At 44.7% G+C, this 285,099-nt stretch overlaps 5 protein-coding genes, 4 long non-coding RNA genes, 6 other non-coding genes and 2 pseudogenes across 50 annotated transcripts; 9 read left to right on the forward strand and 8 right to left on the reverse strand.

Moving 5' to 3' along the window:
• Positions 1-388: 388 nt before the first annotated feature.
• SLC38A7 (solute carrier family 38 member 7) lies at positions 389-17,184 on the forward strand. Of its 14 annotated transcripts, none has more exons than XR_007474204.1 (14): positions 489-1,230; positions 2,347-2,768; positions 3,417-3,615; positions 3,837-3,981; positions 4,873-4,971; positions 5,617-5,674; positions 5,856-5,970; positions 7,306-7,453; positions 7,996-8,195; positions 9,037-9,091; positions 11,292-11,894; positions 13,662-15,136; positions 15,896-15,966; positions 16,071-17,184. XR_007474204.1 is itself a non-coding variant. In XM_004264957.3 (11 exons), the coding sequence occupies exons 2-11, from the start codon at positions 2,499-2,501 to the stop codon at positions 11,392-11,394; spliced, it is 1,392 nt and encodes a 463-aa protein (XP_004265005.1). In that variant the 5' UTR covers positions 489-1,230; positions 2,347-2,498; the 3' UTR covers positions 11,395-13,259. The 14 variants fall into 14 exon arrangements, 3 of the variants coding, with proteins under 3 accessions (XP_004265005.1, XP_033274964.1, XP_049559059.1); XR_007474203.1 differs by lacking the exon at positions 16,071-17,184 and having other exon boundaries at positions 13,662-13,821; positions 14,991-15,136; positions 15,896-16,009; XR_007474206.1 differs by lacking the exons at positions 489-1,230; positions 16,071-17,184 and adding an exon at positions 389-476 and having other exon boundaries at positions 15,896-16,012.
• Positions 17,185-26,037: 8,853 nt separating this feature from the next.
• LOC117199450 (uncharacterized) lies at positions 26,038-46,456 on the reverse strand. Its single transcript, XR_007474214.1, has 3 exons — positions 45,767-46,456; positions 36,808-36,845; positions 26,038-29,659 (listed from the first exon to the last, which is right to left on the reverse strand). It is a non-coding gene; the product is annotated as an uncharacterized LOC117199450 (long non-coding RNA).
• On the forward strand, positions 29,912-29,984 carry TRNAW-CCA (transfer RNA tryptophan (anticodon CCA)). The gene has a single exon. It is a non-coding gene; the product is annotated as a tRNA-Trp (tRNA).
• LOC117199502 (U6 spliceosomal RNA) lies at positions 35,519-35,625 on the reverse strand. The gene has a single exon (XR_004480752.1). It is a non-coding gene; the product is annotated as a U6 spliceosomal RNA (small nuclear RNA).
• A 145-nt stretch (positions 46,457-46,601) lies between the features above and the next one.
• On the forward strand, positions 46,602-148,644 carry CNOT1 (CCR4-NOT transcription complex subunit 1). 8 transcript variants are annotated; one of them, XM_049703089.1, is made up of 49 exons: positions 46,602-46,741; positions 74,549-74,821; positions 89,374-89,481; positions 90,055-90,153; positions 90,510-90,578; positions 90,667-90,721; positions 91,225-91,428; positions 92,356-92,524; positions 94,353-94,479; positions 94,628-94,738; positions 98,555-98,725; positions 99,150-99,277; positions 101,131-101,371; positions 104,205-104,324; positions 105,086-105,208; positions 105,377-105,528; positions 112,390-112,540; positions 113,770-113,971; positions 114,919-115,065; positions 116,240-116,364; positions 116,600-116,886; positions 117,806-117,884; positions 120,717-120,947; positions 121,273-121,413; positions 122,825-123,004; positions 124,744-124,860; positions 125,178-125,288; positions 125,630-125,707; positions 125,881-126,058; positions 126,886-127,016; positions 129,525-129,821; positions 130,559-130,699; positions 130,793-130,897; positions 131,494-131,613; positions 133,601-133,792; positions 134,355-134,497; positions 134,948-135,056; positions 135,156-135,325; positions 135,986-136,238; positions 138,204-138,452; positions 139,433-139,596; positions 139,813-139,930; positions 141,080-141,181; positions 142,324-142,497; positions 143,443-143,592; positions 144,263-144,443; positions 145,979-146,111; positions 147,252-147,386; positions 147,565-148,644. In XM_049703089.1, the coding sequence occupies exons 2-49, from the start codon at positions 74,720-74,722 to the stop codon at positions 147,641-147,643; spliced, it is 7,152 nt and encodes a 2,383-aa protein (XP_049559046.1). In that variant the 5' UTR covers positions 46,602-46,741; positions 74,549-74,719; the 3' UTR covers positions 147,644-148,644. The 8 variants fall into 8 exon arrangements, 7 of the variants coding, with proteins under 7 accessions (XP_049559046.1, XP_049559049.1, XP_049559048.1 ...); XM_049703092.1 differs by having other exon boundaries at positions 135,986-136,217; XM_049703091.1 differs by having other exon boundaries at positions 114,919-115,050.
• On the reverse strand, positions 71,623-71,695 carry TRNAG-UCC (transfer RNA glycine (anticodon UCC)). Its single transcript has one exon. It is a non-coding gene; the product is annotated as a tRNA-Gly (tRNA).
• On the reverse strand, positions 109,962-110,293 carry LOC117199449 (cytochrome c oxidase subunit 6C-like; annotated as a pseudogene).
• On the forward strand, positions 112,829-112,964 carry LOC117199511 (small nucleolar RNA SNORA50). Its single transcript, XR_004480759.1, has one exon. It is a non-coding gene; the product is annotated as a small nucleolar RNA SNORA50 (small nucleolar RNA).
• On the forward strand, positions 123,816-123,954 carry LOC117199509 (small nucleolar RNA SNORA46). Its single transcript, XR_004480758.1, has one exon. It is a non-coding gene; the product is annotated as a small nucleolar RNA SNORA46 (small nucleolar RNA).
• Positions 148,645-148,916: 272 nt separating the features above from the next.
• On the reverse strand, positions 148,917-153,691 carry SETD6 (SET domain containing 6, protein lysine methyltransferase). Of its 6 annotated transcripts, none has more exons than XM_004264956.4 (9): positions 153,548-153,691; positions 153,233-153,322; positions 153,007-153,151; positions 152,786-152,927; positions 152,465-152,659; positions 152,214-152,334; positions 150,357-150,537; positions 150,071-150,213; positions 148,917-149,924 (listed from the first exon to the last, which is right to left on the reverse strand). In XM_004264956.4, the coding sequence occupies exons 1-9, from the start codon at positions 153,572-153,574 to the stop codon at positions 149,619-149,621; spliced, it is 1,350 nt and encodes a 449-aa protein (XP_004265004.1). In that variant the 5' UTR covers positions 153,575-153,691; the 3' UTR covers positions 148,917-149,618. The 6 variants fall into 6 exon arrangements, with proteins under 6 accessions (XP_004265004.1, XP_049559055.1, XP_049559054.1 ...); XM_049703098.1 differs by having other exon boundaries at positions 148,917-149,597; positions 149,673-149,924; positions 153,233-153,663; XM_049703097.1 differs by having other exon boundaries at positions 153,233-153,661.
• An 844-nt stretch (positions 153,692-154,535) lies between these two features.
• Positions 154,536-196,963, reverse strand: NDRG4 (NDRG family member 4). 11 transcript variants are annotated; one of them, XM_033419082.2, is made up of 17 exons: positions 195,945-196,081; positions 177,601-177,695; positions 171,717-171,761; positions 164,043-164,148; positions 163,670-163,790; positions 163,520-163,582; positions 163,297-163,357; positions 162,085-162,171; positions 161,935-161,991; positions 161,378-161,481; positions 160,458-160,514; positions 160,316-160,367; positions 159,280-159,327; positions 159,061-159,096; positions 158,895-158,946; positions 157,481-157,519; positions 154,536-156,674 (listed from the first exon to the last, which is right to left on the reverse strand). In XM_033419082.2, the coding sequence occupies exons 1-17, from the start codon at positions 195,979-195,981 to the stop codon at positions 156,520-156,522; spliced, it is 1,215 nt and encodes a 404-aa protein (XP_033274973.1). In that variant the 5' UTR covers positions 195,982-196,081; the 3' UTR covers positions 154,536-156,519. The 11 variants fall into 11 exon arrangements, with proteins under 11 accessions (XP_033274973.1, XP_049559062.1, XP_049559061.1 ...); XM_049703105.1 differs by lacking the exon at positions 195,945-196,081 and adding an exon at positions 196,922-196,963 and having other exon boundaries at positions 161,935-162,171; XM_049703104.1 differs by lacking the exon at positions 195,945-196,081 and adding an exon at positions 196,567-196,695 and having other exon boundaries at positions 161,935-162,171.
• Positions 196,964-206,015: 9,052 nt separating this feature from the next.
• Positions 206,016-211,332, forward strand: LOC125962684 (uncharacterized). The gene is made up of 3 exons (XR_007474218.1): positions 206,016-209,954; positions 210,365-210,423; positions 210,946-211,332. It is a non-coding gene; the product is annotated as an uncharacterized LOC125962684 (long non-coding RNA).
• A 14,463-nt stretch (positions 211,333-225,795) lies between these two features.
• Positions 225,796-227,200, reverse strand: LOC101276065 (non-histone chromosomal protein HMG-14-like; annotated as a pseudogene).
• A 12,392-nt stretch (positions 227,201-239,592) lies between these two features.
• On the forward strand, positions 239,593-244,160 carry LOC125962681 (uncharacterized). Its single transcript, XR_007474215.1, has 2 exons — positions 239,593-239,791; positions 243,807-244,160. It is a non-coding gene; the product is annotated as an uncharacterized LOC125962681 (long non-coding RNA).
• Positions 244,161-250,952: 6,792 nt separating this feature from the next.
• On the reverse strand, positions 250,953-262,045 carry GINS3 (GINS complex subunit 3). The gene is made up of 3 exons (XM_004264948.3): positions 260,364-262,045; positions 253,073-253,306; positions 250,953-252,703 (listed from the first exon to the last, which is right to left on the reverse strand). Exons 1-3 carry the CDS (start codon positions 260,547-260,549, stop codon positions 252,473-252,475), a joined length of 651 nt encoding a protein of 216 aa, XP_004264996.1. The 5' UTR covers positions 260,550-262,045; the 3' UTR covers positions 250,953-252,472.
• A 6,423-nt stretch (positions 262,046-268,468) lies between these two features.
• LOC117199507 (U6 spliceosomal RNA) lies at positions 268,469-268,570 on the forward strand. The gene has a single exon (XR_004480756.1). It is a non-coding gene; the product is annotated as a U6 spliceosomal RNA (small nuclear RNA).
• Positions 268,571-270,086: 1,516 nt separating this feature from the next.
• On the forward strand, positions 270,087-276,125 carry LOC125962725 (uncharacterized). The gene is made up of 3 exons (XR_007474377.1): positions 270,087-270,160; positions 275,292-275,348; positions 275,966-276,125. It is a non-coding gene; the product is annotated as an uncharacterized LOC125962725 (long non-coding RNA).
• The last annotated feature ends 8,974 nt before the right edge of the window (positions 276,126-285,099 follow it).

A 285,099-nucleotide genomic window follows, 5' to 3' on the forward strand; every position in this document is an offset into this window, starting at 1 on the left:
TCAGATCCCCAGTTGTAGAATCCAGGCCCTAGGGTTATAGCCATGAACAACCCTCAGGCCAGCCACAGCTCAAGGAGGTACAAATGACCCCTCGCTGTCCCTAGTGAAAAAGTCCAGGGTCACTGGCTGTGGGTGTGAACGTAAGAAGGGAGACAAAGGAGGATAATAAGGCCAAATAGCTCTGGCCCACAGCATCCGTACTGGCAAAGACACCAAACCTCCTAATGCTCTTGCTAGGAGGCAGGAGGTGCGGCTTGGCCAAGAGGCCAGGACTAAAGTAACAGGATAAACACGGGCGGGCTGGGGGCCGAGGCTGGTTTGGGGCAATGCGGTTGGGTTGAGGATTAGAGAGCTGGTGTCCAAGACTAACGCCTGCCGAAAACTACAGCTCCCAGTGTGCCCCGCGGTCCGCCCCAGCGGTCATGTGACCGCTGCTCACGTGTCTCCGCAGCCGGCCCGGGCTCAAAGCACCGCAGGTAAGTGAAAGGAGGTACAGGTTGGTGGAGGTGGAAACGTTAGGTCCCTGGGTCCCCAGGGCCGCCACCGCGGCAGAGCCCTACCCACTCCCTGCAGGACTCTGTAGCCCGGCGTCCTCCGCCCCACACCCGCCTTCGGTCGGCCGGCCCTTGCCGCGCCTTAGCCCGGCCTGTCCCCACCTAGTCTCCACCTAATCAGTCCTAGGCCCGGATCGAGCGCCGGAGCCCGTCCCCAGTTTACCTCACAGCAGCCCACTCTCCTCGCTTCAGACCTGAGGATCGCCCCCACCCCCCGCCCTGGGTGCGCCCTGGCCCACCTTCCAATGCAGCTCACCCCTTGTATTTCTGGGATCCAGCCCCAGGCTGGCCTGGGAACCTGCTCCGGTTGGGATCTGAGGGGCCTACTGCAGTGGTTACAGCTCTGGCCTGAGCGTGTGGGCCTCAGGGTTCTAGTTTTGGCTCTGCCGACGAGCCGCTGTGACATTAGTCTAGCCTCTTTCCGTCCGTGGGCCTGTTTCCCTAAGTGAGCTGCTGCTCCACTCCGTGAGTTAGAGCGCCTCAGTTCCCTTCACTCTGCTGGCCCGCACAGAAACAGCTGACTCTTTCTCTGCTGACAAATTTTAGGTAGAGTTTGAGAAAGAAGAAACTGAGGGCAGAGAGGGAAGTGAGGAGAATCAGATCCCAGATCTTTGGGGAGAAGGAGCTGTAAGGAGCAGCTGTCCCTCCACCAAAGCCGGAGGGGTGGAAAAAGCAGGTAAGCTGGGGACCATGGAGCAGAGTAGTTTGAGGGGAGCGGGGCTGAGAGATTTCAGACCAGTGCAGAGACCTCTGTGTCTGGGATGTGAGCAGGGTGGAGGACAAGGTCTCACCGCTCAAGCAGCACTAACTTTGCAGGGCTGTCTCTGGAGCTACGCTGGAAACTTGGGAGACCATAACTGCCTCCACTGCTCACCGCTTTGATTTTTTGCCGAGTTGCTGGCTGGGTGGGTGGCAGGTTGCACAAGAGGAAGCCCTGTGGCAGCTGACTGATCTTTCTGGACTTGGAGCCAGCAGGGAGACGTTTCCCCTGGAGCTGTGTCCCTTGGTTGCAGGCTTGGTGACAGATGTCTGAGAGCACCCAAACTCCCCCTTTTCTCTCTAATGAGTTTAAGGCTCCCAACTTTGTTCAGCCATCACAGGAGGAGCAATGGCAAGCATCTGACTACCCAAGAGGCCTTGCTAGCCATTCTAAACCCCCCAGTGTGCTGGGGGCATTGGAGGGGATGTCCCTGTGATGGGCAGTGGTTAGGTCAGGCATGTGGGGAGAAAAGTAAGAATTGGCTTCAATTTTGAAGGGCTTTGAAAGCTCCACAGAATTTAGACTCTGGAGGGAGGTATGTTGGGCTGTAAGACATTGAAATACCCACAGTTCTGGGTGAGGATTGTTCTTGCGACCCTGTGGTGTAGAAACAAATGAGGAAGCCAGACAGGATCTAAGCCAGCAGGATCTAAATCCTGCTTTGCAACTTGCTACTTTGTGACCCTGGATGAGTGATCTGATCTCTCTGAACCTTATGACCACTGTCATAAGGAATGAATGAGATAAGATATGTCCATGACACTCCTGCCCGATGCATGGCCTCTAGTGCTGACATATCAGTACCCCTCTCTTCTGTGTTTGTGTCTTATTTACCTGATAGGTCTGTAGGCCTGAAGCAGGCAGGAATTAAATCTGACACATTTCTGTCTCTGCCATCGCACTGTGGCACCCAATGCAGTGTTCTGCACAGCGGCACACCCGGGTTTGGATCTCAGCCATCTGATCTTGGGAAAGTTGTTTCACCTTTCTGTGTCTCTTGGGATAACAGTAGTATCTGCCTTTCCCATCTAGGTTGAGGAGAGCCAGAGCCCACAGGCCTCCTAGGATAACAGCCCCAAACAGGCTGGTGGCACCCTCCAGCTGAAGGTGTTCTCTCAGCTCCCCAGGGCATGTGGTCGTGAGACAGAACCCACAGACCCTGCAGGAACAGGACTCCCAGGGCCATGGCCCAGGTCAGCATCAACAGTGACCTTGGCGAGTGGGGCTTAAGCACAGACTCCGGGGAGCGTGCCCGTCTGCTGCAGAGTCCCTCTGTGGACATAGCCCCCAAGAGTGAGGGGGAGGCCCCTCCTGGGGGTCTGGGCAGAGGCACCACTTCCACACTTGGAGCCATCTTCATCGTTGTCAATGCCTGCCTGGGCGCAGGGCTGCTCAACTTCCCAGCAGCCTTCAGCACTGCCGGGGGAGTGGCAGCTGGCATCACGCTGCAGATGGTGAGTGAGCGGGCCTGGCGGGCAAAGGTGCAGTTCTAGTGGTGGGTCTGGGCTCTTCACCTCAAAAGGGAGGCTCTGGATCAGGAGTGGTCAGTTGGAGACACATGCTACCACTCTCCCCTCCATCACACATGGCAGACATTACTAATCTATTCCAGCATTCTTTCCTTTGAGCCCAGATGAGGCTTCAAAAGCCTTCCCAGCTATCAGGGAAGTTTGGACGTCGACTGCATATTTAATAATTTCATGGTTACGTTTAAAAAGCAGGCCCATACCTTAGAGCCGTGCTGAAATATTTACTGATGAAATGATATGATAGCTCGTATTTTCTTCAAAATAATCCAGAGTGGGAGAGGGAATAGATGAAACAAGATTGGCTGTAAATTGATGATTTTTGAATTTGAGTGATGGGTACATAGGGGTCCATTATACCATTCTGTCTACCTTTGTGTATGTTTGAAATTTTCCTCAAAACTTCTTGTTTTTAAAGAAAATCTCAACTCCAGTAATCCATTAAAATTGCCCTGCAAGATAAGGCTAATTTGCCAGATGGGCATTGGGCACCGGGCCAGTAAATGCTGAGCAAGACCAGGCTGCTCTTTGCTGCCAGGCCTTTCCCACACCCTCTTGCTATGCCCCTACCCGCAGGCCATGCTGGTTTTCATCATCAGTGGCCTCGTCATCCTGGCCTACTGCTCCCAGGCCAGCAATGAGAGGACCTACCAGGAGGTGGTGTGGGCTGTGTGTGGCAAGCTGACAGGCGTGCTGTGTGAGGTGGCCATTGCCACCTACACCTTCGGGACCTGCATCGCCTTCCTCATCATCATCGGGGACCAGCAGGACAAGAGTGAGGTCCCCCCTCAGTACCCACCCCCAGCCCTGGGGGTCATGCGGTGGGTGGGAAAGAGCATGGAACACCTGCCCAAGGCCTGGCCTGGGCCCGGCATTCATCTGGGAGTCCTCCCTCCTGGCTGCTGGGCCCATTAGACAGATGGAGGTCCCAGCAGAGGTGGAGGACCACACCCTGCAGTAGCCTAGCATCACGTTCCCTCCTTCCTCCCTGTGCAGTTATAGCTGTGATGGCAAAGGAGCCTGAGGGGGCCGGCGGCAGCCCCTGGTACACAGACCGCAAGTTCACCATCAGCCTCACTGCCTTCCTCTTCATCCTGCCCCTTTCCATCCCCAGGGAGATCGGCTTCCAGAAATATGCCAGGTTCGGAGGCCCCACCCCAGCCTGCGCTGGACAGCAGCTCTGATCACAGGCAGCTGGAGACCCAAGGGCTGCAGGGGAACCCCTCTGCTCCATGCCACCTCATCTCCTGGGGCAGCAAGAGTGGGCAAGGCAGGGTAGACTGGGGCTTGCAGGGGTTCCGGCATAAGACCTTCCTTTTGTGTCAGCAGCAAGGGAGACAGTGGCTCTTTGTATCAGTGAGAGATTCAGTTCCAAATGTCCTTGTCGAAGAAGGGATGCATGATAATCATGTGTGAAGGCTGTCTCCTAGCCTGGGCCTTGTCTTTCCCACGGAGGATGGGACTCTTGATCATTTGGGATTGTCAGCCTGGCAGCATTTTCCATGCAGCTTGGTATGAAGGGAAGGGACTAGCTTCCTGGCTCAGAGTCTGAAAAGCTGTGGGATTCTAAGCTGTTTCCTGTGATCCTTTATCGAAGGGGTCACACTCAGTGTCTCCAAGGTTTCCTTTAATGTTGACTTCCCAGTATTTGTGCCTTCAACCCTCCAGCATCTCCTACTTCTCAAAGGCCCTGCTTGCACCTCTCGCCAAGTCTGGGCTGCTCGGATTGAAGTAGCAAATGTGCTTTGAAGCCCAGCCCCCTGCTGTGGTCTCTGAGCCATGGAGCTGAACCACCTCATTTCCCAGTGGCCACAAGTGTCAGTCTGGTCCCCTCCTGGCTTCCTAAATGTGGCTTGTTTCTCTGAAACTTATGTCTCATGCGTTTCTTGAGTCTTTGTTTGGGATAGTCTCCCAGTTGGTTCATTAGACACTTGTGGTCACTAAAGTTAAGGGTGGATGTCCCTGGGGATGGAATGAGAGAAAAGGCAGCTGGGGATAGGGGGGAAGAAGCTTAATCTATCCTTCCGGGCAGCTTCCTGAGCGTCGTGGGCACCTGGTATGTCACTGCCATCGTTATCATCAAATACATCTGGCCTGATAAAGAGATGACCCCAGCGGACATCCTGAACAGGTGGGTGAGGGCCCCCGGGAGACACATGGGGTAGAAGCTGCCACTCGGGCCCCAGGAGGTGCTGGGTCAGGCATCAAAAAGCCACACAGGTGCTCTTCCCAAGGCTCATTAGCTCATTGGGGCTTGACTCATTGGTCATTTTAGGAAGGAGGCAAGAGGTCCTGATCTCTTTTTGCTGGAGAGAAGAGTGACAGCCGGAGATGAGGGAGACTTTGCCACTAATGTCCAACAGATGAGCCAATGTGAGACTAGGCCTCAGGTTATGGAAGCTGCCAAGGCGGAATTGCACATCTGTTTCAACATGTGCTTATCTGTAATATCTGTATCTTCCACGTGAGGATGAATCCATTTTCTTAATTAAAAAAAAAAAGTTTCCTTCTTGAAAGGAACGAATCAGAGAAGCAAAAGCCCAAGTGCAAGAGCCAAAAGTTCGGCATTTTGGTCCCAGGAGGGCCTTCCAGAGCCTCAGTTTACTGACCTGTAAATGGAGATGTGTCCTCTCCCAGTCCCCAGACTTCTGTGGGTTGAATGTGTGCATGCTGGCTGGTGGAGGCCGTGGGGGGCTGAATGAAGAGTAAGAGCATGGCGGCGGTTGGTGACTCTGAGGGGCTCCCGGGCAGCAGCATCTTGTGTGTTTGTCCGCAGGCCAGCTTCCTGGATAGCCGTGTTCAATGCCATGCCCACCATCTGCTTCGGATTTCAGGTGCTAGTTGCAAGGTCCCTTTTGTCCCCTTAGCTCACTCCCCATCCTGGGATGGAATCCACGTTACAGGCAGGATGGGGGAGTCCTGGAAGGAAGGACGGAGTGGGGGCCCCAGGACTTGCCCCTTATCCTTGGGGGTGAGGTCACTTGCCCACCATGACCCTGCCCTTCACCCTGACAGTGCCATGTGAGCAGTGTTCCCGTCTTCAACAGCATGCGGCGGCCTGAGGTGAAGACCTGGGGTGGGGTGGTGACGGCCGCCATGGTCATAGCCCTCGCTGTCTACATGGGCACAGGTGAGTGCTCCCCTCCGAGGGCAGGGCTTAGAGGGCTCCCACTTTCCCTCTTTGTCCCCGAGTCGTCTGGCCCAGGATTTCCTGGGGACAGCCCTGCACTCCCAACACGTCAGACACTTCTGTAGGCACTGGCTTGAACTTGGGCCACCCTGGGCCTCCTCCTGCCCAAATGAGAAAGATGTATGCATGCATTCATTCAGCAGCTCTCAGTGGGTGCCTAGTAAGTCCCAGGAACTTTCTCAGCGTGGGGGATGGCATGGAGATACATAGACCCGGTCCTGCCCTCATAGAACTGACAATCTAGTCGGAGAGAGAGTCTTACAGGAGCAAGTCAGTCAGGAATCAGTAAGGAAATCCAGACAGTGGTGAGTGCCATGGTAACAGGGAAACAGGAAGCTGTGAGCGGGACTGAGTGGGGTTGGCTTTGGTGGGTAGGTCACAGGTGGCTCCTCTCTGAGGAGGTGGCAATTGGGGAAGGCCAAATCATGAGAAGGAGCTAGAATCTGAAGAGCTGGGGGAAAAGCATTCCAGACAGATGAACCCGAAAACGCCAAGTCCCTGAGGCCGGGACAGAAGAAGGTCTGCATAGCTGGAGTGGAGCGAGTTGAGGGTGGGTGGCGGGCAGCACAGCCAGACAGGGAACACAGCCAGATCCCTGAGGACTGTTGGGAGGCAGAGAGGAAGCGCTTCAGCAGGGGCGTGGCTTGGGGACACCCGGCTCTGGGTGTTGTGTAGAAAATGGTTTGGGTGAGGGAGCAGTGCTGGGAGACCACAAAGAATGGCCCTGTGATTCCTTCCACAGATGGTTCTCAGGACCAGCACTGTTCTAGTTTCTGAAGACACAGCAGGAACAAGGGTGGCAAATAGGCAGAGTCCTGTTCTCCTGGGGCGACAGACAATAAACGAGTTAAAAAAAAAAAAAAAGTTCCAAGAGAGAGGAGTGCTCTGAAGAACACAGAACAGGGTGGTGTGAGGGAGTGCCTGGGGGCAGGGGTTATTGTGGACGGGCTGGGTGGGGAAGCATTCTGAGGAGGGGACAACCGAGCTGAGACCTGAATGATGAGGAGATGGGCAGACAACGTTAACGCGGAAGCTCTGAGACAGGAACTGCTGGGTGAGTTCAAGATCAGAAAGGTGACGGTGTGGGGGTGGGAGATGTGAGAAGTCAGGGAGGGAGGCTTCTGATCCCAGCCTCGACACCCCTCTGAGCTTCAGTCTTAGCCTCCAGAGCTGCTCCGTCATCTCCCCACCTGCTGCTGGACCCAGCGGTGAACGGTCCATGGCCCTAACCCTCCGAGGGTCGCCTGGACCCAGCCCTCTTGTCCCTGCCCTCAGGCATCTGTGGCTTCCTGACCTTTGGAGCTGCTGTGGACCCCGACGTGCTCCTGTCCTACCCGTCGGAGGACATGGCTGTGGCCGTCGCCCGTGCCTTCATCATCCTGAGCGTGCTAACCTCCTACCCCATCCTGCACTTCTGTGGGCGGTGAGTCCCCTCTCCACCCCACCGGGGTGCTCCCTTTCACCAGGGCCTCTGAAAGCCCTTTGAACATGGGCCTTGTGTAGAATCCATTTTATAGAAGGAGAACCGGAAGTCCAGAGGAAAGAGTCAGTGCCTCGCATGGCCCTGCAAGTACTCCCAGCCGGGTCTTTGGGGGTCCCCTTTGTCCCAGAGTCACCAAAACATTCTGTGAGTCCTCTGAGAACCTCTAGTCCAGATCCTTTCCTGAACACCCTGCTTTCTGGGTACCCCAGACCCTTCCTTTTCAGGAGACTAGTAGTATATGTTCCCATGGGGTGTGCTAGTCCTGGGCCAGGCAAGGCACTAAGCCGTTCCCACTCACCATCCCGTCCGGTCCCCACGGCAACCCTGAGAAGAGTGCTGCTAGGCCCATTTCAAAGAAGAGGAAACTGAGGCCCAGGGGTTAGAGGCTTACCTACCATCCACCCAGTCGGGGGTCTGGCTCCATGGCTGGAGGTGGGGAGCTGTTAGCAGGGGCGCCTCTGAGCCGCTCTCTGTGTGGGCAGGGCGGTGGTCGAAGGCCTGTGGCTGCGCTACCAGGGGATGCCGGTGGAGGAGGACGTGGGGCGGGAGCGGCGGCGGCGAGTACTGCAGACGCTGGTCTGGTTCCTGCTTACCCTGCTGCTGGCGCTCTTCATCCCTGACATCGGCAAGGTCATCTCGGTCATTGGAGGGCTGGCCGCCTGCTTCATCTTCGTCTTCCCAGGTGTGGACCCCTGGCATCCCCACAGCACTCTCTCCCAGGGCCTCCTGGCCTGAGCGCATCACCTCCCGGGTTATTGATCACCCACTTCAGGCTCTGGTGTGTTTAAACGTTATCTCCTGCAAAGAAGATGTAGTTGTCATCTCCATTTCACTGGTGAGGAGGTGTGAGGATCAGAGAGGGTAACAAGCTTGCCTAGAGGTTAACAAACTCAGCTAAAGACTAATAGAAGCTTTTCAAACCCAAGTCTGTCTAGGTCCACAGCCTATACTCTTAACTCTTCATTCAGGTACCTGTTACTCCCCGACTATCAGGGATCTGGGTGGGTCAGCCCATGACGGGGTAATTAGGGTCTGGTGGTGGCACCCTGACACGGGTCGGGAGACCTGAGTTTCAGACACGATCTGCCACCAGATCCCTGGGCAACTGTCCTATCTGCCCAGTCATGAGTTCTGCCTGTACCCAGCTTACTTCTCTCTAGGAGGCCACCTGGAAATCCCTTGCCACTTTGCTTGGAGCAAGGGGGACACATCTGCTCAGAAGTGCACTGGGAAGGGCCCTGCAATGTAGACATCACTGAGTCACCTCCCTGTGCTGCCCCTTTAGCTCTGGGGCTTGCATGTAGCCCAAGGGGTGCCTGGCAGGTGCTGGCTCCTCCTGGGAGACCAGATGCCAGGTGTCCAGCTGGGTGCAGAGTGGAGACAGAGGCGGAATGTGTGGAGGAGTAAACACAGGCCTTTCTCCACCCACCATCACTGCCTCCTGGCAAAGGGGGAGGCTGGACTGCTGGGTGGTGGTCAGGGGGTGCCCACCCAAGCTCCCAGGGCCACCTCTTCTCTTCTAGGGCTGTGCCTCATTCAAGCCAAACTCTCTGAGATGGAGGAAGTCAAGCCAGCCAGGTAAAGCAGGGTCCGGCCCGTGGTCCTCTCAGGGAGGTACTGGATGGGGGGTGGCCTTTAAATGGATAGGAGTCAGGAGACTTGTGTACTTTGAAAAACTTTTTAAATACTTCTTTTAAAATGTGTAACATGTTAGTTGTAACAGTTCAAATACTACTGAGGATTTGTTTTTAATTTTTTAATTTTATTTTATTTTTTTATACAGCAGGTTCTTAGTAGTCATCAACTACTGAGGATTTTAGAGAAAAAAATGGAAGTCCCTTTTACCCCACAGCCCGCTCCCCACCGCTCCCTTCTCCTGAGAGAGCTCCATGAGATCAGCACAGCCTGTGCCCTTGTAGACTGTTTCTGTGTGTGCACACGTGTCTGTGTACACAAAGCTATGCACGCGTATACACAAACACATGGCGTTTTGTGTCTGGTTAGGTTTTTTTAAAAATGGTTTCATGCCAGACACACTTTTCTGCTACTTGCTTTCTTCGCTTAACCACGTATTTTGGAGATCATTCTATGTCCACACAAGAAGATCTACTGCTTCCTTTTTCCATGGCCGTAGAATATTTTGCTGTTTGAATGTGTCCTGAATGTGAACACACTTCTGCATGTACACCTTGGCACAGCTGTTCGAGGATCTCAGTAGCATCGATTCTTAGAAGGAAGTTGCTCCATCATAAGGCACGCTCACTTTTACTCTGGCACACGGGTTCAAATTACCCTCCAAAAAGGCAGTACCAGTCAGAGTCCCAGAAGCAGTGAATGAAAGTACCCTGTTCCCCACACCCCTGCCAGGACTGTATATAGCAGCCTTTTCAATATTTGTTAGTCTAATGGATACAAAACACTGCATGTTTAAAAAATTAACCATTTTTACCATTTTAAAGTGTTCAGTTCAGTGATATTAAGTTCACTCATATTTTTGTGTAACCATCCCCACCATCTACCTCCAGAACTTTTCCATCATCCTAAACTGAAATTCTGTACCCATTAAACAATAATTCCCCATTCCCTCTCCCCTCGCCGCCACCATTCTACTTGTTGTCTGTGTGAATTTGACTCTTCTAGGTACCTCATGTAACTGGAATTACACAGTATTTATCTTTTTGTACCTGGCTTCTTTCACTTAGCATAATGTCCTCAAGGTCCATCTATGTTGTAGCAGCCTTTTTAAGGCTGAATAATATTCCATTGTGTGTATAGGCCACATTTTGCAAAACACTGCATTCTTTTAATACGTGCATGTCGCTGAATGGTAGAGAAGTTATGATCAGGTTGCATGCTTTTAAAAAAAAATATTGTGCAAGTAATACTCATTGATTATAGAAAACTTTAAAAATACAGACAAGTCTAAAGAAGAAAATAATCACCTTTAATATCCAGATATAACCAGGAAATTTCTTGGCGGTCCAGTGGTTAGGACTCTGTGCTTTCACTGCTGAGGGCATGGGTTCAATCCCTGGCTAGGGAATTAAGATCCCACAAGCCAGGCGGGCAAAAAAAGGAAAAAAAAAAAAAGAAAGAAAAAATTCCAGTTGTAACCCTGTAGCTATTTTTGATACATATCTTTGCAGATGTCTCCTTTTTTTTTATTTATTTTTTTAATGAAATGGATCACTCCATGTGACCTGCTTTTTTCCTGACCATCTTTCCATCAGGAGATATGCATTCTTTTTTTTTTTTAATATTTATTTATTTGGCTGTCCCAGGTCTTAGTTGCAGCACGTGGGATCTTCCATTATGGCATGTGGGATCTTTTAGTTGTGGCATGCAGGATCTTTAGTTGTGGCACGCAGGGGTCTTTAGTTGCAGCATGCGAACTCTTAGTTGCGGCATGTGGGATCTAGTTCCCTGATCAGGGATGGAATCCGGGCCCCCTGCCTTGGGAGCTCGGAGTCTTAGCCACTGGACCACCAGGGAAGTCCCAGGAGACATGATTCTAATTCTGGTCCTGCCCTTGGTGTGCTGTGACCAGTCAGTTAATCCCATTAGGTCTTGGCCTCTTTACCCATGGTCTAGGGATCATACACCCAGCCCCATAAACTGTTGTATGAAAGTCGTTGAGAAGTAGGAAGTGCTCTTCCCACAGGAGAAGTGGTATAAGTAATTAGAGTAATTAACTGATATATATATATATATATATGGAAGTTGGCAAATTCACAAGTGGATCGACTGACCAGGCCCTCTCTCACCCTCTGCTCTACAGCTGGTGGGCGATGGTCAGTTACGGAGTCCTCTTGGTCACCCTGGGAGCCTTCATCTTCGGCCAGACCACAGCCAACGCCATTTTTGTGGATCTCTTGGCATAACCAGTGCCTCCCAGGGAATTCTTGGCCTTTGCCGTTGGACCCTGGAACCCATCTCGTAGAGCTTCAGGACCACCCTGAGTCCGGCATCATTCCCCTCTACTGGTGGGATGACATCTGGACATCCTTTTCCAGGGACAGTTCTGGGGTGAAATCAGGCCCCACAACCCTGGACAGTTTAAACCCAGCTCCCTTCCTGCCCCCGCATCCTGGCAGTGCCATGGATGGTAGGAGGAGGTCTCGTGTCACAGAAGAACCTTCCCCCCTCTTCCACCTCTCAATTTCTCCATGCCTGGAAGCCACGGGTGAAGAGAGTCGGTAGGTCTCCGAAGGAACAACTCAGCCTGACTTCCCTCTGGAGAAAGAGTGTGGACCAAGGGCTGCCTTCCTCCACAGAGAAGCCTGCCCTGGGTAGGGGCTGTGCTCATTACCCCGGGGCTCAGTGCCTGCTCCAGTCTGTCGGCAGCCCAGCCAGCAGTGGCTTCCTCCGGCAAGTTCCAAAGGTAGCACTGAAATCATACAGGTGCCCCGAGGCAGGCAGATGGATGCCTTGTCCACTGCCTCCTGGGCCTGTGGTGAGCCTGAGAGCCCTCTTGCCCATGGCTGGTTGACATTTCCCAAGCCTTTTGGGGCCTCACCCTGTCTTCTTACCCAGACCTGATGGTCCAGGCATCCCTCTGCTCCTCCATCCCCAGACATCACCAAGTCTAATGTTTACAAACGGTGCCAGCCCGGCTCTGAGCCAGGGGCCAGGGGCCGTCCCGTGCCACGGTGCTGTGAGTACTCCTCCCTTAACTTTCCCCAAGGCCGGAGTGTGCTTTTCTCTCTCAGATTCCTGATGGGTCCCTCTTTTCAGAGGCACAAGGTGGGGTGAGGGAGCAAGCTGGGAACCCCATGCAGGCTGGGCTGGTGAGGATCAAGGTGAACCTGTCTGGCATCTTCACTTTGAATGGCTGCTTCTCTTCTCCCTGCCCTGCACGTCTCCCCTTCCCTGCCAACCCAGCCTGGTACCCTGGAGACAAGAAAGGCAGCTGGGTGGCCACTGACTAGGCAACATCTGAGTGTAGTCACGCCAGCCTACAAGTTTCCCTTCCAGTCTGGATCTCGTCTGCTCCTGTCCCCCATCACCTCTTCGCCACCACCCCATTTTTCTATGTAGCTCAGTCTCTCCTGTCCACATAAGTATGGGGGTGGGGGTGGACCAAACCCTCTCTCGTCCACTTCCTCAGCTCCACAGGTCTACCAGGCCTGGCCTCGGCGGCCTGTCGATCACACTGAGGTCACACCTACGTTGTGCCCCAGGCGGGGTGAGGAAGGATATTTTCCCCTTTCATATCTTGAACACCTTGGCCACTCACTTAGGCCAAGCCTAGGCACCGAATCAGGCTTCCTCTGCCTGGAACACCTAGCGTTCTCCCTGGCCCCTCCTGCCTAAAACCTCTGAATGCAGTGGTGGGGTGAGAGGGATCCCTGCCCTCAGGACAGTGAGACAGAAGAAGCAGAGCCTTGCTGGGGCCAAACAGGCTTCTGCTCAGACCCCCGGACTGGGTGACCTGCCTTTGCTCACGTTCCCTGGGGGCCAGACCCACGTGGCCGTTTTCTCTCCGCCTGCTGCACAGCACCAGGCCCTGCCAGCGCCCACCCCAGATACGGTCAGGAGGATGGCCCATCAGCAGGGCTGCACTGCCTCCTAACGTTGGATTTCAGTGAGGGCTGGGGGCATGTACGGGGAAAATGAGCTGGAATCTGGCCTAACCTCAGGAGCACCTTCCCCTGCCCTTTCTGCCAGGGCATTTTACTGTTTCTTTTCTACTTCTGCACATTCAGACCAGGGAGGATGGTTAATAAAAAGGGACTTGTGCTGCTGAGCTGCGTGGCCTGTGTCTGGTGCAAGGGACAGTCCAGGCCACTGACAGGAGGAAGACGGGCTGGAGTGGGAGTAGGGGTTGGGGTGCAATAAGGCCGTTTGGCCTCACCGTCTGTGACCCCTTACTCGAGAATGGGCCCATCACGCTCCCTTTCCTAAGCCGGAAACCTGCAAGTGGTTCTTAACACTTCTCTCTCCTTCCACATCCCATCAGACTTTCCCCACTGACTTGGGACTCCGCCTTGGTCTGTCCTGCTGCCTCTACCTTGGTTCAAGTCCTTCCTGTGTCTTCCCTGCACCACTGCAGCCTCAGATTAGCTTCTGTGTTGTATGTCCCTCCCTGACCTCAAGTTTTGGGGTGACCTTCAAACCCCTGAGCATCCCTCCCGCTTTGTCCTTTCAGAGGCAGGTGTTGAGAGCAGGCGCTGTTGTCCTGGTTATGGAGCCTCTCACTGTGCTCAGTGCCGGGGAGAAGATATTCAGCAAAACACACCAGCTCTGCTGTCAGTCTACTGGGGAAGACTGATGCTTAGCAAATCATCACAAATATAAACATGCAAGTTGTGATAAATGCCAAGAAGGGAAAATACAGAATGTTATATTTGGGGGTCTGAAGCCTCCCTGGGGAGTCAAGGAAGGTTTCCTGGAGGAATTGACATATGAACTGGCCCCTGAGTGATGAGTAGAATGAACTAAGTGAAGAGAGGTGGGGAGACCTTTCCAGGCTGTGGGAAATGCATGTGCAAATGCCCTGTGATGGGAGGAATATGGTCATTTGAGGAACTGGAAAGTGGCCATTGTCGGTGGAGCATTACCTGGGTGTGGGAGAGCAGCAGAGGTGAGAGCAGAGCATTCTGAGATGGTCTGCAACGGCTCCCCCTGGTCCTCAGAATAAAGTCGAACCCGCCCCCACCTTCTACCACACTCCCCATCCCTGTTCCGGTATTTTGCAAAGATCCCTCCCTCCTGGTGGAGGTGGGGACCCTCTCCAAGGAGGAAACATGTTGCAAGACTAGACAGGTGGGACAGCTTTGGGCCATGGTTCACACCTGCCTAGTGGACCAAGAGCTTGAGGTTTGGGTTCCCTTTCTCTGAGTGAACAGAGGGAAGGAAAGGTTACATCTAGGCCACAGGCAAATGCCCAGCCAAATTCATTCAAGTCAAGACTTGTAAGCATTTAATCAGTGTCTGTCTCCCTGTTAGACTGTAAGTTCCACGGGAGCAGGGTCACATCTCCCTTGTCCATCAGGTATCTTAGCCAGTGCCTGGCACATAGCAAGTGTTCAGTAGTTGTTGGACAAATGATTGAATGAATATCAACTAACACTTGTTGATTTCTTACTTTGTGCCAGCACTTAACTTGCATCATTCACATTTGGTCTTCATGACAACTCTATGCAAAAGTGAAAGCTGAGAGATGTTACATAGTGTGCCCAGGGAGTAAAATTGGAGCCCTCTTGCCGTGCATGAATGAACAAGTGAGCAGAGGGCTCTCTCAATCTGGTGATTTCTGACCCCGGAAGGCAAGCTCAGGAACCTCCAGCCCTCATGCTGGCACCAACATCAGACCCTAAAACCTTTGACTTACTGTCCCATCCAAACCGTGTCAAGTTGTGGGATGCCTGCTGGCTGGTGGCTCTGGGCAAGTCGCTTCCCCTCTCTGGGCTTCTGTTTCCAGAATCTCTAACATGGGACTGATCATCACTGACCTTACTTACCTCCCAAGATAAAGGAGAGCCAATGTCAAGAAAGTACATGAGAAAAATGACAGAAGTGCTTTATAACCAGAAATCCGCGTTTGCAGAAGAAATGCGAAAACTCAGTTTCTCCTCAGGAGGACACAGGCAGAGGTTCCCCTAGCACTTCCTGGGAGTCAGGGTACTTCTCAATCTTTAATGTGCATACAAAATTTTTATCTCCTTAGGATACAAATTCTGATTCAGTAGATCTGGAGTGGGGCCTGCAGTCTGCATTGTTAACGCTCCCAACTTCGCCCATGCTTTGGTCCTTGGACTGCACTTTGAATAGCAGGGGACTGGTGGACAGACCAAAGGCTTTGGCTTCAGACAGACCTGGGGTGGATCTCAGCAGTGCCTCTTTACAGTGGGAACTCAGAAATTAGTTCACTTCTCTGAACCCCACTCTCCTCGACTATGAAGTAGGAGTGATGGTGCCCATCTTATAGATGCAAATATTATAAATCCAAGGACAAATGGCATAATATACGTGAAATGCCTGGCAGATAACAGGGATTATGTTGGTCATTTCCCTGTACTGGAAAGAAGGCGGGGGGGGGGGGGGGGGGGGGAGGGTAACTGCAATTTCTTCCTTTAGTCAATAGAGGTCGCCTCTGAATAATTTCGGCTTATGAAAGTGAGGAGCCTATGGCCTCAGAGGACAGTCCAGTCCTGAGTCATTAGGGTTCCTGGTGAACTGCTGCCTAGCACTTCTGAATGATGTCCCTATACTGGGGCAGGGCCACTTCTAGATCATGGCCTCCAATCTGGTGGGGGAATCAGACCAATCAAATAATCACAGAAACTAATTATGTAGGTACATGTGCTAGATGTAGATTCAGTATTGCAAATCCAGATTTGGTAATTCATTGCTATGATACAATGAAAAATTTTTCCATAGGTGTGGAGGAAGGCCAGAGACATTGTCGTCAGGAAGAAGGAAGACGGCAGACACCCTGTCCTCCAAATACTGTGTGTTTCCTGAGGGGGCAGTGGGGTGGGGAGGGGGGAAGGAATAGGCACAAGATGCCTATTTGGATATTCTTCCATTAAAAATGAAATTGATGTGTTTCCAGTCCAACATGTAAAAAGCTTGGAAGTGGCCACTCCATCCTAACAACAAGTAAAAAGTTGAACAAACTGGAAAGTCAACTCTCTTAGATATGTACAATAAGTCAGATTATAAAGCACACCACTGCCCCCAGAATTGGACAGAAAGACAGACAAATACAGAGCAGAAACCCACAAGCAGAAACCTCTGTGGGAGTCAGTGCCAGGGTAAGGAAACCTGAACTGTAATTGGTGAATTGCTGGAGGCTCAGTGTGGACAAATCTGAGAAATAAAAACACCAAGGAAGGGCTTCCCTGGTGGCACAGTGGTTAAGAATCCACCTGCCAATGCAGGGGACATGGGTTCGATCCCTGGTCTGGGAAGATCCCACATGCCACGAAGCAACTAAGCCCGTGAGCCACAACTACTGAGCCTGTGTGCCACAACTACTGAAACCCGTGCGCCTAGAACCGGTGCTCCGCAACAAGAGAAGCCACCACAGTGAGAGGCCCGCGCACCGCAATGAAGAGTAGCTCCCGCTCGCCGCAACTAGAGAAAGCCCGCGTGCAGCAATGAAGACCCAGTGCAGCCAAAAAAAACCCGCCAAGGAATCCAGTCCTACTGGGGGAAGGGAGCAGACTTTGTGACTTTGTGGGTTTTACCTGAAGTTCTACCAGGTTCTCATAGTAAACATCAGAAAAAAATCCCTCATGTTTCCAGCAGAGGAGGGTAAAAGGAACCATTTTGAAATGTGCTAGAGCATTCTGTTGTTGTTAATAAGATATACCCTCAGGAGACACTTAAAATTTAACCAGAGCCTAACCTACTGGGATTTTATCAGAGCCTAACAGACCTAAGGGAAGGGAAACACACAACTCCATCCCACTCTAGCCACCCTGGGGGGACTGGAGGGAGAAGATAAGTGAAGTCCATAGTCCTTCTCTTAGTGAGCCAGTCCATCACAGGCTCACTAAGAGACTGTGATCCAGTCATAGGACTACAGAACACTTCCCCTTCCCTTACACCTTCCAACCTTATTACTAAAGGCCAATCTACAGCAGTTCCTTTTACCTAGTACATTATGTCTGGCTATCAATAAAAAATTACAAGATATACTAAAAGGCAAAAAACATAGTTTTTTTGTGTTTTTTTTGCGGTACGTGGGCCTCTCACTGTTGTGGCCTCTCCCGTTGCGGAGCACAGGCTCCAGACGCGCAGGCTCAGCGGCCATGGCTCACGGGCCTAGCTGCCCCACGGCATGTGCGATCTTCCCGGACCAGGGCACGAACCCGTGTCCCCTGCATCGGCAGGCGGACTCTCAACCACTGCGCCACCAGGGAAGCCCCTAAAGACATAGTTTTAAGAGACAGAGCAAGCATCAGAGCTAGACTCAGATATGGCAGGAGTGTTAGAATTATCAGACCAGGAATTTTAACAACTATGGTTAAGATGCTAAGGGCTCTCGGGACGAAGCAGACAGCCTGCAAGAACAATAGATGTGCAATGTAAGCAGAGAGATGGAAATTCTAAGAAAGAACCAAAAAGAAATGCTAGAGATAAAAAAACACTGTAGGAGAGATGAAGAATGCCTATACTGTACAGGCTGGATACAACTTAGGAAAGAATCTCTGAGCTTCAGGATATCTCAATAGAAACCTCCGAAACTGAAAAGCAAATCGAAAAAAAAAGAGTCTGTGGAAAAACAAAAGGAATAATGTACACAGAATAATGTACACAAAAGGAATAATGTACACAGAATATCAGAAGGAAAAGAGAGAAAGGAACAGAAAAATATTTGAAACAATAATGACTGAGAATTTCCCCCAAATTAATTTCAGGCACCTCATTAATGAATGACAGACCAGGAAGCTCAGAGAACACCCAGCAGGATAAATGCCAAAATATATGACACCAAGTCATATCATTTTCAAAAAATACAAAAAATCAAAGATAAAGTCCTGAAAGAAGCCAGAGGGAAAAAACGCCTATAGAGAAGCAAAGGTTAAGAATTACAAGGGAATTCCTTGGCAGTACAGTGGTTAGGACTCGGCACTTTCACTGCCAGGGGCCGGGTTCAATCCCTGGTCGGGGAACTAAGATCTCACAAGCCTCACAGTGTGGCCAAAAAAAAAAAAAAAAAGGAATTACTGTTGACCCTTGAACAATATGAGGGTTAGGGGCCCCAACCCTCTACATACTTGAAAATCTCCATATAATTTATAGTCAGCCCTCTGTATCCGAGGTTCCTCCATATCTGCAGTTCTGCATCTAAAGATTCAACCAACTGCGGATCGTGTAGTATTGCAGTATTTACTATTGAAAAAAATCCACTATATATAGACCCTTGCAGTTCAAACCCATGTTGTTCCAGGGTCAACTGGACATCTGACTTCTCAGAAACTATGCAAGCATGAAGAGAGTTGAGTGAAATATTTTAAATGTTAACAGAAACCTAGAATTCTATATCCTGTAAAATTATCCTTCAACAGTGAAGGAGAAATACTCTGTCAGACAAACAAAAATTGACGGAATTTGTTGCCCGTAGACTTGCCTTGAAAGAAGTGTTAAAAGGAGTTCTTTAGAGAGAAGGGAATTTTTTTTTTTTTTTGGCCACGCCACCCTACTCTCGGGATCTTAGTTCCCCAACCAGGGCCCCCTGCAGTGGAGCACAGAATCCTAACCACTGGACCACCAGGGAATTCCTAAGGGAAGGGAAATTAAATGAAGCAGATATCACAATTATAAAGCAAGAAGAGAATGCTTTGAAAAATGAACAAAATGAAAACTAGCACCTAAAAATTAAAAGTATGATTGCCAAATTTAAAAATAAATCAAAGAAGAGTTAAAGATAGTTAAGAAAATCCCCTGGAAAGCAGAACAAAAAGACAGAGATGGAGGGAATTCCCTGGCTGTCCCATGGTTAGGACTCAGCACTTTCACTGACAAAGAGATGGGAAAGAAGAGATAAGAAAATTAGAGTTTTAACTCAGATCCAACATCTGACTAACAGGAGTTCCAGAAATAGAGAAGAAAGAAAATGGACAGGGAGAGCAGAGAAAGACAGATATTACCAAAAAAATAACTCAAGAAAATTTTGCAGAACTGAAAGATATGAGTCTCCATATTTGAGCCAGTAAATTGAACTTTAAGAGCTGCACACTGGAAATAAAGAGAAAATCTTAAAGATTTTCTGAGATAGTGGTGGGCACGGAGGGCATGCTTCTTGGCATCACTGCAAGCTAGAAGATAACACATCAATGCCTTCATAATTTTTGCGTGAAACTTTTCAACCTAGATTTCAGTGCACAACCAAACCTTCAATCAAGTGTGAGACTGAAACAAAAACATTTCCAGATAAGTAAAGGGTACATAAATTTACATCCTGTGTAGCCTTTCTCAGAAAGTCACTGGAGAACATGCTTCAGCAAAACAGAGTTGTAAAGCAAGAAAGTGTAAGGCAAAGCATCCAGGAAACCAAGAATCTACCTCAGAAGAACCAAATGATGGTTTCCAAATGGCAGCTGGGCAGCTGACCAAAACGTGGCCAGTTCAGCTGAAGCAGGAATACGGAGAGCAATCAAAGGAAGGTCTCCAGGGAAAAAATAAAACTAAGAGCTTATCTGACTTGTCTAAGCATTTGGAATAATTACTGACAGATCTGTTGGAGCATTTGGATAAGTATGTATATAACAAAGCAAATGGGAAAATATGGCCATTATTAAGCACAGGAAAAACAAACAAGTTTTACAAAGAAGGAAAGGTAATCATAGTAAACTATCAATACCTTTTTTAAAATTTATTTTATTATTTATTTATTTAGGCTGCGCTGGGTCTTAGTTGTGGCATGAGGGATCTTTAGTTGTGGCATGTGAACTCTTAGTTGCAGCATGCATGAGGGATCTGGTTCCCCAACCAGGGATCTAACCCAGGCCCCCTGCATTGAGAGCAGAGTCTTACCCAATGGACCACCAGGGAAGTACCTAAACTATCAATACGCAGCACAGCAGTGAACAATATTTACATACTCATAATAATGTACATACTGATTATTTAACCCTAAGGGCTGTATTGTGACAGAACCTCATTTTAAAAGGGGAGGAAGGGACTTTAGGGTGCAGGTGTAAGAAAGCTAAATCTTTAATCAATAATTACTGCTTTTAATTTTTAAATCACAAAATAGCAGTATAAGCACATTATCTTAAAATAGTGAGATAATGCCAAAAGAAATAGGTTAAAAGAGATGCATGTAGGCAACACAACGAGCTAGAGGTGGGCAAAGCTGGGACAAAGGACTGCTGGCATTTGATTTGAGCTTTTTAAAAATATGTATTTATTTATTTATTTTTGGCTGTGTTGGGTCTTAGTTGTGGCACGCGGTCTTCTCTCTAGTTGTGGCGCGTGGGCTTAGTTGCTCCGTGGCCTGTGGGATCTTAGCTCCCCGATCAGGGATCGAACCCATGTCCCCTGCATTGGAAGGCAGATTCTTAACCACTGGACCATCAGGGAAGTCCCGGATATGAGCTTTTTATTACCACTGGATTTATAAAACAAAATGCATGACTAGTTGGGGTTTTTTTAACTTAAAATTATGTTTATACTTACAATAGCCAAGATATGGAGGCAACCTAAGGGCCCAGTGATAGATGAATGGATAAAGAAGATGTGGTCCATAAAAAAGAATGAAATCTTGCCATTTGCGACAACATGGATGGACCGAGAGGATATTATGCTAAGTGAAATAAGTCAGACAGAGAAAGACAATATATGATTTCAATTATTTGTGGAATCTTAAAAACAAACAAACAAACACAACAAAACAGAAACAGCATCATAGATACAGAGAACAAACAGGTTGTTGCCAGAGGAGTAGGGTGGGGAGATAAGAAAAACAGGTGGGGGAGATTAAAAGGTACAAACTTCCAGTTACAAAATAAATGAATCAGAGGTATGAAATGTACAGTGTGAGGAATACTGTCAATAATTATGTAATATCTTTACATGGTGAAAGATGATAACTAGATTTATCACGGTGATCATTTTGAAATGTGTAGAAATATCAAATCACTATATTGTGCATCAGGAAGTAACACAGTGTTTTAGGTCAATTATACTTCAAAAAACAAACTAAATCATAGAAAAAGATCGTTACCAGAGGCAGGGGATCAGGGGAGAGGGAGTTGGATGAAAGTAGTCAAAAGGTACAAACTTCTAGTTATAAGATAAATCAGTACCAGGGATATAATGTATAATATGAAAAATATGATGAACACTGTTGCATGTCTGTCTATGAAAGTTGTTAGAGGGACTTCCCTGGCTGTCCAGTGGTTAAGACTCTGTACTTCCACTGCAGTGGGTGAGGGTTCAATCCCTGGTCTGGGAACTAAGATCCCATATGCCGCAGGGTGTGGTCCAAAAAAAAAGTTTAAAAAAGTGATCATAAAACAATTTTTTTTTTTGCCACACCATGCAGCATGCAGGATCCTAGTTCCCCAACCAGGGGTTGAACCCATGCCCCCTGCAGTGGGAGTGTGGAGTCCTAACCACAGGGCCACCAGGGAAGTCCCTAATATTTTTTTAAATAGGAGAAGTAAAAATTGAATGTCTCCTATAGGCCATGTTTGAATTCTAGCTTTGCTGCTTCTCATGAGGACTTAGGCAGTTAGTTAAACTTTATGGGCCTTGATTTCCTTATCCATACATTACAATACTTGTTGGAGTGAAGACCCTTGGCAGCCTTCTCCATTCTTCAATAAACAATACAACTTGTGAAATAATAAAAGATAACTATATTGGTATCTGCCCCATTTCTGGCATAGAGCTCCTAAAACTTCTGTAATTTCCTAAATGATAAGGGTACTTAAGAGCATTTTTTGTTCTAATATTTGGTCTTGGACCCTGTTTCCTGACACAGAGCTCCTAAATCCCTTGGAATTTCCTGGGCAATAGGAGTGTCTTTTGTTCTAATGAGGCAATGATTGGGGGGCTCCTGGATAACTTCAGGATTGGTGCAGGTCACCAGAAAGACCACACACCATGATCAGAAGCTCGGAACTTTCAGCCCCAGCCCCCCAACCTCTGGGAAGGGGAGAGGAGCTGGAGATTGAGTTAATAATCAATCATGCCTATGTGATGAAGCCCCCATAGAAATCCTAGCACTACATGGTTGGAAGGGGTTCCGAGTTGGTGGACACACCCACATGCCAGTAGGGTGGTACATCCTGACTCCACAGGGACAGACGCTCCTGCACGTGGGACCCTTCTGGACCTCATCCTATGTACCTCTTCATCCTGGCCATTCACCTGTACCTTTTATAATATCTTTTATGATAAACCAGTAAACGTAAGTAAATGTTTCCCTGAGTTCTGTAAGTCTTCTAGCAAACACCTCTGAGGTGGGAGTCGTGGGAACCCCAATTTATAGCTGGTCACCAGATTCAAGTGGGGGGAGCTAGACCCACCCCTCCAAGAGAGAAGTGACAAAGAATTTGTGGCCACCTTTATCTACCACATAATCTGGAAAATATACATAAATACTTAGCTCAAAGGGTTGTTACAAAAATTATATTGGATTTATAAAAAATGCCTTGTCTATACTGAGGAATAAACAAATAAATGTTTTATTATCGTAATTCTTTTAAAAAGGTCATATTTAGCATTAGAGGGTGCCTTTTTTTTTCTTTTTGGCCCCATAGCTTACAGGATCTCAGTTCCCTGACTAGGGATTGAACCCAGGCAATGGCAGTGAAAGCCTGGAATCCTAACCACTAGGCCACCAGGGAACTCCCAGAGGGTACTTTAAATTAATAAAGATAGAATTCTTCACTTACAAGAGTTCACCTCAAGTCTCTCTAAATAGCAAACTCTTCCTGGAAAAGAGGACTTGGGTCATGTGTCATTTCACTGACATCCTACTAGCTAGAACTGCACCATTCATACTCACTGAGGTGTCTTTTGAAGGCCCAACGTGGAGAAAGAGGCTCTTGCTGGGAACGTTACCAGCTCCATCTCCTGGAGCGGCAGTGGTTGGAGCAGGGGCCAACTAAGACGAGATGACCTCCCCTGGGCTTGGCTCTGAATGTCCAAAAATGAGATTGGGGGAATGAGAAGGTGTGTCCACGGGCCACTTGTTAGTTTATTCTCAGTGAGATAGATTCTGTGGTCCCTCCCAGCCCTGGCAGATTATATTGTCCTCAGCCTTTTTCTCCTCAATTCCTTATCCAGGGGTTGTAAATAGAACCCATTGTGTGCTTATCTTTTGGAAAGAAGGAGGAGGAGAAGGAGAAGAAAGAAGAGGAAGAAAGAAAAGAAAGGAAGGAGAGAGAGAGAGAAAGAGAGGAGAAAAAAGGAAACAAAAAAAGGAAGAAGAATTTTTAAATTACCTTGGAGCTCCTAAAACCCTTGGAATTTCCTAAGTGATTTAAAGTCTTTTGTTATGTTAATGAGATGATGTTCCGACTGCCCTAAGGTTGGGGGCTGGTTGCCAGGAAACCAACTGTGTTATTAGAGGGTTGGAACTTTCAGTCCCACCCCCTGACCTCCAGGAAGGGGAGAGGGACTGGAGGTTAAATCTGCAGCCTAATGGCCAATGCCTTACTCAACCATGCCAATGAAAAAAAGCCTCTATAAAAACCCAGAGGATGCAGTTCAGAGATTCCAGGTCAGTGAAAAGGTGGAGGTGCTGGGAGAGTGCTGTGGTTGGAGAGCATGGACACTCCATGCCCCTTCCCCATACCTTGCCCTGTGCATCTCTTCCATCTGGCTGTTCTTGTGTTACATCCTTTTACAATAAACTAGTCATCTAGTTAAAAAAAAAAAGAAGAAGAGGGACTTCCCTGGTGGCGCAGTGGTTAAGACTCTGCCTGCCAATGCAGGGGACACGGGTTCGAGTCCTGGTCCAGGAAGATCCCACATGCCGCGGAGCAACTAAGCCCGTGCACCAAAACCACTGAGCCTGCGCTCTAGAGCCTGCGAGCCACAACTACTGAAGCCCGTGCGCCTAGAGCCAGTGCTCTGCAACGAGAGAAGCCACTGCAATGAAAAGCCCACGCACCGCAACGAAGAGTAGCCCCTGCTCGCCACAACTAGAGAAAGTGCGCTTGCAGCAACGAAGACCAACACAGGCAAAAAAGAAAAAAAAAAAGAATTTTTAAATTAAGAGCAATGACAGAAATCTGGATGTCCCGCTTCTCTGAGAAACTGGCATGTCTAGCAACACTGTCCTCAATCCTGTTTGGAAACCACCAGCTAGAGCTGGATTTCAGTATAGTTCCAACCTGGCAGCTTCTTTCATATATGTTCCCTGCCTGGCACCTGGGGATATCTCGGTTTTGGAGCCCTGCAATTAACCTTGAACCAAATCAGCCAATCCCAGCCCACCCAGGTGCTACCCTGAAAGCCAGCATCTGCCCTGAGGTTCTGAAATGCCAGCGACTGAGCAGGTGCCAGTCTCAGAGCCAGCTGTCCTGTCAGCACCAGAACCAGCTGTCCTACCAGCCTCTGCCCAGAAGCTCAGGCTGACAAAGGGAATGGGACTGGCCAGGAACACTAGCCAGGGCTGTGTAGGGAATGAAGTGAGAAAGATGTAGCCTCTCAGCTATACCATAAACGTTGGCTGTTCTCGGACCCCAACATCCTCCCTGCTTGTCTGGCTGCTTATGGTTAACAGAAAGCCAGGGAGACGCTGACTCTGCCTTCTTTTGAGCCAAGCCCCTGGGGCACCATGCACTTCTGGGTGCTGTGCTATTATGCTGGACCTCAAGTAACCAGAACCAGCAACCAACCATTCTGCTTAACTGAATTCCTGATTAACATGTATATCCCTAACCTGTATATCCTTGATGTTTAAAATTAAAAATTCCAAAATGTGTTAGGAATCCTTTCTTCTTTAGCAAAGAACATCTCATAAATACAATGTATCTGAATCTTTCTTTGGGGACTTAAGGTCCTGCCAGAGAGCTTCCTTACTTCCTTCTCTTCTTCCTTTCTTTCCTCCACAAGTTGTTTTTAAGCATCTATGATGTGTCACTCCCTGTTTAGGCTTGAGGACAGAGAGGTGCAGATAGCTGGCTGGAGTGGGTATTAACTAAAGAATATTCCTGAGAGGCCACCACTGGTGGCCCAGTGGTTAAGACTTCATGCTCCCAATAAACGGGGCTCGGGTTCAATCCCTGGTCAGGGAACTAGATCCCGCATGCGGCAACTAAAGATCCTGCACACTGCAAAGAAGGTCCCGCGTGCCACAACTAAGACCCGGTGCAACCAAATAAATAAATATTAAAAAAAAAAAAAAGAATATTCCTGAGAAATTGTCTTCATAGACTAAATTCTGAATCCTAGTCTGTTTCCTGTGGATTTTTTTTTTTTTTTACTATTCTGAATAGAAAGCTCAGGAAAAAAAAAAAATCAACCTAATTGTGAGCTCTGGGTAGCCAAGTTCAAATCAATCAAGGTTTAACTGAGCAGGGCTGGGGCACGGGGAGACTCCAGATAATCAAAATAGAGCACAGGGCTGGAATTGGAGAGGTCTGAATTTGAGTCCTGGTTTTACCATATTCAGTTGGTAGGATCTTATAGTCCCAAACTTTACTGAGCATTTACTATGCACTTGGCACTGTGTTCAACACATCCCACGCATTATCTTACTTGATAAGTGAACTCTAAAGTCACTGCCTAAGAAATCACAGGAGGGGCACTTTACCTCCCTGAGCCTGAATTTCTACATCTGCAAAATGGAAACAAAAATAGCATCTGACAGGTTTGTTGGGAGGATTAAGTGAGCTCAGTGTTGGAAAGTCCTCAGCACTGGGCCTGGGCCAGGGTGTGTGCACGGTGTGGCAGCCAGGACAGGCCACTCCGAATGCATCCTGCCAAGGTGCTCTGCTGGGTAGTCAGGTTTGGGTTTTGATTCTTTCTTTCTTTATCAAAATCTTGTCCCCCTTCTTCTTCTTCTTTTTTTTTTTTTTTTTTTTTTTGTCATTTTAAAGGGACTTTACGCTCCAGTTTGGCTGGGCTTCACTGCTTTTATTGAATCCCAGACACAGCTGCTCCCAGCCTACGAGGAGCTTGCCTGCCAGGAGCTAAAACCTAACTTCACACAGTTTAATTAAGTTGATAGAAGACTGGAAATTCCCTGGTGGTCCAGGGGTTAGGGCTCCACGTTTCCACTGCAGAGGGCACAGGTTCCATCCCTGGTCTGGTAAATAAAATCCCACAGACCACTCGGCGTGGCCAAAAAATAATAATAATAAAATTAAATTAAATCAAAAAGAAAAAAAAAGAAATCTTCCAAGGCCGAACCCAGTGCTAAATGACTGCTCCATCTCTTCACTGCTTGCCTGCCCTCAACAGGGCACAGGCTGTAAGGAATGTCACTGTTAGTCCAAACAACGACTTGCTGTGCATCCCCACGCAGGTTTCTTTCCCTCTCAGGGCCTCAGGTTTCCTTCCTTTATAGTGGGAGGGTTGCAGCACATGACTGCTGAGGTCCTTCTGACTCGGGAACCCTGTGGTTCCAGCTGGAGTTTGCCACTAACTGTCCTGCAAACCCCTCCCAAACCCCAAGCCATCACATATGGAGCTATCGTGAAGTTCCCTAAGGAGCCCTGCTCGATCTAGTGCCAGGTGGTGAGGGCTGGAGAATTAGACTCAGGCCTTCAGAGCCAGAAACTCTGGGAGAGCAACAGAACAGCCAGCAGCTCAATGTGGTGGAAAGAACACTGGACTTAGATTCAGGAGGCATGAACTGTAGTTGGTATCACCTTGGGCCGGTCACTCCCCCTCTCTGAGTCCCAGTATTTTCACCGATTAATTGCCTTATGGACTTTTTAGCATCAGGTGAGTAAAATTCCATGGAAAGCAAACCGTCCTGAGCATGACTCAGGTGCAGGGTCAGTTCACATGCTGCGATAAGACAGAGGTGGTTCAAGCCCCATCTGCAACACCTCCCAGCTGTGTGAACTTGGACGCGTTACTTAACCTCTCTCTGCAGGCCTCAGTGAAGGGGATGACAACAATATTAGTATTGTGAAGATTTAGGAGAAGTTTAGCATAATATGTGCCTTGGAAACTGACTGACGCATTCAAGTGTGGGCTCTGCCATATACTAGCTATATGGCTTAAGGTAAATAAACCTGGTTGGGCCTCAGTTTTCTCATCTGAGAAATGGGAATAATAATAGAACCTACTTCATGGGAATTCCCTGGCGGTCCTGTGGTTAGGACTCCATGCTTTCACTGCCGAAGGCCTGGGATCAGTCCCTGGTCAGGGAACTAGAATCCTGCAAGCTGCGCAGTGTGGCCTAAAAAAAAAAGAACCTACTTCAAAGGTTGCTGTGAGGAATAGGAGCAATTCCCATAGAGTACTTAGCACAGTAGCTGGCAGACAAGTTGTCTCTCGACAAAAGGGAACAGAGAACAGGGCCAGCAAGGAGCAGATTTGGGGCTCAGGAAGAAGCTCCATGGCAAAGTTTGGCCTTAAGTGGGAACACCCTCTGTTACTCAGGTGGTGAAAGGATTCTCTCTAGGGAGGGTTTGGAGAGGCTAGAAGAAAGAGGGCTTCCCTAGCCTCCCCTGTGGAATGCCAACCCAGGGGATGCCCTGGAGCCACCTACTCCTGGACTGGAGCATCCACCTATGCCCCTCTCTGGCTGCCATCTTGTTAGGAGGCATGGGCAAGAGCCCCACGACCACTGCGTTCAGCCCTACGGGTGCCCTTGGCCCCTGCAGCCCAAAGGACACCCACACATCTCCCTCCTCCCTACAGAGGGAACGCCGACACGAACCCACACAGCTGGAACCTGGTGGCCAGTGTTCTGGACCTGGAGTCCCCGCTGGTGTGGGTTCCTCCTACTCTCTCAGCCAGAGCTACCAGACCAATGACCAACAGGTGGGTGGCTGCACCACTCAAGGTGGGGACAGGGAAGACGGAAGGAAGGGGAAGGAAAGGAAGAAGGGCAAGAAGGCTAGATGGAGGTAGAGGGAGGACAAGAGGACGGGAGCTGGAGGAAGAAAGGAAACGCCTTCTGTCTCAGACAAGAGGCTGCAAACTGTGGCCTGTGAGCTGCAGCCATTCAGCCCGTGGATATGTTTTCCTTGCCCTGCCTATTAAAGCGAAGAAAACTTGAATTTTGGTTGCCACCGTTTACACAATTGAGAGATTTCACTTAAAAATTCAGACTTGTGACTTCTGTTAAAAAGTCAACTCTGAGCCTGCATTTGCTCTTAGTAACACCCTTCTGGAGCGCAGGTGCAGCAAGGGTGAGTGGCTGTAGAAGACCCTGTGCTCTCCAGTTTACCACTGTCCCCACCAGGCCCTGTTGCCTGACACCTGTCTGCTTCACCCATTCATGTTTTCTGCCTAGTTCCTGCAGGCAGTAGGTTTGTGGCCCCTGCTTTTGAATCGAAGAATGCCAAACCTCACCCTGGGGGCTGACAGAGAAAGGATAATAATGCCTCCCTCCTACATACAAGGCAAGCTGGACAGTGTCATGGTTAAGAGTCAGACTGCCAGGTTCAAATCCCAGTTCTGCCATTTCCCAGCTATCTGACCTTGGGCAAGTTCCTTTAAATATCCTGTGCCTCAGTTTCCTCATCTGTGACATGGGATGCTAATAACAGTACCTATCCCACAGGGTCATGCAAAAGATTAAGGAAGTGAATACACACAAATGACTAGAATATTGAAAACACTCAGTGTCAGCTATCATGATCATCATCCCCAAGGCTGTCGCAGAGATCAGACTGCATACGAAGAGATACTTTGTGAGCCTCTGGGAACTGAATGAAGATGAGGGATTTATCAGCTGGGCCAGAGGAAGCCTGAGCCAGCTTTGAAGCAGGTGGTGACCAGGCAGCTGACTCTGCAAGCTACTCTTTGCGTGACCGTGGGCAAGTCACTCACCTTTCCTGAACCTGAGTTTCCCCACCTATGAGTTTAAGGAGCCAGACAAAATGATCTCTGGACCCTCATTTTCTTTTTTTTTTTAATTAATTAATTTATTTTTGGCTGTGTTGGGTCTTTGTCGCTGCGCGCGGGCTTTCTCTGGTTGCGGCGAGTGGGGGCTACTCTTCATTGTGGTGCGCAGGCTTCTCATTTTGGTGGCTTCTCTTGTTGCAGAGCACGGGCTCTAAGCGTACGGGCTTCAGTAGTTGTGGCACGTGGGCTCAGTAGTTGTGGCTTGCGGGCTCTAGAGCGCAGGCTCAGTAGTTGTGGCGCATGGGCTTAGTTGCTCTGCGGCATGTGGGATCTTCCCGTACCAGGGCTTGAACCCGTGTCCCCTGCCTTGACAGGTGGATTCTTAAGCAGTGAGCCAACAGGGAAGTCCCTGGACCCTCATTTTCTTTTTTTTTTTTCTTTCTTTCTTTTTTTTTTCGGCCGTACACACAGCTTGTGGGATCTTAGTTCCCCGACCGAGGATTGAACCTGGGCTCTGGCAGTGAAAGTGTGGAGTCCTAACCACTGGATCTCCAGGGAATTCCCTGGACCTTCATTTTCTAATCTGAAATTGAATGCAACAATCTTCTTCTTAGTAACTTACTGTGTGCCAGGTACAGTGCTACACATGGGGGAAACAGCAGTGAAGGAAGTGGTCCAGTCCCTCCTCATGGAGCTTACAGTCTAGGGCAGAAGCAGACATCAAACTAGTCATTACAAGTGTGAGGAATATGGCAAAAGAGGAGCTAGAGGGGATTGGGAAGCACAGAGCAGGGAGATGTACATCACCCTTGGCCTCAGGGAACAAAGTCCAGTGATTGTGGAGGAAAAGAGTCTACTCACAGAGTGTAAGCAGGGACCAAAGGCTTGGAGATAGCGAAAGCTGATGCCTGAGAGGCTGGAGCATTACGTTTAAGAGGGAGGGTGACAGGATCTTCCCTGGTGGTCCAGTGGTTAAGACTCCATGCTTCCAATGCAGGGGGCGCAGGTTCGATCCCTGGTCAGGGAACTAAGCATGTCGCATGGTGTGACCAAAATTAAAAAAAAAAAAAAAAAAAAGCGGGAGAATCGGGGTGGTGAGCTGTACAGGGCCTGACTACCAAAAGTCTCATAAGCCCCATTAGGGTTAAGGGTGATAGGAAGCTCTGAAGAGTGTGAAGCCCTGGACTGCCTGGGTCAGACCAGCTCTGCCATGTTAAAGAGAAAGGGAGAATGGACCAGAGCGGGTAAGAGGGGAGCTCAGCAAAATGTGCAAATGAGTATATGATCTCTTCTCACCCTTTGGCTGGGGCAGGGGAGCCTGTCTGTGATTCTTTCCCACTTTGACCCCCACCTTGGGCCCCACTTCCTCTCCGTTCAGGGGGCTTCTGACAACTGCCAAGCACTGCTGAATTTCTTGGAAAAGCTCCCCACTTTTGCCAGCCATGACTTCTGCGTCTTTGGAGAAAGTTATGAGAGTATATATGTGCCCCGCCACCCCGAGTGCACAAATTGTCAAGGGTCCATTTTCTATCAACTTCAAGTAAGTCTCAGGTTCTTGGCTGCTGAACAGGTGTAAAAGGCCAGCACTGCCCAGTAATCTTTATCCTGTCCTTCACTCTTCAAATATTCTTTGAGCACCCAGCCTGGCACAGACTGGAATACGGTAGTGACCAAGGCAGTCTCTGCCTTCTAGGTGGGGGAAAAATAGGCAATAAGTGGACACACACATATAAACAAGGTCGTTTCAGAGAATGCTATGAGCTATGACGGACTGCTTTAGACATCATAGTTGGGACACCTTCCTGAGTAGGAGACAAGTGAGCTGAATGACAAGAAGAAGGCACGAGAAGAGCCTCAAGAAAAGCGGTCCAGGAAGAGAGAAAAATAAGTGCAAACCTGAGGCAGAATAGCCCAGGTGGAAAGAAGGCCTCTGTGGCTGGAGCAGAGTGAGCAGGGGCACGTGGTGGAGTGCCACTGGACAGATGAACGGGATCCTGGGGGCCTTGTAAGCCATGGTAAGGATTCTCTAGGAAGCCATTGGAGGGGTTTTAACAGGAGGATGGATTGCGGGGGTCGGGGGAGAGTAGAAGGAAGGAAACCAGTAGGGCCTGTTCTAGTGGTCCAGGCAGAGATGATGGTGACACATGGACTAGAATGAGAGCACTGGAGGTGGAGATCAATGGAAAGATTCAGGATACATCTGGAACCAGGGATCAACCTCTGACCTTGATCTCTATCCCCTCTGGCCTGTTTCCCCATCTGTACATAAGGCTAATCTGAGACATCAGCTGCTCTGAGATGCTGAGTATGGTTCTCTGTTAATGCTGCACGAGGCAGTATAGCCAAGACACTAAGTGTAGACCTGGAAATGGCACTAACCTGGGTTTGAAACCTGGCTCTGCCACTGATTGGCTGTGTGGCCTTGAGCAAGCTCTTTAGCCTCTCTGTGTCTCAGTTTGCTCATCTGGAAAATGGGAATGCACAAAGAACAAGAAAGAAAGAAAAGGAAATGAATTCCCTGGTGGTCCAGTGGTTAGGACTCTGCACTTTCACTGCCAAGGGCGTGGCTTCAATCCCTGGTCGGGGGAACTAAAATCCTCGCAAGCCACGCGGTGTGACCCCCCCCCCCCGCAAAAAAGGGGATGCACACAATAGTACCTGCTTCACAGGATTAGGGTGAATAAAGGAGACAATGAATATGCAGGGCTCAGAGCAGGGCCTAGCACTCAAGCTTAGCCATTATCACTGTTACCAAAAGGCGGGGCTTCTCAGCACTTATTTGTATCTTCTGGTATCAGGGCTTTGGAATGGGAAGGAAATGAGAAACTACCAGCTGGGTGATGATCCTCTGATAGACTATGGTTACTACCATGGCCTCATTAGCAATGAGTAAGTCCTGTATCCTTCTAGTCCTTGGCATGTCAACTTTTTTTTTTTTTTTTTTTGCGGTACACGGGCCTCTCACTGTTGTGGCCTCTCCCGCTGCGGAGCACAGGCTCCGGACACGCAGGCTCAGTGGCCATGGCTCATGGGCCCAGCCGCTCCGCGGCATGTGGGATCTTCCCGGACCAGGGCACAAACCCACGTCCCCTGCATCGGCAGGCAGACTCTCAACCACTGCGCCACCAGGGAAGCCCGGCATGTCTACTTTTGAGGCAGCTGGCTCTCTGTCATCCTTAGGCCAGAGGCAGATGATGCCACCAGGCAGGCCAGTTTAGATTGATCAGAGGTAATTAATATGGCAGGAAATGGAGTAACTGCCCTGGGAGTGGAGGTGAGCCCAGGTGGCCACACTCTCACTGCCTGATTCCAGGTCTCAGTCCACAGCCTCTGGACTTCCCTCAACACCTACTACTGCTCTGCTTTTATACCACAGAGGACAACTGCTTCAATGGGGTGAGTCACCCCTCTCCTCGGTGAGGGTTGGAAAGAGGGCACCTCTCTCCTCCTCAGCTGGTGGGAGAGCAAAGGAAAAGAGCTCAGAACCCCAGTGCACAGAGCTGTTCTTACACACACATACACACACAGAGCACACCCCCCAATCAGTTTACAGCAACCCTGTGAGGAAGGCAGATTGGTGGGACTCACATGGGGATTTAAAAATTCTTATTTCTAGAGGCTGGGGAAATTTCTGAAGATGGTCAAAAGGTACAAACTTCCAGTTATAAGATAAATAAGGGCATGTCCCTGATGGCACAGTGGTTAAGAATCCGCATGCCAATGCAGGGGACATGGGTTTGAGCCCTGGTCCGGGAAGATCCCACATGCCATGGAGCAACTAAGCTCGTACAACACAACTACTGAGCCTGCACTCTAGAGCCCGCGAGCCACAACTACTGAGCCCTCGTGCCACAACTACTGAAGCCTGCACGTCTAGAGCCTGTGCTCCGTAACAAGAGAAGCTAATGCAATGAGGAGCACATGCACCACAAGGAAGAGTAGCCCCCGCTCACAGCAACTAGAGAAAGCCTGTGCGCAGCAACGAAGATCCAAGGCAGCCAAAAATAAAATAAATAAATTTATATATATTAAAAAAAAGATAAGTCCTGGGGATGTAATGTACAGCATGGTGACTATAATTAATAATAGTGTTCTGTATGTTTGAAAGTTGCTAGGAGAGTAATCTTAAAAGTTCTCATCACGGGCTTCCCTGGTGACGCAGTAGTTGAGAGTCCGCCTGCCGATGCAGGGGATACAGGTTCGTGCCCCGGTCTGGGAAGATCCCACATGCCACGGTGCGGCTGGGCCCGTGAGCCATGGCCGCTGAGCCTGCGCATCTGGAGCCTGTGCTCCGCAACGAGAGGCCACAGCAGTGAGAGGCCCGCGTACCGCAAAAAAAAAAAAAGTTCTCATCACAGGCTTCCCTGGTGGCGCAGTGGTTAAGAATCTGCCTGCCAATGCAGGGGACACGGGTTCGAGCCCTGGTCCGGGAAGATCCGTCATGCTGTGGAGCAACTAAGCCCGTGGGCCACAACTACTAGAGCCCACGCAACTAGAGGTCACGCTCCGCAACAAGAGAAGCCACTGCAATGAGAAGCCTGCGTACCACAACGAAGAGTAGCCCCCGCTCTCTGCAACTACAGAAAGACCGCAAGCAGCAGCGAAGACCCAATGCAGCCAAAAATAAATAAATAAATTTTAAAAAAAAGTTCTCATCACAAGAAGAAAAACTGTAACTATGTGAGGTGATGGATATTAACTAAACTTATTGTGGTAATCATTTTGTAACATATACATATGTCAAATCATTATGGTGTATACCTTAAACTAATACAATGTTATGTGTTGATTATATCTCAATAAAACTAGAAAAAAATGTAAATACATAAAAAATAAAATTTAAAACATTTTTTTTCTTGTTTCTCATTGCTTTTAAATTGCAAATACAATATACTGTCCTCATTTAAAAATTCAGGTAATATTTCCTCCCTATTTTACAGGAAAACAAACTACCCCAACGCCTTCCAGGCAGTAAGGGGCAGACTGTGGAGTAGAATTCAGGTTTTTTTGTGTCCAAGGACAGGGTTTCTCCCCTGGGCTGTGTGGTCTCCCCATAGGGCCTCCAACTCTGCCCCCTACCCTGCCCTAATCCAGAAGAAACCTACAAAGGCCTTGGCAAAACACTTAGCAGATAGGCCCTGATCCACATCAGAGATAACATTTTCTCTGACACAGGAGATAGGACTGTCCCCAATTCCTCCCACAGTATTTGCTGTCACACCACTCCTGTCTCTTCTTCCCAAGAGAGTGTGCATATCTGAATGCAAGTGATGCAAATCTGAATGCAAACTTAAGCACTCTATGATTTTTTTAAACCAAATAAACAGCAGGAGGTCTCACAGGGAATGATGACAACTCTGAGGGGATGACCTTCCCAGAGCAGTGTTTTCTGCCTCTGCTCCCGGGGCTGGTGCTGGGCCCTCAAGGTTCTGATTAGCCATTGCCAGAACCTAAAATGACAAATGCCTCGCATTTTCCTTTGACCCTTGGGTTATTGTGCACAGGGAGCAATCACGGCTCACCAAATTCTGATTTTCACATTAGATTAATGCGCAATCTCACTCCAGATTTCTGCCAAGGGTTTGCCTGCCATGCAGCCTTGCAAAGTTCCTGCTGTGCATGCCCACGTGGAGATAGTGGAATACCACTAGGGGTAGGAAGGGGTGAGAGAAGAGGACCACAGAGCCTTTGGGCCTATCTAAATGGGGTCAAAACTTTAAAAAAGAAAAAAAAAATTGTGAATTCTGGCCTCTAGAGCATAATCCAGCCCCCTGACTTTGTGGAGCTGGCTTACAATTGGTAGCTCTCTCCCACGAGGAGGGGAGCAGCAGTGCCCTCAGCTCCCTGTGGTATGGCATGGATGTGTCCCCAGGGGTCAGCTCCAAGACTGCCTCCTGACCCAAGAGGCCAGAGGGCACAGGCTCAGTCCCTCATGCTTTGCTGGCCGTTTTCACCATGTTAGGTGTCCCAGTCAACAGACCCTGTGCCTGAAAGAGTAGCAAATTGTGTTTTTACCCTCAACCCTGGAAAGTCCTTGGACTGATTCCTCTCTGCAGGTCCTGAAAGCTTATGGTATGATTCAGGGCATTGCCCTCAACATCTGCAACCTCTACTCACTCTGCTGAGGGGCACATGGCTACCAGGGGCCTTAACGCTGCTGGCATGAGCAACCTCTTCTGAAGATACCAGGCCAACGTGGCCACCCCAGGAACTGGTTGGTGAGGTGGGATGGGAGACAGTGAGTGCCGTGCCCTGTAGTCTGGAGATAATTATTAGAGGTAATGCTTTTCTCCACCTTTGCAACTAGTCCAATACACCATCATCTCTTTTTTTTTTTTTTCATGTTCTTTCTTATTTTATTCTTTCTGACAGAGTTTTGAAAAGAATCTTGCTCCAGAAGAATGTTTTTCCCCCTTGGATCTTTTTTAACAAAATCCAAGAACAGAATGAAGAACTTGGGCTGATTATTATTATTATTTTTTAACATCTTTATTGGAGATAATTGCTTTACAATGGTGTGTTACTTTCTGTTTTATAACAAGGTGAATCAGTTATACACATAAAGTTATGGAACGCTTCACGAATTTGCGTGTCATCCTTGTGCAGGGACCATGCTAATCTTCTCTGTATCGTTCCAATTTTAGTATACGTGCTGCTGAAGCGAGCGCCACCATCATCTCTTGCCTGGACTATTACATCCTTCTACTTTGAAGATTCCTGCTGCCTCCCACCCCTTTGCTCTCCTGTAGTCTTCTTCTTGCAGTAACCTTTTAAAACTAAGGTCAGCTCACATCCTCAGCTCAAAATCTTCTACGGCTTCTCTTCTTACTAGGATGAAAGCCAAAGTCCTCATCTACCATGGCTGACAGGGCCCCACAATACTGGCTCCTCTCTGACCTCTTTTTCTGTTACTCCTCCTCTCCCACTGCTCAGCCTCAGCTACAGACTCAGGGACTTTGTACTTTCTGGTCTCCTGCCTGGAACCCTCAGCCACTAGATGTCTGTGTGGTTTCCTCCCTCACTTCTTTCAGGTCTCTGCTCAGACCCTTTATCAGAGAGGTCTCCCCAAACAAAAAGAGCTGCTACCACCTCCCCAACCTTCCCACCTCTGTCACTCCAGCACCTTATTCTGCTCCATTTCTTTTCATAGCACTTAGACTGCTCAACATTATTTCCTTAGTATTATTGTTTATCACAACCCCCTGTTTAAATGCAGGATCAATGACTGCAGGAACTTTGCGTTTTTGCTGCTATATTCCCAACACTTGGCACATAGGAGGCACTTAAAAACTATTTGTTGGGGGGACTTCCCTGGTGGCACAGTGGTTAAGAATCTGCTTGCCAATTCAGGGGACACGAGTTCAATCCCCGCAACTAAGCCCGTGTGCCACAACTACTGAGCCTGCACTCTAGAGCCCATGAGCCACAACTACTGAAGCCTGCACGCCTAGAGCCCGTGCTCTGCAACAAGAGAAGCCACCACAATAAGCCTGTGCACCACAACAAAGAGTAGCCCCCGCTCACCACAACTACAGAAAGCCCGTGTGTACAAATGAAGATGAACGCAACCAAAAATAATAAATAAATAAAATTGATTCTTTAAAAAACAAAACAAAACAATTTGTTGGGGACTTCCCTGTTGGCACAGTGGATAAAACTCCACGCTCTCAATGCAGGGGGCTTGGGTTCGATCCCTGGTCAGGGAACTAGATCCCACATGCATGCTGCAACTAAGAGTTCACATGCCACAACTAAGGAGCCCGGGAGCCACAACTAAGGAGCCTGCCTGCTGCAAGTAAGACCTGGTGCAACCAAATAAATAGATAAATATTTTTAAAAAAAAAGCTTACCTAGGGCAGCCTTGGACTGTGGACAGCATGGTCTGAGCCTGAAAGAGATCAGAATGTGAGGTGCTCAGGATGGTGGGAATGGGGGGACAGGCAGCACTTCCCCAGGGTCCCCTGACCAGGACAGGTGTGTCCTTGGGATCCTTACTTCTTGGGACTATCACGTGGTGATGGTAAGAGAGGAAGACGTGCAAAGTGGCCTGGCTGCCCCTCCTCTCTCTGTCCTGCCTTCTCCAGGTAACTCACCCTGACAACTCCCATTTGGAGTACAGGGTGGACCAGGGGCTGCTGTGGAAGTCAGAACATTTCCAGACAGAAAGGACTTTGAGATCATCTAGGCCAACTCTTCTGTTTTACAGAGGAGGATTCTAGAGAGAGAGAAGGACTTAGTCTGCATGGGAAGGAGATGAGCAGAATTACAGAAGGGGCTCAGGGCTGTAGAGCATGGGATGAGCTTGTGGGATCCCAAAATAGCATCTCTATGAGGTTCACCAAGTATTGGGGGACTGGCATGGAAAATGGGACGGTGGGAGGGAATATCTGAGGCCTTCAACTCCATAACCCCTTCCATACTCTCTGCTTCCAGCCTCCTGACGGCCCCATTTCTGGGGTGCCTGAATGTATCCAGGCCAGGCTGTACCACATACCTGTAGCTGAGCCACACCCTCAACTCCCTCCCTGCCTAGGAACTGTGCAGGTAAGCCCGAGGAGATCTAGCAGCCACTGGCAGAGGCACGAGAGCATGGATATGACATCCCAAGATTGGGGGGCCTTCTTGGGGAGAGGTAGGGCAGAGATAGCTGACACTAAGATGTAGGGTAGGGCAGGCTGTTGGTTCACTACTATGATCCCAGCACCTGTAACAGTGCCTGGAACGTGCGGTGCTCCAAGGACAATGGTGTTTCAAGGACAAAGGACAACCCTGCCTGAAAAAGTTTCAGCGTTACACATCCTACTGGACTCTAATCACCATGTTGCGATGGGTACGAAATTCCTGAGCCCACCTGGGCTACGAGACCTGTTCCTCTCTCGTCCCAAATAAGGAAAGGCATCTGCCCCATCCCACTCCCACTCTAAAGAAGGAAGGTATATCTGCCTCGACCAATCAGAAAACAAAAATTTCACCTCGGACCGTTTCTTTGTTCTAGGGCTATAAAAACTGACTAATAGCACATGTTCGGGGTTGGCTCTCCCAGACTACTAGGAAGTCGGCCTGCTGTCCTGGCAGCGACCATTCCCTCTAATAAATTCTAACCTCTTTACATTCTGCTTTGTGTCTGGAAATTCTTTTCCAACCCCCGTTCGGACCACGACAGAATACAGTAAACACTCAAATATTTGTTGAAAGAGGAAATGGATGAGGGAGAGGCACCTGTTGCAATTGGAAGAAGATGGGATGGAGGTGGGGGTCCTAGAGCCCAGGCACAGGGTGTGGGAAACAATCGTTATCCTGGGAGAGTGGACACGCCCATATCTACAGGCAACTTTTTGCTGATTAAGAGGCAAGGCTGAAAAGGGGCTCCAGGAATCCCAGTTCCCAGTTTCCTGGAGTAGACGCCGGCTATCTGGACATCCTCAGCTGCTTCTGCCTGCAGCGCCCAGGTTTGCCCTCAGTACCAGAGGCAGTATATGGACATGGTCCCTTTCCCCTGGGAGCTGCTGCAGAATGACCTCTGAGCCCTTGTCTATAAAGGGGGCAGTGACCTGGCTTACAACTTCGTGGGTGGGGAGAGGTCTGTGGAGGCCCTGAAGCAGCCAGTGAGGACGTGATGCCCCAGGGGAAGGGTGGACTCCGGGGTGGCCAGGGTGGGGGCAGGATGGCTGCAGCCCTTTCTTCTCCCAGAAGTCAACAGTCAGAGGAAGAGTCACTTCCCAGGCAGCTCTAAGTGGGTGCTGTTGCTGGATACCTTCTGCCTGGGAGAAGAACCCTCAGGAGAAGAAGGAGGATGGAAGAAGATCAAAGCCCAAGTATTTCAAAAACAAAGAAGACCTTGGCCCTCCAGCTGTCTAAACCTGAACTCCTGGGAGGAGACATCACAGGGAGGAGAGATAACTTCTTTCCAAAAGAAATTTATTAGCATTTAAATGTGCCCCAATCCCTCTATCTTAAAAAGTACAAACCCTCCTTTGCCCTCCAGCTACAGCTCTCCTCTGCAGCCTGATCCCATCTGGCTCAAACCCCCTCTCAGCCACAGAAAAGGTCCCACAGCCCAAGGCCTTGTCAACCTCCTCCCTGCTTGACTGCTCAAACACATTGGGTCCCTCAGTCCTCTGGCTTCTGTGACTTCACTCAGCCTCCAGCAGTCCTCAGGCCTCCTGGGTTGGGCTGTTTCCCAGCATGCTGGAGACTCTTCCCTCCTCAACCAGGAGCCTGAGCACAGCTCTTCTCAGGGCCCCGAGGCCTCTGCTCTCTGAAGGCTCCCCCAGGGCAACCAAGCCGGCTTGTCAGTGCCTCCATCAGCAGTTCTGGCTCTCAGCCGCCCAGAGCTTTAGCCCACGGCCTGAATGTGTGAAACACATTCACCTTCAAATTGAACTCACTGTCTCTGCCTCCACACCTGCTCCTCCAGTCTCCCTGCATCAAGAGGCGGAGTTGAGGTGGGGGGAAGGAGGTGCCCAAGGGCAGACAATCCTTCACTTTTTCTCCCTCACCTTTCACACTCCATCGGTTGCCAAAGCCCACTTTGCTCCATTCCCATGGCCAGCACCTCCCCTGGACTCCTGCGGTAGCCTCCTGGCTAGTCTCCCAGCAACTTCTCTGGCTGGACACCAGTACTTTCTTCACGCAACAGCCAGTGTGACCTTCAAACAGTGCAAATATGAGCACAACAGCTGTTCCATCCAACCCTTCAAAGGCTCCCAGAGCCCTTAGGATAAAGGGCTGAGCACAGAGGCTTAAATGGTCCTCTGGCTGCCTCTCTAGGCTCCAACCTTCCTGGTCTTTTAATTCTTCAAAGATGCCAGTATCATCTCTGTGAGGCTTAGCTCTTTGCTGGAATGTACTCCCTTTCTGCCACTCTGTTTAGAGAACTCCTACTCCCTTTCACATCCTTAGAGAGTCCTTGAATCCCCGGACTGGGTTGCAGGCTCCCCAAAACTCCCTATGTTCCCCATTTGTTAACATTTATCACATCTGTGATTCTTTGACAGTTGGCTGCTCTGCTAGTCTGAGCAGATGATCATGAGCAACGTCAACCTGCACAGACACCTGAAGTGCCTATTCTGCTCTGAGCTATGTTCCAGGACACAGCTGTTGTTTAATCAAGGATTATCTGTTGAAGAAATGAGGGTTCTGCCCTGGTGGTGGAGGGGTGTGTGTGATGTCTTGGGAGGTAAGGCCTTTGGGCGGTGATTAGGTCATAAGGGTGGAACCCTCATGAATGAGATTAAAGCTTTTATAAAAGGGATGCCAGAGAACTCCCTTGCTTCTTCTACCATGTGAGGTTACAGCAAGATGTACATCTATGAACGAGGGAGGAAGTGGGCTCTCCCCAGACACTGAATCTGCTGGTGCCTTTATCTTGGGCTTCCCAGCCTCCAGAACTGTGAGGAATAAATTTCTGTTTTTATAAGCTACTGGGTCTATAGTATTTTGTTATAGCAGCTTGAATGACATTATTCCAAACGCTTTCTTTTTTACTTGAACCTGGAGTCTGTCCTTTCTTTCACCATCTGTGACTACTCTAAAACCACAGGGCTACAATGACAAATATGGGCCTAGCCTCATCCTCAGGTCAGTGAATGAGGCTAATTAGCCTCAGATTTTTGGGGTTGAAATGGGCCTCCGTAGAGATTCCCCAATATTTTATTCCGAAGATGTTGGCTTATTATTTTCCCTACGGGTTCTGAATTTTGGAAGATTTTTGCCTACCAAATATGATGAGCTAATTAATGATAGCTGCTGTAGCTTCTGTGGGGGTAGTGTGGGGAAGGACAAATATTTGATTTTCTTTTTTTTTTCTTGGTACACAGGCCTCTCACTGTTGTGGCCTCTCCCGTTGCGGAGCACAGGCTCCGGACACGCAGGCTTAGCGACCATGGCTCATGGGCCCAGCCGCTCCGCGGCATGTGGGATCTTCCCGGACCGGGGCACGAACCCATGCCCCCTGTATCGGCAGGCGGACTCTCAACCACTGTGCCACCAGGGAAGCCCAAGAGGCCCCCAATATATTTGAATTCAGGGATTCTTGGTCATGAAAAGTCCTTTTCAGGCCAGTGTGGGTGGCTGGTAAGCTTACCTTTTGGGGTTCAGGGAGGGGGTACTGTTTTAAGCTACATATCCTGAAAGAATTCCAGCAAAAGTATTTCTCCTGGATCAGCTTCCAGCATTTAGATTATTGACCTATTCATTCTATAGGTAACATACAGGCTTGAATTGTTCACTAATGATTACCTGGTCTGTCTTTTGCTCCTCCAAAGAGTGATTGTAAACATATTAAAGACAGAGGCCTCTTTTTCTCAGACTTCCAAGACTCTATACTGTATTTGAAAGAGATTAAATGTCTGATGGACTTAATAACCTAGAGAAGGAAGTATGGAATGGTCAAGAGGAATTTGGAAGGGGAGTTCCCTGGTTGGTCCAGTGGTTAGAATTCTGGGTTTTCACTGCTGAGGCCCTGGTTCAATCCCTGGTTGGGGAACTAAGATCCTGCAAGCTGGGAGGTGTGGCCCTCCACCCTAAAAAAAGGAATTTGGAAGACAGTGCTCAACTCATTGCCCCCTCCCACCTTCAGTTGAGGATATCTTGTAAGTGTACCCCTCTAAGATGACAGTAGAGACGGGTTTTAGGTAAACGATGTTAAGTGTAAGTTGGGGGCTGAGGAGCTGAGACAGTGCCCAGAGAAGTCTGTAGTACTAAACGAGAGCTATCTGCCAAGGCAGGGGCCCAGATGGGCGGAGAATGAAGAGTAATCAGGGAGGACACAGAAAGTTACCGCAGAGTCATACAGACTCTGTCCAGCTCAGAAGAATTCCATCAATAATCCTAAAGTCCGCGAATCTGTCTAAAGCCCAGGTAGGATTCTCAGACCTGCTCTAACTTGTTTGCAAGCATCCACTCAGTGCTAAACTAACTATGAACCAGAGGAGATGCTTTGTGGCTTTTCCTTTTTCCTCTTAGCTTCTTCCCTGTTCTCTCATGAAAAGAGAGAGAGGGATAAATAACCTTAAAAAAAAGTCAGGAGTTTCCTACACAGTCTTGGGACAAAATTCCGTATTAAAGAGAGAATCTAGGGACTTCCCTGGTGGCACAGTAGGTAAGAATCCACCTGCCAATGCAGGGGACACAGGTTCGATCCCCAGTCCAGGAAGATACCACATGCCGTGGAGCAACTAAGCCCGTGCACCACAACTACTAAGCCTGCGCTCTAGAGCCCGTGAGCCACAATTACTGAACCTACGTGCCACAACTACTGAAGCCCACGCGCCTAGAGCCTGTGTTCAGCAACAAGAGAAGCCACCGCAATGAGAAGCCTGCGCACGACTACGAAGAGTAGCCCCCCTCGCCGCAACTAGAGTGAGCCCGCATGCAGCAACGAAGACCCAACGCATCCAAAAATAAATAAAATTTTAAAAAAAAGAGAGAATCTAAAAATTCAAATGTAAACTCAACTGGAAAACACCAAACTCACAGCAGTATTTTCAGAATCTGTCTCACTCATTTATAACACCCTATCAGACGATGCATCACATTTTTTGGCTTGGAAAGTATCTGATCACTACCGGACCACTGAACATGACAGTTGGGAGATCACCTAGGCACGGGGGTTTCCAAACAAAGGCTTAGAGGACAGTGGCTGGGAATGTAAGCCCTGAAGTCAGAGAGCTTGGGTTTCAAGGCTTGCTTTGCCATTGACTAGGTATGTGACCTTGGGCAAGTGACTCACCTCTCTAAGCTTCAGTTTTATGATCTGTAAAATGGGGTCCCTACCCTACAGGGTCTTGAGGTGTGGATGAGATAAAGTATGTAAAGTTTTACTTTTAGAGTATATTAGTTGATTAATAAACCTATGTGCACATAAGAATTCCAGGACCACACAGTAAGTCTTTGGCTTCCTAGGAGTCCACAGAACACACTTTGGGAGCCAAATCCAATATCCTCAGTATAGTAAAGAGGGAAAAAGAAGTGCAGGGAGGGGAAATGACTTTCCCAAGGTTACACAGAAAGTTAGGGGCACAGCCTGGTTCGGGGCCTGGGTTTCTGAATTCCTCAATGGGCTTTTTGCAATGTGCCTCCCTGGTCATCCTCCCATCAGGGTAGAGCCACCAGAGTCATACCAAAGCCTGGGTGCCCAGGGAGCCAGAAGGTTTGGAGCTTAGGCATTGCTGATGGTCTGGAAGGAGATCAGAATTTAGCTTTAGGCTGTCAGTGAGTTGCTTTGGATAAGACAGTCAAAACTACTATAAATTGGGAACTCCCTGGTGGTCCAGTGGTTAGGACCCCATGCTTCCACTGCAGGGAAAATGGGTTCGATCCCTTGTCAGGGAACTAAGATCCCACATGCTGTCCAATGCAGCCAAAACACAACAAAACAAAACAAAACTACTGTAAATTGAAGTTACTGACTCTCTGATAAATGGGACTGAAAAACAAGAACACTGAATAAAAAGGCCTTGTATCTCTTCTTCATTCAAGCACCAAACATTTTATAACACAGTTTGCACAGATCTCAACCTCTCAAAGTCCTTTGTGTTCTAGGTATTTTTGCCTCCACCCCAAGCCAATTCAATAAGGCTTTTGTTTCCTAACACTTAGATTTCCCTCTCCAGGCTATTTTGGGAAACAAAAGAGTTTGTATAGTTCTTCCAGAGCATGGGAAGCACAGTTAATTGGGGGTGAAGGATTGGAAGAAGGCTGAGGAAAGAGGCCAGGTGAGTAATTAACAGCTGGTAAAAATATCCTATTTCTAAATGTTTGAACCCCAGAACACATAATTGCTAAGTTACAAGGTGATGCAGTGAGCCCTTTCTGATGGTCTCTAGTAAACTAGTTTGTCTGGGCATGATTTCCAACTATGTCTTTCAGTAAAGTGAAAAAAATACACTAAGTTATCTCCATTAACCCTTCCAATTTGTAAACATTCTATGAGTCTCTCTCTTTTCTAGCAGGGATAGAAGCCACCCAGAATTCTTGACAACACACAGTTGAAGGACTTTGATCTCCAGGCTATTTATTGTGCGAATCCTGCAAGTACTAGGCTAAGTCCCCAAGGCACGTCAAATCCTAGCAGTGGTGTTGGTGTAGCTGGGGGTGAGGATGGGGCGTGGGAGGGCGGCACTGGCAGTGGGCAGAAGGGTCTCCCAGAGCAGCCTCAGTATAAAGACAGGCGGAAGTGGGGAAAGGCAACTCAGCTTTATTTCATTCAACGGACTTTAGGAGATTTATGTCTGAGACCTGATTTAGTTGTAGAATTACAGAATTGATCTTAGATAGTTGACCTCTATGGGTGTCATTATCTGTCTCCTTTTAAAAAATTTTTATTTTAAATTATACAAATAAAACATGAATACATCCTCTTTGCAAAAAGTTCAAATAATATAGTAATACACAAAACAAAAAGCAAAAGCTCCCTTTACCCTTCCTCATTCCACTCCCCTCCCTAGGGATAACAACTGGTGTCAGTTTGGGGAAAGGGTGTATCTTTTTATGCATTTATTTATATGTAAATACAAATATAGTTATTTTCTCCTACACAAATGGTAACATACTGATTATACCATCAGTTTTTTTGTTTCGTTTTTTCTTTTTCTGCACTTAACTTTTAAATTTAACAATAAATCTTTGAATTATTCCATATCAGTACCCATAGACTACCTCACGGGTTTTAAAAACTCTGTAGTATTCCATTGTATAACAGTACCATACACTTATTTATCCTCTTCCCTATTGTGTCCAATCTTTTGGGACTCCATTAACAATGCATCAGTGAATATCTTTATATATTCATCTCTGTACAAATCTGCAATATTCACCTGTGGAATAAATTCCTAGACACTGGGTCAATGGGTCTGTGCAGTTTTGATAAATTTGGCCAAAATTCTGCTATCCATAGAGGTTTTAGCAATTTTATACAGCAACAAGGTATAGAAGGGACTTATTCCTCATCCTTGGTCTGTTTAGGGGGCCTTCTATCACTAATATCATAATGTTTTAAGTCCATTTCTCCATTTCCTGATTTTTCAACATTTATTTGCTCACATGTCTACCATGTGCCAGGCACTGTGCTAGGTGCTGGGATACAGCCATGAACAGGACTGAAGCAACCCTTGCCCTTGCTGTATGTGGGGTCCCTGGGTATCCTACAGTTGTTTGAAATCACCACTCAGTAAATGTCTGCTGAAAGAGTTTGCCTCCAACCAAGGAATGGGCAGGTGTCAGTAAGTATTTCTAGGACGTTAGTGAAATAAGCCAGTCACAAAAAGACAAATCCTTCATGATTCCACCTATATGAGGTATGTAAAGTAGTCAGACTCTTAGAAAATAGAAGGGTGGTTGTCAAGGATTGGGAGGAGGAGATGGGGAGTTGTTTGATGGGCATACAGTTTCAGTTTTGCAAGATGAAAAAGTTCTAGAGATCAGTTGCACAATAATATGCATATAGTTTTAACACTACTATGCGGTACACTTAAAAACAGCTAAGATGGTAATTTTTATGCTATGTGTTTTTACCATAATTTTTTTTAAAGCATTTTTAGGCACAAAAGGTAGTATGAGAGAGATGGCTAGGAGACAAGCAACCCAGCATAGCCTCAGGACGGGGTGATGAGGATACATTTTTTTCAAAACTTAAAAGAGCCACCAGTCAACACTTCCTTCCACTCCTCCCACACTCAGCTAGGAACACGTGACCACAAAATCTTTAAAAAAATGTTTCTCTATTCTTTCTCCCGAGAGCAAAGGGCGTAAGTATTCTTTCTGATACCACTTCCAGGGACTAAGCCAAAGAGAGACTGAGCTTCCTACCTCTCTGTAAAGAGTCCCTTCTTCAACAGGCAGAACTAGATGGGAAAGTTCTCTTGACGAAAGTGAGGCAGGCTAGGACCAAACGGGAACCTGGGGGACTACGTTCTCCAGCACGCATTACTCCTCCTAGGGCGCAGTCAGTGACGGAAGAACTCGCACTACGTTTGCGACAGGAACGGGGAGGGGGGAACTACATATCCCAGGATGCAAAAGCGCCACCACTCTAGTTACAGGCTGGCTTGCTTTCTGGGAGCTGGCGTTCCCCGCCAAATGGACAAGAAGGGTGGGGGTGTGGGTGTGGGGGTGGGGAAATGTTTAAGATTGGGAAGCCCGGTGGTCTACCAGACTTGACACTTCGAAAGAGGAAGGAGAGTATCGGAAGGCTGTTTTTCCCTCTCAGAGTAGTGCCCGCGCAAGGTGGCGAGGATTTAAGAGCCCTCTCCTTTATTTATTGTTTCTCAGAGGCAATGCCAGGCCCCCATTGGTCGACGACCTCGAGGGCAGGTGGGAAGTCCGTAAAACCCCAAATCGAAGTTATCTGCGTCTCTCCATTGGCCCTCGCCTCGAGCGCAGGCGCAAGGGCTCCTACTCCCGTCCCTGGGGACTGGTGAGCGGCAATTGGCCAAAGCCCGCGAAGTAGGAGTCTGGATTGGTAGTTGCTAGCAAGAGCCTGGTTTCTTCCTTGACTTCTGCAAGTGATAGTGTGTGATTGGTTTAAATCCGCGGGCATCCGTCGGTGATTGGGCAGGAGCCACGGGCGGGGTACGATCATTGGCTGGTGCTGGGGCCCTCCCTCCTCGGGCGGGCAGCGAATGATGAAATGGGAACGGGGAGGGGAAAGGCCGAGACGTGAGCGCGCGACCTCCGGCGCCATTTTGTAGAGAAACAAGCGGAGTTAACCGAAGAGGGGTCGAGGAGAGCCGGAGTCGGGGACCCAGGAGTTTCCTGTGTCCAGCGCCGCCGGAGCCGCCTGAGGTGAGGTGGGCTGGGGTCGGGTGCTGGGGCCGGCGGGCGGTGTCAGCTACGGAAAGCGGGTGCCGGTACGGGAAGGACCGGGGGTGGTCCCGGGGCCACTGGGAGCGTTTCCCGGCGCTCCGCTGTGTGAGGGGCAGTCGGGACGGGGAAGTGGAGAGGCGAGAGAGGGCGGACTCTCTCCCCTCGGCTGTAGAGTCTTTGGGCTCTGAAGAGAAGAGGCCGAGGCGAAGGCTCCATAAAGCGGAGGGCAGAGCGCGGGATGAGACCCGGGATGGACCCCGGCCCGGGCCTGGAGGCTCTGAGGGCGGCGGTGGCGGCAGCTGGGGCGGCTGGGCCTCGGTGCGCGCGGACTGCACCCTTCTCAGACCCCCACGAGCTCCTCAACTGCCGGATGGGTGCAGCGGGCATCGGCCCCGGAGGCCTAGCTCCGGGGGCGAGGGGCCCGTGTTTGGAGTACAGGCTCCCAGTTTCTCTGGGCGGACCTGGAACTGCCAGTCCCCTCCCCCGCCCCCAGCACGTTGTCAAATCCCGGGTGTTTCGGGTGTCCGCAGGTGGGAGGGGCGGGCGGGAGAGAGCACTTCCTCATTACTTCTTGCCACAGGTTTTGTTCCACTCGCGCGCCCGGGCGCTCACTCTGTCTCCAAAGTCGGCCCCCATCCACCGGGCCCAGTGTCTGTGCTGTAGTGGCGGTTCCGCTCATCCGTAGGCAGTGCCCGCTTCCTAGCCGAGCACTTGTAGGCCTCAGCGCTGGTGGCAGAGAGACTTACTACAGGTCTTACTAGAGGGTTCCGTGAGGCCAAACGCACAGGTGTTCTTTTTCAGTACCACCCCCTCTGTAGATTTCACACCACCGGGCTCCCACAGAGGAGTACCCTCACTAGGATGAAGCTTTAATGCTTAATGTCTGTGGTTTGGAAATGTTGTGTTTAAAGTAAACTTCGAGCAGAAACTTTGCCCCTTGAAGTCATTCAAATATCACAGTTTTTAGGGCTCTAATAAAAAGTATTTTTTTCCTGAAAGTGAGTAATAGCACTTAGTCTCCCTCTTTCTCTAAAATTCGATTGCCTTGGGGAGTTTATTTGACCAGTTAATAATTGAGTGAGTGTAGTTTATTACCGTTTGCGAAAAAAATTATGAACATTTGCCTCATGACAATCCGTTTGATAGGAGTTAGGGATACACGGATGAAAAAATGGTTGGACACGTACAAAATCAGGAAATAGGTCAAACAGAATAAGAACAAACTTGTTTGTGTAGAAGTATTTGGGTTTAATGTGCTCAGGTTGACATTCCTACCCATCCAAAGATTGGCAGTGTAGTATTTTAGCTATTAATAAGATATATGGTATCAGTTTAAATAATGCTGTTGTAGGACACTGCAGATTGTTACCTTGTCTGAGGAGAAAATGAGCTGATGATACATAAAGTTTTAGACATATAGTTGTGCTTTGACTGAAAAGGTCCCATGATGATAAAACTTGTTTAGAGAGTTGGTCTCTTTTCAACAAGTGGGGGCCCAAGTCCTTCCGTGGAAACTTAAGTCTAGAATCAAGGCACCAAGATTTGACCATCAATAACTGAAAGTATTACCCTTTCTTGCCTAAGATTGTAATCGTAGAAGTTTTAAGGCAGCCTTTTGTGGCATTATGGTGGAACAGAACTGAAACGCTTTTGGTTCCTAACTCACTCGAATGGATCTCTGGCTTAGCTTCTTTCTTTATGGTCTCTTAAATTTCTACTGGGGTTTTAAATCCCAGTCTCTTTAATATGGATCTTTTCAGGCTAAGTACTGTGATGTTCTCCTAACTTTGGGTTAAGTCATTAAAAAAAAAAAAGCAAAAACAATTGTGAGGACAGAAGAGGAAATGCTTCCTATTTCTTGACAGCATGTTTTAAGACTAATCTCAAATTATCCTTGCTTTTTCCAAGTATGTTTTTGGTTAGATTCTGATCTAGTTATGAAAAGCTTTCTTTTTAGCCAATTTAAATTTATGAACTTGAGTCTTTATTTCATTCTACCACGTAACAGATCTCTGGTACTCAATACCTTGGAAGAGAATTTATCACAATAATTTTAATTGAATGCTCAGATATTTCAAGACACTTATTTTTCATGAGAAGTTTATGATTCTTGAATTAACAAAAGTAGTACCTGCTATGAATTTGGTATATTCTTTTGTAAAAGAACAAAGCTGACTTTCAAGTCAGTTCATATTATTAGTTGAAGCATTTCTTAACCAGCCCTCTGATCAAACTGAACTTCCTGCTGGGAAGTTTCAAAATGGCATCCTACTGAGTCTTATTTTAAGACCTTATATAAAGAAAGATCCAGCAGTTCCTCTTCTGTTTGCTCACAATTTTTCAGAAGCATGTTTCAAAGCTAAAATGGGCTCAAAACCTTTTGCACCCTATATGTACACAGTAGTTAATTTTACCGTACTTTTCATTCATACATTTGCAAGAATGTAGCAAAGCAAATAAAACAAATTATTCGTTGGAAAGCATTGTTTGAGAAGTCACTAATTAGAGGTGTAGACTTAATCTGAAATCCTGTGTTGAGATTTGAAGGAAATGCAGCCTTTGGGAGTGTGGAGCATAGGTTTAAGAAATGCATTTCTGGGGGAAAAATGCATTTCTGTCTTTAATGCTGGAAGGCTCAGGATATACCTCTAGGCTAAATTAAAATGTTGAATGAGATGTTAAACTGTCTGCAGGAGAGGTGTTGGTTTTATTGTTGTGCTTTTTGGTTTTTTTTTGTTTTTTGGACTAATTATATGAAATGTAACATGGAATGAAAGCATATTGTGAAAGACACCATTTTATTGCTCTTAAACTTCATATTAAGAGCTCAGCATTTTCCCTTTCAGATAATTAGTTTGAAATTTTGTCACCTTGGATTTAGAGCTCTTAGTTTTGAAATGCAGTGTTACTTTTAAATTTTTTGGTAGACTCATAAGAATAGTTACTCCTTTGTTTCAGACCCTGTCTTTTCTGCAGTAGCTTTCTAACTAATCTCCAGTATCTTTTCCCCATCATTTGTTTATTGGATTTCTTTATTACATAAGTAATATGTGAATATGTTCTAATTGTAAATGATTCTGGGAATACAGTTAATTCTTTACATTAATGCCAAATTGTCTACTAAATCATTGGTTTGAAACTAGGCATCCTATACGCCAAAGTTTTTCAAGTACCTTGGCCTGGAGCTTATTGTGTAAGTATTGATCCCTCCCTACTTATAGCAGTATATTACAACTTACACTTTAGTTAAATTTAAGACTGTTGCACAGTGGTTCCCAAATACATTTTTGCCCCTTTTATCTGGAATATCATCGTCTGTATCTACAAAAACATTATCCATCATTCCAGTTCATACTCAGATGTACTGTCTATAATCTTTTCCCTGACTTCCCTAAGCAAAATTGATTTCTTACATTCCTCTTGGCTAGTTTCACTTATCTTTACCATGTATTGCCTTATAAGTTGTCTCATTTTATAGTAGGTAAGAAGTCTCCCATCCTCCAAACATATACATACAGTTGCCCTGAATGGTAATTGAATAATACTTCATTTGTTACAGTTGGGTAGATTTATAGAACATGGTGTTCTTGGAAAACAGTACACTCTGGTTTTCTTTTGAGGACACAGACTGTTTTTCTTGGAGCTATATACTTATAATTCTGTTGACATCTTTTAGAAGGTTAAACTTTGAAATCTAGTCATACAGAATTATGGTGTCATCTGTAGGAAATTGAAGCCCAGGAAAGTGAGGTGACTTCCTTAAGTTTAATGTTAGACCAGGTTTTCCTACTCTAGCCTAATGGTGATTCTGTCTTTCCGTACTGCTATTCAGTACAAGGAAAAGTTCTGTGAATCTGATCATTCATCATAAAGGTGAGAATAATCTATGATCAACCACTTATTTTTGGAGGACAAGACACAAGATTTGAGTTTTTCATCTCTTCAGTGTGAAAATATAAAACTCTAGTCTGACAAAAAGATAGTCTTTTGCAATTATTGGGAATGGTCATTACTTAACCTCAGTGTAATAAACTTGCATTTCCATTGAGGCCTTCAAAGGATGGAGCGACTTAAGTTTTAAAATGTTCTTCAGCACTGTAAATTGAATTGTGACAGATAATTTGAGTAAGTTTTCTTCTGGTGTAGTTACAGTTTTAAGATAAAGTAGTTCTAAGAAGGGTACTCTCTGTTACTATTTTTTAGTTATCTTAAATACATAGTGTATAGCTTTATAATTTTACACATGCTACTGGGAAGATGCTTCTGAATAGTCAGTTGATTTCAGATCAAGAACTTGGTTCTTTTCTGATTTTGGAGTAAACATGCTTTTTGGGCTCTTTTCACTTTTTCAGTTTTTAAAAATGGATGGTTATTTGCTAATACTAACAGTTGTTTAAACTATGCTGATGTACAGATTGTAGTAATTCTTCTAGAATTGTGAAGTGCCTTCCCTGGCGATCCAGTGGTTAAGACTCTGTGCTTCCGCTTCAGGGGTTGCGGGTTCAATCCCTGGTTGGGGAACTAAGATCCCACATGCTGAGTGTCCAAAAAATAAGTAAATAAGTAAAATAAGGTGAAATAAAATTGTGAAGCTATCCACACAAGGCTATTAAATGTGCTTTAAAAGTTACTATTAAGGTTCTGTTGCCTTTTTTTTGGCCACACCGCCCAGCATGTGGGTCTTAGTTCCCTGACCCCAGGGATCGAACCCGTGCCCCCTGCACTGGAAGTGCAGAGTCTTAACCACTGGACCACCAGGGAAGTCCCAGTCAACTCTTGATCCATTTGTTTTTATCCTTGGCAAAGCTTTCATTTCAAACCGATTTATTACCTGTTGACCATAATGTTCTTGAATATTTCCTTATCCCTTGCCAGCTGGGTTCTAAAAAAAAGTTTTACACTAGACCTTTCTAAGCCCAGTAATATATAATTTGGGGATGTCCTTGATTTGGATTACTCATATTAGTGCTTTTTGTTCTTTAGGTAATGAAGAGGTAAGTGTACCATGTATATATATCCACTGTTATGGCATGGATATTTTAGGAATATTCCTGTTCCCTTTTCAAACAGACAGTTACACCAAAGATTACAGAAGTTGAGGTTGTCTGTCCAAAGGTAAAATGTAAAAATTACTTGAAAGTATTTCATTTTGATTTTTGTCTTCTTCAATCAGTAAGCCCTCAAAGGATTCTGGCAACTGCAAAACGTTGGTATGGTAACTTACTTTAATATAGTAACCTTGTTTCGGGATATTTGTGTATAGCTTTGTAGGGTTCTTCTGTGTTTGGGTTTTAGTCACTAATTTCCTCTTAATGTGCTATTATCTACCTTGCTTTCTACCCTTGCTCCCCTGTAGTTTATTCTCAGTTCATCATCTGGAGTGATTCTTATATTTTTAAAAATTATATTGTGTCTTCTGCTCAAAACCACCCATTGATTCTCCATTTGTCTTTATTAAAAGCCAAAGAAAGTCCTTTTATCACCTACAGGATTTAGCCCTGCCCTATACCTCTTCATATGTTCCCCCTTCTCCCCAACTTACTCTCTTTACTCTCCCCCTCACTAAGTACTTCACCTACACTTGGCCTCCATGCTTTTTCTCACATATGCCATGTACTCTCTGAGGAAGCCTTTGCATTAACTGACAGTCCCTCTGTCTGGAACATTCTTCTCTCAGATATGTGCATGGCTAAACCCCTCAGCTCCTTAAAATTTCAAATACTACTTTCTCCATAAGGCTTACTCTGACCACCCTACTTTGCAATCTCCTCCCGCCCTCCTCACCCCCAGTGTGGTTCACCTTTACCCTTGCTATTTTTCCATAGTACTTAGTGTCTCTTGAAATGCTTGATAATTTTTTATGATTACTGTTTCTTTCCCCCATTGGGAATGCAGGGATGTATGCATGGCTGTTCACTGATGTATCTCAAATACCTGACACATAGTAAGTACTCAACAAGTATTTGACTAGGTTAATATACGTAATAGTAGTGTGTAAACTGTTTCTCTGATAAGTTTTGGTAGCCACTTCACATTAGCCATATACTATTTCCTACCATTTGGTGGATTTAAGTTGTGCTTGGCTTTGTATTAACTTTGTGGGAAGCCAAACTTGAGGTGTTCGCATGTAGGGCCCACCTGCAGAAAGTGGATGCAAAAGCTGTTTTCTCAATAAGGACACTATTGATGTTTGGGCAGAATAGTTTATTGGTGGTGCTGTCCTCCTTCCTTGCAAGATGTTTATTGCATCTCTAATTCTCATTGAATACCAGTGGCTCTCCCTTTCAAAATGCTTTTGGAGATGATATTGCCCTCTAGTTTATAAATACCAGTATAAATACCCTTTTGGGGTTCATATTTGTTGTCAGGGTTATTTTACTTAACTTTTATCCAACTATTGTTGGGGTAAGTCACAAGTTTACTTAAAATTATTTTAATTTTACAACAGCATATGTGAAAACACTACATATGGAAAAGGAATACCATATTTCACTGATTCTAAAAGAAATTTTTAACATTTTAACACCTCTGAAATTGGGATGTATCATGTCAGAAAAAAAACTGCCAAATAAAGTTTGTAAGCGATACATAAGATAGTGATGCTATCACAATTAAAGACAAACCAACCTGAAATGAGATTATGGAAAATTATCTCCGCCTTTGATGGGTGATGAAGGTAGAAGAAATTTACCAAACTTCGACTACATTTTGTTTTCTGTTAAGTCTGGTCAAATTGTATTTTAGGGACCTAGAAACTGAATATGGTATTGGACTTATTTAGCAGGGTTATGGAAAATTTTTGATGCCCTCAAAGCTGGTTGTTTGGTTGGGAGTGGTGGCAAAGAAGAGATAGGGAATAAACCCAAAGTATGTCCCCAGGCACTGATGAAAAGGATATTACACATGAAACAATAGAGAACAGTGTGATTAAATTTTAACAGTATGTGTCATGCATACTGAAGGGAAGGGAAGGTAGATCAGCACATCAACCTGTAGACAATCTGATGTGTTTGGAAGGTTTCAGAGGGGCTGGGGCTTGAGCTAGGCCCTGGTCTTATTACCTTATGGTTTTGTCCTCTTTATTTGCTTGCCTTCTGGTGACCACTAACGTCCCGGTCTTGAAGGTATTAGGGATCTCCTAGTTGGTAATTCTGATAATTTATAATAGTTTCTTTTTTTTTTTATACTGCCAAATGTATGTCATAAGATCTCTCCCCCATGGTTTTCATAGACTATTACGGATGTATTAGTTATCAGTTGCTGTACAACAAATGACCTCCAAATTTAGCTGTTTAAAGCTTCTTTGCTTTTTATTATTTCACAGGCACAACCTGGCTAGATGCTTCTGACTCAGTGTCTCTCACAAAGTTGCAGTGCAAGTATTCACAGGCCATACTCATCTCATGTCTGAAGGGTAGTGAGAAGGGTCTGAAGGGTACAAGCTTACTCATGTAGCAGTTGGCAGGTCTCAGATCCTTGCCGGCTATTGTTTGGGACATATCAGTTCTGTGCCACATTGCCCTCTCCACAGGGTTACTCACAACATGACTGCTTGCTTCTTTCTGTCAGAGCACAGGCTCGGAGAGAGGTAAACCAGACAGAAGTCAGTCTTCTTGTAACTTAATCTTGGAAATGGCTTTCTGTTCTCTTATTTTGAAGCCACGTTTAAGGTCCAGCCCACACTTAAGGGGAGCAGATTACTTAAAGGTGTAAGTAAATATTAGGCAGGGATCATTGGGGTTATTTTAGAGGCTGCCTACCACAGTGGACAAAGATTCTTCCTTGGAGCTCTCTTAGGGATGCTATCTGTTTCTAGGTTTTACTTATTACCATTAAGAAGAGGACTCTCCTTGGTTTCTGATATTAATCACTGTTTCTTCCACCTCTCTGTCCACTCTTTATTTCCCTTTTTGACTTCCTTTGTTTTTTTCTTATTGAAGTATAGTTGATTTACAATGTTATATGAGTTTCAGGTGTACAACGTAGTGATTCAATGTTTTTAGAGGTTATACTCTATTTAAAATTACTGTAAAATATTGGCTGTATTCCCTGTGCTGTACAATATATCCTTAGAGCTTATTTATTTTATACATAGTAGCTTGTACCTTTTAATCTCTTGCCCCTGTCTTGCCCCTTCTCCCATCCGTCTCCAACCTTTAACCACTAGTTTGTTCTGTCTGTGAATCTGTTTCTGTTTTGTTATATTCGTTTGTGTTTTTTTTAAGATTTCACATATAAGATAGCATACAGTATTTGTCTTTGACTCCACTAAGCATAATACCCTGTAGGTCCATCCACGTTGTTGCAAATGGCAGAATTTCTTTTTTTTTTTTTTTTTTTTGGTTGAGCCACATGGCATGTGGGATCTTAGCTCCCCGACCAGGGATTGAACCCACACCCCCAGCAGTGGGAGCATGGAGTCTTAACCACTGGACCACCAGGGAAGTCCCTCGTTTTTTTTATGCCTGAGTAATAGTCCATTTTATATATGTGTGTATATAAATGGGCACATCTACTTTATATATTCCTCCGTTGATGGACACTTACATTGCTTCCATATCTTGGCTGTTATAAATAATGCTGCTATGTGCATTGAGGTGCATGTATCTTTTCGAACTAGTGTTTTAATTTTCTTCTGACATATACCTGGGAGTGGAATTTCTGGATCATATAGTAGTTCTGTATTTAGGGTTTTTTTTTTTTTTTTGGTAATATTTATTTATTTGGTTGTGCCAGGTCTTAGTTGCAGCTCCTGGGCTCCTTAGTTGTGGCATGCAGGCAGGCATGTGGGCTCCTTAGTTGCAGCATGCATGTGGAATCTAGTTCCCTGACCAGGGGTCGAACCGGGTCCCCGGCATTTGGGAGCTCAGAGTCTTAACCACTGCACACCAGGGAAGTCCCTGTTTTTAGTTTTTGAGTTCCTCTGTTTTGGGTTGTTTTTTTCACCTTCCCTTAAGTGCTAAGCTTCCTTAGGACTCTCTGTAGCAGGGGTCCCCAACCCCTCCCCACCACACAGCAGGAGTTGAGTGGTGGGCAAGTGAGAGAAGCTTCATCTGCTTCTCCCCATCATAGCTCGCATTACCACCTGAACCTTTGCTCAAAATTACTGCCCGAACCATCCCCCCCGCCCCCCAGTAGAAAAATTGTCTTCCATAAAACTGGTCCCTGGTGCCAAAAAAGGTTGGGGAACTGCTACTCTATAGGCCCTCTCTTATTCTCATTTCTATAGTTCTCCCATGCTATCATCTATATGTTGATGACACTGAGATGTGTTATTAGCAGCCCACACTTTCCATGCTCCAGACTGTAAATCTAACTGCCCAGTGGATTTCATCTGTATGCTTTACTCAAGGCATGCCTCATTATCTTTCTTGCCCTTCACACTTTGTCTTCCTCAGTTGTTTCATGTCAGGAGTGAGTGGAACCCAGCTGCTTAGTCTGGAAAGGTGTGTTTGATTCCTTCTCTTTATTCACTTCTTTCCTTATTCTTCACAGTTTTAGAATCCTTGCAGTTCCCTCTTGAGTGCATTCACTTCTTTTTCCCACTGATAGTCTTAATTTCTCTGTGACCTACTCTTCTTTCTCAGTGTTTCACATTGTCAAGAGTAACTTCTAAAAGTTTTCACCCAATCATGTCTTCTTTTGGTAGGCAAAAGCAGGCTAGGGTTGTAACAAACAACCCCAAGGTATCAGTGGCTTAGCAAAGTAGACGTTTATACTCAGATAACTTTCCTCAGATAACTTTCATTGAGAGTGTTCATTTAGGTTACCTTCTATGCAGTAATTCAAGAACCGAGGCTCCTTCCATCTTTTGGTGCCACCCTCCTCTAGGTGTTAGGAGTTCTGTTCATAGCTGGTGCTTGGTGAAAGAACCAGAGGGTCGTGAGTAGGAGGTTTTATGGACCAGTGGCTGGTATCATATTTGGCCTACATTTCATTGGGTATAACTTAGTTTGTTGGCCACACCTGTGCAAGAGGCTGAGAAATATAGTCTAGCTGTTTATCCAGGAAGAGGAAACAGATTTGATGATTATCTAATCAGACTCTGCCACTTCCCTATTCCCTAAAACATATCTAAGGCAATCCAAATAGCTTCCAGGATTGTATTTATGATAAAATGCAAAATTCTGAAATGGATTCTGTACATACTAGAGAAGAAACCCACAAAATGAGTCCCAGTTACCTTCAGAAGGCTTTTCCTCTTGGCTAGTAACAGGATGAGTGTGGGGGGGGGTCCCCCAGGACTACCATCCCCAGGTTCAGGTTCAGTCACTAGAAGGACTCACAGGACTTGGCATATGGTTGTACTCAGGGTTATGATTTATTACAGCAAAAGGATACAAAGCAAAATCAGGAAAGGGAAAATGCATGTGGGGTGGAGTCCAGAGAAAACTAGGCTCATTCTCCCAAGCATGAGCCTCTTCTAGTGCCTCTCCCAGTGGAGTCACACAGGACCTACTTAATTCCTCCAGCAATTGTGACAGCATATGTGTATGAAATGCCTCCTGGCAGGGAAGCTTATTAGAAACTCAGTGCCTAGGTTGGTCATGTAGGCACCTTCTGCCTACCACATAGCAAAATTCCAGGTTCCCAGAGGGAAAGCAGGTGTTCAACATAAACCACGTTTTTGGGTACAGTTTAGGCACAGTGAGCCACTCTTATTAGTTCTGGGAGTGGGAATTCGTTCTCTCAAAATCCAAATTCTGACACCGGCCAAGAGCCAACCTGGCAAGCCTTCCTAAGTATAGCAGCCTCAGGCCTTCTATGTTAAATTAACTCTTCTGCACAGTGACTGAGGTTCAGACCTCTATAGATTGGGATTCTGTATAGAGAACCTTAGAATATGCAAACAAACAAACTTTATTGACCTAAGTTTTCTTTTCTCTCTCTCTCTTTTTTTTTTTTTTGGCTGCGTTGGGTCTTGGTTGCTGCGCGCGGGCTTTCTCTAGTTGCGGCGAGCTGGGGCTACTCTTTGTTGCAGTGTGCGGGCTTCTCATTGCGGTGGCTTCTCTTGTTGTGGAGCACGGGCTCTAGGTGCATGGGCTTCAGTAGTTGTGGCTTGCGGGCTCTAGAGCGCAGGTTCAGTAGTTGTGGCACACAAGCTTAGGTGCTCCGTGGCATGTGAGATCTTCCCGGACCAGGGCTCGAACCCATGTTCCCTGCATTGGCAGGCAGATTCTTAACCACTGCACCACCAGGGAAGCCCTAAAATTACTTTTCTATCAGTGGGGGAAAAAAGTTCAATTTCCTTTTCAGCTTCTTTCATCTAACTTTTCATTTATGGTTACTGTTTGTATCCTTCTAGATACTCTGCGTATAAGGACATACATACAACATGTCACTTGCTTTTAAAAACCCTAATAGATATTTCCAACCTTTCTAGCTTCTTTTTATTAGCGTTAAATGATATTCCATTTTATGATTTACTTAACCAGTGCCCTTTTGATGGATACCTAGGCAGTTCTCAGTTGATACATTTTAAACAGTTGGTCTGGGACTTCCCTGGTGGTCCAGTGGTAAAGAACCCACCTTGCAAAGCAGGGGACGTGGGTTGGATCCCTGGTCAGGGAACTAAGATCCCACATGCCTCGGGGCCACTGAGCTCGCAGGCCTCAACTAGGGAGTCTGTGTGCCGCAAACTACAGGGACCACATGCTCTGGAACCTGCGCACCACAACTACAGAGCCCATGCACCTTGGATCCTGCCCACCACAACTAGAGAGAAAACCCACACGCCACGGAAGAGAAGCCCGCGCGCCGCAACAAAAGATCCTGCATGCCTCAACGGAAGATCCCACGTGCCGCAACTAAGACTCTAAGCAGCCAAAAAATAAATTAAATAAATAATAAAGTAAATCTTAAAAAAATAAAGAGTTGGTCATTTCCTGGATGAAAAAGAAATGAGTTAAAAGACAAAGTGCAGAGATGGGGGTTTAGGGACCTAAAGCTCTTACTATTCATCACTTTCTGTAAGGTTGGAGATATTTATATCAGGAAATGGCATTAAAAGTTAGGGACTTCCCTGGTGGCACAGTGGTTAAGAATTTGCCTGCCAATGCAGGAGGACACAGGTTCGATCTCTGGTCTGGGAAGATCCCACATGCTGTGGAGCAGCTAAGCCGGCCTAAGCCAGTGTGCCACAACTACTAAGCCCACGTGCCTAGAGCCCATGCTCCGCAACAGAAGCCACTGCAGTGAGAAGCCTGCGCACCGCAATGAAGCAACTAGAGAAAGCCCGCGCGCAGCAACGAAGACTTAACACAGCCAAAAAAAAACACAAAAAAGAACCCCAAAACAATTAGACTCTTTAAAATATTGATTTTGAAGTTATAATACAAGTTTTAAAAATCATACATCTATTGCTCTATTATTATCATGTCTTCACAACTGTATTAGTAGCTGCAAGTTAAACTTTAAAGTTGAGATAATATCTTCCTCAACGAGTTATCAGGTTTAAATAAACTAATATAGTTGACCCTTGAATAGCATGAGAGGTGGAGCACCAACAGCTTTGAAGTCAAAATTTCACGGGTAACTTTACAGTTGGCTCTTTTTATCCATAGATTCAAACAACTTTGGATATAGTACTGTATTGAAAAAATCCACGAATAAGTGGATCCTCTCATTTCAAACCCCTGTTTAAGGGTCAACTGTATGTAAAATGCTTAGAACAATTCCAGTATTTAAGTGTTTGTTGTGATTATGCTCCTATAAGTTATCCTATTATGTACACAGTAATTATAACTGAAATTTTAATAAGTGAGCCAACATTTTGGATGAATGGCTTGGAACTGTGCAGTGTAAATCTAGAGTCCCTGCCTCCTGGAGGAATATTAAATATCAGGGTATGTATTTTGTTTTAAGTTAGTGCTTAGTTGGTCATGAAGTTCTGTAGAAAGTAGTGAGCTCTCTTAAAACCAAAGGAAGAAGTGGGACATCTGGGAAAATCAGTAATGGTTGCTTCTGGATGCTAGAGTACATACTTTTCCCTGATTTGTATGGGCCATTAGTACTTTGCAACTTTGTCAATTATGGTAACAGTACCCACATGTGGCCTTTTTTTTTTTGGCCACACCACAACGCATGTGGTATTTTAATTCCCCAACCAGGATCGAACCTGAGCCCCCTGCATTGGAAGCGTGGAGTCTTAACCACTGGACCGCCAGGGAAGTCCCTAATTTTATACTAAGATTAGTTAAAATTAAGTAAAATATTAAAAATTCAGTCACCCTAGCCACATTTCAAGTAGCCACATGTGGTTAGTAGCTGCCACATTGAACAGTGCTGTTGTGGAACATTTCCATAATTGGAGAAAATGAATGAGAGAAGAAGGCTCAACTCAGCTTCTTCTAATCAGGATGCTACTTTTAAGACTTGGGAATTTTCAAAGTCAGACTTTGGTATTAGTAGACCTCAGAATTCTATGTATTTTTAATACTGGAAGTTGGGGGTTCAATAAACTGATAGCCTTTGGTCTGGTCTATTTGGCTTCTTAAAGTACCTATTGGTACTTAAACCTAGAGCAAGTTAGGTGGTAACTATTAAGGTTGCTATGGGAAACCAAAGTGTCTTTAGACATGTCTTTGGTGCAGCTGAAAGAAATAAAGGGGAGAAAAAGGAATCAGTGGGAGGGGCTTTCCTTATCTTAGTAGCAAGAGGTTGCCTCAAGCTATACTTTTCTTAAACTAATCCCAGAGCTATTTGTAAAGTCAGTGGTTTTCTAACTTTAAAATGCATAAGAATCACCTCCAGAGTTTTTTGTTTTGTTTTGTTTTGTTTGCGGTTCTGCAGGCCTCTCACTGTTGTGGCCTCTCGCGTTGCGGAGGCTCAGTTGCAGAGGCTCAGCCTGCGTAGGGTCAGCAGCCATGGCTCCCGGGCCCAGACACTCCGCGGCATGTGGGATCTTCCCGGACCCAGGCACGAACCCGTGTCATCTGCATCGGCAGGCGGACTCTCAACCACTGCGCCACCAGGGAAGCCCACCTCCAGAGTTTAAAATGCAGTGTCCTGTTGTCTTTCCCTAAAGATTTTGACTCTTTTGGTGTAGGGTAATGCTTAGGAATCAGCATTTTATTTACTTTTAATTTTTTAATTATTTTTTTTTGGCCATGCTGCGTAGCTTGCAGGATCTTAGTTCCCTGACCAAGGATTGAACCCCTGCCCACGGCAGTGAAAGCTCAGAGTCCTAAACACTGGATAGCCAGGGAATTCCCAGGAATCAGCATTTTAAATACCTCTCTTTCTTCTCCCAGTTCTTATATACAGTTGCCTTAGTTGCAGGCATTACAGTAAATTCTGTATTCTGTTAAGCCCCTTGAGATCAGTGTTTACTTTTGTGTTTTCTGTAGCATCTAAAGTTATGTACATGGTATATGCTTAGGCTCAAATGTTTGAATTAATAGGAGGGCCACCTCTAGCAGATGATTTTTATGGTACACTGGAGCGAAATGGAAAAGGAGCATTTGACATTTTGCATAATCCTGATAAAATAAGGGATGATAATAGTAAACTTTTTCAATTAAAAATATTTTCAAAGTTTAATGAATTTGAGCTTGTTTCTGTAATCAGGTTTATGTCGGTTTTATGCTTGAAAAGGCTACATACATTTTAACAATCTCCAAATTGTTGACAGTCATCATCAAAGAGAAGCCTCATTTGCATAAATAAATATGTGATACATTTAAAACATTTTTTCGAGCTTTTTTTTTCCCGAGCCTTTTTGCAGTATGCGGGCCTCTCACTGTTGGGCCTCTCCCGTTGCGGAGCACGCGCAGGCTCAGCGGTCATGGCTCACAGGCCCAGCCGCTCTGCGGCACGTGGGATCTTCCCGGACCGGGGCATGAACCCGTGTCCCCTGCATCGGCAGGCAGACTGTCAACTACTGCGCCACCAGGGAAGCCCACCTCCAGAGTTTAAAATGCAGTGTCCTGTTGTCTTTCCCTAAAGATTTTGACTCTTTTGGTGTAGGGTAATGCTTAGGAATCAGCATTTTATTTACTTTTAATTTTTTAATTATTTTTTTTTGGCCATGCTGCGTAGCTTGCAGGATCTTAGTTCCCTGACCAAGGATTGAACCCCTGCCCACGGCAGTGAAAGCTCAGAGTCCTAAACACTGGATAGCCAGGGAATTCCCAGGAATCAGCATTTTAAATACCTCTCTTTCTTCTCCCAGTTCTTATATACAGTTGCCTTAGTTGCAGGCATTACAGTAAATTCTGTATTCTGTTAAGCCCCTTGAGATCAGTGTTTACTTTTGTGTTTTCTGTAGCATCTAAAGTTATGTACATGGTATATGCTTAGGCTCAAATGTTTGAATTAATAGGAGGGCCACCTCTAGCAGATGATTTTTATGGTACACTGGAGCGAAATGGAAAAGGAGCATTTGACATTTTGCATAATCCTGATAAAATAAGGGATGATAATAGTAAACTTTTTCAATTAAAAATATTTTCAAAGTTTAATGAATTTGAGCTTGTTTCTGTAATCAGGTTTATGTCGGTTTTATGCTTGAAAAGGCTACATACATTTTAACAATCTCCAAATTGTTGACAGTCATCATCAAAGAGAAGCCTCATTTGCATAAATAAATATGTGATACATTTAAAACATTTTTTCGAGCTTTTTTTTTCCCGAGCCTTTTTGCAGTATGCGGGCCTCTCACTGTTGGGCCTCTCCCGTTGCGGAGCACGCGCAGGCTCAGCGGTCATGGCTCACAGGCCCAGCCGCTCTGCGGCACGTGGGATCTTCCCGGACCGGGGCATGAACCCGTGTCCCCTGCATCGGCAGGCAGACTGTCAACTACTGCGCCACCAGGGAAGCCCAAGGCTCATCCTTTTTTATTGACAAAATGTAATACCTTTAGAAAAATGTGAATGTATTTTGAGCCCAACATTAAAAATGATGTGAAAGTAAAGATGAAGCTTTAATTTGAGAGTTTGTGTGCATAGCAGCATTGCAGCTGTCTTGGATGCCACTTTAACAGAGAAGACAAGAGATTTAAGGGTATTAATTGCTCCTGTCAGAAGCCAACCACTCAGCTTTACCATATCATCACTCTGGACCAGTCAGTACCAATTTGGTCTGCCTGGCTATACTCCTTTAGCATGTGGTTTGTAAACTTCTCCATCAGCTCCACTGAAAAGATTTGATAGTTGCTTACTTTTTAGCTAGCTGTTAAAGCTGATGTTGAGGTGATAGAGCATCATCCACTGTGCTTGTAATGGATACCTCCTGTTGTTGCCTTGAGGGCTTAGGAGATCCTTATCCCTGCTACACCTCCTGCCTCTTAAAGATAAACCCTTTGGGAAAGCTGTGATATAGTTGAGGCCTAATTTTACCAATGGGGAGGGGGAAGCATAGAGGTTCATCACTTATTCAAGGTCATTTACCCTTGTGTTATGTGTAGTTACTGGTATTATGGCTTTAAATTTTGAATTATTTTAAAAATTGCTTAAACTTAGCTTAAATTTTCATTTTGTAAAAATTACCATATACTTGTAAAAATTAAAATACACTTGAGTACAAAGTGAATTTTTGGAAATCCTATCACGTGCTTGTAATTCCTGCTTTAAATTATAAAGGTAATACATGCCCCCATCCTCAGTTTTGTTAAGAAAAATTTCACATGTACAGAAAAATGCAAAGAATAATACAGTGAACAATCCCATAACTTCTTCCTAGATTAAACAGTTAACGTTTTGCCATGTTTATTTTCTCTATATTTTTATATTTTTACTGAAGTATTTGATCCCAGATGTTTCGGCATGTATCTCCTACAAGTTAAGACTTTCTGGAATAGTCATACTACATCTAAGAATATTAAATACTTAAAAAACCTTATATTAGAGTATAGTTGATTTACAATGTTGTGTTAGTTTCAGGTATACATCAAAGTGAATCAGTTATACACATACATATATCCACTTATTCCTTTCCCATATAGGCCATTACAGAATGTTGAGTAGAGTTCCCTGTGCTATACAGTAAGTCCTTATTAGTGACCTTTTTTGTATATAGTAGTGTGTATATGTCAATCCCGGTCTCCCAATTTATCCCTCCCAGAATATTAAATACTTTTATAATATCCAGTCAGTTTAAAAACTTCCCCAGATGCCTCAAGAATATCTTTTGTAGCTTTTAAAAAAAATATTTATTTATTTATTTGGCTGCGGCAGGTCTTAGTTGAGGGCACGTGGTCTCTTAGTTGCGGCATGTGGGATCTAGTTCCCTGACCAGGGATCGAACCTGGCTGGGCCCCTTGCATTGGGAGCGTGGAGTCTTAATCACTGGACCACCCTTTTATAGCTTTTTTGAATCAAGCTCAGATTACTGTTCACGTTAAACCTTTTCATTTTGGTTTTGTAATCTAGAACAGACCCCACTTTCTCCTCTCTCTTCCTGACTTTCTGGCTCGCGAGTGTAGGCCAGTGGTCTGGTAGAATAATCCAACACTTGAATTTGTCTGATTAGGTTCTCATGTATAGTTAAACTTGTTCCTTAAACCCTTTATTTCCTGTGAATTGATAGGTGTAGAGGTGTGGTTAGGTTTATGTTAGCCATCTTTGGCAAGAATACTCCAAAGTGACACTTCACATTGCAACACATCAGTAGGCACATTTGTTGGGTAGTCTCACCATTAGTAACTTGATCATTTACTTAAGGTAGTGACAGTCATATCTCTATGGTAGAGGAACATTTCTTTCCCTTTGTAATTAGTGGGTAATACTGTACAAATGTCCCACCTGAGGATTTTTAGGCATTGGTGATTCTTGCCTGAATCAGTTTTTATACTGGTCAGGGGTATTACACAATGGTAACTTTATTTTTCTTTTATACTTTCTAAATTTGTTAGCCAGCACCTTTCTGGTGCATCTTGTCCTTCCTCTTTAAGTATAATCATGGATTTAGGGATTCTTATTCACTGTATTATAGTTGTAGTCAATTTTTTTACCCTATGATATATTGGAAGGAACTTTTATCCATAGTGGCTTACTGAAATTTCAGATTTAGGTAACACATTTTCATTTAATCTTCTATGTCAGGATGCTTAACTGTTTGGAATTTTCTTCATCTGCACACATATGAACAACTTAGAATTCGTAGAAAGAAATTTGTGGCTGCAAAAAGTAAACTTGATCACCAGTGTGTGTGGATTCAAAAATATATATGTTTGAGATAAATTAACAATTTAGAGTATACAGATTGGCAATAGTAAAATCACCAGATTATTTCTATGTTTTGTTCCCTCAAGCATTTCTAAATGATGCTGCATTTAGGGAAGATTATAGAAACATTGCTTATAAGTTCCTTTTGGTGCTCAGATAGACCCAAAATTAGAAGAATCCTTTTAATTGGCTCATTTCTCTCTGACGAAATTTTTAAGTGTTTCCTATTTTTGTCATAGGATGAGCCAAACTCACCTTGCATCTTCCTTGTTAGTCATATCTCCAAGGAACCTTGGTTCTTTTTAGTATTTAGAAACCATGATCCAGAAGTTAGATGGGCTCATTGCTTTTGGGGTATCATTTAAGGTGTATAACACATTGATTTGATACATTTATATTGCAATATGATTGCCATTGTACTGTTAGCTAATACCTCTATCAATGTATAATTATCATCCTTTCTTCTAGTGGTGGGGACAGTTAAGATCTTAGCAGATTTAATGTTTATAATACAGTTTTGTTGTGTGTAATCACTGTACTATGTATTAGATCTCCAGGACTTATTTATCTACTAGTTGCAAGTGTGTACCTTTAAACACCCAGTCCCCCACCCCTGGTAACCACCATTCCACTTGGTTTTTTCAAGTTCAATTTTTTTTACATTTTAATTAATTTTTAAATAAATTTATTTTATTTATTTATTTTTGGCTGCTCTGGGTCTTCATTGCAGCGCACAGGCTTTTCTTTGCGTTGGCTTCTCTTGTTGTGGAGCACGGGCTCTAGGCACACAGGCTTCAGTAGTTGCGGCGCATGGGCTCAGTAGTTGTGGCTTGTAGGCTCTAGAGCACAGGCTCAGTAGTTTTGGCACGTGGGCTTAGTTGCTCCACGGCATGTGGGATCTTCCCGGACCAGGACTCGAACCCGTGTCCCCTGCATTGGCTGGCAGGTGGATTCTTAACCACTGCGCCACCAGGGAAGTCCCTTAATTTATTTTTTATTAAGATGCTCAACATACTATATTAGTTTCAGGTGTACAACATAATGATTTGAAATTTGCATATATTTCAAAATGATCACAATAAATCTAAACATCACCACACAGAGTTATGAAAAAATCTGTTTTTTCCTTTTTTCCTGACTTTCAAGATTTATTCTAAAAGTTGTACATTCTAGATGTTGTACATTACATCCCCAGGACTTATTTACTTTATAACTGGAATCTTGTACCTTTTGACCACCTTCACATAAAAATTTAATACATGCATACCTCTGGAAACCATCAATCAGTTATCACCTCTCTGTATCTATAAGTTAGGTGGGGGGGGGGGGTTCTTTGTGGAATAGAAGGGAAGTCATGGTCTTTGTCTGACTCATCTCACTTAGCATAATGTCCTCAGGACCCAACCATGTTACAGCATATGGCAGGATGTTTTTTGCCCCTCATGGCTGAATAGAATTCCATTGTATACAGAGTTGACTCTTGAACAATGTGGAATTAGGGGCATCAGTTCCCACATATAACTTCACAGTTGGTGTCATTATGTGCAGTTCCACATCTAACCACAGATTGTGTAGTGCCATAGTACATATTTACTGACAAAACCTGCGTATAGGTGGACCCACGTAGTTCAAACCTGTGTCATTCAAGGGTCCGCTGTATATCCTGCATCTTTATACGTTCATCCATTGATGGACACTTAGGTTGTTTCCATATGTTGGCTATTGTGAATAATACTGCAATAAACATGGGAGTACAGATATCTCTTTGATAACCTATTTTCATCTTTGGATGTATATGCAGAAGTGGGATTGTTGGATTGTATGGTAGTTTTTAATTTTTTGAGGAACCTCCACATTGTTCTCCATAGTGACTGAACCAGTTTATAATCCCACGAACAGTGCATAGGGGTTCCCTTTCCTACACATCCTCGCCAACACTTAACCTCTTGTCTTCCTATTGATAGCCATTCTTACAGGTGTGAGGTGATACCGTGGTTTTGATTTGCATTTCCCTGAGGATTAGAGTTTTAATGTACCTGTTGGCTATTGTGATGTCATCTTTGTCTACTTAGTTCCTCTGCCCATTTTTAAATCACATGTGTTTTGTTTTTGTGTTATTGAGTTGAATGAGTTCTTTATGAACTTTGAATATTAACCCCTTATCTGATACATGGTTTGCAAATATTCTCTCCCTTTCTGTAGGTTCTCTTTTTTTTAATAAATAAATTTATTTATTTTTGGCCACGTTGGGTCTTCATTGCTGCATGAGTGCTTTCTCTAATTGCACCGAGCAGTGGCTACTCTTCGTTGTGGTTTGCGTGGGCTTCTCATTGTGGCTTCTCTTGTTGCAGAGCACAGGCCCTAGGCACGTGGGCTCAGTAGTTGTGGCTTGCGGGCTCTAGAGCGCAGGCTCAGGCTCAGTAGTTGTGGCGCATGGACTTAGTTGCTCCACGGCATGTGGAATCTTCCCAGACCAGGGCTTGAACCCGTGTCCCCTGCATTGGCAGGCAGATTCTTAACCACTGTGCCACCAGGGAAGTCCCTGGTTTTTTTCTTTTTTATGATTGCTTTGGCTATTCAGGATCTTTTGTGGTTTCATAAAAATTTTAGGATTTTTTGGGCTTCCCTGGTGGCGCAGTGGTTGAGAGTCTGCCTGCTGATGCAGGGGATATGGGTTCGTGCCCCGGTCCGGGAAGATCCCACATGCCACGGAGCGTCTAGGCCCATGAGCCATGGCCGCTGAGCGTGCTCCGCAACGGGAGAGGCCACAACAGTGAGAGGCCCGCGTACCGCCAAAAAAAAAAAAAAAAAAAAATTAGGATTTTTTTTTCCCCCTATGGAAAATGCATTGGAATTTTGATAAGGATTGTGTTGAATCTGTAGATGGCTTTGGGTAGCCGGGACATTTTAACAATATTAACTCTTTCAATGCATGAACATGGAATGTCCTTCCATTTGTTCCTGTCTTTTTTTAAAGTTTATTTATTTATTTATTTTTGGCTGCATTGGATCTTGGTTGCTGCGCACGGGCTTTCTCTAGTTGTAGCGAGTGGGGGCTACTGTTCGTTGTGGTGCGCAGGCTTCTCATTGCGGTGGCTTCTCCCGTTGCAGAGCACAGGCTCTAGGTGTGCGGGCTTCAGTAATTGTGGCACATGGGCTCAGTAGTTGTGGTACAAGGGCTTAGTTGCTCCACGGCATGTGGGATCTTCCTGGACCAGGGCTTGAACCCGTGGCCCCTGCACTGGCAGGCGGATTCTTAACCACTGCACCACCAGGGAATGTCCCCTGTTCCTGTCATCTTTCTATTGATTTCTTTAAACAGTTTTGTAGTTTTTATTGTACAATCTAGTATGTTTTATTAGACTCAATTAGGAAATTTTAAAAATGAGTTCCTGTTGATACTTCTATTTTGAATAAAATATTTCAGGTTTTTAAAAGTTTCATCTTTACTACATTGATCTGCACTGAATCTGGATTCCTATTAATTTATTTGCTGTATCCAGTAATATATAAAAGTAGCTTAAAATTGCAATGAAATATTATTGCTAACAGTAAGCTTATTGAGTCAAATTTCTTTGAATTTTCTCTGTCCTTAAAAATATATCCCACTGTACATCAAGGGTTGTTCAGATACTGTGTTCAGTAGTTACTTGAAATATTTGTTTTCACTGTGTTCTTTGTTATCAGCTTGATATTCCAGTTCATTCTTTGTGCTTGATATTAGTTTTTATCTTATTTAATTAAATTTCAAACATACATATGGTTCAAAAGTCAAAACCATATAAAAGATACAATCTGTGAATTTTTGTTCTGATTTCTATGTCATCTACCCAGTTCTCACCCACTCCAGTATAGGTAACTTTTTATTAGTTTCTGTCTGATCTTTCCTGTGTATTTTTTGCAAAAAAGCAACTACATATATGTATGCATATATACAAAACAAAAAGTAGCATATATATAGAAATTAAAGCTTAAACAAAGGGTAGACTACTTTGTACATAGTCCAAGATGTTTATTCACCAGTCACTAACTCACGGCCATTCCTTTGCTGTGATAAATATTGCTGCAGTGAATAACATTGTGCATATGTTACATGTATGAAGTGTATAGATTTCTTGGACTTCTGTAAAAATGGAATTTTAAGTGAAATCCTCTCTGTAATCTCTGTTAATCTAGAGCTTATTTTTTTGCACATGTTAACATGGATGTGTTTATGGGATGGGATCATGCTGTTCAGAGTACTGCAGCTTTTCAGTCAGTGTCATGGGTATTCTTTTACATAACACTTAGAGGATTAGCTATAAACCACAACTGCTTCTGTATTCCTTAGATTGGGTGTTTAGGAAACAATTTGTAATACTGTGTAGTGTTCTCCAGTTAAAATGTGAAGTAATTTTACATAAGTTGGACGTCTACATACCATTTTATAAGCTTTCTTTCATTTTCCAGTGTGTAGTGAATGTTTACAGCAAAACTGCGTTTTAAATGTCTTTCACATGTTGGGTGGGATTCCATTGCATGTAGGTAGATAATCCTTCACTGACGGATATATAGATTGTTTCTAAAATTTTAAATATTAGGAAAAATACTGAGAACACATTTAAACAGTCTTCCAGAATTGCTGTTTTACTTTTTATACAACCATATCTTTGGGAGAGTTTTTGTTATCACTGTTCAGGTAACAGCTGTCTTATAGTATATTGCTGTCAAATGTCAGTGCCCTTTCATTCATAGTGTTAAATTGAGAAATGCTGGGGGGAATAACAGTAGTAGAATTACTGCTTGGAAGGATTTAGTGTTTTTGTTGCAAGATTGTTGCTATTATTGTTTCCACTGTTGAAATCCCAGCTCTGTGATAACAAGTCCTTTGGGGTTTTGGAAGACTATGCCTGTGTACATTTTTAATAATGAAGATAAGGAGGCCTATTGAAGTGGTAGCTGTTTTTGAACTGTTCTTTAAGACTTTGCCTTGATAGGAAATTAATAATTATTTAAAGTCTCTGAGTCCCTGGTGTATTATGGAGACCAATACTAGGCACTGCATATACAAATAGAATGCTCCTGGGCCACAAATTCCTTACAGTTAAGGAATATCTTGGAATCTCAAATTTAGTGATCTTGAAAGAATTTAACATCTAAACATTTTAGTGGAAAGCTGTTGAATAGTCACTTGATAGCTTTGCATTTAACATATTTCAAGAAACATGTTGTATAAAACATTGTGACTCAATTTATATATACACATTATGATGCTAAAGGTTACTTAGAAGGGTCTTAACGACTTGATAGTGTATGCTACTGAGGCAATTAAATTAAAAATCATCTGTTATTTACTCTCATGTGATTGTTATTTCCTCTCGTGTGATTGTTATTTCTGACTAGGAAAATTTCAGTGGGTTTCCATGCCTTTTGGTAGAGTCAAAATATAGGTTGCAAAATCCTAAGCTTCAGTTTACAGCTCTTCAAATATGTAGTGAGCTCCTACTATGTAGTGCTTGTAATAAGTTGGTGAACAATAGACAATTATGATCACTGCCTTCATGGAATTTACATATGAGGAGATGGGCAAATATAAATGTTACCCATGTTTGGTGATGTAATGTGGAAAAAAGGGTGGGGGTTGCAATTTTGTGGTCAGGGTGATCCTCACTGAGAAGGTGACATTTGTGTAGACTTGAAGAAGTGAGGTAGTTAGCCATCTGGGTATCTGGAAGAAGAGGATTCCAGGCAGAGGCATCTAAGGTGAGAGTGTGCTGGAGAAGCAGCAAGGAGGCCATTGTAGCTAAAGGGGATTGAGCAAGGGGGAGTGAAGAAGAGGAAGGCCAGAAGAGTACCGGTGGCTAGGTTCCATCAAGTTGCGTTCGTTCATAGGCCATTATAAGGGCTCAGGCTTCCATTCTGAGTCAGTGGAGGGTTTTGAGCACAGGATGACCTATCTGAGGTTTTTTTTATATATATAAATTTATTTATTTTATTTATTTATTGTTTCTGGCTGCGTTGGGTCTTCATTGCTGCGCGCACGTTTTTCTCTGGTTGCAGCGAGCAGGGCCTACTCTTCGTTGCGGTTCGCGGGCTTCTCATTCTGGTGGCTTCTCTTGTTGCGGAGCACGGGCTCTAGGCGCTTGGGCTTCAGTAGTTGTGGCATGTGGGCTCAGTAGTTGTGGCTCGCGGGCTCTAGAGCGCAGGCTCAGTAGTTGTCGCACAGAGGCTTAGTTGCTCTGCAGCATACGGGATCTTCCCGGACCAGGGATCGAACCTGTGTCCCCTGCACTGACAGGCGGTTTCTCAACCACTTCATCACCAGGGAAGCCCTGAGTTTTTAATATTTGAAAAGTCTTTTTCTTTGGCTGTTGTGTTGAGAATAGACTTGTAGGGAGCAAGGGTGGAAGCAGGAAGACTAGTTAGGAAGTTAACATAGTAATCCAAGTGAGAAATGATGGTGCTTTGTTATCATAGCTATGGTGAGAAATGACTGGATTCTGTGTATATTTTATAGGTAGAGCCAAAAGAATTTTTTGACAGATTGATTATGGGGAGTGGGAAGTCTAAGAATTTGGCCTGAGTAACTTTAAGGACAGAGTTGGTATCAACTGAGATGGGGTAAACACATATGGGGTGGAACATTATGGGGGCAGGGTGTGAAGATCAGGAGCTCTTTTTCTTTTGGGCTGTGCCACGCGGCATGTGGGATCTTGGTTCCCTGACCAGGGATCGAACCCGAGCCCCCTGCATTGGAAGTGCAGAGTCTTAACCACTGGACCACCAGGGAAGTCCCAGGAGTTCAGTTTTGAACATGTTGTACAATATTTGGGATGTCATTAGGAAATTAAATAATATATTTCTAGACATCGTGAGAAATTTGGGTTGGAGATAGAACTTATAGGAGTTATTGCTATAGGTGGTTTTGAAAGCCATAAGACTGAAGTATATCAAGAAAGTGAATATAGAGAAGTCCAAGGACTCCAATACTGCGAGGTCAAAAAAGGAAGGGCCAGTAAAGGAGACTGAGAACAAGAGACCAGTGAAATGGCATTTTAGAAACAAAGTAACAAAGGTGTATCTTGGAGGGAGGGATCAGCTTGTCTAAGGCTTCTGGATGGTTAAGGTGATCACGTGTCCTAGTTTATACCTGTTGTCTTGGTGTAAATTGTTAATGGTACCCTCTTTATTTTCAGAAGCTTCGTAGTTTGGTTAATAAATTATGTTGTCATCCTACTAATAGATCTCATAAGGTGATGGTTCAAAATTGGTCATTAGTTTAATGCATTAACTTGCTCATGTAATGACGATTGGCTTGTTGAAATTTGTGTTACACTAGTATTTTTATCCTTCGCAGTCTTGTTTGTTTGTTTGTTTGTTTGTTTTGTCCATGCCTCGAGGCTTGTGGGATCTTAGCTGCCCAACCAGGGATTGAACCCAGGTCCTGGCAGCGAAAGCGCCACGTCCTAACCACTGGACCACCAGGGAATTCCCTCCTTCACAGCCTTTAGATGTTAACATGGAGAAGTTGTAACCCTTGTCATGGGGCTCCTATCAGAAGATAAAGTTGAAGTGCCAAAGTATCAGGAATTCATTTTCTTGGAAGGTCGTTCAACACTTGTTTTGCTGGATTTGTGCTGTACCATAGGTAAAAAAATAATTAAAATAGGCTATGATCACATCTATTTCATGATAAAGTGATTCTGTTGTCCCTCTGTGTCAGCATTTGTGATACAAATTCTGAGCAAGGAGAAACTTTATGTCTTGCAAACTCTTATCTATTGACTTTTTGTATGTAATTGTGAATAATAATTATTAGATGTGTGTAATATAGTGTAAAGTAACTACTGTTCCTGTGAATAATATACTTTGAATAATATAGTTTTAGCTGAATGCAACTTGTAAAAATTAAAAATACTTTGAATTATATTTGGTACTAAGAATGAACATTTTATTTTATTGTTTTAGTTTTAGTTTAGTGTTTTGGTCGCACCGTGCAGCTTGCAGGATCTTTAGTTTCCTGGCCAGGGATTGAACCTGGGGCCACTCAGTGAGAATGCCAAGTCCTAACCACTGGACCACCAGGGAATTCTTATCTGTGTCCTTTTTTTTTTTGTCTTAATGAGTATCTTTCCTGCACAGTTTTGCTTCATTCTTTTTAACAACTACCTTGTTTGGATATACCATAATTTATTTAAGCAGTTACTTTTTGCTGCACTTTCTTTTTGCTATGATACACAGTATTTCAGTCAAAACCTCTGTTTCCTTGAGTTGTTGAGGCAATATACATGGAGGGATACAGTCTTAATTGTGGAATTTAGGTTCAGGGGTAGTGTAAGAAACTCTTTATTTACAATATTGCCACTTTGAGTTTCAGAAAAGATGGTACCAGTTAATAATGTTGTTAACAATCTGATAAGTCCTCTGTTTTATGGTGTGTTCTCAGACTTGGATTTTTGATTGATACAGAAAATATGCTGTCATCGTAATATGAAGGAACAGCTTGCTCTAAGAATTTATAGCAAGCAAGTTTAGTTACATATAATGGATAGATATAAACACAATTTATCTTTAACTTCTCATATGTTATTACTTTAGAATAAACAAAAATACCTTGCCACATTCCCAAGATTCTCTCTCTTTTTTTTTTTTAGGGAGGATGTGGAAAAGGATAGCATAGGTAGAATCTTTGCTTTGTATGAACAAAACAGAACAAAAATGTAGGGACAGTGTAGTCTTTCTACATTGTTAATAAGTTATTAAAGATAAAGGCTTAAATGCCCTTACCAAGGGGCTTTTAATCTTCATGAATTTTCTTTACCTTACATAGTAAGTTCTGATGGTAATGAAAGTATGAGCAGATTTCAGATCATGAAGCTGTGGACAAGCTTAGCTCCTTGGATTCAAAGATTTTTGTTTCAGCAGTGGTACTTGGTGAATTCTTAAAAACACTTGTGTTCTTTGTTTTTTTGTGTTGTGATACAGAATGTTCCTCTGACTCACCAGGTTGTTGGAATTAAAATGATAAGCATCCTGTCATTTTAGCTATATTGCTGCTTCGAGCTTCCCTTTCTAAATTTTCCTAGTGCAGGAAGGAATTTGGGTTCTGAGGCCCTTAACTTACTTTTAAGCTAGCTGTTCAAATACCGAAAACATATATCCTAAGATAAAACTTAAAGACCAAACTATTGTCTGATTCTGAAGCAATACATAAGTTGTAAGGTGAATAAATGGGATCTTATAAATAAGTTGTAGATAGTGTGAGAAGAGGGATTGAAAATGTCAGATGAGTGTTTCTTTCCACAGACCCTAATTTTACTTAATCAGTTTTCTGTGGCTTCTAAAGGGAATAGTATAAATTATCATTGAAATTGATAGAGTAGAAGCCTCAAATATTATAGGACGTCTTGCTAAAACGACAACTTTTTTGTGGGTGGGTGGGTGTGATTTTTCTTTTTTATACCAGCCCTACCTAATTTTTAAAACTTGGCATCTTTTATCAATAGTGGTTGAGACATCTTACTTTTTTAAAAAAAATGCTTAGTGATATTTCAGGTATTAAGATGGAAAGATGGTTATTTAACCCTTTTTAACCCTAATAAAACATTAACTAATTAAAATATCTTTTTTTTTTTTTTAACAGGTGCCATGTTTCAGAACAGAGTAAGACCCCTGGTAAAGAACTGAAGACACTGTACAGACATCAGATATAGGCTAATTACAAAGAAAGCATTAACCTGCCTCTGAGGTGACTAAAGGGGAATAATGGTGATTTTGCGCCGGGCTCGGCCGCCTGCTTCCGCCCCAACCAGCAATGAATCTTGACTCGCTCTCGCTGGCCTTGTCTCAAATCAGCTACCTGGTGGACAATTTAACCAAGAAAAACTACCGAGCCAGCCAGCAGGAAATACAGCATGTAAGTAAACTAGTGAGAAAACAAGCACCATTAAAGGAATGAGTATGCAGTGAAAAGAAAATTGGAAATTTTTGTGGGTATGTTGCATGAAAAGTAACCTTTGCTCCTTATTTCAAGTGATTTCAGTTTAATATATAAAAGAGAGCTTTCACAAGGTTGTTCAGCTGTCACCATCTAACTCCAGAATGTTTTCATCACCCCTAAAAGAAACACCTGAATCCATTAGCAGTTGCTTTCCATTTCTTCTTCCCTCCAGCCCCTGGTAACCACTAACCTACTTTGTGCTTCCATGGATTTGCCTTTCTGGACATTTCATATAAATGGAATCCTACCATATGAGGCCTTTTGTTTCTGCCTTCTTTCACTAGCATAAGTTTTCAAGGTTGATCCATGTTGGAGCATGCATTTAGATATTTAGGTTTGGTTCCACCTTTTGGCTGTTGTGAATATTGTGGCTGTCAACATTCATTTACAAGTTTTGGGTGGATGTTTATTTTAAAGTTTGAGGATATTTACCAAAAAATGGAATTGCTGGGTCACATGGTAACTCTGACTTTCTAAAGAACTGCTAGACTGTTTTCCAGAACACTGTATCACTTTTCACTTCTAGGAGCAGTGTATGAAGGCTCTAGTTTTTCTTGATCCTCACTAATACTTGTTACTGTGTGTCTTTGCTTTTAGCCATTCTAGTGGGTGTGAACTGGTATCCCATTGTAGTTTTGATTTAGAGTTAATGATGCTGAGCACCTTTTCATGTGCTTATTTGTATATCTTTGGAGAAATTTCAGTTTGTACCCCCACAATCTTTTTTAAATTTTCTATTGTTTATTTGGCTGCGTCAGGTCTTAGTTGCGGCTCCAGAGCACATGGGCTCAGTAGTTGCGGCACTTGGGCTCTCTAGTTGTGGCACGTGGGCTTAATTGCCCCAGGGCATGTGGGATCTTAGTTCCCCGACCAGGGATTGAACCCGCATCCCCTGCATTGGAAGGTGGATTCTTACCTACTGGACCACCAGGGAAGTACCCCCCTGCCACCAGAGAAGCCCTAATTTTATTTTTAAAATAGATAATATAGTGGGACTTCCCTGACCAGTGCAGGGGACATGGGTTTGAGCCCTGGTCCAGGAAGATCCCACATGCCGCAGAACAACTAAGCCCGCGAGCCACAACTACTGAGCCCTCATGCCACAACTGCTGAAGCCTGTGAGCCTAGAGCCCGTGGTCCACAACAAGAGAAGCCACCACAATGAGAAGCCCGCACACTACAATGAAGAGTAGCCCCCACTCGCCACAACTAGAGAAAGCCTGCGTTCAGCAACAAAGACCCAGTGCAGCCAAAAATAAATAAATTTAAAAAACTAGATAGTATATTAACCTGATTACTCTAGCTACCCATTTCTCCTACCCATAGGCAACTGATACTAGCTATTTCTTAACTGTCCTTACAAAGATATTTGCATATGGAAAATAGGGAAATATTTCCCATCCCTTTTCATATGGTGACATACAGTATAAACTGTTCTGCATCTTGATTTATTTAATTTGTTTAGTTAACTAGTTTATCCTGGAAATGATTCCTTATCCGTACACAAAAAGCTTCATTCTTTTAAGGGTGCATAGTAAACCGTGGTATGGGTGAATCATATAGAATTTACTTCACTATTGATGCACATTTAGGTTATGTAAAATTTTTTTTTTTTTTTTTTTGCTATTGACAGTGTTGTTACAAGGTTATTTCTTGCATGCATATATCTGTCAGTATGTTTGTAGGATAGATTCCTAGAAACTCAAGCTTGGGCAACTCTTCTCTCTAATGGAAAAGCTCAATTCTTAGAATTATATATTTCTGTTTGATTTTTTTCTTTACATGTAGCACTGTTTCTCTGGTACATTGAAAAAGCAGGTGTGTATGCTTATGGAGTTTATTACATTTGATGCTGCTTTAACAAATTATAGTGCTTAAGTTCATTGTTCTAATACCTTCAGTGGTCCTCTTACTACCGAACAAAGTCAAAGCTCCTCAGTAAAAAGTTTCAGGGCCCTACTGTAAGTCCAGTTTTAAATGCTTTTCTTGGAATTCTGTTCTTTCAAGAACCAAATCCAATACCACCTTGCCAGTGAAGACTTACCCTCCTTTTCCTTTATTTGGATTAATTCCTTAGGCTCATTCTGAAAGCTGTGTTGGTCTGAATGTGACCTAACAGTTTCATGCAGCTACTATTTAAACATCTGCTGTGTGTCACATACTCTTTTTGTGTGTGTGTGAGCTTTTTTTTCAAAGATTTAATAACGTATACATGGGAGAGACTGAGGAAAACTGAGTAACTCCTAATCAACTTTTTATTGAATTAAAATGTATATACCAAACAATTCATAAATCCTAAGTGTGCAGATGAATTTTCATAAAGTGAACATAGCTATTAATAACCATGCAGATTAAGAAAATTGATACTAGCATCTCAGAAGCTGTTTTAGTTGTTGAACATATCACTTATGACCCAGCAGTTCTGTTTCTCTGTGTGTAACGAACAGAAATGCATATATACATTGATCAAAAAAACATGTATTGTGATAGCCCAAAGTTGGAAACAACTGAATGTCCATCAACAAGGTATACTAAGAAGCAGTGAGACTATTTTGTGGAACAACATGGATTGATCTTACAGTGTTGAGTGAAAAATGCTAAACATTCTGTCAGTTCAGTAATTCTGTGTACGGTCAGTTCTCTCGTCATAGCAACCATTCAAGCATTTACAGTGTTCCAGTATTGTTAATGTGATTTTATGTCAGTTCTCACATTGTTGTCGCAGTCATGCAGGATGGGTGGTGGGTAGTATTGTTCCATTTTACACTAAGGTTCAAAGACATTAAATATTTTTGCCCACTGGTACTCTGCCTGAAAGTGGCAGATGTGAGATTGGAACCCACAGCATTCCTATGTTGAATCTCTTTGTAATTGTTCACGGAAGTCAAAGAAGTAGAAGGAAATTAGAGACTCTGGATTGGAAGGTCATCTAGTCCCAAGTTTGATGCCCTGACAGCCCCTACTCTAAAACATCTTCCACTTTTTGTCAGAGTGGCCTTTCTAAAATGTATATCTAATAGTCTCTTTGCCACTTTAAAATCTTTTGTGTGTCTCTGTCCCACTCAATTTAAAGCTCATACTCCTAAGCTGGGCCTCTATTGCTGTTCTTTTGGAAGCAGATATGAAACATTTTGGAATGCAGGTTATTTATAAGGTTTCAACACCTGTAGGAGAAGGAGGACTGGTTGGAAACAGAATTGGACAGGAGGAGAACTACAGTGGAAATCTTCATCAACTCCATGGGGAATTCTGGGATGGGTATCAGAGTTGTCCCATAGGGGGCCCAAATGGCTAGGCCTTCATATCCCTGTTGTTATTGTGTGAGGGCTCCCTCAGGAGGGCTTGTTCCCTTGGGTAGTATGATTGCAGCTTAGACAGACACTGAAGGAGCTGATTGCTGGGGCACCTGCAACTTTAACTTGAAGTGGGAAATATGGTGGCACTGTCTGAATTTACCCCAGCAAGGCTCTGCGTGATCTGGTCAATTTAATACTATATTTTAATTGGTTTGATCCCAAGACTACTCCCAAGACCTCATGGTGTGGGACTATCCTTTAGTTTATGTCTCTTAAACCTAACATTTAGTAAGTGTTCAAATGCAATTGGAATGAAAGAAGGAATAAATGAGTAAGTAATTAATTTTGAAGGTAAATGTTACAATGCTTGGTTTCAGCCTATGGCTGAGGTTTTCAGTGTTACAGATATTCTTTAGACAAGTGTGTCCTCAGTGCTACCCTTGCAGATAGTCGCCTCTCTTTTACTTTTAGAATGATTAGGAATTTAGAACTGGGATGGGAGCAGGGTTCTAGTTCTTGACTCTGTCTTGATTTCCTTTGGTGATATGTAAAGGCTTATTGCACTTCTTAGATGCCTGATATATTTTAGTGCCATACTTTTTGGGGCTTAGACTAATAGGTTGGCTAGGATTGTGTTCCCTTTGTTATTTCTCCTACTGACTAGTAGGAAGAAGGAATGTTTATTTATTAGATGTATGAGTTCCCTAAACATGAACAATGAGCTAGTTAATATTACCATTTTATAGGTGAAAAAACAAGTTTAAAATTTAATTTACCCCCTCAGTCAGGATTTTATGATGTTCTTTAGAGCAGCGTCCCCAACCTTTTTAGCACCAGTGATCAGTTTCCTGGAAAAAATGGGCGGGGATGCGGGAGGGAGATGGTGATGGTTCAGGCTTGTAATGCGAGCGATGGGGAGTGCAGATGAAGCTTTGCTCCTTGCCCACTGCTCACCACCGCTCACCTCCCGCTGTGCGGCTGCTTGTTTGAGGCCCAGGGCTTGGGGACCCCTGCTTTAGAGAGTAACTCCTATAGTTGTTCTTTTCTTTAAAAATATTTGTTGTCATTATTACAGAAATTATGTAAGTAAAATATAGAAAAAAATAAAATCAACTCTGGTTTTTCTACTCAGCTTTTTAACACTTCTGAGTATTTTTTGTCTTTGCATTAAAAGTAGCTTATAGGGCTTCCCTGGTGGCGCAGTGGTTGAGAGTCCGCCTGCCGATGCAGGGGACACAGGTTCGTGCCCCGGTCTGGGAAGATCCCACATGCCGCGGAGCGGGTGGGCCCATGAGCCATGGCCGCTGAGCCTGCGCGTCGTCCGGAGCCTGTGCTCCGCAATGGGAGAGGCCACAACAGTGAGAGGCCCGTGTACCGGAAAAAAAAAAAAAAAGTAGCTTATAAAAATATTTTATACTGTTCTTTAAATGATAGTCTCTGTAAATATAATGTTAAAACATTTTATTAAAATTTCAAATTTATTTCATATGTAAAAGTTAAAAATTAAAATTTATTAAATAAGTAAAATTTATATTAAAATTAAGTAAGTAAAATTTATTTATGCTACTCACACGAGTAGTATAATATAGCCCCCATGAATCTATCATCTACCTTCATTTGAAGTCATGACCAATCTTGTTTCATCTAACCCATTGTCCTCGGTTGTTTTAAAGCAGATCCCAGTTATAATTTCATCTATTTATATAAACCTAACCTCAATACTGTTATCACATCTTTTTTTTTAAAATTTATTTATTTACTTTTGGCTGTGTTGGGTCTTCATTTCTGTGCGAGGGCTTTCCCTAGTTGTGGCAAGCGGGGGGCCACTCTTCATCACGGTGCGCGGGCCTCTCCTGCCGCGGAGCACAGGCTCCAGACGCGCAGGCTCAGCAGTCGTGGCTCACAGGCCCAGCCGCTCCGCGGCATGTGGGATCCTCCCAGACCAGGGCTTGAACCCGTGTCCCCTGCATTAGCAGGCAGACTCTCAACCACTGCGCCGCCAGGGAAGCCCTGTCACATCTTTTTGTAAAAAAAGCACAGTAATTCTTTTAAAAAAAATTGTATTGAAGTATATTTGATTTACAATGTGTTTCTGGTGTACAGCAGAGTGATTCAGTTATACATATGTATATTTTTCATATTCTTTTCCATTATGGTTTATTACAGGACACTGAATATAGTTCCCTGTACTATATAGGAGGATGTTGCTGTTTATCCATTCTGTATAATAGTTTGCACCTGCTAATCCCAAACTCCCAATCCTCCCCCACACCCCATCCCCCAGCAAAATAATTCTTAAACATCAAATATCTAGTTAACATTCACATTTCCTCAGTTTGCTTCATAAAAAAAATTTTAAAGTTAACTTGAGTTAGAACCACCCCCCCACCCCTTTCCCCAGTCTGTTTGTTGCATTGGCCCTTACTAAATCTCTTTTAAAATCTGGGTTTTCTCTCCCTCTATTTTTCTTGCAGTTATTTTTTTAAAGAAATCAGGTTGTCCTGTAGTTACCCACAGTCTGAATATTGCTGATTACATTCCCAGCATGGTATTTTACATGTTCTTCTGACTGTTGTATTTCCTGTAAATTGGTAATTAAATTTGGGAGCTTAATCAGATTAAGGTTTTTTCTCCCTTAGGACAGTTTTACAGGTGGTGGTGTATACTTTTATTAGGAGGTTCATAATGTCTAGTCATCTCTATTTTTGTTATTTTTAGCAGGCTTTGTTCATTGCCTGGATTCATTGATTTGTTAGGGATTGGAAAGTGGTGACATTCTAGTTGTTAGACGTTTTTTATTAGTTGAAATAGTTCTGTAAAGGGAAACTTGCCCTTACCAACTGTAACTATCTGGTTGCCCGAAGTACAGTTTATATAGGAAGGGCTTGATTCTCTCTCTCTATTTGCCGGTTTTCAAAATGACTTGTTTCCTAGCATCCTCCAAATATGACCAATAAATGAGTTTTTTAATATTAGGAACTCATGTATTTTTAACATATTTGATGTGTTTGAATTCACTGAAAGTATTATTGATATTCATGCATTATCCTCTTTGGCCAGTGTAAACTTATTCATGTTGGCTTCTGAGTCCTTTTGACTGTATTCTCATTTGTTGTCTTTGTTGTGATTCCAGAAACTTGGAAACTGAAATATTCCAGACTCGTATGTTTCTTGCTTCAGACCTGGAAAATTAGCAATTTCTCTAAGAGGTCTTGGTTTTATTTTACTGGGAAATGGTATTTAGAGATTACCGACTCTTGTGTAAATAAATGATTAAGACCATTTAGGTGATACAAACAAACTTTATTTAACATTTCATGAAATGGACAGTCTTACTTCAGAGAACTGCAAAATGGGCAGAAGACAAGAACCTTTTATAGGGTAAAGAATAAAGAACAGAGACTTTGCTGGTGGTCCAGTAGTTAAAACTCCATGCTCCCAACGCAAGGGGCACGGGTTTGAGCCCTGGTCAGGAAACTAAGATTCCACATGCTGCCTGGCACGGCCAAAAAAAAAAGAATAAAGAAAAGACAAATAGAAAATATATGATTGGCTGGGACCACATAGTCAACCTTGTTAGGGGTTAGATAGCGGTTAGAGCACCCAGAATCGGCTTGGTGTTTGGGAATTGGCTGACTGAATATACTGTGTTTCTGGTCAAGCGAAACATTTACGGGGGCTCCAGAGTTATCTAAGTTTTGGTTTGCTGATGTTACACCAAGGGCAGGAACACTCCATTTTGGGCCTAGAAAGTTATTTCAACACTTATATTGTTTACTGATACTCAGTTGGCCATTATTAGGCCTTTCAGTGGACAAAGCTAAGGAGAAAATACACCATGATTTCATACTAATACTTCCAGTTTAATTTCAGGACCAAGGGATTTTTATTTCAATTCATTACCTAAAATCTGTCTCTCCTTACTTCCAGTGCAGAAAATTCCTGTTTTCAGTAATGAAAAGTCATTTGTTTTATTCCACACTCCACAGTCAAGAGTCTCAGATTATCTGTGACTCTACTTAACAGCACTGTGATTATGGAAAGTAGTTTACCATTTTTTGGTGGGGTTGGTGGGGGAGCTTTTAAGGTATATCTCACTAGAGATGTAAAATCAAGTTACTGTTTTAAAGTCATTTAAAATGGTTCTTCTTGGAATAGTTATGCCACACCACCAACTGGATATGGAGTTTGGGTTCATTGTTTTCATATTATTTTCAATATTTACAAAGTACTTTTAATAGTAATCTAATTTTGCTTGATACCATGTAAAACGTTTATTTCCCAAGTCAAATCTATAAAATGACTTTTATTAAAAGAGTAGTTTATGCAATGAGGTATCACCTCACACCAGTCAGAATGGCCATTATTAAAAATAAGTCTACAAATACTAAATGCTGGAGAGGGTGTGGAGAAAAAGGAACCCTCCTACACTGCTGGTGGGAATGTAAATTGGTGCAGCCACTATGGAGAACACTATGGAGGTTACTTGAAAAGCTAAAAATAGAGTTACCATATGATCCTGCAATCCCACTCCAGGGCATATATTGGCAGAAAACTCTTAATTAGAAAAGATACATGCACGCCCAGTGTTCATAGCAGCACTATTACAATACCCAAGACATGGAAGCAACCTAAATGTCCATTGAGAGATGAATGGATAAAGAAGATGTGTGTGTGTGTGTGTGTGTGTGTGTGTGTGTGTGTGTGTGTGTGTGTACACACAGTGGAATATTAGCCATAAAAAAGAATGAAAAAATGACATTTGCAGGAACATGGATGGACTTAGAGATATATTAATAAGAGAAAGACAAATATATGAAATCACTTATTTGTGGAATCTACAAAAATGATACAAATGAACTAATTTACGAAACAGAAAGAGACTCACAGAGATCGAAAACAAACTCACGGTTACCAAAGGGGATAGTGGAGGGAAGGGGGAGATAAATTAGGAGTTCGGGATTAATAAATACGCCCTACTATTATATAAAATAGGTAAATAACAAGGACCTGTATAGCACAGGGAACTATACTCAATATCTTATAATAACCTATAATAAAAAAGAATCTGAAAAAGATAAACATATGTAACTGAATCACTTTGCTGTACACTTGAAACTAACACAACATTGTAAATTAACTATACTTCAGTTTAAAAAAAATTTTTTAAAGAGTTGCTTAGTCTTGTTAAAAATGTATTATATATTGAAATGGATTGAGTACTTGCAGCCTGTTCTTTTACTGCAGTTTTTATATTCCTGAAAATATCTTTTATTTTCATACATTTTTTTGACCATAGATCATTGTCAGAAGATTTGTTTCATTTGGAACTCAGGTGCCGTTACCTGAGTTCTTTCATGCTTGAGAATATCTTTCTTGTTTTTATTGGAAGTCCAGTTATCAGTAGATATATATATTCCCCCTAGTTTTGCAAATATTGTTCCCCATTATTCTTTCAACAGCATCAGTTACCAAAAGCTGCCTATCTTCCTTTGTCTCTCTCCTCCCTCATGCATTTTAGGTGACTAACTTTTCCTGCCAGCATCTATTCCTAACCTCAATATCCCTATGAATTTCCTTTTTTTAAAAAAAAAATTATTTATTTGGCTGTGTTGGGTCTTTGTTGCTGCGCACGGGGCTTTCTCTAGTTGTGGAGAGTGGGGGCTACTCTTCATTACGGTGCACAGGCTTTTCATTGCGGTGGCTTCTCTTGTTGTGGAGCACGGGCTCTAGGCGCGCGAGCTTCAGTAGTTGTGGCGCATGGGCTTAGTTGCTCCGTGGCATGTGCGATCTTCCTGGACCAGGGCTCGAACCTGTGTCCCCTGCATTGGCAGGCGGATTCTTAACCACTGCGCCACCAGGGAAGTCCCTGAATTTCCTTTTCATTAGAGTTTATTAACTTCGAGTGTATGCTGTAGTATTGATTATTCTGCATCAGCCTTTCTTGTGCTATGGTATACCTTTCATTCTTCCAACTCAAATGTTTATTTCAGGGATATTTTTGTTGTTTTCTTTGAATGTTTTTCTTTTCATTTCTTGTGGATTGAGATATTATATATTGATTATTAAGTTATCTTTTCTGTAAGAGTTTTGCTTTCTTAAGTGCCAAAAGTTTGCTTTCATTTCCTTCTGTTATGTTGTACTTGAACCTAATGTTTTGTTTTACCTTTTTGAGGACTTTCCTTTTAAAAAACAAAAACAGCTCCTATAATCTCTTCAAGGATATGGAATACTATTTGTCTGAACTCTTCTGTTTGTTTGTGTAAGTCTTTTGTTTCTTTTAAATTAAAAAATTTTTTTTTTCTGGGTGGGGGGTAAGTCTTTTGAAAGTATGTTCTTCACCTGTCTTGTTTGTTTCTTTGCTCTGTTTTACAGTTTCTTCAAATAGGTTCCAGGCTGAGTCTTTGAATTTTTGCTTGTCTTTGAATCAACACATTATTTACTCACATATAAACCATCTTGGGGATGCTTGAGGGTGGGGAAGTGTGTTGGGGTAGTCTGCCATGTTCTGTATCCAGGTTTGGTAATGGTTACCTCTTCTTCTTTGTTATTCTGCTTCTCCAGGATTCTCCTTTAACTCGATGGTTTGCTTACAGACATTAAAAGTAGCATCTTGAGCTTGGTTCCCTCAGCTCTGTCTCCTTTGCCATTTTCTAATTTCCATATATAGATCTGGGTCTCTAAATGGACAGTCTTCTTTCATGGCTCATCTGTGCTCCAGATTCATCACTTGAACAAAGGATAACTATGTGTGTTTTGGGACATTCATCAGTCCTAAACATTTTTATTTCTGGATTTATCAGTCCCAAATAGAAAGCTGCATTTAGCCCGTCATTTGAGGTACTGAGAATAAGCTATCTGACATATCTCTCTGGACCACTTCTTATGTGAATGTTTTGTTGAAAATGGATTTTTGTTTTTCCATATGAGAGGCTAGAAGAAAAATAATATATGAGAGGCTAGAATAGGAAAAAAGGGCTCTTAGTTCCACCATCTTTTACTTAGGAGTTTGACAGTTCTGTGCCTTTTGTGTTAAAAGTAACCCTTTATGTTTACTGCAAAAATTTTTCATGGTCTTTTCAGTATGTTAAACTGTTTTGAATAGGTACACTATTTTTTATAAAGTAACCCAAAGCATTCATACAGATAATACAGTAAAAACCTGGAATGCCTTTTTTTTTTTTTTTTTTTCTGTACGCGGGCCTCTCACTGTTGTGGCCTCTCCCGTTGCGGAGCTCCGGACGCACAGGCTCAGCAGCCATGGCTCATGGGCCCAGCCGCTCCACGGCATGTGGGATCTTCCCGGACCAGGGCACGAACCCATGTCCCCTGCATCGGCAGGTGGACTCTCAACCACTGCGCCAACAGGGAAGCCCTGGAATGACTATTTTTAATGGTTAGAATATGTATAACAAGTTTAAGAAATATGAAGATCCTACATTATTTGTGTGGTGGAGTATATGTATGTTTACGTACAATCCAATTATTCCAATTCCTATAATCATTGTAATGTAGTGAGTTACTGTCTTCAGTTTAAATTTTAAAAATCTGGTACTTTGTAATTATATAGAATCTTGGGCCTCTGAGGTCATCTGTTAGGCTAGATTTAGTAGTTTTCTTTATATAAATCTTGTTTTATATAGATGTCTATAGATGTGGTTTGTTTTCTCCTGTTTGTTCGGGGTTTTTTTGGCTGCACCGGGATCTTAGTTCCCCAACCAGGGATTGAACCCGTGCCGCCTGAACTGGAAGCCAAGTCTTAACTACTGCACTACCAGGGAAGTCCCAATGTGGGTTTTTTTCTAAGCTGTTTTTAGGAGCTGGGGTTGATATTACAATTCCTCAGATAATTGCTGCTTTATCAGTATTCTACCCAAAGAATGACTTTTAAAGTATTAATAGAGGTAGGGATTTTTGATGTTTCTGACTGTGGAAGTTAGTTGACTACTTCATTTACTCATTACCATTTGTGGACAACCTTATTAGGAGTATCTTTATAACAAGCTAAAATAAACTGTTCGGGACTCTTTTTGTGAGGATTTAATATTCAAGTACCCTTCACATAATTAAGTCTGTATTCTTCCCTTATGTGTGCTCTCTAGGCCAAATAGTGCCCCATTTCCCCAACCATTCTGCATGATTTTCTGAATCTCTACCATCCATCGTGGATGCACAATTTTTTAGTGTTCCTCTTAATATGTGACTCTTAGATGAGAATATGTTACTCTAGCCACAAATCAGATTATTACAAAAGTATTGTAGAATGAATGCCTTTGATAAAGTTACTTTATTTTTAATAGCCAAAGATTTTGCTATCAAATTGTAAGGTGTAGTTAACTTCACTAAAAGGTTGTTGATTTTGCTAGTCTCCCCTGCCCAGTGGGTGTAATGGTTTGAACCTAAGGGAAAATGTATAAGGCTTAATCTTATGGGATCAATGAAATCTTATTTCAGCATCTTTGCAACCCAAGATCATGTTTTTAAAATACCACTTTAGTTTTAAAAGAAAACAGTTGCTCCTAGAGAAGGGTAGCATGGTATCACAGGAGGAATATTTCATTCACTTAGCAGCCATAAAACACACTTTCTGATTCTACCACTTATCCAGCAAATTATATGACATTTGTCTTTAGTCTTTGCAATCTTGATTAAAAAAAGAAAACAAAACAAACCTTGTCTGTAATAACATGGTGTATTATATGTATTATATGTATATACTTCTTAGGGTTGTTGTGAAGATTGAGTTGTTGTAAAAGCAATTTTAAAATTATAAAATGTTACAGAAATAAATGCTAAGGATAAGGGATATTCATTAAATTCGGTGATCCTAATTAAAACAAAAATTTCTGGGGTTTCAGTGGCCATTGACAGTCTCTTGGAATGTCTTTCCTTTTTTTTTTTTTTTTTTTTGTGGTACGTGGGCCTCTCACTGCTGTGGCCTCTCCCGTTGCGAAGCGCAGTCTCAGCGGCCATGGCTCGGGCCCAGCCGCTCTGTGGCATGTGGGATCTTCCCGGACCGGGGCACGAACTCGTGTCCCCTGCATTGGCAGGCGGACTCTCAAACACTGCGCCACCAGGAAAGCCCTGTCTTTCCATCTTTTAGGTTGGTGTAAGAGTACCAGTTAAGGGCTTCCCTGGTGGCGCAGTGGTTGAGAATCTGCCTGCTAATGCAGGGGACACGGGTTCGAGCCCTGGTCTGGGAGGATCCCACATGCTGCAGAGCAACTAGGCCCGTGAGCCACAACTACTGAGCTTGCACGTCTGGAGCCTGTGCTCCGCAAAAAGAGAGGCTGCGATAGTGAGAGGCCCGTGCACCGTGATGATGAGTGGCCCCCGCTTGCCACAACTAGAGAAAGCCCTCGCACAGAAACAAAGACCCAACACAGCAAAAATAAATAAATAAATTAATAAACTCCTACCCCCAACATCTTCTTTAAAAAAAAAAAAAGTACCAATTAAGTCAGTACGCTAATTAACCATGATCTGGTTCCCTGACTCCTGCTGGCCTTTTTTCTGTTACTAAAATCCTTTATGTATTGTTTACCTTCTGTCTCAAATGCTCTTCCTTCATTGTATCTTTGGTTGTCGCCTAAATATTTTAAGTCTCAGTTTACATGTTACATCTTTAGGGATGGCCTCTCTGAGGTATACCCCCCCCACCACCGTCCTGTCAATATCATATAACCCTGTTTTCTTCATGAGTTAATATTATCAGAAATTGTTTGCCTGTACTTTTCTACTTCATGAGAGCTGTGGAACACATTGGTCTCCTCTGCTGTTATATTTGCTATACCTTGAATGGTATCTAGCATGTACTCAACAAATGTTTGTTAAGCCAGTTATTCTTGTTCTTTCAAGGGAGAGGTCTGGTTGGTTGGAGCATAGGTAATTCTTCTTAATTAATTTGAATTGGCTCTTTAAGATAATGTCTTCAGGGTTCCAGGGGATAGGAAAAAATAACCTATGATTATATAGATTTTAACTTTAAGATGTCTGAGGCAGTGTAAAGCTTGGTCTTACTTAACTCTCACATGTTCTGGATGGGGAAAACTGAAACTGAAATAAGTTAACTTAGCTGGCTGTGACATAATTATGATACAGTAGAAAGAGTATAGACTTTGGAGTTGGACTATGAATACCAGACTCCTAACTCATAGACTATTGGATTTTAGGCTCATGGAGTTTGAAGTGTCCACTTTCTCATCTATAAAATGGGAGTAATTTTTGGCAGAGTTGTTAAAGATTAAACCAAGGAAGCCCAGTCACATTTTTAGGCCAAAGTAGGTAGTTAAATATTTACTATTATAAAATTTTAATGTGGCATTTAATAAGCAAATGATTACTCTGCACATACATTGTGCTAAAAATAAGCTCTTTTCCTGACCTAAATGTGAAGTGAACACAACTACATAAATTCCCTTTTCTCATGCAACTTACAGTCGAGTGAGACATAGACGATAAACAGAAATTATCGGGTGGTGCTAAGTACTGTGGAGAAAAGTAAAGCAGGATGAGCGGTGATGGTGGGGCAGTTCATGTTGCTATTTTAGGGATGGTAGTTAGGAAACCTCTGACTGATGAGGTGGCTTTAGAGCAGAAACCTAAAGGAAGTGAGAGAACAAACCGCATGTAGATATCTAGAGTTTTCTAGTTAGAGGGAATAGCAAGTACAAACATTGGTAAATTTGAGGAACAGCAAGAAGCTCAGGGCCAGTACTGATATCAGACCAGTTCCTTTAGGGCCTTGCCCTATAGGCTATTACAGAGAGTCACAGTTATGTTAGATTTCAGGTTATACTTTTTAGGGGTTAAAAACAACAATGGATAGAAAAGTGATGCTCTCATGAGTCCAGTTATAAAATTGTCGCCTTACAACTTAAACATGTCATTTGTGCTGTTGTTTGGTGTTTTTGGTGTAGAGGTTGGTCAGAGCACACTGTTACATGGGGCTAATTACTGGTAGTTTTTCTTCTTCTCTCTTTCCTGCTAGTGCCTGTAGGAAACACTTAAAAAATATTTAATTATAAAATGTTGGCACCTCCATCTCAATAATTCCTAGAACGCTTGTTCCAAAATGAACAATTAATGTAATTTGGGATGTTGTCCTAGAGATGAATTTTTTTTAAAAAAGAAAAGTCACTCTTAGCAAACTCATATTTTTGGTCTTTTTAGATTGTGAATCGGCACGGTCCTGAGGCAGACAGGCATTTATTACGCTGCCTATTTTCGCATGTGGATTTCAGTGGCGATGGTAAAAGCAGTGGCAAAGATTTTCATCAGGTATTTGGGGCTTACATAGTATATATATTCACTTAGATCTAATTGTTCCATGAATTGCATTTTGGGCATAGCTGTGTAGCAAACACATAAAGGATCCAAAAATAATCTTAGCTGAATGGCTAAAAGGCAGTGGGACTTTTCCTTTTCTTGTCCTTCTCTTCTCCTGCCTGACTGCAGACCATTACAGCTACTTAGTTCAGGTTTAGAGAGCTGGGAATCAGACCTGCCTGAAGGAAGCAGGACTGTGGGGAAGTCCAGCTTGACAAGTAAGTAAGGCAGAGAGAGGATCTCTTCACCTAGTTTGAGTTTCTATGGTTTGATTCTCAATCTGGGAACAGTTTGTCATGATATTACTCCTTATAGTTATCTTGTCAGTGGACTTTCTTCTGTAGAGGTTTTGGTTTAACACCTGCTGCTAATAGACTTTGGTAGTTTCAATAGGATTTTTAAAGAGCTGATGTAGAAACAGTGTACAGTATCAGATTACCCTTTAATGTTCTGAGCAATGCTGCTTCTATTTGTGCAAGAAGATGACTGTTAGTGCTAATGAAAATTCATTTGTTATTTTTAAAGACTCAGTTTCTGATTCAGGAGTGTGCGTCACTGATTACGAAGCCAAATTTTATCTCCACGCTGTCCTATGCCATTGATAATCCATTGCACTATCAGAAGGTTGGTATTCCTTTTATCTTTAGTGGTCCTAAGAATGTGATCTTTTATTAGGTTTTCTAAAAAGGCCTTAATCCTTGGCCTCATAATATCATATTGTAAATAAAAATTTCAGATACTTTCTTTGGAGTTTTTGTAGCTTTCTAACAAAGTCAAGGTGGTTTGATAATAATTAGAATCTTAATAAAACCAGATCATGTGAAGGCTTAAGCTTGTCAGAACACAGTTCCACAGCTGTTGGTAGCAGCACTACAGAATTGTCACTCCTATGTAGCACCATAATTGGGTAAACAGATGCTTTTATAAACTTTTTGAAAATTGTATGTTCTTATTTTAAAATAAAGTTTGGTTTGTTTCAGAGTTTAAAGCCTGCACCCCACTTATTTGCCCAGCTGAGTAAAGTTCTCAAGTTAAGCAAAGTACAAGAGGTAAGTGATTTAAGAAAAGAGATGTAGGCAAAATTAGAAATAAAACAACTATTTGATTCTTTGGTCAATCTAACCCTTCTTGTTTCAGGTAATTTTTGGCCTTGCCCTCTTGAATTCTTCCAGCTCAGATCTCAGAGGTTTTGGTAAGTTTCCTTTTCCCTAAAGATCCTATAGTGAAGTTAGAGTCCTTAAAACCCGTGGGCTTCTGAGTCTTGAGCCTCCATAGTTTAGAGAGTAAGATTATTTTCTTTTGGTCTCTTTTATGTATGTATGTATATGTACGTATGGTAAAAACATAAAATTTACCTTCGTAACCATTTTCAAGTGTATAATTCAGTAGTGTTAACTATATTCACATTGTTGTATAATGGATGTCTGGAACTTCTTTGTCTTGCAAAACTGAAACTCTGTACCCATCCAAAAATTCTCCATTCCCTCTCCTCCTCCTGCCCCTGCCCCCCACCGCCAAGTCCCTGGTAACTGGTCTTTTATTTTTATGCCTACCAGCTAGAGCTGTAAAAACATTAGAGGGTGAAGGGTGAGTTGGTGAATGAGAATGATGATCACCTGTATTTTGATGATATGTGACTTCTTACCCATCGTGGTGCAAAAATAACTTGTGGTTTTTTATTTATCTCATTTCTAGCTGCCCAGTTTATCAAACAGAAGCTTCCAGATCTTCTGCGTTCTTACATTGACGCAGACGTCAGTGGAAATCAAGAAGGTGGCTTCCAGGATATAGCAATAGAAGTCCTACACCTCCTCCTCTCCCATCTCCTCTTTGGGCAGAAGGGAGCCTTTGGAGTTGGACAGGAACAGATAGACGCTTTTCTTAAGACGCTGCGCAGAGGTAAAAAGGAGTGTCTGTAGCCTACAAAAGATGATTTCTTTGGATGAACACACATTACAAAGGATTGTAGAATACAAATGAAGGCAGTGATTTACTTTTCTGTTAACTTCGTAATCTTTCAAGGAAGAGAGTATTTTATAATTTAAAATATGAAAATGATAAAAGCCTCATTATAGACAAGGTATAAAATGAAGAGCACTTACCAGCAATATTGTTATCTAAGTACAATCTTATTTCAGACTTGGTATATTTCCACGTGGTCAGATTTTTCCCTTTTAGGGAGACAGAGACTACAGTATTTGTGACATGCTCTCTTTAGTTTAAAATGTCAATCACTATCATATATCCACTTTACCTCTTGGCTGTTGGCATTGTTATGCTAAGATAACTCCTGGTTCTGTTGTTGCCATCCTCCTTCCTCTGATCCTTTTTTTAGAGATAGTGTTTAAAACAAATCTTTTATAGTGGACTAACCACTATCCAGTTTCACTCTTATTATTGTTTACTTCTTAACATTGATATAGTTTAATTTAAACTTCATTAACTTTCTCAGTAATAGGACGTTTTCCACTTGTCAGTGAAATAGAGACTGATGTACCAGTTATTTCTGATGTCTTCCTTGCATGGGAATTGATAGCCCTTTTGTGAAATTTTAAAGTAATATTTAGGGTGCAATAGATAATGGGATCCTAATAAAAAAATTAAAAATATACTTATGACCATTTTTTGTGACATAAGAACATTCAAATTTTAGAATTGGGGTTGAAGTCATAACTTGGGCTAGGCTAGCTGGATTGGAAAAACTGAATAACTTTGGTTTGAATATGGACTTGTGAAAACTCAGGTTTGAGAGGCTTTTAAAGAGTAAAAGAGGATAGTTTGTTATTAATCAATATAGCAGTTATAATTATCTTTTTCCTTCTTCAGATTTTCCCCAGGAACGCTGTCCCGTGGTGCTTGCACCACTTTTATACCCTGAAAAACGGGACATCCTAATGGACAGAATCCTGCCTGATTCTGGAGGGGTAGCTAAAACCATGATGGAGAGCTCTTTGGCTGACTTCATGCAAGAAGTGGGCTATGGCTTTTGTGCAAGGTTGGTAGTCAGACATTTTAAACTTCTGATTACTCTTGTGAAAAGCACAATGTAATTCTTTAAAGCAAGTTCCTAAAGATTCCTTAATGTATTATCTTTGCCTCAAGAATTTTGCTTCTAAATTTAATCTTCCACATATTAGTTTTGGTGGCAGCTATAAATGTTCTCATGGCTAAATTTCCATCTCTCCATCCTCCCTAGTTTCTCAAATTTAAGGATCAGAGGTTCCTAGCCTAGTCGCCATGGTAGGCAGTTTTAGCTTTTGAGAGGGAGGGCATTGAGGCAAGTGTTCATGGAACTTGCATCATTTCCCATCCATCATGTCTAATATGCTCTTCCCTGCCCGCACCCTCAATTTCCTTGCTGTACCTTGATTTCTACAGTCTTCCTTTTCTGCCTTTTTCATACCCTGCCTCTCACTTATTTTCCTCACCTGCCAGGGGCATAAAAGGAAATTGTTTCACCCTAATGGTAGCACATAGGACTGTGATATAGTGGATTGTTAATATTTTTCTGAGAATATGTTATTAAGGGCATTAATGTGCTTTGCTTTGACTTTAAGTGTAACATTTAATGTTTTTAAAACTCATACAAACCACATTTCCGCTTATGTTTGAAAGTGTATTTCTTGTGTGTGTATAAATGTGCCTGGCATAAAACTTTTGTTGATGCAAAGTGAAAAAGTTAAAATACATTTTCAGGACTTTGTACATATCAGAATAACTCTTGAGTTATCAGTATTTTAAAGAATAACTTGATTTATACCGAATATTGACATAATTTTATGTCTCTTTGTAGATACTACTGTTAACTCATATTTCCTTCTTCCATCGGTATTTTAAACGTTTTCTATTTCCTTAAGTAGGTGGATTTTACACTCCTAGCTATGTGAAAGTAACACGAAATGAAGCTTATTACTCTCTATGTTAGTAAAACTCTAGCGACTTCACTCGTTTTATATGAGTGTTTTATATGAGTGTTTCTTAACCTTGGTATTGAGGGTACCATTTTTTTTTTTAACATCTTTATTGGGGTATAATTGCTTTACAATGGTGTGTTAGTTTCTGCTTTATAACAAAGTGAATCAGTCATACATAAACTTATGTTCCCATATGTCTTCCCTCTTGCGTCTCCCTCCCTCCCACCCTCCCTATCCCACCCCTCCAGGCTGTCACAAAGCACCGAGCCAATATCCCTGTGCCATGCGGCTGCTTCCCACTAGCTATCTACCTTACTACGTTTGTTAGTGTGTATATGTCCATGACTCTCTCTCGCCCTGTCACAGCTCACCCTTCCCCCTCCCCATAACCTCAAGTCCGTTCTCTAGGAGGTCTGCATCTTTATTCCTGCCTTACCCCTAGGTTCTTCATGACATTTTTTTTTTCTTAAATTCCATATATATGTGTTAGCATACGGTATTTGTCTTTTTCTTTCTGACTTACTTCACTCTGTATGACAGACTCTAGGTCTATCCACCTCATTACAAATAGCTCAATTTCGTTTCTTTTTATGGCTGAGTAATATTCCATTGTATATATGTGCCACATCTTCTTTATCCATTCATCCGATGTTGGGCACTTAGGTTGTTTCCATCTCCGGGCTATTGTAAATAGAGCTGCAATGAACATTTTGGTACATGACTCTTTTTGAATTTCGGTTTTCTCAGGGTATATGCCCAGTAGTGGGATTGCTGGGTCATATGGTAGTTCTATTTGTAGTTTTTTAAGGAACCTCCATACTGTTCTCCATAGTGGCTGAACCAATTCACATTCCCACCAGCAGTGCAAGAGTGAGGGTACCATTTTTTGAAGTTAAATTTCTGTTTCAGTATTGAAGAATGTCGCAATATAATCATGCAGTTTGGTGTTCGGGAGGTCACAGCTGCCCAGGTTGCAAGGGTTTTGGGAATGATGGCTCGAACTCATTCAGGATTAACAGATGGAATTCCATTACAGGTAGGTGTGGAAATAAACTATTTTACAAAGTGAATTAATGTCCTGCCCTCTTTATTTTATTTATTAAATTACAGTATGATTGTTCTACCAACCAGAGCTGAACACATTGAGTAGTTGGCTTTGTTTAATTCAGATTTTAATTCTACAGAGTATCTCTGCTCCTGGCAGTGGGATCTGGAGTGATGGAAAAGATAAAAGTGATGGAGCACAGGCACACACATGGAATGTAGAAGTCTTGATTGATGTTCTCAAAGAACTGGTGAGTACACATGTAATGTTATATATTTATGATGTTAGTATGATATAGCCCAAAGAAAGAAGATTTTAATGAATAAAATGCCTAGCTGAATGAGAACTGCAGTGTTTTATAATTTCTGACTTCAAAAGTAATGAAGCAGGCTTCCCTGGTGGCGCAGTGGTTGAGAGTCCGCCTGCCGATGCAGGGGACACGGGTTCGTGCCCCGGTCCGGGAAGATCCCACATGCCGCGGAGCGGCTGGGCCTGTGAGCCATGGCCACTGAGCCTGCGCGTCCGGAGCCTGTGCTCCGCAGCGGGAGAGGCCACAACAGTGACAGGCCTGCGTACCGGGGAAAAAAAAAAAAAGTAATGAAGGGTCCGAGATAATTATGTACTGGAAATAGTATGCAATCAAACTCTAGCTTTGTTCATAATGAATTGTTGCTATGCAATTCTGAGTAGCACTGCTGAGGTGGTTTGGTAGGTTGTTAGTGTGTGGGTTTTTGGGGAGGATGAATATGTTACAAAGTAATGATTGTATGAGGAATTACTGAGGAGAAAGAAAGTCTTCTGAAATTTTTCTGGAAGGTGCAACAAAAACCCTGCCAACCTTCTTTATGGGATATTATTATAGGGATAAAAAAAGCCATACTTATCTTACTACTTCCACTTCTGAAATATCCACAGACTAAATAATTGGTCCCCAAATAAACAACGTACCTCTCCTAAAATATTGAACTGTTAAAATAAAATATAAAAAAGTGAAACTTCTAGTTATTAAAAGGGAGTGATGAAATTTAGTCAGTGAGAGAACAGTGGAGTCAAGATCAAGATGTAATGTTTTCAGTCTTGTTCATAAAATGTCAAGGAACAAAATGTAACACTAAAGACTACAAATAAATACTTCCCTAACATTCTTGATAAGGTGTCAGGTCATTTGTCTATCCTATTTCTCATTTTTAGTTTCCTACATTTGTAACTTGTAAGTAAAATTGAGTAACAGGGAATCATACTGTTCTCTGTGTGACCTTATTACTAACAGCATCAGTGGGTTTTCTTTTTATTTTTCTTAATAGTAGATGGGTTTATGGTGTTCAGACCTACTCTTTAGTAATAGAGGAGGGGAAAAAATAACACGTGATCATGGCAGAAAACTTAGAGAGTGAAAAGGAAGAAAAGCAAAATAAAACCACAGTTTTAGCACTTAAGGATAACCAGTTACTAATTGGTTTGGTTTTTTTCTTTTTTAATTTTTAAAAAAGTAATTAATTTATTTTTGTCTTCGTTGCTTCGCACGGGCTTTCTCTAGTTGCAGCAAGCAGGGGCTACTCTTCGTTGCGGTGCACAGGCTTCGCACTGCTGTGGCTTCTCTTGTTGCAGAGCACGAACTCTAGGCGTGCGGGCTTCAGTAGTTGTGGCGCATGGGCTTAGTTGCTCTGTGGCATGTGGGATCTTCCCGGACCAGGGCTCAAACCCGTGTCCCCTGCATTGGCAGGCGGACTCTTTTTTTTTTTTTTTTGCGGTACGTGGGCCTCTCACTGTTGTGGCCTCTCCCGTTGCGGAACACAGGCTCTGGACGCGCAGGCTCAGTGGCCATGGCTCACGGGCCCAGCCACTCCGCGGCACGTGGGATCTTCCCGGACCGGGGCGCAAACCTGTGTCCCCTGCATCGGCAGGTGGACTGTCAACCACTGCGCCACCAGGGAAGCCCTACTGATTTGTTTTTAACCTGTGGTTGTCTTGCAAATAGGAAAACATGCTTTTCCCTCAGTTTCATCTTTGTACTTTATTGCACTATTGAAAAACTTTTTTAAAAAAATTGCAGACAAGGACAGTTTTCCATGTTATCTGAACCTATGTTTTGATTTCAGAGAGTGCAAAGGCTATAAATTGAACGCCTTCACTGTGGATTTGAATAGTTGAATTAGTAATCTCTTTTCTTCTTCCTTTTTCTCGTATATTTGAGTTTCTGTACAATTTTTTGTAGAAAGGGAACAGAGGACAATTTCAGATACACATTGGGTTAATAATTTTTCTGATTTACTTCCAAGGATGGGAGGAGGAAACCATAGGGGCACGCCTGTGGATTTACCAAACTTAACTCTCTCTAGGATAATGCTGTTTAATAGTATATTTATGGTTTTATTCTGTCACAGCCAGTCCTTGAAACAAATTTTAGAAAGAAAAAAATGTTACCTCTGAATGCCATTGTCTTAGAGTGAATACCCCAACTGACGTTTATTCTTTGTACCATATACAAAGTAAGCATTAAAGTCTTTATGGATTGAAAGGTGTCACCTTAGAGCAAAACTAAACTGGACATAACGCTTTGGTTGGAGATTTAATTATGAAGTGTGCGCAGCCTTTTCTTCTTTCAAGCACAAAATATTCTTCTGTTTTTTCTTTCCCCCTTTTCTTTTTGGCCACGCTGTGCAGCATGCGGGGTTTTAGTTCCCCAACCAGGGATCGAACTTGTGCCCCCGGCATCGGGAGCACAGGGTCTTAACCACTGGACCGCCCGGGAAGTCCCAAGCACAAAATATTCTTATTGCTTGGTGCAGAGTGTTTGGTAAATTATCTTCTCTAAATGTGTTTCCTTTGCTTTGTGTTTCTTTAAGGAATCTCATACTGCTTTTATGAATACCTTTTCATAAAACATTTTTGAATGGAATTTTTAGTCATTTTGACATAAAGAATCTAGACCACTTTTCCTGATGCATACATTGGGATGCTTTTAGGGGAGATCTTTAGTTAATTAAGATTTTTTTAAAAAAATAAATTTATTTATTTATTTTTGGCTGCATTGAGTCTTCATTGCTGCGCACGGGCTTTCTCTAGTTGCGGCGAGCAGGGGCTACTCTTCATTGCGGTGCACGGGCTTCTCATTGCGGTGTCTTCTCTTGTTGTGGAGCACAGGCTCTAGGCGCGGGCTTCAGTAGTTGTGGCACGTGGGCTCAGTAGTTGTGGCTCGTGGGCTCTAGAGCACAGGCTCAGTAGTTGTGGCGCACGGGCTTAGTTGCTCTGCGGCATGTGGGATCCCCGGACCAGGGATCAAACCCCCATGTCCCCTGCATTGGCCGGAGGATTCTTAACCACTGCACCACCTGGGAAGTCCTTGTTAATTAAGATTGATATTTGGGATAATTTATTTATCTTTGCAGCTTTGTTCCAAGGTAGTGGAATCTTACTATAAAGATGAGGCACTAAGTGAAGTGTTATCTGTTTGCCATATTGGGATGGGAGTGTTCGTTGGACTAAAGTAGGGGAAGAGATTTCCCCTTTATGTACTCACGTATTCACGAGTATGTTGTGAACTGAAAGGTAACTTGGAGTAGCTTGCTGGTAGAGCCAGTTTATTTTGAATATTAAGAATTTACCTTTCCAAGTCTCTTTGGAAATGCCAGAAAGATTTAGATGACTTTGAGTCTATAATTAGACCATCTTGATTGAACTTCAGATTTAATATGGCTCTTTGGATAAAGCAATCAAACACTTTTGTTCATTAAACTTTTTTTTGGCTACGTTGGTTCTTCGTTGCTGTGCGTGGGCTTTCTCTAGTTTCAGAGAGTGGGGGCTACTCTTTGTTGCGGTGCGCGGGCTTCTCGTTCACGGTGGCTTCTCTTGTTGCGGAGCACAGGCTCTAGCCGCGCAGGCTTCAGTAGTTGCTGCACGTGGGCTCAGTAATTGTGGTGTATGGGCTTAGTTGCTCCACAGCATGTGGGATCTTCCTGGACCAGAGATCGAACCTGTGTCACCTGCCTTGGCAGGCGGGTTCTTAACCACTGCATCACCAGGGAAGTCCCTTTTCATTAAACTTTGAAATGCTTTTCTTTTTTAGAACCCAAGTTTGAATTTCAAGGAAGTAACTTACGAACTGGACCATCCTGGATTTCAAATTCGTGACAGTAAAGGACTTCATAATGTAGTGTATGGCATTCAGAGGGGTCTGGGTATGGAAGTGTTCCCTGTAGACCTCATATACAGACCTTGGAAACATGCAGAAGGCCAGGTAAGTGAATGATGTTTAGCTATAGAAGAGGCAAAGAATCATGGCTTAGATAGTGCCGTCCATCCATTGATTAAAATATTCTTTTAATGTAGAATTTGTTTGGCATTGCTCAGAAAAGCAGAGACTGATAAATTTTGAAGGAACATTATTATAGTTTAGTACCAGTCAGACTCAGCTGAAGTGTAGCAATCAAACTGTTTTCCCAATAGTTTAATGATGTTTGTCTCCAGGGTCACCTCACCATGCACCTTTCATTTGTCTGACTTGTCTGTGGTTTTGAAAGATCGCATAATTAAGATTTTAAAGGGAAATTTCATTCTGATGAATGAGAATTAAGATTGAGATTAGCCTAGTGAAAATGTTTCACATTTTTATAACATTCACACTCATTTATGGTAGTAAGGACTTTTTTCTCTTGTTCCAGCTCTCCTTCATTCAGCATTCCCTTATAAATCCAGAGATCTTCTGTTTTGCCGACTACCCATGTCATACTGTTGCCACTGATATTCTGAAAGCACCACCAGAGGATGACAATCGAGAAATTGCCACATGGTAAACACTCTTCATCTAGCTTTTCTTGAAAGGGTCACTTATACTTTTTTGAATTACAAGATTAATAGTGAGCCAACTACGTAGTTAAAAGGTTTAAACGAAACAGTATTTTTAGTAAGCCTACTTACCCTAAATTTTTATAAAGTAGGGTGTTGGTGGATGAAAATCTATATTTAGTCTCCTTATCACTAGATACATCTTTCCTCTTGTAATGTCTGCCATTGTATATTTTCTGTAACAATCAAATGTTAGAAGGTTTTTACTTCTCCCTTAATGTTAAATCCCTTTCTTCTCTCTGTAGATTTGCTTGCTTGCTTTATTTTTCAGTGGCTCAAAATGGCCAGTGGATGAAATCTAAAACTTTAAGCTGAATTATCTATTTCTCTGAGTTTCAATTCAAAATTTCTGCTGGAGAATCTGACTGGCTCAGTTGGTTTCTTCTGGAACTAACTCCTCTCTGGGGATGTGAGATAAAGATGGTAAAAGTACTTCCATCACTGTTATAATAAACCCACAGCTGTGCAGAGTGGGCATGGACTGGATTGGTCCCCAAAGACATCTACTTTATAATGTTTCTTCCATTTTTTCCAACCATACTCCCCTGGGACACATCTTATAAACAAAGGATGGTAAACTTCCTGTAAAGGGCTTTACAAGCCAGATGGTCTCTGTAGCAACTACTTAACTCTTTAATTGTAGCACAATGTAAATATGGGTGTGGCTCTGTTCCAACAAAACAGTATTTACAAAAATAGGCAGTGGGTGAGATTTGGCTTGTGGATGTAGTTTGCTGATCCCTGTTCTGAAAGATTGACCAAAGCAGTGGTTTTTTCTGAAGTGTGTCCTTTCCCCAGGTGCTAGCCAACATTGGATGTACAGGATAGTTTTTTTTTTTTTCTCCTGTTAAGTCTAATGTGTACGGCAGTATGTCTTCATTTTATTTTAACAGATAAAGGCCTCTTTCCATTTTATAAAATTGAAATGTCATATACATTTAATAATTCCTTAATGTAGCTATATATTCAGATTTCCCTAATTGTCTCAAGAATGCTTTTTAACAGTTTGTATGATTGAGAGTCCAAACAAGGTCCACATAGTTTCTTTTATGCTGTAAGTCTTTCTTCTCCCTTTTTTTTTTCTTAAATATAATTCTTGGCCATCGATTTAATGGAGAAGTAGGATCAGTTATCCTATAGTCTACCCTGTGGTATGGGGTATCTGTTTCCTCATGGTGTTTAATTTGATCCCTATCCCCATAGTTTTCATGGACTAAGGGTAGCAAAACCTTGAGGCTAGATTGAAGTCAACCACATTTAGCTTCTTGGGGCAAGAATAATTCATAGGGGGCATTGTGCACCTAAGTAAAAACTTGGTGTTACCGAACTAAGTGTTTGGGCTTTTTTTTTTTTTTTTTTTTTTTTTAAATGGAAGTATAGTTGATTTACAGTGTTGTGTCAGGCTGTATTTTTATGTAGAATTTTTCTTGTGTATAATTATATCTATATTTGTGTTGGATTTTTGACTGTTTCTAAACTACTATTTGTTTTTATTTTGCACTCTAATCACAAAAGTTTTTGATGGTAACTCTTTGGTAAGGCGGTCCATGGTTATGCACATGGTCAGTCATGTCTGCTGTCCTTCATCATGTATTCTCTTAATTTGGACTGCCTTTGAAATTAGTTTGAAAGCATACCAGCATTATATATTTGAGATGAACACCAATTTAAATATTTTTCAAATATTAAAAGATGACAACTTGGTTTTGTCTTGATAGCTGGTATCACTTATTTGGAAAATGAATTTTGTGTACTTAGGTTTTCATTGATAGAGTATCTTACTTCCATTCTTGTTAGGAAGAGCTTGGATTTGATTGAATCTCTGCTGAGGCTCGCAGAGGTAGGGCAATATGAGCAAGTCAAACAACTCTTCAGCTTCCCTATCAAACACTGTCCAGACATGCTGGTATTGGCCTTACTACAAATCAACACCTCCTGGCACACCTTGCGCCATGAACTCATCTCCACTCTGATGCCAATTTTCCTTGGAAACCACCCTAACTCAGCTATAATTTTGCACTATGCATGGCATGGGCAGGTAAGATATGACCATTTCTTTGTCTTAATAAACGGACATTCTTTTTTTTTTTTAATTTTTATTGGAATATAGTTGATTTACAATGTTGTGTTAGTTTCAGGTGTATAGCAAAGTGAATCTGTTATTACATATACATGTATCCACTCTTTTTCAGATTCATTTTCCATATAGGCCGTTACAGAGTATTGAGTAGAGTTTCCTGTGCTATACATTAGGTCCTTATTAGTTATCTGTTTTATATATAGTGTGTATATGTGAATCCCAATCTTTCAGTTTATCTCCCCCCACCCCATAATGGACATTCTTTCTTTTTTTTAATTTGGCTGTGCCGGGTTTAAGTTGCGGCACGTGGGATCTTTAGTTGTGACATGCAGGGTCTTGGTTGTGGCATTGGGGGATCTAGTTCCCTGACCAGGGATCAAACCCAGGCTCCCTACATTGGGAGCATGGAGTCCTAACCACTGGACCACCAGGGAAGTCCTGACATTTCTTTTTTTATTAATTTTTATTGGAGTATAGCTGCTTTACAATGGTGTGTTAGTTTCTGTTGTGCAGCAAAGTCATTCAGTTATATGTATACATATATCCACTTTTTTATTTTTTAAAATTTTAATTTTTGGCTGCATTGGGTCTTCGTTGCTGCGCGTGGGCTTTCTCTAGTTGTGGTGAGAGGCGGCTACTCTTCGTTGCGGTGCGTTGGCTTCTCATTGCTGTGGCTTCTCTTCCTGCGGAGCACGGGCTCTAGGTGCGCGGGCTTCATTAGTTGCAGCACGCGGGCTCAGTAGTTGTGGCTCACCGGCTCCAGAGCACAGGCTCAGTAGTTGTGGCACACAGGCTTAGTTGCTCCGCGGCATGTGGGATCTTCCTGGACCAAGGCTCGAACCCGTGTCCCCTGCATTGGCAGGCGGATTCTCAACCACTGCGCCACAAGGGAAGCCCTATCCACTCTTTTTTAGATTTCCTTCCCATTTAGGTCACCACAGAGCATTGAGTAGAGTTTTTGTACAGTAGGTTCTCATTAGTTATCTGTTTTATACTAGTAGTGTGTATATGTGAATCCCAATCTCCCAGTTCATCCCAGCCCACCCTCCCCTTCCCCCCTTGGTAACTGCAAGTTTGTTTTCTACATCTGTGATTCTATTTCTGCATAATTGACATTCTTTTGATGATGTTTACCTAGAGAAATTGTTAATCATGGAATTTTGACACTGAAAAAGTCACACTTCTATAAAACTTATTTTATCTTTTAGCATCATGTGGGCATTAAAGTATAAAACTTGAAAGAGCAAGGAGGCAAGACAATTTTAAAAAAATCAGTATTATGAAAGGTCTGTATTGCTAGTGTACCAGCATCCTTTCGATAGCAGTAAAGAGCTTAATCATTTATCATAGAACTAGAAGGTTCTCATTTCACTTTTTAACAGTAAATGGAAGAAGATCATAAAACAGTTTAATTGAGGGCTTCCCTGGTGGCTCAGTGGTTGAGAGTCCGCCTGCCGATGCAGGGGACATGGGTTTGTGCCCCAGTCCGGGAAGATCCCACATGCTGCGGAGCGGCTGGGCCCGTGAGCCATGGCCGCTGAGCCTGCGCGTCCGGAGCCTGTGCTCCGCAGCGGGAGAGGCCCGTGTACCGCAGAAAACAAAAACAAAAACAGTTTAATTGACATAATTTTGTTTTATCCAGATCCAGCATTTAAATTTTATTTTGGTTCCTGCTGAGATTTCAAGCCCTTGTGCTCCTGCACCCCCCACCCCTTGCCAATTTTGTAGAATATATTTGACAAATACTCTCTTGTCCATTGATTCCCCCCCCCGCATAGCCTACATTTTAAATAAAGATATATGTAGAAGCTTTAAGAAAAAGCAGTCATCTTCCCCTTTATATCAATGTGCCCCTTCCCTTTTTAAGATATTCTTGCTGTAGTTTGTTGTAAACAAGTGCTTTTAAAAATTCAGATAAGACTTTATAAATGAAAAACATTAGCCTTGGTTGCATGCCTTTCAGTCAGACCAACTCCATTTCTAGAGACTCAAATCACATGACAGTAATGTTTATCAGACATTTAACCAAAAGTTTGTAGCCCAGACCTTCTTAGGCTTTTCTCACCACATCTGTGAGGTGGAAAGGGCAGAGTGGAAGGACTTGTATCTCCACTCCTGGTTAGATACTTGTTTTGCTAGGACTTTCTGTCAGTCTAAGACAGTTACTGGAAAGTGATTTAGACAGTGATAGTAATTGCCTTGCTGTTGCTTCTGTGAGAAACATTTTCTAAATTACCATTCAACTGTACACCTTTAGATCAGTCTTCAAAGACAGGCTGTTTTCCACAAAAAAAAGAAATTGAATAATTACAAAAAATGAGCATGATCATTTGTGAAAATAGCTAGATTTAGAATGTACAAACTCTAGTCCCAGAAATACTGATAAAACACTACCCTGTGCAGCATGAGAGATGATTACCGTAAACTGTTTTGTTTTTATAGGCCAGTGATTTGTGATTTAATTTAAGGGATCATATAAACTTGATGCATCGTCATATTCTCATCATACTTCGGCTTTGAAAATGTATAGGCAGACTTTTATAGGACAAATAAATTTGTTGTATGTGACTACATGACCCCAGGGTTTTGGGGTAGGCCCCATTTGGGAAATATGGACAAAACTGCTTTCCCACAAAATAAACGTCACTGTAATCAATGCTTGAGGCTTGAGCTTTGTTGTCTGCACTGATACACCTCAGTTTTACATAAATACAAGTAAAATCAGCATTTGCAACAGCCTATCAAAATGGTCAGTAGTATTGCTATTTAACCCTCCTTTTTCTTTTCTTAGGGACAGTCTCCCTCAATCCGCCAACTTATCATGCATGCGATGGCAGAATGGTACATGCGAGGGGAACAGTATGACCAGGCCAAATTGTCTCGAATACTTGATGTGGCCCAGGACTTGAAGGTGAGCTTGGAGGGACAGATTAACGGTTTTTCTTTATTAATGATAAAAAATAACATTTTTATGTAACATAGGTGCTTTAGGAATAATTCACATGTAACTAGCTCTTAGCTAGAATGGTTGAGATTTAGAATTTTTCCTTATATTGTAGAAAGAGATTGGAAGAAGAGTGGTTTTAGAAATGTAAAAATGTTTTCATTTACATTTCACTGAATTTTGTTTGGTCTTCTGTGATATTTGTAAGGCTGTTTTAAAGCAAGTGATAATTGACCTCAGATGTAATCTGTGAGATACAATTTTTGGAGAAACTGGTTGGCTTTCAACCCTTTTGCAGATTTCATTAGCATTAACAGGGTCTTTTGATAAATAGTGTGATTCTTGATGTCTTTGATCACTGGTAATGGTGTTGTAGTTGTACTTAGGTTAGAGTAAGCCTGAGTTTAGATTTTTTTAAATGGGTAAGGATAATTTTTCACGCTTTTGTGTTTTGCTTTGCTTTAGGTTAAATTATTTGAAAAAACACAGGGTAAAGTTTATTTTGAAGGTAAAGTCATGTGTTTGTCTTTGAAATGTGATCTTATTTTAAGTAGGGACAAGTGTTACCATTGATTTCTACTAAGCTGTTTAAAAAATTATGACTAAGAAAATATTAGCAGTATGTTTTATTTAGACTTGTTTGTGAAAATAAAAACTGGAAACAGAAAATAGGACAGAAAAGTCACTCAGTTGCTTGACTCGTAGTTTCTAATATCCTTTTTCTTTAGGCCTTGTCAATGCTGCTAAATGGTACTCCATTTGCCTTTGTTATTGACCTTGCTGCACTTGCTTCACGTCGTGAATACCTCAAACTTGACAAGTGGCTCACAGATAAAATTCGAGAGCATGGAGTAAGGATTTGTCTGTTTATTACTGCTTTTAATTTTTGATGGTCAAGATAGCTTAAGAAAGTGGCAATGAAGATGTTATTGTATTCTGGATTTTAGTCATAGTGCTTAGTCTTATCTGAAAGCAATTAATGATGAATTTCAAATACAGAGAGACTTTCTCTTTTCCAGGAACCTTTTATCCAGGCTTGTATGACTTTTTTAAAGAGACGGTGTCCTTCTATTTTGGGTGGACTTGCACCAGAGAAAGATCAGCCCAAAAGTGCTCAACTTCCTCCAGAAACTCTGGCGACAATGTTGGCCTGTTTACAAGCTTGTGCAGGGTAAGAATAGCATGCTTGAAAATGACTGCTTAATATTGGAATTGGATTGAATGGATAACTGTTGATTTGAGGAAAAGGGGTTGAATGATTAAAAGTGACAACATCTAAGGTAATCCAGTGGTTTTTAAGTCCAAAGTACTATATATACTACATAAAATATGTATGAGATCTGTTTGAGTTAATTTTTTTGTATGTGGTGTGAGACAGGGTCCCAGATGCATAGTTTTGCATGTGAATATTCATTTGTCCTAACACCATTTGTTGAAGAGACTGGTCTGTCCCTGTGGAATTGTCTTCTAAAAGATCAGTTACACATAATACATGAGTTTATTTTGGGGCTCTTAGTTCTATTCCATTGATCTTGTCTATCCTTATGCCAGTACCACACTGTCTTGATTACTGTCGCTTTTTAGTAACTTTTAAAATTGGGAAGTGTGAGTTCTCCAACTTTGCTCTACTTTTTCAAGATTGTTTTGGTCATTCTGCGTCCCTTGAATTTTCGTAAGAATTTTAGGGTCATCTTGTCAATTTCTGCAAATAAATTACATAGCCCAGTGAGATTTTGATAAGGATTATGTAGAATCTTTAGATCATTTGGGGGGATAGTGCCATTTTAACAGTATTAAGCCTTCCAATTCATGAATCTGAGATATTTACCCATTTCTTTAGGGCTCTGATTTCTTTCAGTATGTTTGCACTTCTTTTGTTATGCTTATTGATAGGTATTTTGTACAAGTCATGAACCTCCAGTCTAAAGTTGGATAGAAGTGGTGAGAGCAGACAGCCTTATCTTGTTCCTGGTTTAGGAGAAAAGTATCCAGTGTTTCAGAATTAACTTTGATGTTAGCTGTGGGTTTTTTATAGTTATATTTCACATTGAGGGGGGTTTCCTAGTTTGTGTGTGTGTGTGTGTGTGAGAGAGAGAGAGAGAGAGAGAGAGATGAGTTGGGTTTGGTTTGGCTTTGGTTGCGCCTCAAGGCACACGGGATCCTAGATCCCTGACCCAGGGATGGAACCTATGCCCCCTGCAGTGGAAGTTCAGAGTCTTAACCACTGGACTGCCAGGGAAGTCCCTGTTTGGTGTTTTTTCATTAAAGCATTTTGTCAAATGTTTCTGTCTGCATCTATTGAGATGATCATGTGGTTTTTGTTTTTTATTCTGTTGGTGTGGTATGTTATGTTAATTGATTTTTTGGATGTTAGAAAACCTTGCCTTCCTGGGATAAATCTCACTTGGTCTTTGTATACACTTCCTTTTTATATGCTGCTGAATTCAGTTTGCTAGTATTTGGTGAGCATTTTTGTGTCTGTATTCCTAAGGGATATTGTTCTGTAGTTTTCTTGTGTTGTCTTTGGTTTTGGTATCAGGATAATATTGGCCTCATAAAATGAGTTGATAAGTGTCCAGTCTTCTAATTGTTGTGAGAAGGTTTGGTGTTAATTCTTTAAATGTTCCATAGAATTCAGTGAATCCCTCTGGTCTTGGGCTTTTTCTTGTGGGTGGATGTTGTTTACTAATTCAGTATCTCTACTTGTTATTGCTGTGTTGAGATTTTCTGTTTCTTCTGGAGTTAGATTCAGTAGTTTGTGTCTTTCTAGGAATTTGTCTATTTCATCTAGCTTATTTAATTTGTTAGCATACAATTGTTTTATACGATACCCCATAATCTTTCTTGGTTCTGTAATGTTGGTAGTAATGTCCTCTCTTTGAATCTCTGGTTTTAGTAATTCAGGTCTTCCATTTAGTTTATTGCAGCTCTAAACTTTATTATTTCCTTCCTTCTGCTTATTTTGGGTTTAGTTTGAGCTTTTAAAAAATTTATTAATTGGAAGGTTAGGCTTTTTTATGCTAACATCTCTGTCATGTTATATAATTATCATTTATGTTTTGTGGTGAGAACAATTAAGATCTAGGCTCTCAGCAACTTTGAAGTTTATAATAAAGTAGTGTTGACTACACATTACTGAAAGTGAGGTATAGAAGCCTCCAGCTATATTTTTGAATTATCTATTTCTCCCTTTAATTCTCCCTTCATATGTTTTGGGACTCTGTAAGTATGTATGTCTTTCTGTTGGATTGGCCTTTTTATTATTATAAAGTATCTTTGTCTATTAATTTTTTTCTTAAAGGCGATCTTGTCTGAAATTAGTATAGTCATTGTAGTTCTCTTTTGGTTAAGGTTTGCAAGGCATACCTTTTTTCATTTTTTACTTTCAAGTTATATGTGTTTTTTAAAAATCTAAAGTGTCTCCTTTAGACAGCATATAATTGGATTATTTTTTAAAAATCCATTTTGACCATTTCTGCCTTTTAATTGGAGTATTTAATTTATTTACATTTGACATAATTACTGCTAAGGTAGGATTTACCCATGCTCTTTTGCTTAGTTTTTCTATATGTCGTATGTCTGTTTTGCGTCTCCATTCCTCCATTACTGCCTCCTTTAGTGTTTTTTTTTTGTTTCGTTTTGTCTTTAATTTATTTATTTATTTAGTTAGTTTTGGCTGCATTGGATCTTTGTTGCTGTGTGCAGGCTTTCTCTAGTTGCGGCAAGCAGGGGGCTGCTCTTCGTTGTGGTGCGTGGGCTTCTCATTGCGGTGGCTTCTCTTGTTGCGGGGCATGGGCTCTAGGCACGCAGGCTTTGGTAGTTGTGGCGTGTGGGCTTAGTAGTTGTGGCTCGCGGGCTCTAGAGTGCAGGCTCAGTAGTTGTGGCGCACGGGCTTAGTTGCTCTGCAGCATGTGCGATCTTCCCGGACCAGGGCTCGAACCCATGTCCCCTGCATTGGCAGGTGGATTCTTAACCACTGGACCACCAGGGAAGTCTCTTCCTTTAATATTAAATAGATCTTTCTAGCGTATCACCTTAATTTCCTTGCTGTTAACTTTGACATGTTTTTGAGTTTCTTTTTTCCTTTGGGTATTAAAATTAACATTTTTAACTCAAAACAATGTAGTTCCAATTAACACCAACTGAATTTCAGTAAGATGCAAAAATTTCCTCTAAACGGTTCTGTTCCTTTCCTCCTTCAAAGTGGTGCTCTTGGGCTTCCCTGGTGGCGCAGTGGTTGGGAGTCCGCCTGCCGATGCAGGGGACGCGGGTTCGTGCCCCAGTCCAGGAGGGTCCCACGTGCCGCGGAGCGGCTGGGCCCGTGAGCCGTGGCTGCTGAGCCTGCCCATCCGGAGCCTGTGCTCCACGGCCGCAGCGATGAGGGGCCCGCGTACCGCAAAGAATAAAAAAACAAAAACAAAGTGCTTCTATTGTCAAATAGTATCTTTATACGTTGTGTGCCCATCAAAAGATTTGATGTTATTGTTTAATGTAATCATTGTCCTTTAAGCCAAGTAGGAGATAAAAGGATTATATATAAGCGAGAAATACAGTCATGTGTTTTATATTTCCTTATGTCCCTTTACGGGTGCTCTGTTTTTTCATACAGATTCGAGTTACTGTATAGTGTCTTCATTTCAGCCCAAAGGGTTTCTATTATTTCTTTCCCCTTTTTTTAAAAGTATTTATGTATTTGTTTATTTGGTTGTGCTGGGTATTAGTTGTGGCTCGTGGTCTCCTTAGTTGTGGCATGCAAACTCTTAGTTGCAGCATGCATGTGGGATCTAGTTCCCTGACCAGGGATCAAACCCAGGTCCCCTGCATTGGTAGCGCGGCAGAGTCTTAACCACTGTGCCACCAGGAAAGTCACTCTATTATTTCCTATTAGGGCAGGTCTGTTAACGATGAATTACCTCAGCTTTTGTTTATCTGAGAATATCTTAATTTTTCCTTTATATTTGAAGGATAGTTTTGTCAAATAAAGGATTTCTGATTGACATTACTTTTTCTTCAACACTTTGAATATGCTGTCCCACTACTTTCTGGCTTCCATAGCTATTAATTTTTTTAAAGGCTCCCTTGTATATAAGTTGCCCCTCTTGCTGCTGCTAAGATTTATTTCTTTCAACAGCTTGATTATGTTGTTTCTAGGCATGGATTTCTTTGAGCTTATATTACTTGGAATTCGTTGAGCTTCTTGGATGTGTAAATTAATTTTCATCAAATTCGGAAAGTTTTCAGCCATTTTATCAACAAATACTCTTTCTACCCCTTTCTATCTCCTCTCATTATGTTTTGTTGGTACCTTTGGTAGTGTTGCACATGTCTCAGTCTGTGTTTATTTTTTTCCCTTTCAGTTTTTCAATCTTTATTGGACTATATTCAAGTTCTTGGATGCTTTTTACGTGCTTGAATCTGCTGTTGGGAACCCGTAGTGAAGTTCTCATTTCAGTTATTTTACTTTCTTCTTTTTAAATTTGTATTGACACACTCTGTTTTTTGAGACATCTTTTTCAAACTTCCTGTAGTTCTTTTTTTGTTGTTTTTGTTAATCGTTTATTTATCAAGAGAAGCTGTTCCTTAGCCCAGATATTAGTAGTTCATAGTTTCATAGTTCAGGAACACAGGTAAGTGACAAACTTGCATGGAACTAAATGCAAAGAAATTCTTTATATTCCAAAATCACTTCACACTCTGAAAGATACCAGCCTTCCTCATCTCCTCAAAATCTTGTATGGAATCATAATTTCTGTAGAAGTCTGCATAGGCCTTCTTTCTTGGTTCAGCCACAGCAAACTTACAGAAACTTACAAGGAGATAATGAATGCTCCAGCAATATGAAATCACAGACGCTTGGCCAGAAGGCCACGCATCTGAGGTTTTGTCAAAGAACTGGAAGCCATGGTAGTTTTTCTCCTTGACAGCTCAACAATGATGTCCTTCCAGACAGGTGGAGAAATGGCCCTGTAGTTCTTTTGACTTTTTTTTTCTTTGAACATAGTTAAAATGGCTGATTTAAAGTCTTTGTCTGGTTAAGTCCAACATCCGTTCTTCCTGAGGGACAGTTTCTCTTGATAGCATTTTTTCCCTACGTACGGGCCATGCCTTCTTTGTGTGTGTGTGTGTGTGTGTGTGTGTGCATGTGTTGCATGTCTTATAATTTGTGGTCGAAAACTGGAAAGTTTAAATAATGTGGCAATTCTTGAAATCAGATTTTACCCCCACACAAGCGTTTTTTGTTTTGTTATTGCTCTTTTCTGAACGAATTCAGTAATGTCTGTATTCTTTGTCATCTTTGGTCCCTGAAATCTCTGTTTGGGTAAGCCTTGTGTTCAGCTAAGATTGGAGATTTTCTTATCAATAAGAATCAATAAGCTATTCTTTACCCTGTGATTCTGTATGCATTTTTAGGCACATCTTTAACACTAACTTTAATACTGTTAAACCCACTGAACTTTAACACCTTGTTCTTTTATTCGCCTGTAGTTAACCATTTTTGTTTTTTTGTGGGTTATCTCTGTGTTAGAAAAGTATATATTTTCCTCTTTCCGGTAAAAAAGGTAGTATATTATATACTTATTGCACTATGCTTCTTTCATTTGATCATATATCCCAGAGTCCATGCCATGAAATTATAGTTTCCTTATTCCTTGTAATTAATCTGTTGTACTCCACTGAATAGATGTTTTGTGCCTTAATAAATCAGTACCCATTGGTAGATATTCTGTTTATTCCACTCTGTGTCACAAATAATGTTGCAACGAATAGCATTTTGCATACATCATTTTTGCCAGTGTATATTTGGGCCCACCAGAAGTAATTGTTACGTTAAAGGGAAATGCATGTGTAATTTTGTTAGGTGCAAAAGTTTTCTCTATAGCAAGTTCTCCTTTTAGTATAACCAGAGGCAGTTGGTCTATTTCCCCGTTGTCTTGTAGCTAATCTGAAAGTTGAAATATGGCTATCTCCATGAAGTTTTTTTAACATGAAGTTTTAATTGCAGGGGAGGTGGGTATTTTTAACCCAGGTACATAGAGGCTAGAGATAGCTACTCATGTTCTTCTGTTTGAAATATCTTTTGGAAATTAATGGTTTTACTACTTACTACTAACTTAAATAAGTAGGTCCACACCGTTAGGAGTTGACATCTCTCTTTTCTTTTCCATGGTCTGTAATGTTTTTCTCCCTTGCTTCAGTGGATGTAAAAATAACTCATTGTTCATTTTCATTTGTAGCCCATATTTTTTATTTTTATTGAATATCCTTGATTTACAATATTATATGTCACAGGTGTACTAATTCATAATTTTTAAAGGTTATACTTCATTTATGGTTATTATTAAATACTGGCTGTATTTCTTGTATTGTACAATATAACCTTGTAGCTTATTTTATACATAATAGTTTGTACCTCTTAATCCCCTGCCCCTACATTGCCCCCTCCCTCTAGTCCGTATTTGAACCACTCATTTTTTTCATGTTGGCAAAAATAAAAAAATTGTAGATTTTGATGTAGTGCTGTTTTTGTTGGCCACGCTGCACAGCATGCAGGATCTTAGTTCTCCGACCAAGGATCAAACCCGCGCATCCTATTTGACATTTTAGAAGTCAGTCAATTCTGTATGTGCTTGCCAAATATAGTTAGTGACTATGGGTATGGCATTTTTATCTATACTTAAATAAAAGTCTTATTTTTGACTATGAGAACCTAGTCTAAAAAATGCTTACCTGTTTACTTTGATATGTCCAGATTTGGGCATAATTTTTGATGAAGTAGTTGAGGATATGGAATGTTTCTTACAGCATAGTATTTCAAAATACATAGGCAACACTATACACAAGGCTTAATTTCAGAGGTGTAAAAAATATTTTCAAGAGAAAGCCAGTGCTCAGAAAATCCTGGTGATTAATGACAGGTGCAAAAACATGGGATATGGTTCTAGCAAGTTTTCTTTATTAGAAACCTAGATTTGTTTATTTAGGTGTTCTAGGAAATAATAAGTGACGTTTTTCACTTTTCATTTCTCTTAAGGAGTGTTTCTCAGGAGTTATCAGAAACCATCCTCACCATGGTAGCCAACTGCAGTAATGTTATGAACAAGGCCAGACAGCCACCACCTGGAGTTATGCCAAAAGGACGCCCTCCTAGTGCTAGCAGCTTAGATGCCATTTCTCCTGTTCAGGTAAATGAACACTACACTTGGTACATCTCCATTTGTTCATAGACTTGGAATAGAATAAACTTGTACATCATCATTAATAATCTACTCAAAGGAAATTTTTGTCTGAATTTATTATATTTTAGATAACTGCATGTCTAGTATCCACTTAAAGGAGATCCGTAAATAGGCATTGTGGTTGAGAATAGATTTTAATCATTAAGTAGAAAGAACATGACTATGAGAGGAAAGATACAAAACAATTTATTTAGGGCTTCTTTTTAAGATAAGAATAACTTAGACTTGAGAAATAAGCACTGCCTTTGAACCTGATGTGTCTTGTTTGTAGCTTCACGGGCCAAGCAACAGTGCTAGAGCATAAGGACTTGTTATAACTGGGGCTCTTCAGCTCTCAACTGAACTGCTCTTTTAAAAACAAGGTACATTTAAGTTACTCCCTGACACCAACCACCCCCTTCTCTCTGGGAGCAACATATTCCGCTTCTATTTTCAGCTGCATTGAATGGCAGATTGGGGTTTATTTTAAGAAAAGAAAGAGCATTTAGTGATTCTTCAGTGACCACTTTATAAAAGGCATTTTGTGTATTATTTTCTATAGTCACAAAGGTCTGAAATAATGCCACAAACTAAGAAGCTTAGAAGTGCAGTTATTAGATATTTTATAAAATCTTTTGGTGAATAGTATACCTTGTTTTTTGTTTCTGTTTTTGTTTTGGGGTTTTTTTTGGTTTTGATTTTTTTTTTTTTTTAATCAGAGCTGATCTCCTCCAACCCCAAGATTCTCAAATTTTGACTAGATATATTTGTTTTGACTAGATTTCTAATTTCTAATGCTTTTATTGTGTTGAAAGTTAAATAACTTGCATTGAGAGAATTCTTTTAAAGGGGCTTACGGGAAATTTTACGGACTGCCCCATGTCACTACTAAATGTTTAGTAGTACAGCTTCAGAGAAATTCGTATGAAATGTTATTCTTGAAGTTTTATAGCCCTCATATTGTGGCTCTGGTTCTTTGGCAGGGGCTAACTCTTTAAACCTAGTCCATCTATGATATAATAAGAAAAATGACTGGTACTCTTGATTTGGGGATTTAAGCATCATCAAGATTGTGTGTGGTTTTGCAGTTTATATAAAGCATTTGAAGAGCTGTTGCTAAAGATTGCTTTACCTGTGTCGTTTGTCTGCCTTTGCTTGAAGTATGTTTAATACGTTTTTATAATGTTTTTCTTTAGATTGACCCTCTTGCTGGAATGGCATCTCTTAGTATAGGTGGTTCAGCTGCCCCTCACACCCAGAGTATGCAGGGCTTTCCTCCAAATTTGGGTTCTGCATTCAGTACCCCACAGTCACCAGCAAAAGCATTTCCACCCCTTTCAACCCCAAATCAGACAACTGCATTCAGTGGTATTGGAGGACTTTCATCACAGCTTCCAGGTAAGGGGGTTGGTGGGTAGGGGTGCAGATTATTTGTAAGCCTCATCGTGCCTTAGTGTATATAAGGTGTTTTGGAGTCACTATGATAAAGGAAAGCTGCTTGAACTAAATCGTGAAAAATTGCGCTCATATCCAAAGTTGGGAAGAGAAAAACATTACATTAATTTAGTCAAATTGCAATGAGGATATTTGTACTTGTAAAGTTAGTTGAATTATTCAGTAAGGATTGTATTATCAGATGATAGTACAAATATTAAAAGTGTGTTAACCACATTCTGAAGAACTTAGGCTTAGATCAAAACTCATAGCTTTAAGAATTACTCAAGGTTGGTATAATAAAGGTAGAATATTTCACACACCAGATTCAGGTATATGTTCTGCCTTTTTGCACCTACCTTGGAAATGATAGTAAATCCCTAAAACTTTTCCACATATTTTGGCTTTTTTTTTTTTTTTTTGTGGTACACGGGCCTCTCACTGTTTTGGCCTCTCCCGTTGCGGAGCACAGGCTCCGGACGCGCAGGCTCAGCGGCCATGGCTCACGGGCCCAGCCGCTCCGTGACATGTGGGATCCTCCCGGACCGGGACACGAACCTGTGTCCCCTGCATCGGCAGGCGGACTCTCAACCACTGCGCCACCAGGGAAGCCCCACATATTTTGGCTTTTAACTTAATGTTGAAGTAAAGGTTACATTTTTTCCCCCTCTAGTAACCACATGTTTCTCCTAAGCTATCTGAACCTTTTATTGCCAGAATATAAGTTTAGAGTACTAAAACCTAAGGAGTGAAATGTTGTAATAACTCTGTAACCTAGTTACCACTGAGTTAACAAAAGACCCTAATTTTTTAATTAATATAATTTTTTAATTAAAAACTTATTTTTTGATGTGAATAAAGTCAAGAATATGAGTAACGATAAAACTTCTGGCTGCCTTCGTTCTTTCTAGTAGGTGGTCTTGGCACAGGCAGCCTGACTGGTATAGGAACTGGGGCTCTTGGACTCCCTGCAGTGAATAACGATCCTTTTGTGCAGAGGAAACTGGGCACCTCTGGACTGAACCAGCCTACATTCCAGCAGAGTAAGATGAAACCTTGTAAGTGGTAGTGTTGTCTGTGATTGTGAAGTGTGACTGATGCATATAAAACTTGCATGTCCAATTTGTTGTCCCTAGAGATACATGGACAAAGACATTGACTTATCTTAATATATTGTTAGTAGGGCCGTTGATACGCCTCCTAGATCAGTGGGAGTAAATTCATACATTTAAATTATTAAAACAAAAATTTGAGGTATCATTCCACCTTTGATCCTGGATTGCCAGAACAAGGTGACTGTTAATAAGAGGTAGCATCCTTTGAGGTGTTATCCTAAAAGTAAGAAGTAAAGAGAAAAGACTTTCATCAGTTTAAGTCTATGTATGTAAGTCTTATACTTATCCTAAAGATTTTTTAGTGTTTTTTTTTCTTTTCTTTCCTTTTTTTTTTTTTTAACAAATCAGGAGCAGCCAGGAGAATTTCAGATTTCTGTTTCAGCTTGGCAGTTTATAAAGTAAACAACTATATTTACTTTAATGTTTATTTTAATATAATAGCTTTATGATATATATAGCCTTATAGTACACATAAGTATTGCCATATATATGATGCTACAAAAACCAATTTTTTAAGTTTTAATCTCCTTTAGTAGGTTATTTCAAAATCAGAGACGTCCTCTTTGTAAATACATAGGTATCATTGGCTTATAAATATCCTTGTCATTGGGTCTAAACATTCATCATACAAGGTTTGAAAGTATACCAAGTGACAGTGACTTTAAAATGTTAGTGTGAAAGACTTGTCTGAATGTTATGTTTTGTAGCATGCGTTGTGTTTATATCAAGTGTCACGCACATGCATTGAGAATTCTTACATGTAAAAGGTGATTTTTTTTTTTTAATAAAGTAGTAAAGATCTGTTAACCTCAAGTGAGGTTGTATTGAGGGTAAGTGCATTATGAATTTGAACCTAGTGAACTTTCATGGTGTGATAAATCCTTATGAAGAAAGTACTAGGGTAGGACTATGGTTGTAAGGCAGTTTTGTGAGAATCTTTTGTGTCCCTAGAGCACTTGAATATTGAAACTTGACCACTTAAAACACTTTATTTTTTCCTTAAAATTCAAACTGTATTGGTCTCTCTGGCTCTGCTTTATGTGGGGGAGTGATGCTTTATGTGGGGGAGTGAAGGAAGAGCCTAAATGCCCACTGGTTGCTTTTCTGTTTCTAACAGCGGACTTGTCTCAGGTGTGGCCAGAGGCAAATCAGCACTTTAGTAAAGAGATAGATGATGAAGCAAACAGCTATTTCCAGAGAATATATAATCACCCACCACATCCAACCATGTCTGTTGATGAGGTGAGTGTCTAGGACGATCTAATTCTTTATGGTTTAGGTAAATCTTAAATGCCCTTTTCAAAGTGAAATCCCAACACAAAGTGTTTTGATATGTTTGTGCATCTTTGGAAACCTTAATATTTGTCTCAAGCTCAGTTTATTCTTAAATATTCTGCTTAACAATAAAGAATATTTGAGGAATGCTCTTAATAATGGTTTCCTTTATGTGTATATTATTTTTTCTTGCTTTCTCCAGGTATTAGAAATGCTACAGAGGTTTAAAGATTCTACCATAAAGAGAGAACGAGAAGTATTTAACTGTATGCTAAGGAACTTGTTCGAAGAATATCGGTTCTTCCCCCAGTACCCTGATAAAGAGTTACATATAACAGCCTGCCTGTTCGGTGGTATAATCGAAAAAGGACTGGTCACTTACATGGCATTAGGTTTGGCCCTACGATATGTTCTTGAAGCCTTACGCAAGCCTTTTGGATCCAAAATGTATTATTTTGGGATTGCTGCACTAGATAGATTTAAAAATAGGTGAGTGGATAGGTTTCCTGTGAAGCTTCTCTTTTTTAATATAAGGAGAAACAGTAGCTTACTTTTCAACTAATTCTTGCCATGCCTTATCATGATATGTATATTAACTAATCTTCATGACTGTATGAAGTAAAAGAGGAAGAAGTGAAAACAATTAAATTCGTTACAGTTGACAAATATGTGGTAGGAAAAGTATAAAATGAAATAGCAATTTTTTTGGTTTGTTTATTGAGGTATACTTTATATACGTAAAAGTCAGTATTTCAGGTGAACAGCTCTTTGAAGTTTGACAAATTCTAACAGTTGTATAACCACTGCCACCAACACCACAATCAAGATACAGAATATTTTCGTCACCCCCAAGAAGTTTTCTTATTCCCCCTTTGTAGTTAACTTTCCCTCACATCTAACCCCTGGCAATCACTGATCTGATTTGTCTAGTTTTTCCAGAGTATTATTTAAATGGAATCATACACAATGTGTATGAGTCTGACTTGCACATAGCATGATGCTTTTGAGATTTATCCATGTTACTGCATGTTTCAGTAGTCTGTTTCTTTTTACTGCTGAGTAGTATTCCATTCTGTGGGTTCATTAGCAAATTGTTTTTCTATTCACCTGTTGATGAACATTTGGAGTCGTTTCCAGACAGTAGTTTTAGTGGCTCATTGTAATCTAATATTAAGTGGAATAAGACCTTTAAAAAACAATCAGTAATAACTTTTTTGATGTAAAAGGGGTGAAGTTCATAAATATCCACCCCCTTACTTCTTTGTTCTTCCTTTTGGCATTCTCTTCAAATAAGGTATTTCAAAGGGAGAAAGGGGGGAAATGGCCTAGACTAGCTTTTGAAAAATTTTAAATTGTGCTGCCTCTGTTCTTACATGAAATGGTAAAGAATGAATGTTTTTGTTGGCAGATTGAAGGACTATCCCCAGTATTGTCAGCACTTGGCTTCTATTAGTCACTTTATGCAATTTCCACATCATTTACAGGAGGTAAGTGTCTTCAGTACCTACGTAGTTGGATGGTTTATCTATTTTAATTTGAATTTGGATTTACTGGCAATGGCATTAAGATTTCTTAATGATTGGCATGATACAAGTATACATATTATTTGTTGCTTGTTTTGCAGGTTAATCATGAAAAAATACAGATTTTGGGTTACCTTTTGTAAGCAGTGGTTTTGCTTGATTTAATAAAAGGCTTTTGCTAGTTCTTTTAGCCTAATAATGCTATTGAGATAGACATCTTTCGCTGTTACCAAGAATCCCTTGCCTGAGTCTAAAAAGGATTTGGAGTGGGACTCTTTGATTAAAATAAGTAAAGTTGTCCCTCTGATTTAAATGTTAACATGAATCAGAGCTGTTTCTTTTTGTTGTTTCGGTGGTGGTGGTGGTTTGGTTTGTTTTTTTGTTTCTGTGGTTTTGGGCGGGGGGTGTGCTGCTCCACGCGGCTTGTAGAATCTTAGTTCCCCAACCATGGATTGAACCAGGGCCACGGCAGTGAAAGCGCCGAGTCCTAACCACTGGACCACCAGGGAATTCCCAGAGCTGTTTCATATAAAACTTTCAGACCAGCTGTTTCTTAAAAATACAGCCTGCCTTTTTTTTTTTTTTTTGTGCGGTACGCGGGCCTCTCACTGTTGTGGCCTCTCCCATTGCGGAGCACAGTCTCCGGGTGCTCAGGCTCAGTGGCCATGGCTCACTGGCCTAGCCACTCCACGGCATGTGGGATCTTCCTGGACCGGGGCACGAACCCGTGTCCCCTGCATTGGCAGGGGGACTCCCAACCACTGCGCCACCAGGGAAGCCCAAAATACAGCCTTCTTAAACTACCTGCTTAGATTCCTTTGAGGTTAAAAAGGAGACAGTCCCTGAGGAAATGGACCTAGAGAATATATATTTTAAGCCACATTTTGTGATTATTCTTGAAATTTGTAAACTATTACTTTAATGATTGATTTTTAGGTGATTACTAAACATTCACACTTTTGCCTTACCTTTGGTCAAAGTCAGCTTATAGAGAACAAAGAAAGTTGATTAATCTCTATTGACTTTATTTTACTTTATTAAAATAAAAGATGAACTGCTTTATAAGATCATATTTTTAAGAAATCAGAAAGATCAGAATTTGAACTTACTTTTAATTCTATTATAATTTAGTCCAGCGCTTTCTACCTCATCCCACTGGGTTTGTTTGTAGGAGGGTAGGGTCATTATGATGGTTTAGCATAGGAAACCATAGCATGGGGGGCAGGAGTGTATTCATGCCTCTTGAGGGGGTGGAGGACTGTGCCAAAACTATAGCACTGAAAACTAGACAGGAAAGCAGAGTTTGAAAAGCTAGGATGGGAGGTCAGAGGCTTACTACAATCAAGTGTTTTTGGAATTGAGAGCTGGAAATATGGGCCTTGGAAGACTAGAGAGAACAAGGGAGGTGGTATGAAAGTGATCACACAAAGCAGTGATCCTAGTTCCCACTGTAACAAGATACCCAGAAAAGAGAAGGGAGGTCATTGTTTATATTTCTATAGTCAATTTAAAGGGCTGTACTTTCTTCAGAGATTGTCCTTCCTTGAAAATGTCCCCCCCCCCCTTTTTTTTTCCTGTACGCGGGCCTCTCACTGTTGTGGCCTCTCCCGTTGCGGAGCACAGGCTCCGGATGCGCAGGCTCAGCGGCCATGGCTCACGGGCCCAGCCACTCCGCGGCATGTGGGATCTTCCCGGACCGGGGCACGAACCCGTGTCCCCTGCACCGGCAGGCAGACTCAACCACTGTGCCAGCAGGGAAGCCCCGTCCCCTTTTTTGAATAAAGTTATTGTATATATAGATAATAGTTTGTTTTGTTATAGGTACAAGCTGTGGGAAATAGTATCACAAAGGGTGTGTCAGTCTTCTGATTTGTGTGTGAGAAGGACTTTTATTGGTCTGTGAAATGGAAAGAAAACCTTGTCCTAGAACATCCAGTATAATGCTTACCTCCAGTTGGCTAGGTGGTGTGGTATACACTGTTTTGTGGTAATAGCTTTATTGAGAGCGGACTCATATTGCAGTGTGTTTTTTAGGCCACGGTTTTCTCATCAGCATCCAATAGAAAAGAAATTAGTTTGGGCTTCCCTGGTGGCGCAGTGGTTAAGAATCCGCCTGCCAATGCAGGGGGCACGGGTTCGAGCCCTGGTCCAGGAAGATCCCACATGCCGCAGAGCAACTAAGCCACAACTACTGAGCCTGCGTGCCACAACTACTGAAGCCCGCGCGCCTAGATCCTGTGCTCTGCAACAAGAGAAGCCACCACAACGAGAAGCCCACACACCACAAGGAAGAGTAGCCCCTACTTGCAGCAACTAGAGAAAGGCCGCATGCAGCAACAAAGACCCAACACAGCCAAAAATAAATAAATAAAATTTAAGAAAAAGAAATCAGTTTACTATATAATTTTTAAAACTTTACATGTATTAAGGGATTTAAGGAAATTTATATGCAGGCATTTGTGGCTACTCTTTTGGAACTTGTTTTGTTAGACTAGTTCTCTGATAAATACTTTAGAAACATATTAATATTTTACCTTTACTCCTTAAGGAGTTCATGGTATCCACTATATATTATATATATATTATATATATATATTATATATATATTATATCTAATTATATATTATAGATATAGGAATATGGACCAGAATGGGGTGAGACGTAAGGGAGATAGATGAACCAAAAGAATGCTCTGAAATAATTTCTATTCTCTCAGTAGTGAGCGAGGTGTAATTCAAAAATTTCAGTTTCTGTTAAGAACTCTTTTAATGTGTTTCTCTCTCCCTACCCCCATAGTATATCGAGTATGGACAGCAATCTAGAGATCCTCCTGTGAAAATGCAGGGCTCTATCACAACCCCTGGAAGTATTGCACTGGCTCAAGCCCAGGCCCAGGCCCAGGTTCCAGCGAAAGCTCCCCTTGCTGGTCAGGTTAGCACTATGGTAACCACCTCAACAACCACCACTGTTGCTAAAACAGTTACAGTCACCAGGCCAACTGGAGTCAGCTTTAAGAAAGATGTGCCAGTAAGTAGGTCTGTCTTTTTTCTTTGTTGGATTTGATATGTTGTAATATATCCAGTAGTGAACATGTATTTTAATTTTATTATAAACAACACATGCCGACTAAAAAAAAGCATTTGTCCCTTTGTCTCTCTGCCTTCCCACCCCGATTTCCCACACACAGCCACTATTAATAATAGTTCAATACATAGTCTTTCCAGCACTTCCAGTACACAGTCATACACACCATGTATATTTTGTATACTAAAGAAATCTGTATACATTCCCGCCCCGGGATTTATCTAGGAAGGATTTCAGTTTGTTTATTTTATGTATTTTATTTCTTTAGCCTTCTATTAATACTACAAATATAGATACATTACTTGTGGCCACAGATCAAACAGAGAGAATCGTAGAGCCCCCAGAAAATATCCAAGAGAAAATTGCTTTTATCTTCAACAACCTCTCCCAGTCAAATATGACACAAAAGGTGAGTCTGAAATAATAGTTTATATATCACTACAAATGCTCTCTATTCTTCTCCTTGATGGGTTGGGGGATTTATATATGACATTCTGCACCCTTTTAATACTTTTAAAGGTAGAGATAATAGAATGAAAATGAAGGGAACATGGATATACAACTACTGGTTGTGGATTTTGTAGACATTAAATAGCACTGGTATTATTTTTTATTTTTTATTTTTTTCTATTTTGGCTGCACCTTGTGGCGTGTGGGATCTTAGTTCCCCTACCAGGTATTGAACCCACACCCCCTGCAGTGGAAGTGCGGTGTCTTTACCACTGGACCTCCAGGGAAGTCCCAAATAACATTGTTTTGCAGTGAGTTATAGCCTTTTTGAAGTAAACTTGAAAATGATTTCATGATGATGGAAATTTCATTTGTCTTTCTAATCACAATTCATGCCCTCCCAGAAACCATTAGGCACCTAGTAAGTGAGGTAGAGCTTCTGAAAGGTAATGATGCACAAGATTATGTGCTAAGACAATACTTGGAAATGTCCGTTTTAGTCAACAAGATTAGCCTGAACAAGTGGGTTTTGAGATGTAATTTATAATGCAAGTGCTGCCTTTGAAAATCCCACCATAATTGATTGGGGGAGAATTTTGAAGCACTCAGCATCCCTTTTGGAAGAGAAGTTTCAAACTTTACCGATAATTTCTGGAGATATAAATTTAGGAAAACAATAGTTCTGGTGTCAGGTCTGTTAATAGCAGGTTTGTAGATTAGTAATATATCCTCTTTTGGTCAAATGGAGAGTAAGTAAGATGGGGTTGAGGGACTACGTATTTTGTAATTTTAAAGTTTAAAGTGACAGTAGATGTTTCAGTTCTAATCACCCAGTTAGAGATGATTGACTCTATACTTAGATGGAATTGAACATACTGTACTTGGATAGCATCTGTCTGAAATTGGGAGAGATGTAGCATGGTACTTTATTTATTTTTATTAATTAATTTATTTTTGTCTGTGTTGGATCTTCGTTGCTGTGCGCAGGCTTTCTCTAGTTGTGGCGAGCAGGGGCTATTCTTCCTTGTGTGGTGCGCGAGCTTCTCAATGCAGTGGCCTGTCATTATGGAGCATGGGCTCTAGGCGCATGGGCTTCAGTAGTTGTGGCACGTGGCCTCAGTAGTTGTGGCGCATGGGCTTAGTTGCTCCGTGGCATGTGGGATCTTTCCCGACCAGGGCTCAGAACCCATGTCCCCTGCATTGGCAAGCGGATTCTTAACCACTGAGCCACCAGGGAAGCCCTAGCATGTACTTTAGCTTCTGATTTTGCAAGGAGCACGTGCTGTAGTATTCTTCACAGAAAGAAAACACAAAACTGTTATTTTATCATCTTTTAATTGTATACTTCCCATGTCATAATGGTTTTCTAGGTTGAAGAACTAAAGGAAACTGTGAAGGAAGAATTTATGCCTTGGGTTTCACAATACCTGGTTATGAAGAGAGTCAGTATTGAGCCAAACTTTCACAGCCTATATTCAAACTTCCTTGACACACTGAAGAATCCTGAATTTAATAAGATGGTTCTGAATGAGACCTATAGAAACATCAAAGTAAGTGTTCTTGTATTTCTTTTTATTAATGTTTTGAGTTTGGGAATACTTGATTGTACAGGTGTAATTGGAGGGGGAGGGGTATTGCTGTTTTCCCCTGTATGTGTATATGTTAAAGTATTTATGAAAGTTGCTCTAGGGTTTGTTTCAAATATAGAACTAAATTTTCCTGAAGAATTTAGTCTCACAGACATATTCTATGCGCTATTTACTTTGAAAGTAACCACTCGTGAATTTGTTTTCATCATTCTATGCATGGTTTTGAAATCTTTACCCTTTGTGCATGTTTTTAGGAAAACAATAGTTCTGGTGTCAGGTCTGTTAATAGGTTGTAGATTAGTAATTTATCCTCTTTTGGTCAAGTGGAGAGTAAGTAAGATGGGGTTGAGGGACTACATATTTTGTAATTTTAAAGTTTAAAGTGACAGTAGATGTTTCAGTTCTTTTTTCTCCCTCCGCATATTATTTGATTATATACTCTTAGCTTTAATCCCTCTCTTTTTAATAGTCTTATAGAAATCCATTATATTGGTTGATAATATCTTTCACTATTACAGAAACAGTGCTGCAGTGAGTATTTTCCCTTATGTCTTAAGTGCCAGATATCTCAAGACTCTAGACCTATTGTGGAATAGCTGTTGTTTAGCATTCTCAGAAGTTTAAGTTCAAACTCTTCCTAATAAGCTAATGCTTGTTCTATAAAATCCAAGTATTTTTCTTAGGAGGAATAACTTTTCAAGAAAACAGTGTGAACCAGCATGTAGCTGAAAACATTCTTTGCTGAATAACTTGGAATATTGGCTTAGGAACCAGCACTATATTTAAACCTGTGGATAGGAGTTTTCCCTATTCTTGGTTACGCTGTAGTGCAAAAGAATTCCTGTCTCCTTTCTGTTGCACAGCTGACTTTGTGCCATTCTGCTGTTGCTGTATGGAGTTAAGGAACATAACTATATTCAGCCTTTGTTATTTGATAGCAAGGATGATTGGGATATATAAAAATTTCCACATAATCTGGAGCAGAATTTCAAGATCCTTTCTTTTAAACAAAAGTTTAAATTACAGATTTAAACTTAAAGTCATAAATTAAAAGGTATCATATAGTAAGTGGATATATGTGTGTACCCAAGACACTCTTCATGTGTACCCAAGGCACTCTCATGTGTTGGTTCTGTCCCCCTTAAGAAAGAAGTAAAGAATTGAAGAAATGGATTAGGTATCCTAGAAATGTGATAAGTGTGTAAGCAATATTACACTGTATTCTAGAAAGTTATCTTAGTTGTCTCCAGAGATAATGCTAAAGATCACAACATTTACTGCAATCTTGTTATGTTCCTCAGTATGCCTGCTGTCTGGGACGGACTTAAAAAGTATAGCTATAGTCTTCATTTGAATTGAATTTAGCTCTTCCAGATAGATTTGCAGTTGGGTCTCTGCTTCAAACCTAGCTAAAATTTTTAGTTGTGGGACCATACATGATACTTTTAACCTTGTGTTACTTTATACAATATACTTGTATTACCTTTTTTTTGTTTGTTTTAAATGGAAAGGCATTTGAAGGTTAAAATCACTGAACACACAAAATATCACAATGATACATGGACGAGATCTACTTTGGGGGCATGTTCTCTATTGACAGCTTGTTTTTAATGTAGAATAATGGAATTCTTAAACATTTAGTTGAGAATATTTTTTTATAAGCTCATTGTCATACCTTCCTTAATCCTGCACTATTTCAGGTGCTCCTGACCTCTGATAAAGCTGCAGCCAATTTCTCTGATCGTTCTTTGCTGAAGAATTTGGGACATTGGCTAGGAATGATCACACTAGCTAAAAATAAACCCATCTTACACACTGTGAGTTTCAACTAAAAGCTCATGTAAAACTTGAGAATGTTCATACAGCATATTCTGTTTAAAAGTCTTGACTTTATTTGGGGCTGTAAAAGTTTGGCCCATGTTTTGAATCCCTAATTGCATGCTCATGGCCTTACATTGTTTAGCAGGATAAACAAAACCAATAAGGTATGATTGCTACTCCTTCCTTTTCATAAGGCGAGGGTCAGGTTATTGATTCCAATTTCAGGGGTGAGTTTGGCAAGGTATAATTGGGGGTGTTTGTGAGGGATTTTCTAGTATATTACTAGCTTTTAAAAATACGTTTTTTATTCTAGGACTTGGATGTAAAATCTTTGCTGCTAGAGGCTTATGTTAAAGGACAGCAAGAGTTGCTTTATGTAGTCCCCTTTGTTGCCAAAGTCTTAGAATCTAGCATTCGTAGTGTGGTGAGTAAATTTTAATATTTTATTGATGGCTAATTTGTAAGAGTTAGTTTGTTTTAGCACAAGGTTTAGAGGCTATAACCTTAGTTCTTATGGACATAGAGCTAGTTCAGTTAATTTTCCTCAGGGAAACTCGGGTTTCCAAATTGAGAGGCCAAGTAGTATTATAGGACTGATTTTAATGGGTGGTTTTGGGTTCTGGTGTTTTTCTGAAATACAGTATTGTAAATGGGAAGGCTAGGGGTTTTATTATGGCCACATAGGTGTAAGTGCTTAACTTTTAGATAATACAAATTAAAGAGTAATTTTGGGGCAAGCTTATTTAACATAACGGTTTTCTTTAGGTTTTTAGGCCACCCAACCCCTGGACAATGGCAATTATGAATGTATTAGCTGAGCTACATCAGGAACATGACTTAAAGGTAAATTTGTTGCTCCTTATCCCTAAGAACACTCTCTGGCTTTACATTATTAAGATTTACAGGAAAAAGAGGGTATTTGGGGGGAAGCACTATGACAAATGGGTGAGAATACTGTATATTATGAAGCTAAATTTTCATTTTTAATATTCTAATTGAATACTGGAATTATGCAGTTAAACTTGAAGTTTGAGATTGAGGTCCTCTGCAAGAACCTTGCATTAGACATAAATGAGCTGAAACCTGGAAACCTCCTAAAGGATAAAGATCGCCTAAAGAACTTAGATGAGCAACTCTCTGCTCCAAAGAAAGATGTCAAGCAGCCAGAAGAGCTCCCTCCAATCACAACCACAAGTAAGTGTGATAATTAGCCCTCTGTTTATCAGATGTTCTCTTTAATGGTACATTCCCATGCGTATAACAAATTATAATTATTCTGTGTAATGGGTTGCTGAAACTGTGTACTTTCTGGTGAGCCTTCTAAATTATTAAGGAAAAGTTAGTTATGTTTAGGCATTGTCTTACTATATTAGAATCTATCTGGGTAGTTCATGTGGTATTCATAACTAATATTATTAATCAGTTATTTCTCATATCCCAACTAAGCCAGGTTATCTTTTACATTGTTTGAGGTCTCCGAGAAAGAATTGCATTGGCATGATGACCTGTGTTATTCCTCAAATCTGGGGGTGGCCAGACCAGCTCGACCTGTTAGGGGACTGGATTATTTGACCTGGGTCCAGGAGGACTGGAAGTGCGGGGGCTGTAGGAGTGTAGAATGATTGGGAGTTGTGGTTAGAATGAACCAGCTTTTCTTCTTTTTCTCAGCTCTCAGTTTAAGAATCCGCAGGTAAATCAAGGGAACAGCCTAGGTTGAAAACTGACATCTATAAATATAGAATAATCGAACAAGGCTTGGGCCTGCTAATGTGGCATGACCCCTCGATTGCTTTCTGTGCCCACCATGCACCGATACAGTTTTACATGCTTTGTTCAAATCTCTATTAAAATAACAATTTCCCTTATAATAATTAAAGGTGGAAGAATGTGACCTGTGCCACCCCTCCCCGCCATCCAGTTAGTTTAATTAGATAAAGACCACATGATGCCCTGCTAATTTTATAGTAAAGTCAAGAAGTGTGCTCCTTTTATTAGCTCTTATTTTATCTCTCTACATTTAGCAACTTCTACAACACCAGCTACCAGTACCACCTGTACAGCCACGGTTCCACCACAGCCACAGTACAGTTACCATGACATCAATGTCTATTCCCTTGCGGGCCTGGCACCACACATTACTCTAAACCCAACAGTAAGTAAACACCACCCTATTCCTAAATTCCTACTTTGTGACAAGGTAAACTGGTTACTTTCCCATCCCTCTTCCCCTTCCTTCTGGATTCCTAGGTTGTAGGCTTTTGTGGCAGAGAGTAGGGATCATGAGTTGCTGTGTAGTATAGCTGAGATCTTTTTTCTACTCTGAAAGTAAGTCGTGATCAGACATCACTTATATTGGCCCCTCTTGTCCAAACCCATGATAATTAAGTAAGCTGCCAATATAATCAAAGTCTCCAAGTATTCCTTATATAGTCAGAAGATGCTTAGTGTATACCATAGGTTTTTGTTCTTTCTTTTTATTATTATTGTATTTTATCATTATTATTTATTTATTTTTGGCTGTGTTGGGTCTTCATTGCTGTGCACAGGCTTTCTCTAGTTGTGGCGAGCGGGGGCTACTCTTCGCTGCTGTGCACGGGCTTCTCATTGCGGTGGCTTCTCTTGTTGTGGAGCACAGGCTCTAGGTGCGTAAGCTTCAGTAGTTGCAGCACGTGGGCTCAGGAGTTACGGCTTGCGGACTCTAGAGGGCAGGCTCAGTAGTCGTGGCACACGGGCTTAGTTGCTCCGTGGCATGTGGGATCTTCCCGGACCAGGGCTTGAACCCATGTCCCCTGCATTGGCAGGCGGATTCTTAACCACTGTGCCACCAGGGAAATCTCCAGGTTTTTCTTCTTTATTATCGTGTCACCTTAGCCTTGCATTAAGCCATATCTTTTGGAAGATAGCTGGAACTGAGCTGGTGTGTGCATGTGTGTGTGTGTAAAGTCTCCAGGCCAAGGTCTGGAAGTGGACTTAGTACGCTCAGTTATGTTTCTGTGGCCTGATTCTGTGAGATTGTCTGTTCTTAACTTCCCATCAGTCCCTTTTTCCTATACTTAAAGGTAGTATTCTACTCTGTATATTGAGGGTGATGATTGCTTGTTTATCCTCATTCTCTTATTCTGCTTAACACAGTTGTTTAGTTCAAAATCAGATTTCATGGTCTTTGCTTTTTAGAAATTGAAACAGTCGTAACGTAAATACATTGAAGTTTTGTATTTAAAGGACTTTGAAAGGGTTTTAAAGAGATCATTTTTAACCTGTTTTTTGTTTGTTTTTGCTTCTGTAGATGTGGCACTTGGTTTTTTGGGGGAAAACTAGGTCTAGAAATTATGATTCTCTTTTACAATACTCCCAATAATTGAATATTTTTATAAGTTCATCATGAATATTTTTTTAAGTTTCTTAAAAATTCAGTGAATACCTGGAAGCAGTCTTTCAATGAAGCAGGTTTCAGTGTATGGTAAATTTTTATAAAACGCTTGCTATCTTGAAAATAATAGTTTTTGTAGAAAGCCTTTTCTCTTATAGCCATTATCTTGTAATAACTTAATGGAATGTAATCTATAAAAATACTGATTACTACGCTGTACACCTGAAACTAATGTAATATTTTAAGTCAACTATACTTCAATAAAGTTTTTTTAATTTAAAAGACAAAAGTACCATGCAGAAAGTGAGCAGACAAGCCACAGAGAAATGATAGTCCCAATAGATATAACCACAAAGGATTAGTATTTAATGCATATAAATAAACCTGCAAACCAAGAAAAGAACCCAACAGAAAAACTAAAGATATATTTTGTAGAAGAAGAAATATTAAAAGTCATCCAGCATATGGAAAATGCTAAACCTCATTAGCTGTCAGGAAAGTGCAAACTAAAACCACAATATAAAATTTAAAATCCCCCAACTAGGCAAAAATTGAAAGTATGATCATACCAGCTGTTGGTACAATAGAAACGGTTATGCATTGCTGGTGGGGGGTATAATATAATCATTTTGGGGAAAAAAATATGGCATAACCTATTAAAACTGAATATGTGATTTTTTTTTAAAGCCTTTTCTCTGTAAACTTGATTCTTCTTGCATTTCTGCATGCTACTAAAGAAGTTTCTTTTCTTTCTTAAACATTTATTTATGGCTGCGTCGGGTCTTAGTTGTCACACACAGGCTTCTTTCTAGTTGTGGCATGCGGGCTCCAGAGCACACGGGATCAGTAGTTGGCATCACACGGGCTTAGCTGCCCCTTGGCATGGCATGTGGTATCTTAGTCCCCCAAACAGGGATCGAACCCGCGTCCTCTGCATTGGAAGGTGGATTTTTAACCACTGGACCACCAGGGAAGTCCCAAGAAGTTACTTTCTTTAGGAGTACTTGGGCCACAAATTTTGACTAAGCAGGTAGTGTCTTTAAGCATCTTGTAATGAACAGTTTGCCCATTAAATTTTATCTATAATCATGTATCTATCACAAGATATACTGACTACTACGCCTTCTTTGGAGCCCAGGTTGTTTCCTTAGCTTTTCATTGGTTAATTTAAAGTAGAAATTGGTAGTTCATGGTTAACCTTGAAATAATGACAAAAACATGGGTGTGATTACTGATAGAAATTGGGTTGTCTTAGTTAAACAAGCTGTTGACTTGTTTTTTCCTCCCTAGATTCCCTTGTTTCAGGCCCATCCACAGTTGAAGCAGTGTGTGCGCCAAGCAATTGAACGGGCCGTCCAGGAGCTGGTCCATCCTGTAGTGGATCGATCAATTAAGATTGCCATGACTACTTGTGAGCAAATAGTCAGGAAAGATTTTGCCCTGGATTCTGAGGAATCTCGAATGCGAATAGCAGCTCATCACATGATGAGGAACTTGACAGCTGGAATGGCTATGATTACTTGCAGGGAACCTTTACTCATGAGCATATCCACCAACCTGAAAAACAGTTTTGCCTCAGCCCTTCGTGTAAGTTGATTATTTTCTTGTTGTTGTATAAAACTCATTATTGCTTATCTGAAAATGTTTCTTTTCCTTTGCTAGTAACAGTGAGCATTTCCACTTATTATAATAGTTACCATATGTGTTTGATGTCCTCCCCTTTAGACTGTAAGTTCTGTGAGATGAAGCATTGTGTCTGTTTTTGCTCACTATTATATCCTTAATAGTGTTTGGCAGATAGTAGATACTCCAGATATTTACTGGTTTAAAGAAACTAAGGATTTTTTTTAAAACTGCCTAAGTTAACAGTCTTGATTCTGTTTACCATGAAGAATTTAGATTTAAAGTACTTTGGAGTAGAACAGTACAAAACACCTTAAAGTGACTCTGTATGTCTGTGTGAGCACACACACCACACAGACACACACACACACACACACACACACACACTCTTCAGGTAACTCAGTTATTAATTTGGGGTCTCATATGTCATGGTTAATAATGCCTTTGTTTACTGCTTTACTGCTTTCATAGTGTTCACCATCTTCACAGAAACCTGGTAAGATGTTCCAGTTGAGTAGTATTTTCATCTTGTAGATGAAGATTGTTAGACTATTTCATGGTCACAGCTAATGAGTCATACGTAGAGTTGAAACTTCTAAAATTAATTTGTCTAAGCACTGCATTTTCTATTATCCCATCTATCTGTTTCATCTACTCACAGAAAACTTTAAATTTTTTTCTGTCTCTCCCCCTCCCAATAGACTGCATCCCCACAACAAAGGGAAATGATGGATCAGGCAGCTGCTCAGTTAGCTCAGGACAATTGTGAATTAGCTTGCTGTTTTATTCAGAAGACTGCAGTAGAAAAAGCAGGCCCTGAGATGGACAAGAGATTAGCAACTGTAAGTGTTTAGCATTTGCCTTTTAAGTATTTTGTTTTTCCATTTAAGAAAGTGCCTCATAACAAGAACCTCAGTGACTTTTTTTGTTTGCAGGAATTTGAGCTGAGAAAACATGCTAGGCAAGAAGGACGCAGGTACTGTGATCCTGTTGTGTTAACATACCAAGCTGAGCGGATGCCAGAGCAAATCAGGCTGAAAGTGAGAACTGGGGGCTCTGTCTCTCCCTGCCCCATCTTTGTTTTCTTTCTGTTCTTGTTGCTTAACTCCTCACCAGGACTAGGATAGGGGGTTTAAATGCTGTTTCTGAGAAAGCATTTCATTTCACTTAAAGGTTACCTGTGGAGAAGACATAGAAATAGCTTAGATGTGCCCCCCCCCCCATTATTGAAGTGCCTTTTAGTTTTTGTTTCCCAACTTGGTCTTCCCTTCTGATACTTGAGTTTTTATTGCTAGTTGGTTGTTGGTGAGAAGACGATGTTGAGAAATTTTATCATTTTTACCAGCTGCACTGGAGAATTGCACTGGCAGCATGGTCCTACCTGAGTCATTTCCCAGTGGAAAAGCTCTTAATCTATAAATAAGGGTGACTCTAACAGGTCTCAGGGAAATAGGAAACACTGAACTGTGTGCACGCACATGCATGCATATTCAGTCATGCTATTAAATGTTGTAATGACTCCTGTGTCCCTTCTCAGAACCCCTGTGCTTACTCCCATGCAAAATTTCCACTTTGATAAAAAGGTTTCCCTTGATTGTGAAGAGGATCTTGTTAAAGTAAGTTTTCTTCTTCCAAGGTTGGTGGTGTGGACCCAAAGCAGCTGGCTGTTTATGAAGAGTTTGCGCGCAACGTGCCTGGCTTCTTGCCTACAAATGATTTAAGTCAGCCCACAGGATTTTTAGCTCAGCCCATGAAGGTGAATACTCGTCTTGGATTAAATTGAGTAATTTACAGTTTAATTTGAATGTTTTTTGTCAGTTAATCTATCACTGGTTCCCGGGAGCTTAAGTTATAGGGAAGAAGATTACCCACGGTTGTTGAGTTGTATAGATATTCTTTGTATCACATCAGCATGGCATTCGGGAATTTTTTTAACTCCATGAAGTTGATTTAACTTTCATGTTTGGCCTAACTAAAGGAATTTACGTGGTGACCTCATGGCTTTCCCTGTTCTTTGTAAAAACGTTTCCTAAAAATTTGAAATGGTATTTAAACAAAAGTTGAAAATGTAAGGGGAAACATTTTCCTTTTGAACCATTTGAACATAGGTGCTGATCTTGATGGCCCAGTCTCTTGAATTCTTTGGTCTGTGTTTCCTACAAAGACGTTTTTCTGTGTGACCATTGTATAACCATTGAAATCAGGAAGTTAACACTGATACCTTAGTATCATCTAATCCTTAGACCTAATTCATGTTTTACCAAGTGTCCCAGTATTCTTTTTTTGTAGTAAAAGGACCTAAATCAGAATCACGCATTTCAGGGAATTCCCTGGCGGTCCAGTGGATAGGACTCTGTACTTGTACTGCGGGGGCCTGGGTTCAATCCCTGGTCAGGGAACTAAGATCCCGAAAGCTGTGTGGCGCACCGCCCCCCCCCCCCCAAAAAAAGAACCACACATTTCATTTAGTTGTTATATTTAAAATTTTTCCCACAGGTCAGTCTACTCCAGCTCCTTTTCTCATCTTCCCATGGCCTTCCACTTTGATTACAGGCCAGTGATTTTATAGAATAACCTGATTTGGGTTTGTACAATATGTTCTCAGGAATAGATTCAGGTAGTACATCTTTGATAGTAATACCACAGAAATGATGCTGTGTTCTTATTCTGTCCTATTAGGTTTTGACAGTTGGCCCGAATACTATATTTTCCATGGTTTGGATTATATACTTTCATAGGCTGCAGATTAGATGCTACAAGTGGTGCTGCTCTCAGCCTTTCCCATTATTTATCATGCTCTTTCATCACTTGATTGTATTGGTGTCTGCAAGGCTTTCCACTATCAAGTAAACAAAACACACCCCCACCAGTGCTTGCTTTGCACTGCACCACTTAGTGGCATCAAGACCAAACAGTTCAGGAAGGGGAATGGAAGAGCCCCTCCATGTTTTGATGAAAAAGAGAGAGAGAGAAAAAAAAATAAGGGGAGTTAATATACCAATAGACTTTTTAAAAAATATATTTATTTTTTTTGGCTGCGTCAGGTCTTAGTTGCGGCACGCGGGATCTTTAATTGCGGCACGGGCTCTTCGTTGTGGCGTGTGGATACTCTCTCTAGTTGTGGTGCACATGCTCCGGGGCACGTGGGCTCTGTAGTTGCAGCACACGGGCTCTCTCGTTAAGGCTCGTGGGCTCAGTAGTTGTGGCATGCAGGCTTAGTTGCCCCATGGCATGAGGGATCTTATTTCCCTGACCAGGGATCGAACCCTTTCCCCCTGCATTGGAAGGCGGATTCTTTATCACTGGACCACCAGGGAAGTCCCCCAGTAGACTTTTTTTTTTTTTAATTTTTATTTATTTTATTTTTGGCTGCGTTGGGTCTTCGTTGCTGCACGTGGGCTTTTCTCTGGTTGCGGCGAGCGGGGGCTGCTCTTCGTTGCGGTGTGCGGGCTTCTCATTGCAGTGGCTTCTCGTTGCAGAGCATGGGCTCTAGGCGCACGGGCTTCAGTAGTTGTGGCGCATGGGCTTAGTTGCTCCGCGGCATGTGGGATCTTCCCGGGCCAGGGCTGGAACGCGTATCCCCTGCGTTGGCAGACGGATTCTTAACCACTGCACCACCAGGGAAGCCCCCCAATAGACATTTAAATTGCTACCTGTGCCAGTGGAAAATCTTTAATTTTTTTCCTCTCTTTTTTTTTTTTTCTTTCTCCCCTCTCCTTTTTTGGTTATTTCCTCCAAAACAGCAAGCTTGGGCAACGGATGACGTAGCTCAGATTTATGATAAGTGCATTACAGAACTGGAGCAGCACCTTCACGCCATCCCACCAACTTTGGCCATGAACCCCCAAGCTCAGGCTCTTAGAAGTCTTTTGGAGGTTGTAGTATTATCTCGAAACTCTCGGGATGCCATAGCTGCTCTTGGATTGCTCCAGAAGGTTAGTTCTTAAACTGTTAATTTTAGAAGAAACTAGGTTTGTAAATATCTAGTGACCTGCACCATTATCTACTTAAGTTATGCTTAAAATTTTAAAAATTAATATAAAGCAAGTTGTGTTCTGTAATAAGCAGATGATTTTCTCCAGAGTAGAGTGTTGTAAATAGTTACAACAGTAAAGTGTGAAATCTTCTCTTTTTTCCATAAAGGTAAGATTTTCTGGAATTATTATTTAAGAAACTTTGAAAGATAGCCCTTTAGATTTTGAGGGACAGTTGATCCAAGTACTTGGGTAAGGGGTAGGGTATGGGGCAGCATTAGGTTATTACTGTGTAGGGACAGTGTCACCTTTCTTGACAGGGAAGAGCACTAAGCATGGACTACAAAGAACTCAGAGAGTGTGTGTGTTAGGCAAGTGAAAGGGATTTTAGTGAATGGAGAGATTGTTAACTTGTGGCTTTAGAAGGTATGTTGTACTTTGCATTAAGGTTTGGTTATTGACTTTGATAATTGGGCTGAATACTGTATTTTCCATGGATCTGAACACGTTTTTTCTTCCATAGGCTGTAGAGGGCTTACTAGATGCCACCAGTGGTGCTGATGCTGACCTCCTGCTTCGCTACAGAGAGTGCCACCTCTTGGTCTTAAAAGCTCTTCAAGATGGCCGGGCGTATGGGTCTCCATGGTGTAACAAACAGATCACAAGGTCAGTAGCCATCTTAGAAGAGTAATATTTAGTGAACTGCTTTCTCACATACATGACCCTAAATACTGAGAATTGTTGAATGTTTGTTCTTTTTCTGTCTGGTGCCCATGATGGATACAGAAAACCAGTACCTTGTTTTGGGGAATAAATGATAGATCGTGGATTTTAAAAGGTTTCAGTGATTTCATAGAAGTGATGTTCATAAATAAATAATGTTTTAAATGGAATGCTTTGTTTTCTAGACTTCGAGAACAAAACTTGTGTTTTAACACTGCGTCGTCTGTTCTACTTCTTTACTGGTTATTTTGAATCTTGAAAACTGATTTTTAGTTGGTTCTCAAGGCATCCTTAATTTGGAACAAGTTACCATTTAATAAAATGGGCTCTTTATTTTACCTGATATATAGTATGGTTAAGACTTTATGAATAAAGAAATACTGACTTTTCTAGGTGCCTAATTGAGTGTCGGGATGAATATAAATATAATGTGGAGGCAGTGGAGTTGCTAATTCGCAATCATTTGGTCAATATGCAACAGTATGATCTTCACCTAGCTCAGGTATGGAAGGAATTAAACAGGAAAAGTGACCTCTGGTAGTTCAGAAGTGTGTTTGCTGTAAGTGCTGTCTTTCTTACGTTGTGCTTTCTGTGTTTCCAGTCAATGGAGAATGGTTTAAACTACATGGCTGTGGCATTTGCTATGCAATTGGTAAAAATCCTGCTGGTGGATGAAAGGAGTGTTGCCCATGTTACTGAGGCAGATCTGTTCCACACCATTGAAACCCTCATGAGGATTAATGCTCACTCCAGAGGCAATGCTCCTGAAGGGTGAGAAGGAAATGCTTTGGGATTCTTGTGTATTCAGCAGTCTTTAAGAGCTTAAGAAATGACTGTATAGACTTAGTAACGTTACCTGTTATATAACTGCTTTACCTACCACATATGGTAAGCTTTGGTGAGGCCTAATATTGTCCCTTGAGATATGAAAGCTAGACTAGCTGCCAAGCCTTCTTGCTGTAGAGCAGTACATACAGCACTAGATTTGGTGTCAAGAGTCCTCTGTTTAAGGCCTGGCTCTGCTGCTTAAAATCTGATTTTAGGCAAGTCGACTTACCCTCCCTAAGCCTGTTTCTTGTATAAAATGGAAATAATATCTTGAAGAACTGTTGAGAATTAAGATGAATAACACAAAGCATGGCACATAGTGGGCATGCAGTGAATAATTTTTTGACCACGAACATCAGCTCCATTTCATTGGGCATCGTTTTGTTGTCAAGAAGTGACTTAACTTAAGTCAGTCATTTGCACATTATGTCCTCATGAGTAAACAGATATGAAGAAACCGAGGATAGTTTTGTTTAAATATGGGAATGGTAAAATTATCATCACTCTTGTGGTCTCTCTTAAATAAACAAATTGTCCAACTTGTATGTCTGTGAAATCACAGCCATGAATAGACTGATTTTCATTCTGGATTTATTGTACTAGATTGCCCCAGCTGATGGAAGTAGTGCGATCCAACTATGAAGCAATGATTGATCGTGCTCATGGAGGCCCTAACTTTATGATGCATTCTGGGATCTCTCAAGCCTCAGAGTATGATGATCCTCCAGGCCTGAGGGAGAAGGCAGAGTATCTTCTGAGGGAATGGGTGAATCTCTACCATTCAGCAGCAGCTGGTCGTGACAGTACCAAAGCTTTCTCTGCGTTTGTTGGACAGGTAGAGCTTTTGGAAAGAAAGGTGCTTTTTATTCAACATAAGTAGGGTGTGATGCCTCCAATATTAAAGCTCAGTATTATGTACCTGTGGTCAGTTACCTCCATACTCATGTAAACCAAAAATGTCACCATCATTACTGTTAAATTGATACTATTTATTTTCCCATCATTGGTCACTAAGCAGTAAAGTCAACATTTCCCATCCCCTTTAGTTCTTTCTGTCCGATTTCAGTTGTCACAGCTACAAAGTACCAATGGGTCAGGTAATGAATAATGAAACTGCCAAATGTATATAGTAATTTTACCAGTTTGATAATCAGCAGTGATGGGATACGGGCTAATCTGTACAGTTCTTATAATAGCCCATGTTTAAAAAGTAAAATAATGAGTACCCTGGTGGTCTAGTGGTTAGGATTTGGTGCTTTCACTGCAGTGGCCTGGGTTCAGTCCCTGGTTGAGGGAACTAAGAATCCTGCAAGCCCTGAGATATAGCCAAAAAAAAAAAAAATTTTTTTTTAAATTTAGAAGTAAAATAAAACACAACCAAAAAACCTTAAGTATTTAAATGGTGGAGATTTTTATTTTATTTTCTAAATTAAGTACCTTATCTACCTAAAATAGCTTATTTCTGCAGTTCGACCATTGTATTTCTTCAAACTGAGACCAAAGCTTAGGTGTGCCACCAAAGAAAGATGCAAATTAGATATATTATCAGATAAATGACAATTGAATGTGGAAGAGCTGATTTGAATTTTAGAAGTTGTCAGGAATTGGATTTACTTTTCAAGATGACTAATTTCTTAGTAAATCATACTAAGTAAGTTTCTCCCTTAAAAGAATCGAGGGAATTATAAAAACATACCCTATTGAAAAGCTGTTACTGTATACTTACAGTTTGATTTCTGATTTGGATAGAGGAATTTCAAATCAATTGGTTTTTGTGGTCATTGATATTTCATGGGTATGGATGTGGCACCTGTCTCAGCTCTCTTGTTGGCTTATTTGCTCTTGTTCTCTCCATTTGAAAAAGATAATGTATTATACTTTTCTATTCTCTTTTGAATCCTTTTGAGAATTCCTTTTTTCCTTTTCTGCTCCTTCTTGATCATAGCAGTCCATCCTCATTTCTTCTCCCCCTGCTTAGTTTTTCAGATTTCATTGTACAAACGTCCCTTTGCTGGCCTTCTGTTTTTCCTAGGGTATATTATTGTCAATTCAGCTGTGTTATTTATTGCTTATCAAGGGACATTTAAATTGTTTTAAAGTTTCCAAGATAATGGTCAAGTTTTCATTCTGGGCTTGGTTTCAGCACTGACCTCCTCCCTCTGCAGCCTTAACACTTGTTACTCTTTCTTTTTCTTCTTTCATACTAGCGAAATAACTTCTCTGCTCCACTTCCAAATCATATGTCATAAAATTTGTATTTTATCTTTTCTTTTAAGTAAACTTGCCCTTTCTACTTTATCTTAATTTACATTAAAATAGCCAGGTATGATCTGTGAGCATTTTGCTTTGGTACTTACTTACTGTATAAATTATTTGATTTTCCTAGTGCAGCTAGTTGGAGTTTCAAGAACTTTGTTGTTATTAGAAGAAATTATGTGAGAAACTAAAATATATGTAACTTAATCTCTTACTTGGGAGAAATACACATTGACCAGAAAGTCTTAATATGACTTAATGGTTTATTAAAAGTTGGTTTAATTTGCATAATTAACTTTTGAAATTATTGGCTATGGACTGCTGTTAAAAATTGCCATGTTATTATCTCTCAACTCCCATCAAACTTAAAACTGAAGGAAATGTGTCATGGATCCTTAATGTAAAAGTCATTTTCATGACCCCCCCCCCTTTTTTTTTTTTACAAAGTAAGAATCAGAAATGTGACAATAGGATTGAATGGAAGAATACTTCTGACATGAAAATTAAAATTTTATTCATGTGTATTATCTCATTGTGCCTTGTAATGTTTTTGTTCCCTTGGTAGATGCACCAGCAAGGAATCCTGAAGACTGATGACCTCATAACAAGGTTCTTTCGTCTGTGTACTGAAATGTGTGTTGAAATCAGTTACCGTGCTCAGGCAGAGCAGCAGCACAATCCTGCTGCTAATCCCACCATGATCCGAGCCAAGTGCTATCACAACCTGGATGCCTTTGTCCGACTCATTGCACTGCTAGTAAAGCACTCAGGGGAGGCCACCAACACTGTCACAAAGATTAATCTGCTGAATAAGGTCTGAAATCCTTTCTTGCCTTAGTCTTTGCACACTTGAAGTCTGTATCAATGGCTCTTAACCCTACAGGGCCCTCAAAACATTTTGTAATATCCCCTTTTCTGTCCAGATATTAAATTCATAGATAATATGTAAATATAATCACCGAATTTTAGAGGAAGAGTATGGTGCCTTAACTGAAAGACACCCCTCCCCTAAAACAAAACAAAAACATATAACGTATTTTCAGTATGTTAATGTTTAGTAATGAGTACACTAGAAAGTATTTAGGTAGTATGAGATTTGCCCCCATGTACAGAATCACTGTGAGTGAGATGGCTAGACATGTCCATTGCTAAACAAAAATTGGTAACTCAAATACCATGAGTGACATTGCAGTTTTCTTGATTTTTCTGAAAAGGAACAAAGCAGAATTTCTGTTTGATTTATGCAGTGGAATTGCTGGAAATTTGAATGTTAAGATAGTGCAAAAATGAACTTAGAGCTTGGTCTCGGATAATTACAAATGGGTTCACATACATCCCCCACTGTTCAGTGATAAAATCAAGTGGAATGCAGGATAGTTCTTAAATATTTCTGCAACCTAATAGCATACCTGACCTTCCATCTACTAAATGCCAAGAGAAGGATAAATCATTTGCCTCTTGTCACCTTTATGTCAGACCAGAAAAATTAGGTTGATTGTGTTAACATGATAAAATATGATGTACCATGCTGATTTCTAGAGCTTTAGAAAAACTTGTGGAAAGTATGTATGTCTAGCATACTTCCATATACAGGGGTATGGAGATTCAAAGAAACCATGCAAAATTCTGTAGGGCAAATCAAACCCCAATGCATGGTCCCTTTGGCTACCAGTATGTAATTTTATATTTCCTTTCATGTGGGGCATAACGATGCAAGGTAAAAAAGCATGGCTAGACAGTGGTAAATGAATTATCTTCGTGATTTACAAGCTCTATAATCTGTGTGCTCTATAGGTCCTTGGTATAGTAGTGGGAGTTCTCCTGCAGGATCATGATGTTCGGCAAAGTGAATTTCAGCAGCTTCCCTACCATCGAATTTTTATCATGCTGCTCTTGGAACTCAATGCACCTGAGCATGTATTGGAAACCATTAATTTCCAGACACTTACAGCTTTCTGGTGAGTATTGTTGAATATAATACTGTTAAGGATTTCCTGTTAAGGATTGCTGTTGTAGTGTAGTAAAATTTGAGAAGTAGAACTTCGTGGATTTGAGGCATGTTGATTCATAATGCAGCTTACATGTTGTCCACTTAATTATATTCATGTGTTTTGTTTTGTTTTGTTTTAACCATATCTAAGCTTGTGCTTCTGACTAAGGTTTTCTTCTTTCAGCAACACATTCCACATCTTGAGGCCTACCAAAGCTCCTGGCTTTGTGTATGCTTGGCTTGAACTGATCTCCCATCGGATATTTATTGCAAGAATGCTGGCACATACGCCACAGCAGAAGGTGTGGCTGCAGTTTATCTCCTACAGATGACGACTGTAACTACCTGGGACTTATTAGCACTCTTAGTCATTCAGTAGTCATTGTACTTCTTTCAGGCTTAGTTGGGAGTTCTTATATTTAATGTGGAGTCAAGTCGTGGAGAAAGGCTCTAACAAGTACTTGACTGCCTCTGCCTGAAAGCCATTCCTCAATGATTAGGGTACTGCTTCTCCAAGTTGTTGTGAGTCTCCTTATGTCAATCTCTTAAGGGATTTTCAAAAAAAGTTGAAACCTTAGAGCACCTCTGTAGACAGCTATGTAAAACTCTGAGTAATGGAACTCAGAAACCTGCCAGTTTTACAGGTTCTCTAAATACTAAAGGCTCTCACATTCAGGGTTGAGGACCACTCGTCTCTACTGTATCTGAAAAATTCAGATCAAATTTGAGTAAAGAGTTTTTTAGTCTTAACTGTGATGAGAAGTTTCTCTCCCATCTTGCAATTAAATGGCAAATGAGTACTCCAGGAAGTACCCTTGATTGACCCTTCAGATCAGGAGACTGTAACTATACTGTGTTTAGTAAAAAAGAAAGTGAAATAATCCTTGAACGGATTTCATTTTGTTTGACAAATAAGTGCATTCCAGGAGGAGGGAAAATATATTGAATAAAAACTACTTCAAAATGAACATAATTGTTATAATTGGGATATGGTGAGGAGGCCAAGTTTGGGTGAAAATAGAGGATTCATGTTGTAAATTGGATGAGGTTATTTGCCAGGAGTTGAGGAATTGGGAGTGGGAAAATAAATGATTGAGATCCAGGACTTAAAAGAAATTAAGAAAACAGACCCAAGTTTCTCAGTTGGCTACGTGTTTTGTGTTCTGTCTGAAAGTTCCTCCCCCTATTTAAAATGTTGCTACAGGCGCAAGGACCTATATATCCTGGAGTTTCTGGAGCCAGTTTGTTTCAAATATCATTTCCCATTATCTCCATAATTTTGCTTATTCCTTTCTCGGGCCAGTCAGTCTTTAAGAGAGGTGCTAATGTCCATATTCTCTAGCTATATGAAAAGATAATAAAGTCACAGTGTAGCTGCTTGGGCAACGGTTTTGGTGGCAGGACGACAGCTGACTGAGGATAATTATGACTCCTACATTTCTTTCTTTCAGGGATGGCCTATGTATGCACAGCTACTGATTGATTTATTCAAATATTTAGCGCCTTTCCTTAGAAATGTGGAACTCACCAAACCTATGCAAATCCTCTACAAGGTAATTAATTTGGAGTTCTAAAATTAAAATAATTAAAACTTAACACTTAAAGCAGTTAAAAACAAACACTTCAGCTGGGAATATGAGGTCTAACGTTTGTTTTTATCATTAAGCTATATATATATATATATATATATATATTTGTTTATTTTTGGCTGTGTTGGATCTCCATTGCTGCATGGGCTTTCCCTAGTTGTGTCAAGCAGGGGCTACTCTTCGTTGCGGTGCACGGGCTTCAGTAGTTGTGGCTTGTGGGCTGTAGAGCGCAGGCTCCATGGTTATGGCGCATGGGCTTAGTTGATCTGCGGCATGTGGGATCTTCCCAGACCAGGGTTCAAACCCGGGTCCCCTGCATTGGCAGGCGGATTCTTAACCACTGCACCACCAGGGATGTCTCTATCATTAAGCTTTTAAAGTATAACATATATTCAGAAAAGTACAAAAATCAAACATATTTGCATAACCAGTACTTGATCATAAGGCATTCATACGTTCATATATGTGTATACCAGTTAACTCTTCCAGAAGCACATTAGAATTACTATTTCTTCCCATCCTTACCATACTTGAAATTGTTTTCCGTTTTAGTCATTTTGTCAGTTGTGCAGTAGGATCTCATTGTGGATTTAATTTGCATTTCCTTCACTTCTTAATGAGATTTTTGTGGCCATTTGGGTATCCTCCTTTTGTGATGTTCTTCCAGCCTTGTGCTCATATTCCTATTGGATTATCTGGGTTTTTCTTATTTATTTTAACAGGGATTCTTTATGTATTCTGGATGTAAGCCCTTTGTTGATGTATATTCAAACATCTACTCTTGTGGCTTGCCTTTTCACTCCTTTAAAAGTAATGTGTCTTTTGAGGGATAGAAGCTTTAAATTTAATGTAGTCAAAATTACCAGTTTTCTTCTTTTATTATATGTTGCTTTTTGTGTCTTGGGTAAGAAATCTTTGCCCATCTCAAATTGCATTCTGTTTTGCACGTGCCTGCCTCCTGCCCAAGAAGCCATTAATTCTGGCTTTTACATTTACACTTAAAAAGAAAACTTTTTTTTTTACTTCAAATTCATAATAGTAAAAATGCTACTCCCATTTTCTTACTTAATGTAGAAACAGCCAATGTTTTTGTTTTTAAAATATAGGGCACTTTAAGAGTGCTGCTGGTTCTTTTGCATGATTTCCCTGAGTTCCTTTGTGATTACCATTATGGATTCTGTGACGTGATCCCACCTAATTGTATCCAGCTAAGAAATCTGATCCTGAGTGCCTTTCCAAGAAACATGAGGCTCCCAGACCCATTCACTCCTAATCTGAAGGTAAAGTTCTAAACAGTTCAAGGAAAAGCAAGTTACATCTTAGTATTTTAGTCCTTTCTCTAGTAAGTGGGGTATTTGCTGTCCCCAGCACACACACCTACAAGTTGTTGGGTAAGGGTGCTCTTTGGGGGAAGCTGTCATGTTATTAAGCCTGATAAAGTATGATACTGCTGCTGAATATTGATTCACAGTATTCGTCTAGTTGCTGTTTTCAGTTTTGATATTAAATTTAGCTATATTTACAGAACCTCAACCTAGGTATTGGGCCAGTCATTTGCTGGGTGGCCCCAGTGGCACCGAACTGCAGAATAGACACTTGTAATGTCATATTTCACAGGTGTTTTGGATTTGTGTACTTGTGTTTTGTTTAAATTATCAGGAGAGAAGGGACTGTTTTAAAAATCATACCACCCTGACATGGCTATTGTAATTTTTATGTATGTTTTTTTAATCTTTTCACATGCATTTTTTTTTAAAGTAGCAAGTACAATGTCTTGTTCAGCTTGGGGCATCTTTTCAAAGACTAGGGCTCTTGGTGAGCAAGGAATCTCATTCTGTACTCTTGTTTTGAAATCGAATTCCAGGAAAAACACAATTAGTGGTATCAACTAGACTTCTCTACAAAAGGTACCTATCATGCCTTATTTTAAGAATGAGAAAATAGTATAGAATGACAGATTACTATCATTTTGTATATGGGTACCTTTAATTAGAAGAATCTATTTCTTCTAATTAAAGATGAGTAATAACACTTTGCTGTACAGCAGAAATTAACACAACATTGTGCTGTACTTCAATAAAAATTTCTTAAAATATTGATTACTCTTCAAGATGTAAAGTGTATAACTTTAGAAAAACAATCCAACTACTTTCTAGCATAGATACAGTTTGCTGTTAAGGCCTACAGATGCTTCTGATTATGATTCTTGTATTTGTTTGTGGCAGGTGGATATGTTGAGTGAAATTAACATTGCACCCCGGATTCTCACCAATTTTACTGGGGTGATGCCACCCCAGTTCAAAAAGGATTTGGATTCCTATCTTAAAACTCGATCACCTGTCACTTTTCTGTCTGATCTGCGGAGCAACCTACAGGTTAGTGGTTTGACTTAAACTCTTGGTTGTGTCTTTCACTTTGTACACACAGTCCTATGCATGGTCTCTTGTAAGTTAGTCTTTTCAACCTGCTTTAAAGGTTTTAAAGCACATTGTCATTTTTAATGGTTGGATGAGATTAACTGGATTATACATTTTACCAGTGACAAGCTATATAGCCTTGGAAGAGGCAGCCAGGGAATGGACTGGTTTTCTGTAAGAAAAGATTGCTGATAACCATCCCCTGCTCCAAGACTCTTCTAAGTAAATGGATTCTGGTTCAATTTGCTGTATACAAATTGATTGAGGCTGTATTATCTTTCCATACCAAGAAACCACGTTTTTCCCCTCTCCAAATCTTTTTTATAAGTGAGATAGTGCAAATTTTGACTTTATAAACTTTATTTTTGTGCTGGTAACTGTCAAAGCTTTGGTTTCCCAAGGGAAATCCCATTTCTGTTGACACAACTACCCTTGTGCAAGTGTGTATTTGTTAAATAACCTCACAAATTCAAGCAGATTTCTAAAATTTAAGTCACAGAGGATATTGGGAACAGTTCAGCTTTTCTATGAAAGGCATAAAAAGGGTTCTTAGAAATATTGGTGCCTAAATCCGATGCCTAAGTCCTCTGTGACAGTAAGTCAGGAGCTTTCTGTTTTGTTCATTTAGGTATCCAATGAGCCTGGTAATCGCTACAACCTCCAGCTCATTAATGCACTGGTGCTCTATGTAGGGACTCAGGCAATTGCACACATCCACAACAAGGGCAGCACACCTTCAATGAGCACGATCACCCACTCTGCTCACATGGACATCTTCCAGAACCTGGCTGTGGACTTGGACACTGAAGGTGAGTGAAGCCAGCTAGTTCTCAGAGTCAAGATTTGTGCACTTTTTGTCACAGTCTGGTCCCAAAAATACTTTAAGCCACAATAGAGAATGTTCTGTCAATATGGTTATGGGTCTGGCTGGTTATTTTATTTTGAATTCGATAGTATTTGCTCAATGCAGAAGACACAGCAAAGCATAAAGGAAAAAAATCATCCAGAATCCTTACCACATCAGTTAATATTTCAGTATGTATGATTGTAGCATTTTTCTTTTTTAGTGTGAAAATAAACATGTTCTTTTTACTAGCCTCTCTTTAAAAATAGGCTCATGTTACTTTTTTTGTTAGCCTGCCTTTTATCCCAACATTTACTGATGCCTCTTTGCCAGGCAATATGTTAAATATTAAATGTGTAAAGATTAATGAATAGAACTTCCCCTACCCGCTCTGCAAAAAAGTTCACAGTATAATCCTGTTGTAGGTTTGCATCTTGCTTGGTTGAACTACCAATTTTGGTGTTCTGTATAGTAGATGGTGACCAACGATATAGTGCTGCTCAGCCTAACACGCATACACTTTAGGAGGATGCCTACTTTTTTTAACTTCACTATGGATTTTTGAGAGGCTAATTTTGAGTATATACTACTTGCCTATTTGTAGGAGGGGGCTTGAGGCAGCTTAAAATCAAGATTTAACACAAATGAATTCCATTATGTCCAGAGCCCAACAAAAAAAGTGGATAGCCTTTAAGTGTTAAAGCTCACTGTGATGGCCTTACAAACCTCAGTAATATCAAGCAGAGGGAGACAACCAAATCCAATTAATACTTATTCCAATAAAGTTTAAACTAGCATTTCTCCAAGTATAGTCTGGGAACCCTTAGTGGATTATCCCCAAGACCCTTATAGAAGGGTCGTGAGGGACTTCCTTGGTGGTCCAGTGGGTAAGACTCCACGCTTCCAATGCAGGGGGCCCTGGTTTGATCCTGGGTTGGGGAACTAGATCCCGCATGCATGCCGCAACTAAGGCCCAGTGCAGCCAAAATAAATATATAATAAATATTTTTTAAAAAAGAAAAAGGGCTGTGTGGTTAAAACTATTTTAATAATAAAAAGACATTTGCTTTTTTTCACACTCATGTTGTCACAAGTGTACAGTGACTGTTTCCAGAGGCCACATGAAATAACCATACTGGAACAGATTGAACATAAGGGCAGAAATGAGAATCCAGCAGAATGTGAAACAGTGACATTCTTCTCTAAGTTTCTTGGGAGGAAATACTTAAATTTTTTATTAACAGGTTATATTAATATGCAGTAGGTCTCTTATTTTTAAATAGACTAATTTTTTTAACTACAATTTTTTTAATGTGAAAAATAGTGAAATAAAACCCACAGAAATGAACTCTAGGGCCCTGAGCACCGCTGGTTGAAACCAAAGGATAATTTGAGAACCTATATCAGAAATGCAAATCCATCCAGTCAGAATGTGATTTGTCTTCTCACATTGGCCTTTCAGAGCAAATTCTCGCTAAGCTGGGTTTTCTTAATATCTAGGTCGGTATCTCTTCTTGAATGCAATTGCAAATCAGCTGCGGTACCCAAATAGCCACACTCACTACTTCAGCTGCACCATGCTCTACCTTTTTGCAGAGGCCAACACCGAAGCTATCCAAGAACAGATCACAAGGTAAGAGAGAGGTCTGTTTTTCAGAGGGTTCTAAATGGAGCCTCTTCCCCTTTATTAGGAATTCTGAGTGTTTTTTTCCCTATGCATTCCATGTTCACTGAGCATCTTAAATGTGTTAAATAGTTGTGAACGAAATGGGCATGGTTCTGCCCTCCTGATAATTAGTCTAATGGATGCAAAAAAAATCACAAGTAGAGAATTATTAATCACTGCTGAAACAAAAAGTTTTCGACAAAAGGCACAGCATTTTGATAGATCAGGAGTTTTTCTCAGGTGGTGGGGTTAGCATATTTAACCAGTCCTGAAACACCCAGGCCTTTTAAAGGCCATGTTAAAGAACTTAGACTTGTCATTACCTCTGGGTTGGAAGGTTTTAAGCAGGAAAAATAACAGGATCATACGTGTGTTCTACTAACAATAGTTAGGAATCTGTTGCAGATTGCTTGGACTATGTACAGCATTGGAGATCAGGAAATGGGTACGTCCTAGTGAGAGAGATATACACAAACTTTAAAAACTGGACCAGACTTGTTAAACTTGCCCCTTCACCTAATAGTAGTTTCTGAGCATTAGTATTCCTTAGGTTTATATACTAAAAATTAACTAGCGTTTTATTATTAGACGTTTAGACGGTAAAAGTCCTATTTTGTGGACTATATAAAGCTTTAGTGAACTTCCTCGAACTTAAATCTTTGTTCTTGTGCTTTATTACATCCTTAGGGTAAATTTAGAAGTAAAATTGGTTAGATCAGGGGATGTGAAGAATTATCCCACCCAATTTACATATGTACTACTAGTAGTAAAATTCTTATTTCCTATTTACTTTCATTGAGTATGTATTCTTTAAGCGCTTATCTTCTCTGTGTCATGTAATCTATTATCTATCCTTTACCTTAACTTAGTCTTGTAGGCTCAGTAATGGGAAGAGGAGGGATTCAAACCCACGTTTGTTATGTAATTCTAGAATCCATTTAACCATTCTATAGAAAAGACTTAATCCACCTGCCTTTTGTAAAGCTAACCGTTTTTGCATGTAGTGTAATAATCAGGGAAAAAGTGTTAGGAAAAAAGACAAATGGAGAAGTGGTCGTGAATTTGTATGTTTCTGTGCATTGACTAACTTTTTCTTCCCTTCTCCAGGGTTCTTTTGGAACGGTTGATTGTAAATAGGCCACATCCTTGGGGTCTTCTTATTACCTTCATTGAGCTGATTAAAAATCCAGCGTTTAAGTTCTGGAACCACGAGTTTGTACACTGTGCCCCAGAAATTGAAAAGTGAGTTAAAGTAATTTTTAAATTGTTACATTCTTAAGACAGAAGAATGAGAATCATTTGATGGCTCCAGCTTGGGTGGGTGATTAAGAAGGTCATAGTAACCAAAATTAATAAGACACAAGGTTTTAGTCAGGCCTGAAGTTTTCTCACAAACTTGTTAACTGTCTCCATTCTTCAGGTTATTCCAGTCTGTCGCACAGTGCTGCATGGGACAAAAGCAGGCTCAGCAAGTAATGGAAGGGACAGGTGCCAGTTAGATGGAACCACATCTCTGTTGTAAATTTGTCAGCCTGGAGGTCCCACTGTACCAAGTTCATAAACTGGCTGAAGATCCTTTCAGCTTTTCCTGACCTTTCCGGCCCTTTGGTCTCGGGTATCTGCCCCAATTACTGTTTGGGTCAGCTTCCTGTCTACTTGGACACGTTCCAAATTTAAATGCATTTTTTGGACTCCTGGCCAACATTTAGAAGATGCTGTGAATATCATTTTGAACTTGTGTAAATATATGAAAGAGAAAACCTTTGTCTGGAACTTCTTGGGTTTGTGCAAAATGTGTCCAAGGCAAGTAGATAAACTGGTGGTACCTACTTCCCAGCTTATAAATTGAAGAGGCTGCTGATGCCGTGCACTTGTTGGGGCGGGGGTTGGGCATAGCTCCATGTCATCTGACATTCCTGGTGTCCCAAAGAATAGCAGGAAAGCCAGTTTAAATACTATGTGACTTATTTTTTTAAAATACGGATGGGGACCTTGAAAATCACAAAGTTGTTAAAAAATGTGGATGTGTAGAATTTGGTATGCCAGGAAACATGGGAAGAGTTCACAATCGAGATCCTGTGGATTTTTATTTTGCCTCTTCCCCAAATCTAAAGCTGGCTGTTGGCAGAGCACCATTTTCTCTTTTCTGCTGGAGAACACATCCCCTTGGGCCCTGTGAGACACTTCTTTTTATAAAGGGAAGCCAAACCAGGCCTAAAGTTCCCCCATCTCTCTCCTGGGTAACTTGTAAACTGTGCGGAAAGGAACCAAATATTATGAATTGCCCTTCCCCATTATCCCAATGAATGGCCATACAGACTAAGCTGAACAACAAAGTCAAAAGGACCAATACAGCCCCTTTTGTAAGGATTTTGAATGTTTTGTAAATGTATTGGTCCATGTGTTGTATTTTGTAGCCTTCCTAGTTCCTGGGCTTTAGCTTCCCTACTTCTTGTATGTGTATGCATACTGTAGTCGAACATTAAAGTCATGACACACACACGAGTCCACTGTGCCTTTCTCAGTAGCGGCCAGTGCTGGTGGTGAGGAGGAAAGTGGACCACGCAGCCTTCCCATTGGGGCCACTGGGGAACACCAACTTTTGCTGAATGGTAGGTTTTCCCACTACCAATCTGGCATCTTTAAACAAGGAAGTGATTTTTGTGTAGTGTTGTTTGCCTTTTCCTTTCCAACAGTGAAAAATTATTGGAGCAGGTTTCTATGATTAAACAGTTTCAAAATGCCCATTTAAAAACGTCCTTTACCCTCATGGTGTTTCAGTATTAACATCTTTATTGGAGTATAATTGCTTTACAACATTAGATATAATTTCTAAAAGAAAAGGAGTAGGTATGTATTTAAAACTTACCTAATATATACCTTACCTTTCATGACTGTCAAGTTTTATGGCCAGAGAGGACAAAAAGGTTCAAGATTAAATAGAAATCTTACATGGGGACTTGAATGTCATTGGTGTCTCTTAAGGGTGAGTTGTGCCATCTAGGCTGCTTAAGGAATTTAAACAATTGCTCAGAGTCCCAGTGACACAGCTTATTAAATCTTCCAACAGGAAACAGTTGTTAACTAAGGGAAAGTGACTTCTTCAAAATAGACCTGGATTTGAACCAGGTCTACTTTCAAAGTCCATGTTATTAAATGCCAGACTACAACAAAATGTTATCACTATCACATTTCTGCTAACTTTGGATCAAGCTGAGAACCAAACAGCTACAAAATTTATTAGTGTTCATAACAATAAGCAGCAGTTCCCACATCTACTGTTCCCAAATCCTTCAGCATGTCACTCTTACCTTGGAATTCATCCTAGACAACAGTTTTGCTACTTTTCCTTTTGGTATTTAGTATGAAATGCAAAACAAAAGGTCCAAATTATCCTTCTTTTCAAGCATCAATGTGTACCAGCTTAGCAGAAAGTTCTTCTCCTGGACATTCCTTCAGGAAAAAGGGAACCTGCTAGTTAGTCAGTTCCAACAATTGGTGTAAGATCATCTTCTGACCATAACGAACCTGTAAGGCTTGCTGTTCCCTCCAGCTGAGTGTGGCGTAGACCTCCTTACTACTGAGTAAATCTTGCTCGGTTTTTAAGTCTGTGGCATAAGTTTGCAGGGTCAATAAAACACTGTCCCGAAGAAGCTGTCTCCATGATGCTTTGAGTTTGGGGATATTTGTGATTGTCAGGCTGTCCTCTTCCCTTTTATCATCTCCCCATCCATCCTGGTCTTTAAATTCTCTGAACTCCTCAGCAGGCATGCACAGTACCTAGAAGCAACCATGGGGCCCTTTACTTGGGTATTTCCGAAATTGATTTAGAGAAGCCAACCTGCCGTGACAGCATTTAAGTGTCCTCTCCATCCATGCCACCTTTCCTCGCACCTAGATCTAAAATACTTATTTTGAGCATTTACCTTGAGTGTCATGGCCAGTTCCTCTTCTGTCAGCACTTCTTCCCGCCCAATCACAAAGGCTCCCTCTTCCCCTACCATCTCCAGTTTGCATAAGAAATCCCAGCGTTCATACAGTAGGAGCCTTTCAGCTTCAACTTTTGTTCCTGTAGACAAAGTACTGGTGTGAAAGTCAGTATACCCAAGAGCTCATTTCTCCTTAGTCTACAAAAAGGGAACAACTACTATTGGCAGAGCACCTGGGGCAGGGATGGAGACATACACCAGTGTCCAAGGTTTAATCACTCACCCTGTAACGCTGCTTCACGAACCGTCACCATCTGAATGTCAGCCGTGTCATCCGTGTTGTCAGGATACGGTTCAGTAAAGCCATACATGTGAATCAACTGCCAGTTAGCCATTTGCCCATAAGTGTTGAAAATCTCATGGCCTTTAGGAATGGGCTGAGTGGCCACCATCCGAAGACAATTCTGGGGTGGAAGGGAGAAGCTGGGGCCGAAGGGAGAAGCTGGGGCCAGGCCCTTCCCAGGCCAGCCTCATGAAGATTACTTCCCTCCTAGGAGGGTACAGTTCCCTCCAGCAGGTATAGTTCAGTGATGGTGGGACTGACACTATGCCTACCAACATTCTACCTTTAGTTCTTGTTAAGATCCTGTACTGTAGAATAAAAGTGGTGAGACTTAAAAGGTCAAAGGTCATCCCCATGGTTTAGTAGGTAATCTTTGCTCAGTCATCTCACAAACACTTAAAAAGTTGCTAGCTGGCTTCCCTGGTGGCACAGTGGTTGAGAGTCTGCCTGCCAATGCAGGGGACACGGGTTCCGTGCCCTGGTCCGGGAGGATCCCGTGTGCCGCGGAGCGGCTGGGCTCGTGAGCCATGGCCGCTGAGCCTGCGCGTCCGGAGCCTGTGCTCCGCGGCGGGAGAGGCCACAGCAGTGAGAGGCCACAGCAGTGAGAGGCCCGCGTACCGCAAAAAAGAAAAAAAAGTTGCTAGCTTTGGAGACTTCTCTGGTGGTCCAGTGGTTAAGAATCCGCCTTCCAATGCAGGGGACGCAGGTTCAATCCCTGGTGAGGGAACTAAGATCCCACATGCCACGGGGCAACAAAGCCTGCACACCACAACTAGAGAGAAGCCTGTGCATAGCAACAAAGAGCGTGCGTGACACAACTAAGACCCGACACAGCCCCCCCAAAAAGTTGCTAGCTTTACAAAAATGAAGAATTAGGCACTTCCCTTGCAGTCCAGTGGTTAAGACTGCTGGGGCCCAGGTTCAGTCCCTGGGCGGGGGGAACTAGGCTCTGTGCAGTGTGGCAAAAAATCAGAAACAAAACCCAAAAAACCAAGATCAAAGTAGGAACAGCAAATGGACACAAGCTTTTAAAGGTAATAGCCAGGGACTTCCCTGGTGGCACAGTGGTTAAGAATCTGCCTGCCAATGCAGGGGACACGGGTTCGATCCCTGGTCCAGGAAGATCCTACATGCCACGGAGCAACTAAGCCCGTGCACCACAACTACTGAGCCCGTGTGCCTAGAGCCCGTCTTCCGCAATGAGACGCCCACACACCACAACGAACAGTAGCCTCCCGCATGCTGCAACTTAGAGAAAGCCTGCATGCAGCAACAGACCCAACACAGCCAAAAATAAATTTATTTTAAACAGCCATTTCCTAATTTTTAATCCCATAAACTTAGATCTTTTTTTGCAACTTTCCACTTAGCAAATAGAATTGATACAAACACAGCCTTGGTATCATCTTAAACCGGTCTTATGAACATCCCCTCTTGTGAAAAGTATTGACACTATGGCTGTTCCAGATTGCTGTCCACAGGGCCCGGAAACAATCTTGGCTCACTAGCACTGCACAGAACAACCAACCTATAGAACCAAATCAGTGAGGGTGCAAGGTTTATCAGAGGATTAACCCCAGCCTTCTTGTAAGGTTTTGAGATGTTTTCAGTTCAGGCGATTTCAGTGGAATACGCAAAGTACACAGAGGAGGAGATAATTCCACCTACACATTTTTAGTATGAGGAGAATGGAGTGTTTAGCTCAACTGCCAGGCCAGCATAAATAACACACCGGTTTGAATCACATGCCCAATCATCCAAGCACATAAGAACAAGAACTGGGACAGATCCACTCACTGGAGAGTATTCTAGATTGGCATTGTGATTGGCTAAGTGGTTTAGTACGTCTGCAGCAGGCACCATCAAAGGGGAGTTTGGCTCCTTTTCATCATCCTCTTCCTCCAGTGGTTCCTGAAAGCTGCCACAGAGAGAACTTTGCTAAAGCCCAGTGCAGGGTGAGAGACGAGTGGGGTTCACTGTTCTTTCCCTTCTAGTCCCTCAATAGAGTTCTAAAAAAAAGGGTCCTTTTTAAGGCTCCGCTCACTGACCTGTAGGCCATCACAAGAGCCACGAGCTGGCGGTAGAGTTCCAGAGAGCGAACCCTGGGGCTGAAAAGATCGGGGTGGGCTTCCATGAAGGGCAGCACGATGGAATAATACTCGCTGCGGATGTTGGCCAAATCCTTCTCCACAGCCTCGGGTACGCCGGTGCCCTGCAGCAATCGCCAGCGCTCCTCCTCTGGCCTGCAGTGACACCCCCACCCAAGTTCTTCACACCACCTACCGAGACTAGCGCTTGGAACCCGTGTCCCAAGGGCAGGGCGGTTCGAGCCAGGCTACCTACGGTGCTGCCCCTCCTACGGCTCTCACCAGAACATGGGGTGCTCCAAGCGGCCCAGCTCGGGCCACAGCGCAAAGTAGGGGCTCCAGGGCGAGGCCGGGGCCTGCAGCTCGTGCAGCAGCGCCAGCAGCAGCGGCACCCATCCCGACTGGCTCTGCAGCGCGCCTCGCTCTGAGGGAGACGAAGAGGTTAGGGCCCCGGCCGGCCCCGCAGGCCCGCCTCGGCGTCCCACCCCCGCCGGCGTAACCACCTCGCTCCAGCAGGCCGCTGATTGAGCAGGTGTGCTGCGACAGAAGTGCGGCCCGCGGCACCGCGAACAGCAGCTCCCCGGGCTGCACGCTCTCCCGGGCCACCATGCCGTAGCCGGCCACCGTGCCCTGCCGGCTCACCGCCACCTGAGCAGGGAGAGCGGCCGGTCAGAGCTACACCGCGCCCGCTTCCCCGCCGCGCCCGCCTCCACCCCGCCCCCCACTCACCTTGGGACTCAGCTCCAGTCCTACCCGCCGGCACCAGCTCAGGAAGCTGGCCACCGGGGCCGGGTCCTCGCTGCCCGCAAGCCCTGCCACCTGAGATAAGCAAGCGCAGTGGCGTTGCCCCGCCCGGAAGAGCTCGCTGGGGGCGGAGAAGACGGCGGCGCGCGCGGAGGAAGGGCCGGGGTTGGGGGAGGGGATGTGGAGTGCGGCAAATGACCCGCGGCAGGCCGCGCAGCCGCGTGCGGGACGGCGCTGCGGACGGGGAAGCGGCGAGGCGCGGCGGAGAGGGGTGCTCCTGCGTCTGCCGCCACAACTCACCCGCCGGCGCTTCGCCTGGGTCGCCATGGTCCAAGGGCGCGCAGCCCCGCGACTCCGCAGCCCAGCGCAGGCGCTTCCGGCGTCTGGGGGCAGGACTCTCAGGGGCGGGGCCTATGTTCCCGCCCCGGAACCACGTGATGTTCGTTTCGACTTCCACGCGGAAGAAGAGTGAGGGTTTGCACCTGGTCGTACAACCCCTGCTGAAAACATCCTTGAGGCCCGGTGTCCCCACTTGGGTTAAGAAACCGCCGGGTGCAGGAAGATGTGTCCCCTTGCCGCCTTGAGCCTGGTCTGAGCCAGGCACAACCCTTCCCAGTCTTGGTCTGTGACAGCTGAAACCCCTGGGGGTAGAAGTCCGGTTGAAGTGCAAAATCCCATTTCTGGATGAGAAGGGAAGGCCTCGCTGGAGGCCGGCTGGGTGCGCAATTAGAGCAGTTTGTGCAGGTGTTTCGGAGTTGTGTGGTCAGGGCTCCCAGAACTATTGATAGAATACACCCGCTCAGTTTTTCATCGTCTGGTAGCACATGGAGGGGCTTATTTTTATTTACTTGCTGCTTTAGTTGCTGACACACAGCAGGAACTCAATATTTATTGGATAAATGGCTGAGTAAATGAATCAGAAATGGTGGTTAAACATGGGGAAATAGCATGCCGTTAAATTTAAGAAAATGAGGCAACGAATATAAAAGTTACAGGTCTGGGTTTTGAAGTCAAATACTGTCAAGGCCACCTCCCAGCTTGGCCTCTTATTAAGGCAAATTCAGTTTCCTCAACTGTGAAACTAAGATAATTAGTATCTACCCTATGGAATTAATGTAAGGATTGGTAAGATGATGTGACAAGATATGGAAATACAGAGATAGATGGAAATGCCTGTCTTCAACAGAACGGTCAACCCCACCTAAACCCAAGAAGCACCAGCCTCACCAGTTTAAACATTGTCTCTTCCAAAGCTTCTCATGATGGGCATGGCATCACCATACTCAAATTCTTCTTAGTTTCTTTATTAGTTTTTCAGCACAGTTAACTCTTTCTACGTTGACAAGGGTTTTTGTTTTACATTTTGTCATCTCAAAGTCTCATGACATCAGGCACCAGAATACACAAAAGTAGGCTCTTCACTTTGTACAGAGAAGAAAATAACAAATTCCATTAATAGTTCACTTTGACCAAAGAAGACAACGTCCGATGGAAAGCCACACGCCGGAGTACCCAATATACATATATATATAATGTATAGATATTTATAGATCTCATCTGAAAGAACACGGGAAAAAAAATCCAAGATTCACAGCGCTATCTACAGTAAAAGGGATTAATTCTACCAGCTTTTCAAACAGTCACATTCTATATTCAAAGGAAGCACGTGAGTGAATAGAACTAACAGACACTCCACTGGGCTCTATAATGGCTTAAGATGACAGAAGGGGGTGATGTGTGCCAAGGAAATGTGGATGCAGGTGTCCCCTCAGCCCCACCCACACCCACCCACCCTCCACAGCCCTGCATTTTTCATTGCTCTCCCCTCTTCTCTGTTTTACTCATTTGAGGGCTTGTGGCAACTGATTTAGGCTCAGAGACAAATGGCTTCTGGTTCCTAGGTCAGGAGATTCTACCCAGTAAGGTGGATGAACAGGAAGTATATGGCACAGCCCTGGGCTTCAGCTGGCTGGAAGGGGCTGGGGTGTGTGGGGAGCCTTCCTCCTCTGCCTGGCCCTTGTTCATTTCAGGAAACGTTACCTCCCACCCCAGGACCCAGCAAGCCCCAGCCTGAGCCTACTCCAAATGGCTAGGATGGTGATTTGGGACTGCCAAGTCCTGCTATCTTGGGCCAGTTTTCTCCAAATGAACTCTCTCAGTGATGCCTACGTGAAACATTGCATAGCTTGACTAGAACTCTCCCTAGAAATGCTTCCAGTGGCCTTGGCCATGCTGCTGCTGATTAAGTTGTCCTCCATGGAACCTAGGGGTGAAAAGGGGGTCTCTGGGGGAACTCTATAGGAACTCTGAGCCACCACTGCCTGCTGGCTTCCAAAGGCAGTCACCACGAAGTTCTCAGAGGCGTACCCCAGCCTTTAACCTCAGCCCTAGTCAGCTCCCTAGAGGCAGAGGACCAGGTGATTTTCTGCCTCAGGGCCTTGGCTCAGAAACGGGACAGGGCCAGGAGGCGGCAGACTGTGGGCTGGGACAGTCTGTGGGGTTCCTGCCCTCAAGGTCCTCTGTGTTCTGTCTTCCTTGGGCAGAGAAACCCCTTTCAGCCCCTACCTGCCTGGCCCTACAGCACCAGGTCCACCCACAGAGCACCAGGAAAACTGCTGTCTGGTTGAAGCGCCCCCTTGTGGCTACTGTTCAGATGATTGTCACGGGTGCTAAAATCAGAAACAGATGTGCTTGATGGTGGGGCTCGGGGGTGGGAAAGGGGCCTGCAGAGCTCCAGGGCTCCTGCCTCTGAGTGCTCCCTGCTGCTGTCTCCTGGTTCTCATGCCAGTGCCTGAGCTGGACCCTGTTCCTGCTGTCCCAGCACCTACCGTCTCAAAACCCCATCCCACCTTCAAACCTGCCTGCTTGAGGGGGTCAACCCATGCTTTCTTTAATCCAGCATATTATCCTGGATCCTGGCCAGAGAAGGACTCAAAGTCTTCCCTTAGCTAATCTCCTTCTTCCCTGGAGCCCTGCCCTGACTGTGCCTGGGCCTTGGAAAACTGGAAGAGAGGGTCTAAGTCAGCCAAGTTAATGAGGTGAGGGGGGAGGGGGGGAGGGGAAGAGTGAGCCCCTCAAACCATCTGGAGACTGTTCCACTGCAGCATCTAGGACGGATCCCCTCATCTTTTTAAACAAAAGAAAAGTAACCCCATTTCCTCCCCTTCGCCCTCGCAAAAATAAACTAAAGGGGAAATGAGCTGCACAAGGATGGCAGTGGGACGTCGATGCAGGTTGGGGGGCAGGTGAGCATCTTCGTGGGACCAAGGGCTTCAACAGGACACCTCCATGGTGTGGTTGACCTGGCCCAGCCCCTCACTGCTCTCTGAGTGGGTGCAGGCCTGCGGGCGGCTGCCGTCCACCGAGCTGGCACTGGTGAGGGACGAGGTTCGAGAGCGGGCGAGACGGGTCATGCTGGCCGAGGGCACTGCAGACAGAGAGGGCACCGGGGGTGAGGACCAGCAGGCGGGGCCGGGCGCAGGCAGGCGGGAGAAGGATTTACGCAAGCAAAGCGGCCAGCGAGACCGGTTCTTCCGACGAAGGCATGGAGGCTCATCCCAAGCCAGGGCTCTACACTTGCTCTGTCAAGCCCCAGGCATGCAACGCCAGCGACAGGGAGTGAGCCAAAGGGGCAGGGGGCCACAGAGGCCGGCAGGACCCTCCTCACAAGAGCTGGCCAGAGCTGTGGCCAAAATGGGGTGGCAGCTGACCGGGTGTCCTTAAGCTGGAGCAAGGATGGGACATTATTTCCAACTCTGCCTCCCTCAAGAGGATGATGGGGCAGGGGGAATGAGACCAGTTCTGTAAAGAAGGGCAAGGTGTGATGGCCCCAGACTGCCCTAAATCCTGTTTCTGCCCTTATTCAGAGTTTTACAAGCGAGACTTGCAGGAAGCAAATTCTACCTTCCTGACCTCAACTAGCCACCTGTCCAGCTCAGGCATGGCTTGCCCCTGACCCCAGGGCCGACACCTCTGAGAAGTTCTGGTTCCAACTGCCAGAGTGCTGGAAGCCACGGGGCCCATGGCAACCTAGAAGCAAGGCTGATCTAAAACCCAGCCAATCTGGAGCCCTAAATGGGACAGAGCCCACGGAAGAGCAGGACACAAGAAGTTCCCATGGCAAGATGCGGCCTGGCTGCAGCACTGCACAGAGGAAGGAGCTGGGGCTCCTGGGGTGGCGGCGGGGGGAGCTGGGGGGCGGTCCATGCATTAGGGGAGGGGGTGCGGGGCTACCTGCTCCTCCACTCAGTCTTCGGTCCTTCAAGTATGCAACTAAGAGAGAAGACAGAGCCAGAGGGGCAGGGTTGGGGAGACAGAACACGGGTGAAGAGGAGGTCCGGCGAGATGAGGGCGGCGAGATGGGTCAGAGAGGAGAGGAAGGCACAGAGCAGGCTGGGGGCAGGGCCAGAGCCTCAGGAAGCCCTCTCCTGCCCACCCACCGAAGCAGCGGCCACAGAAGGAACCACAGCACTGACTGATGTCAGTCTGGCCCTAGGAGTCGGGAGAGTAGGGTGGAGTGCTCGTCTCACCCCCCGATTCTCCAGCCTGGGCTGCAGCACAGGGGGCTCACGCCCACAAAGCCTTTAAGGCCTATAACCTAGTGCCAGCACCCTCTCCATTGTGCTGGGGCTCACTCTCCCCGTGGACAGAACGCGGGAGGCCCGTATGACCTCCCAAATCCTTCCCAGCTCTTGGGCTGCCTGGTGGTATTTGTCCTGGGGCCCTGAGAATGGGTCCCAGCCCCGTGACAAGTACTGCTCACCCACCCGTCCCAGCAGCGTCCGCCAGGCACTTCCTGGGCTCAGCGCCCAGCCTCAGAGCCCCTGCTGGGTCTCACTGTGGGTCTTGGCCTCTTGCTGCCCTACTTCTCCACAGACAAGCTGGCAGGGGGCCCCGGTCCCCTGGGGGCGGGGAGTGGAGGTCTGTTCCTGGCTGGCCCCCCAGCCTTCCCCCACAGGCCTGTCCTCCCCAGAAGGCCCAAGCTCCAGAGGCTGAGGTCTGGGGCGCAGAAAAATTCGGGCAGAGGAAGTTTGCTTCCAGGAGGAGAGCCAGGCGCAAGGGGGAGACGGAAGGAACTGAGGAGATGCACGTGTGTCAACAAGGGGGCATGTGCGCTGGTGGCGCTCATGAGCAGTGTCTCACCCCCGCACGAGGGGAAGTCGGGGGCGGGCAGGGAGCCAGTTCCACCCCTCTTTCCTCGGGGTCTTCAGATATGCCACCCCCAGTTTGGCTGCCTTCAGCTCTCCTAACACCCAGATGGCCTCACATGCCTTCCCCAGTCCCCAGACTCCAAGTCCACTCCTCTGATGCCCCTGGTACCATCCGGCATCTTCTCAGCCCTTCTCAGGTGCTGTAGGCCCAGCAGGCGCTGGGTGGGGTGGGTGACTCACCCCTAGGCAGGCTTCCCCGGCAGGACTCAGCCCCGGGCCCTCCTCCCCAGAGCTGGGAGAAGAGTCCCCGACCCCAAAAGGCCCAGCCCTGTCAGGAGAACAGTGCCCCAAAGCCTCCCCAAGGGCAGGGCCTGGCCTGGGACAATCAAATTACAACCTAGATGGAGATGCCCTAGAGGCCCCCAGGCACAGCGTCAGCCCCAACTTGCTGCCTGCCCCCCAGTCTCTAGGGCAGGGTGGGGTGGAGGTATACTTACTGTAGCCCATGCCTTGCAGGAAGTACTTGAAGGCTTCAGTCAGCTTCCCGGGCTGCAGGGTGAGGGACAGGTACATGCTTTGTTCGCCTGCCTGGGATTCAGGGGGAGGGGAGGCTTCCCCAACCCCTGGCCAGGTAAGGGACGGAGAGAGGGCCAAGAGTCTCACCTGTGTGACCTGGGGGAGCCCCCCGGAATCTGCCATCTGCAGGGGAGAGAGGGGGGTGAGCTGAGCAGGGGCCCCCTCACACCACACCCTGCCTGTCCCTGGCACACCCGGACAGGCTCCCCTGACCAGACACACCGTCCTGCTCTGCTCCCGCCTTGGCTGGGCCCCCAGGCAGGCCCCTCCCTGTGGCTGGGCGCAGGGTGGGGAGGAGGGCCTCACCTTCAGGAAGGTCGTGGTGGTTGGATCCAGTTTGGAGTTGCACTCAACCTGGGGACGAGGAACAGGCTTCAACAGAGTGAGGCGCCCGAGGGCTATCAGGCGTCCCCCTGCCCCAGATGCTAAGGGAGGGTCTATCCCCAGAGTTGCGAGGCTCTACAGGTGAGGGAGGGAGTGCAGGGGGCAGACACAGGCACCTTGGCAAGGCCAAGGCCCTGGGGATCAGGAAGCAGCCCCCTGAGGGCCTGAGACCCTCTACTGCACTCACAACTGCTGCTGGGCTGGGGGCAGGGGCTGGGCAGCGGCCTCACAGCGAGCCAGGGCCACCTTGGCGGGGGAGGCTGGGAAAGCGCAAGGCACCCCAGAAGTCGGGCGTCAGAGGTGAAGGAGGGCCAAGGGTCAGCAGGAGACTCTGAAGCCCTGACCCTGCCGGGGTCGAGATGGCAGGCGCAGCCCACAGCCCTGCTCCCCGAAGACCTCAGGCACATGGAGGGTGTCGTAGTTTGGGTGCACACTGGGGTCTTCTCTGGGCACTCCTGGACCCCTGACCCTCTGGGGGGACATGAACACCCCGGGCTGCCTGCCCTCAGAGTTCCAACAGGAGAGGTGACACATGATCCCCAAACATAATGGATGCATGTGATGGTCAAAGAGGGACCATTGCTGTGCTCATGAATTGCTTATTTCATAACAAGTGAATCAATTTTAGAGAAAAGAGAGATCTTAGTCTCTGGGCCTAAAATGGGTGGAGAGTGTGGAGAGGCTGCCGTGCTGCAGGGAGGGGTAGGGTGGGGAAATCAGGTGGCCCGGTCCTGGCCCCAGGCCCCTCCTGTCTCCAAGCCTCCCTCACCTGAAGGATGGGGGCTGTCTCAGGCACTGGTACCTGGCAAGATGGTGGGGAAGTGGGATGAGAAGCCCACCATCCGGCGTCCCCCCGAGGCTTCCCGGGGCAGGGTCAGGAATTGGCCCCATTGGCCAGGAGCCAGTGACCCCTTTGCCCCTGCCACCCACTGGCACCAGGGCACAATCCCTCACTCACCACCCCCTCCTCGGCAGGTGCGTTATCCCCGACCACCAGCATCACAGGGCAGCTGCAGACACAGAGGAGAAGGGCTGTCTGGCCTGGGCACTGGAGAGGGGGTTACATAGGCCTGGCAGGCTGGAGGGGGCAGGGCACTCACCGGAGCGTCTTGGCGTTGGGCACTGTTCCAGGCCGGTTAATGTCCAGGTCTCTGCGGCTGCAGGGAGAGGCGTAGGTGGGCATCCCAGGACTGGATCCCGGGGCGGGGCTTTGGGGAATGTCCCCAAGCCTGACACTGCCGTATTTCAACCCCATCCCTCCACATGGCAATCATGGCCCAACATCCCTGGAGGTGCTGGGCTGGCCCCAGACTGGGGGCTTACGCTCTAGCGTCTCAACAGTGAGACAAAGCCTCACACGTGCCATTGGTAAAATGGGGAGACAGAGACCTGTTCTGCACAAGTAGGGGCCTGAGGGCTCCCCTCACGTGACTTCTTCCGGGACCCCCCAAGCCATGCCAGGTGGGCCCTCACATTTGGCTCTCATTACGGGCTGTGCACCACCACCTGTGCTGGGAGTCCCCTGCCTTAGAGGCAGGCAGGCCAGGGCTTCCCTCCTTCTCCAGTTTCTCCAGCACCATGCACACAGCAGGCATTCAATAAATATTTGTAGGAGAAAGAGAAGGAGGGGCAGGCCAGAGGGGGGGCCCCAGCCACTCCCCTGCAGGGCAACCCCTAAGGGGCTCCAAGGAGCACTTAATCCAACCTCCTCTTAACTTAGGGATATCAGCACTGAGGCTCAGGGCAGTGGGGGCAGCAGGTGGCGCCCACATCCCCCACTGCTCCCACTGGCAACGCCCAAGGGAGGGGGAGGAGTAGAAGAGCTCTGCTCCCCCTCTGCCCCTCGCGGGGTGTGACCCTGGGCAAGAGGTCACCCCTCTCGGAGGCTCATCGGTCCACTCATCTACGAACTGGGAGTGTGTTGCCAGCCGTGGGCAGCTGTACCGGGGAGGGGGGCGTCCCCCAACTGCGTGAGCGCTCCCGTCCTGGTGCCGCCAGCTGGGACCCGAGCCGCCCACACCTGTTGTACATGTTCCAGAAGAGCTGCAGGTTGGCCTGGTTCACCACATTCCCGATCTGCTGCCGGTAGCTCTGCACCAACTCTGTGTTGCTCACCAGCTCCTCCTGGGCCCCGGGGACGGGGGATGAGCGCACGCGCGGCAGGGCAGTGTGGAGCCACAGACCGGGACTAGCTCAGAGGGGGCATCTCTGGCCGGAGTGGCCCCTGCCCCAGCCCCAGAGGTGTGGAGGGAGGGGGGGAGGGGGAAGGGTGTGTGGGGGGAGCCCACGGCCTGGGGAGGGGAGGGGAGGGGAGAGGAGGGGAGGGGAGGGGAGGGGAGGGGAGGGGAGGGGAGGGGAGGGGAGGGGAGGGGACCCCGCCCCATCCGTCTCCCCAGTCCGTCTCGGGTGCTGCAGTCTCGCGGCTGATCCCGGGGTAGGGGTGAGGCATGTCTGATGCCCCATCACCCCGCCACCCTCTTCCTCCTGCCCGGCCGGGAGGGGGGGCAGAACCAGGCCCTCGGGAGAGTCCCAACCCGCCACTCCGGCTCCCGCGTGAGGACGGCTCCGTCCCCTTACCTGCCTGAAGAGGTGGGAGAGCACCGTGTCGGGTAAAGTGCTGGTCAGGCTGGAGAGCTGCGGGCCGAGGCGGAGCCAGCGTGAGGGACGGGACGCCCCGCCCCGCCCCACCCCGCCCCACCCCACCCATTCCAGGAGGACCGCGCTCACCTTGGTGGCCGCCCAGTCGATCCAGCCTTTGCCGTTGGGGTCGATGTTTATCAGCACCAGCCCCTCCACCAGGTCGGGGAAGATGAGCTGCCGGGACAGGGAGACAGGGCTTGGGGGGCGGGGCAGGGAGCCCAGTCTTCCCACCTGGAAAACGGACTGTAAAATTCTGGCCCTGCCCGTCTCACAGGCGGTTGCTAGGATCTGAAGAGAAGGCCGCGCTCTGTAAGGGCCTCAAGGTACCACTGATAACCAAGTGCCTCCAGCTGGGAACTTGCCTGGGGGCCCCTGCCCATTCTCCTCCCCAACTGGAACCTTTCAAAACCCTTTTATTTGGAATCTATCTATGCCTATTTCACTGTTTTTCAGCCCCTTTAATATACCTTTGAAGAGGCTACTATTGCAACACTAAGGATTAAACATCTTCAATGCAATATTTTGTTTCTTTGCTTTCATAGAAAAAACCCTAGTGATATTAAGAAACTGACCTTCCCAAAGCCTGTTTTGTGTTAGACATTGTAAAAGAGATTCGAGTTTTCTGTTCGACTGTCTGCCTGTGTTAGGGGAAAATGGTGATATATATACAATACTGAGGTCATGTCAAGGTTGTCTGGGGTGGCTGGGAATAGTTGACAGTTAACAAAGTGGTTAAGTACTGCAGTGGAAATTGGAGTTGAAAATTCTTAGTTTTTTTGTTTTATTCTTTTTTTTTTTTTTGAAGAAAGAAATACTTTGAATCCTAAAAATTGAGTTTTTGCTTTTAGAGATGGAAAGCTTGTGAGCTCCTACCCGACATGATGTTTCTGAAACCTGAATTTCTTTAAACCTCGCAAACTTATCATAAGTGTAATTTTAGATTAAAAAATGATTCATGTTTAAGTATTACCCTAATTAGTGAATGAGCGATTAGGATAATCCTTATTTAGTGGCTGGAGTAATTAGTTGTATAGTTTGTTGCTAAGAGAAAGTTTGGTTTTGGATAATGGTTGAAGCAACTGATGGCTCATAGTGTTTTAAGGAATTGTATAGAAAAAGTAACCTTGTTTTTTTTTTAAAGTTAATTTCCTTGGAGGAAAAAAAGAAAAAAGGACTTTTCCTAAGTGAAGAGGAAGTAGGGGGAGGAGGAAAGGAAGACAGGAAGGAAAGTTCCTGTGGGGTTGCCCCTGGGAGAGACCAGTCCTGGGATTAGTTACAGGGGCGGGTGGAGAGACTCACTGCAAACTTGGCCAGCACGTAGGCTCCGGCTCCCACGCCAATGCCAATCACGTACTTGAACCTGATAGAGAGCATGGCTGGTCACTCTAGGGGTTTCCCATGATTGCCATCCACAGCAGACCCACCCATAGCCCTCAGCGCTCAGCTGGAGCCTGCTGGCTCTGCGGAGATGGTGGGCGCCCCCTGGCCCCCAGCACAGGGGCAGGGCAGGGCGAGGACTCACCCAAAGTGCTGCACCACACTGGGGAGCATGGCGGCTAGCTGCTCCATGGAGGGGAACTGGTACCTGCAGGTAGAGCACCAGGTCAGGCCCAGGGCAGCCGGGGGTACAGGGCTGGGGAAAGCTGGGGAGTGGGTCGCTCCGGGTACCTACCCCTGAGGAAACTGCGAGGCCCCCACCTGCTGACCGGGGGCATCCACGTGGCACACCACGAAGTGCTTGGTGATCTCCTGCATGTCCTCGAAGTTGAAGAAGGTATTGAAGCACAGCTTGTCTGCAAAGACAAAGCTCTCAGCTGTGGCTGAGCCGGGAGAGGCGGGCAGGGAGGCCCATGGATGCTGAAAGGGAGGTCGAGGCAGAGGTGATCAGCCTCATGGTTCAGCGGGGAAACCGAGACCCCAATGGCTAGGGGCACAGAGCTAAGTGTGAGTGGGGATCTATGGGGCTCTGTGGGGAGGGAGGGGTGCCTCACTGTTCCGGGAGATACGAGGCAGTGGAGGGCCAAACGACGCTGAGGCGCACTTACGGTTGAGACCCACGTCATGGTAGGTGAGGATGGCCGGGCGGTTCCCCTTGGGGGAGCCCCGGATCACCACGTGCAGAAGGCCGTAAGGCGTCTCGATGTCGTGCTCCTGGAGGGGAGAGACAGCGCTGGACACTCCGGGCAGCCCCCAGTCCTGGGTCTTTCGGGAAATGATGCTGTGGGGCAGCCTGGGGGCTGCTGGGCCTCTGGCGGGACTTTCACCCCCATAGGGTGGGGCGTCCCCTTCTCACCACCCCCAGCCAGGACAGACCAGAGGGAGCACCCCTTCCCAAGGCTGTTCAGCACAGGGGCAACGTGAACTGGTCTGCATGTGAAAGTTCTGGTCTCCTCTGCAAACCAGCCAGTGGGACGAGCTGCCACTGCCCAGGCCCCGGCTCAGGCCCTGCTGCGCTCAGGCCTCCAGGGTCCAGTGAAGCCCATTTTCCCCATCTCATTGCAGCCCCTCCAGGACAGCTCTGCCGTCCCCACTGAGTCCCACCCCCACCACGTTCCCCCTCGACTCAGAAGCCTTCAAAAGGGCCGCAGCTCCTGAAGGGGACTGGCCTCAACAGCTCACCTAGAATCCACGGCAAAGACCCCTTGCTAGCCAGCCCAGCCTCCCACCCCGACACCCGCCCCTGGTTCCACCTCCAGGCTCTTGCTCCTGCCTCTCCGTGATCCCCAAGGCCTCCCTCAGGCTAGACTCCCACCCCCTCCCCAAAGGCCTTCTGCAGCGGCCACTCTGAGGTCCTCTCGTGTTCACGCCTTTGCTTTTGCTGCTCAGGGTCGTCAGTTCTCCAGGAAGCAGGAGCTGGATGCCGCAGGTTCAAGACCTGCTCCGGGCCCTACTGTGTAACTCTGAGCAGGGCATGCACTTCTCTGTGCCCCAGCCACCGCTGCCTAAGCCACCTCATCAGGACTCTGTGAGAACTAAACAAGCTGGTATCTGCCGAGTGTTTAGCACTTGGAAAGGGGCCCAGAAAGGGGGCTGCCGTGGGTGGGCATCTCTAAGCCCTGGGGAGGCGCCCTGCTGGCTGGTCCTTCTGCAAACTATTCCCTCTTGGCCACTCATGGGGAGGCTCCAAGACGGTCTGTCAAAGCTGAATAAACAGCCCTGCTGGCACCAGGGGGAGTCCTGGGCACTACAGCGGGGTGGCCCCAGGGAGTTGGAGGTGGGGCTAGGGTCAAGGACAGTCAGATGTGACTGAGCACCTACTGTGTGCCAGGTGTTATGCAAGAGAGAAGGAGCTCGTTTCCCCATCTTTCAAGTGGAGGACACTAGGATGCTCAGATTCAGAGACAACCTAAGTTCTTGCCTCCGACAGGAGAGTGGAGACTCAGGCAGGGAACATCTTCTTGGAGACTGGCCCTGTTGGGTCTGGGCTCAGAGGACCACTGTCGAGGCCTGTCTCCAGTGGGGAGAGACAAGGCAGTGCCAACCCTGTGGCTCGAGGCTGCACCCCGGGAGCCACACTTCTGGGAGTCCTCCAGGCAGGCCTGAGCCCGCCACAGCCTCCCCACGGCCCAGGCCTGTCCTCCCTCAGGGCTATCAAAACAAGGAACAATTCCTGCTCACTGACCACTGACCAGATGCTTTTCATGTATCTTCTTATTTATCCTCACAGAGGAGGAAACTGAGGCTAGGAAAGAACTGACTTGCCCAAGACCAAGTTCCGAGAAGGCAGAGGGGGACCTTGCCAGGTGCCAGCCTCAGGCTGCTTTTTTCTGAGGAAGACATCAGGCTCCATGCAAGAGACTTCTGAGCAAGCAGCCTCTCTACAGGGTGCGTGTCCCTGCTGGGGCCCTGCCTCATCCCCACCCCCCATGCTCTGTTGGCGCTGGAGGGCAGGGCCTGGGGCAGGAAGAGTGCACAGTGCTAAGGAAGGTGGGATGGGGCAGGAGGGGCACACGGTGTTATGGAGGGTGGGCTGGGGGCAGGAGAGGGCGTCCACAGCACAAGAGCTGCAGTGCGCTTCCTGCGGCATAGTTCTCGGAGCGGGGTCAGCTCTAGCCAGCAGAGCGCAAGTCAGGGCCCAGGGCGTGGTCCTCCCAGATCTCCACCGCCCCGTGGGCGTGTGTGTGAGGGCAGTGTCTGCCCCTCCCAGTCCCGGTATGGCCGCCCAGGTCCCCATGCCCCACCAGGGGCAGCGGGACTAAGTCGCAGTGCTTGCACCACTAAGGCTCAGGCCCCCGGGGATGGGCTGGGCCGGGCCTGGACAGGCCATCGGGAGCACCAGCCCGGTTGCCCACTGACCTTGGCTCAACCGTCCACCGACCTCCCTGCACCCTCTCGACCCAGGAGTGCAGATCCAGGTAATCCTGATAGAGGCCAAAGGTCCCCAAGAGGGGCGCCCCAAAGGCCGCAGCCAGACGCGCTTTGAGTCCCCCGATCCCCAGGGCCGAGGGCTCTCATTGGCTCTTGGTGACGTCAGAGCCCGTCCCCGCCTCCAGGTGGGCGCCAGCGCGAGGCACTGCGGCAGCAAGGGAGGGGGCTCTAATGTCCTCTCTCTCTGCCTGTCCGGCTCCCCTCATCCGTGACCTTGAGCGCTGCGGGGGTGGGGTGGGGCCTTCCGAGCGCGCGCAGGGCTGCTTGGAGTCCTCCCATCAACCGCATCAATAATTCAAGGACCGGGTCTGCAGCGGCGGGTAGGCGCTGACGTCGTTGCCTGGGTAGAGGTCGGCCCCATGGCCTCCGGACCCGGCAGGGCAGGCTACGGGGTAGAGGGGTATGTGTGCCCCTGCCTCTCCCTCCTGGAGTTAGAACAGCACCGAGCCTGGGCACCTGCTGCCCCCAGGCAGAAGGAGGCACCCTGGTCCCCCCGGGGCCCCTAGCCCTGCAGGTTCATCCCTCCATCATTGCCTTCCTACGCCCAGAAAATAAGGCGCAGCGACCCCCTTCTCCCTTCAGGGACCCCAGCCTGACGGACCAGTTAACACCATAACCCAGACTTCCCTACTTCTGCCTGACTAGCACCCTGCAGTCCCCCAACCAACCAAGACAACCCGCGCAGGGTCAGGAGGTGTCTGCTGGCACAGACACGCAGGGAACAGCTTCCACAGGGCTGAGGTGGTCACAGGCGCCAGGCGAGCCAGGTGGGCACATGCCAGGCGGAGGGCACACCGTCAGTGGGATATACACATGCCTACACACCGATCCATACAGGCTTACAAACAAGTCACAGCCCGTTCCAGTTTGTGCAGAGATTTCAGCCTTCCCCGCCCTCCCGTGCGGACCCTGACCAGCAGCTACCCACAACCGCTGCAGCAGACCAGGGTGCCTGGAACCTGCTGGCCTTGCCCAGTGACCCCCAAGGTGAGGCGACTGAAGGCAGAACCACCACCAGACAGAGGTAGAGGGATCCCCTCCCTCCCCGCCCGCCTCGCCACCGCCAGACTCCGCACTTACCCCATCCCAGCACTCCGGCATCTTGCTGAGGGAGGCGACCGGCCTCGACTAGGAAGGGCAAACAAAGGCCTGAGTCACCAGAGTCCAGAGGGACGGGGCAACGCAAGTAGGAGACCAGCGGCTCTATGACGGGGCACAGCTCCCGGGCCATTTATATGTAGAGCCAGGGGGTGGGGGGTGGGGCCCTGGGCTGGCCCCTCCTCCCTGTGGGGTTTCTGAGCAGCCACTTGCTCACCCGGAGCCCCTGCTCCCAGATTGGCTTTCAGGAGACAAACTTGGCTCTGATTGGCTTCCAAGGTTCTCACTCACCCCATCCCCTGCTCCTCCCGCCCCCAGCAAGACATCAGTCTTGATGGTCCCCAGCCCCTGCGTCCGGCCCACCCCCAGCACAGAGGCTCACAGCAGCAGCTGCACACGGGTCCTAGGAAGACAAGAGGCCACGTGTACAGGTGTGCCCTGTGACAGGCACACAGGAGCCTCTCAAAGACGAGCACACCGAAGCAGGGCAGGGTGGACCACACAGGCATGCCCTAGACAGCAGAGCCCTTGACCCATACCCTGGGAGCAGGGAGGGCCCGAGAGCGCCCCAAGCCCAGCCTCCACGTCAGAAAGGCCTAGATCCCTTAACCTTGAGGGGATACGGGGAGTCACTGCTGCCTGGGGCAACCTGGGTCATGACCCTACTCCAGGGGACTGCTCCTTCTCCACCCCCAGGGTCTCCCCTTGGGCAGCCCCCACTTTGCCCACATGTATACCCAGCACCTGCTCATGCTGGGGAAATGGGGGTTCTGGGGCCAGGGGGCCTGGGCAGATTGCAGGACCAGGGAGATGGTGGGCACACACCAGCTCTGCCCTCCCCCACCCCCACCCTGCAAAAGGGGCTGGAGGCCACTAGAGACAGGAGGAGGGACGGGAGGCAGCTTGTCCATGTGGGCATGCCCACCTGCCGCAGACACACCCAGCCCTCTTTCCTGGGGCACCCAGCCTGGGGCTTGGCTCTCGAGTCTCTGGGGAGCAGGATGCTCAAGCCGCCTCCCGCCTCCCGCTGTCCTGAGCAGCAGGACAGGTGCTGGAGGTCACGTGGCTCAAGATTTGGGGGTGGAGCTGGCCAGAGACATGCAGGCAGAGTAAAGAGATTAGAAGGGGCAGGGAAAGGAGAGCAGAGGAGGAGAGGAAATAGGCCAGGGAAGGGAGCAGAGGAGGGAGCCCAAGGGCTGAGAAGCAAGAGCAACAGAGAGAGGGAGGGGTGTGGGCCCCTGTGCCCCCATTCTGTCTCTTTGGTGAGGGAACACGCCACTCGTCCCAGCCTGTGCCGACAGCCCTGCACGCTGGCTGGCTGCCCTGGGGGAAGGTGGTCACCTCCCCATCTCTGGGTGCCTAGTGACCTGGCCAGCACCTGCCACGTATGCTATTCCTGGCCATGTCCTCTGCCTGGGGGGCATCAATAACTTTCCTTGCCCCTCTCTGACCTCTCGCACTGCGGGCCTAGTGCAGAGTGCTGGGGGCCTGTGGTCTCCCAGGGCAGCCGGGGTGTGGAATGGGCTATCCCCCAGCCCCTCCTGTTCTGTCCATGTTCCCTGTTCCCTGCAGCCACTTTGGCACAGGCAGAGGCTCTGGCAATTGAGGTGGTGTGCAAGAGCACAGCCCTGTCTGCAGACAGGCCCACAAAATCCTCCCATATGCTTCTGGAAGAGGGGCAGGGTGGGGTGGCCTCCCACCCTTTCTGCCACTAAAGCCCTGCCCCTTCATGGTCCCCATCCAACCTTATGCCCACCTGAACCTCTGAGTAGCCTTTCCCACCCTTGGACCTGGGAGATCTCAGACACTGCCCACCCCAGCCACGGCCTCCCAATTCTGCTCAGCTCAGTGGTTTCAAATCCACAGACCTGAGTTTAAATTCCAGCTTCCCCACCCACTAGCTGGGTGACCTTGGACAAGATTTTTAAACTCCTCTGTGCCTTAGTCTCAACTGTCAAATAGGAAGTGTGCCTTCCTCACAGAGCTGCTAGGATGAAGAAAAGACTCATACATCACTACATGTAGTGGCCTGTATGCAGGCCTACATGTAGGCCTCTCCCAGGGCTGCCCAGGGGAGAGATGGGATAATCTGTGTGTCTCTCCAACCTGTTGGCCTCCTCCCTGGAGGTTGTACAGTTGTGGCTGAATAAGGCAGGCTCAGGTCCTGCTAGCCAAACCCTGCTAGTCTTTGCTGTGTGACCTCAGGCAAGTCAGTCAACAACTCTGAGCCTCCACATCTGTAAATGGTAGAAAAGCAGTGTAGCTGCTTGCACAGGTAGCCTTAGGGAGCAAGGGTAACACATAATCTTCACAAACCTATGAGACAGGATGAAGTGCTGAAGCACAGAGAAGTAAATTCTCCCACTCAGCTGGTAAGCAGTGGAGCTCAGCACCCCGGGCCTGAGGTCACATTAAGAGTAGGAAATGCTTAGTACCGTATCTCCCACGTGCCATACTCCATCCAGATGCTTTGCACATGTTACTTTATTTTATCCTCTGAACACCCACTTTACAAACAAGGAAAATGAAGCACAGAGAGGTTCTGTAACCTGCCCAACATCACACAGCCAGTGGGTACAGAGCCAGGAACCACACGCAGGCAGTCTGGCTCTAGTGGCCACTAGTCACAGCCCAGGGTCTGAGTGCCCAGCCCAAGGGCACCAACCCTGACCCTGCAGACACCCGGGGAGGGCTGAGCTGCCTGCCTCACTCTACAAATGAGGTAGTGACCTGTACTGGAGGTCAGGTGGCAGGGCCAGGACCTGGACGCAGGTCTTCCTAGTTCTAGTTTGTCCTTCTGCCTCCCCCACTGGCTGGGCCCACTGAGGCAAGGGACTGAGCAGGATAAAATCCCTGCCAGGCCTTGGCCCAGACAAGGGCCATCCTGGCAGCTGCTTTACTGAAAAAACAATTAAAAGAAAAAGCAGCCGCTGTGTGGTGTACCCAGAGTACACAGTAAGGCACCTTTCAACACATGCTGCACTTTACCAAGCAAAGGATCTTGAGAACCAAGGTCCCACACACATGGGGTGACCACCCTAGTCTGGGCCCGGCAGATGGGTGCAGAGGACCCCAGGATTCTCATCACCTATTTCACCCTCCAAACTGCCCCCCAGGGTGCGTGTGTTTTGGGGGCTGGCAGTCAGCACCGTTGGCGTCCAGTGAGTCCCACTCAGTGTCGGGCAGGGGCTGATTGCTCTGGATTTTATTTCAGCAGCCCCCTCCTGTGGAGGAGGGTCTGTTCACACATTCCAGCCCTCATTTGGAGCAGGGAGGACAAAGGGAACTCTGGCTGGGCCTGGGACACCTTGTGGACACCTCCCCGGCCTCTAGTTCCCCACTCTCCCAGGCCTCATCCTGTCTTCTCGAGCTCCAGAGGCCTTTGTGTTTGGAGCTGGTGCTCCCAGGAGACCAGAGCATGTGCCCAAGGGCCACTCTGATGCCTCTGCTTGCGTCCTTGAAGGACGGGTGACCCAGGGTCAAAAGCACAGTTCATATCCAGATCCTCAGATCCTGGCTGCAGCTCCATGCGCCTGGGAGAGGAGCTGGCGGGCCACCCCTCCTTCCACGTCACCCCTGCGTCCAGACCACGAGGCTGAGGCTGTCACGGGGCTGGGAGACTGACCCAAATTGGATGGTGGCCTGGGGGCTAGCTCCTGCCAGCCAGGAGGAAGGTCCCAGGAAAGTCTGACTTTGTTCAGTAGGTTATGATGGCCAGCGGGGCCCTGGAGCCCTGTGAGGCTCCCATTGTGTCTGCTGTCATGCCTTTTCTGAGACCCGGAAATAAACAGCCACTATGGGACTCACAGGGGAGGAATGGTTGGCCAAGTGAGCAAAATCAGAAATCATCATGCAGAGAAATAAAAACAAAGAATGATTTCAGTTTCACAGGGAATCTGGCATCAAACTAAAGAGGACATGGTTGTCCTGGGCAACTGTTGCCATGGAAACAGGAGCTATTTCGGAGCATCAACCTGGCTTTCATAGGAGGAAAGTGCTGATTCAGATGACAGCATCCTCACTCCCCCAGACCTCTCCTCCTTTCCCTGTCCTGTTCAAGGAGAGAGGGACAGAGGGGAGGCAAAGCCACTGTGAGCAGTGGGGGTGGTCCTGGAGGCTTCCAAGTGCCCAGTCCCTGTGGCTTCAGGCTGGGGGCACGTGGAAGGGCTGTGACCCTCCTCTGAAACAGGCTGGGTGGGGGAGGGGCCAGCCAGCAGCTGGTCCCCATCTGGGGAGGCTGAGCAGAGACCTACCTTCCAGTCTGTGTCCACAGCCAAGAGGAAGGTGTCGGAATTCTCCTAAAGCAAGGCAAACAGAGGGGGTGGCTCGTTAGGCCCCAGCTGGGCCAGGCAGGAAAGGCAGGCGGCCACAGGGGCTCTGCCTTGAGCAGACTCGCTTGCTGTTCCCCAGGCTATCTTTTTTTTATTTTGGCCACACCATGCAACATGTGGGATCTTAGTTCCCAGGAGAGGGATCAAAGCCGGCCCCCTGCAGTGGAAGCACGGAGTCTTAACCACTGGACCGCCAGGGAATTCCCTCCCCAGTCTATCTTAATGTTAACAAAAGTGACAGAGGGCTTCCCAAGCGCCGGGCATCAGGCCATTTAGTACCTGACAGATGAGGCTACGAGCAGCTACACACATTGATTTTACCTGTTAATTTTTTTTTACCTATTAATTGAAAACGCAAAGATTTCCACTTTGCAGGTGAGAAGGGTGAGGCTCAGAGAGATGGAAGCACATGGCTAGAAAGTGATGGAATAATCTCTGACCCCAAATTCTTGCTGTTCAGCACTTTGCCCGCTGTCCCCACAGATGACTTTTGAGGTCGCCCATCAGGGCACAAGCGCAGAGGCGGGCCTATCACACCCACTTTAGGGATGGAGAAGCTGAGGGAGAAGGGGGCTTTTCTGACCTGCACAAAGGCGCTGTCTGGGCCTCTGCAGTAGCTGCTCCCACCTTTCCAGACCTGCCTGCTTCATGCTCTCAAAGCACCAAAATCCCCTGCTTTTAGGCTCATTTATGGTGACTGGTGTGAGTCTCTGATTGGTGCCCATCCCTCCCACTGGACTGCAGGCACCGGGAGGGTATGGACCACGTTTGGCTCAGCTCTCAGCATAAAGCCTGGCATGGACCAGGCTCCTCAAACACAAACAGGTCTGGATGAACAAGTCTAACTTCATGAGTGAGGGGAGCACGGTTTACATATACCCACTGTTTATAAGGTGGCAGAAATGGAGAGTGGAGGAATGGGGGCCTGAACCCCACGTGTCTGCGTTGCCAGGCTCTCCCCGATGCAGCCCGGCGGCCCTCAGACACTCTACACCCGCCCTGGGTCCCTGTCTGGGGAAGGAACCTCATGGGGGGATCCCACATATCCAGGAAGAGCAGAGATCTGGGACCTCTGCCCTGCCTTCTACTGTGTCTGTCTAGAACCCTCTCTGCTCTCCTCTGCTCACTGTGGGCAGATCACTTAGCTTCCAAGCCTCAGTGTCTGTGAGGATTAAACAAGGGGCACAGAGAGCAGTCACTCTCTCCTTGGCACTGCTGCACTGGACTCTGCGTGCTACAGATGCTACTGAATACATATGTGGATAAATGAGACAGACGAGAACCAGGATATTATGGGAGGACAGCGAGCGAAGGGCAGGGCTACTAGGTGCAACAAGGAGGAAAATGAACCCAAGTCACAGGAGCAGGGAGGAAAACATTGAAAAGCAGAGAACCTGATGTTTTCACCCACCTGCATTCTGGCAGTTGGAGTGGGCGGGGTGATGGAAAAAATCAGACAGCACTAGAGGCTCTCGCACGAAAAAGGAAAGCCAGCTCTCAGATGAAATCAACAATGGCTCTCCTCCCCTCCTGGTTCCTCCAGGGCCTGGGGGCTCTGCCTGGGGAGGGGAGGAGAGCATGGTGGCCACTCCTGGACCCTCCAAGGAAGGGAGCAGGGGTCTGGGGGAAAGGGTCAAGGCTGGTTATCAATGAATCCTCTTACCTTGGAAGACCTTGCCCGAGGGGGGGGGCCAGGGAAAGAGATGCAGGACATTTTCAAGGGGATGGGAAGCTTCAGATGGGCAGGACCCCAAACCAAGAAACAGCAGGCATAATACAAGCCAATCCAGAGACACTGGAGGCCTGGGAGGAACCACATGGACATTCCAAGGAAAACCGGTGGGCGAGAGGGCCCAGCTGAGAGGAGGGGAGCAGGCCCAGGAGCGGCCTAAGGAGACCCAGGTGGGGATGCAGGCATGGGGAGAATCAACAATTCTTCCACGGAGCCCTGGACACACCAGGCAAAGACTTCAGAAGCAAGCGAGTCTGCAATGGCGGAGGGACGGTGGGTAACCGTGTGGAAGTACTTGCTCCTCAGTGCATTCAGGGAATTTGCACCTGGAAGGTTGAGGAAGATTTAAAAAGTGAAAAGGACTGGCACTTCTGTCCCGTGCAGCTGGACAGGGGAATCTGTCTGTGGGTGTAACCGCCTGGGAGAGAGAGGCAGAGAGCGAGGCAGAGCTTCAAGACAGGACTGCACCAGTTGTCACTGAAATCTGGAAAGGCCACACTGGGAGCCCCTAGGAGGATTTTGCGGGGTTGAGGATGGGGCCATTAGTACGCCTTGGGAAAAGCAGATGTGACCAGTGACCAGGTCTACAGGGCTTGTGCTGACCCGAGAAAGGAGAGAAACTCGGCTGGGGATTTGCAGCCTCCGTGGAGGACTGAGACGCAGACCATCGTGCAGGGGAGCCAACTCTGGTCCAGGTGGGATGAGGTGAGAGACACCAAATGCAGCAGGAAGAAGGCAGAGCCCGGGGGCTGGTCAAAGGGGCTCAGGGAGGGAGGGGCAGCAAGGTGCTGGGCCAGGCTGGGCAGAGAAGGGGTGCGAGGGGCCCTGCCAAAGTGGGGGGTGGAAGAGACAGGCATAGAACGTGTGAGGCCAAGGTGCCCTGCACGCTCTGTGCCACCCACAGCTGCGCACCCCGTACCAGCAGGCAGCCCCCTACCCCTGAGCCCTGGTGATGAGTGCAGGGGTCCCTGAGAGCCACCATCCGGCCCACCACGCCCTCACAAGAAGGCTAGTGTCTGCTCGCATGCCTCGAAAGATGGGCTGTTTGTGGGGAGGAGGGACTTTTCAGAGAGTTCTGAAAAACTTCTTTCTTCTGAGCTGCATCACAATCTATAGCTTCCACCCGACCCAAGTCTTTACTGAGAGCCTACTGTGTACCAGGCACTGTGCTAGGAACTGGGGAGATCAGGGAACCAAACGGATAGGGTCTCTGCTCCAGGAGCCTGTGGGGCAGAGCCCGAGAGCCCTAATCACCGGAGGGTGTGCGGGTGTCAATATTAGAGCCGGTGGTCGGAGAAGGCCTTCCTGAGGAGGGGGCATCTGAGCAGAGCCTGAACAAAATGAAGGGCCAGCCCTGAAGAGTCCTGCAGCTAGCGTGTCCCAGGCAGAGGAAAGAGCCGGGAATATGATCAGCCTGTTCAAGGAAGAGCAGTGAGCCTGGGAGACAGGACAGGAGCCAGCAGGGGGCGGGGGTGCAGAGCACACCCTGGGCCCCGGGAAGGACTGTGGCTGCAACTCCGAGTGCTACGGCAGCCACTGGCCAGCTGTAAGCAGAAAAGTGACATGATGTGTGGAATTTTTAGTTTACGCAAAAAGGATAAAATTACGGGGGTACCTTACCAAAGCCAAGAACAATAGTTAAAAACAGGCCTCAGGAGGGATGGTGGCCAGTAATAGAAATCAAATCTGGTCAGTCTAAGCAAAAAAGGGAAATCTATAATTAGGATACAAGGGTGCCTTACCAAGCCGAGGGCAGGACTCAGGAAGGGCTGGAACAAGTGAACGGAACACATCAGAAAGCCAGGAATGACACGATGTATTTTACAAGGTTGTACAGAGCAAGGAGACCAGTGGGGAGGCTCCTTCAAGCAGAAGGAAGGCGGGTGGGGCTGCCGTGCCGAGGCGAAGAGTGGAAGAGAACGTGCGAGGCCAAGGTGCCCTCAGCTTTCTGTGCCGCCCACAGATGCACACCCGTACCAGCGGGGAGCACCTGGGCAAGAGATGATGGGGGCTTGGAACAGGGAGGAAGTAGAATTAGAATCAAAAGTCTACCAAGTGTCCAGGTCACCAGCTGCTCCCTGACCATTCCTGGGGGTTGCCCTCAGGTAATCAGGTCTCATAAGTTAACTTGAGGTTCTGTTTTAAAAGTAAAACTGCACCCGAGGAATTCTCTGGTGGTCCAGTGGTTAGGACCCCGCGCTCACACTGCTGAGGGCCCAGGTTCAATCCCTGGTCGGGGGCGGTGGGGGGGGGGGGCGGAACTACGATCCTGCAAGTGGCGGGGCAAAAGAAAAAAAAAGAAGACTGTACCCTTCTTGGGGACAAGACTGCTGGCCTCATGTGGTTGGGCCCCTGGCACCTGGACAGCCACTCTGTCCCAACATGTGGAACTCAGCAGCTCTTGGGCTTATCTCCTTCTGGAGGGAGGATCTGGGAGGCTGGGGCAGAGCAAAGAAAGGTGTGCCGAGGATCCAGGGACTGGGCCCCTGGCTTCCCCACCTGTAAAGTGAGGGGGGCTGGGCGGCACAACCAGCAGGGACCTACAGCCGTGATGCCCCAGAATTCTATGAGCAATGGACCCATAGCTTTTCCTTGCAGGAGGGAAAGGGAAGCTGTGCTGGGTGTCACCACAACAAGAAAACGTAAGAATTCGCCTGCCAACGCAGGGGACACAGGTTCGAGCCCTGGTCCAGGAAGATCCCACATGCTGCGGAGAAACCAAGCCTGTGCGCCGCAATTACTGAGCCTGCGCTCTAGAGCCCGCGAGCCACAACTACTGAAGCTCTCGCGCCTAGAGCCCGTGCTCCGCAACAAGAGAGGCCACCGCAATGAGAAGCCCGAGCACCGCAATGAAGAGCAGCCCCTGCTCACCGCAACTAGAGAAAGCCTGCTCACATTAACGAAAACCCAACGGAGCCAAATAAATAAAATTAAGAACATTTTTAAAAAATGCTATTAAAAAAAAAAGAAAACGTGGGTAGAGCTAATTCTGAAATCTAACGCCTGGTGTTCAGACGAGGGCCCTTTGGGATAAAATAACAACCTCAGATGCCTTGATGCCACTGCTCCTGGAAACACTGCTGGTAATACTTTGCCTCATACCTCAGGGGCTTATGAGGAAAAAAGAGAGGCTGCAGACATGAAAGGCCCAGGTAGTTGGGGAAGCATCGTGACCCCACTGGAGGCAGCACTGCCCAGCGGGGACCCTCTTGGGGCTCAACAGCCGCCCACAACCAGGGGTTGAATACGGGCCTCATTCCCCGAGAGCTGTGTGACCCTGGCCAAGTGAGTCAACCTTTCTGTGCCTCGGTTTTCTCATCACTAAAATGGGAATAACTCTTCTACAGAGCCTCCCAGCCTCAAAGACAGCCAAAGCCACAGCGAGGTTGGCTGGGTTTTAGCTGTGTGGGCGTTCAGCCCACCAGGAACTCTCCCAAGGCAGGGACAAGGCTTCTCAGGGTGGCTCACGGGATGGAGGGCCATCTCCTAGCCATCAGCAAGACTATTTGTAGTGAGGTAGATGGACCTAGAGTCTGTCATACAGAGTGAAGTAAGTCAGAAAGAGAAAAACACTGTATGCTAACACATATACATGGAGTCTAAGAAAAAAAAAGAAGATCATGAAGAACCTAGGGGTAAGACGGGAATAAAGACACAGACCTACTAGAGAATGGACTTGAGGACACGGGGAGGGGGAAGGGTAAGCTGGGACAAAGTGAGAGAGTGGCATGGACATATATACACTACCAAACGTAAAACAGATAGCTAGTGGGAAGCAGCCGCATAGCACAGGGAGATCAGCTCGGTGCCTTGTGACCACCTAGAGGGCTGGGATACGGAGGGTGTGAGGGAGGGAGACGCAAGAGGGAAGAGATATGGGAACATATGTATATGTATAACTGATTCACTTTGTTATAAAGCAGAAACTAACACACCATTGTAAAGCAATTATACTCCAATAAAGATGTTAAAAAAAATAAATTAAAAAAAATAGACTAAAGGGAAGGCGCGCGGTTTCCTTCTCGGTCACGAGGTGGCGCCCTCCGCCCTCAGGACCGCGAAGGGGCGACTCACCAGCTCAGTGGCGTCCTGGCCCCGGAGCAGTGGTTTCTCCTCGGGGAATCGCAGCTCCTGCAGGCCGGCCATGGTCCCGTCGTGGAGCAGGAGCCCTAGCGAGGGAAGGCGAGGACGAGGGTTGGGCCCTGCTGCAACAGGCACGCCTGGGCCCTGCTCGGACTCTCTCGGCGGGCGGAGGGGACAGCGCAAGCCCGGGCTGGGGCAGGGGCACCGGGGACCACACCGACCCCTCCATCCCCGGACCCCCGGTTCCCAAGCGCAGGCCCAGCGCGGCGCTTCACCCGGGCAGCAAGGCTCCGTCTGCAAGACTCGCCTGCTTGGCTCAGGGAAGGTCATTGTATTATTTGGTCTTAAAAGTTAAAACATGTTCCCTGCCACCCACAAAAGAAAAGGAAGAAAGAAGGAAGGGGGGGGGAGGAAGAAAGGAAGGGAGGGAGGGAGGAAGGATGGAGGGAAGGAAGAAAGAAAAAGAGGAAAAGAAAAGCAAGGCGACACAATACAGGATGACCCTTGAATAAGTTCAAGTAAACTGCATTTATTAAGAAACAGAGGGACAAGTGTGGGGAAGCCAAACACAGGGTCGGAAGCGCCCTGTGGTCAGAAGTGGACAGTGGGCTCTGGGAGGACACAGAGGAAGAGAGCTGAGGGCTGTCCTGAGTGCCTAGAAGGACAGGCCTGGGTGAGGATGGCTCTGAGAGGGCAGAAGGGCAGGCCTGGCAGTGTGGCAGGCAGAGTGACATTGAAGGTGCTGGTCATGATGTACCACCAGCAGGGAGGGATGACACAGTGACCACTCAACCCACAGCCTCCAGGCAGAGGGGCCCAGACCCTAATGGCTGCGTGTTCGTGGGAGACCCCGGGCCTCTGAACCTCAGGAGAGGAAGGGGTCATATGTGCACGTGTGTGCTTGGAGGATCCAGTGGTGGGGGAAGGCAGACAGAGGGTGCCAGGACCCCACAATCTGTCTGTCTAGCCTGGCACTGCCATTCCTCACTTGGATTTCAGGATGGCACAAATCATAGTGCACCAAGAGAAACACTAGGCAAGGAGATGAGCTGGAAATTCACAGAATTACAACTGGCCAGTAAATACACGGGACAATGTTCAAGCTCACCAGAAGTCAAAGATATTCTTTCTTTTTTTTTTTGCCAATGGAATTGGCAACATTTGCAGTGCTGGCAAAGATGCACCCCAACTGGCACTTTTCTTACACCACTTGTGAGCGTATAAATCGGTACGTCTTTCTGGAGGGCAGTTTTACAGAATGAATTAAGATCATTTAAAAGGTTCTTACTCTTGGACTCAGCAATCTTCTCCCTGGGAGATATTTCCTAAGGAAACCAGAGACGGCACCTAATGATTTATCTGTAAGAATGTTCACCACAGTGCCATTTATAATCCAAAAAAAAAAAAACCCAAAACAAGCTAAAAAAGCGAAATGTCCATAAGTAGGGCACTAGACAAACTATGGGTAAATAACTTGTAAAAGATTATTTAATAACATGGTAAAATGCTTGTGTTGTAATAGATTTTTTTTAAAAAGCAGTTATAAAACATACAGTATTATCCAAATTATGAGAAATATGAATAGTTCCATAAAAAAACCTGGGAGGCTTTTCACGAAGTTAACAGCCATTATCCCTGGGTGAAGGACTGAAAATTAGGGTCGACAGTCTGAAATCAGGGAAAAACAATATTTAAGAAAGACTGTTTGTAGATCACTAACAATTCTTTATTCTTGCAAAGCACTTCACATCTCCCAAGGTACTTTCCTGTACTATTAGATTTCACCCTGATGGGAAGTGCGGCCTGACCTGGAAGGATGGAAGGATGACTTCCTATCCTTCCTCCCATCCTCCCTCCCACCCCTCTTCCCTTCCTTCCCAATTCTATTTTTAGTCTTTCTCAAGAGTGAAGCCCTCAGACTTTCCCTTCTGCCCTGAAAGGCTGACAGTCCCACTAGCTGGTTGGTCAGAAGATGCCCCCCCGCCCTGCCCACCCCTGCTCCTTTGGCTTCTCCCCGTGGAAGCCCTAGTGACTGGGGAGTCAGCGCAGTGGCTTCCTGGGACCCAACGGCACATGGCCTTGGATGGAACCCATTGCTGTGGCAGGGAGGTCCTGAGACCAGGTCGTAGCTCCAGACCCTGCCTGGGCTTCCTTCCATCCTGTCAGAAGCAGGGAGCACCAGTCCTCCAGAATGCTAACATAGACAGTGCCTTGTAATCGCATGGGGTTCCTCTCCTGAGTCTAGTCTGGGTTGAGACGTGCTGGGGCTGGGCTGGGAGCCGCTGGCCACTCAGGCCTCCTGGAAGGTTAATCCAGAGCCGTGCAGCCCCCCTGGGAGAGCCTTGTCCCCAGCATGAAAAGGCCAGGCAGGGAGGCCCCTGCCCACCCAGATACCCAGGTCCCTGCCATGCTGGAGCTCTCGGTTCCCAGCGGCTTCTGGGGAAACCAGCTAACACAACGCAGACGGGCTGTATTTTTAGAAAGGCGTCCTCTCCCCTCTCCCCCATTTTCTCTTCCACCCTTTCTGACATATGCACACTCATCCATCCATCCGGGTGGGGAGATGAAAGAAGGGCCACCCTGGAAAACTCTTCTCCCATTAGGGCCTTTTTAGCCGCCAACCCCCCTGAATACTGAATTCAATTAAAAGCTTTGGCAGCACTGGGGTGTCCCCGCCCTCTCCCAGGCCTGTTATGAAACCACAGTGGAGACCATCCTCCCCAAGGACGGTTCTATTAAAAGGGCTGAGAGTGGGCAGCGCAGGGACAGATGGGCTGTGATGAGGGGGTGGCGGGGAAGGGGGCTGCAGAGAGAAACCTCATAATCCAGAGAACTGGGGATGTGTCAGCCTGTGGAAAACAGGGACAGCCCAGGGCCCAGCAGGTGATGTGGGGCTCGGGAACAGAGGCCGGAGGGGACATTCCCACAGGGTGGTGGCAGACGAGTTTCTTCCTAAGAAAGTTATAATTTTAAAAAAAGCAGCTAGATGATGTTACAAGAAAATGAGATTCCCATCAGATCAGTATATTGTATGCCTGAAACTTATACAATGTTATATGTCAACTGTATCTCAATAAAGCCGGAAAAAATTTTTCAGAAAAAGAGCGTGAATGTGTTTGTAAATATTCTGGCATCCCTTGGCCCTGAGAAGGTGTTTTTTGTTTTGTTTTGTTTTTTTTGCGGTACACGGGCCTCTCACTGTTGTGGCCTCTCCCGTTGCGGAGCGCAGGCTCCGGACGCGCAGGCTCAGCGGCCATGGCTCACGGGCCCAGCCGCTGCGCGGCATGTGGGATCTTCCTGGACCGGGGCACGACACTGTGTCCCCTACATCGGCAGGCGGACTCTCAACCACTGCGCCACCAGGGAAGCCCCCTGAGAAGGTTTTTTAATGTGTTATTTACTTCTCTAATCATGACAACTGCTATAAAATAAAGTTCAGAAAAATCAAAAATAATAAATAAAAGAGAGCGTGAGATTCCTATCAACCGCCCACAAGGAAGCCTGAGTCAGGTGTGTCAGGAATCAGGGAGCAAAAGGCAAATGGGGTGCGAGATCCCAGGGGTCTGTGAAGCAATAGCAAGGGACCTTTTCACTTTGCCTTTTTTTCCCTCTTGATCCCAGATTCTCTAAGGGCAACACAGAGTGTTAGAACCAAATGGGCCTGGGGTGAATTCCAGCCCTCAGCTTCTCGGTGGTCCGGCCTAGAGTCCCTGGAATCTCTTCTGTATCACTCACTGCCTAGCTTTATTTTGGGCAGATCACTAAGAGGATTGCTTACCTGCAAAATGGGAGCAGTAGCCTTCCTCTGCCCACCTCAGAGAGCTTTGAGGTACAACAGAGACAACAGATAGAAACATGCTTTTTAAATGGAAGATTTCTGGACCCATTTGGATGGGACAAAAATAATGTAAGTGACTGGGGTCCTCCTAACCTTCCTTTGCCTACTTAAGACAACTCTGCAGTTTCTTTTTCTCTTGTCTCCTATTTAAGGAAGGGTTCATACCTGCTGGCAGGGAGGCTCCGCTGATATTTCAATAAATGGACGGGAAAGGGATGAGGGAGAGAAAGCCCGGGCTCTTTGGCTGGGGGACAGAAAGGAGCTCCCGAGCAGCGTGAATGTGGGTGGATTCTTTATGGGGAACTGCATTTCTTTTCAATTACTTTTGGTTGCTGATTCGTGCTTCTTTAAATGTGATTCTATCCTGGGCCACGTGAACCCTCACACTTATTAGGGTTAAAACTATAAACAATTACTATGATCATTCCTGAGCCTTGTCCATAAGTGCTTCAATTCAATTGATCAGCGGCAGTTACACAACCTATGGAATAAAGCAACTGCTGAGTGGGAGCGCGGCGCAGCAGTAGTAGGGGGCGTTTGGAAACACACGTGGGGATTTTGGGTTGTCTCAGCCACTGGGGGCTCCTACAGCATTTAGTACCCGGGAGCCAGAGGCGTGGAAGGTTGTGTGAGGACAGTGCTGCCCAGCCAAGCATTGCTCCCCACCCCAAAACACCCAGACCTGTCCCACCAAGAAATGCAAGAGCTGAAGGTGAAGGAAGGCCAGACATCAACAGGGTAAAGTTAGCACATGCAGGCGAACCAGACCTTGTGGGACAGGGAGAAACCAAACTGTAAAAGCGGAAGGGCTGTGGAATGGCTTTTTTTTTTTTTAACCACAGGAGTGAGGGGGCCTCTTGGCAGGTCATGGTCAAGGTCTTGGTCCAAGATGCCCTATGGATGGTGCACTCCTGAAAGTCCTGATTATAAGGTCCCGTTATTACAAGAAAAGCCGCAAGCAAATGGAACAGGGAGCAGAGCCAACCTGGCTTGGCCAGCTCTGCCCTGGGGGAGGGGTCTGCGCCACAGATTAAGAACGATGTCGCTAAAGGCAGGCAGACGACTCACATTCAAGCCTGAGCACCTGAGGTCCTTCCACCCACACCACGCCAGCCCTGTGGTTTGAAAAGAAGCCCCAGAACTCAGGGACCCCAGAAATCAGAAACTCAACTTCCAACTGTGCTATGTAGAGGGTTGCGAGCCTCCGGGTAGCTGGCCCCTCATATCATTCTCTCTGTCCCGACCCTTACCTCAGAGGGTTGGGACAGCACAGTAGGTCCATTCTACCCACAGGAAGCACGTGCCTTTGTTCATGCCGTTCCTTCTGCCTGAAATACCTTTCCCTATCACATCCCTACAACAACAACAATAATGACGAAAACGATTGTTAATATTTTCTGACACTTGATATGTTTTTGTTGAATGAGATGGAGTGAAGGAACGCTTCTTCACCCAGACTGCAAAGTATTAAACGACTGGTAACATTCAGCGTTGGTGAGCTTGTGGGGAAACAGCACATACTCTCATACACTGTTGGCTCAACTGCAGTGGGTTCACCTTCATCTGGAGGGCGGGTTGGTAGTTTGCAAAAATGCAAACATCTATCAACTTTGCAATTATATCTCTAGATATTTATCCTAAAGAAAAACACTAAGAGGCTGTGCACAGGGATGCTCACTGCAGCACTCTTTGGAACAGGAAAAAGCTGAAAACAACCCAAACAAATGTCAGGAGGATGGTTAAATAAACCATGGCACATCTACACCCCAGAGCACCATGCAGCTATTTAAAAATTAAGGCAGCTCCACTCAAACAGATAGGGAAAGCATTCTAAAATATGCAGTTAAGAGAAAAAGGAATGCCGCAGAATAGTAAGTATAAATAAATAAGCCCCATTTATGTAAAAAATACATGCATCAAACAGGTACATATATTTGCAAATTAAATCCTCAAATGAATCAGGGTAACAGTAATGCTCACCTCTGGAGAAAGACATGGGTTTGGAAGGGTCTAAAAGGAGACTTTACTCTACACGGCAGACATTATCAAATCTAAGATACCATCGCTCATAGCTGACACTAACATTTTATGTACCAAAAGAAGAGAAAAAACACTGCCAATTAAATTAAGGCATAATACTGTCCTCTACCTTTTAACTTTTTATTTTGAAATAATTACAAATTTAGAAAAGTCAAAGAAAAAACAAAGCACAGAAACTTCCCATATACCTTTCACTCAGCTTCCCCTAATGTCACCATGCTACAGAACCTTAATACAATTAAGAGGAACCAGGAAAGAAAATACTGATACAATATGGTGAAGTAATCTGCAGACCTGAGATGAATTTCACCAGTTTTCCCAATAGTCTCCCAGTCCAGGATGCCACATTGCACAGAGTTGTCATGCAGTCTCTTCCAATCAGGGACAGTGCCTCAGTCTGTCTTTTATGATGTTGACACTTGAAAAATACTGATTAGTTAAATCTGTAGAATGTCCCTCAGTCTGGGTTTGTCTGTTGTTTTCTGATTAGACCAAGGTGATGCATTTTTAGTAAGAATACAGCAGAAGAGATGTGCCCTTGTCATTGTACCATTTTATGGGTTACAAGATGTCAATCTGTTTTATTATTGGGGATGTTAAGCTTGATCACCCGATTCAGGTGGTGTCTGCCACGTTTCTCCAGTGTAAAGTTACTATTTTTCCCTTTGTAATTAATACGTATCTTGTGGGAAGATACTCTGAGACTATGCAGACATCCTGTTTCTCATCATACTTTCGCGCACTAATTTTAGCAACCATGGATGATGCTTGCCTACAGTTATTACTGTGGTATTTGCTTAACGATAATTTTCTATTTCCATCATCTCTTCTACATTAACTGGAATTCTCCTCGAAGAAAAAGAGCTGTCTTTTCTTCTCCATCTACTTATTTATTCAATTACTTATTTTATTCTATGGGTTATAATCAATCTCTATTATTACTTTATTGCTCTGATTGTGCCAGATTTGGCCATTGGGAGTTCCTTCAAGCTGGCTCTTGGGTCCTTTCACCACGCGCCCATCATTTTTTTGAGTTGTTTCTAATTTTCTAGCCCTATATGATGTTCCAAACTCACCTTGCATTTTTTCTGCCTCAATCACTCACACACACACACACACACATTCTATATCTATGTATCTGTATATCTATTAAAAGTCTGGAATTTATACTGATACCTCTAATTCCAATTCAACACCTCTCAGTTTATTCTAACTTCCCCCCTTTCTTTAATTGTAATTGTTTTTCTTCCACAATGAGAAACCTGGTTCTCATTATCCCCAATATTTTTATTTGTTCACTCCTAGTATACACACAAAGTAATTTCAGAACTGCTACTCACATAATGAGTTCTTACTATTCAGAACTTTGGGGACTTACTTTATTTTTTTAATATTTTATTGTTTTAGACTTAGGCCCAAAATTTTAAAAAAATATTTATTTATTTATTTAGCTGTGCTGGGTCTTAGTTGCAGCATGCGGGATCTTCGTCTGTGCAGGATCTTTTAGTTGCAGCATGTGGCATCTTTTAGCTGCGGCATGCGGGGTCTTTAGTTGCAGCATGTGGGGTCTTTAGTTGCGGCATGTGGGATCTAGTTTCCTGACCAGGGATCGAACCTGGGCCCCCTGCATCGGGAGTGCGGAGTCTTAGCCACTGGACCACCAGGGAAGTCCCAGACCCAAATTTTTAAAAGCATCTAGCACTCTTGTAAATTCTTTTTTTTTTAAATTGAAGTATAGTTGCTTACAACACTTGTAAATTCTTAAAAAGGAAAATACAAGTGAAATAAACTGTGTCGGGTCTTCCTAAAACTTCTTCACATTCAGGGTCCAGTGCCTCCGAATCACTCCGTCTTGAAGTTGTTACTGGCTATGCTTTTCCATGAAGTCCCAGCTCCTCTGACATTAAGATCATCTGTGGTGCAGCATTTCCCAAGAGTGCTCCACTACTGATTCCAGGATTTCTCTCCAAGCAGCAAATTTTGGTGTACATGTGATGGCAAGGACAGTAGTCCTGGTGCCCAACTTACCTACAGAGACTGTATTTTAGAGATGTTATGAAAAAAACGGTGCATCTTAAGAGTTGCCATAACATAGCTCTTTTTTTTTTTTTGCGGTACGCGGGCCTCTCACTCTTGTGGCCCCTCCCGTTGCGGAGCACAGGCTCCGGACGAGCAGGTTCAGCGGCCATGGCCCATGGGCCCAGCCTCTCCGCGGCACGTAGGATCTTCCCAGACCGGGGCACGAACCCATGTCCCCTGCATCGGCAGGTGGACTCTCAACCACTGCGCCACCAGGGAAGCCCAACATAGCTCTTTTATAAAACTTTCTTCTGTTGAGGTACAGCAGCAATGTGTGAACTCTGTTTCTGTACACACGTGGTTCCAGGTATTAAATGCAGACATAGGGGCTTCCCTGGTGGCACAGTGATTGAGAGTCCGCCTGCCGATGCAGGGGACACGGGTTCGTGCCCCGGTCCGGGAAGATCCCACATGCCGCGGAGCAGCTGGGCCCGTGGGCCATGGCCGCTGAGCCTGCGCGTCCGGAGCCTGTGCTCCGCAACGGGAGAGGCCACAACAGTGAGAGGCCCGCGTACCACAAAAAAAAAAAAAAAAAAAAAAAAAATTGCTATAAATGCAGACATAATAAGCCTCCAATCCCCAGACCAAGGGCAAGGGCAGACAGAACTGGAATCCCAACAACACACTCCATGTGAGCAGCTTCTGTACGGAGCCAGTAAAAAGTCCTACTGGGGCAGAGACTGTTAATTGTCCCCCAATACCTGTTCTCTTCTTCTTCTTAATAGATTCCCAAATTTTAGACAAGCAGGTAGACAATGGGAATAAAGCCTATTTATGACCATGTGACAGCAATCAGCCAGTTAGATGTAAGTGGAAGCATGTGACTTTGGGGTAGTGCTCTTAAAGGGAGGAGACATGTCATTCTTCAACCTTTCCTTCCTCCTGCTGGCTGGAATATAGATGTGATGGTGGGAGCTTGACAGCCATTTTGGACCCTGAGGCTGGATACTAAAGGTGGCAGAGTGGCAATATAGAAGTCTAGGTTCCTGAGAATCATGAAGTCATAATTCTGGATGGCCTATCTCTAGACTCTGCTTATGAAAGAGGGAAACACACTTTTATCTTGTTTAATCTATTTTTTAATTGAGGTATAGTTGATTTATAATATTGTGTTAGTTTTAGGTGTTGAGCAAAGTGATTCAGTTTTACATATATATATATATATATATTTCAGATTCTTTTCCCATATAGGTCGTTACAGAGTATTGAGTAGAATACCCTGTGCTATACAGTAGGTCCTTGTTTATCTATTTTATATATAGTAGCACGTATCTATACTTTGTGTATCCCAAACTCCTATTTTATCCCTCCCCCCACTTCCCCCTTTGGTAACCATAAGTTTGTTTTCTATGTCTGTGAGTCTGTTTCTGTTTTGTTGTTGAATCTATTATTATCGTGGGTTTTCTGTCACATGTCATTGAAGCTAATCTAAACTTGGGACAATTTTCTTGGAGACCCAGCCTAACATGCTAAAGGAACTCAAAGAAAAGGAACAGGATGGGGCTTGCCCAAGGGGACACAGGGAAATTCTAGGGCTGATCCAGAGCCCACAGCCTCCTCTCTGCATTGAACAGCATCCTCGCTTCAGGGAGTGCGCCAGCCCCTTCCAGCACACAGTAACTGCATCAACACGAGTAACTAAGACCCACATCCAAAAGTTAAAAAGCTCAGTTTGGCACTTTCGGCCACAAATTCTCAAGTTTCTTTAACACAGGTGCCTCAGTTCAGTCCTGTATCTTTGCCTAATTTGGCAAATGTTCCAGAAACAAAGATACGCTTGTCCTGGATCTTTGCGCCAGATTCAAAGGGGTAAGCCGAGGCAACAAGCCTCCTCCAGCTCGGAGGTCTGCAACGTGGTCGGCAGGAGAGAGAGAGGCCGAAGGGGCAGCTTTCTCACTGGCTATTTCTCTCCTGGAAAGCCCCCTTTCCCTCTGAATTGCCTCACGCACTCGTGTTCTGAAGAACGGCACACTCACCTGGCAGAGGAGCGCCCACTCCAAGCAACTCCCAGGGTCTTCCTGCCTCACATATGTCTGCAGAAGGGGGGCCCTGCTCAACCCCAGGCCATTTCTTCTCATAACAGCACCTGGTTGTGGAAATGGCACCCCTGCCCCATCCTCAGTCCATGCAGTACAGGGATGACCACACCCTCAGGGGCGGCCAGGGGCGGCCAAGTGCCCCAGGCCTAAGTCCTTCCTTCCTTCCTTCATTCATTCACTCACCAGATATTGATTGAGCAGCTACTATGTGTCAAGCACTATTCTAGGCACCAGAGATAAAAGATTGATCATTACAGACAAAAAGTCCTACCTTTGTGGAACTTTCAGGGGAGGGGGTAGGCAAACAATCAACAAATCTAAGTAAATATACAGTGCGTCAGACATGCCAGGTGCACAAGGAAGCAATGTCACAGAAGGGGAAAGAGCATGGGGCTGGGGGCTGCAATCTGAAACAGGGTGTGGGAGCAGGCCTCACTGAGAAGGTGACCAGAGCAAGGACGTGGAGGAGGTGGGGGGGGGGGCCCTTGTGGATGCCTGGAAGAGCGCTCAGGGCAGAGGGAATAGCAAGCGCTAAGGCTGTGAGGCAGGGGTTTGCCTGGCGTGTTCAGGTGGATGTGAGGAAGCCAGCGTGGCTGGAGCAGAGTGAGTTGGGGGAGACAAGGAGGAATGAGGCCCAAGAGGGAAGAGCAGAGGCATCAGATCACGTTTCGTCTAAAAGGTTGTTAGAAAAACTCCGGCTTTTCCTGAGTGAGGTGCCTTGGAGGGGTTTGAGCAGTGGGATGATGTGACAGGATTTCCTTCCATGTTCTATGTGTAGAACAGACCTAGGGGGTGAGGGTGGAAACAGGGAGACCAGTCACTGTATTAATCCGGGAGAGAGATGCTGACGGCCGTTGTGGAGGTGGTGAGAAGTCCTCAGGTTCTGGGTATGTTCTGAGGGTAGCTCCAGGGGGGAGCTGCGGATGGATCAGCTGTGGGGTATGAGAGAGAGAAGAGTCAAGGGTGATTTGGTTTTGTCCTGGGCCACGGGAGGGAGAGAGCTGCCATTTATGAGTCCGGAAGACCTTGGTAAAAAGAGGTGGGGGGAAAGCCCAGGCGGCTGGCTTAGACCTGAGTCAGGTGGGGCTGCAAATGGCAGGTGGTTATAAGAGTCTGCACTTCAGGGGAGAGTCTGGGACTGGAGACGTCACCACACAGACGATGTCTGAACGCATGAGACTAGATGAGGTCAGTTAGGGAGTGAGTGAGGACAGAGAAGCGGCCCCAGGATGAGCCCTAGAGAAAGGAGATGAGGAGAAAGCAGTAGAGAGTGTGCAGGAACAGCTGGAGAGGTAGGAGCGGGGTGCGGCAACCAAGTGGACACACTACATTTGGTTTCAGAGACAGTTCAGGGAGAGGTGTGGGTTCCAATCAGGGCAAGGCCTTTGCTGGAATATTTGAGCAGCTCTTTGCTGGGGTTATCAGGAGGATGGTATGTGAGTCAGCAGCCATTTTGCCACCACGAGGAAGGGACTGACTTGGGGCCGAACCAACCCAAAGAATGGAACTGATAGGAGTGGGGGAGAGAGAGAAACAGAGCCTGATGGCCTTCAGTGGCCGTAGGTCCACTGTGCTGCACAGACACCCTAGTCTCCCTTCTTTGTGTCAGGCTAAGTTCAGTTTCTGTCACTTGCAACCAAGAGACCTAACACAACATCTAAGGTCTTTTCACCTGCATGGTCCAGAGGGGCCAAGCAAAGCCCAGCACCCACCCACCTGTCTGGCAATCACACGGGGTAGCCAGGCCTGGGCGTGGGGTCAGAGGGCTCATGGGCTTGGAGGCAGGGCTTCCCTACCACACTTGAATGGCAACACCACGGTCCACCCTGGCAGTTCAGGCCTCTTCCAACCCAGGCACTTCCATCAGGTGAATCCGAAGATGCAATGGTAAAAAGGAGCCCCAGAACATTCTGCGGCCTGTGGTCCTCCTGGATGACCACTTCAGGTTGCAGGGGACCTCCAGGCCACCGCTGACCACTGTCCCTCTCTGCCCTGTCCCAGTATGCTGGGTTCACATATGATGTCTGTCTCCAAAGCAAACACTTTGGAGCTGGCAAGGGCTTTGGGCGCAGTGGGCTTAGAACACTCACTTGATGGACGAGGAACAGGGGTACGCTCGGGTGGGACAGGCCAGGATTCTCACTTGCCCAGGACTGGAGCATCTCCAGGCACACAGTGCCTGCCGTGCACTGCCCCCAACATGTGAACTGAAAAAACATCTCAGTCCTCAAAGGTACTGGTGACGGGGCTTAAGACATATGGCCATTCTGGTTGGAGTACACCTTTCATCTGTGGTTTGGAGTTTAAAGCACCTGAGGATTAAGGAAAGGGGAAGGGCGTGCCATGAAAGCTTTTCCGTTATGACACAGAGACTAGGTTTGTGGCAGGCAAGCAGAAGCTCACATCCTACCAACGCTTGGGTGGGTGATGCTCTCGTGCTTACAAAACAGTGTCATGATGATCTCCCCGGCTGATCCTCGGAACTATTCTGTGGGCTCAGCCCAAGGTCAAACAGCCAGGGCCTGATCAGAAGCAGGTTTCCAGACCCCAAGCCCATGGCCACGGGGCCAGCCTCTACGGTGGCTGAGGCACCGGGGCAGGTCTGCAGGCACCCCAGCACTGCCTTCCTGGCGCTGCTCTAACCAATCACCACAGCCTTGGTGGCTTCAAACAAGACGTGTCTAATGTCTTACGCTTCCGGAGGTCAGGAGCCCAAATCAGTGGCCCTGAGCTGAGATCAAGGCATTGGCAGGACCACTCTCCCTCTGGAGGTGCTGGGGGAGGATGTGTTCTCCCACCTTTTCCAGCTTCTAGAGCTGTGTTCCCTGCATTCCTTGACTCGTGCCCCCTTCCTCCATCTACAAGGCCAGCAGTGGGAGCAAGTGAAGCGTCTTGCTGCAGACGTCACATTACCTTCTTCTTCCGTGGTCTGCGGCTGCATCTCCCTCTGGCTCCCATTACAGGAACACATGTGGTTGCATTTAGGGCTCACCTGGATAATCTCCGCATCTCCAGATCCTTAACTTAAGGACAACTGCAAAGTCTCTGTTGTCATATAAAGTAACGTTCACAGGTTCTAGGAATTAGGATCTGAGTATGTTTGGGGGCCGTAATTCAGCCTAGCACGCCTGTGCACACGCACACGCACACCCCACGACCTTGCAGCCCCATCTGCGTTACTCACTTTGTCTGTATCCTCTTCCCTATAAACATGGAAAGCCAACTTCAATACCCATGGTGAATGACTCTTCCTCTCTCGAGTTTTCCAAGAACACACCCTCCCAACAACCCCGGAATTCAGCTCTCCTTCAGAATTCCTGTAGGAATTCTGGTTTCATCCGAACCCCAGCACTTAGCACTCTCCCCTGTACATTTGTTCATTTTTCATTTTAAAAATAGAACTTGAATTTCACGCAATACACATTCACTGAGAAAAGTCAGAGAAGCAAAAGAGCAAAAAGAAATAAAAAATCACATACAATCCTAGTAACCAGAGGAAAACACTGTTAACATTTTTGCTTATCTCCTTTCATTTTCAGTGCTAATAATCTATACACTGAAAAAAAGGTTTTTGTTTTTTTAAACTGAAACGTATTTTGGACTCTGGAGCCAGATAACCTGGTGCAAATTTCAGCCAGTTACTTGCCATCTGTGTGACCTTAAGCAAGTTACTTAACCTGTGCTTCAGTTTCCTCATCTGTTAAAAGGAGGAAATAACGGCACATACCTCATAGGGTTGTTATGATGATGAGTTAACATACAGAAAGTGCTTAGGACTGTGCCTGGCACATGACAAATGCCATGTTGTGAGCTGTCATCACGTTATTACATGTATATAAGGAGACATCTGTTCAGGTGGGTAAATAACTTTTGGTAGCATAATTCACAGCTGCCTGGGGTTCCCTGGTTTGAATGCATTCCTATTTATTTAACCTCCCCTACTGTTGGGCATTTAGGTTGTTTCCCGTTTTTTTCTTCTCTTCTATAAACAACTATGGGATAACATCCTTGAACAAACACCTCTGAACACATCTTTATTTTTTCCTAAAAATTCAACTGCTGAGTCACAGATGATACATATTTTTAAGCTTTTGATACATCATTGCCAACTTGCCCTTCATAGAAGTTGCACCAGCGGAACAGCTTGCCCATCTCCCCACGCCCCGCTTAATGAACTGCTCCCTTCTCCCCTCTTCCTGCAGGCCACGTGTCCCCTCACACCTATCTCTCGCAGTACCCCAGCGAAGCAGTGATGTTTACTAAAATGGATGAACTGGACATGAGGATTCAGGGTCCTATTTTCAGCCTCCTGGGGTAAATCAATGCCTCCGTTTCCCCCACATATAAATATATGGGTCAACACACCTGCCAACAATCAAACACTATTTAAATACACATTCCATGCATTAAAATGATACCAAAATTCCAGACTGAACTGGCAAAAGGCTTGCTTTCTAATCACACATCAAGTATATTTTTTAAAATTTCCAACGTCTAATACTGAGGCTCCCAAGGGACTATTTCAGAGCCCTCAATCTGCCATTTTAGATCTCTGACTCTGAACCATCTTGGAGACCGACCATTGGAGTATAAATGCACAGAAACCATCACCTTTCTACTGCAAACAGACGAATGTCCCACTTTTCCCCATCTCACGAAGAAATAAAAAAAGGCACCGAGAGTCTGCCCTCTGGGGACTCTACAGGGAGCTTGTGTGTGGGCAGGACAGAGTTCCGGGCTCCTTCTCACCATGCTAACGAGGAAGGGCCTTTATTCCCATTTATTGATAAGGAGACTGAGGCTGAGAGAAATTAAGAATTTGCTCGGGAGCTGACAAGTGGAGAGGAAACCCTGAAATTCACATCCTCTGATTCCCAAATCCCTGCCCTCCCTACACCGGAAAACTCTGTAAAGGTGTCTGTAATTCTAAGTGCCGGCCGCCTAAGCATCGCCCACCTGTGAAGGAACAGCCCCTTCTTCCCTCTGGAACAAAAAGACATGTTCGGGCTGCGTGTGACAACTCATGGGCATCCTTCCAAGCCAAGTGAGGGGTACCTGGCTTTGCCCACCTGGTGTCAGAGCTGTGGATGTCCGGCCAGCAGGGCCCAACCCCAGATGTCGTGCCTCACCTTGTCCCAGGTGACGGGAACCTGAGGCCAAAGCAGGGTCCCCCAGAGGCACATCTCAGGGAGGCCTGGATTGTGTGGAGAACCCAGAGGAGGAACTGGAACTTCCCTGAGGAAGGGAATCTGATGACTGGAGCACAGGGGGAAGGGGAGGAGACTCCAGGACCCAGAAGGCAGCTCGGGGACAACAGCCCTACACCTGCCATTTGCTGCCTGCCTGCCAGATGTTGCTCTCAACGTTTTACACGCACACAGTCTCACACCTGTATGGGAGGTACCACAACGAACCTATTTCACAGATGAGGAAAGTGAAATGTAGAGCAGCTATGAGACTGGCCCGGAGCCAGGCAATTAGAAACGCATGGTGGGACTTTCCTGGTGGTCCAGTGGTTAAGACTCCGTGCTTCCAGTGCACAGGGTGTGGGTCAGGGAACTAAAATCCCACATGCTGTGTGGAGAAGGAAGGAAGGCAGGCGGGAAGGCGAACACGAAAGATTAAAAAAAAATAAAAAAGAAATGCATGGGATGGCTCAGGGCTCAGGACTCAGGTTTGAAACCCAGCTCCACCTCTTCTCAGCCGCAGGACGTGAGGCAGAGACTGACCTCATTGGTAAATGATCATGATGATAAAATGGGAGAATGTGAAAACTATAAACAGCTAAATAAACATGGGTTTAACAAAAGGTTCAGTGAAATAATTTCCTAATGCTGGTGTGGGGCAAGGAGTTGGAGACCTCTAAGAAATCATCCTGGAGACGTTGCTGAGCCTGGACTCAGTCAACAACTACTGAGCACTTGCTGTATGCCACCACAATAAACCGGCCACCACCCTGTGACCTGCCCATCATCCAACAGAGGAGACGGGTCAAAATCTCACAGATGCACGTGACTCGGGTAAAGTGGGTGGAGATAGATCCAAACTTCCTCGTGGCCAACCGGCCAGCGCAGCTGGACCCCTCCATCACAGGGACAGCCAAGACCAGGAAGCTGAGGGGAGATGAAGCCCACGAGGTGCCCACCAGGGCCAGGCCCCATCCGGGTGTGCCACCTGTACTATCTCAGTGAGCCTCACGCCGGCTCTCAGAGGGAGGCGTCAACATTTCCATCTCTAAGATGAGAAAACTGAAGTCAGGGAGGTTAAGCAGCTTATCTGAAATCACACGGCTGGCCAGAACCGGGGCTGGGATTTGAACCCAGATCAGTGGGACGAGGAAGAGGATGGGAGGCAGCTGGAGAAAGAGGGAAGGCTAGAAAAACCACGGTGGCGCGGCTGGCAGGGATGCCCTGTCTCCCAGGGCCTGGTGAGAGGTGCAATGGGAGTCCAAGACTGATGATAGTGACCGACGGAGTCCTGTTCCAGACTGGCCAGGGGTCTAGAGAGCCTGTGAGAACCGGGCACGTCTGTCTGATGAGGGAGGAGGGGCCCTGACCCATGAACCCAGAAGACGAGGGTACACTGTATTGGGACCCCAAAGCCTGGACCCCCGTTGCAGCCCTGACGCATGTCTCCCACGAACACTCCTCCTCCAGGCCCTTCTGGGGCTGGAAGAGGAGAAGGGGAAGGATCTAGGAGTTCTGTCCTGCATGCAGGGCTCTAAAAACCCACGGGGTGGTGCAAACTTTCCCTCGCGGGGTGGGTGGGGGTGGGGGTGGGGGGGGATTAACAAGTTCAGCCGCTGCTGTGGTTCCCTTTGGAGTCAGGAGGACTGGCCTGCCTCAGGTGAGCTCTACAAGGCAAGCTGGCAAGGGATTGGGGGGGGGGGGTGCCAGCCGCACGGCTAACTGGGCTCAGATCTCGCGCTTCTGAGCACCTGGCCGGTGTTTCTAGCGCTCCAGGAACAGCGCCCACCTTCTCTTCCCTCTGAGCTTGGCATGAGCTAAGGAGTGGCCACTGTTACTTGAACACGTACTCACAGCCCGAAACTTCACCCAACCCCCAGCCCACCCCATCCCACACACTCCAGGCCCTCTGGCCTCTGCTTCACGTCACATCACTCCCAGTTCAAGCCTCTCTCACATCCCAGGGCCTCTGCGTATGCTGGTCCGTCCATCCTTCAGCCTGTAATGCCACCTCCCACTCGGTTAATAGAAGTTCTGTCATTTAGGGTCCAGTTCAAACGCTGCCACTTGCTCAAATCTATCTGCTCTCCTCCTGCCCCCACCCCCAGACTCCAACCTGTTTCCTGAGTGTGTCCTCACACTGTTGCCCCCTTCCCTTTCTTGTAACAGGGCTCCTGTGCTGTTCCCTTGCACTAGATGGTAAGGTCCTCCAAGTCAGGGATCAAACCTCCCAGGCGCCAGGGGACGATTTCTGGAATCCACATGTCCATCCAGTACACATTGATCGAGCACTTCGACAGCCCAGGACCTGGTGGGATCTGGACTTCCCAACTGTTTCCCTTTCTTAGCCCCCATCCTCCTGTCTAGGTCTCTCCCCACCTCTCCCTTGGGGAGACCACAGAAGCCACCTGTACTGTTTGCCCTTCATGCCTGGGAGAGCGTCTCCACCCTTCAGACCCCTGGCCCCTGTTCCGCCTACTCTTCTGGGCAGACCCAGTGTCCTCTGTTATCTCCAGCCACAGCACCCAGGATATGGTTTCCAGTGCGGTGTCTGGCCATTTCTTCACAGGGGCCCCAAGGCTGAAGTTCCCCAGTCACCAGGGCCCAATCTGGCTTCCCACTTTCCTGGCCACTTGGCCTCTACTCCGAGCAAGTAACTTCTCCTCCCAGGGAGAGGTGCTCAGATTCTCACGGGGAGCAGGAACTCAGAGGCCCACGGCAGAGGTCCTGTTGGGAGCCCAGGAAGCTCCTTTCTTGGGGGGACTGAGTGACACTGATTGAAGGGCAGGGGCTCTAAGCTCTCTTTCCCTTTTTGGGGACCTGCCTAGAGCTTGACTAGTCGGGAGACTCCAGGGGGCCAGTCCTCGAACGCGCGCCCCTGAGGCAAGCGCTCTACCCACCCAAACGCCGGGCCCCTCAGAGAGCAAAGCCGAGCAGGGCACCGCCCCAAGTCCTCTCCCGGGGCCAGGCTCCGCACAGGAACCCGCAGCGCACAAGCTAGGACTTAGCTGGTATCTGCACCCCCTCTCCTCCTGCCCGAACCCGAGCCACCCCAAACCCGCGGCCACAGCCACCAAGCCCCGCTCCAACTCGGCAAGTAGCGGGCAGCGAGGGCCGCGCAGAGGGGCAGCGGCGGGGAGAGGCCGGCGGTACCTGTCAGCAGCTCTATCTTGTGTCCCAGCACCTTCATGTCTGCGCCCCGCGCTCAGCCGAGCAGGGGAGAGGAGCGCGGGAGGCGAGGAGGGAAACAGCAGGAGAGCGAGAAGTGAAGCAGGAAGAGCAGCCGGGAGCCGGGAGAGCTCTCGCCGCCCCCCACGCCGCGCTCCCCCCTCCAAACAGGTTTAAAAAAATCCACCAATTGCACGGCCGCGCACCCCTCAAAGGCGCCCGCCGCCACCTGGTCCGGGTGAACTCCGGGAGGCTGAGAGAGCGCGCGGGGTGGGTGCGGGTGACACTCTGGGAGGCGGCGGGAGTGGGCCCCTGTGCCGCCGCCCGAACAAAGAGGCCCGGCCGCCCCCGATGTCGCGATCAGGGAGGCGCGGGCGGCCGCGGGGCCGTGGCCCTGGGGGTCCGCGCCTCTGGCCGGGAAGGCGAGGAGGAAGAGCCCGAGCGGGGCGGAGTGGGCTGAGGAGGGGGGGGTGCCGCCCTCGTAGGCGAAGTGTGGCCCGGCGACAAGGCGGCCCGCTCGCGGGGGCTGCGCCGGGGCGGGGGGCCGGCCGCGGCCGCAGTGGCCGGGGAATGGGGGGAGATGGGTCTCGGGGCGCCGCCGACTCACCTAGGGTGAGGCGAGCAAGACAGACGCGCAGGCGGGGAGCCGGGCCTCTGCGCTGCTGCAGCCAACGCGCGGGTGCAGGTGCAGGCAGCGCCCGGCCCCTCTGCAGAGCCGCCGCTGCTGGGGGCGGGGGCCGGGCCGGGGGTGGTGCGCCGCGGGGGGCGTGCCCACGAGGGCGCGGGGAGCGTGGGCGCTCGGCCCGGGTGCTGGGCCGGGCCTGGGGTCTGGACCCGGGAGGCGGTTCTGCACGCTCGGCTTCCGCCTCCCGCTGCGGCTGGAGTGCCCAGTGGGCTGGCGAGCTAGGCCCCCGGACACCCGAACCTAGCGGAGACCCCGGGACGATCGGCCTGCTCCTCACCTCCTGCAGGCGCCCGGAGGAAGGGTCCCCCGCTGCTCGGAGTGCGCCGGGGGCGGTGGGAGGCCCCGCCCGCGCCGCCAGTCCCCTGGTAGCCGCGTGGCGTCGGACTCCCGCGGGAGGGAGCGGTCTCTGCCCCAGTCTTTGTTTAGATTCCCCAGGAGCCTGGAGGAGACAGCACCCCCTCCCCCGTCCCTGTCGCCGGCTGGGAGCTGCTGGGGAAAAGCCCTGGGGGGTTGGGAAGAGCCAGGCGCTGAGGGGGATTTGGGTCGTCGTCCCCCGTTTTCAGAGCCCTAGGGTTTCCTTGGGGAACTCATGCGGGAGTGATTCCAGCCAGAGGTGTTCTGGGCCCTTGCCCCGCCCCCTCCCCCCGAATGTGGCGAGGTCCCTGCTCTCCCCCATTCACCCTCCATTATCTGAGCGAGCAGGAAAGGGAACTGGGGACCCCTTTTGTGCTCAGGCTCACTCTGGTCAGGCCCAGTGACGTTGCTCTCACACCTGTTACCCCAAAAGAGGGAACACCAAAGTCCCTGGATGGAGTCCTACTGTAGGGTGAATGGAAATGTGATGACCTGAAAAAATTTACTTGGGCAAGACAGCTCAAGAGGAGGGCTCCTGGAGACAGAGGTTCTATTCAGGCTCTGCCACTGACCTTGGGCGGGGCTCTGCCCCTCCCGATTCCAGCCTTTCCGGTGCAGAGTGACTGTGTTGGACCAGGTCATCTGGGAGGTCCGGGATGGTGCGGCCTGAGACGTCAAAGGATCCTTCAGTGCGTCTCCCCCTTCACTGAACCTTTAACTGGGCTGGTTTGTAATGAGGTCCCAGCTTTCCCTCGGCTCCAGGCTTCCGTGAAAGCTACTATGACTTTGAATTAACCGACTCTGCAACGTTTAGGAAGCTGGTAAGATTTGGTGGCCCCAGATGGGGTGCACATTCCTGCTTGGGGTGCAGTACATAAACTGCACAGAAGGCAGCAAGCTTGGGTCCTCCTTACAACTCTGGGGCTCACCTTGGGGAAATTCTTGACTCGCAGTTTCCTCCTTTGTAAAGGGATGATGAGGGGAGGTGGTGACAGAGTAAACCTCTACATCCAAAACGTCCAGGAAACTGGTTCTACGTATACAAGCCTGGAACCGGTCCTTAAGAGTACAGGCTGGTTCTATAATTTCCCGGCTGTGTGACTTATTCTCTCTGAGGCTTCATGTTATACTCTGTAAAACTGGGATAATGCTGACCTCAGAGGGCTCCTAAGAATTAAATGATGGCATAAAATGCTTAGCATAGTGCCAGACACATGGATGAAGTGCTCAATAAATAGTCCTTGTGATTACTGAGGATAAAACTGTTATTATTGCATCATAGATTCTTTCAGGCTTTTCTGAATTCTATCCTTTCCAATAATTTCAGGCCTGGTTATTGAATAAAACTAACTGTTGATGTTCTAGTAACGTAATTCATGAGGCCTAGCCTGTTCTGAATTGGAATACAGGCCCCAGGAGGATGTAAAAGGCTGCCTAATAAGAGCTTTGACACTGTGACACATCTGCACACAGACAGATCTGTGTGTGGAATGGTGTCTGCCATAGACTTGAACTAATGCAGACAAATCCATCTGGTTTAGATAATTCATGAACCCCAAGTGGGCATTTGTGTGTGGGGGGTTAGGTTGAGGATTTAAACCCCTAAAAAATAAAGCTTTAATAGATGATGAAGCAATGTGATTCTGAGAACACTGCCCTACCAGGGAGCTATTGCATCAAGAAAAGGTGCTTAGGGGACTTCCCTCGTGGCGCAGTAGTTAAGAATCCGCCTGCCAATGCAGGGGACACGGGTTCGAGCCCTGGTCTGGGAATATCCCACATGCCGCGGAGCAACTAAGCCCATGTGCCACAACTACTGAAGCCCTTGTGCCTACAGCCCGTGCTCCGCAACAAGAGAAGCCACCACAATGAGAAGCCCTCGCACCGCAACGAAGAGTAGGCCCCGCTCACTGCAACTAGAGAAAGCCCGCGTGCAGTAACAAGACCCGACATGGGCATAAATAAATAAATTTATTTTTTTAAAAAAGGTGCTTAGGACTTCCCTGGTGACGCAGTGGTTAAGAATCCGCCTGCCAATGCAGGGGACACGGGTTTGATCCCTGGCCCGGGAAGATCCCACATGCTGTGGAGCAACTAAGCCTGTGCGCCACAACTACTCAGCCTGCACTCTAGAGCCCGCGTGCCACAACTACTGAAGCCCGCACGCCTAGAGCCCATGCTCCACAACAAGAGAAGCCACCGCAATGACAAGCCCACGCACCACAACGAAGAGTAGCCCCTGCTCGCCACAACTAGAGAAAGCCTGCATGCAGCAACGAAGACCCAACACAGCCAAAAATAAATAAAATAAATAAATTTATTTAAAAAAAACAAAGAAAGAAAAGGTGCTCATGGGATAGGCAGGGAGGGAGGCCCTGACCCCTTCTGGAGGAGTCAGTCATGCTGGGCAGAAGAGTCCCAGCTGAGTGAGCAGAAGCACAAGCTCTCAGTTCCTTCTGCTCCAGGGCTCTTCTTCATCCCTTTGCGGGAGGCAGGGTGTTTGGGGGCAGGCTGGGTGGCAGGGTTTTTAACAGAGGAGAGCCAAGCGTGGCATATGGCCAAGCTGTTGGCTGGGACGGGGGGGCTCCAAGTCACATCCCTCAAGCCTTGCTCCTCATTACCTGAAAGATGCTGCTAAAGTTGTGGCCCTCTCTGGACTTCCCTTTTCCCATTTGTAAACCAGGGAGGAGACTGGCCTGTACCTCAGCTAGAGACGAGACCCAGCCTGTCTGAACATCTCTTTGGGCCTTCATTTCCCCATCCGGAAACTCAGGCTACCGAATCAGTCTGGGTGACTGCAGGAAATAGAAACCTACTGTCTGATTTAAGCAAAACAGGGCTTTGTTAAAAGGATGACGGGCAGCCCTCAGGACCTCAGGAGCCAGGCACAACCCTGTAGCATTGGTCTGGGGTCAAAACCACTGCTGCCATCCCCGGGAACAGATGCTGCAGCCAGCACCGCCCCTGGGCAGGGACACGGGGTGCTGGCACCAGGACCATGGCTGCCTCTGAAGCCAGAGGGGCTGCTGCTGCCACTGCCACACTGTCACCAGAATGGACTTGGTATGGTCTCGGCTTGTTCGTGTCACCAGTTTCTAATTCACAGTCAGGAATGCGATGTCTGATTGGAGATGCCTGTAAAAGGCACTCTGTCAAAGCTTCAAGGGAGGCTGGGAAAAATGTGTTTTCAGTTCCTCTAGTAGGAGGTGGACTCTGCCTCATAGGAAGGGCATGTCAGATGCTGATGGCCAAAAGAGTGGCCAGTGCCCACTTCAGATAATAATGGACTTGTTGTGAAACTGCTGTGAGATGACACACACGGGCACTTAACTCGGAGCCTGGCATGGAGGAAACACACCATCCTGGGTCACTGAGAGTCGCATCACACTGCAAGTCTACAGTGTCAAGTGATAATATTCCTACATCCTTTGCTCTTTGATTTTTCAGCAGGCGAAAGACAAAAGGACCTTGAGAAAAGTATGGCTCGCTGCCCTTCAGATGCAGAGGCAGCTCCGGTCCCTTTGCCAGGAGGACAGGTGACTGGGTTTTTCCACTGTGGTGATGAATTGGGCTGAGTCACCGTTCCTCTCCAGTCCCCTTGTGACCGTGACTGGGAGCAAGTGAAAAGCAGCAGCAGGTGGGGTCAGGGGTGCCGGGGAGCCTGGGGCCATCGAATCTCCCTCTGTTAGCAGGGGGAGGTTGAGCAGGAACTGTCCCCCTGTCCCCACTAACACTCCCCTCACTAATGATGAGTAAGATGGCCTCAGGGAGAGAAGAGAGGATCCTTTCTCTTCTTTTATAGGCTTGGTTGAGTGCCTCTTTGGTGGCAAGCCCTGTGCTGAGTGCACTGGAGAACCAGAGCAGACCAGGCACTGACCTTGCCTTTCAGGTTTGTACCCCAATGGAGGAAACCACCTCAGAGTGCCATAATCTGGGTACTGGGCGGACTCTGCTAACATGTGCAATTGAGGTTACCGTGCAGTACACGGGGGCCTGGAGCGGTCAGCAAGGGCTTCATGGAGGTAGGGGCATCTGAGCCTGCAGAGAGGTAGACGGTCGGCAGATGGAGATAGAAGAGAGGGTGTTTGGGGGAGAGCATCCATCCATCCATCCATCCATCCATCCCACAGTGGGTCAGCTAGGCCCCATGCTAAGCTCAGGGAGGCACAGAGCTGAGCATGTTGCAGCCCTGCCCTCTGACAGGAGCTCGTGCATTTAGGTGGAGAAGGCTGGGTGTGCGTGAGCAGATGGTGAGGAAGCTGGAATGAGCAAGTAGGCAGCGGTGAGTGTCTGGTCTCAAGCTGCCTCTGGAATTTCACCAGCCACCAGATTCTCTGCTCCCCCCTCCTGGGCCACCCTGGACCACGCAGTGGCTATGTTGCCACCCCCTTTCTCCCATAACATGTTAAGACCCTCCCCCTTCAGTGCCTGCCCTTTGCTCTCCAGGAGACTCCAGACACCCCAATCTGTCCTCCCCGATCCAAGAGGACAGCAGAACCTCCTCCAGGTCCCTTTGAGAATGCCCTTCCACCTCCCCTGGAAGCTCTACGACACATGGAGCCCCAGTATGTGCTGAGTCCAGGCAAGGGGTAGGTCTGATAATATATTTTTAAAATTCTAATAGTCATATATGCTCAATGCAGAAAACAATGCAGAGGAAAAATTAAAATCACTCATAATTCCATTGCCTAAAGATAACCAGTGTTAACATGTTAACATTGGGACAGAGGGGAGGGGTATGTCCTTCAGCACTGTGTGTGTGTGTGTGTGTGTGTGTGCGTTTCCCCCCAAGGAATCATACTGCACATATTTTTGCCACTCAATCTTTTTTCACTTGCCAGTATATCGTGAACATTTACCCTGATAAAAACTATTCTTCCGCAACGTAATGATAATAGCTGCACTGTACTGTGTGGATGCTTCATTATTTTCTTAGCCGATCCCATAGTGTTGGGCATTTAGGATGTTTCCAATTTTGCATTGTTGGAAACAGTGTTGCTAGCAATTTACCCCAAGATGCTGCTTTCCCACATCTCTTGGATGACCTCCTAAGGCCACTCTGCAGCCTCCCTTTGCCTGGGTGCTTGGTCTCTGACCTCCGCCAATGCCAGCCCATCCATCCTTGAAAGGAGACCTGTGTGTGGTGTCCCGATTGGCTTCGCACCTATGCAGGTTCTTGGGGGAATCTTGGAGAAGGAGTGGAGTGGTTGCCAGCCCCACCTTCCCAATTGTGCTAATTTAACTTTAAAGCCTGAGTTTTTTTGATCTTGTATGTGTAAGGTGTTACCACTGGAGGAAACTTAGTTAAGGGTACACAGGACCTCTCTCTATTATTTTGCAACTTCCTGTAAATCTATAATTATTTCAAATAAAAAGCTAAAAAAACAAACACACCCAAGGCAGTCCTGGAGGGAACTATTTGGCCCCAGATTCAGGAATGTTTTTTTTTTTTTTTCTTTTGCAGTACCGGGCCTCTCACTGCTGTGGCCTCTCCTGTTGCGGAGCACAGGCTCCAGATACACAGGCTCAGCAGCCATGGCTCACGGGCCCAGCTGCTCCACAGCATGTGGAATCTTCCCGGACCGGGGCACGAACCTGTGTCCCCTGCATTGGCAGGTGGACTCTCAACCACTGCGCCACCAGGGAAGCCCAGGAATGTTTTTAAGTCCACACTTTGTCACAAGGTCCAGAGCTAAGAGTTCCCTGTCTCAGTTTCCCCTGAAGGACAGGAAGTGTTCCAGGGAAAGACAGCTCTCCTGGCGGGTGCTGGGTGGCCCTCCAGGCTTTCCTTGATCCTAACTCTGCTGCTGGCCCCAGTCGTGAGCCTGAGGGACCTGATCAACCCCACTTTCAGCGGGAAGGGAGGACCAAGAGGTCAGGGAGGAGGCACAGCTTTCCCTGGGCCCCAGGGAGCTCTTACGTAGACGTGAATTTGCAGAAAGCAGACGAAAAGCTAAGATTTGCTCTTTGGAGGAGAGCTAAGCCATTCTCCTTCCAAAGCGGACACACGTGTCTGGAGAAGCCTTTGTCCTGCAGTTCTGGAGAGAATGGCCCCCTTTCTACAGGGTGATTGTCCCAGCCCCACCCCAGGCCTGAGCTAAAGCCATGCCCAGAGTTGGGGTGCCATGCCCCAGACCTAGGGTGGACCCTATAGGCTGCCCCGGGCACGCCTCCCTCTCTGGGGGCCGCAGTGTCCTCAGCACCACAATGACAGGATTGGGTTGAATCAGGGGTTCCAACCAAGTTTCCAGACAATAGAAACTGAGGAACCGACAGAGGACGCTGTGTTGAGGGTCCCCAAGACCACCCTCAAGCTTGATGATTTACTAAGGACTCATAAAACTCAGAAAAGCCATTTCCTTCATGGTTACCATTTACTGCAGCGAAAGGACACGGATCAAATCAGTAAAGAGGAAGGGTGCACGAGTGGAGTCCAGGAGACACCAGGCGCAAGCTTCCAGTGCCCCTCCCAGTGGGGTCGCACAGGGGCACAGTCAATGCTTCCAGCACTGATGTGTGATAACACGAGCAGAGTACCAACCGCGGAACGCTCACCTGAGCCTTGGAGTGCAGGGTTTTTACTGAGAGTCGGTCACATAGGCATGCAGCACCTGCGCAACTGACCTAAGCTGCTCAGTCTCCAGGCCCCCAGAAGTCAAGTTGACACAGTGTGGCCCAGGGCCTCGGGCCTCCAACACAGGCTTTCCCCAGAGGTCACACTGTGAGTGTTAACTATCTGGTCAGACCCATACAGTGTGGTCCAAGGCCTCAAACACACACAAACACTCCCGTCAGGCAGCAGGAGCACCAAGGACTAGTCCTTTCTTTGGAAAGTCCAGGATTCGAGCAATCCAAGCCTGCTGAGCTAACCCCTTGCTGCACAGATACCAATCATTTATTTTGCCACAAGCACACGCACACTGTCGTCTATTATCACCATGATTTCATACAAGAAAGGAAGTTTAACTCCAAGAAGGTAGTCCGGACATCATGATGTGACAGGGGTTAGCACTCCCCAAGAGAAAACAGGCGGCCCTACATTGTTGGCTTTGAAGATGAGGGAAGGGGCCAGGAGCCACCAGTGTATACCAGGACTCTGATATATATGCTTTTCTTGTTTGTCCACACAGCTTTGTCCCCAGTCAAGGAACAGATAGGCTGAGAAGCTCCCTCTGGCTCCTGCGTTAGCTCTGGGTTGGGTGTCCCCGCTCTTGGGTAGGACCAGGCTTTGCTGAGGGTGGGAGGGCTCAGTCTGGGACCCTCCTTAAGTGTCCAAGCCAGTTTGTCCTTTGTTTTCTTGCGCCTTGCTGCTGTTGCAGCTTATCCTGGGAAAGAGACGAGCCTGTTCTTTTTAACAAATGCCCTGGCCCCTGCCCTGGCCCTTACCTCAGGCTCCAGGCACCCCTAGTTCAAACTCTAGGGTAGACCAGATGTTCTTCTAAGGTCCCACTTCATCCCGTTTCCTCATGGTCCAGCCTCCATGCATGGAGCTGAGCCATCAAAGGCCTGGGCTGTTGGCCTGAGCGGGCCTTGAGATGGGGAGTCAGAACAGCCTTGGGTTTCACCATCTACTACCTGGGTGACCTTGGATAAGTTTCACACACTTGCAGAATTTCCTCCTCTCTCCAACAGGTCTAATTATATAGCTGTGAGGAGTTAGTGAGTTGCTAACTGAAGAGCCCTCAGCTCAGGGCCCAGCACCTAGTTGGGGGCCATTGATGAGTGGCTGTTAGGACAATGAATTTTGTGGTTCCAGGTACAAAGTGTGGGGGCAGGTGGGATCCTCGTGACGAGTACAGTGGGCGCAGTACTGCCTTGGAGCTGGGTGTTTAGAAGCCGGGAGGTCTTTCTGGCCTCTGGACTTTGGGAGTGGGAGCACAACTCATGTACACAGCAGGAAGAGACCTGGTGGGCTATTGGGGTATCATGAGGATCGAGAGGCCTGTTCACCACAGGGCCTTTGCACGTGCATTCTTTCTGCCCAGGGACCCCTTCCTTCCACTTCCTACACTTCCCTGGGCTAATCCTGCTCATCCCTGGGGGTGTCAATTTAGACTTCACCTGACTCCCTGATTCCCTGACTGCCTTCCTCTGTGCTTCCATCATACCACATTCTCAATAATAATACCAATAATAATAGTCTACCATTTAAGAAACCCTTACTATATGCCAGGCATAGTGCTAAGAGCATCACCTACATACGTTATCTCATTTGAATCTCCCAACATTTGGAGAGAGAGCTATAGTTATATTTTTCTGATTTTACAGATGAAGAAACAGGTTCAGAGAAGTGAAGTAACTGGCTCAGCTGTACAGTGGCTGTCTGTGTGCCGGTCCATCTCCGCCCTGGACTATGAGCTTCCTGAGAGCAGGGACTGTGTCTTGTTGGCTGTTAAGCCTCAGCATCCAGCACTGGGCCTGGTACTTACGATGAGCTCAGTAGGTGGGAGCCCTCCACCAATATCTGTTGAATAAATGAGTGAGTGAGTGAGTGATTGCAAAGTACCAATGCAGCACTTGGCTCACCGTGAATGATTTGTGGTCACATACGTCAGTGTCCTCATCCCTGGAACCCATGAATATGTCACATTACTTGGCAGAGGGGAATGAAGGTTGCAGATGAAGTGAAGTTGCTTATCAGCTGACTTGAAAGGAAGGAGATGATCCTGGATTATCTGGGTGGGCCCGATGTAATCACGTGGATCCTTCAAAGTGGGAGAGGGAGGCAGGAGAGAACCAGAGAGACGGCAGCATGAGGACTTGGCTTGGCGGCATTGCTAGCTTTGAAGATGGAGGAAAGGGCCATATGCCAGGGAAAGCAGATGGTCTCTAGAAGCTGGAAAAAGCAAGGAAATGGATTCTCCTCTAGAGCCTCCAAAAGGAATGCAGCCCTGCCAACATCCGATTTTAGCCCCAGGGATACCCATTCCAGACTCTGGGCCTCCAGATCTATAAGAAAATTTATGTGTATGTTTTAAGCCACTAATGTGGTTAATTTTTCACATCAGCAATAAAAACTAGTACGGTGCCCAATGCCTGACGCTGAGGATCACACTTAGGTCACTTATTAAATGATTGCTGAGCTGAATTAGATCATTACTGTATGTACCCCACTTACTATCAGGAAAGACATACGAGAAAAAAGTATTTTTGCATATTCTGGATTTACTACATCAGAGGCCTAATCGGGAGGTCTCAAGTCTCAGGATGGGTTAGAGTTTGATCCTAGCCATTGGCTTGGCAGGCTGGGCTGAGTGGGGTCACAGAGAATGACATGAGGGGCCTTCTAGGGAAAGGGAGCCCCAGGGTGTGAGTGAGCAGTGCTGCTGGGCAGGCTGAGTCAGCATCCTGGACTGTCCATGGCCTCAGGCCTGAGGATGCCATCTTTGGGTGAACGCCTGCTGCTTCCATAAGCAGAAGGGACACCATGCACTGAGTCTGTACCTCTGCTGGCAGGTCCTAACAGCTGTTAGTCGGCTCGGGCTGCTATAACAAAATACCATAACTGGGTGGCTTATAAACAGTTCTAGAGGCTGGAAGTCTGAGATCAGGGTGCCAGCATGGTCAGGTCCTGGGGAGGACCCTCTCCCAGGTTGCAGACAGCTGTTTTCTCACTGTGTCCTCACATGGGGCAGGAGGAGGTGGAGCAGAGCGAGCCCTCTGGGATCCTTTTATAAGGGCACTAATCCCACTTCTGAACACCCCACCCTCATAACCTAATCACCTCTCAAAGGCCCCCAACTCCAAATAGCATCACATTGGCGGGGGGGCATTAGGATTTCAATATATGAATTTGGGGGACACAAACATTCCGTCCATAACAAGCCCTACTGTGTAAGTACCATGATGATACCAATCTACGAGAGGAGAGAATAGTCAGCTCTTGTGTCTTTCTCCACTGTGCTGGGCACTATACCAAGCATTCTTAACTGGTTCGGCCCTCATAATGATTCCATGTGATGGGTGCCATCGTTATTCCCATTTTACAGATTAGGAAACTGAGGTCTAGAAAGGTAAAGTTACTGCCAGTAATTGGGCCTGAACAAAGGCAGGGGGGCTCCAGGGTCTCTGTTCTTACCCACTGCGCTCTACTGCCTCTAGATGGAATAATGATTGTAAGAGCAATAAGACCACCTCACATTTGGATAAGACCTTTCTGTTCATACTCATTTGCATCCTCTTTTCTCTTGTTATCCTCACAGTGGCCAGTCATTACGATTAGTACCCCTGGCTTACATTTTGGGAAACAGCTCATGAGACGGAGGTCCCAGCCTTCCTCAATTCAAAGCAAGGGTGGGATTCCTTCCTGGGTCTCCTGGCTCCAAATCCAGAGTCTCTCTCTTCCACCAGCTCCTGCCTCACCCTGATGCATTATTTATGGCCCATTACTTACCTCCTGTAGGCACCCAGATGCTGCCTGCTAGAGCTGTGACCTCGCTGATCCCATGGCGAGGACCAAGGACCTCGCTCTCCTCTCTCCCCTCCCCCTCGAAGCCTCTCTGGGTCTTGGCAGGCCCCTGGGGTGTGGCACAGCCAGTCCCCACTGCTGACTTGTGAGCACTTTCCTCTTTGCCAAGCCAGTCAACACATCCAGTGAGCTCCCGGCTTCCTGAGAAAAGCAGCGGCAGCTGCACAGTCCAAACTCACCATCCCCTTATCACAGCCCTGGCTCGAGTCACCAGTGTGTGTGTGCACGGGAGGATGGTGTGTGTATGTGCATGTGTGTGCATGTGTGTCATGAGAGGAGGGCATGTGTTTATGTTATATATGGAGCAGGAGAGGGGCATGGATTTAAGAGCTCACAGTTGAACACGTTTGAGTTGCCTCTTCTGGGTCTTGTAGCCAAAAGCTAAGTCACCGTGGCAACTGGGAAGTGGTGCTTAGGTCAAGAGCTAAGGCTGGGGGGATTCCCTGGTGGTGAAGTGGTTAAGAATCCACCTGCCAATGCAGGGGACACGGGTTAAAGCCCTGGTCCAGGAAGATCCCACATGCCGCGGAGCAACTAAGCCTGTGTGCCACAACTACTGAGCCTGCACTCTACAGACTGTGAGCCACAACTACTGAGCCTGCGTGCCACGACTACTGAAGCCCCCGAGCCTAGAGCCTGTGCTCTGCAATAAGAGAAGCCACGCGCAATGAAGAGTAGCCCCTGCTCGCCGTAACTAGAGAAAGCCCATGTGCAGCAACGAAGACCCAACGCAGCCAAAAAAATTTTTTTTTAATTTTTAATAAATTTAAAAAAAGAGCTAAGGCTGGGAGCAGGATCCCCAAGGCCCCTGGAGCCCACAGCCTTAGAGCTGTGAGACATTGAGCAAGTTGCTTAATCTCTCTGTCCTTATTTGCCTCCTTGTTTACTTCCCTGAGTGGAGGATTAGACGAGAATTCCTGTGAAGCAACTAGCGCAGGGCCTGAGGGACAGCGAACGCTGATACACACCTTTTGACCAGGCACCCTATCCTGCCTTCCTCTAGGCAAGGAAGGACTAGTTTGGATCACAAACTCTTGGGAGGAAGGGCACCTGGGGACAGGGAAGGAGAAGCAGAAGCTAAAGTCTTGCAGACCCAACTGGTTGGTGTCTAGGCAGCAGCTGGGTCACCTTCAGCTCAGTTTCCATGTCCGTAAAATGGTCAATAGCTGAAGTTAATAGTTGCTTAACATCATGGCTGGCACCATGGAATTCTGGAAGATGAGAATGAAAACTCCAGGAAATTACTTCTTGTACGTTTTCCCTTTTCCTCAGAATTTAAGGCTTTTGGTACATGTTAGCACATAAAACCAGAGGGCAGGCATTTGTTTCTCCTCCTCGATTTTAAACTCAAAACTCCCAGGTCCTGAGTGATTAGCTGAAGTTTCTCAGAATCATCTGGAGACCCTGTGACCCACACAGCCCCTAAGCCTTGACTCCGGGACCCTGGTTAGGAGGGACCAGAGGCACCAACAAATCTGTGTCTTTAATAATCTTCCTCAATGATTCCAAAGCAGGTGGCCCACTGTGAGAAATTAGAGACCAATCCACCGGCTGGGGATTTTTCCAGATGCCCCTGGAAGGAGTCCTTTCAGAGTCCTGTCTCCTTGTCCTCCATCCTAGGACCCTGAGAATGGAACGAGTGGGCTTCCCCAAACCTCACCACCTCCCACTTCCTCCAGTTTAGCATTGCTGGTATCTGTAGCTTGATTAATTAATTAATTAATTCTGTAGCTTAATTAATCACCATAACTATTCTTGGACCCAGGACAACTGATGTTTGTTCTGTGGATGCCCCTCCCTGGAAGCACAGGGGAGTGAGCAAAGCTGGATCCCAGCAAAGTTTTCCCCAGACTTGGGAGCCCAACTTGAAGAGCCTGCCCTTGAACTCCTGCCTATTGAATTGAAAAGGACACACACTGGGTAGCTGCCCCGTACAGACCTTGGGCCACAGAATGAGATGCAGGGAGCAGGCCTGACAATGCCCTGTGGACTAGAGCAGAACTGCCCCAGCCAGCATGCAGACCCCTGAGCAAGAAAAGCAAACACTTGTGGTGGTAAGCCCCTGAATTTGTGGGTGGTTTGTTACACAGCATTATTGCAGCCATAGCTGACTAGTTCACCAGGATCAATCTATTTTTTTCAGAGGCTCTTGAGGCTAACTTTGCCTGCTTTAATCTTGCTGTATGATTCCTTGCCTATAGTGAATCAGCAAGTCTGGTTCTAAGGTTCCAAGTCACTTTGGTGACGCTGGTGGTGCTTTGTCCCCTCCTACTCCAGAACTGGCTATGAACCTCTTCCATCTCATTCATCCTAGGAGCAACCATAGTAATCACCTGCAAGCATTAACTGCTGACCACAGACTGCTAATCCATCTGAAATGTTCTATATATTTGTCACCATAATCCTATGAACTAGTAACTGAGATTATCCCCATTTTATAGATGAGAAGATCAAAGCTTGGGGAAATTCACTAGCAATCCTACCGCTGGTAAGTGGTGGACAAAGACTCTAGCCCAGATCTCCAAGCCTGTGCTCTTCACGCCTCTTCCCAAGAGCTTCCTCATGTTGGTGGAAATGCCTATTTTCCTGACACAGCCCCCTCCCCAAGCCCTCTTCCACACACCCTTCTCCAGGGCCACCTTCCAGCTTCAGGTCCCGCAGCCACTTCCCACTTGCAGTGAATATACTTGATCCCTGATGCCTGGAGTTAATTATTTCAAAAAGACATTTGGAAACTCAGCTCTGTGGGGTCTAATGTGTTCCTTTTTGGTAATTTAATAGTTCTGTCTTTCAAAAATGAGTGTGCTTTTGAAACATATTCACTGGACTGTCATTTCATTACCCTCCAGAGATACCTTCCCATTGTTGTTTTTTTCTTTGAACCCATGCTCATACCAGCCCTGTGGATCTCAGAGCCGAGACCTGTGTTTTGTGACTGGGGTGTCTGCTTCCCACAGGTAAGGCCTTGACTGTCTGTGTGCCCAGGCTCAGCAATCAGGCAGAAAGACAGTCTGAAATCATGAAAAATCTAAAGTACTGGATCATCTTTAAAAGAGTCAGCTTGGGTTCTTACTGGCGCATTCTGTTCACCAAATGCTAAAATGGTTATTTCTGGGTAGTGGATTTTAAGGGAGTTTCTAGTTTCTTCTTTACCCATCTCTTATCTGTTTTACTTTTCATTGTTTTTAATTTACAAAAGCATGAATAATTTTAATAATAAAATGTAATTAAAAATAATATGCATGCAATAAAAGGAAACTGACCCTCTGGCAAAGTGTCAAGGCAAGTCTGGCTTTTATGAATTTGTTAAATGAACTTTTATAAACTTGTCAAATGACCTTTTATGAATTTATTAAAGCCACTCCGAGAAGAAGACCTCTCTCTGAAAATGAGTAGAACTCTGTGCAAAGAGGGAAAACAAGACCCAGGCTAACAATTATGTTTGTAAAATAATTTTTGTGTTCCGCCTGCCAATGCAGGGGACACGGGTTCAACCCCTGGTCTGGGAGGATCCTACATGCCACTGAACGACGGGGCCTGTGCGCCACAACTACTGAGCCTGTGCTCTGGAGCCCATGAGCCACAACTACTGAGCCCACGTGCCACAACTGCTGAAGCCCACACACCTAGAGCCCATGCTCCACAACAAAAGAAGCCACCACAATGAGAGGCCTGTGCACTGCAACGAAGGGAAGCCCCTGCCAGCCACAACTACTGAGCCCACGTGCCACAACTGCTGAAGCCCACGCACCTAGAGCCCGTGCTCCACAACAAGAGAAGCCACCACAATGAGAGGCCTGTGCACCGTAACGAAGGGAAGCCCCCGTTCGCCACAACTAAAGAAAGCCCACGTGCGGCAATGGAGACCCAACGCAGCCCAAAATAAGTAAATAAATAAATTAATTTTTAAAAAATGGGATGGAACCTGAGTTTTTAAAACGTTAACTTTATTGTTTGTTAAATCTTAGATACTGCTCTTCTTTACCCTTGGGCATGATTTGACTTAAATTTGCAAATCGACTGAAGGGTAGATCTGTTTCTATAGGTTTTCACTTAACAGACACGAATTGAGTTTTGCCCAGTGCCAGGCAGTGTTCTAGGTTCACAGGCTTCAGTAAGGGGCAGGGATGGATCCCCAGCCTTGAGCAGCCACTGCTCTGGGAGAAGGCAGTGGTGCCAGCACTCACACAGCTGGATAAGTGCTCTGGGAGGACACTAGGAAAGCCCAGAAGAGGCAATTCTTTTCTCTCCCTGAGAAAAATCAAGGAAGGCTTCTCGGAGGAGGTAACTGACACATAGACGCTTACCAGGAGGAGCAGGTGACATTCCAGGAGGAGAAGGAAGACATTCCAGGCAAAGAGAAGAGGAGGTACAAACTCTCCTGGGGGTAGTGGTTGTAGAAAGGCTAGAATTGTGTTCATGAAATAGCAAGTTGCTGGCTGTGACTACAACTTAGAGTATATAATGTGTGTGTTTGTTGTATGTTGAAGAGCCTTGAATGATGGGCTAAGCAGTTTATCTGGTTGGCGATGGGGAGCTATTAAAAAGTCTTAAACAGGGAAGTGGCATGATCACATTTGCCTTTTAGAATGGCTGCTCAATGGATGTATCCAGGAAGGTCCACGTGGGCAACAGAAGCCACGTTAACCATATGAATGGAGAAAATTTAATGTAAATAATTACCTAGGTCAGAATGGCCATCATCAAAAAGTCCACACACAATAAATGCTGGAGAGGGTGTGGAGAAAAGGGGACCCTCCTACACTGCGGGTAGGAATGTACATCGGTGCCACCACTATGGAGAACAGTATGGAGGTTCCTCAAAAAAACTAAAAATAGAGTTATCATATGATCCAGCAATCCCACTCCTGGGCATATATCTGGAAAAGATGAAAACTCTAATTCAAAAAGATTCACGTACACCAATGTTCAAAGCAGCACTATTCACAATCTCCAAGACATAGAAACAACCTAAATGTCCATTGACAGATGAATGGATAAAGAAGATGTGGTGTGTGTGTATATATATATATATATATACACACACACACACACACACACACACAATGGAATACTACTCAGCCATTAAAAAGAATGAAATATTGCCATTTGCAGCAACATGGATGGGCCTAGAGAATATCATACAAAGTGAAGTAAGTCAGACAGAGAAAGACAAATATGATATCATTTAGATGTGGATCTAAAAAAATACAAATCAACTCACTTACAAAACAGAAACAGAGTCACAGACATAGAAAACATATTTATGGTTACCAAAGGGGAAAGGGGAGGGATAAATTAGGAGTAATAGATACACACCACTATATATAAAATAGATAAACAACAAGGACAACTGCATAGCACATGGAACTATAGTCAATATCTTGTAATAACCTATAATGGAAAAGAATCTAAAGCCATACACCTGAAAACTAATACAATACTGTAAATCAACTACAGTTTAATGAATAAAATTTTAAAAAGGAAAAAATAATTACCTAGATATATTTATCCATCTATCCATCCCTCTATCCATCCATCAATCCACCTTATTTTTTAATGTATTTCAAAGCAAATTACAGGCATCACTGCACTCCCCTAAATACTTCAGCATACATGTCATTCATTAATGTTCAATTTTTTGGTTTTTAATCAAATTTATATACAATGAAATGCAAAAATCCTAAGTACACATTTGCTGAATTTTGACAAATGAATACACCTGTGTAACCGAAACTACAATCAAAATATGACACCTTACCATTACCCTAGAAAATTCCTTCATGGCCATCCTCAGGCAATCCTTGCCTCCATCCTCCAAAAGACAACCACTGTTCTGATTTTTTTCCCACCATTTTCAGCATCATTGACATTTTGGTCCAAATGATTCTTTGTTCTTGGGGGCTGTCCTGTGCATTACTTAGCCTGTCCTAGAATTTCGTATAAATGGAATATACTCTTTTTCGTTTGGCTTTTCCTACTTAACATGTTTATGAGATTCATCCATATTACCGTGTTTTTTTTTTGAGGCTTACAATGATCTTTATTTTTTTATTTTTATTGGAGTATAGTTGATTTACAATGTTGTGTTAGCTTCACGTGTACAGCAAAGTGAATCAGTTATACATATACATATATCCACTCTTTTTTTTCATCCATGTTAGCTTGTGTATCATTGTTTGTTCCTTTTATTGCCAAGTAGTCGTTCCTTTTTTATTGGCAAGTAGTATTCCATTATAAACCACAGTTTGTTTATCCATTCTCCTGTTGATGGACATTGGGGCCATTTCTAGTTTTTGGTTATTATGAAAAAAAGCTGCTATGAACATTTTTTTGCAATTTTTTTTTTTTTTTTTTTTGGTGAGCATTATGCTTTCATTTCTCCTAGCTAAAGAGCTAAGAGGACTTTCTGGGTCATTGGGTAGGTGTATAATTAGATCTATCAGATAACACTCTTCCCTCTTCCTAAGTGGGTTTGAACCATTGTACATCAATCTCCCCAGGGCAGGTACCAACCAGAATAGCCTCTACACCCCAGAGCCCGTTGAAATGATTCAAACTAGCCAATCCTAAGCCTGCTTACCTTGCATCACTGCCTCTTTCCCATAGAAACCACGGTAAAGGCTCTTCCCCACGCTTTCCTCCCGCTCCTTCTCCCTCCCTGGTGCTTCCCTGTGTGGCCCCGTGTGGCATGGCACAGTGTGACCCCTCCTCTTGGGATCTGGGAGTCACAAATTATCTTTTCAATGGCAATCATCTCTTGATCTGTTGGCCTTATCATATCTGAATGATAATAAAATCTACATTTTAAAACAATGAGCAAAAAAGATTCTTTCTTTTCACTAACCTCTAACTCAACTCAGCATTTCCCTTAATTATAGCTGTAGGCAACAAACCACAGTCATCTCAGCAGTATTAGTGTCTTTGCTGCACGAGAAATCACAGATTTTTTTATAAATTTATTTATTTTTTAAATTTTTGGCTGCGCACGGGCTTTCTCTAGTTGTGGTGAGTGGGGGCTACTCTTCATTGCTGTGCGCGGGCTTCTCATTGCGGTGGCTTCTCTTGTTGCGGAGCACGGACTCTAGGCACGCCGGCTTCAGTAGTTCTGGCTTGCGGGCTCAGTAGTTGTGGCTCACGGGCTTCAGTAGTTGTGGCTAGCGGGCTCTGGAGTGCAGGCTCTGTAATTGTGGCGCACGGGCTTAGTTGCTCCGCAGCACGTAGGATCTTCTCGGACCAAGGCTCGAACCTGTGTCCTCTGCATTGGCAGGCGGATTCTTAACCACTGCGCCACCAGGAAGTCCCTCACAGATATTTTCATATCACGATAAGTGTTACAGATAACTTGAAACATTGTTTTTGTTCGTCACTACTTTGAAATTATGATAGTTAATAAGCCTGTAGCAGGATGGGGAGCTCAACAGGAGGGTCCTGAGCAACCCAGTCTAGGATCTAAGCACCAGCTGGCCTCCTGTGAATCAAGGAGAAAAACCCAGGACCTCAACCTAAAGAATGTGAGCAGCCCCACAGGTAATCCAGAGGGGTGGCAGGATGGTTCACTAGACCAGCCAAGGGCACAGCCTTGAGACCACAGGCCACTGATTGGCAGTGTCCTGCAGTTTTGTACTGAGTGTCCCGGCAGCTCAGGACATACAGGCATACCTGGTTTTATTGTGTGTTGTTTTACCGCACTTTGCAGACATCGCATTTTATACAGATTGAAGGTTTGTGGCAACCCTGCATTAAGCAAGTCTATAGGTTCCATTTTTCTAACAGCATTTGCTCACCTCATGCTTCTGTCATGTTTCAGTAATTCTTGCAATATTGTAACATTAAATAATTTAAACATTTAAATTAAACATTATGATAAATAACACACCACTGTATAGTGTAAACATAACTTTTACATGCACTAGGAAACGAAAGAAGTCTTGTGACTCGCTTTATTGCGATATTCACTTCATTGCAGTCGTTTGGAACTGAATTCATAACATCCTCGAGCTATGCCGGTATTTCCTGGGATATAGAAGATATACATGATGATTTTGAGTGAATAACCTAATATAATTAAATAGCAGTAAATATCAAGTTAAGTCTTTCCTTTCAGTGCTGAGTACGCAAAGAGGAAGTCTCTGCTCGGTGCTGGCTGTCTTTAATGCCTCTCTAGCTCTGGGTAATCCTTTTGAACAAAGAGCCCAGCCTCAGGCTTAGAATCACTGCATCTGCATTGTACATGTATTTGCCATAGTGGTATACTTAAGTTAAAAAAGGGGGGTACTTTAAAGAAAAATGTTAAGTAGATAACAGTCAGGTGGCATGCAAATATGGCAGAAATCTGACGAATTTGAGGCACATTTTGCCAACTGATGTCCCAAGGCCTTTTGAGATCTTAGGAAATTCCCTATATAATAACCATCTCTATACTCTGCCCCTCTGTGAGGTCTGCTCATTAACTCATTCATATCTATGGAAGAACCAGTTTATTAAGCACCTCTGGGTGCCAGACCCTGCCCCTCCCCACATGCACGCAGAATTCCATCTCCTGCTCAGGTCGCCTTCTCTCCAGAAATGTGCCTTTCCCTGCCCCTCTTTTAATCTAAGAATCCCGTTCCTGGATGAGTTGAAAGTGCTCACTCAGGGGTCAGTGAATCTGCATGGAGCTATGGCCATTGCAGGCTGTCAGGGTGGGGAGTTGAAAACCTCTAACCTCAGGGTCCCTAGAGTGATAGGTGAGGCTCTTACCCCTTGGGGTACCCAAGGAGTAACCAGTCTGCCTGTGAGGCACTCTCAAAAAAGAAGGGGAGGGCTTCCCTGGTGGCACAGTGGTTGAGAGTCTGCCTGCTAACGCAGGGGACACGGGTTCGAGCCCTGGTCTGGGAGGATCCCACATGCCGCGGAGCAACAAGGCCCGTGAGCCACAACTACTGAGCCTGTGCGTCTGGAGCCTGTGCTCCGCAACAAGACAGGCCGCCATAGTGAGAGGCCCGCGCACCGCGATGAAGAGTGGCCCCCGCTTGCCACAACTAGAGAAAGCCCTCGCACAGAAACGAAGACGCAACACAGCAAAAATAAATAAATTAATTAATAAACTCCTAAAAAAAAAAGAAGAAGGGGAAAGGTCAGACTTTATCTGGTATCCACAAAGCCACTTAGATGAGAAGCCCTTCTGCCTACATCTGACATTCGCCAACGCTAACCACAAATCGGCACCTTATCAGTTACCCCTCACCAACCGTGTGTAACCAAGTACAACCTGGAGACACTGTTGTCTTGGTTCATTTTCCATTTTCATAAATCTGCAATTGCTTTGGGTACGTATGTGTATTGGAAGAGTTGTACATGGCAGAAACCTAATTTAATCTGGCTTATACAAGACAATTTAAAAGAAAAGAGGTAATTAATTTACTTATTGAACTGAGAGGTGTGGGGATGCAGCTATTTCAGGCATGGCTAACCCAAGACTCACATGCTGTCAGGCCTCGGTTTCCCCCCCGTCTCTGGTTCTTGCTTCCCTTGTGTTTGCTTCAGTTTGGGGCTCTGTCTAGTGGCCAGATGGAGACAGGAAGTGGTCCCTACCTCCTCTCCGGTTTCAGGTCTGGCAGGAGCTCAGGGGCGTCTTAGGGTTGTGACCAGGGCCCCCGGCTTGGTCACGTGCCTGCCTGCTCCTGGGAGCCAGTGATTGGCTCAGGGTGAGGGGATCCCTCACTCTTCCCCAGGAACTGGGCCTGACGTCAGCTTCTCTGGGACAATGTGAACCACAGGGATGGTTCCCCAGACAACAATAGGGGTATAGTTACCAGAGGGGCTGAGAATGGATGTTGGCAGAAAAAAAGATGTTCTTGGCTTCACAGAGATGCTAAGTGGAGCCAGGGTTGGACCAGGGATGGTTGATTCTACAGCTTGACTTCTAAGCCTCCCTGGCCTGTGTCCTGCCTGTATCCCAGAGCCCCTCACAGAGCCTGGCAAACAACAGGCACTTAATTCCTGTGCACTGTCTGAATTTCTTGTTGCTGCGCTTGCACACCTGCCTGTTGGGACACCTTGTTTCTCTGGACAGGTATCCATTGCCTGGCCTCTCACCCTCCAGAAATTGAATCCTATTCTCACGTGTGAGCCCCTCCCAGTGTCTTCTTTTGCAGCAGACCTCAGTCTGAAGTGAAACATCAGGAAAGAATCCAGCCTATTGTGTTATGAACACACACGTATACATTTGCATACCCAGTGAGCTCCTGACGCATCCCTTCAACCTGGGTTGGGGGAGGGGCTGGAGGCTTTAAAATGTCAGATCCTGGGGAGCTGGGAGCCACGCAGAGATTTCCCTTGGAGCAAGGTATGTGGGAACAGTGACCTGGCACAGACCCTTGCCAGCTCAGGGCTGCGCATGGGGAGTGTGGTACCAAGTGGCTGATAAGCTGGGGGCTCAGCTCCTTGGAAGCAATCAGGCAATGCGGTGTCCGTCATCAGCCCTGGAGAACCTGACGGTGGTGGGTGCAGCTCCCTGGCTGACTGGTGCCCAGCCCTGAACCTAATGATGGAAATGAACCAGAGGCTTCAGAAACACACTCTGTGCCTGGAGCTGCACCATCTTAGCTCAGGATGATGTAACAAAATGCCATAAGACTGGGGGGCTCCCTATTAGCCCGTGATGGATGAGTGGATGTTCAGTGGATGTGGCAGTGTGTGACTAAGAGGTCACTGGAATGGCAGGGGGGTACTGTGGGTTGGTTTAGGCCCTTCTCCAGCCACCCCGGGGAAGGCTCTGGGCTCCCTTGATCTGGAGGATGTCTTCCTCCCTTTCCTGTTTAGGTTGCTTGAGCCCCAAACTCTGGGCATGTCTTCATGGGAGGTGCTAGGTAGTCTGGTTCACACCACTTGCGAGTCTTGGCACCACTCGTGTGTTGGTTGTGGGGATGGGTGCTGGGTGGGGTTGGGTGGGTGCTGGTCTGGAGGGAAAGCAGCCGTGAGGGTGAGCCGAGTCCAAGGTCAGTCTTGCCAGCTGGCTCACCTGCCTGAGGTCATGAGGCCAACACCACAGAAGCACCAGGACTTGAACCCGGCGCTGATTCTAGAGCCCTGACCCGCATCCACCCTTGCTTCAGAATAGACAGCACAGTAATTATGGAAACTGTCACTTATTTGTAATCTCACGCCGACAGCCCATTGAGAAGGACGCACTCAGATTTATCTCCTCTTGGCCACTGTGGCCCTCACGGCCCGTGAAGTCCTGGGGTATCCAAAGGGTGTCCTCCGTTCTTAGGCCAAATGGAGAAAGGCACAAAGCCAGGCTGGGCTGGCTTTCCTTCCCTGTGGGACCTGCAGCTCCACGCTCTCCCCGGGGGTGGGGGGCGGCGGGGGGGGGGGAGCAGCCCTGCAGACTCTCCCTGGGGGCATTGCTGATGCTTTTCCTGGGCTGCAAGGAGACTCGGTGTCTCCACACAGCACATTCCACTGGGAATGGGGTCTATTTACGGCTCTGAGAGCTCTGGCCAATTCCAGGCCCTGGAGCACCAGATTCCCAAGTCTGGGCTGGGCCATTCTGACTCAAGGAACACAGCACCAAGGAGATGGGAAGAGGTGAGGTGTCCAGGCCAGGGTTCTAAATCCCAGCTCTGCACAAACCAGTCATGGGAGATCTTCAACCAGTCACTTAATCTGCCTGGTCCTAGGTTTTCTCATCTGTAAAATGGGGATAATAATGCCACCACCATCATCTCAGGGTGGTTGTGAGGATTAAAGAGGGCAAAGCACATGGAACCCCACTGAGGCTCTAACACCCATGTGATCCAATCCTGGTGCAGGGTCTCAAAGAAACACAGCCCACTGAAGTTCCAAAAAGTGTTCCCATCTTTTTGAGCACAAAGCGGGTCCAGGTACAGACGGCACAGGCACTTCCAGTCTAGTGACCATTCTCCGTCATATCATACAGCTCCCATGGGATGTTCACTTTCCTTTCCAGAAAACTTCTCCTTCACTCACGGATGTCTGCCCCACCCTTGCCAGGCCTCTGCACTGCTGCCAGAACCCAATTCCAGAAGGCACTGCTCACAGTGTATTGAATGGACGAGTTGGCACAGCAGCCCTGTACCCCTTGCTGCAGATGTGCTGCCCCTGACCTCAGTTCCCTCGGGATGGTTCTTCTCCTTTCTATCTCCCAGAACCTGTTGGGCAATGGCAGTGCCCTCCGGGGATGGTATGGAGGGAAATGGAGTGGGTGATGCCAGGGCCCTCGCCTGCAGGCCTGGGACAGCAGGGCACACACAGTTTAATACCTGCAGTCCTGTCACTCGCGGGCAAGTTTATGGTTCTCTAAGGTGGCATTTCTAGAACCACCTAATGGAAAGTCTCGCTGCAGTTTTCTATCTAGGCTGCAGTGGGCTTGGAGAATGCTTCCAGTTAAGGATGTAAGACCCTGGGATGAAGCAATGCAGGCCCTCCACTGCCCCTGCGGAAACGATTAGCCCGAGTGGCCCCACTCAAATGGGACATAACGTTCTTGGTATCTTCCAGGTGGTGGATTTGGACGCATCTGCAAATCTTTACTGAAGTGAGAAGTGTCATCAAGGATCAGAGAGAGCAGGTCACTGGCAATGTTTTGGAACCAGAAAATACCCAAGCACACAGGCTCCCCTGGCAGCGAGGCCCGGGAGTGGGGTAGCCTCACCCTCCACGGCCGAGAGCTGCGAGGAGAGTGAGGCTGAGGGGCTGGTGTGCCGGCGGGCTGCCTGGGATGCCGGTGCGTACAGGCCACCATGGCACACTGGAAATGCAGCAAGCGGAGGGAAGGTCGTATTAACTAACCAGAGCTCTTCTCAGGGGAAGCCGTGTGTGGGGTAGAAGGAGTACTTTGGGAAGGAGTGAGGATGGAATAAGTAATACTGATACAAGTGATAACAACTGCTAACTGGATCCTGAGGCAGGTGACGAAGGGACTCCGGGGCTTGCTTTGCCAGGTCAGGGAAGCAAGTTTGGGTCTGAGGAAGGCTCTCAAAACAGTACAGAGGACTCCCCTGGTGGTCCAGTGGTTAAGACTCCGCACTTCCACTGGGTTCAATCCCTGGTTGGGGAAGTACTGCATGCCACTGAGGTGTGGCCAAAAAAATTTTTTTAAGTTAAAAAAAGAGTCAGTGCAGAGACTGGGCCCTGTATCAGCCCTTCCTTCTAGGATTCATAATCAGGGTCAGCCAGGAATACTAGTTTGCAGGGCTGCCTGTCCAGGTGCCCTCATATCTCAGTTAGGACATGGCTAACGGAACCAGCATCCCTAGGCCTTTTTTACCTGCTTCATTCTGTCTCCTGGTAGAAGGCTCCTATTATAGTTGAATTATGTCCCTAGAAGAGATATTGAAGTCCTAACCCTTGGTACCTGTGGATGTGACTTTATTTTGCAACAGGGTCTTTGCAGAGGTAATCAAGTTAAGAAGAGGGCCCCCAGTAGAGTGGGCTCTGATGCAATAGGACTGGTGCTCTTACAAGAGGGGAAATTTGGGCACAGAGATGGACATACGCAAAGGGAAGATGATGCAGAGACACAGAAAGAACGCTGTGTGATGACAGAGGCAGAGACTGGAGTGATGCACCTGCAAGCCAGGGAATGCCAGGGGTCACCGGGAGCCACCGGATGCTGGAAGGGGCAGGGAAGGATCTTCGCTGAAGCTTGCAGAGAGAACTTGGCCCTGCTGATACCTTGATTTCAGACCACCTGCCTCCAGAACTGAGAGACAAGAACTTTCCATTGTTTTAAGCCACCCAGTTTGTGGTACTATGTTACAGCAGCCCTAGGAAACGAATCTAGTGCTTCCAATACAAGTATGTGTGAGCCCTGTGTGGAAGCATTTTTCCTGGTTTGGCCCAGCACACCCGCCATTGGCTGGAGTGAAAAATGCCCAGAGACTTCCTTTTTTAAATTTATTTATTTTAGTTATTTATTTTTGGCTGCACTGCATCTTCGTTGCTGTGCCCAGGCTTCCTCTAGTTGCCATGAGTGGGGGCTACTCTTTGTTGCGGTGTGCAGGCTTCTCATTGTGGGGGCTTCTCTTGTTGCAGAGCACAGGCTCTAGGCACATGGGCTTCAGCAGTTGTGGCTCGCGGGCTCTAGAGCGCAGGCTCAGTAGTTGTGACGCACGGGCTTAGTTGCTCCGTGGCATGTGGGATCTTCCCAGACCAGGGCTCGAACCCGTGTCCCCTGCACTGGCAGGCAGATTCTTAACCACTGCACCACCAGGGAAGCCCCCACAGAGACTTCCCATGAGGCTATTCCACAAAACATAACTTAGAGAACTCTGAAGTCTACACAAACTAGCCTTGGCTTTCTCTCTGTAAAAGAGGAACCAGGATGGAATTGGCTCTCTCCAAACTCTAACTTGCTTTGCATTTGTAAAACCACCCAGCTCCATCACACAATAAAGTGCCAAAGAATTATCAATCCTTGAGAGTTCGCTTGGCCAAGTGCTGGGTGGGGCCCCAGGGGGCTGAAGGGAGGTGCCTGTCACACAGGTGTGAAGCCTGGGGGCTCCCAGGGTATCTCCTCTCTTCTGGCATTGGAGGAGGCCTGCAGCATCCGGGGCCAACATTTGGATGGCCTGGCCGCTCTGGCACTAATGACAAAATAAATTCCCAACATAAATTCAGTCCCTGGATTCACAGAAAGATAGACAAGATGAAAAGGCAGAGGACTATGTACCAGATGAAGGAACAAGATAACACCCCAAAAAACAACTAAATGAAGTGGAGATAGGCAACCTTCCAGTAAAAGAATTCAGAATAATGATAGTGAAGATGATCCAGGACCTCGGAAAAAGAATGGAGGCAAAGATTGAGAATATGCAAGAAATGTTTAACAAAGACCTAGAAGAATTAAAGAACAAACAAACAGAGATGAACAATACAGTAACTGAAATGAAAAATACACTAGAAGGAATCAATAGCAGAATAACTGAGGCAAAAGAATGGAAAAGTGACCTGGAAGACAGAATGGTGGAATTCACTGCTGCGGAACAGAATAAAGAAAAAAGAATGAAAAGAAATGAAGACAGCCTAAGAGACCTCTGGGACAACATTAAATGCAACAACATTCGCATTATAGGGGTCCCAGAAGGAGAAGAGAGAGAGAAAGGACCCTAGAAAATATCTGAAGAGATTATAGTTGAAAACTTCCCTAACATCGGAAAGGAAATAGCCACCCAAGTCCAGGAAGCGCAGAGAGTCCCATACAGGATAAACCCAAGGAGAAACACGCCGAGACACACAGTAATCAAATTGGCAAAAATTAAAGACAAAGAAAAGTTATTGAAAGTAGCAAGGGAAAAATGACAAATAACATACAAGGGAACTCCCATGAGGTTAACAGCTGATTTCTCAACAGAAATGCTACAAGCCAGAAGGGAGTGGCATGATATACTTAAAGTGATTAAAGGGAAGAACCTACAACCAAGATTACTCTACCCAGCAAGGATCTCCTTCAGATTCGATGGAGAAAACAAAAGCTTTACAGACAAGCAAAAGCTAAGAGAATTCAGCACCACCAAACCAGCTCTACAACAAATGCTAAAGGAACTTCTCTAAGTGGGAGACACAAGAGAAGAAAAGAAACCCAAAACAATTAAGAAAATGGTCATAGGAACATACATTATCAATAATTACCTTAAACGTGAATGGATTAAATGCTCCAACCAAAAGACAAAGGCTGGCTGAATGGATACAAAAACAACACCTATATATATGCTGCCTACAAGAGACCCACTTCAGACCTAGGGACACATACAGACTGAAAGTGAGGGGATGGAAAAAGATATTCCATGCAAATGAAATCAAAAGAAAGCTGGAGTAGCAATACTCATATCAGATAAAATAGACTTTAAAATAAAGAATGTTACAAGAGACAAGGAAGGACACTACATAATGATCAAGGGATCAATCCAAGAAGAAGATATAACAATTATAAATATATATGCACCCAACATAGAACCTCAATACATAAGGCAACTGCTAACAGCTCTAAAAGAGGAAATCGACAGTAACACAATAATAGTGGGGGACTTTAACACCTCACTTACACCAATGGACAGATCATCCAAAATGAAAATAAATAAAGAAACAGAAGCTTTAAATGACACAATAGACCAGATAGATTTAATTGATATTTATAGGACATTCCATCCAAAAACAGCAGATTACACTTTCTTCTCAAGTGCGCACGGAACATTCTCCAGGATAGATCACGTCTTGGGTCACAAATCAAGCCTCAGTAAATTTAAGAAAATTGAAATCATATCAAGCATCTTTTCTGACCACAATGCTATGAGATTAGAAATCAATTACAGGGAAAAAAATACAAAAAACACAAACACATGGAGGCTAAACAATACGTTACTAAATAACCAAGAGATCACTGAAGAAATCAAAGAGGAAATCAAAAAATACCTAGAGACAAATGACAATGAAAACATGATGATCCAAAACCTATGGGATGCACCAAAGCAGTTCTAAGAGGGAAGTATATAGCTATACAAGCCTACCTCAAGAAACAAGAAAAATCTCAAATAAACAATCTAACCGTACACCTAAAGGAACTAGAGAAAGAAAAACAAACAAAACCCAAAGTTAGCAGAAGGAAAGAAATCATAAAGATCAGAGCAGAAATAAATGGAATAGAAACAAAGAAAATAGCAAAGATCAATAAAACTAAAAGCTGGTTCTTTGAGAAAATAAACAAAATTGATAAACCATTAGCCAGACTCATCAAGAAAAAGAGGGAGGGGACTCAAATCAATAAAATTAGAAAAGAAAAAGGAGAAGTTACAACAGACACTGCAGAAATACAAAGTATCCTAAGAGACTACTTACTACAAGCCAACTCTATGCCAATAAAATGGACAACCTGGAAGAAATGGACAAATTCTTAGAAAGGTATTACCTTCCAAGACTGAACCAGGAAGAAACAGAAAATATGAACAGGCCAATCACATGCACTGAAATTGAAACTGTGATTAAAAATCTTCCAACAAACAAAAGTCCAGGACCAGATGGCCTCACAGGTGAATTCTATCAAACATTTAGAGAAGAGCTAACACCCATCCTTCTCAAACTCTTCCAAAAAATTGCAGAGGAAGGAACACTCCCAAACTCATTCTATGAGGCCACTATCACCCTGATACCAAAACCAGACAAAGATACTACAAAAAAAGAAAATTACAGACCAATATCACTGATGAATATAGATGCAAAAATCCTCAACAAAATACTAGCAAACAGAATCCAACAGCACATTAAAAGGATCATACACCATGATCAAGTGGGGTTTATCCCAGGAATGCAAGGATTCTTCAATATACGCAAATCAATCAATGTGATACACCTTATTAACAGATTGAAGAAAAACCATATGATCACCTCAATAGATGCAGAAAAAGCTTTTGACAAAATTCAACACCATTTATGATAAAAACTCTCCAGAAAGTGGGCACAGAGGGAACCTACTTCAACATAATAAAGGCCATATACGACAAAAAAAAAAAAAAAAAAATTCAGTCCCTGCTTTGAGCTGGGCTCTTCGGTGAAGTTTTCCCCTATAAATCATATCTTAGGCATTTTTTTTCATAATTGAGATTTTACTGATTGTTTTGAGGATCAGTACACACACATTTCATTTTGTACACAATTCTCAACATACATTCCAAAAATCTAAAAAGTCACGTAGCTGTGATTCTTTTCTGAACAGTTATTCCAGGGACTTTCCAGCTTAAAATTTGAAGGCAAAATTTCCTTCACAGGATATCAAGTACCAATATCTTCAAATATTGATAGGCTGTTACATCGTAAGTCCCACTAATTCACAGTATCATATACACTACATACTCAAATTGTCAGTCGTTCACAGCACATTAACAGTTACGAGAACTGGACTACCACCGACCAAAGATGTTACAGAGTGCACAAAACTCTGCCCAGGAGAGCCAAGAGCAAGGGGTGAGTGGTTTGCTTTAGGAAACAATTCTACCAAAAGTAACATGGGAAGAGAAGTAATGTAAAGGGTTTAAGACATTAAATGCACAACTGACTCCAAACTGCCATTTAGTATGCTTTGTATTATAGGCTATAAAAGCTACCCTCCATCTGTGGAATGTTAAGCTGACAACCAAGACAAAGCCTCGCATATTCAATATCCCACTATTTTCTGGTTGTACCAAAAAATAAACAACCACCAAATGATTTCACCTCTTAAAAAAAGCATTTACACTTAAAAACTGGGATGAGGTGGGATTCCCTCCTTTTTATGTTTCTAGAGCTACTAAAAAACTTGCATTTACGAAATAGTTGATATTCCTCTGGATTGTACAAGAAAGGAGACAGGGACCACTGATAGGACCACTGATAGGACCAGGTGTGTGATATTAATCAGATTTGGCTTCTTTCTCTCCTGCTTCATCAGAAGCTGGGCTCTCCTCATTTTTAGTTTCTCTATCTTCTGCAGCTAAGTCTTCTTTAGTCTCTTGGTTAGTCACTTCAGCCTGTTTTCCCTTTGCTCCCCTTTTTCCTTTTGTTTGCACTTTTTTGTCTGAAGATTTATCCTTTCCTGCCGCCTTTTTTTGGCTTCGTTTCCACTTTTGCAGGAGGCGGTTTAGCGGACAACCTCGCCCATCTCCTCTTGGGCTCCTCTTTCGCCGCCCCCTCGGCGGAGCTGACCTTCCTCTTGGCATCGCGGCGGCGGGGCGGGCGCGTGCCCGGTGCCTGCGGGCCGCGGCGCACCGAGAGCCTTCTCGAAGCCGGGCTGCCTGGCCGCTGCCGCTCCTCTCGCCGCCCGAGCTGGGGGGACCCGCGGCTGGGGGGGAGAACCGGATGGAACCGGATTGGGAGCCCACCCCCAACATCTTAGGCATGTAAAGCCCTGAAGCTGAGCCAGTTTTGACATGGTGGCTTTTACCTACTCTATTTATAATGTCTCTATTAGCTTCCTCCCAGGTTAAGGGGCCAAATCTACCTGCTCTTTCTATTCTCCGAAAGCACAAGGAATTGAAATGGCAACAAACAACTAGTCTAGCTTGATGCTGGAGATGCTATTATTTCACTGTTTAGACAACATGAAGTTTAGAAAGGATAAAGTCCTGCCCCAAGGTCAAAACAAACCAATGACACAAGAACAGGACAGAAGAGATGGGACTGAGGTAGATTTAGGTGTTCGGTTCATTTCTAGCTTAATGAGCACAGCTTAATGCGAGATTCCCAGACACGCTGATCAAATCGAACAAAATGCTTACTCTGTACCAGTGGGCAGGGTCTAGAGCAGTGGGTCATTCTGGGATTGACATTTTGAGAGGAACATGGGCACACTGGGAATTGTCAGGAGGGCAGTGACCAGGATGGCTACCATGTCTATATGAGAGACAATAAATGAATTGAGAAAATGAGTTTATACTTTGAACTAGAAATTTCTAGGTCTCTTGCTGAATTAATTTTCTACTGCTGCTATAACAAATTACTATGAACTAGGTGGTTTCAAAGAACACAGATTGAAAGGATTCTGGAAAGATAGTTGGATGGGAAGCATCAGCAATCTATCTCCCCCTGCCCCCCAGACAACAATTGTACCGGCAGAATCTGTCTCATGTAAGTATTTTGGAACTCTGGAGTCTATTGAAGGATTGCAACTTCCAGGGGAAGGCTTGGACAGGTAAACTGTGCTTCATTTTGGTCAGTTCCAGCTCTGAGCATAGCAGTTACCCATCCCCCCATTCCCATGGTGGGCAGCTGTTTGCATACAGCTTGTGGGAGCCAGGTTGGGCAAAAGAGGACCCTGTGCTGCAAATGTTGGCGATCTATGCTCTGACTGCCCATTGCTGCTTCTGATTAGATTGTTGCTGCCCCTCCACCTCCAGCTGAAGTGACTTCCAGGGGATTTAAAGGGTGGGGTGCCCTTTACTGCCCTCTTCATTTTTCTTTTTCCTCCTTTTTAGAGCCAAACATTAAAGACAAGGATACAGTATTAGGGTTCTCCAGAGAAAGGGAACCAATATGATATATGTAGATTGATATCTCTATATAGATATCTCCCTCTCTATGTATATCTATATGAAATTTATTATAGGAGTCAGCTCATGTTACAGAGGCTGAGAAGTCACATGATCTGCAGTCTGGAGAATCAGGAAGGCCATGGGCATAATTCAGTAAAATGCTCTTCAGCATTTCATTTCAGCCTGTGAACCAGGGGGTGAGGGGCTGCTAGTGCAAGAAACAGGAGCTCTGATATCTCTGAGGGCAGCAGAAGATGGACCTCCCAGCTTAAAAACAGGGAGATAATTTGCCCTTCCTCCGCCTTTTTGTTCTATTCAGACCCTTGATGCATGGGATGAGGCCTGCCCACATTGGTGAAGGCAGATCTTTTTCACTCAGTGTATTGATTGTCTTCTAATCTCTTTGCTAATCTCTTCTGAAAACACCCTCACAAACATACCCAGAAATAATTTTTTACCAGCTATCTGGGCATTCCTTAGCCCAGGCAAACTGACACAAAATTAACCATCAGACATGCAAAACAACTGCATATATGGGGGAAGTTAGCAAGTGATCGTGCATGCCCAAGGAAAGGCTCTGAAAAGACCCAAGACTTTAAACTATACCTCAGCTGATCCTTGTCACATAGATAGCCTACAGCAATGGGAAGCAAACAAACAAAAAAACGCTATTAAACAAAGCAGTAACAAAAAACAGCAAACTCTGGGTAAGAGGGAGAATCTGGTCTCCATAATTACCACATTATTAAATCCAAATATTCAAATTTTTTCCAAAAAAATCATAAGGCATACAAATAAACAGAAAAGTATGGCCCATTCAAAGAAAAAATAAATAAAACCAACAGGAACTATCCCTGAAAAAGACTTGATGGCAAATACAGCAGACAAAACAACTTTTAAAACAACTGTCTTAAAGATGCTCAAAGAACTAAAGGAAGATTTGGAAGAAGTCAGGAAAATGTATGAACAAAAATGGAAACAGCAATCATGAGACAGAAAACCTAAAAAGAAGCCAAAAAGAAATTCTGGAGCTGAAAAGTATAATAATTGAAATGAAAAATTAACTAGAGGGATTCAAAGGCAAATTTGAACAGGCATAAGAATCAGTGAACTTGAAGATAGGACAATGGAAATAATCAAGACTGAGAAACAGAAAGAAAAAGATTCAACTCGAAGCCACATGAAGAAACAAAGATCCCAATAAAGGTACATAAACAAGTAATTATAAAAGCTAACATTATTGTAACAATGGCTTATAATTCCACTTTGTTTTCTAAATGACTTGAGACTAATGCATTAAAAATCATTATTAGTTTACATTATTCTCGGGCACACAATGTATAAAGGTGTAATTCTGTGATAACAACAGCAAGGGGTGGGGATGGAGCTGTAAAGGAGCAGAGTTCTTGTATATTATTGAAGTTAAGCTGGTATAAATTCAAATAAGAGTGTTATAACTTTAGGATGTTAAATGTAATCCCCATGGTACCCACAAAGAAAATAGCTATAGAATATAAACAAAAAGGAATGAGAAAGGAATTTAAACATTTCACTACCAAAAAAAAAAAAGTCAACTAAACACTAAGGAAGACAGTAGTAAGGCAGGGAGTGAGAAACAAAGCCGTAAAATGTACAGAAAACAAATAAGATGACAGAAGTCTCTCCTTCCCAGTAATTACTCTTAAATGTAAATGGATTAAACTCCCCAAAAGACAGACTGGCAAAATGGTTATAAAAACACAGTCCAACTATATGCTATCCACAAGAGACTCACTTTAGATCAAAAGGCACAAACAGATCAAAAGTGAAAGAATGGAAAAAGGTATTCCATGCAAACAGTAACCGAAAGAGAGCAGGGGTGGCTATACTAACACTGGACAAAACAGATTTTAAATCAAAAAGTTTACAAGAGACAAAGTAGGACATTATATATTAATAGAAATGTGATGTATCCTCTTGCTGTAACATTATAAACACTTACATTTCTAATGACATACAACTGAATAAATAAAGCAAAAATTGACAGAATTAAAGAGAGAAATAATGGATAGAGCAAGCAGAAGTAAGGAAATAGATACAACAAACCAACTATATATAACAGACGCTGCACACTCTACCCACCACCAAAAGCATATACATTCTTCTTATGTGCATGGGGATATTTTCCAGGTTAGACCATATGTTAGGCCACAAAAATTAAGTGTCAATAGATTTAAAAAGATAACTATCATATTTTCTCTGACCACAATGAGATAAAGTGAGAAATCAGTGACAGAAGGCAAACTGGAAAATCCACAAATATATTGAAATTTAACAACACACTCTTAAACAACCAATGGATCAAAGAAGAAATCACAAGGTGAATTAGAAACTCCTTAGTTTTAATGAAAACAAAAATGCAACATACCAAAACTATAATGTAGCAAAAGCAGTCCTAAGGGGAAAATGCACAGCTATAAACACATTAAAAAAAACAGATCTCAAATTAAGAACATAACTTTACAAGTTAAGGAACTTGAAAAAGAACAAACTAAACCCAAAACTAGCAGAAGGAAGGAAATAAAGATTAGAGAATAGGGGACTTCCCTGGTGGCGCAGTGGTTAAGAATCTGACTGCCAACGCAGGAGACACTGGTTTGAGCCCTGGTCTGGGAAGATCCCACATGCTGCAGAGCAACTAAGCCCATGCGCCACAACTACTGAAGCCCGCGCGCCTAGAGCCTGTGCTCTGCAACAAGAGAGGCCGCCACAATGAGAAGCCCGTGCACTGCAACAAAGAGTAGCCCCCGCTTGCGGCAACTAGCAAAAGCCTGCGCACAGCAATGAAGACCCAACGCAGCCAAAAATAAATAAATAAAATTTTTTTAAAAAAGATTAGAGAATATGAAAGTAGACAAAAATCAATGGAATTAAAAGCTGATTCTCTGAAAAGGTCAACAAAATTGACAAAACCTTAGATGAACTGAATAAAAGGACTCAAATTACTAAAATCAGAAAGGAAAGTGGGGACATTAGTATCATTTCTACAGAAATAAAGAGGATAAGAATACTATGAACAAGTATATGCCAACAAATAGGATGACCTAGATGAAATGGACAAATTCCTAGAAACATAAAACCTACCAATACTAAGTCATGAAGAAATAGAAAATCTGAATAGACCTGTAACTAGTAAGGAAACTGAACTAGTAATCAAAAATCTCCCAACAAAGAAAAGCCCCAGATCTGATGGCTTCACTGGTGAATTCTACCAAACATTTAAAAAAAGCTAATATCAATCCTCCTCAAACTTTTCCAAAAAATCAAGGAGGGAACACTTCATAAGTCATTCTATGAGGCCAGCATTACTCTGATGCTGAATTCAAAGTCACTACAAGCAAATAAACAAGAAAACTCAAAACAAAAAACTACCACACCAATTTCCTTTATGAACACTGATGGGAAAATCCTCAACAAAATTCTAGAAAACTGAATTCAGCAGCATATTAAAAGGATTATACACCCTGACCAAGTGGGATTTATTCATGGAATGCAAGGATAGTTCAACATAAAATTGATCAATGTAATACACCACATTAACAGAGCGAAGGGGAAAAAAAATATGATCATCTAAATTGCTGCTAAAGAATTTGACAAAATTCAACACCTTTTCATGGTAAGAAAAACACTCAAACTAGGAAAAGAAGGAAAGTACTTCAACATAATAAAAGCCATATGTGTGGAAAAACCCACAACAAACATCATGCTCAATGGTGAAATACTGAAGGCTTTTCCTCTAAGAGCAGGAACAAGACAAGGATGCCCACTTTTGGGCATAGTGCTGGAAGTACTAATCAACATAGTACTGGACAGTTCTAGCCAGAAGTATTAGGCAAGAAAAAGAAATACAAGGCATCAAAAATGGAAAAGTAAAATGATCTCTGCAGATGATATGCTCTTCTATGTAGAAAAGCCTAAAGACTCCACAACACAAAACCAAAACTGTTAGAGCTAATAAATGAATTCAGCAACATAGCAGGATACAAAGTCAACACACAAAAACCAGTTGCATTTCTATACACTAACAATGAACAATCTGATAAGGAAATTATAAAAATTCCATTTATAATAGCATCAAAAATAAAATACCTAGGAATTAACTTAACCAAGGAGGTGAAAGACTTGTACAATGAAAAGTGCAAACATTGCTGAAAGAAATTAAAGGAGACATAAATAAATGGAAACACATCTGATGTTCATGGACTGGAATACTTAATATTGTTAAGACGTCAATACTACCCAATGTTATCTACAGATTCGATGCAATCTCTACCTTCAAAAAACATCATTGGGATTTTAAAATAGAAAATCTCATTTTAAAATTCATATGGGATCTCAAGGGCTCCCCATATAGCCAAAACAATCTTGAAAAAGGAGAACAAAGCTGGGGTACTCACACTTCCTGATTTCAACTTACTACAAAGCTATGGTATTAGAAACAGTGTGGTACTGGCATAAAGACAGAAAGATAGACTGATTAAATAAAATAGGGAGCCTAGAAATAAACCTTCATATATATGGTCAGGTGATTTTTGACAAGGGTGCCAAGACCATTCAATGGGGGAACAATAATCTTTTTAAAAATAGTGCTGGGAGGGCTTCCCTGGTGGCGCAGTGGTCGAGAGTCCGCCTGCCGATGCAGGGGACACGGGTTCGTGCCCCGGTCCGGGAAGATCCCACATGCAGCGGAGCGGCTAGGCCCGTGAGCCATGGCCACTGAGCCTGCGCGTCCGGAGCCTGTGCTCCGCAATGGGAGAGGCCACAACAGTGAGAGGCCAGCGTACCGCCAAAAAAAAAAAAAAAATAGTGCTGGGAAAACTGGATATCCACACACAAAAGAATGAAGCTGGACCCTTACCTAGTGCCAAGTATAAAAATTAACTCAAAATGGATCAGGACCTAAATGTAAGACCGAAAACTATACAACCCGTAGAAAAAAACAGGAAAAAAGCTTCATGACACTGAATTTGGCAATGATTTCTTGAACATGACACCAAAGGTATAGGCAACAAAACAAAATAGACTGGACTTCATGAATATTAAAAATTTCGTGCATCAAAAGATAATATCAACAGGGTAAAAAGGTAACCTGCAGAATGGAAGAAAATATTTGTTAATCATATATATAAGGGTTTAAAGTAAAAAGCAAAAATAAACAAATGGGACCTAATTTAACTTAAAAGCTTTTGCACAGCAAAGGAAACCATCAACAAAACAAGACAACCCGGGGCTTCCCTGGTGGCGCAGTGGTTGACAGTCTGCCTGCCGATGCAGGGGACACGGGTTCGTGCCCCGGTCTGGGAAGATCCCACATGACGCGGAGCAGCTGGGTCCGTGAGCCATGGCCGCTGAGCCCACGCGTCCGGAGCCTGTGCTCCACAACGGGAGAGGCCACAACAGTGAGAGGCCCGCGTACCGCAAAAAAAACAACAAAAAACCCCACAAGACAACCTACTGAATGGGAGAAAATATTTGCAAATTATATGACTGATAAAGGATTAATATCCATCATATATATAAAGAGCTCATACAACTCAACATTGATAAAACAAACAACCCAATTTAAAAACGCACAGAAGAACTGAATAGACATTTTTCCAAAGAGGGAATGCATATGACCAACAGGCCCATGAAAAGATGCTCAACATCACTAATCATCAGGGAAATGCAAATCAAAACCACAATGAGTTACCACCTCACACCTGTCAGGATGGCTATCATTAAAAAGAACATGAACTATAAATGTTGGCAAGGATGTGGAGAAAAGGGAACCCCTGTACACTGTTGGAGGGAATGTAAATTGGTGCAGCCACTATGGAAGACAGTATGGCGGTTTCTCACAAAACTAAAAATAGAACTACCATATGACCCAGCAATTCCACTCCCGGGTATATATATATATAAAAAAGAAACCAAAAACACTAATTTGGAAAGATACATGCACCCCAATGTTCACAGCAGCATTAGTTACAATTGCCAAGATATGGAAGCAACCTAAGTGTCCATCAACAGATGAATGGATAAAGAAGATGTGATACACACACACACACACACACACACACACACACACACACACACACACACACACACACAATGGAATACTACTCAACCATAAAAAAGAACGAAATTTTGCCATTTGCAGCAACATGGATGGAGTTGGAGGGCACTATGATAAATGAAATAAGTTAGAAAGACAAACACTGTATGAAATCACTTATATGTGGAATCTTAAAAAATACAACAAACCAGTGGTTTACCAATGGGGAGAGAGAAAAGGGAAGTGGCAATACAGGGGTGGGCGAGTGGGAGGTACAAACTATTGGGTGTAAGATAGGCTACAGGGATGTATTGTACAACACAGGGAATATAGCCAATATTTTGTAATAACAATAAATCTAGTGTAACTTTTAAAATTGTATAAAAATTTTAAAAATTAAAAAAAAAATGGGCAAAGGACTTGAATAGATATTTCTCCAAAGAGGATATACACATGGCCAATAAGCACATGAAAAGATGCTCGGTATCACTAATCATCAGGGAAATGCTAATCAAAACTACAATGATATATCACCTCACACACATTAGAATGGCTACTACTAAAAACAAACAAACAAACATACAACAAAAAAACCCAGAAAACAAGTGTTGGTGAGGATGTGGAGAAATTGGAACCCTTGAGCCCTGCTGATGCGAATATTAAAAACTGGTACAGGGAAGGCTTCCCTGGTGGCGCAGTGGTTGAGAGTCCGCCTGCCAATGCAGGGGACACGGGTTCATGCCCCGGTCCGGGAAGACCCCACATGCCGCGGAGCGGCTGTGCCCGTGAGCCATGTGCTCCGCACATGGGAGCCTGTGCTCCGCAACGGGAGAGGCCACAACAGTGAGAGGCCCGTGTACCGCAAAAAAAAAAAAAAAAAAAAAACTGGTACAGGGACTTCCCTGGTGGCGCAGTCGTTAAGAATCCGCCTGCCAGTGCAGGGGACACGGTTCGAGCCCTGGTCTGGGAAGATCCCACATGCCATGGAGCAACTAAGCCCGTGCACCACAACTACTGAGCCTGCGCTCTAGAGCCCATGAGCCAAAACTGCTGAACCATCATGCCACAACTACTGAAGCCCCCATGCCTAGTGCCCGTGCTCCAGAACAGAAGCCACCGCAATGAGAAGCCCATGCGCTGCAAGGAAGAATAGCCCCTGCTCACCGCAACTAGAGAAAGCCTGAGTGCAGCAATGAAGACCCAACGCAGCCAAAAATAAAATAAATTAAAAAAAACAAACAAACTGATACAGCTGCTGTTGAAAACAGTATGAAGGTTCCTCAAAAAATTTAAGATAGAATTACCATATGATCCAGGAATTCCACTTCTGGATATATACCCAAAAGAGCTGAGAGCAGGATCTTAAAGAGGTATTAGTACTCCAATGCTTATAGCAGCACTACTGACAATGGCTAAAACGTACAAGTAACTCAAGTGGTCATTGATAGATGAATGGGTAAACAATTTTCTGGTTTAAAAGTTAGCTTTTTTGTTTTACAACACAGCAAAAAAGAATCTACAACTACCAAAATCTGCAAAACGCCTGTAGAAAGGAGCTACCTTTTTTGAACTGTTTAATTAAAGCTTCTCTAGGATTTACACACCCATTTTTGATCATTAAGAGCATGGAACTTCTCACACCTGTTTGTGTCTCCACGGGCTTTAGACACTTTAGTATTCTACATCTAATCAAATCAGCTTTCATTTAGCCCATTTATATTTTTAAAAAATAGAAAAGTGAAACAAAAACAGATTTAATTTCCTTCTGAAATCTGTTATGTAAACGTTTTGTTGAATTTAAACATCACAAGTTTGATAAAATTGTCAACGAGGTCTCTCACCCACCCCACAGCCTGTGGAAAATCTTAATTACAGCAGATTCAAATACATCGCTACACTGTCAGCTGTTTCTTCTGCTTGGAATCAGCTACCTTGATGTTCTCATACTGTTTTAACCACCTCTTGGCGTCTCAGCTAAGAATGCCTGTCTCAGTTCAGCCTAGAAATCCACCACCATAAAATGGAGTATTAGTCAGCCTTTAAAAAGAAGGAAATTCTGACATATGCTACAATATGGATGAATCTTAAGAACATTATACTAAGTGAAATATGCCAGCCACAAAAAGACGAATACCATGTGATTCCACTATATGAGACATTTAGAGTGGCCCAAATCAGAGACAGAAAGTAGAAGGTTGGTTGCCGGGGCAGAGGGGAGGGGGCAATGGCGAGTTATTGTTTAATTGTTTATAAGATGAAAAAGAGTTATGGAGATGGATGGTGTTGATGAAACATTATGCATGTAGTTAATCCCACTGAACGGTATACTTAAAAGTGGTTAAGACAGTAAATTTTATCACTATAAAATTTTTATCACTATAAAAAAATCGGAAAAAAACCCCAAAATTGATTATCTCACAGTTCTGGAGGTCAGAAGTCCAAAATGGGCCGGCAGGGCTGCATTCCTTCTGGAGGCTCTCGAGGAGAGTCCATTTCTCTGCCTTTTCCAGCTCCTGGAGGCTGTCCGCGTTCTTTGGCTTATGGCGCCTTCCAGCAATGGCGTCACCCCAACCTCTGATCTGTCAGCACAGCGCCTGCTCTCCCCCGGCTTCCTCCGCGCATCTACTCTCCCGACCGTGAGCCTCCTGACTCCTTCTTATAAGGTGCCTTATATTGGACACACCTGATAATCCAGAAGGCTTTCTCTGTCTCGAGAGTCTCAGCTTAATCACACCTGCAAGTCCTTTTGCCATGGAAGGAAACAAATTCACAGTCTCTGAGGACTAGGACGCCGGCGTCTTTGGGAAGCCATTACTCTGTTTACCGCAGTTGCCTAGAGAAATACTCACGTGAGTGTGGGAGGGGGTAGGCGCAAGGGCTTCAATACTGAAAGCAGAGGTAAGCCCATGTCTGACAATAGGGTTGTGGTTGAACAACCGTGCAGACGTTCTATAGAATACTACGCAGCCATAGAAAGAATGAGCTGGATGACATGGAAGGCCGTCCATGGTGCATTTTTAAATGAGAAGGTCAAATTTCAGAAATTCTTAATTCATTTGTTCAACAGGTATTTTCAGTGTCTATCATGTTCCTGAAGCTGGAAGTACAGAAGTGAATTAAACAAGAGTTTATACTCTCTTTCCGTATAAAAACTGTATGCAGAAATAGGTGTGACAGGGAAAAAAGGGTCTAAGCTGGTAAATAAATACTGGTATGTTAACAGCCGGTATCTCGGGAGAGGAAGAGCAGGAAGTAAAAGCGGTGAAGGTTTGCCCTTCTTCTTTGGTTGTTTTTATATAGTTTTACCTTTTCAATGAGCATTTAAACTTGCTTGAAGTTGGCTAAAAATTTAACCTGAGGTACCGTTATTAGGAGAAGTTATCTATTATGTCTAACCTCATCTCATAATGACAAAACTGTACCACCTGCAAAACAGAAAGAAGGGAGGGAAGGGAGAGAGTGGAGACAAAGAAACATCCAGCTGATTGGTGTTAACTTGGAGCAGGCAAGGCTTGCGGGGCACTTAGCCAACAAGTGGAGCAAAGTGTCCCTCCCTCCCCGGCGGGAACTGGCAGCTCCTCCGGGTACGATTCTTTATAAGCTCTCCTGTGGCACCGGCCCTGTGCCTAGTGTATGCAGTAGGCGATCAATGACATATTGTCGACCAGCCGAGTCACCGATGGGAGCGCCTGTAAAGGTGTAGATGACACCCAAACAGGAGGGGCAAGCGTCCTGTCAGGGCTCAGCTTTGACCCCATACGGCAACACCCACACCCACCAGCCTCACTTCCACACCCATTCGTCTCCCCTCATTTCTAACCATTTCAGCTCAAAGTCTGGTCCTTCCCAACCCCCCAGAACTTCCTGGTTTATTTGAAGCAGAGGTTCTGCAGTTGGAGGAAGTGGGTAGAAATTCCAGGTCACTTATCTCCGCCATGGTGTCCCCAAGATGAACTTGTGGTTTGCTACTTCTTTTCCCTGAACTGCAACCTTTGAGCTGGCCTTTCTGCCCCCTGCACACATCTCTGGGACTGATGCTTTGTGGCCGCCGGGTGAAGGGAAGACAGGAGGGGGTGAGGCATGGGGCCCAGGGACCCTCGACCCCAGGCAATGTTATTTCAGACTTGTAGACCTAAGTTCCCTTGATAAACATCATCTGAGAATCACACACCTGGCAAACAGGCTGTCCCGGGAACACGGCCCAGGAACAAATAAAACAAGCTTGTGTCTTTCATTTTGTTCTTGGTTCTTACTGTTCTAGGAAGAAAAAAAAGAAAAAAGACTGGACTTGAGTAGGCGAAACATTCACATGTTTTACTCAGAAAACAAGGAACCTCTGATTTTCTTGGAGAAACGTTGAGAGCTGTCTTTTCCTTTTAGTGCCCTTAAGCATAGACTGAAACAAGGAAGGCATAATTTCAGTTCATTCCAATTGTCCCCTTGAACACCTACTTCATCCTTCCTAGACTGATCGTTGGACAGAATTAAAACTGCTCCCAAAGTGTAGTTTGATTCAGCCTGCGGGCCCTCCGTGAAGTGTCCCTGCCGCCTTCCAGCTCTGTCCTCCTCTCCTCCTGGATTCCCCTCAGGCACACCCTGCACGTCCCTGCCCCCAAGCCCTCATACCTGTCCCCTCGGCCTGGAACACGGTCCTCCCGTTTCCCTGCCTCCTTCAGGTCCCTTCAGAACCTCAACCGCCACCCCATCCCAGCCCTCCCACCCCAGCCCTGCTTCATTTCTCTCCACAGCACTTGTCACCTTCTAATAGGTCATGTTGTTATTTTGTTCACGGTCTGCCCCTTTTCTGATGTAAACTCCACCAAGGCATGGATTTTCATCCATCTGTTCACCACTGGAAACTCAGTCCTAGATAATGATTGAATCTGAATCTTTATAGAGGAGTTTTGCATTATGTGTCCAAAATCTTATAAATACGCTAATGCTTCCACGCAGCTATTGAACATCTAGGAATTTATCCCCGGGAAGTCATCACAGAAGTGTGCAAAGATAGAGTTAGAAATGTTATAAAAGCCAAACACTGGAAATAATAAGAGCTGACATTTAATTAGCACTTACCATGTGCCAGACCCTGTTTTAAACATTTTACGCACTGAACGCTTTAAACTCCCAACCACCCTATAACCCACCTATTATTGTCTGGATTTTACAAGTGAGGGAACACACAGAGGGACTGAAGAGCACGCAGTTGAGCCAGGATTTGATGGGGTGTGTCTGCCTCGAGTCCATATTCTTAACACCCTATGGGTTACATGAGCTGTGCTTCAGCCACCCTGAGGCATTCGATGCAACCATTTAAAATGATGCTGTAGACAATGGATTTTTTCTGGTGGGGGGACAAGGGACATGAACCCCTGAAATTATATGTAAATTGTGTGATCATACACATTGCTGGGAAGGAGACAGCTTTGTCAGATTCTCAGAGACATCCAAGAACCAGCGTTGTAAAATAATTCTTCTACATACGTAGTTCAGGTGAACATATCCTGCACATGGGTTATCAACTGTTTAGCACAGTCTTTAAAAAATTTCTTTTTAGGGCTTCCCTGGTGGCGCAGTGGTTGAGAGTCTGCCTGCTGATGCAGGGGACACGGGTTCGTGCCCCGGTCCGGGAAGATCCCACATGCCGCGGAGCGGCTGGGCCCGTGAGCCATGGCCACTGAGCCTGCGCATCCGGAGCCTGTGCTCCGCAGCGGGAGAGGCCACAACAGTGAGAGGCCCGCGTACTGCAAAAAAAAAAAAAAAAATTTCTTTTTAGTTTCCCTCCTTCCACACAAGATTTCCTCGTCTTGTCCCTAAACCACATTAACAACCTAGAAAGTCACCAGAGAAGACGCTTTAATGACTTGAAAAGATCTTTGTGAGATACAGTAAAAAGCTCAAATAACTAAATTATATGTTAATAGCTGTTATTCCTGAGTGATGGAATTATGAGTGTGTTAAAATTTCTTTTCTGGTCTTATTTGTATTCTGTACACGTTTTGCAAGAACATGAATTACTTTTTGTAACCAAAGGAATTTTTTTTTTTTAAGAAAATGGCACATTTGGGAAGGATAATTTGGAAGAAGCTATGAAAATTTTAAGTGTACCTGCCCTTTGATCCAGCAATTCCATTTCCAGGAATCTGCTGGACAGAAATTCTTGCCTGTGAGCCCGAATATAAGTCCAGCGACATTCATGAAAGCATTGTGAAAATTAGTAAACAGCCCAAACCCTCAGAGAAGGTGAGTAAATAAAATAAACAAAATAAAATATTCAATAAAATATAATACCACCATATTAGAAAAACTGTGCAGCTGTTAAAAAAAAGAAAACACGGTAGCTAGATCTCTGACTCTCCCACAAGATGTATTATTTGGTAAAAACAGATGGATAATAAGGTCCAACATACATAAAGGACAAGCGTAAGAGTGTAAAGGCCTTGAAAGGGGTCTGGAAGGAAGCCGCCTGTTTGTTGATGATGGGTACTTGCAGGGAGGCGCTGGGAGCTGGGCAGGGGAGGTAATGGTGAAGGGACTTCATGTTCTGTTCTGGATTGTCTGAATCTTTTACATATTATTTATGTAACCAAATACAACACACACAGTTAAACTATGAAAGTTCTAAGATTAAAAAAGCCTCCAAACTCCGAAGCGCTTTCCCCCCACCATGGGGCTGCTCAGGGGCTCCACGTCCAAGATGCCAGGAAGTCTCAGGAAGGACCACGATCCTGGTTACTGTCAGGATTGGAAACAGGCTCAGTCACCGGGCAGGGGCAGGTGGTTATGTAAACGGGAGCGCAGACCTACTGCACATTCTTATGCCCTAAGCATGAGCAGCGATTGTGAGGATCTTGGAGCAGCTTGGAAATTAAGTGACAAAAGCCCAGTGGGAAACTACACACAGCGCGCCCAGGGTAAAGGCGGAGGGGCCACATTGTTGGCCAGGTGGGGTTATATCACCTTGGCCAAACCTGTTTCTCCCTGGGGCTTTCTCATCACGGTTCCGAGGCCACAAAGCTGCACGTTGTCTGGACCTGCACTTCTCTCCGTCCCCCACATTCTGTCGTCACCGTGTCCTCTGCTCCCTTCACTTCTTTCATCCCCTCGCTGGTCCAGGCAGCTCCGTCTGTCCCTGCATGATCGCAGCAGCCTCCCAAGAGGTCTCCCTGTTCCCAAAGGCCATCCCTCCCGGACCTGTCTGTTCCCAGTCTGTTCCTGCATAGCAGCCAGAATGGTCTCCAAGCTTTTAAAAAGATAACTGGGCTCAGTTGCTTCTCTGTTTCCTCGTCGCTTTTATAATACCTTCGCCCTGATCTCCAAGCGCCTGTAGGGTCTGGCCCTCACCAGCAGCTACAAACACTTGTCGCTTCCTTCCCTTCCACTGTGTTCCAGCCGCCCTGGCCTTTCCTGCCTGGGGCCTCTGCTCTCGCTGCCTCTGTGAGCCTGGCTACTCCTTATACCCCCAGCCCTCTCGTAGTTTCTCCATCACATTAGTCTGCGTACCTGCTTCCTGGGCCTATGCTTGTCTGAAATCGTCATGTCTACTTGATTCCCAATCTCCCCCACTAGCCAGCACTATTCTAGGGCTTACCGTGGGTGTGGCACGGCTCTAAGCACTTTACAGACCACCCAGTCAGTTCTTTCAAGACCCTACAACACCAGTACAATCATGACACCCATTTTACAGATGAGCAAAGTGAGGCGCAGAGGTACCCCACTTGCCCCCAAGCTGGGCAACTCTAAAGTGGCCAATGTGGGCTTCGAACCCAGGTGGCTTCAGCCCAGGACCTGAGTCCTTCATTACTAAATGATCCTGCCTAAAACCACTAATGAGATGAAAACCGGCACCCTATTTACTTTTTGAAGATTGGAACTGGCTGGAGGAGCAGCCAATGAACTTCACTGGCCACACCGGTACCGGACATGCCACGCCCAAGCTTTTAACGCCTGTGGTGATTTGAGGACATGATTTGACCTGTCTTTTCCTGGATAGAACAGGCCATAGATGAGAGAGTTCGCCAACTGCTTTTTGTGGACTTTCAAATTACTGACTCCATGAGTCCACTTCCGTTAGGTAATTCTCAGCAGGGTCTCACTGCATAAAGGGGGCCAGCCCTAACACCTGTGGAAATGCAACTCTGGCAGCGCCCCTGGCTGCAAAAAAATAGGGCTCAATGCCCATTTGGGTTCTATTTTCGTTAAAACCCCATTAACCTGCTCTCTCAGGGCGATTAAAGTGTCCAGGACTGAGGCTCTGCAGTGCTGTAGGAGGCGGCTTTTTAAAAGTGAGCGTTCTGTTCTGTTCTGATCGCAGGCGGAAAACTTTCTTTTCAAAAGGACCCCCGGGGGTTGATGTCTCAGGCTGGTTCCCAGCCCCAAGGTGGGTTTTCTTAACACATAATATGGTAACATCCTCTGCAGCTGGTCTTGAGTTAGCTGAGGTTGAAGATTAGGTAATTTCTCTTCTACTTGGTGTTTTTTCCTTTGTTTTTTTTTTTGTTTGTTTTTGGCCTGATTTTTGTAACTCAAAACCAGTTTAAAGTCTTCCAATGAATGTTCATTCCTTCCACACCTTGTAAAAGTCTAAGCACTGCCCCAGGGCACACGGAGGCCAAGTGTGAAGCTTCACTTGGCAGAGCTGTAGAGATGCATTTCTGTCTCTACTTTTTTTTTTTTAAACATCTTTATTGGAGTATAATTGCTTTACAATGGTGTGTTACTTTCTGCTTTATAACAAAGTGAATCAGCTATATGTATACATATATCCCCATATCTCCTCCCTCTTGTGCCTCCCTCCTACCCATCCCTATCCCACCCCTCTAGGTGGTCACAGAGCACTGAGCTGATCTCCCTGTGCTACGTGGCTGCTTCCCACTAGCTATCTATTTTACATTTGGTTGTATATATGTCCATGCCGCTCTCTCACTTTCTGTCTCTACTTTTGCACCTTGAAATCAGCCAAACCCACGTGAGCCGGGCCCTGTCCTTCTTCCGTGCCCGGGTGGGTGCGACCCACTGGCCGCGGTGTGCCCCCATCACAGGACTCTGCATTTTAACACTGGGGCACATTATGGAGCTGGGCAGCTTGCAACTCACCATTCAGTACATGGAGCATCTACTGGGTACAGGCTTGGTCCTTTGTGCTCTGGGGGATGCAGTAGGTCTGGGGTGGGGCCTGAGAACCTGCATTTCTAACAAATTCACAAGTGATGCTTATGCTGTTGGTCTGGGGACCACACTTTGAGAATCACTGCTATAAGATCTTGCTTAAATGTCACTCCCCTGGAGGCCCTCCCTTCCAGCCCCTCCGCCAACCTTAGGATGGCGCTTCAGCCATAGGCTCTCAGGCAATTTGTATGGCTTCTTGCTTGTGATGGCCTGGCCCCTGCTTCCCTCCCCCACTTCACTATCTGTCACTGTCATCCTTGCCCTCCATGCTCCTGCCACCCAGGCCTGCTTTCCCTTCCTCAGAATAGGCCAAGCCACAGACCCCACTTCTTCCTGCCCCAGGACCTTGGCACTTGCTACCCTCACTGCCTGGAATGTTCTTCTCTGGGCTCTTCACCTGGCCGACTGCATATCCTAACTTAGAGAGGCCTCCTATGAACCCAGTTTAAAGAAGGTCCCCTGAGCTGTTCCCCTTCACACGCCCTTTAATTTATATCACAGATCTTGTGTTGATCAGATCTAACCCCCCTTGAGAATGTAAACTCCACAAGGGCAGGGAGGAGTGGCCATTCCACTCCCCACTGTAGACCCGGTGCCCAGCGCTTGCACAGGCTAGAGCATCACTGGAGAAGTGAAGGAATGGGATAAGTTTCTGCTCTCAGTGAAATCCACTTTGGAAGAGGCCGGAAAACCTACCAGGCTTGCCCTGTGGGCTCTTCTTTCTGCAGACCTCCCTGCCATTAGGTCAACCATCAGCCTCTCGGCACTTTGTTTTGAGCGAGGGGGTGGGGTGGGGATGGAGGGAGGCAGCGGAGGTTTGGGAACAGCCAAAGTTGCAGCTTAGACACATAATCAAATCCAGAGGGCTGCACTGTGTTCTGCCAATTGAGATACCAGATTAAGCAGGCCAAGGGCCCCTGGGGCAAGATGCCACGCAAAATAACTTTTCAAAAATAGCAACTTGTATCTCAGGAATGAGCACGAATTGTCAATGACATGAGCAGTGTTTTGAAACAGAAAGAGGAGTCCTATTTATATTGCAGATAACGTTTACGTGATATAGGCATAACTTGGGCCAATTTTCCCAAAGGAGATGTTTAGGAGTGATGGCGTGGTGATGCCTGGAGAAGCTGTGTTGGAAGGACCAAAGCTGAAGAGAAAAACACCTAGTGGTGTGGTGGGAAGAGGATGTCCATGGTTCCTGGCCGGGCTCTGCTGCTTACTGGACAGTACAGTGGAGCAGCTAAGATCTCCCTTCAGGATCAGCTGGATCAGGGTTCCAACCCTGGGCTCAGTGCTTGTTGCTGTGTGACCTTGGGCAGTTGCTTAACCTCACTAAGCCTGTCTCTGTCTCTGGAAAATGAGGGGAAACAGTAATTTCTCTCTCAGGGTTGTAAAGAATAAACCAAAAAAAAAAAAAAGAATAAATGAAATAAAAAGATAATGTGTATAAGGTGGGTATCGTAGTGCCTGGCACAGAGTAAACACTCAATAAATAATAGATGTCATTAGCTACAACACTTAAAAAATTTTAATTGTGATAAAAAAAACCTAAAACTTACCATCTTAACCATTTTTAATGTACAGTTCAACAGTGTTATATACAGTCACATTGTTGTGCAACAGATCTCTAGAACTTTCTCATCTTACAAAACTGAAACTCTTACATCTAGGTTTTTAACCCATTTTGAGTTAATTTTTGTATATGGTGTTAGGTAAGGGTCCAACTTCATTCTTCTATAGTAATACTTTTATATTGAAAAATTCCTCTTACCTATTTGTGCCTATTTTCTCTTTTATTGAAAAAAGGTAGGGTCTTCCCTGGTGGTCCAGTGGCTAAGGCTCCACACTCCCAATGAAGGGGGCCAGGGTTCGATCCCTGGTCAGGGAACTAGATCCCATGTGCCACAACTAAGACCCGGTGCAGCCAAATAAATAAATAAATATTTAAAGAAAAAAAAAAGGTAGGTTAAGAACTTTTCTATTCATCAAAAGATACTACAAAGAAAATTAAAAGACAAGCCACAAACTGGGAGATTTTTTACAACACAGATAACTGAAAAAGGATTAGTATCCAGAATACTCCTATAGGTCAGTAAGAAAAAGACAAATGTCCTCAGAGAAAAATGAGCAAGACACAAAAAGGAATTTCACAGAAGAGGAAGCATGAATGGCCTATGAACATATAATAAAATATTCAGCCTCATTAGTGCTCAGGAAAATGCAAATCTGCATCACCATGAGGTATTATTTTATACCCATTAACTGGGCAAAGATTAAGAAATCTAATAATGAGGACTCATACCGAGCAGATGGGAGAGTAAATTGGTACATTTTGGCAGCATCTTGTGCAGTTGAGCACTCACAGACCCTACAAGCCAGCAATTTAACTTTTAGGTGAATCTTACCCGAGAGCAACTCTTAAATAAATGATTCAGATGTGAGGATGAATGTGCACAGTGACAATGTCTGTAATAGAAAAAAGGACTGGAAACGAACCAAATGTCCAGTAATAAGAGGATGCTTATAGAAAGCGTGGTATGTTCCCAGAATCGAGTAACATTCAGCAGTAAAAATGAACTGCAAAAACATGGTTGAAAGTTAAAACATAAAATTGAGTGAAAGAAGCATGTGGGTGGCAGGGTATTATTTTGACAGAGTTCAAAACCAAATCAAAATAATATTCATTAGATATATAAAACAAGGCATAATAAACATAAAACCCAGGACTGTGGTAACTCTGGGGGCGGGGGCAGCAGGAAACCATGCAAAAGGAACCAGAAATATTGATTATTTTCTAGAACTGAAGTGAGTGGAAGTCCCTGGGTATTCTTGTTATTATAACACTTCATAATCTAAAGATATGTTACTGGCATTCTTTTACATGTATTAAATGTAACATGATAAAGAGTTATTTTACTAGCCTGGAAAACAGTTAATTCTTACGGGCCCTTTCAGCTCTAAGCTACTGGGTAGCAGCTACCAATTGAGGGAGATTTGATAAGAAACTCTCCACTCCTCTACCATCTGTTTATTTTGGGAAGAATTTGGAAGGGGCAGGCGTGGCACTGCCTTTGAGGCCTCCAAAACAAATTCTGGGCACAAAACCCAGAGTAGAGGCTGGAGGTTTGTGAGAAGAGGCACAAAGAATGATCCTGTGGACAGGAGGGAGCAAGCTGGGTGAACTGTGGTTGACCCGGCTCCCAGGCCATCCTCAAACTGGGAAAACTGTTTGGCTTGCACCTTCCAACACTGTGGCCCAAATCTGACAGGGAATGAGTGGGCCATCAGGCAGACACCTACCGTCCATTACACTTCTAGAAGGGAACAGGTGTGGAATCACTGAACAAAGGGGTCCCACAGAGAATATTACTAAGAAGTCACCCCTACACTATTTCTCTGTCTTTGGCTTCCCTGGGTTAAAGGCCATCTTGGGGGCCTGAAGACATAAGCTCTTTCCTGAGAGATTTATTTCACAGTGTGGGTCCCCAAGGGAACTTGCCACATGTGTGGATGACATCGAAGGAGGTGGGTATGCTTGAGCCGTAATTAAGCAAGGCAATCCGTCCACCTCCATGTAACTCAGCTAAGTAAACGCTATTCTCTCGACAGGTGCATCTACAATAAGCCAAGACATTTTTTTCCTGTGGTTTCTTTGTTTTACTTGCAGCAGCAGAAAAGCCTTTTTAAGTCACAATGGTCTATGGATATAACAGTCTTTCGAAATGGAGTGAGGTTTTTCAAATTTTATTGATTTCTTTTAAAAATGCCTTAAAAAGTAGAGAGCTTGATTATCACTGCTGACTACACACGAACATGATGTATCATGTTATATGGTGAGCTCTCCCTAAAAATCTTTAAAACGATCTAGAAATTCAGCCAGTAGAATCCTCTGAAATGTTGATCAAGGGCTGAGCTGCCTCAAAACCTGAGAAAACACCTCCTGGACTGCTCAGTGACAGGAAGAGAAGTACTTTACTTAATTCTTATCTGGTCTCTTGGATGAAGAAATGCGTGAACATAAAATGCTAAATGAGAAAATGACAGTGTCTTTTGCAAAGTTTTTTAAATGTTTTCCTCTTGAACCTAAGAGATAGCCAAGCGCCAAGGCCTCTTGTTCCCATTAAGATAAAGCCACTCTCTGGGAACACCCTTTGTCATCTCTCCCTCCAGTGACCCCGCCAATGGTGGCTTTTAACACTGGTTTCTGTCTTTCTTCAAGCATCAAAATGCCTCCTCACCACACCTGAATCTATTCATTGCCCCTGAATCTATACTTTTTAGCTCCTCATCTGCTTTCCTGCATCCAAAGAAACTGTCTTCAGGGAAGAATTTTAGTTGCCAAAAGGGAGCCACGCAAATCATGTGAGAATCCAAGAAACTTCTCTCTCAAGGGTGATACAGGAGCAGAGAATGTCATAAAGATACAAACCTCTGGGCTTTTTTCTTTTTTTTTAATTGGCCATAGGTGGGAGACGTTTGCAAAGATTAGCTGGTTCTCTGTGCTCCCTTTACGGATTCTGAAACAGTAGCAGTTCCCAGGCACTATTTTCAGAGCTGCGCTGACATTTGTTAATAATGTTAGGGTAGAAAGCCCTGCTCATTTTAAACTCATTTAGATACAGAGAAAATTAGCTAGTATGTGCCAGAAGTGAAAGGGGAGAATATCAAGTTACCACCCTCAGGGAGAGAAAGGAGAAGTTTTAAGTAAAATGAAAGAGGCCTTTTCCCATCAGATGCAAGTACTGGGGAAAAAGTGAAAATTTCAGGTGAAAAGCAAATACTCTGTCCCTTCTTAACTAGCTCACCAGCAGCTTGCTCCTGTGCAAGCCCTACTAGGTCCCTAGTTGGCCCCAGTTATGCAGCCCAATGCAACGACGCCTTTCCAATAAGCCTACCTTCTGAAATGAATATAGGGAAGAATCTAATACTGTTTTGCTTCCCCAAATTGCTCTAAAAAATTATTGCTCCCTAAATGCAACGTAGAACTTTGGATTGGATTCTGGAACAATAAAAGGACATTAGTGGAAAATCTGGTGAAATCTGACTAAAGCCTGTGGCTTAGTTAGTAATACTTGATAAATGTACCATGATTACGTAAGACATCAGGGAAAGCTGGGTGAAGGATATAGGGGAACTCTGTACTATCTTTACAACTATTCTATAAATCTGAAATTATTTCCAAATAAAAAAGTTTAACGAAATGATGCCCCTTGAGTGGACTTCACTCTGATCTCTGACAGATAGGAGGCCTCTGGCTTCTGGGCGTGGCCTCCTCGCTTTGACCAGGGGTCCCCAACCCCTGGGCAGACCGGTACTGGTCCTGTTAGGAAGCGGGCCGCACAGCAGGAGGTGAGCGGCGGGCAAGAGAGCGAAGCTTCATCTGTATTTACAGCTGCTACCCATCGCTCGCATTACCGCCTGCAACCCTACCCCCACCCCGTCTGTGGAAAAATGGTCTTCCGTGAAACCGGTCTCTGGTGCCAAAAAGGTTGGGGACCGCTGCTTTAGACCACAACGCAGGCAACAGGAGAGCACACCCAGGAAGGAGAATGCTTGTCTCGGGTCCTAGAGGAAGGCTGCTTGGAAAGCAAGCCGCGTCTGACTGTGTCTGATTGTACTGTGTCTCCTTTGATTAGCGAGGCAGAAAGGCAGAAGCCTGGAAAAATCAACAGAACGATCTCAAACAAAAGCACGCTGGGCCTGTCACATGTGTTAATCATTCGCTCTCGGAAGAGGGTAACTTTGTATTTCCTCAGACTTGCCCTTGATTCACTATACATTTTATTCACTATTCATTAATGACGGGAGATTTATTGTTCATTCAAAATGCCACTATCAAGAGTTAGCGAGAGAATTCCAAATTTTAGGCACTTTTCTTTAGGTTCAGGGCATTTAGTTGTCTTTTAAAAATTGTTTCTATGGTAAGACAGAAATAAAGACACAGACCTACTAGAGAATGGACTTGAGGATATGGGGAGGGGGAAGGGTAAGCTGTGACGAGGCGAGAGAGTGGCATGGACATATATACACTACCAAGCGTAAGACAGATAGCTAGTGGGAGGCAGCCGCATAGCACAGGGAGGGCAGCTCGGGGCTTTGTGACCACCTGAAAGGGTGGGATACGGAGGGTGGGAGGGAGGGAGACACAAGAGGGACGGGATATGGGAACATATGTATATGTATAACTGATTCACTTTGTTATAAAGCAGAAACTAACACACCATTGTAAAGCAATTATACTCCAATAAAGATGTAAAAATAAATAAATAAATGTTTCTATGTGTAATCAATATTAAGATTTTCATTTTACCTATATTAGATAAGGACTGTTGAAATTAAGGTTCTTGGTTTAAGCATCTTATAGTTCTTATAGTTTAAGCATCTATCCTATATTTTGTGCCACAAGTTACTTCAAGTATAGATTTTTCTCTTGAACACATAGATACCTACTTTCAGAAATGTACGTACGGCCTCTGCAATTATTTTCTTTTGCCAAGATCAGTGTAAAATATTATATTTTCACTTAAACACTATTGTCCCAGATGGTGTAAAGATGAAAAGCTCTCCTGGAATTTCTTGAAGGCTGGTGGAACAGAAAGACTCAGAACAGGACTTGACTTCTGTATGAACTTGAGTGAGCTGCTCAATAATTCTGCATTCTAATTTCACTACCTCAGACACAGCAATCCAGAAACTTCTCAGGTCCAGAGGTGCTCAGAGATTAACAAGCTCTATAAAATGTTCAGAAATCTCTTAGGCAGAAGGTGAAATTTTTGCTTAAAATAAGGAACAAATTACTTCTGCTGTGGAAGCAGTAAGAAAATTCAATACCAAATCACTGGGGTAAGGATGGACTTTTTAACAAATGGTGCTGGTATGGCAGAGGGGCCTTTTTCTGACAAGGGAGGGTTTTAAGCAGAGAAGTAATAAGATCTGATTTATTTTTGAACAAGACCACTGTGGCCGCTCTGGTGAGAAGAGTCTAAAGGCGGGGAAGGGTGAATGAATGCAGGGAAGGAGCTGGGAGGTGACCTCAACCATCCCGGACAGGAGCGGAGGTGGGCAAGAGGCAGGCAGGTTCTGCCAATGACTTGAAGGTTGACCCAAAAGATATGAGAAAGACGGCCAAGGAGGACTCCTACGTTTCTGTCCTGAGCAGTAGGGAAGGATGTAGTTGTCAAAAACAGAGATGAGAAAGATGACAGGAGGAGACTGTGAGAGTAAGATTAGGGCCTCAGTTTCAGCCCTGTGGGGTCAGATGTTGAAGTGGAATGTCAAGCAGGTGGCTGGCTGCAAGTCTGGAGTTGAAGGGAGGTCTGGCTGGAGATGGAATTTGGGAGTCATCAATGTATAGATGGTGGTATTTAAAACTCGACACTGGTGGGAGTCAGAATGGCTAGAAGAGATCCGAGGACTGACCATGGAGCCATCCAAAACGCAGAGGTCAGGAGAGTGGGAGGAAATGACCTGGGAAAGCAAAGCCTTGGCCCTTCCTCTCGGCAGCCCAACTTGTACCACAGGGAAAAAGCCTGAAGACAGTGAGGTCTTTTGTATGTAATTAAGACCAGAGTTACCTGGGAACAGAGCCTTTAAGGGGGAAGAGCACACATTCCCCCTTGTTTTTAAGAGTGATATGGTAGCTGAGCCAATTTGTTGACTTATTTTGAAAAATTCACTTCTTTGAAGGGACCAAGAGACTGATTTGGGGGAAGGTTGCTGGGGAGAGGGTTAGTAACAGACAGCCTCGAAGGCAAATCTGTAATTGGAGATGGGCTTCGGAAGCTCCCTGTAATATAATTTGTTCAAAATTTAAAATGGAATAAATTCTACACGTGCATACCCACATATTCTTGGTATGTGCCTCTGAGCCAAATTTTTTTTAATAAGAAAAAAAACCGGCAGCAGCCTTAGGATTGACTTTAAAAACAAAGCTGTCTGTGAATCCAAAAATTAAAAAATATGTTTTTCTCACTGACTATGAATTATCTCTGGGCCCCTGACTACATGTAAATGCTGTGACAGCAATGGAAGTCCCCCTTTTCAAGGACACAGCTCATCCCTATGGAGAATGTCCCCCATATTTATGAGTATTGTGCAAACAAAAGAGCAGTTGCTAAAACATGGATTTATTGGGGCATTATTGTCAAATACTATCAAAGACAAAATTTTCTGTTAGCTTTGCCTGATCATCTGTAGTACTCGAGTTACAGAAATAGTACATGTACAGAATGTATTCATGTGCAAAGTGGATCATTCATTTAGCACCAAAATCAAATTATAAAAACATCGGTTCCATCTTAAAACAGGCATTTAAAAAATATTTCTGACATTCTAAGTTTGCATCAAGACATCTGTACAATCTGGAGACCCAAATCCCACTGTAATTTCCAGTGACAAAGGCAATTTTCACTAGTTGTGGGAAGTTGGAAGGGGACCCATGGTGTGGTGGTAACTGCCCTTCAAAAAGTCCAGTGGGTCCCAGGGATGCTGTTTCCTACTCTGCCTGAGGTTTCCTCCTTGATCTCCAGGGAAAGAGTTTTGTGGTTGCTTAAACAGAGTCTCAGTAACTGGTCAGGAATCTGTTATATAATAATATTGCAAAACTTACTGAAGAGTAAAAAACCATGACCGAGGTCTCTTGCCCACTCACATCTGCCATGCTAAGCTTCTCAAACAGGGCTCTTCATAACCAGCAACCCTGAAGCCCTGATTTCAATGTAATAAGGGCTGGTTAACACCCTTTAACAACTACTTTGTGATTCCAAACAACTCCCTGACAGCTTTCCTAGGGAGAGCATGGAATAACTGTGCGGGGGCTCTAAAGATCTAGAGGCAAAAACAAGCTCAGTTTAACCATTTCCGCCTAGGCGTGAAGTCCAGTTCATGAAGCCCTCCTCACAGAAGAGGAAAGCAATGTCTTCTCTTTAGTAAAAGCCTTGCCACTCACGGGGCTTTCCATTTTCCTTCCTTATTCTTTTTTTTTTTTTTTTTTTTTGCGGTATGCGGGCCTCTCACTGTTGTGGCCTCTCCCGCTGCAGAGCACAGGCTCCGGACGCGCAGGCTCAGTGGCCATGGCTCACAGGCCTAGCCGCTCCGCGGCATGTGGGATCTTCCCAGATCAGGGCATAACTCACGTCCCCTGCATCGGCAGGCGGACTCTCAGCCACTGCGCCACCAGGGAAGCCCTCCTTCCTTATTCTTGGCAACTGTTTTTTGAAACTGGGTAACTCCCCATAGGCAGGTGGCAGGAGATAGTTACAAGTAGAGCCAGCATCCTGGGGGTACTGTCCTTTGTGCAACCATGAGGAAGATGAGGCAATTAAGCTCAAGAGGACATTTTGTGAACAGGTTAGGAAGGCCCATTTGTACCTGTCCTTTGGAGCTAGTGAAACTGGATATCTAAGGCTGTCCAAACTCCCAGGCACGAGGAATCCCAGTTCCAACTCTATTGCGATATATGCATTCATGATCCTTATTTATGAAGGACTTTGGTTTCTCCTTGGCTGTGGGTTCCTGGGCTAAGTAGGTCTGGTCTGTGGGTCAGCAGGTGGGATAGTCCTGGAAGACTTATAGGGCCAGGGACATCCTCCAGCATGTTGTTTCCCCACCAGATGGTAGCACTCCCGACAGTGCTGCTGGGAATAAGTCACAAGATGGGACATGATTCTGGCCCTATACAAGGTCAACTAGGCTCCTATCAAGGACACACAGAGGGATAAGTCTACAGGGAGCAATTCTGTGTTCTTCTGGCCTTCAGTCTTCCATGTCAGTGAATTTTCTCTTCGTGTAGTTCTGAACCAGGTTGGAAGCTGTGATCTGAGAGGCCTGCCCCTTCTCCCAATACTGAAAGTCATTCAGTCCTTTCTGCCCTGTTTGAAACAAGCCTCTCTCCATCTCATCTAGCCTGGCTACCAGCGCCGAAGTGTCTTCGTTGTAAGCATTCTGGGAGGAGTCCATGATGCGGCGGAAACGTCCAACAAACGTCTGAAGAAGCGAGAGACAGAAATCAGATACATTTTAATCCCTGAACATTTAAATGGCACGAAAGGCAAGAATATGGTTTAGGACTTAGAAGGAGGTCTGCGTCTCCTCTGCCACCTGTAATCAAGTATCTTATTTCCAGGACTTCCTGTTGGTCCCAACTCTTAGCAAGCAAATATGAAGAGCGACAGACAAGCCATATTTACATGTGTATATAATCAGCAAACACAGTCTAATTGTAGGCTGACCCAGAATAACAAGAAACTGATTGTATAAATCATACACTCCCCGGGTAAGAGTAACATCTGGTGGCTGCCACGGCTGGCTCCTGAGACATGTGCAATGCCATAGGTTTTCACGTCAATAACTTGCCTGCAGGAGAGACTGGGAGATGTCTGTGTTCTCTGGACTGTCAAAATGCAGGAGTTGGGAGCCGAACCCGTAGAAATGTGGTCCCATTTTGTGGAGGTCCACCACGTTGGCATCTGCACTGAACACGGTCCTCCAACCCTCCTGGTAGATTTTGGGAAGTTCCACAGAAAGGATCCGGCGCTTGTTGTCAAAAAGTCCTTTTGCCAGCCACAAGGGGAGTTCAAGCTTTGAGCCCTGTATCGCACAGGATTGTAGGTTTTAAAAACAAGTAACATAGTAGGAAATGTGTGTGACAAAAAGGAAATGCACATGGCCTGAGGGAATATCAATACCGCCTGTTCTCTTTAGGGGTATAACTGTCAAATACAGAAGATATAGCTGTGACGTGAAGAAATGAACTGTGTGGGCTGAAGTTTTATGTCATGATGGAAAGGAGAGAGAAAAAGGATTTATATACCAAAAACAAAGTCGAGAACAAAAATGTGGCACAAAGGGAAAGTTTTCTAACTAACATAAATAAAAACTGTCCGATTGCAGATACTTCAGAGATATAGTAAACATTTCTACTTTTTTTGAAGATTCAACATCTATTCCACATATGCACTGTCTGACTACCTACTGTGTGCCAAGCACCTCTCTAGGTGCTGGGGAATATAAAGAAAAATAGAGTCAGCCTGAGCTCAGGCTACAGCCCCTCCCCAGCCCAATACGCAGCTTTAAAGATGACAGAAAAGGTAAATGTCTCTATTTTTTAAAGCCTTAACAGAATTAGTAAATAGATGAGGTGGCCACGATGCAAGCAGTTTCTGCAGTCCAAGCTGCAGAAACATTAAAATGAACAGACAAGAATAGCATATGCAAGGGCCTGTTTTTACCTCAAAGGTCTGCAAAAAAGTAACATTTATACTCCTAAAAACAGGCAGTTAAAAATTTGCAGAAGCTACAAATTGAAGCAATCAGCTCTACATAAAACAGCTAGAAATTCAGCCAGCATTTTAATATCCCAATGAGAATCTGGAAAACGTTCTCCATTAAGATCATATAGACTCCACTTTTTAAAAAAAAAAAACACTTTATCCCTGTGCCTCATTTATTCTGTAATTAAGTTTGTACCTTTTAATCTCCCTCACCTATTTCACTCCTCCTGCCCCTCCCTCCCCTCTAACAACCATCTACTGGTTTGTTCTCTGTATCTGCGAGGCTGTTTCCATTTTGTTATGTTTGTTCACCTGTTTTGTTTTTTAGACTCCACATATAAGTAAAATCATACAGTATTTGCCTTTCTCTGACATTTTTTTTAGAGGTTTTCTTTTTATATATACAAGACACATTAATCCATTAAATTTGAGGACAAAGTACAAAAAAAAACTTCAACTAACTCATCTGACAGTGTTGTTCACACTCATGATGACACTTTTTGTTGGTGTTGTTTTGTTTCCTAATAATAAAGGAGAAGACTTAGGGCTGTTGGGCTGATATATATTTGTGGGTCCCCCCTCGCACCTCACCCACACACCACCGGGTGAACAGGAGGAGGAGAAGGGAGGGCAGGGCCCACAGCAAAGTTTCATAATCTTGAATGCAAGAAGTTAAAGAGAAACATCCAAAAAAGAAGGCAAGCATAACTGGGTTAAGGAGGCAACAAAGGCACAAACTCTCACAGAGGAGAATTGCTGTTAAAGGTGGGGGTGGCTTTGAGGGGTGGGTGAGCAGAGCTTTTGGTTAAACCTCACAGGACTGGGGAGAAAAATATTTGGTTCAAAGCTGCCCAAGCAGCCAGGACATGAGGGGTCAAGATCCAAGAAAGAAGAGAAGAAAGCAAAGTCCAATATTTGGCACTAAATATCAACAGTAATTAGGCTCTGACTTTAAAATAAATAAAAAATCACATGGAAATTCCAGAGCTGAAAAATGCAATCATTGACCTTAAGAACTCACTCGATTAAGTCACATTTAACAGTTTTACCAGATATAACATAGACGAAGTGAGGATCATGAATTGGAAAAAAAAACAGTAGAAAATAACCAGACTAAAGCATGGAGAGAAAATACAGAAAAGAGCCTAAGAGGCATATGGAATATGGTTTAAAAAAAAAAAAAAAAAAAAGTCTAACATACATGTAATTTGAATCCCAGAAGGGGAGGAGGGATAGATTGAGGCAAAAGAAATAGCTGGAGATAATGGCCACGAATTTTCCAAAATTAAAAGGAATATAAAATCACAGATTCAAGGAACATTATGAATACCAAGAAGAATAAATATTAATAAGACTTCAACGAGGCACATCTTACTCAAACTGCTGAAAAACAAAGACAGAGACAAAAGCAGCTATTAGTGGAGGTGAGGAATATATTGCCTTTAAAGAAGAAACAATAAGAGTTAAAGCCGACTACAAAGTGCTGGCAGAAAATAACTGCTTACTAAAATTCTATACCGAGTGAAAATATCCTTTAAAAGCAAAGGTGAAAAAAAGGCATTTCCAGACAGAAAGTGTGCACTAAAAAGTTAACACAGCAGCCTGAGACTGCTCTCCTTAGAAAGGCCTGCTTGTAAGGATGACCTTGGTTGGTATCTGGGAATTTGGGTTTCAGGAGAGTTCCCACCATTCCTGGGACTGATAAGAGTGCCTCAATACGCCTACACTGCTTTTGTTTTTTGTTTGTTTTTGTTTTTGCAGTACACAGGCCTCTCACTGTTGTGGCCTCTCCCATTGCGGAGCACAGGCTCCGGACTCGCAGGCTCAGCGGCCATGGCTCACGGGCCCAGCCGCTCCATGGCACGTGGGATCTTCCCGGACCGGGGCACGAATCCGTGTCCCCTGCATCGGCAGGTGGACTCTCAACCACTGCGCCACTAGGGAAGCCCACACCTACACTGTTTGTACAAACAATGTGGCTTATGCTGAACCCCTGCTTTCCTTCTTGGAGTCTGGAATCTTGGTATGTGCTAGGTAGAGAGTGCCTATATTAAACTTCCCCCAGTAAAAACTTGGGTACTGAGTCTCTAATGAGCTTCCCTGGTAGACAATATTTCACACATGTTGTCACAGTTCAATTTTGGAATTAAGTGTGTCCTACATGACTCCACTGGGACAGGACTCTTGGAAACTCGTGTCTAGTTTCCTGCAAACTTCATCTCATGCACCTTTTCCCTTTGCTGATTTTGCTCTTATCCTTTTACTGTATTAAAATTTAAACACAAGCATGACTATCTGATGAGTCCTGTGGGTCCTCTTAGTGAATCATCGAACCCAACGTTGGTCTTTAGGACCCCTTGTACAGACAGAAATGGAGAATCTATCACTAGAAGACCCAGAGTAAAGAAATCAAGAAGGGAGAACGAAAATGACCCCAGCAAGAAATATGGAAATGTAGGAAGGAAAAAAAAAAAAGAGTAATGGAAAGAGTAAATAAGTGTGTAAATATAAAAATAACAATAAATGACAATAATGTTTTATAGGATTTAAAACGAGTCAAATTACAATACAACAATAACATAAAAGAAAGGAGGGAGAAAATGGAGTTAAAATGTTCTTAGGGCTTCCCTGGTGGCACAGTGGTTGAGAGTCTGCCTGCCGATGCAGGGACACGGGTTCATGCCCTGGTCTGGGAGGATCCCACATGCGGCGGAGCGGCTAGGCCTGTGAGCCATGGTCGCTGAGCCTGTGCGTCCGGAGCCTGTGCTCCGCAACGGGAGAGGCCACAACAGTGAGAGGCCCGCGTACTGAAAAAAAAATGTTCTTAGATTCTAGCACTGACTGTGAAGTGATGAAAGTAGTAATTCATATAACATTTTTGGTAGTCAGAAATGATTGTGTAATATTTAAGGTAGCCACTAAAATAACAGAAGAATAAATAATAAAAAGGAAAATGGATAACAAAAATTTGATTAATACACAAGAAGTCAAAAAAGAAAAAGGAAACTAAAACAGATGGAACACAAAGAAAATAGTAGGAAGGTAAAAATAAACACAAATAAATCAATAATTAAATAAATGTAAATACATTAAATATACCAATAAAAAAATTGTCAAACCAAACCAAAAAACCCCAACTATATGCCGCTTAAAAGAGTCATACCGTAAATATAAATATAAAGACATATAGAGGTTGAAAATAGAAGGATGGAAAAAAGTTATGCAAACAGTAATCAAAAGAAAGAAGCATTACTAGAGATAGAGGGACATGTGACAATAATAAAAGGGTCATTAAACCCACAAGAAGAATATAAATACTATTTAATTAACAGAATTAAAAAGAGCAACTGACAAACCTATAATCATTGTGGGAGACATTAACATTTCTCTTTAGATAAATGAGAAGTAGCAAACACAAAAAAACTGTAAGAATATAGACGATCTCAACAAAACAAATAACAAACTTGACCTAATTTACAGATATAAATTATGTATTGCAGACCATTACTTCACAATATAGAGCTTTTCAAGCATATATAGAAGGGTTAAATTGATCTTATGCTGGGGTTTAAAGCAAGCGTTAACCTTCAAAAAACTGAAATCATTCAGACTATGTTCTCTGCCACTGTGTAACTAAGCCAGAAATCAAAACCCAAAAGTGTACATAGTAAAATCCCCAAATGTTTGAACCTAAGCACCAGTCTTACAAATAATCCATGAGTCAAAGAAGAATTCACAATGGAAATCAGAAAATCAAATTAAAACTTGTGAAATCTAGTTAAAGCTAGAGGAAATGCACAGCTAAAAATGTAAAAAGGAAAGCTGAAAAATCAATGGCCTAGGTACCCATCTCAAAATGTGACTGGGTGGAAGAGAACAAAGAAAATCAAGTCTGAAGAAAGTAGAAGGAAAGAACCAATTAAGATAAGAATTTAACGACCTAAAAATAAAAGTACAAATGAGAAAGTTGACAGAGCCATTACTTAGTTCTTTGAAAAGACTAACACAAGTGATAAACTCCTAGTAAGACTAATTAAGAAAGACATCATAATTTCTCCATATCAAGAATAAAAATCAGGGGACTTCCCTGGTGGCACAGTGGTTAAGAATCTGCCTGCCAATGCAGGGGGACATGGGATCGAGTCCTGGTCCGGTAAGATCCCACATGCCGCGAAGCAGCTAAACCCGTATGCCACAATTACTGAGCCTGCACACCACAACCACTGAAGCCTACGCACCTAGAGCCTGTGCTCCTCAACAAGAGAAGCCACCGCAATAAGAAGCCCACGCACCGCAATGAAGAGTAGCCTCCACACGCCACAACTAGAGAAAGCTGGCGCGCAGCAACAAAAACCCAACACTGCCAAAATAAATAAATAAATTTATTTTTTTTAAAAAGAATAAAAATCAGGACACAGCTATAATTGCACAGATGTTTAAAAGATAGTAAAAGGATATTTGAACATTATAACACTATATTTGAAAATTTAGATGAAATAGTCAAATTCCTAGGGGAAAAAAACAAGGTACCAAGAGTAAAACAAGAAAAGAAAATCTGATAGTCCTGTGTCTATGAATGATATTAAATGTCATTAAAAACCTTCCGACACAAATCTCCCATGCAGAAGAATCCCAAATAATTTATGCAGACACTGTGCCCTCAAAGAAGTGGGGCACAACTCACCACTCCTTAAGTATGGCTGCACATAATGACTTCCTTCCAGAGAGAAAAAAGGTGGGAAAAAAGAGTAACTTTACAGAGAAGAATCCTGACAAACCCCACCTCGATCAAGTGATCAAGGTATCTATCAACATAAGTCATGCTGATGGCATGTACCCTTGATACGATGTGGTAAAAACGGCACTTTTACCTCTGTGGTCTTCCTCCTCCAAACACAGTCTAATCATAAAGAAAACCATCAGACAAATCCCAAATGAGGAACATTCTCAACAAAATACCTGGCCAGCACTCCACAAAATTCATGGCCATTAAAAACAAGGAAAGTCTGATAAACTGTCAAAGCCAAGAGGAGCCTAAGGACACATGATTACTAAATGCAATGTGGTGTCCTGGATGGGATCCTGGAACAGAAAAAGGACATTAAGTAAAAACGAAGGAAATATGAATAAAATATGGACAATAGATCTGTATATCAGTGTGTAACAGAACTAAATCCTTAACTACTATAATGGAAAGTCAATAAATAATGTCTAAATTTTTTTTAAAAATCAAGATAAATTTAAGGGACTTCCCTGGTGGCGCAGTGGTTGGGGGTCCGCCTGCCGATGCAGGGGACACGGGTTCGTGCCCATGTCCGGGAGGATCCCACATGCCGCGGAGCGGCTGGGCCCGTGAGCCATGGCCGCTGAGCCTGCGCGTCCGGAGCCTGTGCTCCGCGGCGGGAGAGGCCACAGTGGTGAGAGGCCCGCGTACCGCAAAAAAAAAAAAAAATCAAGATAAATGTAAGAACATTACTTAGAAATACGGAGGTGAATTTTGAAGAAACTGTGAAAAAAGTAGACAGATCCTGTGGAAATAGAAAGGGGCATGAGGGAAGCAAGGCAGAACCTGCTACTTTTTGTTATAAATCTTTCGGTACCATTTAACTTTTTAAACTCTGCATATGCCTTACTTTGATAAAAATTAACTCAAAACAGACCAAACAAAAGCACCCTTCTAAACAAAACTTAGGTTAAATAGGAAATCAAAAATAACCATTACAAGGCATGTTCCTGGGACAAACTCGAATTTGAAGTCCTGCAGTCCTAGGTTCGAATCCCTTACAATGAGACCCTGGCCCAAACTTTCTGGGCTTCAATTTCCTTATATGTAACAACACCTAACTATAGGGTTGTTGAAGGACTAAAGGGGTAATAGATGGAAAAGTATACTCCCCCCACCCCATCCATGCCTACACTAAAGCCCTCAGGAAATGGTTGCTGATACCGTCTTCATTACGCAGGAATGAATCTAGCAATCTGCGGTTCCCAGACATCATCTACTCTATACAACCCCAAACTGTTGTGTTCTAAGGCAAAAGTGATCAGAACCCTGGTCCTCAAGTATTCCGTAGGCGCCAATCCTTAAGCATCAACACACGTAGGGGTGTAAAGACATTGCTGAATATGGATAGTTTCAAAAATGAAATCCGTGTTGCAGGGAGCCTGACGACCCAGTATAAATTTAGTTTCCGTAGGGGTGTTGAAGGCTAGGTCGGCGGGGGACCAGCGGACAAGACTCCTTAACTCACGGCCCTGCCTCCCCGTAAAACTACAGATCCCAGAGGCAGCGCGCCCAGCGACGCGGGCCGCCCCCCCCCCCAAGCTCGCAAGGCCTATCGGGAGTTGTAGTCTTTCCGGGCTGGATCGCTTACCTGAGGGATTGCGTTGTCAGCCTCGGACCCTCCGCTCCGGTCTAGGAAGAAAGTGCCGAGGCGCGGCATAAGGATCTCTGTGCGCACCGGGAGCTTCTCGTGGGACATCAGGATGTCGTCCAAGGAAAGAAAGTTCTCCTCAGGCCCCAGCGCACCCGACTCCACCCGGAAATAAGCCTCGGACATGGCGGCGGCTTGAGCTTCTCCGTTTCCACTCTTGGTGATTCGGGAGAGTCAGGGATGTAAAAGAAAGAGGAGGCGGCTGAGGCCGGTCAGGACTGTGAGGGTTGAGGATGTCGCTGCGGCCACCAGGCTGGATTCAAACGCTTTTACCGCGCCCGGGGACGGGCCAGACAAGAGCAGTTGATCCAGGCGGATCTGCCCAGGCAGAAGCAATCGACAAAGTCTGCGGATTTGGTTCAGCGCTACCCAAGGGAGGGGGAGCAGTAGGTGGATCCGCCTGGAGATTTTTTGCAGCTCTGTAGCCCAGTGTGAGAACTTTAAAAAGCAGCTGGAAATGCCTTTGAAACTGCAAGATGCATTTGCACTGGATTGTCTTTATGTGGTCCTTTAAACGTTTATATGAAATTTAAAACACTTTGCAACACGTTTGGGGGCTTAAAAAAGGATATCATTGCACCCTCTCTCCCAGGCTTGATCCGTTCTGACCTGTTTACTACAGTTTGTCAATCTCTGTGAATATCTGTTAATCTTGGTACTTGAAAGAAACATTCAAAACAAAACAAAACTCTAGCACTAGCTCCAGATAGTTATTATGGACTATTTGTAGTATTTTGGAGGAGGTGTAGAGTGGCAGGAAGGGTGGAGCACAGCACACGTGGCTTGCAAAGGCCCTGAGTCTACTTCAGGGCCCCCCCGGTTCACCTTAACATCAAGTGGCCATCTCCTTTTGTGGCTTTTATTTTAAATCCTTAAGAGAGGAAATCTGATCGGCCCAGTTCATCTCTTTGAGGCAGGCACATTGGTCATAGGTGGCCAGCCACTCTGTAGATTGGGTGCCTGTGTCAGTGCCACAGGGACAGGGAAGGGGTCATGTTACAGGTACCAGACTTGGGGGCTCAGGGGCATGGGTGGTGGCAGAGTGTTGAGAGAGGCACTACAGAACTTATTTCATAAAGAAGGACATTTTCTGGGGCGACTAGAGCTGTGAGCAGAGGGTTCCTAGGAAAGGAATGTGTGTTAACCATGTTTTTTATGTTGTGTATTTTATGATGCTTTGACATCTTGGGGCCTTGCAGCCCCGAGGGAACTGTTCCTCCCAGGGTGAACTAATTCCTAGAGTAACAAACAACTTGCCTATGAACCTGCCTGCCATGTACAAAGCAACTGATCCAAAGCCCACATCCCAACCACTTCCTTTATCTAACTCCCACATACCAAGCCAATATTTCCCCTGCCCTAAATCACCCCAGGGCCAAGAACTGGACAACTAAGAGACCAACCTTATTCAAACTATCCACTCCTAGGTTTGTTCAGACTTGCCTACTCTGCCTCACCCATTTCTTCCCACAGAAACCACAGTAAAGGTTCTGGGCCATATTCTCCCCTTGCTCCTTGTGCCTCCTGACTGACCCTGGTACTTCCCTGTGTGGCCCTGCATGGCATGATGTGCCCCCTTCCCTTGGGAGTAATAAAACTTCTTTCAGTGGCACTGACCACTCTGTGTCATCACTCAGTGACCAATATAAGTTAAATCCTGGGCATCGTCAAAACCAGAAGCGGTGGGGGAGTGGGCCACATTATGGAAAGCCTTGGGTGCTATCCTAGGGAGTTAGACTATTCCATAGGAAATGGGAGAAAAAGTGTAAGGTTCTTGAGCAAGTAGTAACATATATCTGAGCTTTAAGAAGAGAATTCTGGCAGTGGGGTGAAGAAGGGAGAGATTAGATGCAGGTAAGTCGGTCTGGAAGCTGTTCCGTGGGCAGTACCTGGCAAGCAGTCGGATATAGGAAGGAACGGACAGAGAAGGTCAGAGATGACTCAGGTTTTTAACTTGGTTGACTAGGTGGATGGAGGTGTCACTAATTGCTGTACAGAGCACGGGAATATGGGCGGTTTGAGGAAAATACATGTTTGATTTGGCACTCATGGAGTCCAGGAGCCGCTGAACAGGCAGGTGTGCAGCCCAGTGGAGAAACCAGCGTTGAACTTTCAGTTATCTATTTTGTGGTAGTTACATGAGAGTCTTTTTCTTTATCTTTTTTTTTCCCTGCGATGCTCGACTGGCGGGATCTTAGTTCCCCGACCAGAAATTGAACCCTCACCCTCGTAGTGAAAGCACAGAGTCCTAAGCACTGGATCGCCAGGGTTATCTATTTGTGGTAGTTACATGGGAGTCCTTTTTCTTTATCATATTTTAAATGCTCAGTTTGCTACACAATCCAATACAAAAATAAACATAATTCATATCCAAAACTTATGATTTCTAGGATGAATGGATGTAGGGTACTGGATATAGTTTAGGATAGAAATATAAGTTAATTTGTCTAATTGAAGGCAATGTAGGTTATTTGCTGACAAAGAGAGTAAGCTATTTTTTATGTTGAAACTGTTGAGATGGATGCTTAATGATCTATCAGTGCCAAAGAAAGGCATTACTTTTGTACAGAGACTAGAATATTGGCTCTAAACTCAAATACCACAGTTATTTTGATACTAAGGTAACAGGCCAGTGTTTAAGATGAAATCAGAGTACCTTGGTTTTCTTATTTAACGTCCTGGCTCATCCATGAAACTATTATTCATTTCGTGTATGTTTTTTCTCTATTTAGTCTGTTTTCTCCTTGAACTAATAAGTGAATAAGCCAGAAAAAGTGAAATGAGTGAAAGTTTGAGCTTATGATGCTAAACAATTACATTAATTCATTGACAAAAGGGGCACATTGTTTATCAAGTATAGATCTGTTTATAGCCTAAAGAGCCAGCCATGCTTCTTTTTTTTAAGAAAGCTTGTGTCCGTTAGTCCCCAGCCAACCAATCTACATACCAGAATTACACTGAACAGAATTTCAGTATATTTATAATATTCAAAGTATATTCAATATATTTACAATATATGGAATTTGTCTTCTGAAAGGTATCTGCTGGATCCCTGAAAAATAGAATAATTTTCCCACTGTAATCATTTCAAGATTGCAGAATTGTAGAACTGTGTAGCATATACAGACTTTAGATAAAGCAAAACTACAAGCAGCATTAAATCTGTGTTTTTTTGAATACCCGTGCTTTCTAAATTTCTTCCATTGAGTGGGGAGGCTGTGATGCAAGTGACAGAAATCCAAATGCAGGGGTGGGGGCAGGGGAAGACCTACGGGGGGGCGGGGTAAGGAAAGAAACAAAGAAATATATTGGACACCATCCTTCAAGTTGCTTGCTCAGCCAGAAGTTTTAGGGTGTTCCTTGATCCCTCTTCCCTTACACCCTTAACTGGTCCATCAGCAAATGTTGGCTCTGCCTTCATACTATTTCCAGAATCTGACCATTGCTCACCACTCTGGTCCAGGCCACCATCATCCCTTGCCTGGATTTTTCAGTAGCTTCCTGTTTAGTCTTGCTTCTGCCTATGACCTCCTTATTGTTCCTTGAAAACCCCGGGCACACTCATTCCTCAGGGCTTGGCACTGTCTGTTCCTGCTCCCTAGATTGCCTTTCTATTGGATTTCCACATGGCTGGTCCTGTTTTGTGTTTCCTCCAAAGTCACCTTGAGTAAATGAAGCTTTCTCAATGAGACCTTCCCTAGCCCTTCTATCTACAGTTTTAACTCTCCCCCACTGGCACCAAGTATGCCCTCCCCTTTCCCCCTCAGCCCTGACTATTCTCTAATGTCCTATGTATCTTACTTATTTATCTTGCTGATTATCGCCCCTACTGGAACATTAGCTCCGTGAGGGCAGGGATTCTTTTTGGTGTATCTTTCACTGCTGTATCCCCACGGCTTAGTGCATGGTAGGCACTTCATAAATATTTATTGAATGAATTTGTGGTTCTTTATTTATAGTAATTATATTATTTTCCTTTAAAACATGAAGTAAAAACAATGAATCAGTTTTAAGTAAATAATAGTACAAGTGATGTACAGATATTACAACAGGAGCAAAGGGTAGCAGTGAAACATTGAAAACACTGGACTTAAGTGATTAAAAATACTTTGCCAAGGTACAGGTTCCAGTCACATCTAACTTTCTACATCCATAAGCTCCAGTCAATAATAATGCCGTGATGAAAGCTCATCGACTGGACCCTGCTCAGTTAAATGTGTTAAAGTTTGGTGCAACAGTATTGAATTTGACTTTTATACCAACTGTGAAAATGGAATGCTTAAGAGTCGACAAGATTTAAAATGGCTTAGTCTCCTATCTATGAAACATTTCCAGCAGCCATTTATACTCAATTGCCGTGTTACTTCTGGGATCTGACAGGCCTGGGTAGAGTCCAACTTCCAACACTTCAAGTGGCTCTGAGAGCTCGGGTGAGTTATTGATTGGAAACTTCTTTTCTTTTCTTTTTTTAAGTTTGTTTTTGGCTACGTTGGGTCTTCGTTGCTGCATGTGGGCTTTCTCTAGTTGCAGCGAGCGGGGTCTACTCTTTGTTGCGGTGCGTGGGCTTCTCGTTGCGGTGGCTTCTCTTATTGCAGAGCACCGGCTCTAGGCGCACAGGCTTCAGTAGTTGTGGCACACAGGCTCAGTAGTTGTGGCTCACGGGCTTTAGAGCGCAGGCTCAGTAGTTGTGGCACACGGGCTTAGTTGCTCCGTGGCATGTGGGATCTTCGCAGACCAGGGCTTGAACCCGTGTCCCCTGCATTGGCAGGTGGATTCTTAACCAGTGTGCCACCAGGGAAGTCCCAGGAAGCTTATTTTCTGCGTGTGTAAAATGGGAATTATATGATAGTAGCTCAAGAGTTTTGGTGAAAGTGGAATGAATGAACCAGTCTACGCAGAGCGCTTAGCTCAGGGCCTGGCCTATAGTAAGGGCTCAGTAAACATCCTCAGTATCATCAATATTCATACGCATTTGTTCACTGCTGTATCCTTAGCGTTCCAAATGATACTTGGCACGTAGCAAGCACTCAATAAACATTTGTTAAGTAACTATCGTCATTCATTACTGTCATCATTGATAAAGGCTTGGCTACACTTGCCCGCCCCCCCATTCAAGTTTCTAAATGTACTCGAAGATGATAAATGATTATTCTTCAACTTTTCCCTGAAAACATTGTTAGGATTTATCTCTTATGAGTTCAAACTCTTAAAATTTTTTAATTTTGAAATTACAGTACTATGTTTGAAAAGTTATTATGTAAGGTTAATGGATTTAAATCACTGGAGTTCATTTTTACATAATTTAAATGTTCTTTTGGTTGAGCTATTTCTTGAGCACTGCTTCAAAACGCCTTCAATGAGATCAAAATAAACGGATGGGCATAATGCAACCTTATGTGTGGGTACTGCCGATTTTAGATCCTTCCCACAATCTTCAGCAGAAATTGTAAATGCATCTTATATATTCAGAGATTTTGTGTGTCACCCTCATAACTTGGCAAAGGAGCAGATATCGCATCAGTATAACAGAGGTAACTCATTTAATCCAACTTTTCTTTTTCTGTGTTCCCAGCTCCATAAAAATACCCTTTCCTCCCATTCTTATATTTTTATCTTTTTCTGGTAATTTATTATATAATTGAATCCATGTTCTGAGAGCCAGAGTTTTTCTCAGTCCGAAGGAAGAGGAGTGGCAAGTAAATCCATTAGTTTAAGGAGAATATGGGGGAAGAACAAGCTGTTGTTTATTTATCAAGTTATTCAGATGCCTTAGACTTCCCTGGCGGTCCAGGGGTTAAGACTCCATGCTTCCACTGCAGGGGGCACGGGTTCAATCCCTGGTCAGGGAACTAAGATCCCACATGCTACCTGGTGTGGCCAAAAAAAAAAAAGATGTTCAGACGCCTATTAGACACCCTGGGGCTGCTGATGTGAATGCGTAGAACAATGTGACATGTTCTGGGCTGTTAAGGATATTGGTGCCCAGTGAAGGAAACAGTAACATGAGCCATGTCCAAAATGTTGTGGAAGTTCAGGAAGAGTGGGGACTTCTGACCTGGACAGCAGAGGGGTTTACAAGGTCTTTACAGAGGAAGGGGCATCAGAATGGGGCCTTCAAGAGTGAGTAGGACTTTTCCAGCAGGCCCACGAATGCGAGGAGGGGTCATCCCAGACCCAAGGATCAACTTCAAGCAAAGATGTGGGATCATGGAAGTTCAGAACCAAACTTCTTGCCTTTCACACCAGTCCCTCCTTTTGCCTTGCATCTGCTGGTTAATGGCTTCACCATCTGCCTGATTACCTGTATCTTCATATGGCAAGTAACAGGAGAATCCAGCTCAAACCAGCTTAAGTGACAAGGGATTCTAGACTCCAAAACTTGAGTCCAAGACTTCATGGTCGGTTAGTGCAACAGCCTCCCAAGACTGTCACTAGAAATCTAATCTTTGCTTTGCTCTGTACATAGTCATGTCCAGTTATGGCTCATTCCCCTGGGGGTCACAAGATGTTTGCCAATTAAGTCAGGTCTACAAGCATCTTTATTCTTGTCCAAACAAGGAGATCATCCGGTCCCAAAAGAGAGTTCTGACATTCATGGTCACTGACAGGTTTAGTTCACATGCTCACTGCTGAACCCAAAGCTAGAGCCAGAGCAATGGAATGAGCTAATTAGTGTAGGTCACTCAAGGCCCACCTTGAAAGCTGGGATGGGGTCAGTTTCCCTAAAGCACATGGGCTGCACAACAGGGGAGACTGGAAGCCAATTTCTGTGTGACAACCTAGGTGCTTTTAGGAAAGCAGAAGCTGGGTAGAAAACAAATAAATGTCTACTGCAATCACTATCCAATTCAGGACCCTGGGAAGAATTCAATATTACTTCCTCTCTCACCTCCCCATATCCAACCTTTCAATAGGTTCTGCTAATTCTACCTTTTTTTCATTCTTTTGTCCATAATATTGCCTTTGTTCAAGCCCTCATCACTTCTCACCTGTACTCTCAAAATGCCTCCTGACCGGTTTTTCTCTGCCTCTGCTCTCTCCATCTTCCAAAGCTCCCTTGCACTATTCCCATAGTGATCTTTCTGCCCCAAAGATCTGATCTTATTACTACCCTGCTTACAACCCAAGTGGCTCCCCATGGGTTACAGAATAAATTCTAAACTCCTCGGTAAGTCATACATGTCTTCCATGATCTGTGTATTAGTTTGCTAAGGCCACCAAAACAAAATACCACAGACTGGGTGACTTAAACAACAGAAAAGTTCTCACAGTTCTGGAGGCTGAAAGTCCAAGATCAAGGTGTCGGCAGGGGTGGTTTCTCCTGAGGCCTCTCTCCTTGGTTGCAGATGGCGCCTTCTTGCTGTGTTGTCACATGGCCTTTCCTCTGTGCGCGCACATCTCTGGTATTTCTTTCTTATAAGGACACCAGTCATATTGGAGTAGGGTCTCGCCCTTATGAACTCATTTTACCTTAATTACCTTTTTAAAGGCGCTAATTCCAAATATAGTCATGTTGGAGGTTAGGGTTTCAATATATGAATTAGCGGGGGGGGGGCACAATCCAGTCTGTAATAATCTGGTTTCTATCTTCAGCCTCTGATAGTTACTCATTGTTACCCAACAATACGGTTTCCCAAGAGCAAAGATTAGCTAGAGATATCTGATTGAACACAACCACACACACCGCACTTCCTACTTCCTGCCTCACATGTCCTGAAACGAAACCTTCTGTCTCTCTGTAGGTATTTTTGTCTATACGTGAAACCCATAAAAACACAGGAAAGCAATAAAGAGTGCCACCAGAAGAGCAGATTATTCATGAATTCCTGTAAGATAGAAAGCAGGTGGGATCAGATTGACAGAAAAACTCGAGCAAAGAAAAACACAGCTTAAACATGGATAGAAAAAAAAACCAAAAACAAAACTACTACCTAGGAAACTAGAACAGTTCAGGGATATTCTAAGCTCAGCCAACAGACACCTAGAGCAGGAGGAGGTGCTGGGGCAAGAGACGGGATATCTGTACACATGAGAGCCAGGTCAGGGCTTGCTTCCATAGCACAGGGTAAAACTGGAAGAATGTCAGAAAAATTAGCATGGCCCCTGGCTCAAGGATGATGTGAACTTGTAAAGCATTCCGTATTTTTGATAGTATCGCCCCACAGATTACATGCTAATCACAAAGAAGAAAGTGTACTTTTACAATGCAAGGATCTGATGGTCACCACCCAAAAGAAGTGATCCAACCTAACATATCAATGACGGGAAAACTTGATATTATGTGTCTATAGATGTCAGGCAGTATAATGTATGCTGAATCACCTATGAAGAATTCTTGCCAAAATAGTTAACCTGATTCCAATCAAGCCTCTTGACTCAACTCTATAAGAAATGTGGGAGTGAGTGAGGGGGTTTTAAGAAAACGTTAAACGACACCAAGAAGAAACAAGTAGAAGAAATCAGAACGTGGAGCTTCCTAAGAGGGCACCTAGTAAAATACTGTCTCAGGGAATCTGGTGTGTTGACTGTAAGACAGAAGTTTCTGACCTCAGAATGGCTTAACATGATGCGTCACAACCCTCTCGGGTATACAAAAATCTCTCTAAGAATCAAGGGCCTGCCTCACTGCTCCTCTCAGCTAGACAGTAATGCTTCTAAGACTTCTAAGGGAGTGGTCTGATAGCAGCATCACAGGGAACTCAAGACAAAAAAAAAGACATCAGCCTGATTCTGATGTCATGAGACTTTGGAGGACTCTTGGAAATGGTGTGTGTATTTTGCATGTGAGAGAAAGGCGAATGCAGACGGTCTTCAACTTGTGATGGTTCTACTTACAACTTTTCAGCTTTACAATGGTGCAAAAGTGATAAGCATTCAACAGAAACCACACTTCAAATTTCGAATTTTGACCTTCTCCTGGGCTGGTGGTATGTGGTACGATACTCTCTCGTGATGCTGGCCAGTGGCAGCAAGCCCGCGGCTCTGATCAGCCAGGTGGTCATGAGGGTAAACCATCAGTACACTTACAAACACCCTGTACCCAGACAACCACTCTGTTTTTCACTTTCAGTACAGTATTCAATAAATTACATGAGACATTCAACACTTTGTTATAAAATAGGCTTTGTGTTAGACCATTGTGTCCAACTGTAGGCTAACGTTAAGTGTCCTGAGCATGTTTAAGGCAGGCAAGGGTAAGCTATGATGTTGGGTAGGTTCGGTGTATTTAATGCATCTTAAACTTGTGATATTTTCACTTTATGATGGTTTATCAGGATGTACCCTCATCATCAATTGAGGAAGATCTGTAATTTGTGGCCAGAATGCAGACCACGGCAGTTTTTAAAACATAGCTTCAAGTTCTCTGAAACTGGGTGGGCTTTGTGACTACTTCAAACAATAGTGTATGATGGAAGGGATGCAGTGTGACTTCTGAGGCTAGGTCATAAAAGGAATGCAAGTCCTATTCACCAAAACATTCATTCTCAGGGCCATGAGCCATTATATAAGAAAACTGACTACTCTGAGGCCACCATGCTAGAGAAGCTACATGGATATGCCCTGGTGGGCATTCCTGGCTGAGCCAGCCTTTCAGCCATCACAACCAAGGTGTCAGACATGAGAGCAAAGCCATCTTGGATGCTTCAGCCAGTCCATCTGCCAACTGAATATCACCACTGACTTTTTTCAACGTCATGTGAAACAAAGAATCACTTGAATTTGTGGTCCACAAAATTGTGAGATATAAGATAGTTGTTTTAAGCCACTGAAGTTAAAATGTTCTTTATATAGACAACCAGGGCATAATTTGGCTCTTCAAAAAGTCAGTGTCATGGGGGTGGGGGAAGATGGTGTGTCAGTTTAAAGGGCTATGGCAACCAAATACAGTAAGTCAGCCTTGATTGGCTCCTGGTTCAAAAAACTAGATGACAAATACTTTGGGGACAAGTAGAGAGACTTGAACACAGACTAGTAGATAATTTTCAGGAAATTATTGTAAATTTTGTTAGATATGAACATAGTATTATGGTTGTAGAGAAAAATGTCTATTTCTAGGAGATACTTCCTGAAGTAATTATAGAGCAAGTGTCATTGTGATCACAACTTACTTTACAATGGATCAGCAAAACGATCTCACACACACATGTGCACACAAAGTAAATATAGCAAAAGGTTACAATTGTTTGAATCTGGGTACTAGGTATATGAGTGTCCATTATACAATTCTTTTAACTTTTCTGAATGTGTACATTTTTGTAATAAAGAGTTGAGGGGAAAAAAGGATCAGGGAAAATTATGAAAACGTTCCCAACTTCATTAGTCATCAAGGAAATGCAAATTAAAACCAAAATGCAATACCACCCACCAGAACGGCTAAAATGAAAAGGACAGAAAGTGTTGGCAAGACTGTGAAGCAAGTGGAATTCCTTCATAGACCACTGGTGGAAGCATAAATGGTACAACCATTTTGGAACACTGTTGGCAGTATCTACTAAAGCCCACGTATATCTACCCTATGATTCAGCAACGCCTCTCCCAAAAGAAATCCATATTCATGTTCATCAAGAGATATGTACAAACACTATTGATAGAGGTCTCAAACTGAAAACTACCCAAATATACATCAACAGGAGAATGAGTAGATAAATATACACTCATAAACTGGAATGCTATACACCCACAAGAATGAAGAAACCACAACCACACATGATACTGTGGACAAATCACACAAACGTGCTAAGTAAAAGAAGACAGACACCAAAGAGTACACACTATATGATTCCATTGCTTTCATAAAGATCGATTCGAACATTTTAATAAAGATAACACAAATCTACAGCAGTAGAAGTCAGGATAGTTACCCTTGGAGGTGTAGTGACTGGAAGGGGACACAAGGGTCCAGGATGTTGGTAACGTTCTCTTTCTTGATCTGGGTGCTGATTATAAGGGTGTGCTAACTTTGAGCAATTTCCTGTGTCCTCTGCCTGTCTCTCTAGAAATGCTGGGTTTCTGGTATGCTCCTCACTCTTCAAGTTCACTCATGCCTCAATGTCTTTGCCATGCTGTTCCCTCTGCTTTGCACTGCCTTTTCCACCTGTCTTCGCCTGGCTAGTCTCTACTCCTCCTTTACTTCTCAGATCAGAAGTTCTCTCCTCCACAAAGCCTTCTCTAACCTCCAGATTCAGCTAAATTCCTTTTTTCCATCTGTCCTATACAGTAGCATCCACTCTAGACAGTTATACTAATACTGTATTACACAGAAATTCTTTGGACTCCTCTGCTAGACCACAAGCTCTTTGAAGGCAATAGTTTCATTCACTGACATAAACCAGTATTTGGTGAGTTTGCTAAAGTGCCTCAACTAAATCTCCCTCAATATACGTGAACGAAATGTGTCATGAGCCCTATATTGTTCTTACTTATTTATTTATAATAAATTTATTTATTTTTGGCCGCGTTGGGTCTTCGTCACTGCACGCGGGCTTTCTCTAGTTCCTGCGAGCAGGGGCTAGTCTTCGTCGCGGTGCGTGGGTTTCTCACTGTGGTGGCTTCTCTTGTTGTGGAGCACAGGCTCTAGGTGTGCGGGCTTCAGTAGTTGTGGCACGTGGGCTCCGTAGTTGTGGCTCACGGGCTCTGGAGTGCAGGCTCAGTAGTTGCGGTGCATGGGCTTAGTTGCTCCGCGTCATGTGGGATCTTCCCGGACCAGGGCTTGAACCCATGTCCCCTGCACTGGCAGGCGGATTCTTAACCACTGCGCCACCAGAGAAGTCCCCGTGTATTGTTTTCAAAATACAGCCTGGAGACCCAGATTGAATAAAAAATAGTGATATTATCTAACTTTGATATATGAAAAGATAATGCAATACTTTTCTAATTTTTAGAGAGTCACTTTTTAGTTTTATAAATTTGATTTCATTTTAAGCAAAGTTTAAACTCCTCATCTTAAAACCAGCAACTGTAACAAAAAGATACCCTTTTTTTCACTTATCAGATTGGCAAAGATTTTAAAAAATTGAGAAGACACTGTGTTAGACAGGACTATATATTGGTTTGACCTCTTTGGAGGGCAATTCAGCTACTATCAAAATATAAAGTGAACATATTTTTTATGTAGTAATTCTATTTCTAGAATTTTTCTATAATATCCTACACATGTGTGAAAAGATACATACAAGGACATTCACTGAAGCATTGTTCCTCAGAGCAAAAGATTAGAATCAACTAAAGGCCTATCAATAGGATGCTGGTAAAACAAGGCCATTTTACTATGGAACACTACAAACCCATTAAAACGAAGGAGGCTGGACTTCCCTGGAGGCACAGTGGTTGAGAATCTGCCTGCCAATGCAGGGAACACCAGTTCCAGCCCTAATCTGGGAAGATCCCACATGCTGCAGAGCAACTAAGGCAGTGCACCACAACTACTGAGCGTGCGATCTAAAGCCCATGAGCCACAACTACTGAGCCCGCATGCTGCAACTACTGAAGCCCATGCACGCAGAGCCTGTGCTCTGCAACAAGAGAAGCCACCGCAATGAGAAGTCCACGCACAGCAAAGAAGAGTAGCCCCTGCTTGCTGCAACTAGAGAAAGCCTGCGTGCAGCAACGGAGACCCAACACAGCCAAAAATAAATAGATAAATATATTTTTTTAAAAAAAGAAAAGAGGCTGATTCATATTACTGATCTGATCTGATATCCGAGTTATATTCTTTTTTAAAAAAACTGTTGATTTTATTGATAAAGATAATTGATAAAGAATGCAAGTCAAAGGTACACATCTGAAAACATCAACTTTAAACTCTGATTTACTCAGTATTAATTTTAGGTGAAAGATTAAGTAAAATTAATGATACAAGCCAAATGATGCCTGCATCAAATTCAGTGTGCATAATGCTCTTGACAGCATCAAAGGAATTAAATTGTTTGAGGAAAACCAGTGATTATGTTTATCAAACATCTGTCACTGATGCTAAACAGATTGCAGAATCTCGTGATTTTGACACCAATTTTTTCACCCTTAAAAAGAAACATGAAAAAGAGGAAAAGATCTTCATTTGAAAATCTTATGATCAGAAGCTTACATTCTTTTTTTTTCAACATCTTTATTGGAGTATAATTGCTCTACAATGGTGTGTTAGCTTCTGCTGTATAACAAAGTGAATCAGCTATACATATACATATATCCCCATAGCCCCTCCCTCTTGTATCTCCCTCCCACCCTCCCCATCCCACCTCTCTAGGTGGTCACAAAGCACCGAGTTGATCTCCCTGTGCTATGCGGCTGCTTCCCACTAGCTATCAGTTTTACATTTGGTAGTGTATATATGTCCATGCCACTCTCTCACTTCGTCCCAGCTTACCCTTTCCCCTCCCCGTGTCCTCAAGTCCATTCTCTACATCTGCGTCTTTATTCCTGTCCTGCCCCTACGTTCTTCAGAACCTTTTTTTTTTTTTTTAGATTCCATATATATGTGTTAGCATACAGTAGTTGTTTTTCTCTTTCTGACTTACTTCACTCTGTATGACAGACTCTAGGTCCATCTATCTCTCTACAAATAACTCAATTTCGTTCCTTTTTATGGCTGAGTGATATTCCATTGCATATATGTACCACATCTTCTTTATCCATTCATCTGCTGATGGACACTTAGGTTGCTTCCATGTTCTGGCTATTGTAAATAGAGCTGCAATGAACATTGTGGTACATGACTCTTTCTGAATTATGGTTTTCTCAGGGTATACACCCCCCCAGTAGTGGGATTGCTGAGTCATATGGTAGTTCTAATTTTAGCTTTTTAAGGAACCTCCATACTGTTTTCCATAGTGGTTGTATCAATTTACATTCCCACCAACAGTGCGAGAGGGTTCCCTTTTCTCCACACCGTCTCCAGCATTTATTGTTTGTAGATTTTTTAATGATGGCCATTCTGACTGGTGTGAGGTGATACCTCACTGTAGTTTTGATTTGCATTTCTCTAATGATTAGTGATGTTAAGCATCCTTTCATGGGTTTGTTGGCAGTCTGTATATCTTCTTTGGAGAAATGTCTGTTTAGGTCTTCTGGCCATTTTTGGATTCGGTTGTTTGATTTTTTGATATTGAGCTGCATGAACTGCTTGTAAATTTTAGAGATTAATCCTTTGTCAGTTGCTTCATTTGCAAATATTTTCTCCCATTCTGAGGGTTGTCTTTTTGTCTTGTTTATGGTTTCCTTTGCTGTGCAAAAGCTTTTAAATTTCATTAGGTCCCATTTGTTTATTTTTGTTTTTATTTCCATTTCTCTAGGAGGTGGGTCAGAAAAGATCTTGCTGTGATTTATGTCATAGAGTGTTTTGCCTATGTTTTCCTCTAAGGGTTTTATAGTGTCTGGGCTTACATTTAGGTCTTTAATCCATTTTGAGTTTATTTTTGTGTATGGTGTTAGGAAGGGTTCTAATTTCATTCTTTTACATGTAGTTGTCCAGTTTTCCCAGCACCACTTATTGAAGACACTGTCTTTTCTCCATTGTATATTCTTGCCTCCTTTATCAAAGATAAGGTGACCATATGTACGTGGGTTTATCTCTGGGCTTTCTATCCTGTTCCATTGATTTATATTTCTGTTTTTGTGCCAGTACCATACTGTCTTGATTACTGTAGCTTGGTAATATAGTCTGAAGTCAGGGAGCCTGATTCCTCCAGCTCCGTTTTTCTTTCTCAGTATTCCTTTGGCTATTCGAGGTCTTTTGTGTTTCCATACAAATTCAGACAGTTACATTCTTAAGTGGAAAAAAAAAAACCCACTGCAACAGGCAAATAAATAAATAAAAGGAAACACAAGACATACAGCATGGAAAGGAAGGAATAAAATTCTTTCTATTTGCAGGAAAAAAATAATGACAACACCCAATGCTGGAGAAAATGCAAAGAAACTGGATTGCTGGTAGGAATGTAAAATGGTAATTTTAAAAGACGCTTGGCAATTGCTTATAAAATTTAAGAGAGAAGAAAAATATTTCAGGAAGCCTGGTCTAAGGGGGAAAAAAGGCCTAAAAATGAGAAGTTTGAAAATCTTGACATTGCTGTGAATTTATGAATTGACATCTTCACTTTGGAACCATCTCTATTCAATCAAGCAAAAAATACTTATTAAACACCAACTTTGAATAAAAGAGGGGATTGCAGAATTTATTTTTATTTCATTTATTTATTTAGTTATGGCTGTGTTGGGTCTTCGTTGCTGCGTGTGGGCTTTCTCTAGTTGTGGTGAGTGGGGGCTACTTTTCCTTGTGGAGTACAGGCTCTAGGTGCGTGGGCTTCAGTAGTTGCGGCATGTGGGCTCAGTAGCTGTGGCGCACAGGCTTAGTTGCTCCGCGGCATGTGGGATCTTTCCAGACCAGGGATCCAACCCGTGTCCCCTGCATTGGCAGGCAGATTGTTAACCACTGCGCCACCATGGAAGTCCAGAATTTATTTTTTTAAAAGCTCTTTTAATAAAAAAAAAAAAAAAAAACCAGAATCTTCTGAAAACTCACCATTCCTTTGGTTTTCACATCATAGGAACTAAGTTCTATCCGTGGCCAAAAGAGAACTCTCTAGGGACTTGGTCATGAGACATTCCAAGGCAATTTCCGATGTGCACAGTCCCACGGAGTTGGTCTGAGTCATTTGGGATGCAATGGAAAAAACTCCTAACCGAACATCAGATCTGCTGCCTCTAGACCAGCTGTGCTACCCAAGGTGACTCAGGCAAGTCGCCAACTCCCGCTTCTGTAAATTGAGGGAGCTGGCAATCTGAGTTCTGTCCTTTCCAACTCCAGCATTACCCATCATGGTCCTTCACCATTTGTCTATTTGTCTATCATCAGGGATAGAACGAAGAGTTTGACTGTGGATTTCCTTGAGGCAACAACATGGAGCTCAATCAATGACTGAGGAAGACAGGGCAGGAGAGGAGGAGGCCCCCAGCAGTGGGGAGTTGCCCCACCCTGCCAGCCAGGTGAGAACAGACTCTCTCCCAGGAGAGAGGTCTGAATGAGACAAGCAGACCCTCCATCCACGAGTTTCCTCTTGCCCCTAACCTCATGGATGTTATACAATCCCATTTTCAGGTGTGCTCCTGGAAAATCTCCTCTGTGCTCTATGCAGGGATGCCCATTTCCATCTTCCCAAACAAAAGAGTTTAGAATACTTCTAACTTGTGCAAATCCAAAGGGATTATGTATTAGTCATCTTTAAAAAAATAATTTTGATTATAGCTTTCTGAAGCTTGAGTTTCTTGAACTTTCATTTACAATTCAAGCATATAAACACTGATTTTTGAGAATCTGTTCAAACTGACCATAACAGAGTTTAAACATCATTTCTGTAGGGGGTTTTGTCTTTGCCAACCTCATTTATTTATTGAGTCAAGAGAGTCAGAATGTAATCCCCAGCTGTCTCCCCATGCCACTTGACACCCCTGGGCCTTTGGGAAATGGTGGGTTTTGAGGGTGTTTTGTTGGTTGGTTTGTTTTGACAGCAACAGGGAATTTCATCAAATGGAGTCTTACCTTTTATCTCCAACTCAAAAACAGGCGCTCCCATGAAGAGGTCTCTTCTCAGCTTCCTGGTTCATGGCGTGTCCCTAAGATGCTGCAAGGAAAACTGAGGAGCAAATGGAACCCCAAGTTTCTTTTTTTAAAATTTATTTTATTTTTGGCTGCGTTGGGTCTTTGTTGCTGCACACGGGCTTTTCTCTGGTTGCGGTGAGCGGGAGCTACTCTTCGTTGTGGTGTGCAGTCTTCTCATTGCGGTGGCTTCTCTTGTTGTGGAGCACGGGCTCTAGGCACGCAGGCTTCAGTAGTTGTGGCACACGGGCTCAGTAGCTATGGTTCATGAGCTCTAGAGTGCAGGCTCAGTAGTTGTGGTGCACAGACTTAGCTGTTCTGCCGCACATGGGATCTTCCCGGACCAGGGCTCGAACCCGTGTCTCCTGCATTGGCAGGCGGATTCTTAACCACTGCGCCAGCAGGGAAGCCCCCTAAGTTTCTTTTGCTGCAGAAATAGCACTCTAACCGCTGCCACCCAGGGCTGCAGACACTTTCCTGCAGCGCCAGTCAGCCTGGTCAGCCTCTGCTTTGAGTTCGTTTAAAACAAAGTCCAGGTGCTAAGCAGCCTTGGAAAATGAGGCAAATGAAAAAGCCACCTGACACCAATGAAGAAAAAGAAAACACCAAAATTTAATTACAGTTTTAACACTTTCAATAAGTTGACAAAAGTAGGCAGCTTGCTTCCTTCCTTCCTTCCTTCCTTCCTCCCTCCCTCCCTCCCTCCCTTTTATTTTTCTTTTTAAAGCATCCTTCTAAGACGAGCGATTAGACACCAGGTTTCCCGGTTTGCTTTTGAGCACTTTTCTCTTGACGCTTGCAAAGAGCAGCTTCGCTGCCAAAGAATCCTCAGCATAGAAACGTTTTTACTCGTTAATTTTACTCGTTAATTTTCTTCCGTGCCACGTCTGGCTGCCCTTTTGAGAAACGTGAATGTATAATGTTGTGAGCAAGATCGCCCCCTGTGGGCCGGAATGATCATCGCCCGTAAGCGCGGGTGTGGCAATTGGTTGGCAGCGCGACTTGGGGAGTGAACACGAGTTCGCTGGCGGGCCTTTCTTGGACAACGGATGGATATAATGTTTATGTGAAAATAAATGTGAGCTCAAAACTTACCCAGTTGAGGAAAAAAAATGTTCCCATTTTTGTTGCAACTCTCCTGGAATCCACTAAGCCTCTGGAACAATTTGTTTTTCCCAAAACGAATAATGTTTTACAAACTCATTTTGTCAAAGAGAAGCTAAAAATATGGAATTTTATTGATTTATGAATTATTACATTTTCAACATCGATCTAATCCATAAGTTCTTCACAAAATACGTTTGCTTTGAGGTCCATAGGAATAACTAGAACACTCATTATAAGTGGGGGGTAAGCAGTGACCAGTTTTTACCCAGCACTGCTGACACCCAGTACCGAAAAAGAATGTTCACCAGGTCCCTTGCCTCAGACTGCACAGCCTCGCAGCTCGCATCATGTTCTGTTTTTCGAACATGCCCAGTGAATATCCTTTTTAGGTCCCTCTTATCACTGAGCGCAGGCAGCATCTGTGCAGATCAGTAGGTCATTCCTTTTCTGAAATGCGTTTTTCAAGCAAGCATTTGTAATTCAGAGCACTCACGTTGAAGTCAAACAGATCTGGGTTTGCATCCCAGCTCCACTACTTATACTGGCTGTGTGACCTTGGGCAAGTTGTGTAGCCTCTCTGGGCCTCACCTTTAAAATGTGGCTAAGAAATCATACCTCATATCGTTGTTGTAAAGATAAAATGAGATAATATGTGCTAACACCTTGAGGAGAGAGTTTGGCCTGTAGCAAAAATAAATGTTATCGGTATTTCTGTATGTAGATTAAATGTATTAAACTGGCTTTGCTCCCTGACTTCTGGAGGCAAGAATATTTCCAAAAGTTTTGCCTTTTACTGATTCAGCTTTTTAGAGCCACTTCGACCCCTTGTACTGAGGCCAACAAGCCTTATGCTTCCCTGGTTTTCCAGTTCTCAGGTGAGGAGAGAGGCTGCTGCACCCTTGAAAGAGGTCACACCACGGTGTCCTTGAATTTGACACTGGCACCAGAATCTATACAATTTTGGTTTATCTAAATAACTAGTGTTCATGAACTTGAATTGTTTTGAAACTGAAGAAGTGCCATTTGAAAATTGTTCGTGGTTTTCTATCTCTGGGGTTGAGTGATCACTTTTGGAACAGTTTTCTTCGCTGGGGGAAAATCACCAGGATGGGCCTTTTAGTCACACAAATATAAAAAGTTCGTGGTGGCAACCATGTGGTCGTTTGTAACTGAAATACCAATGCTTTAGACCAGGACGTGCTGTGGAGCCATGTGAATGGTGAAGGCAGCTACAGCCCGACTATGCGCTTACAGAGTTAGAGAGCGTTGGGCCTTAAAGATCGATTCACACTGCACCACCTCAACATGATTTGTTCTTGAGGGATATGAGAGCCCGAGAATCACCCACAGGAGATGGGGAGCAAAAGCCGGCCCAGGCAGGAAGATATCAGGAACATGTTGGCCTCCCCTAGGGGGCACTCATAACGTCAGGTTACAAGGGCACTGGGGGACCCTGAGCTGGGGGAGTAAGGGACCTCTCTCGAGGGGAAGGGGCTGTTCCTGGGCTTGATGAGGGGTACACTGTCACAGGCTCCTGAGGCTGACAGGTAGGCTGACCTGCCAACACAAAGGAAGCAGGCACCGAGACAGAGAGGAGGCCATGGAGAGAGAGATTCCTCGAGCCACTAAATTAGATTGTCCAGAACCAAGGCCCGAAAATCTATTAAGCCAGAACCACAGTTTGGGGACCACTGTTCCAGTTCAGTGGTTGGCAACCTTGGCTGCACGTTAGAATCACTGGGGGAGCTTTTAAAAATATATATAGATGTCTAGTACATACCCAAAATAATTGAAAGCAGATGTTAAACAGACTACTAGTACTACTGTGACTATTGTACTAGTCATAGTAACCAAAAGGTGGAAACAACCCACATGTCTATTGATGGATGATGAATAAACAAATTGAGGTATATCCATGTCATGGAGTATCATTCAGCCTTAAAAAGGAATGCAGTACTGATACAGGCTCCAACATGGATGGACCTTGAAAACATTATGCTAAGTGAAAGAAGGCAGACACAAAAGGTCTCATCTTGTGTGATTCCTTTTTATATGAAATATCCTTTTAAATGAAATATCTAGTTAAATCTATAGAGATAGAAAGTAGATTTGTGGTTGCCAGGGGCTGGGGTAAGGGGAGACTGGGAGTGACTGCTTAATGCACACCGGCTTTTACTCTAGGGCGATGATGATGTTTTGGAACAAGAGGTGGTGGCTGCAAGACACTGTGAATGTACTAAGTGCCACTTAATTGTTCACCTTAACATGGTTAATTTTATGTGATGTGCATTTCACCACAATAAAAAAAATGATATTTTAAAATATATATTATGTAAATGCCCAGGTCCTATCGAAGACTAATTAAACCAGAGCCTCTGGCGTGTGACCAGACACGGACATGTTTAGACGCTCCCAGGCCATTCCAGGGTGCTGCCCAGGCTGAGAACCACATCCACAGGGTACTCACTGCTGATTTTTCAAGAGTGCAGCACTTACCTCACACCTGGTCCTGCTCCAGATCTCAAGCAGGTGTCCTCGCCTTAGGAAGATGTCTTCAAAGGTGCTTCCTCCTCCTGTCCCTTCCCCTGAATGCTCCAGGACACACAGGATGCGCTTCTTCCCAAGCACTTCCTGCTCTCAGCTGCTGACCGCGAGCTTCCTGGGGGCGGGCACCAGGCCTTCCTTCCTGTGCACTTTCCCCAGGGCCCAGCCCAGGGTCTGGCATGGAGGGGAGCCTCAGAAATGTTGAGTGAATGAGTGAGGGAGTGAGCAAAGGGAGGTGGGTGGGTGAGTGAATGAACCATGGTTCACCTGTCCCTTGTGTGTCTTCCGTCCGCTCAGTTTGCCCCGAGCTTTCAGCAGAGAACCTCTGAAGGCTCCTTTGGGAGCGGGACTTTCATTCCTCCTACAGGCTTATTCCAGCAAAGTTGAGTAGCTTCAGTGCTGGCAGCTGGAAGGCGTTTCAAACTTCTTAACTGTCAAGCTTCTGAGGCCATTACATCCAGCCTCCTCTGCAGGCTGTAATCACCTGGACAGCATTAAAGCACTGCTCGCTGGAGTCCCACACCCAGCATCTGATTCAATTGGTGTGGGGGTGGGAGCAGGGTCTAGAGGTTTTTAAAAGGCTCCAGGTGATTCTAATGTGCCAATATCACAAACTACTGGGTGCAGTATTCTTGACTCATCTGGTTTCTAAAAGTCCCTAACCATTCAGAAACTGACCTGAGTTTCCCTCACATGGAAGCAAAAGGACGTTTAGCATAAACATGGTAGGTGCTTTGAATATGCTCTAGAATTTGATGCCACTTCTTTGAGTGTGATCACCAGCTTGAGGATCAGACGGCCTCTGGGGGAGATGATCTGCTCCCCTGTCCACAGGCCGAACCAGGCAGTCCCGAGGGGAGAGGGAAGGGCTTGCGCAGCAGTCAATGAGGAAATAGTCTGGGGCCTTCCCTGGCGGTCCAGTGGTTAAGACTCCACGCTTCCACTGCAGGGGGCATGGGTTCGATCCCTGGTTGGGGAACTGAGATCCTGCATGCTGTGTGGCGCAGCCCCCCAAAAAGAAAAAAAAGTTCTGTGGATGTAGCCTAATGCTGTTCAAGACAGAAATCTTTAGGGACTTGAAAAAGCTGGAGGGTTATATCTTTCTTTCCTGTAAATAAAGAGAAAGAGCAAGGTGAAGCCAGCCTCACCCTGACCCTCCAAGGCTTTCACATTTACATGCATCATATTATCTATTAAAATGTAGCAACAGAGCATTTCATATTTTCAGTTAAAATGAAAGTCCATATATTTGTTTTGTTAAAATTATTATACCTTGCTGTTGAAGAAGCAAAATGCCTACACCCCTTGTTTTAATTAAATAAGCTTAAATATTGGTTGTGTTGGGTGATATCTCGCCGGTAATGTTTGTTGTTTTTCTTAATACAATGTGACAAAAATATTCACTTAAATGTTCATGACTAATTCTTAAGTTAGATATGATCCTGTCCAATGACTTCACAAATACTGGCTTCCCTTAGTTTGGATTTTTAAAAATTATTATGGTAAAGTACACCTAATACAAAAATGACCATTTTAACCATTTTAAAGTGTACACTGGCATTCAGTAGATTTACAAGGCTGTTAACCATCTAGTTCCAGAATTTCTTCATCACTGCCAAATCCATTAAGCAGTCATTCTCTGTTCCCTCTCTCCCCATATATTTATTGTATGATTCCATTTTAATGTAATATCCACAGAGACAGAAAGCAGATTATTGGTTGCCTGGGGCTAGAGAGGAGTTGTTGGGGAGAAATAGGGAGTGATTTTCAATGGGTATGGATTTTTTTTCTTTTAGTGGTCATGAAAATGTTCTAAAATTGATTACAGTGGTGAGTGCATGAATTTGTGACTATACTAAAAGCCACTGAATTTTAAACTTCAGGTGGGTGAGTTGTATGGTATGTGAATTATATCTCAATATATGTTTTTAAATAAACAACAAAACACTTAATATCTGAGCTCAGAATAAGCCTCAGAGTTGTGATAGTTACTGTTTAGAATTTTTTTAATTAAAAAAACTTTTTTAGCAATATGCAATTGACATATAACGTTGTGTAAGTTTGAAGTGTTCAACATGTTGGTTTGACCCTTGAACAACTCGGGGGTCAGTGGCTCCGATCCCGGCCCCACCACTCCCCACTTGCAATTGAAAATGCACAAATCCGAGTATAACTTTACGGTCGGCCCTTTGTATCCATGATTCTGTCCTTGGATTCAACCAACCTCGGATCATGTGGTAAGTATTTATTGAAAAAAATCCGCATATAAGTGGACCTGCGCAGTTCAAACTCGTGTTGTTCAAGGGTCACCTGTACTAAGTTTATTCTTACGCTAACGGTGGGGAGTGGATACAGCGTAGATACACTGGACAAAGGGATGATTCACGCCCCGGGTGGGACGAGATTTCATCATGCTGCTCAGAATGGCGTCCAATTAAAAACTTATGAATTGTTTATTTCTGGAATTTTCCATTTTCCAACCACGGTTGACCAAGGGTAACTGAAACCGTGGAAAGCAAAACTGCAGATAAAGGGGGGCAACTGTATTGTTTTCTTATTTAATCATTATTTTTATGATTAGGAAGAAAACAATTGTGGCTTTTTTTAAAGATAATTCAAATGCCCAAGTAATCGCCTTCTTATGCTACCTTAGATCTCCAACTTTAGACCCATACATGAATGAAAAGCAATTGATTTGGGGGTGATCCTCTTCTTGCACAAGGCCCCAGAGGAGACTGGGGCAGGTGACCTGGCTTCAGTAACCGGCAGTTTTAACAGCAGGTTCTATTGCTTGTTTTCTCAGTAAATGGCTGAAATATCCCAAGGGGATGTGTAAAATTCACCTACTTTCTTGAATATTTATTTGGGGCTGTTGCTGGGACTAATGCAGTAGTTCTAGTTTGATGTTTAATCACAGCTCAGAAATTCTGTTGCCACAGATACAGAGGGCCAGGATGATGTCATTGTTGCCATGTGCCTCATGAGCAGGTTAAAACTGACCTTTAAAACTTAAGCTTAATTATCTTCACTGTCAGAACAGGCCCGTAGGGAATATGCCTTAATGAATTCATATTTTGACAATCATTTCCTTCTTTCCTCATCATTAAAACTGATTTTCTGGGTCTGCCTCTGAATCCACATGGGGCCTCTCTGACTTGCACATTTTCCAAATCCACATTAAGGTAAAAATGCTTCTGTGCACCTGCCTTCTCCCTGGAGAGGAAGGACTGAAAGGAGATCCCAGGAAGAAGGTGACCTAATTCCTTCTCTTGGTCCCTCCATTCTCTCCTTCAGTGGGATCACCCTTCAGGAGCAAAAGAATGGGGTGGAGGTGGAGAGTGTGATGATCCAAGGCACACCCCCCTTCTTCCCGTCTCCCTCACTCAACACAGTGATATCTTGTTTTATAAATGCTCTGGAAAATCAATTCTATATTGAAACTCACTGTGATTTGATTTAAAGAAAAGTATCCTCACAAATCGTGTGAAGCATCAGCCGTGCTCCCACGCTGCATGCCCATGCGCATGGCTGCAAAGCCCACAGCCCACGGCTTCAGCTGGTCCCGTGCAGATGAACACACAGACATCTTCATTCGTTCGTTCTTTGAACAAATGTCCTAGAAATTGAGGAACCAGCAGTGAACAAAAGAGACAAGGAAACAGCCTCATGGAGCTACTGTAGGTGGGGAAGACTGAAATGAAACAAATACTCTCAGAAGGCACCCTAAAATCCCCTGGTGTCAGGTGCTGGGAGGGTGCTATGAGTGCCTATTTCTGATCTATGGGGTGGGGTGGGAGAGGGGAGGTTCAGGCAGAGTGTCCCTGAGGAAGTGACATTTAAACTAAGACCTAAACAACGGCACTCCAGATTTTCTGTATAGGGGATGATTCAGGACAGTATTCAGCTTAGTGAAAACGACAACTGCTTATGTCAGAGAAGGGGAGGTGATGGATAAGTCTCCTCTAAACACCCCTTTATCACCAATACTGGACATGATGAATGAGGGAGTCAGAGGGAGAAAGTGCAAAGGCCCTGAGGTCAGTCTCCTCATGGGATAATCAGGTAAAAGATCTAAATACAAATTGTCATTGTAAACAAGTGGTTCTCCAACTTTTTGGTCTCAGAAACCCTTTACTCTATAAAAATTATTGGAGAGTCCAAAGAGCTTTTGTTTATGCAGAGTATAGCTACCAAAATAAATTATTAGAAATTAAAAACATTTAAAACTATTATTCAATTTTTAATTCTTAAAAAAATAATAAACCGATTACATGTTGACACAATACACTTTTTGTGAAAAATAACTATATTTTTCAGGACAAAAGACAATTAGAAGAAGAGTTGCATTATTGTACATATTTGTAAATATCTTTCCTCTCTGTCTTAACAGAAGGCAGCTGAATTCTCATGTCTGCTTCTGCATTCAGTCTGTTG

This window comes from Orcinus orca, chromosome 20 (assembly GCF_937001465.1).
Source record: "Orcinus orca chromosome 20, mOrcOrc1.1, whole genome shotgun sequence".
NCBI classification, from domain to species: Eukaryota; Metazoa; Chordata; class Mammalia; order Artiodactyla; family Delphinidae; genus Orcinus; species Orcinus orca.

Excerpts from the sequence above, each read along its gene's own strand:
- SLC38A7 (XM_004264957.3), top strand. The coding sequence starts at position 2,499 with ATGGCCCAGGTCAGCATCAACAGTGACCTTGGCGAGTGGGGCTTAAGC. Across the intron at positions 4,972-5,616 it reads CCAGCGGACATCCTGAACAG|GCCAGCTTCCTGGATAGCCG; the intron begins GTGGGTGAGGGC and ends GTTTGTCCGCAG. Across the intron at positions 9,092-11,291 it reads GAGGAAGTCAAGCCAGCCAG|CTGGTGGGCGATGGTCAGTT; the intron begins GTAAAGCAGGGT and ends TCTGCTCTACAG.
- CNOT1 (XM_049703089.1), top strand. The coding sequence starts at position 74,720 with ATGAATCTTGACTCGCTCTCGCTGGCCTTGTCTCAAATCAGCTACCTG. Across the intron at positions 94,480-94,627 it reads CAGATGGAATTCCATTACAG|AGTATCTCTGCTCCTGGCAG; the intron begins GTAGGTGTGGAA and ends TTAATTCTACAG. Across the intron at positions 99,278-101,130 it reads AATCGAGAAATTGCCACATG|GAAGAGCTTGGATTTGATTG; the intron begins GTAAACACTCTT and ends CATTCTTGTTAG.
- SETD6 (XM_049703097.1), bottom strand. The coding sequence starts at position 153,574 with ATGGCGACCCAGGCGAAGCGCCGGCGGGTGAGTTGTGGCGGCAGACGC. Across the intron at positions 152,928-153,006 it reads CAGCGGCCTGCTGGAGCGAG|AGCGAGGCGCGCTGCAGAGC; the intron begins GTGGTTACGCCG and ends CGTCTCCCTCAG. Across the intron at positions 149,925-150,070 it reads AACTGGCCATGACACTCAAG|GTACTGTGCATGCCTGCTGA; the intron begins GTAAATGCTCAA and ends GGTTGCTTCTAG.
- NDRG4 (XM_033419079.2), bottom strand. The coding sequence starts at position 195,981 with ATGAAGGTGCTGGGACACAAGATAGAGCTGCTGACAG. Across the intron at positions 171,762-177,600 it reads GCCAGGACGCCACTGAGCTG|GAGAATTCCGACACCTTCCT; the intron begins GTGAGTCGCCCC and ends GCCTTGCTTTAG. Across the intron at positions 158,947-159,060 it reads GGCTCCCCCAGGTCACACAG|CCCGGGAAGCTGACTGAAGC; the intron begins GTGAGACTCTTG and ends CTCACCCTGCAG.
- GINS3 (XM_004264948.3), bottom strand. The coding sequence starts at position 260,549 with ATGTCCGAGGCTTATTTCCGGGTGGAGTCGGGTGCGCTGGGGCCTGAG. Across the intron at positions 253,307-260,363 it reads CTGACAACGCAATCCCTCAG|GGCTCAAAGCTTGAACTCCC; the intron begins GTAAGCGATCCA and ends TGTGCGATACAG. Across the intron at positions 252,704-253,072 it reads TCTCCCAGTCTCTCCTGCAG|ACGTTTGTTGGACGTTTCCG; the intron begins GCAAGTTATTGA and ends TCGCTTCTTCAG.